Source organism: Neolamprologus multifasciatus, chromosome 19, assembly GCF_963576455.1.
Source record: "Neolamprologus multifasciatus chromosome 19, fNeoMul1.2, whole genome shotgun sequence".
NCBI lineage: Eukaryota > Metazoa > Chordata > Actinopteri > Cichliformes > Cichlidae > Neolamprologus > Neolamprologus multifasciatus.
This window is the reverse complement of record NC_140457.1, coordinates 10,616,002-10,838,423: the sequence shown is the minus strand read 5'-3', so window position 1 is coordinate 10,838,423 and position 222,422 is coordinate 10,616,002. Positions and strand designations below refer to the sequence as shown.

General features: G+C 40.0%; 16 protein-coding genes and 1 non-coding gene across 34 annotated transcripts in view; 8 read left to right on the top strand and 9 right to left on the bottom strand.

Moving 5' to 3' along the window:
- The window catches only part of gyg1a (glycogenin 1a), a 9,038-nt gene extending 2,416 nt beyond the window's left edge, over window positions 1–6,622 (top strand). The window contains exons 2-7 of the mRNA XM_085143585.1: window positions 484–619; window positions 703–877; window positions 1,035–1,197; window positions 2,401–2,527; window positions 4,131–4,365; window positions 5,741–6,622. Of these exons, the coding sequence (XP_084999711.1) occupies window positions 484–619; window positions 703–877; window positions 1,035–1,197; window positions 2,401–2,527; window positions 4,131–4,365; window positions 5,741–5,911 (1,007 nt within the window). The 3' untranslated portion in view covers window positions 5,912–6,622. The remainder of the gene's footprint in view (window positions 1–483; window positions 620–702; window positions 878–1,034; window positions 1,198–2,400; window positions 2,528–4,130; window positions 4,366–5,740) is intronic.
- Window positions 6,623–8,734: 2,112 nt separating this feature from the next.
- On the bottom strand, window positions 8,735–19,461 carry hltf (helicase-like transcription factor). The gene is made up of 25 exons (XM_085143584.1): window positions 19,328–19,461; window positions 18,826–19,028; window positions 18,529–18,695; window positions 18,003–18,145; window positions 17,823–17,908; window positions 17,543–17,614; window positions 17,116–17,307; window positions 16,939–17,013; window positions 16,785–16,845; window positions 16,659–16,713; window positions 15,853–15,920; window positions 15,700–15,747; window positions 15,168–15,278; window positions 14,958–15,049; window positions 14,701–14,844; window positions 14,402–14,534; window positions 13,731–13,866; window positions 12,935–13,114; window positions 12,648–12,763; window positions 12,117–12,301; window positions 11,878–12,000; window positions 11,306–11,418; window positions 10,046–10,226; window positions 9,065–9,145; window positions 8,735–8,906 (listed from the first exon to the last, which is right to left on the bottom strand). Exons 2-25 carry the CDS (start codon window positions 19,024–19,026, stop codon window positions 8,763–8,765), a joined length of 2,907 nt encoding a protein of 968 aa, XP_084999710.1. The 5' UTR covers window positions 19,027–19,028; window positions 19,328–19,461; the 3' UTR covers window positions 8,735–8,762.
- A 1,021-nt stretch (window positions 19,462–20,482) lies between these two features.
- LOC146496049 (serine/threonine-protein kinase PAK 2-like) lies at window positions 20,483–35,699 on the top strand. Of its 4 annotated transcripts, none has more exons than XM_085143924.1 (15): window positions 20,483–20,754; window positions 27,556–27,743; window positions 27,872–27,975; window positions 29,764–29,911; window positions 30,007–30,023; window positions 30,122–30,229; window positions 30,406–30,526; window positions 30,631–30,694; window positions 30,821–30,869; window positions 31,818–31,930; window positions 32,021–32,138; window positions 32,230–32,329; window positions 32,444–32,640; window positions 33,558–33,695; window positions 33,852–35,699. In XM_085143924.1, the coding sequence occupies exons 2-15, from the start codon at window positions 27,572–27,574 to the stop codon at window positions 33,936–33,938; spliced, it is 1,536 nt and encodes a 511-aa protein (XP_085000050.1). In that variant the 5' UTR covers window positions 20,483–20,754; window positions 27,556–27,571; the 3' UTR covers window positions 33,939–35,699. The 4 variants fall into 4 exon arrangements, with proteins under 4 accessions (XP_085000050.1, XP_085000047.1, XP_085000048.1 ...); XM_085143921.1 differs by having other exon boundaries at window positions 27,869–27,975; XM_085143922.1 differs by lacking the exon at window positions 20,483–20,754 and adding an exon at window positions 22,468–24,023 and having other exon boundaries at window positions 27,869–27,975.
- Window positions 35,700–36,784: 1,085 nt separating this feature from the next.
- On the top strand, window positions 36,785–36,857 carry trnaa-agc (transfer RNA alanine (anticodon AGC)). The gene has a single exon. It is a non-coding gene; the product is annotated as a tRNA-Ala (tRNA).
- A 1,872-nt stretch (window positions 36,858–38,729) lies between these two features.
- LOC146496047 (otoferlin-like) lies at window positions 38,730–59,733 on the bottom strand. Its single transcript, XM_085144008.1, has 42 exons — window positions 59,477–59,733; window positions 58,352–58,421; window positions 57,675–57,801; window positions 57,235–57,289; window positions 57,007–57,138; window positions 56,849–56,911; window positions 56,657–56,741; window positions 56,408–56,567; window positions 56,148–56,334; window positions 55,842–56,028; window positions 55,485–55,708; window positions 55,077–55,185; window positions 54,677–54,854; window positions 54,416–54,536; window positions 54,230–54,330; window positions 54,055–54,145; window positions 53,848–53,964; window positions 53,584–53,736; window positions 53,282–53,471; window positions 52,439–52,563; window positions 52,199–52,333; window positions 51,129–51,290; window positions 50,919–51,038; window positions 50,655–50,816; window positions 50,370–50,532; window positions 50,208–50,281; window positions 50,103–50,129; window positions 49,855–49,986; window positions 48,533–48,605; window positions 47,814–47,932; window positions 47,579–47,716; window positions 47,336–47,467; window positions 46,951–47,078; window positions 46,674–46,844; window positions 45,711–45,871; window positions 45,261–45,403; window positions 45,048–45,136; window positions 44,803–44,901; window positions 44,461–44,702; window positions 44,116–44,294; window positions 43,774–43,874; window positions 38,730–39,523 (listed from the first exon to the last, which is right to left on the bottom strand). The coding sequence occupies exons 2-42, from the start codon at window positions 58,395–58,397 to the stop codon at window positions 39,343–39,345; spliced, it is 5,382 nt and encodes a 1,793-aa protein (XP_085000134.1). The 5' UTR covers window positions 58,398–58,421; window positions 59,477–59,733; the 3' UTR covers window positions 38,730–39,342.
- An 8,497-nt stretch (window positions 59,734–68,230) lies between these two features.
- On the top strand, window positions 68,231–76,873 carry map7a (microtubule-associated protein 7a). Of its 4 annotated transcripts, XM_085142407.1 has the most exons (16): window positions 68,231–68,397; window positions 68,665–68,928; window positions 69,563–69,658; window positions 69,768–69,839; window positions 69,958–70,121; window positions 70,229–70,328; window positions 70,515–70,631; window positions 70,850–71,007; window positions 71,095–71,225; window positions 71,308–71,546; window positions 71,632–71,809; window positions 71,885–72,053; window positions 72,156–72,260; window positions 73,034–73,084; window positions 73,230–73,458; window positions 73,872–76,873. In XM_085142407.1, exons 2-16 carry the CDS (start codon window positions 68,802–68,804, stop codon window positions 73,880–73,882), a joined length of 1,947 nt encoding a protein of 648 aa, XP_084998533.1. In that variant the 5' UTR covers window positions 68,231–68,397; window positions 68,665–68,801; the 3' UTR covers window positions 73,883–76,873. The 4 variants fall into 4 exon arrangements, with proteins under 4 accessions (XP_084998533.1, XP_084998534.1, XP_084998535.1 ...); XM_085142408.1 differs by lacking the exon at window positions 68,231–68,397 and having other exon boundaries at window positions 68,431–68,928; window positions 70,874–71,007; XM_085142406.1 differs by lacking the exon at window positions 68,231–68,397 and having other exon boundaries at window positions 68,433–68,928.
- Window positions 74,530–80,605, bottom strand: LOC146496045 (uncharacterized). Its single transcript, XM_085142410.1, has 13 exons — window positions 80,373–80,605; window positions 80,033–80,152; window positions 79,272–79,391; window positions 78,999–79,118; window positions 78,605–78,724; window positions 76,486–76,694; window positions 76,353–76,398; window positions 76,147–76,280; window positions 75,824–75,955; window positions 75,609–75,723; window positions 75,378–75,512; window positions 75,168–75,293; window positions 74,530–75,054 (listed from the first exon to the last, which is right to left on the bottom strand). Exons 1-13 carry the CDS (start codon window positions 80,560–80,562, stop codon window positions 74,909–74,911), a joined length of 1,713 nt encoding a protein of 570 aa, XP_084998536.1. The 5' UTR covers window positions 80,563–80,605; the 3' UTR covers window positions 74,530–74,908.
- A 642-nt stretch (window positions 80,606–81,247) lies between these two features.
- On the top strand, window positions 81,248–93,181 carry ahi1 (Abelson helper integration site 1). Its single transcript, XM_085142405.1, has 27 exons — window positions 81,248–81,395; window positions 81,715–81,793; window positions 82,455–82,573; window positions 82,843–83,423; window positions 83,513–83,601; window positions 83,702–83,888; window positions 84,114–84,306; window positions 84,390–84,485; window positions 84,579–84,764; window positions 84,864–85,016; window positions 85,147–85,279; window positions 85,442–85,565; window positions 85,833–86,062; window positions 86,694–86,803; window positions 86,890–87,008; window positions 87,139–87,269; window positions 87,374–87,514; window positions 87,612–87,805; window positions 87,902–87,947; window positions 88,033–88,085; window positions 88,775–88,892; window positions 89,194–89,252; window positions 89,370–89,435; window positions 89,520–89,682; window positions 89,765–89,835; window positions 90,399–90,487; window positions 90,601–93,181. Exons 2-27 carry the CDS (start codon window positions 81,784–81,786, stop codon window positions 90,782–90,784), a joined length of 3,645 nt encoding a protein of 1,214 aa, XP_084998531.1. The 5' UTR covers window positions 81,248–81,395; window positions 81,715–81,783; the 3' UTR covers window positions 90,785–93,181.
- Window positions 90,672–99,252, bottom strand: LOC146496043 (MFS-type transporter SLC18B1-like). 2 transcript variants are annotated; one of them, XM_085142415.1, is made up of 14 exons: window positions 98,014–99,251; window positions 97,660–97,811; window positions 97,028–97,123; window positions 96,851–96,924; window positions 95,583–95,730; window positions 95,254–95,410; window positions 94,995–95,131; window positions 94,800–94,901; window positions 94,631–94,722; window positions 93,424–93,519; window positions 93,230–93,304; window positions 93,054–93,147; window positions 92,934–92,983; window positions 90,672–91,877 (listed from the first exon to the last, which is right to left on the bottom strand). In XM_085142415.1, exons 1-14 carry the CDS (start codon window positions 98,042–98,044, stop codon window positions 91,829–91,831), a joined length of 1,353 nt encoding a protein of 450 aa, XP_084998541.1. In that variant the 5' UTR covers window positions 98,045–99,251; the 3' UTR covers window positions 90,672–91,828. The 2 variants fall into 2 exon arrangements, with proteins under 2 accessions (XP_084998541.1, XP_084998542.1); XM_085142416.1 differs by lacking the exon at window positions 93,424–93,519 and having other exon boundaries at window positions 98,014–99,252.
- Window positions 99,253–99,406: 154 nt separating this feature from the next.
- On the bottom strand, window positions 99,407–106,563 carry LOC146496042 (MFS-type transporter SLC18B1-like). Its single transcript, XM_085142411.1, has 14 exons — window positions 106,262–106,563; window positions 105,901–106,061; window positions 104,950–105,045; window positions 104,773–104,846; window positions 103,448–103,595; window positions 103,119–103,275; window positions 102,865–103,001; window positions 102,670–102,771; window positions 102,499–102,590; window positions 101,091–101,186; window positions 100,887–100,961; window positions 100,711–100,804; window positions 100,591–100,640; window positions 99,407–100,460 (listed from the first exon to the last, which is right to left on the bottom strand). The coding sequence occupies exons 1-14, from the start codon at window positions 106,299–106,301 to the stop codon at window positions 100,412–100,414; spliced, it is 1,371 nt and encodes a 456-aa protein (XP_084998537.1). The 5' UTR covers window positions 106,302–106,563; the 3' UTR covers window positions 99,407–100,411.
- A 548-nt stretch (window positions 106,564–107,111) lies between these two features.
- Window positions 107,112–121,600, bottom strand: tulp4b (TUB like protein 4b). 2 transcript variants are annotated; one of them, XM_085142404.1, is made up of 17 exons: window positions 121,200–121,600; window positions 120,307–120,587; window positions 118,582–118,652; window positions 118,201–118,470; window positions 117,585–117,713; window positions 117,259–117,420; window positions 116,907–117,087; window positions 116,706–116,813; window positions 116,447–116,613; window positions 115,864–116,088; window positions 115,369–115,603; window positions 114,798–114,921; window positions 114,529–114,673; window positions 113,306–113,399; window positions 113,071–113,214; window positions 109,530–112,966; window positions 107,112–109,304 (listed from the first exon to the last, which is right to left on the bottom strand). In XM_085142404.1, exons 4-17 carry the CDS (start codon window positions 118,450–118,452, stop codon window positions 109,188–109,190), a joined length of 5,520 nt encoding a protein of 1,839 aa, XP_084998530.1. In that variant the 5' UTR covers window positions 118,453–118,470; window positions 118,582–118,652; window positions 120,307–120,587; window positions 121,200–121,600; the 3' UTR covers window positions 107,112–109,187. The 2 variants fall into 2 exon arrangements, with proteins under 2 accessions (XP_084998530.1, XP_084998529.1); XM_085142403.1 differs by lacking the exon at window positions 118,582–118,652.
- A 121-nt stretch (window positions 121,601–121,721) lies between these two features.
- Window positions 121,722–123,889, bottom strand: myct1b (myc target 1b). Its single transcript, XM_085142420.1, has 2 exons — window positions 123,672–123,889; window positions 121,722–122,805 (listed from the first exon to the last, which is right to left on the bottom strand). Exons 1-2 carry the CDS (start codon window positions 123,724–123,726, stop codon window positions 122,309–122,311), a joined length of 552 nt encoding a protein of 183 aa, XP_084998546.1. The 5' UTR covers window positions 123,727–123,889; the 3' UTR covers window positions 121,722–122,308.
- An 8,661-nt stretch (window positions 123,890–132,550) lies between these two features.
- Window positions 132,551–156,336, top strand: LOC146496039 (nesprin-1-like). The gene is made up of 45 exons (XM_085142402.1): window positions 132,551–133,121; window positions 134,096–134,157; window positions 136,611–136,706; window positions 138,426–138,509; window positions 138,863–138,883; window positions 139,413–139,505; window positions 139,746–139,924; window positions 140,027–140,223; window positions 140,844–140,953; window positions 141,347–141,397; window positions 141,550–141,582; window positions 141,853–141,960; window positions 142,040–142,177; window positions 142,627–142,791; window positions 142,883–142,995; window positions 143,088–143,256; window positions 143,335–143,431; window positions 143,546–143,566; window positions 143,859–144,061; window positions 144,216–144,380; window positions 144,510–144,662; window positions 144,746–144,889; window positions 145,303–145,470; window positions 145,588–145,746; window positions 145,831–145,995; window positions 146,157–146,291; window positions 146,489–146,647; window positions 146,833–147,035; window positions 147,519–147,627; window positions 147,808–147,972; window positions 148,518–148,685; window positions 148,801–148,977; window positions 150,746–150,886; window positions 151,042–151,202; window positions 151,395–151,545; window positions 152,451–152,678; window positions 152,777–152,875; window positions 152,990–153,177; window positions 153,356–153,479; window positions 153,573–153,739; window positions 153,834–153,987; window positions 154,900–155,525; window positions 155,632–155,811; window positions 155,946–156,096; window positions 156,223–156,336. The coding sequence occupies exons 1-45, from the start codon at window positions 133,046–133,048 to the stop codon at window positions 156,262–156,264; spliced, it is 6,498 nt and encodes a 2,165-aa protein (XP_084998528.1). The 5' UTR covers window positions 132,551–133,045; the 3' UTR covers window positions 156,265–156,336.
- syne1b (spectrin repeat containing, nuclear envelope 1b) lies at window positions 156,274–202,808 on the top strand. 6 transcript variants are annotated; one of them, XM_085142393.1, is made up of 104 exons: window positions 156,274–156,382; window positions 156,642–156,824; window positions 156,939–157,040; window positions 157,159–157,362; window positions 157,494–157,701; window positions 157,867–157,979; window positions 158,358–158,563; window positions 158,646–158,795; window positions 158,910–159,201; window positions 159,319–159,491; window positions 159,575–159,884; window positions 160,038–160,202; window positions 160,842–161,198; window positions 161,281–161,417; window positions 161,625–161,802; window positions 161,888–162,070; window positions 162,184–162,327; window positions 162,821–162,976; window positions 163,297–163,461; window positions 163,559–163,731; window positions 163,925–164,078; window positions 164,209–164,352; window positions 164,561–164,725; window positions 164,832–165,149; window positions 165,406–165,561; window positions 165,740–165,910; window positions 166,078–166,404; window positions 166,523–166,675; window positions 166,890–167,057; window positions 167,183–167,359; window positions 167,481–167,627; window positions 167,707–167,832; window positions 168,145–168,321; window positions 168,599–168,864; window positions 169,102–171,262; window positions 171,379–171,716; window positions 171,821–171,965; window positions 172,052–172,270; window positions 172,366–172,634; window positions 172,765–172,930; window positions 173,128–173,283; window positions 173,383–173,535; window positions 173,663–173,845; window positions 173,942–174,079; window positions 174,276–174,461; window positions 174,618–174,740; window positions 174,861–175,043; window positions 175,293–175,436; window positions 176,149–176,337; window positions 176,572–176,712; window positions 176,875–176,988; window positions 177,197–177,358; window positions 177,567–177,761; window positions 177,882–178,058; window positions 178,990–179,181; window positions 179,421–179,552; window positions 179,918–180,018; window positions 180,164–180,317; window positions 180,408–180,536; window positions 180,649–180,804; window positions 181,069–181,278; window positions 181,492–181,593; window positions 181,711–181,830; window positions 181,953–182,153; window positions 182,274–182,447; window positions 184,537–184,668; window positions 184,869–185,065; window positions 185,164–185,296; window positions 185,561–185,743; window positions 185,904–186,053; window positions 186,352–186,528; window positions 186,646–186,801; window positions 186,879–187,034; window positions 187,125–187,295; window positions 187,456–187,589; window positions 187,696–187,900; window positions 188,111–188,293; window positions 188,377–188,523; window positions 188,627–188,781; window positions 188,991–189,138; window positions 189,229–189,323; window positions 189,418–189,652; window positions 189,870–190,064; window positions 190,290–190,415; window positions 190,568–190,723; window positions 191,365–191,523; window positions 191,666–191,832; window positions 191,921–192,083; window positions 192,436–192,623; window positions 192,723–192,873; window positions 193,042–193,224; window positions 193,440–193,577; window positions 193,797–193,988; window positions 194,076–194,403; window positions 194,751–194,819; window positions 195,503–195,630; window positions 195,902–196,028; window positions 196,175–196,386; window positions 196,577–196,777; window positions 196,893–197,021; window positions 197,133–197,345; window positions 198,017–198,109; window positions 198,993–199,051; window positions 201,700–202,808. In XM_085142393.1, the coding sequence occupies exons 1-104, from the start codon at window positions 156,338–156,340 to the stop codon at window positions 201,941–201,943; spliced, it is 19,884 nt and encodes a 6,627-aa protein (XP_084998519.1). In that variant the 5' UTR covers window positions 156,274–156,337; the 3' UTR covers window positions 201,944–202,808. The 6 variants fall into 6 exon arrangements, with proteins under 6 accessions (XP_084998519.1, XP_084998524.1, XP_084998523.1 ...); XM_085142398.1 differs by lacking the exon at window positions 162,821–162,976; XM_085142397.1 differs by lacking the exon at window positions 176,572–176,712.
- Window positions 202,809–203,241: 433 nt separating this feature from the next.
- On the bottom strand, window positions 203,242–206,316 carry ccdc170 (coiled-coil domain containing 170). Of its 2 annotated transcripts, XM_085142413.1 has the most exons (7): window positions 206,063–206,316; window positions 205,735–205,908; window positions 205,251–205,532; window positions 204,540–204,740; window positions 204,277–204,450; window positions 203,890–204,132; window positions 203,242–203,640 (listed from the first exon to the last, which is right to left on the bottom strand). In XM_085142413.1, the coding sequence occupies exons 1-7, from the start codon at window positions 206,078–206,080 to the stop codon at window positions 203,377–203,379; spliced, it is 1,356 nt and encodes a 451-aa protein (XP_084998539.1). In that variant the 5' UTR covers window positions 206,081–206,316; the 3' UTR covers window positions 203,242–203,376. The 2 variants fall into 2 exon arrangements, with proteins under 2 accessions (XP_084998539.1, XP_084998540.1); XM_085142414.1 differs by having other exon boundaries at window positions 203,609–204,132.
- Window positions 206,317–206,596: 280 nt separating this feature from the next.
- On the top strand, window positions 206,597–210,977 carry rmnd1 (required for meiotic nuclear division 1 homolog). Of its 3 annotated transcripts, none has more exons than XM_085142419.1 (12): window positions 206,597–206,710; window positions 207,154–207,565; window positions 207,653–207,758; window positions 207,836–207,911; window positions 209,252–209,291; window positions 209,390–209,490; window positions 209,572–209,678; window positions 209,769–209,833; window positions 209,971–210,047; window positions 210,222–210,342; window positions 210,432–210,548; window positions 210,674–210,977. In XM_085142419.1, exons 2-12 carry the CDS (start codon window positions 207,182–207,184, stop codon window positions 210,704–210,706), a joined length of 1,227 nt encoding a protein of 408 aa, XP_084998545.1. In that variant the 5' UTR covers window positions 206,597–206,710; window positions 207,154–207,181; the 3' UTR covers window positions 210,707–210,977. The 3 variants fall into 3 exon arrangements, with proteins under 3 accessions (XP_084998545.1, XP_084998544.1, XP_084998543.1); XM_085142418.1 differs by having other exon boundaries at window positions 206,628–206,785; XM_085142417.1 differs by having other exon boundaries at window positions 206,630–206,763.
- Window positions 210,978–212,014: 1,037 nt separating this feature from the next.
- Window positions 212,015–222,090, bottom strand: akap12a (A kinase (PRKA) anchor protein 12a). Of its 2 annotated transcripts, none has more exons than XM_085142401.1 (4): window positions 221,714–222,090; window positions 219,834–219,933; window positions 212,781–219,653; window positions 212,015–212,701 (listed from the first exon to the last, which is right to left on the bottom strand). In XM_085142401.1, the coding sequence occupies exons 1-3, from the start codon at window positions 221,819–221,821 to the stop codon at window positions 212,809–212,811; spliced, it is 7,053 nt and encodes a 2,350-aa protein (XP_084998527.1). In that variant the 5' UTR covers window positions 221,822–222,090; the 3' UTR covers window positions 212,015–212,701; window positions 212,781–212,808. The 2 variants fall into 2 exon arrangements, with proteins under 2 accessions (XP_084998527.1, XP_084998526.1); XM_085142400.1 differs by having other exon boundaries at window positions 212,781–219,659; window positions 221,714–222,089.
- Window positions 222,091–222,422: the final 332 nt, after the last annotated feature.

The following is a 222,422-nucleotide window of genomic DNA, read 5'->3' as shown; positions in this document are numbered from 1 at the left end:
GAAGGGGATCATGAGGCTTCAATTGATGTCTGCTTTAGAGGAAAAGTGAAAGCGGGGCCACGGGTTTAGTTGGTTTTACTCAAAATTAGTAATACTGCTTCTATTAGCGGTAATATTTTTATATACATTTATTTAAATGTGTTGGTGAAAAGGCCTTCACTAGAAAAGAAAAGAGAATCTTAAGAAAATAAAGCGAAATGAAATGCAGTCTGGAATGATAATTCACCTCTTACTTAATTTAATACAGAGCTGAATGAAAAGACCTGTGGGACCTGCTGTTGACACCTTTAGGTGTAAAATAAAATGCACTTTTTCCAGTCTTTTTGCAGAAAGATGGTATTTAAGACATTCATATTTAAAGCTGTCGGAATATATAAATGTTTTTAGCCTGTGACTGAAAGACACATGAAGTTATGGCAGTAATGTTATGATGCATTATTCTTCTGGCTCAGTGTGTGAATGTGTGTGTGTTTCCGCAAACAGACCAAGCTTTTGTGACACTGGCCACAAATGACAGCTATGCAAAGGGAGCGATGGTCCTCGGCCAGTCGTTACGAAGCCACAACACGACCAGGAAGCTGGTCGCTCTCGTGGGGCCACATGTTGCAGAACCTTGCAGGTAACGGCATCAGCTGTTTAGCCATTACCGGAGGATAAGAGGTGACATACATGCTGATGTAAATCATACCGTCTGCTTTATAGAGATGTGCTGCGCTCCATTTTTGATGAGGTGCATGTGGTGGACGTGATGGATTCAGGTGATTCAGCTCATCTGGCTTTGATGAAGCGTCCGGACCTGGGGGTGACGTTCACCAAACTGCACTGCTGGACGCTCACGCAGTACAGCAAGTGTGTGTTCATGGACGCTGACACACTGGTGAGAAAGAGATCTGTTAACAGCACAAAAACCACACAGCATTGGCTCTTTTTTTTGTAGCGATGTAAAGACACAGTGGACATCTAAAATACTTTCCTTCTCAAACCTCTCCCGTTTTCATAAATGATTCTTAATACATCTATATTTATGCATTCAGGTGCTGTCCAACATAGATGAACTCTTTGAGAGAGAGGAGTTATCTGCTGCTCCAGATCCTGGTTGGCCAGATTGTTTCAACTCTGGGGTATTTGTCTTCAGACCATCCAATGAGACCCACGAGAAGCTCATCACATTCTGTGGTGAAAATGGCAGCTTTGATGGCAAGTGAATCTGTGTAAATACATCCAAACATAATATCGTCTACAGTGAAAAGTAAGGGCCAGCTGTGGTCCTTCTTGTCTTATCGTGCTTAAACTCTAACAGCTAAACTGCAGATAAAACGTTTACAATTTCCATTATTTAACCTGCTCAGTAAAGGTGATGAGAGCTATTTCCTCATTGCTGTAGTTATATGCTCATCAAGCAAAAGGAAGGCATTCCTGAAGTAAATCTCTGGGAATCATGAATATCTGTTTAAATCACTGCTGCAATATATCGAGTAGCTGTTAACAACTTATATGGTTGAGATCACTGTTCCTGGCACCATGATGGAGAAAAATATTTATATTTTTCAGTAAAAAGTGGTTTCCAAATGTCTCCTTAGTGGCCTTGTAGGCAGCCTTTTGTGGGAATGGCTGGTGTTATTTAGTGTGAGCACTAAACACTCTCACCTCTTGAAAGTAATAGGAACTCAGACAATCTGTCCACAGAATGACTCGTTGCAGACAAGTTTGAGTATCTGAATAAACTGTGCTTTCTTTTAAAAGCCCTGGTTATATTTGGACAGTGTACGCATGAACCTGATGGAAAATGGCACCAGAATTGTTTTCAGCATAGTTTAAGTTCAAAGAGATTTTTGTTAACCTTTTTATTTTTATTTTACTATGTCGTTTCAGGAAGTCCCATATCAAAATCAATGATTTAGCTAAGGTAGCAACCAAAGCAATTCCCAAATCAATTAAAAACAAGAAGAAATCAAGTGGACGAAAGATCAAAGCTACTTCTATGATCAGAATTGATTCTGTGACTCAGTAAATAGCTAAATCATAGAAATCTAAAAAAGCTTTTGCCATATGTTGTTACTCATTGTATCTTCCCACAGCGTTGTCAGCACACCCTTTCAGCTTCTATTTTTACATGTCAGATAGGACACAGCCTGTGGGAATGTACAGAATGCAATGGTGGTGGGTATTCTTGTATCTACCATAGTGTGTGTGTCTGTGTGGATTACAGCAGTGAGAGAAGAGCGGTCAGATGAGGTGAAAATGCCAGAAACTGAATAACATCTTTATCCTTTATTAGAAAGGCACTAAATTTATATCACTAATATAAAGACTATTGTGTATTTTTGGCTACCTCTCATTGTGCTCCGTTATATCGTGAAGTGTATTTGATAATGCTTGTCTGCTTGTCTTTGTCTTCAGGTGGGGATCAGGGAGTTCTCAACAGTTACTTTAACACCTGGGCGACGGCAGATATTTCCAAACACCTCCCCTTTATCTACAACCTCAGCAGCATTGCCATCTACTCCTACCTACCAGCTTTCAAACAGTTAGTATGCAAGCACATGCGCACAGTTCCTCTTTGAAAACTGCAGAAACTAGTGGATGTGAACATGTGAGGAAATACTCAGTGCACTCATTATGTGGTTAAGGTGACATAAAACTTCCTCAAGGTCAGTTCAAATGTCTTGTGTTTGTGTGTGTGTCAGTGGTTGGGGGTTGAATTACAAGAAGCCACTGAAACAGATCGCAAGTTTTACCAAAACCTGGCTCAAATAAGAGGAACTACAGCAGCTATATATGCCGTTTCATTTCAATCGGAACCGCTTGTGTCCTTTTGGAGGAGATCGGTGGATGTAGTGTGTCGTCATGATTCATATCTTTGGATTTACAAATGTAATTGCTGTTTATTAGAGTTTTATAGGAATGTGGCAAGAAACCGTTGCGGGATGTGTGTCATGCAGCTTTTTAAGTACACACTTTAGAATCCATTGGTCATTCTTTGATCAGCAGTCACATTATCAATAAACATCTAGTTCTATTAGCAGCCATAGATGTCCTAACACGACATAACTCCATCATGCTGTTTTGAATCTTGGGGTAAACCCTCTCATTGCTTGATATTTCTCCTGTTCTCATCCAAGTAATTTTCTCCTCTTCTAGAGTTTCCACTATCAGTAGGTCTGATTACAATAATGTTTTTTCACTTTTTAGGTCCCTGTTGAGAGTTTACATGAACAGCTAACTGTCAGTGTGTTGCTTAATGACTTTTAAACCTGTGAAAATAATTAGGGACTTTTTTCTCTTGAATTTAAGAAAAGTGAATTAAGAGCACCCTTAAGTCACTTCTTCATTGCTTCATTTCAAAACCACTGTTGAAGCAATACACAGAAGCAAAGCTGTGTTCATGTCCAAATAGTTAGAAAGTAAGAAAGAGAAAGAAATGGAGGTTGACCCAAACTGGTTTGCAGTATGACTAAACTGGATCTTTCCCACTTTTAAAAAATCTTACTGGAGTTCACAAATTCTCTGGACAAAAGTACAGTGATAATTTTAATTCAGCCCTTCAAAATAAACATCTTCTTCTTGTCCTCCTTCTTTGTCAGCAAAGCCACAGTTTCTATGTTCACCACATCTTATCCCTAGCATCCTCTTCTCCCACACCAATTCTCTGCATGTCCTCCTTCACTATATCCATTAACTCCTTTTTAGATTTTCCTCTTTACCTCCTGCATTGCAGCTCCATATCCATCATCCTTTGTCCAGTATAGCCACTATCCCTCGTCTGCACATGCCTCTCTAATTTTGAGCTGTTCCTCTGATGTACTCATCTGTAATCTTGTGCATTCTGGTCATTTCCAGAATTGACAGGAAATAATCTCATGCTGTAAACTGTAGTTTGTGTGTTGCAAATTTGGTGCAACATTCTAATTTGGACATAGGTGTGAATGTGAGTGTCAACGGTTGTCTGTCTCTCTGTGCTAGACTACTGATCTCTCACAACACTCCATCCCAACTGGGATATAGTCTCCAGCACTCCCAAGAATAAGTGGAAGAGAATGGATGGATAGATGAAGTGTTTAGAGCCCTCTCGCTGCATGTTTCTCTCGCTCTCCTTTCCCCCACTCACGGTCTTCTGTTTGTTTGCAAAGGTACGGCCAAGGCGCGAAGGTGGTGCACTTCCTGGGCAAAGTGAAACCGTGGAACTACTCCTACGATCCTCAGAGCGGCGAGGTCAAAGGTCAGTCCTCACCTGACCCCTGCGTGCTGCACCCTGACTATCTGCTGATGTGGTGGCAGGTGTACACCAAATCTGTGCTGCCTTTACTGCAGAAGGCCTACGGAGACACTCCCTTCCTCAGCGGCTTTATAGAGCAGAGCAATGAGGTATGTTAACAGTTTGTGGGTCTCGGGTGTGGCTGGTGGGAATGTGATGAAACATTAATGACTATGAATGTATGTGATTTTTAGGTGTTGTAGCATGTTGCATAATCAGCATTTCCTGACTGTTTTGAAACTTCTAATTGCATAGCAACTCTTCTTTATATTGCACATATCTTTTAAGTGTGAAATTCCGTCATGTTGAGCAATTACCAAATCTTTAAATTGTTTCAATTTCTTGTAAAGCTGCATTTAAAATGCTAGGTTTAGTCATAATAGTGATAGTAAATAAGAGCTGATTGGTTCCACATTCCTCAGCACCAGACGATGTCTGTCGCTACTGATTTCGTCATTCCTCTCAGCAGTGCCACAACTGCATGAATAGCTTACTGTCATCAGTGAGTCGTGCTGGGATCTTCAACTGTTTAACACAGAATAGCAGGAAGTTGTCGTGCAGTCTGTAAGTCACAGCACTGTAGTGAAATAGCTCTGTCACAAAGGAATGCTGCCAAAAGCCTGTGGCTTTGCCCTGAAACTGTGCCATGTTGTCTCACACTTACATGTTTATACAGACAAGCAGGAGGAGAAAGGGAATTTTCCATTTGCTATGACTAACTTTTTAAGACTCTAGTGGTGTAGTTCTTTAGATCTGGACTTGGATCTGTTTTATTTAAAGAAGTCCAGACGCTTTTCTTTGCAAGCTTCTTTGACTACAATGACCTGGATGACTGAGAACCTTCAGACATCTGTTTTATTTGACATTTTTATAGAAGACTTTAAATGATGAGTAGAAATTCGACGCAATTTTTGATCCAGCTGCATTAATGACAGTATCAAGAAATCTCACTAAAAAAGTGATTAGAATGCATGTTTAAAGTTTGATATTTGAAGATTTTTCTCTTCATACTCATAATTGTATATCTATGAGTATGATAGTCTGAAAGGATTATGATGTGTAAAAAAACAAACAAACAAAAAAACTAAATTAAGGGGAATAAACTGATTGGAGACTGTTGTGAATCAGGAAACAACTTCTGGTATTAAAATATTTGATTAAGTTATAAATTCTACCTGATTCTTCCACCTGATACAGTTTATTAAGTGCACATCCAGCATCTAGAACTGTTTATTTTTATAGTGTTATGATAAATTATCTCAGAAAATAGTACTACTCTTATCTCCTGCAAAATGTCTCGTTTATATTTTTACTGTCCTTAAGAAATGCCTGCACGTACCAAACGTGTCTCAAGGCCAGAAAAGAGCAAATTCCTCTGTGCAGTAATTCCAGCGGAGCATGGCCGGGCTTGAGGAAAGCAGTCCTTATAAAGTATTGCTCTAGTTTCACTTGATGATTCATTCATTCACTCTCCATGTCACGCAGGGTAAGCTTCACGGGAATGTAAGAGAGGAGTCGGTGTCCTCTCCTCTTTCTGTGCCTCAGAAGATTTCATCGTCGGAGCGGAAGCAGCGTTGGGAAGCGGGCCAGATCGACTACATGGGTGACGACTCATTTGCCAACATCGAGGAAAAACTTAACTCTTTCCTAAAGTAGTGGGCGACCGAGGGAGCGTGACGGACACTGGTTGAAGCTCTGTGAGGTTGGGTGGGGGTGGAAGGTGGGAGTGTAAACCGCCACTCAGTGAATCACAGGGGCTTGATTGGCAGGTGACTGGATGAATGCTTCTGAGCAAATTTCGGTCTCCACCTCTGCATCCTGAGAGGGTTAAGTGTGACAAAAACAAAATTCCCATGCACTCCACCTTCCACTTTTTTTTCCTCTTAAAGGAAAAATTGGACATTTTAGGATAAATTACTTTCTTGCTGAGAGTTAGGGGAGAAGATTCACATGGTTTTATAGTAAGTGTGAAGCTATAGCAGCAGCTGACCAACTAACTCCCTTAGCACAGATCACACGTTATTAAGTGCTGTGTATATTCTGAGATGTAATTTAGTTGCATAGCTAACGGTACAAAAAATATGTAGAGAGAGATATTTTAAAGAATCCTAGAGATGTGTATTGTCTATCTGGAGTATTACAGTATAGTAGTATAATGGAGAATTTGTTATGTTGAAAAAAACAAAGCTAAATCCAGTATTTTCACTGATCCCTTACATTAGCAATGAAAGACAGAGGTTGTGGACCTCAGCTTCACCCCATGCAAACATTTTAAAAGTCTGGGTAGAGACTGAACATGTATTAATTTGTATAAACTATCTTTGGAGATGCTTTTTACAACTGAAATTAAAAAAAAATTAAATTAAATTTTAACTTTCTTTTCCATCCTATTTACCTGCCCAAGGTTATGTGACCCAATCGCCAAGTGATGTATCGAGGTCACAAATATTGAGTGGAAGCTGCTAGTCTGTGTCCAAAGTAAACAAAGACTAGCGATTGATTAGAAACTCTCTACAAAAGCAGAAGTGTAAAGAAACAACGGTTCTGTTTTATAACCCTGTAACGTATCAATTTTCTTGGCCAAGCACTTTGAGCCACATATATACATAAACGCTGATTTTTATTTTTTCTTTAGTGTTCACAGATTAATTTTATGATGAGAAAATGAACTGCAATCAATGGACCTCCAGGTGCTGGTTGGTCAGTTGTGTTCTGGCTGTTTCTCCAGCTCCAGTCTTCATGCTAAGCGAGGTTATCCAGCTGTGTGGAGCAAATCCTCTCACCAAACTCTTGACAAGAAAGAAAAAAACTGTAGCTACCCCCTAAAATGTCTGTTCCTTTTAAGTGCACCTGTTGAAAACGGACTCACAGTTCCGAGTCTTCCTGATCTTTGGAAAATCTGAGCAGCTCAGCAGAAATGCAGTCGCTTCAGGATTTTTCCGTCTATCCTACCGGCAATAAACCTCTGTCTAAACCACTTTAAAGCAGATATGCAGACAGTTATTAAAATCCCGCTTTACATGACAGTTCACCTCACTGGAGTGCACAGATGAGCGTTCCTGTCTGTGCCTCTGACACTCACCAGCTCCCTGTGACTTCAGCTTTGTGTTGTCTGGTATCGTATTAGAGCAAGACGTGTTGTGTTGTATTTGCATGGCACAGAGTTAAAACATGGATCAGTAATGAGGTGCTTCCACCCACATCTTCTGTTAACAGTCAGGTTTGTCTTGTGTTTTCATGGGATTGAACCATAGCACACTCGTCAGACATCTGTTACCGTCTATCCGTCTCCTGCATGTACGTCCCTGTCAAACTTGCATCAGTGCATCTGTGCCATTAACTGGCTTCCTTTCTGTAGTGTAACCAGCTGCCTTATTGCTGTTCACTGTTTACAAAACCTCACTTACTGTAACTGCTGCTAGTAGCACAACAGATTGAACGTTGACTCCGTCCCTTGCTGTTGCCAATACCCTCTTTGCTTCAATCCTGCCGAGTGCCCCTCAAAACTGTTACCCACAGCTGTTAAGTAAAACACTCCTAAAACAAGCTGGCAAGGTTAAGGGAGAAGCCCATATGTAGCTTTCTGGGTTGCAATTGTAGTGACGTGAGTTAGTGCACATCTGTCCTGTTTCCTAGCTGTTAGCTGTACATCCCTCTGAAAACTCAAATAAAAAAAAAAACAAAAAAAAAAAAACACTTTTAATCCACCTCGTGTTGTTTAATTTTTACTGTACTTGTTGGATGTAGTGCTGCAACTGTGCTATTTGATTTCTGTCAAACATCAAGGCTGTGGAGAATCAAGTGTAAACAGCCAAAATGTCTGGTTTTATATTGACTAAGAGATTTGGAAACTATTTAAAGCTACATTTTATTTTGGAAACTAATCCATTTTAGAGGTTGGTTAGATGGTTCAGACGTTTACTGAACATGCTGCCATCATTTGTTCTACTTTTCCTTTACGTGGTGTGACAACAGATTTTTTTCTTCATTTAAGTTTTCATTTAACATCTGGAAGCTGTTGTATTTACAGTTATATATAGCAGATACAGATGTACTACATCAGTCATGTGCATTTCTTTAATTTTAGAGTTATAAAAAAACTCAAAACACTCTCACAACTGTTCAGTTTTGTATGGGGAAAACTGAAAAGTTAAAACTGTTACAAGGTAGTTAGGTTTGTCCAACCTTCACCTCCTTTAATTATTAACCTTAATCTCTTTATCAGCCGCTTCCAGTAATCAGCACAGTATTGGCTTGTTAAAACATGTAAATCAAGAGTAGCAGTTGCTAAACATCACAGCTGAATAATATGAATGCTTGCCAAGTGGTACGTCCTGCATCTTTGTATCAAAATGGTGACTTAAAAACCGTTGAGCACATTTATCATCAACAGAAACTATGCCTGACCATGACGAACGAATACACAATAACTGATGGTTACGGTTCAAATGCAAATCGTTGTTTGTAACTCGTGTTAACGCTTCAGTTCAAGTCCAGTACCAGACGTCTACAGCTCCATCAGAGCTACGATGTCATCAATGCGAGATGTCTTCCTGTCAGTGTTGGTGGATCCGAATGCCTTCTCCATCAGGTCCTGTTTCTTCCTCTGGATCTTCACCATATTCTCCTCCACTGAATCCTTCACAATGAACTGCAGCAAAAAAACCACAAACATGGTCACATGATTAGTTCTCTAGTAATCTAGCATCTTTTTTTAAATTTAAAAATAAACAAAAAAAATATCACTCATCAGAAAAAAGCAAAATATGTCTTTCCAATACTATAAATAGTGAGAGCCAAATTACTGACCTTAGTGACTACAACTTTCCTTTTCTGGCCCAAACGGTGGCAGCGATCAATGCACTGCTCTTCAGTAGCTGGGTTCCATGCCTAAGACACAAACACAGAGAGAGAGAGTTCACGGTAACTGAATATGCAATATTTATTCCTGAAAACCTTCTATGACAAGATAGAGTTTGAGATTTCATTCTTAGCGATCGTCTTTGTCATCCTTGTGCACAAACATCTAACGGGATGTAATGAATGCTGAGTAGTGGTGCACTCTGATGCCATTTTGACTTGTCATGCAACCCCCATGACATTGCTAGCTACATCGGTGCAACCAATGCAGCTTGCTGGGCTAGGCTGGAGGCACAAATGTGCAAGTAGGTCAGCCTGTGAAACATTAATGACGCCACAGGGATTCCCCGCTGCAACAACTGAAAAAGATCAGATGTTCTGCAGAAAATCTACCATCACTTTATTTCAGTTAACTAATGATTTTTTTTAAGCAGCAGAACTGATCATTAATAAACTTCAGTGAGTCAAGCATCCATCCAGTGTGAATATAGATGATTGTGGCACAGTGTTGGCATCTGCACAAGCAATGACCAGTGAGCATTACCTCAACATTATCCTTAGGTGGTAAAGCAAGCCAGATCCTGATGCATACCAGTTCTATCAGTTTAGTTATGAGATAAGAGCCCAAGTCCTGACCTAGTCACACAGCCATGTATGGCATGTGTGTTGTTTTCTTTTTCCTTTCATTTTTTTTAATGATTAAAAAAAGATGAACAAACTTTAATTAATGTTCAGAGACCTGTTCCTCGCCTATTCCAGTCAGTCTACCTCTACTACATACACCAAAGAAAATCTCAATCTTTGATAACATGATTCCTAGATGTTGTCAATTTGTTACATAACTTAGTCTTTGGCCACCAACCTAAGTATGCTGTCTCATGCATATAACCATGTGGTTGAATGTTTGCTTCCACCAGGCTTTGTACTTACGGGGTCCATGAGAAAAACGTGAGAGGCAGCGGTCAAGTTAAGCCCCACTCCTCCGGCTTTGAGTGACAGGAGCATGATGGTAGGGCTGTCGGCCGTTGAGCTCTGAAACTCCTGGATGACTTGAGTCCTTTTCTTCTGGGTCATGGTGCCGTCCAAACGCACAAAACTGAAGCCATGCTCTCTGGTGAGGAGGAAACACTTCCACGATGACCAATCAAATAAAATATTTAATACACTCAATTACATTTACACCACAGTCTGTATGTTTTCAGTGCTTGTTTCTATCTTGCAGCAGATAAATCAATAGGCTTTAAAGCAATCATTAATAATAGTAAAAGTAAATAAAAAACAATGACTGAAATGATTAGCTGAATTTTACTGAAATAGAAAACACATTTAGAGCTTCCTTCATAAATTTTATTTATTGCACTGTATTTTTTCCCTGGTCATCAAAGCCACAGCTGCTCCTACTCCTTTTTGTTTTGGCTGCTCCCTTTAGGGGTCGCCACAGCAGATCATCCGCCTCATTTTCATCCTACCCCAGCATCCTCTTCTGTCACACCAACCAACCACCACCAACTTCCTTTTTTCTTCCTGCTTCCATATCCATCATCCTTTGTTTAATATATCCACTAACCCTCCACTAAGCTACATGTCCAAAGTATCTGAACTGTACTTCTCTAACTTTCTCCAAATTGCTCTCATATAACCATTTTTTGTTCATTATGGTCTCTGCCAATGAAAATCTTGGCATTTTTAGCTCAGCCTACTGCTTTTTGTTAGTACCAATGTCTCCAAACCATACATTAAAGCATGTCTCACTACTGTTTTCACTCTTACACTCTCTTATGTGCAGTGCGTTGATGTGGAGGGTTGATCCCAGGTATTTAAACTCATCCATCTTTACTACCTCTGCTCCTTGCATCTTCACCATTCCTCCAGCCTCCCTCTAATACGAGAATACGAACATGTATTCTGTTTTGCTTCCACTGACTTTCAATCCACCAGCTACCTGCTCTCACTTAAGATCACAATGTCCAAACATCATAGTCCACGGATACTCCCGCCTGATCTCATCTGTCAACCTGCTCATCACCAAACAAACAAGATTGGGCTCAGTGCTGATCCCTGATGTAAGCCCCTCTCCAACTTAATCCCATCTGTCACTCATACTGCATACGTCAGCATTGTCTTGCCATCCTCCATCAAAGCCACAGCAATCACCGCAAATCCTGAATCTATGATCTTAGTGTTGTTTACCTGAGTGGAGTCTCCAGGATGGTGAGGAAGCGTGTAAACTGAGAGACGACCAAACACTTTATGCTGCTGTCTTTAGATCGCAACCTGAGCAGATTTCCCATGAGTGCTTGCACCTGCAAAGACACAGATTTTCACACGGCACAGAACAAACCCATTTTCCACCCCTGCCAAATCAAAACCATGGAGCTACCTGCTTGCTTTAAGTTTTTGGCACCACCTCAGCTAAAGTTGTGAAAGAGAACTAATCTGCTCTATTATATACAAAATATCAGACCACTGATTGCTTAGAGATTAGCAGTCACTTGAGTCTCCATGTGTGCACCCTGGGCTTAATGACACAAGGTGTGATGAACAACCACCTGCTGAGAATCAGAAAAACCTTAACCTTGGTTATATTCCAGTGTTTGTGTTCATGTTCTGTTTGATATAAAAGTACCCAGTACCAAAAGCAAGCGAAGACTAGCTGAAGCTTTACCACGTGTTGAAAATTAAGCTTAAGGGATGGCTCCTGATTTAGGGTCTACTGAGTGCGTTTGTTATTTTCTCCTACTTAATTTGAGTGAAGTGAGTACCTTTGAGCTTGTCCTCCACCTCTCAGGCTTTGTAATATTCTCTTCTTCCATTTCCTCTTGTGGAAACTCCACCAGTTCACTGGTCTTGATTTCACCTCGACACAGAGGACAGTGCGCCACCTCCTGTGCCAACATATGGAGCATCAGCAAAGAGAGAAATATGAATTTAAATTAAACTGAATATGCATTTATTTTATGTAGAATGACAGCTAATTTACAAATGCCTGATGCACATATACCTGTCCTGAAGTGCTGATGACCTGTGCGATGCATGGCCGGCAGTATACGTGGGCGCAGTGTGTAATGACGGGCAGACGGACCGAGTCCAGACACACGGAGCACTCCTCATCAGAGCCGCTGGCCAGCACCAACCGCAGCTTTTCGATGAGACGCTCCCGCAGCTCTGCCGGCGTTGCTGCAGCACCTAAAGCCAGAAAGTGATGAGGAGGAAAATAAATAATCAAACAAAGTAATTGGAAAAAGGAGAAACATTTCTAATGTTTGTATTAATACAAGTACTTGTTTGACTGATTATCTCAGAACAGGTAGTGTTAAGAAAAAGCAGCAAAGTCAACTGTTTGCCTAAAGTGTCTTTATATTTTAACTCAACACGTTAGAGCTCAAGATAGCAGCAGAACAAAGTAAAAAAATCCTAATTATCAAGCAAAAAACAACAAAATCCCCACTAATGAGTTTCCTCATTGATAAGGTTGATCATCGAGTGTTTTCAAAAGTTTTGATCTCGTTAATCCACAAATTTCAGATTTTACCTAAATCTGAGGACATCTTTGCCAGCAGGTCAGGGTGGCAGCAATGCTGTCGGAGCCTCATGAGAATGGCAAGCACATCAGCATAATTCCTCAAGACTGTACCTTCAGCTACATATCTGCAAAAATGAACGTAAAATCGTATTTTATTATAACATTTGACATGAATGGATGAATCAGGAGTCACATGTCCCGTCAAATAATCTCACACAGGTACTTTCTGTCTTAGCAAAAACACTCGTCACTCTCAAGCATGCTTGCGCAAGTACACTGACACGCTCCACACGTACCTGCCAATGGTGTTTTTTCCTTCAGTGCGTGCCAACTCGTACTCCTCCCTCTCTGGTTGGCTGAGCTCTACCTGCTCCACGTAGACTTTCTTCTCAGGCAGTGACACCAGAGGCCGCCCGTTCACCTCACTGTTTTTGGTCCGTCTCAGGGTGATGCACTTCACTAGTGTCTGAAGGTGTCTGCACACAGTAGCAAGTATCACAGACTAATACTGTAAGGTGTCTGATTATTAATGGTACTTTATAACAAATTCTTAAAAAAAACCAAAAAACTTTATCATACCCTCACACAAAATGCGGGGCATGATCTGCGGTGCCACTGCAGGGGAGGCGGGCGCACCTGCATGGCAACCGCAATCACGCCTTCCGGCTTAAAGTCTGTGCTGACTGACTGTTGTTGGTATATGTCCAGCAGTGAGCTGCAGAGCTATAATAAAAGTATGCTGAAAAGCATGAACGAGTAGTCAGGTCTGTCGTGGATCTTTCACAGTAACGTGAAAGTGATTCTGGCAAAGTGATTTTGATTAAAAACTTGGATACGAGGCTCTCTGTACAAGAGATTAGACCCTGGAGCTTTAAGCTTTTGTTTGGACAAAGAAAAACTTTAAAAGTCAAGAAATGCAACAATGAGCAAGGAGTAGGGAACACAAACAATATTAAAATTAAAGTAAGGAGACACAAGCAAAGCAAATAGGCTTTAAACAGAAAGATTATTGCTACTCTTAAGTGAATGGCACCCTCTGCAGGATTGATGCGGTGCTGCGGTCTAGAAGTTAAAGGATCTCTGAGCACTCACTGCAGGCCGGCCCTGTCTCCCTGCGTAACGGGTCTCTGGATCACTCTGTTCCACCACTCTCTCGTATCAAAGGGCTTCAGACCCAGGAAGGCCACCAGCATCCACAGATCCCTCACACTGTTCTGGATGGGAGTACCTGAAGAGAAGGAGGAAGAGGAATGAGTGTGCCTGTTTACTACATATTCAACAAACATAATGGCGTACCGTGATGTCGTCGAGGATTTGTTTATTTAGGTATTTACAGTTGTGGTGTTAAGATCTATCAAACCAAAATCATTCTGTGATGTAACAGAAATTACCATAATTTCTGTTATTTTCATTTTGTAGATGAAGACGCTAATGAAACAGCACAGAATGGTCACAATTATGGTATTAGTTTAGAGCTGTCTACTGTGCCAGTCTACATAAATACACATTAAAATAAATGCATTGCAAATAAATGCAAGTAGACACTTTAAAAACTGGTTTAACAAAGTTTATATTTTTTATGAGTCTAAAACAGTTCATCTTCAAATGTTATACCTATAACAAATTTACAGAAAATATTAAATATTTTAAAACTTGTATCTCCTTGAATTTCATTTCAGACTTTTAAATGACCAGTAGAAACCCTGCCATACCATCGCTGTCATCTGTTGAAATCTGTGTGTGTGTATTTAGACATGGGATACCTGAAAGAATCCAGCGTCTCTGAGCTTTCAGGTCAAGTACAGCTTTACTCATCTGTGCATTTGGGTTTCTTATGATGTGTCCCTCATCTAGCACAACCCTCAGCCAGCTGATCCCATGGAGGGGACTCTTATTCTGAAAGGAAATCATTATAGTACATTAGGGATCTCCTAAGAGAAAAATCCAGTCCAGTTACTTATCAATTATTTTTAAAAAATGTACCCAATGGCTGGATTATCTTCAGTTTTAATTTGTGAGAATATTTCAGTCCACACTGCAACACATTTGTGTATATACTCACCCCAAAATCAGAAGAGAGGACATTGTACGTGGTGATCACTACATCCTGAGAGGACAGAAACTTTTTACTCCTGTTTCTCTCTGGACCGTAATACAAATACACATTCAGCTTCACATTAGGGTCCACATGCTGCTCAAACTGGTCCTGCATAAAAGAAGAGAGGAAAATGATGAAAAAAATATACATTGCTTAACTTTAATTGTAGCCAATTGTTATGGCATGCAAAAATACAGTTCTTTCAAAGTGTGCCTTCTTACCAGCCAGTTACTGAGCACAGAGAGGGGGCAGATGATGAGAGTTGTTCTTGCTTTTAAGTCATCTGTGCTTTCAGCAATGGAGGATTCAGCACCTGCACATGTAAAAAAAAAGAAGCCCAAATCAAACATTAAATGACTGTCCAAGTTCTATTTCTTTAAACAGAAATATAAACATAAAACACTCAATAAAAATGCACTGTTGGAACTCACTCTGAGTGAGACTGGACTTCTTGTCTGTTTTCTTCTTTTTTGAGCCTGTGCCAGATGTTGAGCCACTCAGAGCTGCAGCAAAGTCCAGATCCTCAAACAACACCGATCCCTCTGCACCAAGAGCATACAAGTCAATAATTTTACTCACAGGAAATGATTATTAAGAGTGTTTAGAAGCAAAACAAGAAATCAGTTCAGTGCAATCATGCATCTACTTTCTCATCAGTAAATGGACTGGTTCTTTTAAAGCATTTCTCTACTCTATCTGAGCACTCACAGTTATACAACATGCCTCATTTGCCCATTCATTCTACCCAAGTTCTTTCTATCGTACATTCACACTCATTGCACAGATTCACATACACTGTCTGTAAATCTGTGCATCTTGTAGTTCAGTATCTACCCCAAGGATAATTTGGCATGCAGACTAGAGCAGCCATAGATCAAACCACCAACTTTCCAATTAGCAGATGATGTTCTATACCTCCTGAGCCACATCACAAGTACACAGTTCTACGGGTTACAGTTATACCTTTGCTTGGTTTTCTCTTGGTTGCTTTCATCTTCTCTTTGCTCTTACCTGTTTAGTGGTCAGGTTAAGGTTAAGTCAGGTTAAAAATGCAAGTAAGTCACAAATGCACAAACAAAAGTTTTAAAATAAACACGTGGAGATGACAATTCTTACTTTTCTCTGACTTATCTGCTGCCTTCACTGCATGTGGTTCATCAACACAGATCACCTCCTCCTGGGTACTGATTCACACAGGGGAATTGGGTCATGAGCTAACACAGAATATAATAGTGCAGAAAATAGATTCCCAATTCCAAAAAGGTTGTGACACTGTGTAAAACGTATATAAAAACAGAATGCAATGACTTGCAAATCTCTGGAAAAGCAAGTGGTACTAAAAAGAAAGCTGGGGGAATATTTAGCAGCTAATTATGTTAATTAGCAAAACATCAGTAACATGACTGGGCATAAAAAGAGCATCTTAGGGAGGCAGAGGGTCACCAATCAGCCAAAAACTGTCTACAAATTGTGGAACAACTTCAAAATAGTGTTCCTCAATGCAAAATTGTGAAGACTTTAAATACCTTATTATCTGCAGTACATAATATCATCAAAAAATTCAGAGAATCTGGAGAAATCTCTGTGCACAGGCTAAAAATCGTTATTGAAGTCTGTGATCTTTGGGTCCTCAGCTGGCACTGCATTAAAACAGACATTATTTTGCCACTAAAATCAATGCATGGACTTGGGTAAGATTTAGTGCCTGTGGAATTGGAAGCGTGCACATTGGGAAAGGCATCATTAATTTGAAAGGTGTATGGATGTTTACAGTTTTGTAGAGGGGATGCTCCACAGTGGTAAACATGGCCCTGTCCCACTGTCCCAGTTTATTTTTGAGACATGCATTTTACGCTGAGTCCCAACATTTTGGAATTGAGGTTGTATAATTTGAGTGAAATGTACATCAATAATACACTCACAGGTTAGAACCACTTGATGTGCCACTCACTCCAGCTCCACCTGCACTGCTGCCTCCTGAAGCAAACACACCACATGTTTTATTTAATTTCGACAAAATCATAAAATGTGTTGAAAGTTTTCAGTACCTTCCAGTGTCAGGGCCATTTGTGACATCGTTTTCGATTTAATGGACGAAACCTTCTCAACCTGCACACATATAAACACACATTTTGTAATCGGTGAAAACATATTACTCATGAAGCATATTGCCTAAAAAGACTGCAACACATGCCTACTTACACATTTCTCCACAGGCAGCGGCTTTCCTTTGTGAAAATTGGTGAGAATCAGTGCAATTACAGTCAGAGTTTTACCCTAAAAGAAAGGAAACAGTGCAATATATGCTGACTGTGGATGCTGTTAGAATATGATCACGTGATGTGTGCAGTTAAATATGTGTATCTGTGTGTCACCTACCAGCCCCATGTCATCTGCCAGTATGCCTCCACGAACCCTCTCTGGTAGCTCTTTGGCAGAGAAACACGTGAGGGTGTTGTAGTATAGCTCGCCTCTCTTCTCCCAAAACGGCGGCAGGGCAGCTTTGTTTTCCCTCGCGCACATCCAGGACAGCGCCTGCTTCTGATGGAGCAGGAGGGGAGTAGCCACAGACTGGAAAGAGAGACGGTTGTATGTTAAACACTAAAGCTGCACTCCAATATAAAGAAAAGCGAAATGTAGTGACAGCTTGGAGAGAAATACAAAACTCTTTCCTTAACTCCAGTATAAAAAAAATAAAATGATCTCAATCATTGCGTTTAACTGTTGTTTATGAAGTTTAAAAACAAACATATTGCAGACAAAAGCAGGTAATAAATAAAAACAGATAAACAGATTAAGTACCTACCACAGCAGCTTCTTTCTCTCCATCCTTACTCTCCATCAACCCTTCGAAAAGGTTATCAAATGCATTTTTTAGCTGAAAGGAAAAAAATATAAGTAAAAAAACATTGTTTTCAACACAGATACATGTTGGTCCATCCCATGAGTTTGTTATTTATTTGCTTGTAAGGTGTCCTTGAGTGTTTTCGGACCTATAAATAAAATGTATAATTATTATTATTATTTTATTATAAGCTATAAAGCCTTACAGAGTACTACTAAAACATTTAATGTAATTTATTTACCTCGTCGGCAGTTAGTGCAGTGGTCACACCTTTTTTTGATGAAAATGCACGAGCATCTTGACTATTATACCACTGCTGATTGTCGCCTGAAATCCAACGCATGCAGGTAAATGAAGAACCACGATCATACACACACATTAAATTTGAGTAAATTAAGTCCAGCGATTGTGCAGGGCATACCTTTCAGTTTGCCTCCCTCTGTGTTTAGCTTATATCCTCGGCGTGACATATGTTCCAGTACAGAATTTTTACTCTCTTCTTTCCCCCAGAAGGACAACATCACCGGCATGGTGTAGGTGTTTTTCGTCCCTGAAAATACCACCCTGAAAAAGTAATGAGAAGTGTATTAGTACACGTAGGAAATTACAATTTGCCAACATTAATCCTCTAATAATGAACATGCGCCTCAGCTCAATGTCACTTTGACAATGTCATGTCTGGTTTTGCAGATTTGTGCAGGAAGATGCCCTTCCTGCACAACCCCAAAGGGATTTGTCTCTTCTCTTGGAAGCAAACCACAGATCCTACATTTGTTATCCAAAACAGTACACTATAAGGAATATATGTACAAAAAAAGGAGTAAATGGTTTGATTAATAATGTGATTTTAGTGGTCTGCAACACCTGAGTACTTTTGTTTAGGGGTTCAAGTAATGATAGTCCTATTTTCTGAAAGGGAGAATAGTCTCGGGCACATAGCAGCTCACCCTTCTACTTTAGCTATGTTGTTGTCCATGATGTAAGCCATTGCTGCTGCCAGCTCCTTCTTGATGTGTCCGACTTGATTTCCGTAAATGTTGGCAACCATCACTGCGTTGCGGTCATATGGATTCTGAGGCTGCCGCACTAAACCGACCATCTCCCCTTGGTTCACCTGTCCAGAGAGTAAAAACACCTTTTGCTTTTCAGGTTTCTCTACATGTTTCTGACCTGTGTGGTAGAACTGATCTGTGTTGTCTCCTCTGTCCACTAGAGGAATAAAAGAGACCCTGACTGATCCTCACCACCCCTGAGTAATATCTGAGGCCGACCACGGTTCCCTTGAGCTGACCAAACAGCACGCTGCCGTCTGCATCGGGCTCCTCAGACGCTGCAGCTCTGATGGCCTGTGAGAGAGTCTCTGCATTGGATTCATGGCGATCTGTGAAGAGGTCCACCTCACTGAACCTGCCCCAACCAAACTTCCACCTGCGGTTGAACTGCATGACTGCACCAGAGATGAAAGAACATGAGTTTAGATAACAGAGTACTCTGGACTGATGTGATAAGATAAGCTGCAGACTGTAACGACAGAAAATATGCATTCTAAATTCGAGGACACGCAGACGCAGAAATAGCACGTAAACAGTGGGATTAAACTATAATATAAATAACAATATAATAAAGTTAGCTTCTCAACCTATACCTACACACAGACGTATAAGCTATTAAGAGTTAGCATGTGTAGTGTGTCCATACAAATAAAAGACTGTTACAGAGTGTCGACATGAAACAAATCGTTCTTACTGTTTAACTTCCTCTCGGCGAAGACTGTAGTTTGTTGTTTTTGACGTATTGTGTTGACGTTTGAGCTACTTTCATCTGCTGCTTATTCAAAAAGTAAAAACGGCTTTAGTTGCTCTATAACTTCCGGTACTACTTTTCAAAATAAATTATTATTTCGTTTAAAAAGATCGCCCATTAAATAGACATTTTTATATGAGCGCATTCACGTTTAGTCATCAAATGAGTTGTAAAATAAAAAGAGATTAGACAGCGATTAGACAGCGATAACCTTATTCAAGACGCCTCTCATCCTGTATCAACATCCTGCTTTACCACCACCAAAACCATACACCCAAATAATACACATCACTTGACAGGTTGCGCCATGCTTTGGGGCCTACATATTTTCTTTCCCCTCTACTTCTACAGAGGAAATCAGAAACGAAACCAGCAAAATACAGTGGAGGATCTGTGTGTTGGTCCCCAGTGGTACTGGAGATCTTGTCAAAATTGATAGAATTATGCTACACTAAAAAGTGCAAACAGATTTTGAGCCACCAAATAATTATAATAATACCATCTAGAAAGCATGGGCTGGCCTCCCCAGAGCCTGGACCAGAACATTATTGAAGAAGTGTGGGATCATCTACCACTATCCAAAGAGGAGCCCTGAATGTCCTTCAAGAAACATGGAGAACGATACCTGATGGCATTTTTTAAAGAAATTAAAAGAACCCATTTCACTTTTTTCTTGCAATATAAAGAAATGGGGGATAGATCAAAACCTGAATCTTTGATCTAGACAGTACTTTACTTTACACATCTGTTTACTGTTAATGTGACAGCTCAATATCTCATCATAATTTTAGTCCAGTATATTTTATTAACCATAGAAAATACAACAAATGGCAGTATATTTTGGGTTCATTTTTTTCAAAAACCACAAAAAAAATTCTAATTATTGTTTTTGATCATTGTGCCAAGTTTTTAGAATTATGAATTAGTTAATCAATACTTTTAAAAAAGGAAGATAATACGTTTATATCATCAGAACAGCCCTTTTTGGTATTATTCTGAAAATTAAAGATTTGTTGTTTCCGGTGTTGTTGCCACGGATGTTGCGCAGAAGCTGCGTTTACGCGCCTTTGAGTTTTGCCCTAAAAGCACTACGGAAGCCGCGTGGTTCCGATTGCTCGGTTTGTTTCGCTTCCTCTCCGTCAGGTTCCTCCCCGGCCCGAGCACGGAGTCAAGTTGAAAACACTCGGGGAGAGAAAAGAAGGCAAACTGTAGTGTGATAAAAGACGGCTTCGTTTTTCGCACCCGCGAGGACTGTCGTGAAATCTCAGCGTCAAATCTGGGCTTTAAACGGACTGAAAACAAACAGACACGGGGCGGAGTTTCGGTAGTTTGGCCGGAGTGTGGTTGAGTTTTGCGGTTGAGAGCAACCGGTAAGTTAAGACTTCTTCATTCACTAGTCAGTGCAACACTTGTCTTAAACATTTTTGCTTCGGTTAGATCTTTTTCTGGCACAGGAAGCACCCAAACCGGATAGCATCTCCTTCCATAATTACTGAGAAGGCACTAGATCATACTGATCACTAGATGAGATTGAAAAAAAAACTATAATAAAGTACAGGAGGCAAAATACCCGTGTGGATTGGGTTTGTGGCGGGCTTCGCCACATTGTCATATTGTCAAAGCAATATAATAATTAACCCAAGTGATGTCAGTCTACAGGGACTGTGTTCACACAAACCGCTGGAATGTATTCTACAAATATGAGTCTATAAATAAGCAAAACCTGCTTTAGTAATGACGGTACCGAGAGTGAGGTGTTGAAGTTGCACTCTTGAATGTGGTTTACATCTGTAGGACCACATTTTTAACTTAAGTAAGATGGACTTTAAGTGAATACAGCCTGTACTTGCAGAGAAATCACACACTTAAGTCAAATTTAAACCTAATTAGTGCATTTTTGTGACATTTAAACGCATTTTTGTTGTTGTTTCTAATTAAAATTGATAAAGAACAATCACGAATTTAGTAGTTTTCTAACAAACTTGTAGACATTGCACTGTAAACCAGCACTTGATCGATTCTGACTGTATGAAAATGAATCAGATAATTATAAATAGTCAGTTCTAGACATTTTTTTAAAACAAGAGCTAAACATGACTTTTTCTAAAAGGTGTTTGCCAAAACAACTTTCATCCTGGAAAATCGGAGCAATGTGGGCGTCACGTGACTCTGGCTTGCCAAAAAGTGCTATACATCTGTAAATCTGTGCCTGTCATTTCTCCATCCACACTGTTACTTTTGTAGTCGAGCAGGAAGCTAAAACATTGCGACTTTGATTTGTGAGTTTAGTTCTGTACCTGATACAAAGCCTAAAGCCCTCAAATTGCTTGCAGGTTGATTATTTTGAGCCATTAAACTGTTGACACAGGGGGAGGTAGCTGTTTGGAAAAACAGGATAAGGTGTTCATTGTGGGTGTGCAGCTGGGCAGAGTGTATATGCTTCATTTACTGTCAGACTTACGGTCAGGGAAGGAACGTAAATGGGAAGAGGAAGAACGTAAATACAGTGTGTGTGTTTCTGTGTCTCTGTCTGTGTGGTGCACATAAATGTGTGATTTCTCATCTAACTGTATGTTTCTGCATATTCATGTCACTGAATGAAAGGAAGGTGGAAGAAAGCTGTGTGTGTGTGCATGGTTTCATCACTCCTTCCATCACTCATTATCACTCCTTCCAGGAAGTACTCCACAGAATTTCCTTTTATAGAAGCTGAATACAAAAGACTTGTTGTCCACTTCCTGTAAACATCTTGCCGGCCGCGTTCTCCGCTCTCTGGTTGGCTGGAGTGATCCTGTGACCCTTTGTGGCTCAGGGAGTTCCAGGATGAGGAAGTAGGCTTCCCTTGATCACAGCCAACCACAGAGAATAGAAAGTACCCTGATGTAGTGAGAGAGTGGGGAATGAGGAATAGAAATGGTATAGGCACAGGCATGTTGCTGGCTTGGCGGGACAGAAGATTTTAAAGGCCACATATTTCAGTAGAGCTGAAATAACTGCTCAATTAAAAACTTAGGTGATTGGGTGAAAGAAAACTTGACTAGTTTTAATAATTTTGTATTTTTTTAAAGCATAAAAGCAAAACAATTGGGTCTAACTTCTTAAATGTGAAAGTTTTCTCTTTGTTTCAGTTTCACATCATTGCAAGCTCAATACCATTAGATCCTGGGCTGTTGTCTAAAATTATTATTTCTACAGCACTCAATGCCGCCATGTAAAAAACACACAAGTGCACCGTGTGTTTCAGTAGTTTGCAGAATGCAAATGCTAATAGCAGCTACCTGAAGCTATGCTGAAAGGCTTAAAGCTAAATGCAAACACAGTTTATGCTAGGAGTGAGACTCACCACAATGTCACTGCATGTTGCCCACAATAGTGTTGGTATTGTAATACAGCTATTCTGTGATTGTAACTTCAATGTTCACTTTGAAAGTGTTGATAGAAATGTATAGAAAAGGTCACGGGTTGCACTTTATAGAGCTAGAGAAAGCATATGGTAAGGTGCCAAGAGAGGAACTGTATTACTATATCAGGAAGTGGCAGAGAAGTTTGCGAGGGTGGTGCAGGACATGTAGGAGAACAGCGAGACAGTGGTGAGGAGTGACAGATGGGTTTAAGGTCGAGGTGGGATCTGCACTGAGCCCTTTCTTGTTTGCGGTGGTGATGGACACGTTGACAGTTGCTAATTTTCCTGGGAGGGACCGGTATGGACAGGATTAGAAATGAGTACATCAGAGGTATAGCTCAGGTTTAATGGTGTGAAGATTAAGTTAAAGAGGGAAGGGTGAGAGGGTTTATACATGTGCACAGGTAGGCGATATACTGGATAAAGGAATGCTGAAAATGGAGCTGCTAGGCAGGAAGAAAAGATGTCAAATTATTAGTACACTGCTTTGTTTTCCGCTGATATCTTTCCCCCTAGAACTTCTTTTCACTTTTTCACTTTCTTTTTCATTTGAGAAGTTCCACCACGAATGAGCAGTAACTCTAGTACGTCAGGTTGTTGGGTTTATAGTGGCTGTCCTTCCTAACCATTGTGTTTTATTATTGTACCGCAAGAGGAAGCAGTATGATACTGACATATTGATATTTTACCCCCACCCTATTATGTTTTACCCCAAAGCTAAGTGAAACACGATCAAATGCTCCATTGAAGCGTCTATTGGCAGAAGGAGGGTGTGTTTTAGGGCAGGGAATGTGTGTGTGTGAGGTATGCACAAGGCTTGTGTGTTTGTGATGAACAGGGGAACACACCCAGCTCCTGCTGCAGCCCTGCAGGCTATGGAATTCCTACAGAGAGACAACGTGTCTCAGCCTGAACAGCTTGCTCCCAAAATTCATCCCAACACACACACTCTCACACACATTTTCTGTGGAATTGGATATCAACGCTGGATGGAGTCTAGTTTTTTCCCGCTTGGGCAAGAATACACTTGTCCACTTCAGGATAACTGAGGAATGAGGCAGCCTGCTAAGACCTGCCCTGTGAGGGTGAAAAGATAGAGAGAGGGGTATAAGGAAAAAGGCGAGAGCTAAGTAGATAAATGAGCACCAGAGAAAGAGGTGCACAGATCCACTAGGAGTACAGCAGTTTTTATTGTTTACCTGGTCTTCTCTGAGGGGCAGAGGAAGCACAAAACAGGTTAGTGCTCACAGCTTAAAGAGATTTCAGGGCTCCAAGAGCATAAAGGGGGTGCCTCATTTTGAGTGGGTGGACTTTTGTGGACTTTGTTGCTGATGTTACTCTTGCCACAATAGAAAGCTTGACTTAAAGTGTGAAAACCAACTAGAGTTAACACACAGCCATCCAGTGAGTCAGTCTGAAGAGGAGAAAGCCTCTCACCTACAGTATAATGATTCAGACATTATGCAGAAAGGGAAGTATTTAGCCTTGACAGTTAAATGTTAGCCTGTATTCATGTTGGGGCCTGAGGGCTTGGCTATTACATAGAACTAATTTGCTTGTGTGGATTTTTTTTGATACCCACAAAGGCTCCGATTAATGTATCATGGAAATGGATCAGTGTTGAAATCCAGTGATTTAGTTTCTGTGTTTTGATTTTATTTTACAACCGAGTCAAGTCTGCAGAGCTTCTACGGCAAGGGGGAGGGTTTCTGTGTAAAGAAGAGGTCATAGGTATACCTAGCTGAGCCACGTTTGTTATATTGTTTCAGTACGAGCTGTGTCATCTGCGGTCAGACGCAGGAAGTGAGGAAACCTCTGTTTGCTTCCTATTTCCTGTCTGTGATGTCATCAAGAATGCAAGCAGCAGCTCAGAGCCGATCGAACTTCTTGCTTTGCAAGAGCCTAAAAGGTGCTTTTGAGGTTCAGGGTTTCTGTGTTTGCGCGTGTCTGTCTGCAATCTCAGTTTTCACCATATTAGGATAAACCCAAGTATGTGTACCTATGGGGAAGTAAGAAGTGGTAGTATTTAAATTGGGACCAAAATAATTGACTATTTTGAGCATACGTACCTTAGAAGAAATATCTTAATATATAAGAAGATTTTATGTTGTTAATACAATTCAGAGATGACTAAGAAACTTTTTACTCTTGCAGCCAGCGTTTGAAATGACCTTTTGTGATTCTCCAAGTAAACATTTTTCTCGCCGGCCACTACTGTGCCTTGGATTGGCTAGTTTTTTGCCACTTCTTTATGGTTATGGTTAGATGGTTAGGAGTGCCTCCTCATGATATGCATGTGTCTGTGCATGTGTGGGTGAGTGAAAAGACTATTTAGGTACACGCATGAATGCACCAATGTGTCAGATGTACTTGGGGGGTGGACAGAAAATACAGCTGCAATTAGCACTTGCCACATGTTAAATACGGACACTGGTTGTTGCTTTATATAGTTTGGGACTTTATTCATGCAACAGATTAAGAGATGCTTAATGATTAATGATCATGCTGTACATGCCAATAAAGAAGCAAAACAAAGTTTCTTACATCAATTTCTAGTCCTTGTTTGTTTGTTATTGCACACTATTTCTAAAGAGATCTAATAAAGTATCTAATAACAGTGCATTTCAGATGTGGTGTAAGAAAAGTTTATTTTTTTTCTGAGGTTCCCTGAAAACTGAAACATGGATGTATAAACAAGTACTAGGGCTGTGCGATATGACCAAATTCTGTGCATCTCAGGCAACTCAACTTGTGTGAAGTGTTTTCAGCTGGGCGTCCTGTACCTGGAGTCGAGTGTTTTGACCAATGCATGAAACTGCTGCGAGGAAAAGCCTGTTCTAACATTTGAGTCTAAGGTTTATTTTGAGCACCTGATGGCTTTTTTGTTTATCATCTGTAAACTCTCTCCATAGTCTTTCACGTAATTCCTGCGTTACAGTTTTCTGGTTTGTGTCAGACTTTTCATAACCAAACCATGTCAATGCTACAGAGGTAGCCCCTCGTTTAGGAATAAGGGCCTCGATTTGTTTTCACTGTTCCTTCTGTTTGGAACTACTTGGTTCTGCCTCCTCTTCAATGGTTAAGCTGGTATTCTCTGTACCCCGATGAAAAAATATTGCCATAAACAGTGTATTTTGCAACACAACAAAACAAACGATAATGTATAATTTGAAATGACAGATGTTTCCATATCGTCATCCGATATATTTTGTCATATCGCACAGCCCTAACAAGTACCTCTGCTTACTCTCATTTTCTATAATACTAATATTCTTGAATTCTTCAACAACATAACTTTCTGAGTGCATGACTCACAGTTAAAAATAATGCTAATCTATATTATATACAACCTTGGTCATCTTCTGTCTGAAGCAACAAACGTTATTCTGATTGGCTGCTTCTTGCAAATAGAAGGTTTCTGTGCTGACAACTCGTGTGTCTGAGATGACCATATAAGGACATGTGCTCTCATTGACATCAGGCAGATCTAAGAGTACAGAAACTGTCTGAAACGGTGTGCTTAGAACAGTCTGAATCCTTAACTTTTGCCTCACTGGAGGTACTTGAACATTTGAGACTTTGGCAGTCGTTAATTTGACCATCCAACATGTAAAAGAAACATGTTTGTGTTTTATGATGGAAAATATATGGTATAGCCTCTTCTGAATGTGATCCAAACTGTCTTTTATCTGTGCATGGACTCCTCAAATTTCTCTCCATTACTGGATGAATGCAACCTGCAGCTGTTCAGTGGGCATGCCATATCTCAGGCGTGTTCAGTAGGAGGTATATCAGGACTAAATGCTAGCCAGGAAGTGTCTGGATGTGCTTGTCATCCAGAATGAATGGCAGAAGTATAGGTTAGAAGACCTCGTCCCAGTAGCTTTGTCCAGCAACGGTCTGATCGTGTTGTCGGCATGCTTGCATCCAACATGCCCGATGTTAATGTGAGTCAGTCACAGTGGCACTGAAGACAACATAAAGTGCTAAACTGACCCAGTTCTGAATTGCACAAGTGAGTTCATTTGTGTTTGGTAAAAAGTAAAAACCCAATTGACTGAAACAACAAACTAACAGAATATGTTTGGGTTCTCTATGAGATTATAATGACATACCAAAACAAAGGTTGAAAACACATTTCATGACATAAAATGTATTTATTTATTTTGACTAGTATATAACTAAATAAGGAAAGGAATAACAAACTTCTAAACTTCAGTCTGAACACTGTTTTTAGGGATCCATACTACCCTGATCAGGCCCTTTTTTTTTTTTTTTTTAGGGCTGGTCTTTTCCCCTGTAATACACTTGTCATACCATTTGGCGTCACACTCATTTGCACACTCTTATTCTCTTTCTGTCTGCTTTCCTTCCTCATTCATTTGTAACCAACTCAGCACGTCACTTTGCCATTCAGCGTTGCTTCCTGTTCACATTTGGCTGGTTCCCTTCGCTCCAACAGTCAGAGCCGATTCTCACATTGTAGCATGGATGGATTAGTTATGTCTGTGTGAGTTTTTTTTTCTAAATGTATCTAAATGTATTGTTTGGCTACTTCTTTTTCTGTGTGTGGCGTATGCTAAGCTTTATTCGAAGCAGCAACCATTTCTCTCTAACAGCTTGGCCTAACGTGCAATAAGTATTGCGACATGTGAAAAAACAGGAAGAAGAGGACCGCAGTTTTAGTGTACACTGCACTTTTTGAATGTTTGTGAAATTTGTGGATTTTTCTGGATGTCGGTTAAATTTGTGGACCCTGATTCTGCAGGTCGAGGTGAGTGTAGATGTGTGACAGTGGAGCGTGTGAGGATAAGCCCCCCGCCCCCCCTGTCAGGATGAGCAGCCAAGGAGGAGTCAAAGACGCCCAATCGACCAATCACAACTCTCGGCCACTTCCGTCTGCACCAGAGGAGAAGAAGCCTAGAAACAAGATCATCTCCATCTTTGGAGAGAAAGGTGAGACGTGGAGCACACGCACATAAGTAAACCCAGACATTTAATATACTGCACAGTACCACAATAAAAGACCACACGAGTGGCCATGGAAGAATGTCACTTTGACCTCTGACCTTTGTCTGCAGCAGGCAAGAAAAAGGACCGGGATAAGGACAGACCTGAAATCTCCTCCCCATCAGACTTTGAACACACCATCCATGTGGGTTTTGATGCTGTTACTGGAGAATTCACGGTAAGTACCTTAAACAATGACCAGTGTTCACTTGCAAAATGAGATTTTAATTCATGCACTGATCTCACTGATACCTTGGCTTAAGGTATCAGCAGAGTACATTTTTTTCATCCATCAGTCTGTCGTTGGCACTTAGCAGTCAGTCACAGGGCTAACAAAGCGAGACAGACAACCATGCACACTTATATTCATTATGGTCACTAATATACTAATGCCCAATTTAGAGTCACCAATTAACCTAACCTAAACATGTTTTTGGACTGTGGTAGGATGCCCGAGTACCTGAGAAGAACCCACAGAACCTAGATTTGAACTCAAAGGGCCACTCACAGTTGTTATGGACTGTGGCGTGTAGTTACATTTCATGGGAAATGCACACCAGGTTATGGTGCAGGTTACAGCATATGGTTTTAAAAGGATTTCCTTCGCTATAGCATAGCTTGATTAACGCAGAAGCATAAAATCCAGTGTAGTGTGAAATCCACTGTAGAATTTCTGAGGGAGTCACAGTATCTTAGACATGGTGTTTCATTTGTTGACCAGTTTCACCAGCACTGAAAAAAGCCCTTAATTAGACAGCTGAGATCTCTGCATGCTGTCATCTTTTTACATTCCTCAGTGCCACATCATATATTTATTTGGTCTAATTGTTTATCAGTTTATATCAGATTTTCCATCGAGAGGCATTTTGACGTGAGCAGGTTGAACAGGCAAATTTTAATAGTAAATAATTTCTAAACATAGTTGGTTTATTAATATGTGCTTATGTGGATTTAGAGTCAGTAGTATGAGCAGAAACTAAATTACCTGATTAATTTTGTTAAGGTAAACATTTTAGGCATTAATCATATTATAGCATATTAATTACAGGTTCAGTATCTAATAATTGGAGTGATTTCTGGTTTATACTATAATTGGCAAGCAGTTAAAAGTTACTGTCGCTGTGTAAAAGATGAAATTATCGCATTACATCTTTTACTTGCAGTCCATTGCAGGTTAGGTATGTCAGCAATCTAACTTCAGATTTGTCAGTTAGTTCAGTGTGGTATGCAAAAGTTATCACTGTTAATCTCTGTAAGATCTGGTTTATTTGGATTAGCTTTGTTTACCATGTAAATCTCCACTTAGGAAATACTTGCTGTAAATAAGATAACTTGTGAGATTGTCAGCTGCAGTGCTTGCTGGGTCAAGATGAGATCGCTGCAGCTGTCTGAGATTAAAAAGAAGAAGAAGAATTTGTAGCATGCATTTGTGACTGTAAGACCCCTGCACATGGAGCTTCACTCAGAAATGTTCTAGATGTTTTTTGGTGGTTGGTGCACTCATGTGTAACTAGAGCTGGAGCCGAGCTTCCAGAGAAGTTGATCCAGTGATTCCACTGTGACGAGCCATGGAAAGTCCCAGGAATTTCCTGTTGTGCTGCTGTAAGATTTGTTGGTCAGGCGTGCAATATTTCATGCCCTCCTCTGTGTGGAGTCAGCATAAGTATTACATTCTTTAACCCTTAAAAACTGGAAGTCAGAAGACGGGTGACTTATTTATTTATTTTGTTCTTGTTTTATTCAAAAAGAGATTATTGACATAAGCTAAAGGAAGTAAGAGTGAGAGAAAGGAACTACTGGCTAAAAAAGAATGGATGTCCAGCTGCTTGAAATACTCTTCACTGGCCGTTCAAGACTGTGGCCTGTGTTTTATCTGTGTTCCTGTTAATGAATTTCTTACATTTGAATAGATTGGTGTATGTGTTTTTTGTTTTTTAAATTTGTATCTGTGGGTCTTTTTGTGCAGGGCATGCCAGAGCAGTGGGCCCGTCTCCTTCAAACTTCCAACATCAGTAAATCAGAACAGAAACAAAATCCTCAGGCCGTCCTTGATGTTCTCAAGTTCTTCGACTCCACCAGTGGAAAACAGAAATACCTCAGTTTTTCTGGCGCGGGTTAGTTTTCTTTTTCTCAGCACATAAATAAAAGCATGGTTTGGTGCAGGCTCACTTTTCTGTTCTTAAACTTTGAATTATTTTGTGTCTTTCAGACAAAGGATCACAGTCGGTGAGTAGCCTCATTCACTTTTTCCTACTTTTATTCACTGCCTTTATTTGCATCAGCAAATTCAGACTAAAGTGCTATTTATGCGTTTATTGTTGCAGCCAGGCAAGCAGGGTACTGCGACCTCCTCATCAGGCAAGGATGACGACGACGATGAAGATGATTCGCCGCCACCAATCGTGGCACCACGGCCAGAACACACGAAATCAGTGAGTTTGATGTTTTGTTTTCACAACTAAAATTAGACGGCAAATTAAAATAAATATATTGTAAGAATTTAATAGTCAAAATTGCTAGCAGGTTCAGTCGAAGTTTAGTATTTATTCAGGACTCATGGGTTTTTTTTTTGTTTGTTTTATTTATTTATTTTTTTTGTGTGTTTCAGATGTACACGAAGACAGTTGAACCAATCCCAGCTCCAGATGGAAATGCCACCTCTAAGGCAGCTGACAAGCAGAACAATACTCCAAGAAAGATGACTGATGATGAAATCATGGAAAAACTAAGTATGCAAAGCACCCACACACTGAAAATCATGAATCACAGCCCAACAGTATTTTTGGCTCTGGTGAAGCACTGTTCACTTTATTTCTTTTTTCCTGATTCTCAGGAACGATTGTGAGCATTGGAGATCCTAAGAAGAAATACACTCGCTATGACAAGATCGGTCAGGGGTGAGTTTTAATTCTGGCCACTGTGTATACTGAAAAATGTGAGAACGTGTAGCAAGTTGCTGGTTCAAAATGACATGTTTAGTAGAATAAATTCTGTACAGTAATTGTAGAAATTTTCACTTCTAGAGCGTCTGGCACAGTTTACACAGCCATCGATGTTGCCACAGGGCAAGAGGTAAGTGTTGGAGCCACTACCAAAATTTTTACCTCACCTTTACCTCAGTTTTCAGAATGAAGTTGGATTGGGATTTATTTATTTAATTATTTATTTACAAGTTATTAATATATTATGAAACACATTCTGGTGGGTTTTTTTAGTTCATAAAGTTACTTGAGGTGAGAGAAACACAATCGCAGCACATACTCTCTTTAGTTTCAGTGGTTTTAATATGTTAGAAGCACTAAACTATGTTGCAATGTTGCTCTTTTGTTTCCGTCACCCTGTAGGTTTTTTTTCCCAAGAAGATATTAGGAGATCACAGTGGGGAAAAAAATGTTTTTTTTCACAGCACACACTTTGATATGCCTTATCACGAAAACCACACATGGTACTTCACTGACTGTATTAAACTTAGTTTGTTTAATTTCGATATGGAATTTCATGATTCTGGCATTCTGCTGAATTAGCTTATAGAGATTTCTGATGTAAAAAGTTACAAATAACATTTGCAACTTGTGAATCTTGTGATTAATCAATCAATCTCAGACTACAGCTGGAAACCAGAAAGCTTATCATACTTTTAATCTTGTCCTTGTCTACAGCGGTTTATGCTGCCGAGTCTTGGGCGTGCTGGCTGTCGCACTCATTGCTAGCTGAGAGATTTGATAAAAATGAGCCATCGCTAATGAAATTTGTTTAATCTGTGTTTTAATAGTACAAGTACACTACTGGGTCTGTACCAAGACTTCAAACCCCAGCATTTAGTCCTTATCAGAAGAATATACATTTTTCATATTGCACTTATGGCTGACAAAGCAGTTTATTTTTTCTTTTGTCTTTACAATTTTACATCTCCTAGATTTGACTGTCCAAATTCAGGAAAAAATTAGTTGCACCTTGTGATTGCTCAGATAAGTTTTGTGTGTGTTTTGAAGCAAATTTACAATATCTTGTCTTCTGCAGGTTGCCATCAAACAAATCAACTTGCAGAAGCAGCCAAAGAAGGAGCTAATTATCAATGAGATCCTGGTCATGAAGGAGCTGAAGAACCCCAACATTGTCAACTTCGTAGACAGGTAACATGCTGCACAGACATACAACACACCTCACAACACCAGCTGTGAGTGGACTGCTCTGTAAATACGACCGTCTGTGCGTGTTTATAGTTTCCTTGTTGGAGACGAGCTTTTCGTGGTAATGGAATACTTGGCCGGCGGGTCACTAACTGATGTTGTGACAGAGACCTGTATGGATGAAGCTCAGATCGCTGCTGTCTGCAGAGAGGTAGGATCTTTCTCAGACAGCCAAGCTAATGAAAACAGTTTGTCTATTGCAATTTTGGTGGATTATAATCTTCCTACCTACATGCTTTCAGGTCCTTCAGGCCCTGGAGTTTCTCCATGCAAACCAGGTCATCCACAGGGACATCAAGAGTGACAACGTTCTCCTTGGGATGGACGGATCAGTCAAACTCAGTGAGTGAGAACGCACGCAGATGTGTACACATCCACTGATTGATAATATACTTCAAACAGAACAACACACTGCTTTTTCTTCTAATCTCAATTTATTTTTCTCTCTCTTTGCAGCTGACTTCGGTTTCTGTGCTCAGATTACCCCAGAGCAGAGCAAGCGCAGCACCATGGTGGGTACACCCTACTGGATGGCTCCAGAGGTAGTAACCCGGAAAGCCTATGGACCCAAAGTGGATATTTGGTCTCTGGGGATTATGGCCATAGAGATGGTGGAGGGAGAGCCTCCATACCTAAATGAAAATCCTCTCAGGGTGAGTGTGTGTTGGGAGCAATTTTTTTATTTTTGTTAAAATTTTATCTTGAAAATCATAAAAAAGGAAATGTGAGTCTATTTTTTTCAGAATGAAATAATGCAGAAAAAGGAGAAAATGCTGACATTTAAGATGTTGGAAATAGAACATGTGTCACAGCTCTGTGGATGGAAATGTGCACGAAAATGTGCACATTCTGCTGGTCAGTACGTCAACCGTGTTGATCCAGGCTAAAATACCTCAGCAACTACCGAATGGAAAACCATTACATTATAACCTCGTGGCTGAGACGCTGAACCCTGATGACATTTGCGATCCTCTATTTTTGGATAGATGTTCACTTTTTCACTTCACTTAAACCTAAAGATATGACAGCATCTACTAGATGGACAGAAACATTTTTTTAAAACAATTCCTTAATGAAGAATTCTGACTTTTCCTATAGCACCACCTTGAGGTTGATGATTCTCTTTGTTTGCACAGTAATTTATGGGAAAATCTTTCCTAAAGTGAGATGATGAACATGGGGAACATTACACCTTCTTATCACTAAGCATGTGTCAGTGTAAGCATGTTATTGTTGCAGTTTTGGTCAAATATGAAAGGCTTACAGAGCTCATAGCAGGGCTGTAATGACTGGAATCTGGCTTCTATCCAATCCAGCTCTGTGCAGTTATGGCAGTTTTTACTGATTTTCCACAAAAGATTACACACAGTAAGCAAAGATAAGAAATAACTGGACTGATAGCATTATTGCTTTAAAAAAACCTCAATAATATTGTGAAATTTATCACAATAAAATCTGGTGTTTTGACTGTCCCAATCCAATTTATAAGAAATTACATTTGTGTTTAAAGACTAGTGCTTAAATAATATTTTGCCCTACTTTACTTACTTTGCCACTATCCTGGTTTTAGGCATTGTATTTAATCGCCACCAATGGGACACCTGAGCTACAGAACCCAGAGAAGCTGTCTCCTGTGTTCAGATCTTTCCTTAACCTTTGTCTGGAGATGGACGTGGAGAAACGAGGGTCAGGCAGACAGCTGCTGCAGGTAGAAAAGACCTAATCATCCGACCCAAATTCAAGATGTGTTTAAATGTTGAATCTAGATTTTTTTTTCTTATGCATCTCAGTGAATTTTGTACACTGTTATCTAAGTTCACCCCCTAACTTATAAAATTTCACATATCCACTTCTTTCCATTCAGCATCCATTCCTGAAGGTGGCGAAGCCTCTATCCAGCCTCACCCCGCTCATCCTGGCAGCAAAGGAAGCCATCAGGAGCAATCGCTAAATCCTGGCCTGCAAAGACTCCAAGCCAGCATCTCCTGCTGGTCCACATATGACGACTATCTGCAGTGTGTTAGTGTTAATGATTTTTTCCAAAAGGGCATAAAATGCTGCTCCACTCTTCCTGGTGTTTCCACACAGATATTTATCTTACCTTTGTGCCTTGTTCTAAAGCTGCATATAGCCTTAATATGTTATCCATTTGTTTTGTCTTTGTATGTATGTGATGTTGAAACTGGTTATCTGTGCATAACCAATGCATTATCATTGTTAATTTAGACACCGAGGGCCATATTCGTAAAGAATCTTGGTTTACGACTTCTACTAAAAAGCCCAGAACAGAACAGAGGTGAACCTTACGCTGAATTAATAAAATTGCTATCTTTACGTTGATCTTTTTATTTGTTAACACTGTGTCAGTAAAGTGACATATCCTAATTAAAATGGAAAAATAAATGCCAGGAGCTTCAAGTTTAAATTCTTTTCTTCTCTTTAGATCACAGTGTTATGACAGGAGCACAACATGGTCTTGTTTATCATTCTACCATGTGACCATGCAGCTGGTTTCTGTGGTTATTTCTGCTGTGGTTACACATGTGCGTTGTGACTAACTGGATCCAAAATTTTTAAATGTGACATTAAAAAATCATGGTGTGCTAAAACTGTGGCCGAGGATGGGACAATGCAGGCTTTATGGAGTGAAAAACAAGGCCAGTGTACTGTATCTGAATGAAAATCTTCCCATTCCAGTAAAGTCGGATCTTTGTTATATATTTTTGTTTGCAGTCTGCTTTTTTAATTATCTTAAATTGGAAGATGAATAATGTCCACACTTCATGTTTCGGCCCTCTGTTGGTAGTTTGGGGTATTGCAGGCACCAAAAAACCAAATTACGCATACAGCTTTGCCATGAAAACATCTCTGCAGGATCTCCTGCAGATTATGGATCTGAACACTGTTTACTGCCTGACCAATACTTTTTAGCTCATCAGTTCAGCCACAGTTTTTCTCAGAAAGCTTTGTCGTCATTTTTTCTTTGTTTCTCTTTGTCTTTTCTAATGGATGCCTTATTATTGGTAGTAGTGCAACAGAAATGCTGTATGCAGTTGTTTGACAGCGTTAAACTGGAGGATTTTTTTGATTTTTACATTTTGTATATTTGTGTAGTGTCTTGTATTGTGAACAGCTTTTAGTATGTACATTGTTTTATATTTGTAACTAACATAACAGAAGAGTATTTCAGGGGGATTTTTTCCGGATTTTTTTTCTTGTTTATCAACTCATCATTGGTTTCCTGAACTGTGCAATTATGAACTCAGAAATTGGTAACACTATATAATACGGCCCACGATTTAAAGGTGGCATTCACCTGTAATTAAAAGGAATTTTAGTGTTTTTTTATTTGAAATTACAATATAATTCTATTTACCTAAAAATACTTATAGTTGGATCCAGATAGCTTGGTAGGCTGGAATATGGGGGCAATCAGTCAGAATTTTACAAGAAACAAAGAAATTATTAAATAATTACATTTAGGCAGTGCAATTTGACAAACAGTGATTCCCCATCGTACTTTTTATGGTGGGGCCGTATTATAAAGTGGATTAATCTTGCCTTTTTGCATCCTTATTTAATATTCATTATGTTGATGTTGCATGATGGATGTTCTATTACCCTTTTATTTTACCAAAATACATGTGATGAGAACTGTTCTCCCTTACCAACTTGCAAGAAAAAATAAATACCATCAATAATTGCAGGCTTATGTAAGCTCGATGATGAAGTCTTTTTTTTCTCACAAAAACTGTTCAAACGTAATTTTAAGAAGTAGTGTATAGGAAAGGCATGTCTCCTTTCCTGTAAAATGACTGGATGTTAAACAAGGTTAAGCCACTTCAAAATTTAGCTCACACGCCCAAAACTAAAGTGTGCTTGCAGTGTCAGATGGGGAAATATTGTTTTTCTGCAACGATTACAAAAAAAGGTTACGCAGTACTTAGCGTGTAATTTGAGTCTCCTTCCCTTTGAAATTTAAGGAGCACTTCAAATTATGTATGCACTACTTCTTCATTCATTCATTACAAAATAGTTAAATTTACTTACAGTATAATGATTTCTTTGTTTCTGACCAATAATGTCGTCTTGAAAATCTCCTGTAAAAACCTGATTTGTTACCCGCTTATTCTAGTGTAGTTAACTTAGTATGTGTAGGTAAATATAATTGCTATATAAGTATTCATTTAGAAAATATAATTTCTTGTAGTATTAGAAATTATGGCCGTATTATAAAATATTACCTCAAAATCATATAATGTATTGATAACCCTGAGATACTCAGACCTGTGTTAGGCATCATTTAGAAATAAAATGGGGGGGAAAGTGTTTGTTTTAGCGTGATTGGAATAACGGCTGCGATTGGCTTCTACTGCCTCATTTTTCATAGTTCAAGTTTAGACAACGACTGGAAACAATGAAACGTTGCTTGTAACATATCCTTGATGCGGTAAAAAAGTGCGTAATTTCGGCAGAAATTATAATAAAGGTGAGCCTTAAAGATTTGTGTCTCGGTTAATATGAATCATTGATGTAACTAAAGTTGAAGTGACTTTACCATGTACGTTACCATTTTCTGTTTTGACTACGAAAAAACGACCAAAAAGGATGGTATGCAGAAAAATTAAGTAAGATAATAAAAAGAGTAATGAGGAAGTTCTGCAGAAGTTATATATTGGTGTTTATTAACGTTCACGTGTTGTGTAAAGAGTTCTATACACTATATTCCAAAACAGGAAGCTGACGTGGCTATCGATGCAATGATAAAACAAAGTGACATGAGGCCTCGTACAGCCAGGGGGATTAGCTCAAATGGTAGAGCGCTCGCTTAGCATGCGAGAGGTAGCGGGATCGATGCCCGCATCCTCCAATATTTGTTTTTTTTAAATTTTGTTATTGAATATTTCTTCTTTCATTTTCATTCATACATTAACTATAAGTAACCGATGACCTCTTAATAAACTCTGTGTCAAATGATCAGCGAATTACGCGGAGCAGTCGCACGTGTATAGCACTGTTACTGTTAATTCCACAGAAAACCAGAAGATGGCAGCATAGACTCATAAACGATTGATCTCTCCTCTGTCTATATTCATTTATAAGGAGCGAACACGTCAAATGGAGGACCAACTTGGCCAAAGTAGTTTAATTAATTTATATACAAAGAAATACAAATATGCTATATGTATTTTTATTATCTGTGTGATTTTGTTATTGTTGGTATTAATTGTCTGTTCTGTTAAGTGAAATGTGAGTAAAGTGCTGATTCTTATTCTGAAAGAAAAATGGAAATAAAGACCTGGATCTACAAATTTGCCCTAAATATGGTAAAAGAATAGAAATAGAAGGCAGAAAGAATTGAAACCATTAATAAATATGAGCATTTACACACATTACAGGATGGATACAAACAGGCCAGAAGCTTTATAGTACAGAATCCTCTCTCAACTGATAATTTTAGAGTTCCTTGGACACACATTGCATGCTATGGAACACTATTGTGGCGAGATTTTAAACTCTTTTAAAGTGTTTTGCAAAAAATTTTATACACTGGAAAGGATCATGCACATGCAGGTCAGTATATGCAGTGAAAGAAAATGCTGAAACTTCAAGGGTTTTCTTTAAACGGTGAGTTAATCCTCCAGGGAAAGAAGTGCTGACAGATGATGATAAAAATGTTTATTGTTGTTTTGTAACTACACAAATTACTGCACACTTTAACAAGCTTTTCATATTACAATAAATCAGAACAAATGTGACAGTCTTGCCTCGGGGCAGCAACATTCACAACACTAAAACTAATGGTAATCATTTCAGCAAATATAACCGTCATTGTGAAACAATTATATTTTACACCACCACACCACAGTAATGGATTAGATTATATGGTATGAGAATAAATTTTGCAAAAGGGGATCATATATAGTATTTATGCTTGTAATCAAAACTTTATAATATGTCAAATGTCATTGTATTACTGTGTGACAGGTGGAGGTAGGACCCAATAGCAAAAGGGGAACTACTAGGAATTGGTAACTAATAAATTAGGAGATAACAACTAGATTACAAGGGAAACACAGCACACAAGAAAAGACAGGAAAAGAAATAACACAACAACAAGCAGATGAAGACAGACGACTTAAATACACACAGGATAACGAGAGGATGGGAAACAGGAGGAAACACACTGGAACTAATACAGACTAACATGACAGGGGAAGCGGAACTGAGCACACTGAACACAAGGTGAGAGATTTTCAAAATAAAACAGGAAGTACGATAACCACAGAGAAACAGACATGGAAACAAGACTGACTGGGGAGACAGAAAGAGAAGACCGAACAAAAATGAAGACAAGGCCAAGACTAGAAACTACAAATAGTACACAAACCAGAAAAACAACTAAAAGCAAAACCAGGTGTATACACTAAATCTTAGAATATTAAATAAAGGAGAATCCAGAGAGTCCAAATACAAAAACACTGGATTACAGACTCAGTACCGTGTTTATTTGTTTATTTTAAACTCCCAGCATCTTCTTCACCAAGTATCCTGGCATGTTGTACAGGAAAAGAGCCATGATGGCAAGCAGCAGGAGAGCAGTGACAATCTTGATGGTCAGCCACCTGTACTGGTCACAAACCAGGCGCTTCACAGCTTTGAGAGGGATGAGGAACCAGAGGAGGGCAACATCTGGACGGCTGGTGGAGTACAGAGTTATAAACACTGCGTTAGACAAATAACACCAAATAACTGACAAACCAATTTTCTTTCCGAACATCTAGCGCTTGTACTACATTAAAAATATAAATGAGAAAAAAACCAACATATTTGAACCTCATACTCACTGATGACAAAACAACACTGCACTCTTTTTTGTTTTCTATTGAGCACTAAACAAACATTCATATAGAGATGACATAACCCTCTGATAAATGGATTGTCCAGATCTCAGTTTATTCACAAATTTAAAATATCATACACAGATGCAAAGCAAAAAACTGAATTCAAACACAATATACTCACTTTTAAACCAGTACAACATATGAAGGTGACTAATGTTCAGTTATTTTAAAAACAAGCACTGAAAATACAGAAAACACTATTTCAACAAACAAGAAAAACTGCAACAACAACAACAACAAAAAACCCCTCTAATATGATTTGTACACATTAATACACAATATTAGACACACTCAAGTAATAAGTATTATCAGTAGTGTTACTGTGATAGCGCCTGTTTAACAATGCGGTGGTTAGTTTATGATATTGTAAAGCTGAAACCATTCACAACAGAATACAAGTTATCACTGAACACGCAGTCTTTGAAAAGGTAAAAACCTCAGCTGTTTCTCTTAAGCTCCCAGCATCTTCTTCACCATGTATCCAGGCATGTTGTATATGAAAAGAGCAAAGATGGCCAGCAGGAGAAGAGCAGTGACAATCTTGATGGTAAGCCACCTGTACTGGTCACAAATCAGGTGTTTCGCAGCTTTGAAGGGGATGAGGAACCAGAGGAGGGCAACATCTGGACGGCTGGTGGAGTACAGAGATGTAAAAAGACGTTAAAGAAGCCAAAGCCATTTTGGCCCACAGGTAAGCAAAATAATCGATTACTTGCATGATGGAAATACCCACATGATATAACAAGCAAATGTTACTGGTTACCTGTTTAACACCATAACTGATTCCATAGGAATTAAGAGTTAAGTAGCAGCCAGGTGATGCTAGTCAAAATGCACTTGGCTAATTGATCATCAGCAAATGTGAGCACTTCTATAAAAGCATTATTTTGGTAGTTTGCTGGTCTGGAGCATTCAGGTGTTTGTTAACGAACTCTCTTTTACAGGAACCAGACTCAGGGAGGAGGGGCCATCTGCAATTCACACTCAAATGAATGAATCAGGAGTAACTTGAGCTTCAGTATCACAAGTATATATTGGCATACAGATTCAACCAGGGAATAAACCACCAACCATCCACTTAGTCAACATCTTGCTCTACCTCCTGAGCCACCAATAGAAACACTAGAAAATAATTCTTCTACCTTTTCAACATATTGTATTTAGCAGCCTTTTTCTTTCCACTTTTACCATAGTAAAATATACTTAAGCAACTGCTAAAGGTATTAGGTGTGGGTTTTATTTCAGAAATGAGCTTCTGCTTTTCTGAAGTGACTGCTGACCTCTCTGTTTTATTTTTTCAGGTGCATTATATGTTTAGTACTTATCCATGGAACCACTCATCCATTTTCCTTTGCTTGTCCAGTTTAAGGTTGCGAGCGTTGCTGAAACCAATCTCATCTCTGCTCTGGCTGCCAATCCATCACAAGGCTTAGTTCTTATATCTCAGAAGAAATAAACTAGGTTTCATCTGTTGAGGTGGTGCTCTTGATTATCGTTCTTCCAGTGACTATACTTCTTTTTTCTTTTCCATTATAAAGCATTTTTATTAAAACTCTACTTTAGGAATAAAACTCTATATTGAAAGAAATCTCTGTCCGTGTGTGTGTTTGTGTGTGTTTTTCTTTGTCCACAAACACATCATCAGGAGCCGAGCAACCAAATTTGTTACATAAGTACTAGGGGTGCAACGATACTCGTATCGATATTGAACCATTCGATACAGTGCTTTCGGTTCGGTACGCATATGTATCGAACAATACAACATTTTTAATTTATTTTATCAACTTTCCTTCTGACGGTGCTGTCTGTGTTGAGCGCTCAGTGGATCTGCGCTTGACAGTGCAGCCTAGGCAGAGTAGTCGAACACAGATTCACTGAGCGCAGGGCAAGCTAGCGAGACAGAAGTTAAGCTCTCCTTGCAACATGGCAAATTGAACCTCCCCCACCCTCATTCACATCTGGCGTTTGGAACTATTTTGGTTTTCATGTGATGTATGACCCTGAAGGTAAGCGTGTCATGGACTAAAGTAAAACAGTATGTTGGATGTGCCACGCAATGCTCAATTACATGGGTGGGAACTAGTGTGTTAGCGCAGTTAGCTCGTTAACGTGTTGGCTGTCCAGCCCCACACACGGGGCAATCCGCGGTAGATCGTTAACGGAGATTTGCCGTGTTGTGGCGTTAACCTCATTTCAGATTAACGCTGACAGCACTAGTGGGAACACAACGAATATGACTGCACATTTACGCCGACATCATCCTAGTGCAAAGACAAGTGGAAGCAGAGAAAAACAACAAGCAGGCATGCTACAAACTTTACCGGAGTCAGCGGTTAGCGCATGATTCTCCTTATGGGGACCTGATATGTTTAATATGCTGCTGAGAATATAGCCCAGAAGAAGCTTATGTTATAGCTTTTATTTTGGAAAGAGCCATTCCTCTGTAATAAACTCTCTTTTCCAAAGATGAGTGATTCCTCAATCAGATACAGGGCTCGCAAAATCGCTAGCCCGACGTCCCGGGGCTAGCGATTTTTCCAGTCGGGCTGCCCTGCCCTGCCCGTCGGGCTATCGTAGGAAGGAAAAATATATGTCAATGCTTTTGCATTCTTTCGGAAATGTAGCTGGGTAATTATGTCATTGGCGTCGGTGAGCCACTGTGAATATGTGACATATTGAAATCGCGTTTGAATTTGGGCTTGTTTTTTGCTTTCACTTTGCAATCGCGCGAACTGTGTATAGAGAGCGACAGCACTGATTGGTGAGTGATGATAATTTGCGCACCAATTCCTCTGACATCATCTTATCAATCGTTAGCTTACTATGCAAACATGACAAGTGAAATCTCCCGCAGCAAGCTTAAACATGTGAGAGGTTGATCGCGCAGAGAATCGCTGAGCGTTGTGTGAGTGCGTGTGTAAAAGCAGCAGGATATATATTTTAGTTCTGCTGAGCCAAATAAGACAGGTCAGGGTGAAGAAGTGACAGCCAAAGAAAAGCTTACCACAAAACGGAAACGTTATGACAAATCAGACTATAAGGCAAAAAGAAAGTGCAGCTTTATGGTTTCATGGACAAAAGAATTTCTGTGGCTGCAATATGACGAGCTAAATAACCAGGGCTGCACATAAGTGGTCCGCAGGTGCGTATTCGCTGTCCAAATAAAAAACGCGCACAAGATAAGAAGTTGCAACGCGTGTTTGCATACATAAGATTTTCTGGAGGAGGACAGACATTTGTTTAGAACTCTTAAAGATGTCGAAGAAGCTCCTTTAAGCAGTTACTTTGGTGTTCCTCCACCTCCAAAGAAATGTCAGAAGGAGTCCAAACCACAAAAGGCTTCAAACAAATGATGAACGCACAGAGATGTGGTGCAGAATGTGCTGTGAAAATTTAATAAATGACAAATTAATAAAAAGACATAAACATTTTTTTTGTATCGAAAAAATATCGAACCGTGACACCAAAGTATTGAACCGAACCGAACCGTGAATTTTGTGTATCGTTGCACCCCTAATAAGTACATGCCCCTGCAGATTTGTATCTACACCAGATATTACTGTATGACGCATCACATTGCCTGTTAACCTAGCAATGAGCTAAAATTACGTGCATTAAGCCTGCAACTCCAATGTATCCTTTTATTTTCATGACAATAACATCTCATTCAAATCCATAAAAATTGCATTTTACATGCTTAGCAACCACCTGGCAACCTAGGCTAAAATGACCAATTTTGGGCATATGAATAAAGTCTAATATCCCGATTTTTATTTTCTTTTTTTTTTTACTTTTTTCACTATTATTAAGGATATTGATTTATGAACAGCATGAACAGGCCAAACAGTACTGTAGCATGGGTGTGTGAAAGTTAATTTGGCAGATTTCTTAAAGAACATGGTTTTCTGAATCCTTTTCTTAGTGCATGTTGTTTTCTTGGTATAACTTTGTACATTTGAATGTATTGCTTCAAGTGCTGGCTCAATAGAAAAAGTGCACAGGAAGTTTGGAGGAGAGAGTGAGTCAGAAGTTCTAAGATTAGTCTGCTGGAACCATGTGCAGAACATCTTAAGCTCCCAGCATTTTCTTCACCATGCTGTAGAGAAAAAGAGTGAGCACAGCCAGCAGCAGGAGAGCAGTGACAATCCTGATGACCAGCCACTTGTACTGGGTGCAGACCAATTGTTTAATGGTCTTATTAGTGAGTGAGGAACCACAGAAGGCTGGTGTCAGGATGGCTAGAAGGACAGAAATGTGCACGTTCAGTATTATTTTAAGGACTTTGGAGCATTTTACTATTTTTCTACTACAAACTAAATTAATGCTTTGAAAGTTAGTGGACTCCCTGAAACAACAATAAAGCAGAAAGCAGGATGGGGAAAAATAATTCTAGTTAGAAATAAGGATAAGAAACAGCAACTTACCATGTAAAGAAAGAAGATCCTAGGTCTAAGTCCAGCGTTTGACTGAAGCAAATTCCTTCAACTGTCTTTCCTCAGTTCATGAAATTTCTTAATGCTTTTTATGCAAGTTTAATATTGTTTTTTTATGTTTTTTTTTTAATGACTGTGTAACAGGTGTTTTTTTTTTGTTGTTTTTTTACAATAATTGATTTAAGAATTAAATTTACCACTATATCTATTATGTTCTCTGTTTTTCTTTTTTTCCGCTTACCTGTTGAATGATGTTTGTTCGGACTGTCAACCTTTAAACCTGCATGTATCTGTGCATGTAGAGGTATGTGTACACGGACACAACATTTAGTATGTGACTGCTTCTGTTTATAGGAGAGATTTATGTAGAAGCCAAAAGAATATACTGGACCATGCCGCTGAAAAAATTAGATCAAAAGAATGGATGATAGGAAAACATCCTTCATACTTGGGTTTCTCCAGTGGTTCTGGTTCATTTCGTCCTTCACCAACTGGACTTTTCTCTGCCTCCTCTCCTGTCAGAAGGTGCAGCTCTGCTTCCACTTTTCCCTGTAAAGACAAAAAACAGTATGAGTGATATGGATTCACGCTATTACCTAAAGCAAAGATGTCAAACTCATTTTTTAACGTGGGTGAGACCAGTGAACTCTGCATACAAAGGTTTAACTACACATTTAATCCTGGAGATATGTTATGAAACAGTGTGCTTTACTGCTTGCGTTAGCATTACAAAAATGAGTCATTCCCTATTGAGAACCATAATTTCAGGTGGTGCTTTGGTGTGACTGACCGTAAGCTCAAACTCATCATCTTCATTCCTGGCTACAAAGGGCCACCAGCCTTTGATCCTCTTCTGTTTGAAGATGGAGACCATGGGCATCTCTCCTTCATTTGTCACCATTTCAATGGTGCACTGCTTGGGAGTCTTGGCGCCACGTGGGAAACGGTTCAAGTCCAGCTCAATTGCACCTATGAAGACATTTTTTCTACAGTAAATGTCGAATAAGTACGAAGGTTAAGCCATCTTAATGTCATTACGCCTAAATTTACAATGTTGCCTGCTGTGTTAGTGGTGTTTCACAAACAAGCTCTTATGAGTAGCGATGTTTTTTAGCTTAATGATTTTTGACAATACCCAGGAAATCATCTGCTGAGAAATGGTCGGCATCCCACACTTGCAGGTTAAGACGAGCAGGGATCTTGTACTCAGTCTCATCCCACGCAAACATGGACTCTTTTTTTGAGATGACGATCTTCTCCTCTGCCATGAGGTAATCAAACGGGTAGATGAAGCGCCAGTTGAAATTCCCCTCCCCAGTGATGGAGTGATAATGGACATCAGTGTCCTGTTTGTCCTCCTGCTGCCCTTTTAACCAACTGTAAGAAAAGAGTTTGTAAATGTTTCCGTATCGGGAATATGATTCGACTGATTTCTGCTCATAAACAAATAAACAAAAAACAAAAGATACATTATTACCCTCGCACAAATATATCACTAGATTTCTCGCCAGTGAAGATGTCATCATCCTCCAGAACGACTTCATCCGTGTTCCAAATTATGACCCTCAGTTCAAACCTGTATAAATGCATAAACACTAATCAATGATCAATAGTGATTGGTAAAAACCTCAAATTAAACTGCATAATTTATTCAAATACATTAAGATGGTTTTGAACTTTATGCGTGTGTTAAAGCTGACAAGATGACTGTTGAAATCATACTTCTTTGGTTTCCTTGGTGAAATGTCAAGTGCAGGACCAGGTGCTGTCATATCTTTAGGGAACATATCCACCCACATCTCAATTCTTCCCTAAACAAAGTACAGGATGAGAAAAAAATTCTTTGTTTTTCAATATGGAAATAATCCTTAGAAGCTAATTCCAACATACAAGCCTTTTTGATTGAAATTTATAAGTATTAATACGTTTACACACTTGCTCAATTCCTGGTTTATCAGGGTGGAGCAGTGGTCTGGTCTCCACGTGTTCTGGGATGAGCTTGCAGCCAGCTCGTGGAATTTCTTCCCAGTGGTTCAGCACAGTAAGGGCAAGGTGTTCATCTGTCTGCTTCTTCAGACCTGACAAACATCATCACAAAAGTTTGTGTATTTTTTAAAGTGAATACTATCAAATTAAATTAAGCTTTACCTTTAAACTGTTTAAGCATTTATCAGACTTGATGCATGCTCAATCATCAAGGTAAGTTAATGCCAAAAAGTTGATGAACAGAATCAACTTTTTTGGCATTTATCAGACCAGTTTGTCAGTAATAGCAGCATGAAAACAAGCACACAACAAGTATTGGAGAGAGTATGTCCCACTACAGCAATATTGCTTTTCTTTAGTAAGTTACTGAGAAAATGAAGTGGGAGAATCATTTAATACCATTTTCATCCTCTATCTCTGTTGGTGCCATGAAGACACGATTCTCCACCTTCACTCTTCCTGCAGGACCATAGTGAGGCCCGTCCAGTTTGCCATCCTTACACAGCTTAGCCAAGATGTGGGTGGGTTTCATCGGGTCACGCCACACATTGTAACCATGTCTACAAAAAAGGGTTAAAAAAAACAACATTTTTAAAACTAGAATCAAATGAAAGTAAATGGTGACATTTTAAAACTGTAAAACACCTTCACACACACACACACACACACACACACACACACAGATATGTTGGGTTTAATATTAAAAGAAGACTTTAACACAAATCAAATTCATCTAGACCAAGGACGTCAAACTCATTTTACATCACGGGCCACAGCCCACTTTTATGTTAATTAATTGTTTAACTGTGACTTAACTACTTTGGTAAAGTACAACTGGCCATGTGGATGTCTTTATCAGCAGAAAAGGCTGTAAAACGTATGAAAGTAAAAGTACGAAATGTATGCCTCCTTCACATTTTACAAACCCATCCAGTGGCCCAGATTAGGAGCCTTTGCCAGGCCAATTCTGAGCCCCCGAGCCTTGGCTTGTGACACCCCTGATCCAGATTGATTTGATGTAAGTTGCCCAGTTTTAGAGATGAATTTAATTGCCTTGTTACCCAGTTGGGCTTCTCGAGAAATCATGATGTCTTTACTCCAAACTTTATCATAAGCAGTTTTAAGTACAACAGGAACCAGGTTTTTCTTGATATCTATGGAGACAGACTAGCAACAGGTTAACTATCTTAGCTAGCTAATGTTAGCTAGCTGAACGCTTTCATTTGATTGAATTTGTAGTAAAGTTTGTGGTGAAGAGCAGTGCATCTATTGAAAATGAACAAATTAAAGTACTGGGTTTTTTTGTTTTTGCTTTCATGTTGGCTAATGCTACTTGAGTCAAACAGATTGTGTGATCCTTACATTGCGTAGGCGCATGTGATACCACACGTGGCTCTGTGTTTGCTGTAGAAACGGTTCTCGAGGTCAATTTTGGTTTCTCCAATGAGATCATCAGTTCCCACCAAGTCCCAGTCATAAATTGACACAGTTAATGTGGAATCCATTGGGAATGTGGCATCCACATCAAAAGATCTAATAAGAGACAGATTTTCTTTTAATTAAAATTCAATATATTCACAAAAAAATAAAAACTTGTAAGATCGTATAGATAAGGCCACGATGCTGTAAAATTACTTACTTGCCAAACAGTGGGTTCAGCTGTTTTGAGATGTAGTTCTCTTTGTCTTTTATCTCTGTTTTTCCAAGTCTTATTGCAATGTAGGGGTCGGCTTTACCGTTTATGTCTGCTGGATGCAGATCAGTTGCCTACGGAAAAAATTGGATAAATTTGAGTATGATAATAATAAGTAAGTCTAGCATTCTCGGCTATGACCGGTAACCAGCCAGTCAGCCTTAAACATTTCCAAATGTGGGTGGGTATTTGAAAGAAACTCTCAAAGGCAAAGTGGCTAAAGCTAACAGAGCTCAGAACCATCCACAAGCTAGCACCCTTGGTATGAACCTGACTATGAGCACTCAAAGGAGCTAAATATTAAATATTCACAGCAGAGCACATAGCTTACCCTGATGACATAGATCCGAACAAGGACGTTAATGGGATCATTGCTAGGAATGTTATTAAACATTCCCATGTTGGAATCAAAGTTCATGTCTCTTGGCATATCATCCGACACTTTGTACATGCACAGCGAACCCTGAATTGACACAGCGAAACAAATGAAAGGGCATTCAGAGGAAAATATGAAAGAATTATTTAAAGAGCTTTGACTTTCATTATCAATGAAAAAGAAGAGACAATTTCTTACTTTGAATTTTCCAACAATCCTATCTTCATCTGTCACATTCTGATCATCATCATCACCGGCTTTTCCCCTGTACAGGTTAAAACTGTGCAGCCAGTCCTCAAAGTTACCAAAGTCGCTTTCCAGTTCCTTAGGATACACCTGAACACAGATAAGTGTATATATAAACACATAAATTAGGTTTGGAATGACTTGTTTTCTAAGACCGTGTCTGTATGTCGCAGTCACAACTGTATACCTTCAGCTCATCCAGCTTTGGCTTTTTCTTCTCATAAGGGTCGACTGCCGGTTTCTTCTTATCTTTCTTTCCTTTTCCCTTCTTTGTGCCTTTCACAGGAGAGTCATCAGGTTTGATATCTGAGTACAGGTTAGTGGTGAGGACACAGGGACAGGGAGAAGGAGCAGAGCGCTCGAGACATGAATTCCACATGAAAGTTGCCATTACGGTACAAAGCAAGCATGCCATTGAACTCCTGAAGTATAGAGTTCAGTGAGAATGCTTGGTATTGTGACGGGATCCTCCAGGTAAGCTGTAGGTATTAGCTGATTCTTTATTGTGTGCTATGCTCCATCATCTTTGTGTTTTTAGTCACTGTCTTGTTATTGACAACTTTCATGGCTAGCATATGACAAATATGCATGTATGGGAGAAGAAAACAAGCAATTGTCCTACGAATGGAAATTTGGATTCATGTCAGCATCTACATGGAGGCATTCTTGGGCTATGAAGGCTATGAGGTTCACTACTGCACTGTAGAACAAAACAACAGAGTTAGTGAGCTAATAAAGGATGAATTTTAAACTTAGGCACACGTGTCAAACTATGAACATCACAAATTTTTATTAAAGCACATAAAAACAATATTCAGCAAACACAAAAACATATGGAGATGCAATTAGTGGATTTTAAAACTGATGACAAAAAAGAAGAAATTTAAGGTTTCTTTTTTTTTTTACCTCCACCATCTGCAATGTCCATGTCATCTTTGTCCTCTGAGTCTGAGAGAGCTGCCTCTTGAGCCTTGAGTGACTGAAAGAGGAAAGCTCTATTTCTTAACTGTCTAGACCAAACATAACCTCCTACTTATCAGCTATAGTATCAAGGTTAAGATCCATTAAGTCTAAATAAAGTCTTGAAGAAAAATTCAATCTACAGCACTGTGCAAAAGTCTTTAGCTGCCCTTTATTTTGAAAGGAAATTTGAAAATAGTTGCAATGATTTACTGAAACATGAAAACAAATACAGAAATGTTGTATATAAAGAAAGAACTGTTTGTAAAGATTGAATGAGCTTGAAAGTTAATATTTGGTACGATCACCTTTATTCTTCAACACAGCCAAAGCTCTCTTAGGCAAGATTTCTTGTTATTTCTTTAAATAATTTTCAGGAATAGTTCTCCTGGATTTATGAAGGACATTCAAAGCTCTTCTTTGGATGTTGACTGCCTTTTGTTCCATTCTTTGCAAAGATTATCCCACAATGCATCAGTAATGTTGAGGTCCAGGAAGGCCAGTCCATGACTGATAGTGTCTCAGTGTTGTACCTCTCTCCCGATCTCCTTGAGCCATACTGACAATGATTTGAACCAAAAGCTTCAAATTAGAATTCATAACCCTATTAGACATATTATTACTGATTTTCAGCTCAGGTCTTGTGTTATTTGGCACACCACAGCCTTTTCTCCCTGTTTCTCTTCCTTACGAATGGCTTCTTGACAGCCATCCTTCCACTGAGAGCATTTCTGGTGAGGCTTGAATGAGCAGTAGATAGATAGACCTAAGGAGATGCATCTCCCAGATTCTGCCTTTTTTCCTACTTCTTAATGACATGACGATAGTTTTTAGGCCTGCTGCTTTTGATTTTGTCCTCCACTTTTACCAGTTTCTTTAATTTTTTAAAGGACACATTGCACATAATGGCGATATATGCAAAGTTTTTGGCTAATAACTCTTTGGGAAACACCTTTTTCGTTCAAAACACTTTATGTTTATATAGGTCATTGATACTAAATTAAAAAAAAAAAAAAGCAGTTTCTCAGAAAATGGTCACGTAGAAGAACTGGACTCTAAATAAGTGAAAAAGCAGCTAATATCCAAAGAAAAACTCAGAAAGTCCCACAGAAATCCTGGAGCACTATTGCTCAAGAACACTTTAAAAAAATTTAAGAGACAGTCAGTAAGGAAAACATAAATAAATGAGACACAACTCAAAACTTTCGTGTAGTACTGCATCATCATACTTTGCAACATTGTTAATCAGTCAAAAGAAGGCTTGTTACCTCTGTCAAAGTTTCAATGGAAGCGAAATATTTGGACCACCAGTCCAGCATGCTCTCATCAAGTTCCTCTTCCTCCATCTCATCACCCTTCTTCCTCTTCTTTTTCTTCCCTTTGCCATCCTTGTCATCATCCTTTGTATAAAAGCAACACAGATCTTTTGATTAAGGCTTTGAGACATCTTGATTCACCGTGAAATAAAATAATGCAGTTTGATATATAAATCAAGCAAGCACAGATCTTTACTTACCTCAACTTTGACCACAGCATCAGAGCCCTACAAAGGAACACCAGATTGTGTTTACTTTGTATTTTTTATCTCTATAATTTTCAAATGTTCAAAAGTTACACTTACACAGTCAAGTTTGACAACAGTTTCCACTTTCTTAAAAGAAGGCTCAGAATCCATGCTGACAACAATAATTTCTTCTGAAAGAAAAAAAAAAATCATCATCACAAACTGTCAGACAATACTGTGTGGCGCAAACGTATATTCTACTTTTCTGTTATTTGATACCTGTAGTGGACCAGTTGTTGGCTTGCTTGTCAGCTCCCCTGTAGATGAACTTCCGCAGAGTGGTGACAGCATGAGAGCCAACCAAAGTGTAGCGGCCAAAAGCTCTACAGTCCACTACTCGGATGTTCAGCGGCGGGTGAAGCAACTCATTTTCAGGCAAGTCCTGACACACAAAATCCAGAGTGAGTTCTTGCAGAGCAGGTATGGTGGCTGACATGAGTCAACCCAAGCTTCAGTTCTATGTTTGAACGTAAATGCATTGACGGAAAAATATATCAATAGTACCACTTCAAACCACTTGACAAGAGTGCTGAAGTTGGGGTTTTTCCTGTAGTTGGAGATGAGGGCAGACTGAACTCCCTTTCCAGCACATTCAATGTCCACACGAGGCCGGTCCACCTGGGCGAGATTCACCCTCTTCAGGTCCCTCAAGCCCCAGAACAAAACCTAAAGAAAAGAAAGATTAGCTGACATTACAGATGTTTTACTTTCTTTCAGTGAATGTCCGTCAGTTAACAGATGACGTCAAAGCTATTCTGAAGTCTTTACTTCAATCCTGTACTTGCTGAGCACTGGTCTGATCCCCAGTGGTACTGGGAGGATTGGGCCACGGTCTATATCTGTAGGACCATCTATGGGAGGTAGGTCAGCTTTTCCATTGGGGCCAATCTAAAGGACGATATAAAGAATTATGAAGCAAATGAAGTGATTGAAGCATAAGCTCATGGGATGATGGTGTATGTACTTTGGAAAGCTAACCTGCAGCAGTTCAAAGGCTGCCAGCATTTCTCCAGCAGTGCAGTTTCCACGGTAGATCTGATAGTACTCCAGTTGGGGAGGAAAACGTGGGGGACCGTAGTGCTCATCGGCCATTTTGACCACAGGCTTAGCAAAGGTTCTGCCCATGAAGTCAGCTTTACCCTGAAAGCAAAGGACCAGACGCAGTGAAAAATCTGATTATTTTAAAAAATGCTCTTCTTGGCTCACCGTATTAGTGTTTATATTACAATGAGTGCATTTAAAAAAGCAATTAGAGAGTTGATTGTGAAGTAAGTAGTCCTATTAGCAGGAAGAAACATGGCTCAAGGTGCACATGTTTCACACTAGATAAAAAGGACTGAAGATAAAAGACAAAGTAAACAATGAAAGATCCCTAAAATAACCAGTGAACTGCAAAACAGATATGCATTTATGCACATTCAGAAAATGAGTGAATATCTAATCATTGTTTCTAAAAAAAAAAAAAAAAAAGAGAACAAAAGCAACTTAATCTTTCTTGCAGTTAGTGGTTATAAAAATCCTGTTGGTCACATACAAAAGCACAAGTTTTACTTAAAGGAATGCAACAGGGATAAGTTAATCACGAGGGTCCATCAGGTCCTTATGGACATATCTTATTCCTCTTGCATGCCTTTCAAAGGAATCTACTCTGCACACATGACAGTGCTGCTACAGTACATCAAGCCAATCCACACTCTACTTATCCAAAGGGTCATCCAAAACAATGGTGTTTTTGTCAGGAGATAATATAAAATAGTCAGTCAGCAAACAAATTCCTTCAGATATAATTCATGTCAGGTTGCTATGGAGACAAAGACAAACTCAATGAAATCAACCCAACCATTAATGCGAAAAAAATATATAATTATAAAAATAAAAATATTGCGGGTACACCACATGCTACTTTTAGTCTCTCGTGATTCGGTTAGTCAGACATTTCAACATGAAGTCAGACATTTCAACATGAAGGATCATGGTAAGACTGCTGTCGAGGTTTTGCCCACATTATTATAAACAGAGAGGCCTCTGTATATCAAAATAACTCTTACCACTGTGTCTTGATCATAGAGCTCAATGACAATAATAGGAGGGTCATCTCTCAGTTCACTGGCCTCCCCAAACAACTCCACATTCTCAAAAACCAGCAGCTGGTCCCACGTGGGGCAGAGGGTCTCAGCCAGCACCTGCGAGAAGACAAAACGTTTAAAGTGATCGAGAACAGGTTCTCAAGTAAATAAAATTCTGTGCTAACAGGTGATCTCATTAAAACAACTTTTGAGCTTGCCCACCTCAGTGACTTGGCTTTGCGATGAGAAGAAAACTCTTGCAAATGGATCGGACAGACCTGTGCTGTCAGCGGCGAACAGGCTGCGAGCCTGGTACATGTGAACCCTCAGCTGGAAGATTTGTTTCACTACAGAGAAGTAAATTCTCATAAGTGACTCAAGAAGTATATAACAGTATATGTACTTCTTGATTAAGTTAGATTTAGAGATATTATACTTTTTTTTGTTTGTTTGCCATGCACTCCATATAAAAGACAGGTTGCAGCTTCCAGGTGTAAAAAGTGAAGCCAAGTAGCAAATCCCTCTAATGACCAGCAGGAGGTGCCGTTATGGTTTGGAAATTATGTGTGATTGTTCGTTACTATTAAGGTTCAGAAAGACAATAAAGGCCACCTTAACGAAATGAAAACTTTGTGATTGAGGAGTTTTTATTGAATGGGTGATTAATGTCAGTCACAGGCACCCCTCGCTCATAAAGACCAGTTTTATACCAAGATACAAATCTGTCTAAGGCTTCATGACAGGACCTCACTAACCAGTGGGTGACAGCATAGTGACTATGCCAGTCTTTTAAACAGAGTCTATGTTGTGAGCATAGCATGTCCACCGAGCCAATCAGAAGAAAGCTGGCTTAAGGCGAGGAAGGCCATAAAAAGACTAAATATAACTATATGGTAAAGGACATTTTAGGACTGATTCTCACAAAGCTAATCTAGTAAAGTTGAAAAATAAATTTACACAGCTCTGAATGGGTATAATTTGTCCCTTTAGCCACAGTGTGAATGGTAGATATCTGTTATGAGAAAAGCTGGTGTAAGAAGTGGGTGAGCTGCAAAATGGCCTTACTCATGTAGGTGAGGCTGATGGGTGGTGAGGCTGGCAAGCCGGGTCCTCTGGACAACTTATTTTCCTCAAATCCATTAGGTAAGCCACTCAGGTAGTCTTTGCGCTGCCTGCTCAGACCCAGCCACAGATAAATCTCTATCTTGGATTGCACTGTCCACCCAGCTGGTCCAAAGCCCTTTTTACCAGGGATCTTTACAAGAGGAAAATACAAAACACTTTAGCTGCTGAAGAACACAGAATACAGATAAGGAAAAGTTTCATTATAGACTGGGAGTTTGTATCAGAATAGATTAGCTACTCGCCCTGAGAAAGATTGTTTTGACTTTCCCACAGTCTTTTCCCTTCTCCTCGTATATGCTGGAATAAAGGATGTCCTTGGAGGGGACACGTGCATAAGCAATACGCTTTCCATTGCTTATCATCCATATGAAAACATCTGGAACGCTGTGTTGAGGCTGCAATAAGAATGAGTCCTCATTTAAACATGTTACTGAATAACCACTATAGAACATACAAATGCACCAAAAAAGATTATTTGTAAATAAAGACATAGACATAGATCTCACTTCCTCAGCCAGAAAGCGCAGCTTCGACAGGAAGTTCTGAGCCAGCTTCAGCTTATCTCTCACTGTGCTTTTTTTCACCTGTGACCTCATGGTCTTAGCTTGCTGACCAATGGCCTCCTAAAATGAGGAAGAGGTTCAGCAGTTAGCACAGTACAAGTATAATCAATAGGTGGGAACAATAAAGATTACTGTTTTGAGTTTACGTACCACTTCCGACAAGCACAGCTTCAGTCTCTCCTTGTCAAGTTTGGTTCTGCCCGACTGACTCTGGTCCTTGTTTGCCAATGAAAGAAACTGACTGAAAGAGTTAAGGTTTGGTGAGTGCAAATGTTTACAATCATTAAAAACACTTAATGTGCAGCTTAGGTTTATAACCATGGACCTGCATCCTTGGCTGAGTTCCTCAAGAACACCTCTAAGCCTGCGCTCAGGATAGGCCTTCTCTGTTTTAATGATCTCTTGCACATCATTCAGTCCATCCTCCTATGAAAGCAACATAATGATAATGATTTAAATTATGTTGGCGTTGACTTAGACAAACTTAGCTTTAAGTTAATGCATGACTTGCCAGTTTATCAGCAATGTTGTCAATGATGTTGGCATTATACAGCCTCCTTCTCTGGTCTTGCCACCAGCTCTTGATGTAAATGCACGGCTTCCTCTCAAAATATGGCAGATGGAAATAGTTTCTGTGGATTAAAATTAGAGCGTATCTAATATGTTGTTTTTTAAAATACCTAAATCAATACTTGTAAACTGTTTTTACAATCTTTTAAATCAAAGCAAGAACTAAAAACTTTTGTATTGTATATGATATTATTGCTCTGACCGGTCTGTGATGACAGGTTTCATGGGTGGGGTTGTTGCCACTGACTGCAGGTCTCCATCGTCGTCCATCTCCTCTTCACTGGAATTGTTAATCAGTTCAGTTTCCTCTTCATCTCCATCGCCCTTCTTCCCCTTTGTTTTTGGTTTGACAACTCCATCATTCTCATTTCCATAATAACCTGGCAACAACCATGATGTTAACAGTTAAACCATAAAAGATGCGGTACTTACTACATATCCAGCAATTATAGTGTATATATATATGATTCTATATTTTTTTAAAACTACAGCAACACAGCTATTATTCTAATATAGTAATGGATAAAACAGTGTAAAGATATTTAATAAAGGTCAAAAAGTCTGCTAAACACTAAAACTGACAACGAGGTGATGGAAAGTACCTATGGTGACCTCAAAGTGTATGGGCTTATCACCAATCTTTCTATCAACCATTGTGGCCTCCAGGAAGGAACTGAAGAGGAAAAATTCCTCAACCTTTCCAGTGGCAGTCTGTGAAAACAAAAAATGGAAAAGTATAATCATCTGTATATGAATAAAGACTTATATAAAGGTGGCATCAATGTAAAACAAAAAAAAGGTTAAAGCACTGTAATTCATTACATATTGACAACAATCAATTTATCCCATATTATGAGGCATACCACTGTGTTTAGCCACATTGATGCAAACAGCTATTAATAATACACCAGGTACTATTAATAATTCACAGTAATTGCAGGCACATAACCCATCAGTAGGAGAAACAGTTGGCTCCATCTGCATGGCTGCCCATCCAGTCAGGCATTCACCTCTGAGATGTTGGGTATTCCCTCCATCTGCACGTCTGTGGAGCTGGTAATTTCAGGGGAGGAGGTGTCCAGGAGCTCCATGCCAAGGCTGATGAGCAGACGGGCTCTGAAGGACACGCCCTCTCCAAGTCCATCATTTAACTCCTGGTATTCGTCCATCAGGGTGTAGGTACGAGTGGAGCCATACATGTTCACCCAAGCAGGCCCAAGAGTCGGAAGGAAGCCTGAAAAACAAAGAGAAAAGGGGATTTTAATCTAATAATTTGCGAGAGCAAAACTAACTGACATGTCAAAAGAAAATCTTCTGCAGTTAATTTGTGGAGAAGATATTTCTTCAAACATTTAAAGTTGCATCACCTTTGTCCCCATCGTTAGAAAGCTTGCGCAGGTCTAAGAAGTGCGTTCCTATCGCAACATCATTCACTTTATCCGAATCTCGGAGCTGGATCTTTATACGTTTGCAGAGTGGTGGAAACATCTCAGTGAAAACAATTTGCTCGTTCCAGATAGGCTCATAGCAGCTCTTCTGAACTGATGTTTTCCCCTGTAGCAATCACACATTGTGAACTTATGTTATGTCAGTGAGAATTAGATTTTGAGTTGGATGAGAAAAAAAAATGCTACATAGGGCAACGAACGCATGGCAGCTTTGTTAGCACTCACCTTCTGCCCAGCAAACTGTACTTGGACATAAGGATCAACCAGGTCCTTATTTTCTCCTATGAAGGCCTTTTTCACATTCGCCATGATGCTGGTGTTCATTCTGGGAAGCCCCTCAGCTCTGTAGATCTTCAAGTAATAACGAGCCCACTGCCTCTCTGCAGGCACCCCCTCAGGTAATAAGAGATTCCTGAAATAGAGAGTTAGTATATTTTCTTCACTAGTTTCAAATGTTAAAAAAAATTGATCTGTGTTTTATTTACCCCTCTATGTCATCTTCTTCAGATTCATTTGCCTTGTGTGGAGTTTTTATAGTGTCCCCTTTAGCCACAACTGCAATATCACATTTAACATAGCCCTTACAGCCAGCTGTGATGTCATCAGGGTCAGACAAGAGAGCCCATTTGTGGTAAAACTGATGATCTACAAGTCAAGGAAGACATATTTATTAATGCTTTTGTATCATTAATGTAGTGATATTTTTAAAAAGCTGATCTCAATTAATTTTTTACCAGATTGGGAGTAGATTGTGCCTACATCCATTTTAAAACTTCCAACCAAGGTCCCACTACGCAGAAGATTTTTGGAGTGCACTACCTATAGTTTGGTTTAGGAAAGTAAACAACACAGCATTTAGTGCGCTTGTGAAAAGGAACTGCTATCAGTGACTTTTATGTTTAACTATAAGGAACGGGTCGACTCACAGACACTTTCAGGATTTTGTCAAACATAACATCTGGAGGGACGTGGAAGTCGAACACAAAATACTGGAGATACAAAAGTGTTTTAATGACAATGATGCACATTTGCCTTTTTAATAAACTTTAATAAATTATTATACATGATGTAATGACAGACTCACTTCGTTGTAATATGGGCAGTTGGTTGATTCCTTCATTGAGGTGTACTTTTTATCTTCTCCGATCTCCACGCAAACCATTGGATCCATGTTCAAGCCCACCAGCTGTCTGGCTTCAATCACTGTCACACTGACCTGGAATTAAATTATCAAATGTTTGTCTGCTATTGTATAAGAAGCACTACATTAAATATAAAAACATAAATACACTCAAAAACAACTTTCCCTTGCCTGATAGTCTACTGGTCTTCCAGAGCTGGGCTCCATCTTGATGTCTGGCTTTGACCTGCATCGCAATGTGAACGTGGTTAATGTAGAGTGAGACGGACACAAATAAATGATCTTCATTGTCATTATACAATGTATAATTAAAATAAAAATAATAAATAATTAAAATTAATACAAATAGGTAAGTAACTAAAGATAAAAAATAAACTTAGCAGCACCAACACAGCGGCATTGTACACAACTTAGCTAGCGTAAAGTGTTTATAGTCAAGTGTGTAGTGAGGTGGAAACTTCAGTAGTGGAAGCAAATGCTAGGATAAACTGTTCCTCAGTCCACTCGTTCTCATTTTTATTGTTCTGAATGGTTTTGCAGGATGGCAGCAGTTTGAACGGAGATCCAGGGTGTGTACTGTCCTTGCTGTTCATGCACTACAGAACTCTTGCCTCTTATTAGACACGTTGGTGGTGACAGCTGTGACTGAGGCCAGTGAGATGGTGTCAGGGTCCACGCCTCCTCCCATGAACATGCCCTGGCGATCCAGGTCCTCTGTCTCCAAAATTGCTGGCTCATCTGTAGATCAAATAAAAGACACAGAGTGAGGAAAACGTTTTATTTTAATAGCAGCGTTAATTCCAAAAATGTCATTACAAGAGAAGACCCCAAAATACCTTCAGCCTCTCCCAGCAGAGACAAAAGAGAATACAGCAGGTAGCCTGACTGCTGTGAGAGTGGCAGTCCAATATTTACTTCAGGAAATAAAGCTAAAATACTATCCTTCCCAGATTGATACCAATGCCTTACACCATTAATAGTACCGACATTATACTAGCTGTTTTCACCAAGAGGACACAGAGAGATGAAACCATAGAACATAATTTGAAACCCATCCTCCTGACCTTTTGATATGATACATCTACCAATTAGAAGCAACAGTGCAGGATTAGTTATCTAATATCCAAATAGCTATTAGGCTATTGAAATGTTAACAAGATTGTCGTATAAAAACTGATATTTTGTATTTTATATTCAGGATACTAATACATTTTGAAAAAAGTGGTTGCTGGATTTTGAGTTAGTGGGTCTGTGCTATTTTGACCTAATCATCCATGATGGCCAATACCTCCATTTCTGTCCTCCTTTTGTCCACGGTTCTTACTGCGCTTCATGGTTCACGACAATCATCGAGTGCTCTGTGAAAAAATAAAACAATAAAAATTTCATAACAATTTTGTACTTTTCTTTTTATCAATACGAGTGAACTAATGGTCTGTGCGTTTTTTGTTTTTTGTATATTTTCTGTGCGTGTTCTGTTGCCAGAAGCAGCAACCAAACCCATTCTTCAGTAACACACCTGCAAAACCACAGCAGAATAAACCATGGCACTTTATTATTGGCCTGTGCTGCAGACAGAGGCTAAATTATTAGGGCTGTTTAAATTAAATGCTAAAACAAACAGCAAACAAAAAAGCAAGTGTAAGGACAGAACACAGCACAGAAGGTATGTAAGAAGAAGGGTGTCACCATACTACCACACCCCGGATTACCCTTTAAAAGGGCCTTTTCAATTATTTAGATTGGCTGACCTTAATACATGAATTGGAGGGGATACATTTCACATGCATTGTGAAAAATAATACACTTAAAATAATTAATTTTGGAAGTGGCACACTGTGGGGCAGGTGCCAGGATAAAAGAAAACGTAAGGACAAAAACATGATTAACAACTTGGACACTGGAAAATTAAATTTTTCCCTCATTTATCTGAGATTTAAAAAAATATAAGGAAAATTGGATTTCTGTGGTGTCAATTAACTAGCATGTGTCACCTTTTTTAGCTGTTTTGAATTTTGCTTTTTTACATTTTCAGTTTTCACTAATATCCAAAAACAAAGCAATATATTGTAACACTTTCTGTTGAATGTATAAAACAAGCATCAATGCTTCAAACTGCTCAAACCAATACCAACTTAAGCACTCTTATGAGATGCACACTTAGAAAGTTTAGAATAACTAAAAGAATGAATATTTTTGCAGCTCTGAAACATAAATTCTTTTTAACTCAACCGAATCTAATCTACCAAGCCACGAAAGGGCGCCTCATCAAAGAAACAGTCTTTCAAGTATATTGCAAAAACACTGAGGAAAAAACACTGAGGCCAAATTGCCAAAGTTATTTGCACAGTACAGCTGATCTTTCACTTAACTTGGTGTTGCTAAGGACTTCAAATAATCTGATCATACATACCATACAGAAGGAATGATTCCCCTGTGTCCTTCCTCTAAGCAGGCTGTTATTTTTTCCTCTTTTTTTCCCTCTGGAAATGGAAGAAACACTACGTAAACATTTTAGACATTTGCGCAGCACAAAGAATAAGGCTACAAAGTAAAGTTGCGCAGAAAAGAATTTGGTTTGTCTAAGTCTAAAGTTGGGCAGGAGTGATGTGATACACCAATGAATAGTGCATGAGTGTTGAACCCGAGACTGGTAACTATAACTAGGGACCGCTGAGAGACGTCACTGTCTGCCAATCCACACAGGCTCTGACTGCTACAAAGGATATATGTATTAAGCTTCTTTATATATATATATATATATATATATATATATATATATATATATATATATATATATATATATATAATATCTAAAACATTTCAAATGAATGAGATAGTTCATGATCATTCTATTGTAGTTAATCTTCCTAACATAGCCTGCAAAGCTTCAATACCACTACTGGAAAGTATGTTTTAATTTAGAAAGTATGTTGCACTAAATAATAATCAAGTTTGCTACAATGTGAATAAAGAGACAATTCTAAGATTTTCATAGTGTTACCATAAGTTAGGGTTGTATAAAAAATCTACTGGAAGTGCTTTAAACTGTGTGAACTTTGGGTAATCGGTATATTGCTGTGTAACAAGTGATAGGATTTCATGGAAGTAACCAAAATGTCAGCCCATCCTAGCCGAAAGAATGCTGCCTTTTAATCATTAATAAGGTGCTGCGCCCAATTTGGTCCTGGGGCACACATGCATTTTCTTTTATCATCATCGTGCAATTTCTAAATGATGTCAAACCATATTTGCAATGCCTTGCATTTCAAATCCATTTAAGTTTGAGCGATTTCAAAGATGACCTGAATTTTGAGTCACCGTTGTTATTTCAATAGGGCTATTTACTTCAAAGATTAAGGAACCAGCATGGTTTTTAACAGGGGGAGTAGAAGTATTTGCCAAAAGCCTTGATTGTGTTGCATTATTTTGCCGAGCTGAGATATGCTTTAGCAACTTCTATTCAATGCAACTTCTCTTGCATGCTGAAGTACAACTCATCATCTCATCAATTACACATACAGCCAGTCTGTAAGCTATACGTCAAAGTCTAAAGTTCCTAGTATCCGATGAAACAAGTCCCTAAATTATTTAGATGGCCCAGTCAGTGTTGCATGTGGCAACCTCATTAAGAGGCAGTATCGCTGTTCACAATAAAAGAAATAGATTTGCTTGCAGGAAATAACACAAACACAGTATCTTTGTTATCATATAGGGAAAAATGCCTATGGATAACACTCTTAATTAAATGATGCAAAGACTATTTTAAGTGATGCATGTATGAAACTATTTTGGGGAAATGCATTTCAAACAAAACACTGTTTTTAACTTTGTGCAGTAGCTTCCTTGTTTTTACCTAGATCCGTAACAGATATATTCTTTTCCCACCTGCGCAGTGGGAAGTGTCAGCTCAGTGACACCAGCCTGTGGTGTCATTGGTGTCTGTTGAGGGATTCTGCTGTTAATTACATGATTCAATACCAGCTAAGAGGGGTTGAGGAGATGTCCCAGTTCCTCCAGGAGAGCTAACCGTGTCACCAATAGTGCAAAGTTACTGGTTGTCCCTGCTGTCTCATATACTAACCTCATTCTCTGATGGATGTTGTCATCAAATTCAACTTTAAGCACAGAAGATGACTCTAGGGACCAAACCAGTCTGCCATTGCTGGTGTTTCTGTTTTGACAAAGAACAAAAATTAACATGAATTAATAATTTCCCATAGTTTTTGTTTTGTTCTAGTCTCTCTGTGCTCTTCTTTTTTCTCTTCTCTTTCCTCTTACCTTCTAGCTTGTTAGAGCAGAGGGCTAATCCAGGTGCTGCTGGGTGTCTCTTCCTGTTATAAGGGAGTTCTTCCTTCCCACTGTCACAATTGCTTTCTCATAGGGGATCATCTGATTGTTGGGTATTTCTCGCTAATTTTGTAGGGTTTTGACCTTGCAATATTAAGCGCCTTGAGGCAACTGTTGTGAATTATAACTATAATTATGAACTATATGAATAAAATTGAATTGAAGTGGACTTCTACTACAACATAAGAGTTTCAAAACACAATAACTGTGCAATAAAAGAAAGCATTTTCTATATTATGGATGAATATTTAGCTAACACTTATGAATATGCATGAGAAAGTGACACCTTTGACAATGTCGTCTAGGATGAGTCACAGATGAGTCACAGAATGAATTGATACCAATCATGCAACCTTATCCCATGTAGGTCCAGTGTCCAAAGACCTCTTTTGGCTGTTGGTTGTAGATTGGTTATCAACATCTTATTCATGCTCCACTGACTCTGTGGGGACACCAGCTGACTGTGGTGTACTATATCGTTGGGGCACATTTCAGACTGTTTGGATGACGACTCTGGCAAGCTTGACCAGTGAAACACAGCCACAGGGCATTGTTGGTGGTGGTGTTGAGTTGGCATTGTGCTAACTAGTGAGCACGTAGGGCCTGGGTGTATTTGACCGTATATGACCTCAGAAACTAAAGAAATACTCAGAATCTGAGTGATTATTTTTAATGTCTGTGGATAGAAATATGTACCATATATAATAAAACACCCTATTATCATATAATGGGCAAACAAAAATCATGTGAGAGCATTTGTGTTGTCAAATTATGTGAGCACATCACGGACAGTGCTTGGAGAGTCTATACATTTTTGCATCTTACCATGTTTCTCTCTTTAATCCCAAAGAAAGGAATGGAAACACCACCTGGTGGCCGAAGAACTGTCACTGCAGTTGGCTGTACTGTGTTTGGCTCACTACACAGCTGAAAAAAAAGAGGACCATACCTGGAAGGGAACTAAAGACAAGGAACAAATATCCTTTCACTACTCTTAACAGTCAGCTGATACCCAAAATACTGCTCACAGTGCAGAGGAGAATTTAGAAGGACTGTTAAACATACCTGACCTTTTTTTAAAAAGCCTTTGGAGTGAGAGTCAAAAGGCAAGGTTTTCTGATCCAAATCAAGATATGTTATACAAGATAACATATAATTTGGACTCATTTGTGTCTCTATAGTGAGCACAAAAGAAAGTTTATATGTTTAAGCTGCCAGAGGGGGACACATTCACCATAAAGTATGTAGGGCTTGAAAAGAAAAATATATTATGAGAAGCTGTAAAGTTGTTTTCATTGCAGCTGTTAGTACCAGTCTTTCCTTTGAGCTAAAAGAGTGGAGTTGCATGTAATTATGCACATAACACAACATTGCCAGCCTTGTTTGTGTTATTAGTAATTATTTCCTACAAATTTTCTATGGATTAGTTTACCCAAGTGAAAAACAGTTTTATTGTCTAGCCCTTGTGCGCTCGTCGAAATTTACACCCTCCTATGTCCCTCGTTACCCAAAATGGTCCCCATCCAAAAGGTGATATAGCAATATCATTTATGAATTTTTTTTTCATTTTTTTTTTCATCAGATCTTTTAAACAACTTCAGACCTAACCACAGACATAAAGGTTTTCATAATTTTTTTAATATTTTTTAGGTTTTTATGGCTTTATTGTCATAGAAAACCCTGTTTTTTTGGGGGGAAAAAACCATAATATGCAATATTTTCAAAAAATTAGTTGCAAATGGAAATATTTGGCATGAGGTTATTACAGCCTTGAATGGGTAAATAATTCATAACAACATTGATTTGGATGCATTATTATTTTTGGAGCAATAAGAGTTTTTACAATTTACACCCTCCTATGTCCCTCGTTACCCAAAATGGTCCCCATCCAAAAGGTGATATAGCAATATCATTTATGAATTTTTTTTTCATTTTTTTTTACATCAGATCTTTTAAACAACTTCAGACCTAACCACAGATATAAAGGTTTTCATAATTTTTTAAATATTTTTTAGGTTTTTATGGCTTTATTGTCATAGAAAACCCTGTTTTTTGGGGTTGAAAAAACCATAATATGCAATATTTTCAAAAAATTAGTTGCAAATGGAAATATTTGGCATGAGGTTATTACAGCCTTGAATAGGTAAATAATTCATAACAACATTGATTTGGATGCATTATTATTTTTGGAGCAATAAGAGTTTTTACAATTTACACCCTCCTATGTCCCTCGTTACCCAAAATGGTCCCCATCCAAAAGGTGATATAGCAATATCATTTATGAATTTTTTTTTCATTTTTTTTTACATCAGATCTTTTAAACAACTTCAGACCTAACCACAGATATAAAGGTTTTCATAATTTTTTAAATATTTTTTAGGTTTTTATGGCTTTATTGTCATAGAAAACCCTGTTTTTTGGGGTTGAAAAAACCATAATATGCAATATTTTCAAAAAATTAGTTGCAAATGGAAATATTTGGCATGAGGTTATTACAGCCTTGAATAGGTAAATAATTCATAACAACATTGATTTGGATGCATTATTATTTTTGGAGCAATAAGAGTTTTTACAATTTACACCCTCCTATGTCCCTCGTTACCCAAAATGGTCCCCATCCAAAAGGTGATATAGCAATATCATTTATGAATTTTTTTTTCATTTTTTTTTACATCAGATCTTTTAAACAACTTCAGACCTAACCACAGATATAAAGGTTTTCATAATTTTTTAAATATTTTTTAGGTTTTTATGGCTTTATTGTCATAGAAAACCCTGTTTTTTGGGGTTGAAAAAACCATAATATGCAATATTTTCAAAAAATTAGTTGCAAATGGAAATATTTGGCATGAGGTTATTACAGCCTTGAATAGGTAAATAATTCATAACAACATTGATTTGGATGCATTATTATTTTTGGAGCAATAAGAGTTTTTACAATTTACACCCTCCTATGTCCCTCGGGACCCAAAATGGTCCCCATCCAAAAGGTGATATAGCAATATCATTTATGAATTTTTTTTTCATTTTTTTTTACATCAGATCTTTTAAACAACTTCAGACCTAACCACAGATATAAAGTTTTTCATAATTTTTTTAATATTTTTTAGGTTTTTATGGCTTTATTGTCATAGAAAACCCTGTTTTTTGGGGTTGAAAAAACCATAATATGCAATATTTTCAAAAAATTAGTTGCAAATGGAAATATTTGGCATGAGGTTATTACAGCCTTGAATAGGTAAATAATTCATAACAACATTGATTTGGATGCATTATTATTTTTGGAGCAATAAGAGTTTTTACAATTTACACCCTCCTATGTCCCTCGGGACCCAAAATGGTCCCCATCCAAAAGGTGATATAGCAATATCATTTATGAATTTTCTTTTCTTTTTTTTCACATCAGATCTTTTAAACAACTTCAGACCTAACCACAGATATAAAGTTTTTCATAATTTTTTAAATATTTTTTAGGTTTTTATGGCTTTATTGTCATAGAAAACCCTGTTTTTTGGGGTTGAAAAAACCATAATATGCAATATTTTCAAAAAATTAGTTGCAAATGGAAATATTTGGCATGAGGTTATTACAGCCTTGAATAGGTAAATAATTCATAACAACATTGATTTGGATGCATTATTATTTTTGGAGCAATAAGAGTTTTTGCAATTTACATCCATTGGTATCCCTCGGGACCCAAACGGGTCCCCAACCAAGAGGTGATATAGCAATATCATATATGAATTTTCTTTTCATTTTTTTTCACATCAGATCTTTTAAACAACTTCAGACCTAACCACAGACATAAAGTTTTTCATAATTTTTGAAATAATTTTTAGGTTTCTATGGCTTTATTGTCATAAAAAACCCTGTTGTTTTTTTGGGAGGAAAAAAACCATAATATGCAATATTTTCAAAAAATTTGTTGCAAATGGAAATATTTGGCATGAGGTTATTACAGCCTTGAATGGGTAAATAATTCATAACAACATTGATTTGGATGCATTATTATTTTTGGAACAATAACACTTTATTGCAAAAAAAAACTGAACTGACCTGAAAAAACTCAACAACAAACTAAACAAAGATGTAATTTACATTATCATACATAGCATGAACCACAAGATGGTTAGATTTTGCAGACAGGACATATCTTATATATATATCTTTGCAGCACTTATGATAATAATGTGCTGTTTGCACGATGAGCACTGCTTCCGCTTTTTGGAACGCTGCTCTTTCTCAGCAAAAGCCTCCCCTAAATTGACTGTGCGCTTTGTGTTGTGCTTACGCCCGTCTGTGGATTTCGTGGCGTCTGTGCAGAAATCACTAGTAAGACAAGGCTGCAAACTATTCTCACAGACTTCAAAGATGCACCTAAATTTAAAAAAAAAAAAAGATCATCCTCTATCTTATTGTACAGACCATGATCTTTTTCTGTCTCTCCCTCCTGTTCTGTTCCTGTGCCACTGGGAAACTGAACTGACCTGAACAAACTCAACAACAAACTGAACAAAGATTTAATTTACATTTTATAGCACGAACCTCTAGATGGGTGGATTTTGCAGACAGGACATCCTACCATTTGCAGCAGTTACGATAATAACCTGCTGTTTGCACGTTGAGCACAGCTTCCAAGCCTCCCCTAAATTGACCGTGCGCTTCGTGTTGTGCATGCGCGCCTCAGTCCATTTCGTGTCGTCTGTGCAAACTATTCTCACAGACTTCAAATGTGCACTTATCCAATAACTAACTAATCCCTATGTCTCTCCCCTCCCTCTCCTCTCCCCCCTCCCCCCGGCTCTGTTGTGTCACTGACACAAAGACTGCCCTTCCCCTGTCTGCCCTTTCCCAGCCAGGTGGCTGTTTTCACACCCCTCCCCCCTCTGCTTAACAAAGACGTGCCTGCTCTTGCACCCCATCCCCCCCCTTGCTGCTGAGCAAGCAAGGCTCATTCAGAGTGAAGAGATTTCAAACATTTAGAGAGACTTTAGAGAGGAAGAGAAGAAAGTTGCAGGCTCTTGTACACTTCAAGGAGGCGGCTCTATGGGCTGTTTTGTTTGCGACCGACACACACACACACACACACACACACACACACACACACACACACACAGTATATATATATATATTCTCAATCACATTCACGCCACTCTCTTATATCAGTTCCACTACATCAAGACTATTTTATGGTGGTCAGCTGTTTTATTGCCATGTAATTTGCATAATAACATAACCATGACCTGCATTCAAAACCACTGAAAATGTCTATGGGAGTGCTGTACCTAATATTGTGCTCATTTGATCCAAAACCTATTTTTCCTTTATTTTGAAGGCTGAGGCTTAGATCCATTAGGTATTCACGAGAAAATAATTATCACATGTCAGAATTACAGTATATCGAAAATATGTGATTATAATGGGAGTCAATGGGGCCCAAAATGGAAATTAGAACGTAGGAGTTAAGCCTTATGTTTATCTCCTTTACTATACACCACACCATAGAGGGGATCATTGAATTTTAAAAATAATGCTAAAATGCACATCCTGGCCAAGTTTCATGCAACTAGTCTTTAAAATGCCTGATATATTGAAAATCAAAAATCCAAAGTTACCCAGGCGGGTACATTTTTTCACCTAGAACGCAGGAGGGCTAGTTATTATTATTATCAATATTATTATTATTATTATTATTATTATTAGTAGTAGTAGTAGTAGTAGTAGTAGTAGTAGTAGTATTAACAGTTCAACTCAAACTGCACCAACACAGTTCTCTGGTTTACTCAGAGACAGCGTAGACTTTATTTTAGCTAAATCTAATGCTAACAGTTGTATGTAAGATGCCTATAAAATGTTTTCTTTTCTCTCAAAACTAACTATTTATCAGTAGATATTTGCTAATAAAAAGCTAAACTTTTTATACTTTTTAGAAAAAGTTCAGCTGATAGTTTAGCTTCATGAAGAAAGTAAGCTAATAGGCATGCTAGCTTAGTGTTTTTGTAGCTAACCAACGATGGAGAATTATCTCTTTCTTAACTTGGCAGATGATTTTCATCTTTAATGGGGTTTTATGTTTTGATGGCAACTAGGAAGAAATGAGCAGGTTAAACAGGTTAAACAACCTGTTCTCAGCTAATATTGATTCTTGAACACAAGGCTGTAATGCAAAAATAATGCATTCATTTTATTGTACTCATTTATTGTTTAATACTTTACAAAAAGTTACATATCAGCATATAAACTTTGCAAAATAATCAAAGATTAAATGCATAAAAATGTATAAGCAATTTTTATGACACTAAGCTTTCATACATTTGTGATTAGCTTTGTCATAAATAACTGTTTTACAAAGAATATTAGAAAATAACACTCTGGTATCAAACTTTGCATTTAAATCATGTTGTAGCCTTAAATTAAATATCCATGTGAGATATACACACTTTCTGTTTTCAGTCGATTTCTAAGTAGATTGGAAATGTATTGAATGGCGCTGTTATCTTTTAAACTTTTGTAAGAAAAATTGAGGTGACAGGTTAAGGTTAAAAATAAGTGTAGCACAGGGACTGCTGGTCAGCTAAGTTATAATGCACTGTTTACAGTGCAAGTACAAGTGTTAAAGCACAAAAATTAACAACAACAAACCATTAAGTAAAAATGTCACATGTAAAAATGTCACGTGTCAAATCTGGGTGGATATGGCTGAATCTGTTTCTTTAAAGAAAGCCCTCCATCTAGTGGTCAGACTATTTCATTCGCCAAGGATGAATCATAGGGAAAAAGAGGCCATTTTTGCCTCATCTGTTATGAACACTAACTGCATCACAGCGAGTTAATGTCCAGGCAATATATGTCATTGGATATTGCAGCCGTGATGCAATGGTAATTATGCATGATGGCAAGCTCTGAGGTTTGCTTCAATTTTTTACGGCCTCCAGGAAATACTGCATCCCTTTGCCTGCTTCCATCCAGCAAAGAGGCAGTGAGGTGGGGGAATTAAAGTGACACAGCTATATTATGTGAAAGTAAAGCAGAGCAGCTCACAAGGGTGAAATCTTTAAAGGGGGAGTAGCCTTTTTATAGATGAGACTCACAGAGGCTCAGAATCTCTTCAGACTTTCGTAATCCTGAACGAGACTGGAGGAAATTTTCAATGTGAACAACCCTGCCTTAATATTTTCCAATCCATTGGACACGGGCATAACTAAAGGCTTTGTATTCTTGCTTCTCTCCCTGTTTATTTGTGAGGCACAGATGGACAAGCAGCTGATGCAGGAGGCAGTTCCACGCACACCACACTTAACCGAGGACCCAGAGGCATCTTGAAATAGAAATTCAAAAGAGGAGGAGGAGGAGAGAAAGGAAGGGGGGTTTTAAGGGAGAGCATTGGTATGCCAGGTTCAGTACATAGCATGGCTGTGCAGAAGAAACAGTGTGTCATCCCTCCATCGCAGGGACCTCTTTCTACACGTACCATCGAAAGCCAAAGGAAGAGAAACAGATATGAAAAAACAGAAGGTTAGTAGCCTTTTTCTGTGCTGTCTATGATTATCTTATCAAACCTGCCTTTTCATTGAATCAGAGATTGTAGATTAGAACCACAGGATCATTGCACCATATCAATTATTAGTTGATCATATAGATTATGCATCTCTCTTAAGAAATCTTTGCACATGACTACTGTGAACTAAATAACAAGGCATCTGTTTGTACATATTACAAAATAAACTAACAACACCAGTATACGGTACAGCCCTAAAGAAACACCTTGTTTAAACTAATTACTCTTCAGTCTTGTGTGTGCCACTCTATCTTAACCTTTTACAGTGTTTGATTCAGCTGCCCTCATGAGGACTGATCAGGTGCTAGCCTTTTATATGTAGGCAATTTATAAAGGCTCTTTCATGTGGAGCTGACCCTGGGGCCAAACAGTCCTGAACCACCACTGTTTGGGACAGCTTCTTAAAAGCTGATTTGATTTGAGTTTGTGTCCAAGGGCCACTTCAAACAATTTAGCTTTATAAACTTGTGTCTGTTTACAGACGGAGACTATTCCAAGTATCTGTGTAATGAGTATCAGTTTTATTACAAAAAATAAAGCCTTGATGAAGGAATATTCTACAGAATAAGATTTTTTTTTCCTCTCTGACAGAAAATGGCTCTTATCACAAACCGATTACAGCGACAGCAAAGAAAGCAACCTGTTCTGTCAACATCTGCAACACAGTTACTCCTCGGGCTGCTGCAGGTTTTTGAGAGCACACTCACCCTGCTGTAACATTTTTAGGATGTCAGGCCATGTTTTTTTACTTCTGTAAGTAAAATTGCTATTATATCGTATCCTTGCATCCTGGCAGGTAATGGACAAAATATTGACGAGAGGCTGAAAGCCGCACGAGAAAGAAGAGAAGAGCACCAGAAGCTACTTGGTATGTGGGCCCCTACATGATGGTAATATTCACATGTCCTTGCAAGTACACTGACCTCAATTTCTAATAATATTTATATAAACAAAAATCCATGTTGTACTGCTTTGTTCATTCTTAGCCTCTCGGGAACTGAGCAGGTTAGAGCGGGAGCAGCGGGCTAAGCTTTACTATGAACAACAACTGCAGGAGCGCAAGAAGAAACTCCTGGAGCAGAGGGTCAAAGAGGAGAGGAGGCGTGCTGCTGTGGAAGAGAAGCGGAAGCAGAGGCTCAAAGAGGAGAGAGTGAGTTTTGATGGTGGATATCGAGTATTTTATTTCCAGCAATGCTGATGAGTTCACTGTTCAGGCTAAATTCAGTAAAATTAACTCAAAGGTGTTTCTGAATTAAGGAACGATATGAATCTGCAGTGCGTAGGACACTCGAGAAGAGCCAAAAGGCCCAGCAGAGCCTCAGTCAAAATGCAAGAGGAAGGAAACTCACTAAAAATGGTAAGCTAGGCGAATGTGCTTTCATTTCTCTCTCGTTTCTTTTTTTCTAACATAATCTTACTAAACTAATAACAACCTGCTTGCAGTATCTGTTGTCTCTGTAGGATATCTTAACACAACAATTCTTGGCAGACCCTATCTTCTGTTTTTGCTGCATTTAAAACTTTACACTGATTAATACACTAGTTCCACATCGCTTGCCACTGACCACATGGGAGAAGAACCTGGTCAGTCGTCTCCTTACCCCCACATGCTCTTATCTGGCCAGGAGCAAGAGTGCTGGTTGTCAGTCAGGAGAACAAGGTACTCTCCCAAATAACAGAAGAATGTACTTATTTTAATTTAACATTAAGGATCTTCTGTTGCTACAACAACTAATATCTCAGGGCCCTCTGGTCTCTAACGCTGCTGCTTTTCTCTCTGCTGATACACTGCTTCATATTTCCACCCTTTTCACTGTTCCCACCATTTGTGCATTGCTCTCCAATTTGCCATAATTATGGCGCAAAACACTGGCTCAGTTGTCCATGTTTGTCGCCGTGCAGTTTCATTCCACTCCATGAATACCCCCACCACCACCACTCACAAACCCCGGCATCACTCTGGTTCAGTCCACAACAGGCCATCTGCTTCCTCTGGTTCTCGCAACAGCCAGCACAGAAGCATCAGTGTGGCACAGGTATAGCTAGAAATCTTTACGATCAGCCAGCTGTCTCTTTTTTCAGTCGCAGTTTTGAATTGGAAATAACATTTTCTTTTGATCTAGATAAAAGCAGCAAAGCAGCAAAATATTGTTAAGAGGACCTCAAGTACTCGCTCTAACGTTCAATCAAATACCAGCGTCTGTGTAAAATCAACTCTGATGCCGAGCAGAACATCCTCTCCATCATCAGAACGGTAGGTAAAGTGCCACAACTGTGCATCAGAGACAGAGCGGCAGTAATGTGAACAAAATGCTCCCTTTTAATTTTTCTTAAAGGACCTCACAAAGATCAGTCATCAAACAGCCAACCCTGCTCCAGCCTGAGCTCCCATCACTCCCTGAGGAAGATGCTGCTGCTTGCAACTCTGCCCTCTCTCCTGCTAACTCCAGGCCTGTCAGGACATCAGTTGAATCTCAGCAAGAGAAACTGAGGGGTAAAAATCCACAGGAGACTCCAAGTTCAAACTTGCCTGACAAAGACAAAGTGACAGCAAAGAGAACAGCAGGAGATGGAGGTAAGCTAGAAAAATGTATCTAGCACAAAGTGTGTCAATGTGTTTCTGGGATATTTATAGTGAAGTGTAAATTATTTCTCTTTAGGTCTCTCCAAAATGCCTCCTTGTCCAGCTCCACAGACTTCTGAAGCCATGTCCCGCCCCTCAGCTGGAACTACTGACCCAGAGGAAGCCTCACGTCTCCTGGCTGAAAAGAGGCGAGAGGCCCGACTACAGCGGGAGAAAGAGGAGCAGGAGCGCTTACAGAGGGAGGAGGCTGAAAGGTAAAAAAGCACATCCAAGTATATGGTAACAATATTCATTAGGAAGCTTTTAAGAACATTAGAAATAACATCCAGGCGGAGCCGTGAAGAACTTGAGCGCAGGAGGGCAGAGGAGCGGGCACGACAGCAGGCTGAGGCTCAGCGTCTCATAGAGGAGAAGAGGAGAAGGGAGCAAGAAGAGCAGAGACGAGCTGAGGAAGAGAGAGCTCAGGCTATGAGGGAAGCTGCCCTCTTGCAGAAACAGGTGGGAAACAGAAAAGTTTTTTTGTTATCATGCGTTATATTCGTAGATAAATTTGGTTTTTTATTCACGTTCTTACTTAGTGTTTTTTACCCGTCTGTGCAGAGAGAGGAGGAACTAGCCAAAGAGCAAGCACAAGCAGAGCAGTTGAAAAAAGAGCGGGAAATGCTCGCACAGAAAGAGGAGGCAGAGCGCCAAGCAAGGAAAAAGGTGACAACTAGGATTTTAAAGTACGACCGTCATTTCTGTATACAGCTCGGGCCACACATTAACTGAATTAATCAAAAAAATAATAATTAATACACCTCACTTAGAAAAAGAAGTTACAATGATAAAAATGGACACTGTGCAACTGAAAATATTTGAAAGACTTAGTTGAAACTGAGATTTTATTGTTTCCATTCATTGTTTGAACTTGATTCCTGCAACATGTTGAAAATGGCGCTGTTGTATAATGCTAACACCCCCCCCCCACCCCCCAAAAAACAAAATACCAAAATCTGACAACTTATCAAGTTAAGAAGAAAAATTAATGAGTATAAAAAGAGCAAGAAACTTTGCACTGGGGTTCATCACTCTGTGTATGGACAGGATATTTCAGCCATTTAAGAAGAACCTTTTTAATTCTAAATAATTTGGAGATTTCATCCACTGTGATCACTAATATCTTTCAGAGTTTTACAGAGCCCGAAGACATTTCTGTACACAAGGGACGAGGCTGAAAATCGGTACCTTTGTTCCTTGGAACATCAGGAGACTCTGCAATAAAAGTTGCCTCATTTTAGCTTTTAGCCATTGCCACGGTTGTCAAAAAATATATATTACAGACAGTATTTTTAAAAGTGGATGTTTTGCTATTTTACCTTTAATTTGTAAGCAAATTTATTTTGTAAACAGGGTGTGCCGAAAAATCTGTTTTATGAAAGACACTGAATGTATTCTCTGAGTGAAAGTATTTTAGTGAATGTTGTTTTCTTTTGCAGCGACTTGAGGAGATCATGCGGAGAACCAGAAGGACTGATTCTCCAGATACGGTGAGGTTAAGTGTTTCGTTTTTTAAAAAGTATACTGCCTCAGGTCTCTCATGACGCACATTCTGCATCAGCTATTAAACAATCTGTTTAACTTTTAAAAGCCACACAACTTGTCCTTGACTAAAATGATTGTCTTTTATCACAGAAATCTGTTCCAGTGAGGATTATGTCAAATGATGCCCAACCAAAGGAAAACACGCAGCCTGTGCACAATGGAACGATAGAAGATACAGCCAAGGTGCCAGTGGGAAATAAAACCACACAGCTGGGCCTGAACAGTCAGGAGGATATGCTACCTGTTGTGGCCTTCAAAGAACGCAGGTCTCTTAGAACTCTCACTGGCCTGGAGGAAATCCAGACCCACCAACGTGCAGGTGAGAATCAACCAGCATAGTATTTAAAAACACTTGTCCTCAGGGTGGGAAAGCGAAACCAACCATCAGCCTAATAATCAGCGAGTGCGTTTGTAGAATCACCCACCTTAAGTTACCAGTTACTCATTTATATGTTATAATTTGCCATGTTAATTCCCAATTGGCTGCACTACCCGCACAGGCAGGCTCACTCACTCGTGATTGATGATCCACAGTGATTTGTGCAGGCAGGCCCGTAGCAACCAACTCATAAAAACTCAGTTATAAATGGGGGAAAGTTATGCAAGCTTTGAAAAAAACGTATTCAGGTTGATGGTGAAGCTTTCTATGCTCATAATGCTGCTTTCAAAATGTTATATTTGCCGTTTTTGATTTAATATCTATCATTCGTCATCTTCTTTTGCTTTTTTTAGAGGTCATCTGAATGCCTGCAGGATGACTTTCAAAGCCTTTGGTGGAGACCGGTGAAACACAAGGATTACTGCTGCATAGCTATTTTGCTCCCCTTCGGCACTTTGAAAGAGCATGTAAAATTATAGCCTTGCCTCCCAATGAGGATGTCAGCATTTGGTCACTTTTCTGTGTGTAACCAGTGGCACAAGCATAAAGCAAATCGCATATGAGCTTTTTCAGTACAGCAGTTTTCCGATCTAATAACTATCCAAAAAGCAGTAGATGTAGACTGTGCTGGCAAACGTAGTGTATCAGTTAAGGAGAGTGTTGCATCTGTTGAAATATTAGGAATAGGAACTCTAAACAGTCACAATATGCCGTATGCTTTTTGCTTATTCCTGATATTTCTTGCCACCCTTGCACTTTTTCTTCCTCGGTTTTGTCACTGTGGAGTTAGAATAGCAAAAGTGGCAGTTTGCTCTGAGAATACAAGAGTTTAACGTCTTAGCAAAAGATGACTTCCTGCATTCCCACTGTACCTTAACTTTGGATTTTGTAAAGTATAGCAATCATGTAATTCAAAGCTGCTAAGGAATATAGTTTCCAAAGACTGTGCTTCATTTTTCTTGTGTGTGTGTGTGTATTTGTGCCAATTTAGAGGATACAATGCACAGTGTATTTTCTTTTTTGCACTGAGTGCTTTGTTTGATATTGCATAATCACTTTACAAGCAATGTCTGATGCATAGCGTTTAAGAGTTTATTAATATAAAAGCATAAAACAAAACCAGATGTATCTGAGCCGCAATATTTGATCTTATAGTTCAAGTACTGCTTATGACTATCACGTTAGCCTATTATATGCCATATTTGATTAAAGTTAATACTATGCCACGTCTTCGCCTTGTTTTTCCAGTTGAAAACATAAATAAACTGTAAAAATAAAAACTACCAAGCATTTTAAAACCCCAGGCTAAAAAACACATTATATAAAAATGTAGCTTTTACATGCAATGTGGTTATGTTCATGCAAAGTCTGTGCGCTTCTCTTTGTAACTTCACTGAGAAAGTCCAGGGTTGACAGGAGATGTAGAAAGGGGCTGAATCATTTGAAGCAGCTGTCTAGTTTCCTCTGTCTGTGCATGCACCTTCAATAGCTGAACCTTTAGCTCACTGTTAGTCAACAGAGATGAAAAGTCTCCATCTGCAGAGGAAGACAGGAAGAAACTCTGAACTCTTACAATGACAGACTGTTTAAATTTTATGCAGTAATATCAGTATTTTCAGTTCTTAAACAAATGTGCAATTAATGCAAACCTTTCTTGAGGTTAAATATGGTAACTACGCCAAGCTGCTGGAATTTAACATCTTTCTTTTTGAGGAATCCCAAAAGGTACTTGGATATGGAAGTGTAATGTGGCTTCAACAAACGGATCATCTCCTCTGTAATGAAAACAGAAACATTTAATATATCCAGCGTAAAAACACAAAAGGAAGGCATTCTTTTCTCTTGCCACATTGCATTACCAGTCATTTCTAATTCGCTTATGATAGCTGCAGAGTTGTACGCCAGCTGGGAATTTCTGATTTGCTCTGACAGCTTCACTAAGCCTGAAACTTGTTCTGATGTTATGGTTGCTGACAATTTTGTCCGGAGTACATCTGAAACAGTGAGTAATGGTAATAGATTATTAAAAAAGTTTTCCACTGCAAACATTCAAAATAAATAAGTCATTATTTCAAGGCAAGATCTCTCACCACAGGCCATCAGGTGATGCAAGCATGATGTCACATGAAGCAATGTCTCATCTGACAGGGTGTTAGATACAAGCGCACAGAGGAGTCCTGGTAAGCACAGACTTTCCATCACAGCCTAGATTACAATGGTTGGATTTAGGAGAACTTTATCAGTCTTGGACAAATCAATAAAGCAGAAGTAGGAAAAAAGAAAAAGAATTGTAGTCTGCAAGTACCTGCTCACCGACGTGGGAAGTGCACAGATCGGTGATTATCTTGCAGCTGTATGTGACTATAACAGAGTTTGATCTGGGATGATGAAGCACCTGACCAATTTCCTCCAACAGTCCTTCACTTACCAGGATGTCCTGGAATCAAATTACAAAACTACTGTCAATATTAGAATTTAAATAAAAACTGTGCAATTACTTTAGGTTAAAATTTCAATAAATATTGGCACAATGCAAAAATAAAACCATACTCAACCACTAAGCAGTTCTATAACAAAACCAGGACTGCTCCCAGCTTTATTGTTAATTATTTATTTAGGCTAACATACGGTGTTTGACGGGTGTGCCGACAGTGTAGACAGTAGCGTTAGGGCCGATTCAATCCACACTGAAGTAGAGGTTTTTAACAGCGCCTTCAGAGGCATCACGCAGTCAAGCTCCATCAGCTGGTCCTGAATGAGAACTACACATAAAAGTAATAAACACCATCTGCCAGAGGTATGATACCTTTTTTGAATTTACTTTTTATAATTACCATTCTTTGAAAGAGTCTGCAGGCACCGGCACGCTTGGGCTGAATTCTGAAAAGGAAGTTGGGTTTTTTTTTCCCCCTCTTTAAAAATATATTTTCTTTAAACTAAGTTAAAATAACTCATGTTCAGAGTTACCTTTTTCACAGGTGACGACATAAGAGTCAAAAGAGACCTTGATAAATAGTGACCCCCAATTCTGAGCAATCTTGGGTGATGCTCGTGGATAACAGCAATGTTGCAAAGAGCAGTGCAGCTATAAAACTGAACCTCTGAATCTGAGGACTGTAGGAGAAGAAGCAAAACAGGAATCGCTCCTGCTTGGCATAACAGCCTTGTTGACCAATCTGAAGAGAGTAAAAACATAAAATAAAAGGAAATGTAACACTGGAAGAAATGGAGAAGTTTCTGGAAAATACAGTTGTGCTTAAAAATTTACATACACCCATCATCGGCATGGATGTCACGGGAATTTTGGCCTTTTAATTCTTTAAACTGTTCTTTTCCAGGGTGGAAAGATTGTTTTGTTTTGTTTTTAATCAAAAAAAAACCAAAAAAAAAAAAAACCACACACACAAATTGGGTGCAGTTCTCTAATCGACACCAAGAAAAAGGTGTATAGATAAAGGCTCAAATATATAATTACACCCCCAATAATGGGTAAATATCCTCCCTTACTAAGTTACACATCGACCAGATGGTTTTAGTAGCCATCAACAAGCTTCTAGGCCTAAGGCCACGGCAAATTAACTCCTTGTTAGTGATCATGATTGACTACAACTCAGTTTCTTTTTGCCTGCATAAGGAGCATTTGTTTGAGAGCATATGTTGGACTGACCAGTACTCAGAACAATGGAAACTCCTGGGAACTCAGTGAAGAATAAGCAATGAGAACTGTTACACAAGTTAGGAAGGTCTTTTGGAGTCACTTCTAAACAACTGCAGGTTTAAAGAGCATTACTTCAAACAACTGTACATAAGTACAAGTTATTAGGATTTGTCACCACTTTACCCATCTCTGAAAAAAAAAAAAAAAAAAAAAAAGACCTAAACTATCACCCTCAGATGAGAAGAAATTGGTTAGGATGTTTATTCAGTAACCCAGGAACCACCAAGACTCAAGCCTGCCTGAAAACCGCAGGAACGTCAGCATCACTGTTCATGTGAAGCAAGTTTTACATCAGTTGGGCTGAGGGGGTGCTGACCAAGGAAGAGAATACCACAATGGCAAGAGGTGTGCTTAGAGCAATAAAGGTGAGGCTATCAACTCAACTGTCAAGCATGGTGGTGGTATCATCATACTCTAGTAAATGGCCTGTATTTGTATAGCGCTTTACTTAGTCCCTAAGGACCCCAAAGAGCTTTACACTACATTGAGTTATCCACCCATTCACACACTGGTGATGGCAAGCTACATTGTAGCCACAGCTGCCCTGGGGCGCACTGACAGAAGCGAGGCTGCCGGACACTGGCGCCACTGGGCCCTCTGACCACCACCAGCAGGCAACCTTCCGATTACAAGACGAGCTGCCAACTCTTGAGCCATGATCGCTCCATTGGGGGTGCTTTGCTTCCAGTGGTACTGGTATATTGCACAAAGTGGGTGAAATAATAAAGAAGGGAGGACTACCTTCAAATTCACCTAAAATTAACAACTAGATGATTAAAACTTTGAGTCAGTTGGGTCTTCCAAAGGTACAATGATCTCAAAGACACACATCAAAACGTTTTTTTGGAAAGGATGAAGCAGGCTAAGATTAAGGTTCTGGAGTGGGTTTCCCAAACCTCAACCTATTTAAAAACAAAAACAAACAAACCCCACAAGAAATCAAACAAATAAATAAAAACTCAACTACCTCTCTTGGCAGAATTGGTAAAATATCCATCCAGAATTATTGCAGAAGCTTGTTGATGGTTACTAAAAACATCTGGTTGAGGTGCAACTTACTAAAGGGCATTTAACAAAACATTAGTACCCCCACTAATGTAAGGATGTGTGTATATCTGAGCCTGCATCTATACTTTTGACCCTGGGTTGATTAGACAAAATCCCAAATAAATTCAAAACTGTGCACAGACTTCTTGTTTTGTTTTTTTAACTCAATAAACATGTATATTGCACAATCATTCCACCCTAGAAAAAGAACAGTTCAAAGTAATCCCTAAATTACCATGGCATTGATGCCAATGATGAGTGTATCTAAACTTCTAAACACAACTGTAAGTGCACAATTAAATTCAAATGAAATGGTCCCACCTGACTGCGTGAGGTGTAATAGAGCCCAAGTTGCATTCCGTTGGACCTTTGGATCAAAAGATTTTGCTAAAGCCAAGAGTGGTATGATTCCATCAACCATCAAAGAATCTCGATTTGACTCTGGAAAGAAAGATGAAATAGCAACCATGCATGCAGGGACAATTTTGGAGTGCCAATGGCCATAAAAAAAATTAGCAGAATTTCAGCAAGACAGAGGAGAGGTCATTTCAAGAAGCATATGGAACAAAATAACTACTTTTCTCATAAGGCTTCAGTTCTCTTGCCATCCTCAAAGTCCTGCCATTTATTTTGCAATACATAATAAGCTTTTAAAATTAAGCGTTTGTACTTTCTAAACTGTGTCAAAAAAATACTTTAACAAACCTGTACAAACCTGAGGAGGCCAACATGGCAACACAGGCACAGGAGTGACACTGAGCAGTGGGATCACCTGACCGGAACAACTCAATTATGGGCACCAGCATCCCCATTTCTATCACCAATTCTTTACACACTGAAATCAAATTTTATGAATGGCAAATGATAAATAAGCCATTTGATCCAAAAGAACACAAATTTTTAGAATAATACTATCAAAATCACTAAAATTCTGGATTAATTAAAAAAATTATAATAATGTAAATCTCTTACTATTATTATCTCTTACCATTATTCTTTAGCAACAGATTTACAAGAGCAAGAGAGACAGTCTTTTGAACATCGAGATCAGATGATAAAAGTAGAGCCACGATGGGCTCCATGAAGACATCTGGTAATGGACAGTTCACTGTAACACACAAACAAGGGAAAAATAACACATTTTGAAACTTAAGTCATATTTCTTGCTGTCAGAATGAACAATGTTTGAGTTGAGACCAATTTATAGTAGTTGTATGTCAGTCAGTCTTACTGGGAGAAGCTAAATGTTACAAATTTGAATTATATACTTGTAGCTGATTATAAATTCAAAAGATATATCCCTCGTGAGTTGTGCTATAATCTCAAGCATCTAAACACAGCAATCTGTCAACTGCCACCTATACACAAAACACCTGGTCACCCATTTACATACTACAGAACACTGTCTATGCTGTGCTGAAAGAAGAAGCCTCAGACTAATATGCACTATAGGGTTCTTGGTTGGCAGATTATAATAAAGCATACTGTAAATTTCACAGTAAAATCCTCTTATTCTTCCTTCTTTGTAACACATGGGTCCATAAGTGGGCATTTTATCTGCCAGCCTTGGGGAAAAAAATACAGTTGGAAATTTGCATGCTGGTCACACCCGTTAGAGAAAATATCTCTGCAGTAACTGATAGAGGCTTATGAAGAAACCTGAAGTGCAAACAACAGCTGATCATCTGCAAGTTACTGCTATCAGGAATACTGTCAGATGAAACAAAAACGTGAAATCTTTATACTCACGATGATGACTGAGGTGTAGATAATACATGGCTGAAGTCATTTGTAGATCAGTGTTTTCTGAGGTTGCAAGTTTGTTCAGTGTTTGCAGACTTTCCTGGCTGAGAAGTTGAGTTTCGTTGTCTGGGAGGGGGAAAGAGATTAATTAAACTGATCATATAAACTTGTGTACACCTTTGAAGAGTAATAGCACATGCAGTATGAAAGTTTAAAGAAGTTGCTGTCTAAACGTTTACTTTGATGCTTTTCAATTTTCCAAATAACACAGAGGCCGTCTGCCTCGGTTTTTGTTCTTCTACTGCGATTTCCATTAAAAAAATGTGCATGGCTGCAATTTTCCTACCACAGTTGAGGCGTAAGGAAGGCAAATCAAAAGCCGTCCTTCTCTCGGATGAAATCCTAAAGCAATTGCACCGTCCAATATCCCTGAAAGCTTCCTTTATCTTGAGCTCCAGCTCTCTCCAAGCGCTCCTCAAGTGATCCGCAAATTCCTTCAACAACTGCGAGCAGGTGTCACAAAAACCTGAAGCCATGACTGCATCTTGCACAAGGTCCCGACACCTGTCTATTTTACACAACCTGCACGTAGACACGCCTACTGCTGTGTCACGTGACTGCAAGGTAAATTTAGACTATCGAAAGTATCTCGCTCTTCTAGCTTTGAAGTTTTTGCATCTCGACACAACTTTAAAAGTAAAACTTATTGTGACACGTAATAAATATTAATATCTAAATATTTTAGGCGTTTCGTGGCTGTGCAAGTTTGTGGAATTCTGCAGCCTTCCTATTAGTTTGGTCGTATTTTCGTTTGCGTTTCTTTTGTTCTAGGCTACAAATTTATTGTATTCTGTCGTTGTGTGCAAGCCTTTGTGACTGTGATGTAGAAGTGTATGATATTCTATGTGAACTGCGTAAAGTGTATATCAGCTTACAAAAAAGTGCAACACGGGTAAAAACATTACATTCCTTGAATAAATTAATAGGATACTTTTTTCTGGCCATTGTATTAATGCAATAACTTATTTTTCTATATTTAACATTATGGACAGATAAAAATCAGGCTTTTAGAGGTAGACATAAAATAAGAAGAAAATGAAGTTAAATATAACAGAAAAAACATGTAAATGTATTTCTGTTATGAAATTCTGTCTTCAGCTTTGATTGGTTGTTGTTTTTGTATGTACGTCAGATTACGTTTGACCGGCTCCGCCTCTCTTTTTCAGCTTTGTTGACTTGGAAACCGTCGAAGCGTTGTTGTTAAAGATGGAGGACAGGACAATCACTGCAGAGTAGATACATGCGCTGACCCTCGGCCAACTCTTCTGCTTCTTATACATACTTTTACGGACTGCTTCTGTGGAGCGAGGTTTGTTTTAATACTCAGACTGTTCGTTGAAGCTCCTAAATATTATCTTACCAAATGTAGTAACCCTGTAAAGTCAGTGAGCTATCAGAAGCATTTAGCAAGCTAGCTGCTAAAGTGGCTAAGGTTAGTGGTTCACACAAACTGTACTTTTTCCTATACTCTGACTTCAGCAAATAAAAACACCATGGGAGACTTAATACGGGTTTGTTTTACTAGAGTGCTAAACTATATAATTAAACGCTTGGCTAGCAAAACCTAGCTAACCCAGTAGAGGTTTTGTTGTGCAACTTTAACGTCGTTGTCATGTATTGTTTTTTAGAATGAGAGTCTTAAGTCCTGGATTATTCTCATTTTGCGCTCGGAAAGAGAAACATCACGCTGTCTGAGAATGCCAGCAGGTAAGTTTCCTGCTGTTCCGTCCTCACTCCAATGGTGGAAGGTTCTTTAAAGTATCAATGCCGTTTTGTTTCGGCTGCTCCCATTTGGGGTCGCCACAGTACATCATCTGCCTGCATCTCTCCTTATCCCTCTGCATTTCCTCCTTCACTACATTCCCGGATCTTTTCTGTAGTCTTTCTCTTTTCCTCCTGTTTGGTAGCTTTATGTTTAACATATTTCCAATCGATCCGCTATCCCCTCCTCTGGACATGCCCAAACCCCCCCTTAACATTGTTAACATTTTCAACTCCATCACCAGCTCCAGCCCAGATTCCTGTCTTTTTCTTGGTGCCACCATCTCCAAACCATACATCATATTAAGTCTCACTAAAATGTTGCAAAATGTTGTTGGTGTCCTTCTTTCCTCTCATATTTATCTCCACCCACTCCACCATGCCTGCACTCTCTACTTCACCTCACTTGTCCCCATGTCTGTTGCATTGCTACGCTTACTTCTCTTACTTGGTGTGATGCAGTAGTGTAAAAATGCAGTTACAAGTTTTGCAAAAAGATTTGATCAATCTACAGAGGTGTTATCAACAACGTGTAGTTAATCTTATTTATATTATAAAGTCTAATCTGCATTGTCATGTAATCTATTTAAAATGTTCCCCTTTATAGGTGAGAGTGAAGACCGGGCAAAAACCCGGGAAAGATTTAATGAAGTCTTCAAGAAGTACACAGAATCTGAGAAGAAAAAGTTAAAAAAGAAAAGCACTGAAACTCCGGAGACTATTGTGGTATGTCATTCTTGTGTTCTATTGATAATTTTACATCAGATGCTCTATATGTTGGCAAAAACATATAGAACTTGCAGGACATGTCTTAAAATTATTTCTGAATAGTTCAGAATCCTTGTGGATTCTGCATTTTATGTGAACAAGGCTGTCATGATGCCCTCCTTCCAAAACAGACAGCATGTCGGACATATTTTAATTGCGGAAGTTTTAATAAATAACAAAATAAAAAGACTGTAAGTACTGACACCTCTTTCCCTTTTCCTCTTTAGCTTCAGAATCTAAAAAAAAATCTCAACCTTGAGAAGGACGCAGAAGACAATGAGACCATCCTCCAGAACACATATGACCCAGAAGAGGGCAGCCCTCGCTACACAAAGAATAAAAGAAGGGAGAGAGAAATTTCAGAGAAGGTTAATTTTAACAACAATAGAAACCAAGAGGGGATTAAAACATCAAAATCTAAAAGAAAAAGTAAGAGGGACCTTCCCTCTCCTCCTATGCCCGAGGACATCGGAAGTCACATCCAAGAGGATGCAAATGCATCAAAGTCTGAAATTCCATTGGATCCAAATGATTCTGTAGGTGGAAAGGCCCCAAAGCAGAAAAATAAAAAGGGAAAAAGCAAAGGTGATACAGAGGCTAAAGAAGCAAGCCAGGAGGAGGACACAGAAGATAACCTATTGCATGAATACCAGCAAAAGATAGTAAAGGAGGAGCAGAGGACTTCAAGGAGGACAAGGGTCAAAGGAGAAGATGAGAGTGCTGTCTCACAAAGTGTTACGCTTAGTAATGATGTGGGGAAGAAGAAAAAGAAAAAGATGAAATCTGTAGTCACAGATTCAGATGCAGGGTGTGTATAACTATTAGTGTACTATGGAGTTATATTTAGTGATAAAGCAACAGTGTTTGATTTCTTTCTACTTCTTTTTTTGCCTCCAGGGATCAAGATGAAGATACAGACCTGGATGCTGATGTGGAAAATGAAACAGAATCCAAGGGAAAGAAGAAAAAGAGGAAGAAAAAACATGGTGATTGCACGATAATTCTCAGGATTCACCAAGTTCCAGTTAAAGGTGAAGAAAGGTGTTGATGGTGATGCATTTCATATTTTGTTTTCTCCCCTTGTAGTTGTCAAAGACCAGAGTGAAGCGGAGTCAGAAGCACCTCAGAAACCAGTTTTTGATGACAACCTTGTTCTTGGAGTGTACATTCACAGAACAGACCGCCTCAAGACTGACTTGACGATTTCACACCCCATGGTGAAGATCCACGTTGTTGATGAAGCCACAGGGCAATATGTGAAAAAAGAAGACTGGTGAGACATTTCTACTATTAAGTTTAGTGGTGTGTTTCAATTTCTGGGCACATTTTTTATTTAGAAATTTTTACCTTAAAATAATTGGACCATAGTTACTTGTTTTTCAGTTAAATTTAGGCACGATCTATAGATATTTGTATTTATAAGCCACTTAACTGTGCCAAAACCTTTGAATTATAACACATTTTGCCTTCAGTTCAAATTTGTTTTTCTTTTTTGTAGTCATCGCCCCGTATCCTCATTTTATGAGCAGGAAAACGTTGACCACGTTCTCCCCATCATGACCCAGCCTTATGACTTCAAGAAGAACAAATCAGTCGTCCCTGAGTGGCAGGAGCAGATCATCTTCAATGAACGTTTTGGCTACTTTGTTCAACAACATGACGAAGGCCCCAAAGTCATACTGTTCTTTGAAGTAAGAGTTATTTCAATAACAGTTAATAAACCATATTTTAACATGTGTGACAGTAATTTCCTTTATTGAAATGTTTTGCAAAGATCCTTGATTTTGTGACTATGGAAGAAGCAAGAGCCAACATTGATGTTGATAAGCATGATCGAGGTTTCCGAAAGATTGCCTGGGCATTTCTGAAGGTAATGTGTTTAATCTGGTCATTTAGAAAGAAAAGATCAGTCTGATTGTATTTTAATCTCCCCTGTTAATATGTATGCCCCTCCATTTTTCAGCTTGTTGGCACAAATGGTGTGCTGAATATTGACAGTAAACTTCGTCTCCAGCTCTTTTGCCCTCCACATCGGGCAAAGAGCCAACCTAAAACAGTTGAGGTGGTTGAATGGTGGAGAAAGTACCCAAGAACCAAATATGCATCTACCCTCTATGTTACAGTAAAAGGCATTAAACTCCCTGAGCATGTAAGTTAGCTGCTACTGCTGCTAGAAGGTTAATAAATCTTCATATGTACATGGATGGATTCAGGAGTATGTTGTAGCTGAGCTGGTTATGTTCTTCAGGTGGACCCTAGTATTCGGTCTATGATGGCACTGCAGGAGGAGAGAGGCAGCACCTCCTATAGTGAACTGCAGAATGAGATCACCAAGAGAAGTCTGACACAACCTCTAGACAGCAAACCTCCAACCTTGAGATGGAGCAGGCTGCCTGGTCAGGTTTGTAGAAGGGTTTAAACTGCTCCTATCAATATTACATACAAATATACATGTTCATATTTTTAGCCTGAACATGGGTAAGTAGCAAAGAGTGGCAGTCAAACAACTAAAGAGAGTTTTACTGTTGCAGATCTGTCGAATTCCTAACAAGCCAATGCTGGCATTTCGTGGTGGTCAGATGGGCTGTTTCACAGTACTCTTTTCTCACACTGGAACCATACTGGCTGCTGCTTGTGCGGACAAAGATGCGTTCCCTGTTGTAGGTAGGTCACATCTCATTGGTGTAAAAGTCCCCCTTCTAATGCTGTTTGTATGCCATGAACACCTCTTTGATGACATCTGGATTCTCCCATGTCTGTGCATCTATGTATTTTAAAAATCAGGTAAAAAAAATAAAATAAAATAAAATGCTGTTTTTATTTCAGTGTATGAGATTCCCTCTGGCAAGGTTTTGGCTGCCTTCAATGGTCACCTCAAAATAGTGTATGATCTCTGCTGGTCCAGAGATGACCGCAGCCTTTTGTCTGCCTCCTCTGATGGAACTGTCAGGTAACTTTGTCTTTGTACAATGTAAGATTAAATAAAAGTGATTAGAAGTGAATGAGGTGTCACTGTTTCTTGTAGTGACTCAGTTTTTGTATAATCTATTATATTTTAGCTCTAAATAAAGTAAGTTAACTAAGTTGTAGTGTGTGTAATACATTGCTTTTTTGAGAAATGGCCTCAACAATACTGGTGATGTTCTGATTTTAAAACTAGCAAACGCATTTTTCTTTATATAAAATAGTTTTTGTATTTTTACATTGTTTCCCTCAGGGAGTGGAATGTAGAGAGGCTTCAAGTAACAGCCCAGAAGGTGCTCCCTCATCCATCGTTTGTGTACAGTGCTCGGTACCATCCTACAGCCCAGAACCTGGTGGTAACTGGGGGCTACGACTGCCTGATACGAGTGTGGAGAGTTGATGTCGGTGATGTGAATGGCCAGCTGCTGCAGGAGTTTGAGGGTCACGGCAGTTTCATTAACACAGTTTGCTTTGACTCCGAAGGTACTGTAAGCCCTGTTATGGAAACATCCCTGGTGTGTGTGTGTGTGTGTGTGTGTGTGTGTGTGTGTGTGTGTGTGTGTGTGTGTGTGTGTTGTCAGCTACTGTGAGTTAGGAAAACTTGGAACAAGATAAGAGTAAATGTAGTATCTTAAAGAATGATGTCTTTCGTATATGTTTTAATGAATCTTGTTATTAATAGCTGTAAATAAAATGATGGTTAAAGTGAACTTTATGTATAGTTCTGTTTTTATAAATCCACTGGCTCCAATTTTTCCCCAAACATTCCTGCCAGTATAACCTTTATGCCAGACTGACTGATTTGCTTTGACTTGCCTTGGACTATTTTTTTCTATTATTAGAGAGAGTAACTGAGATTTAAATTTGTCTTAGACTGTTTACGGTCACTGTCATTTACTTCAAGGCCCAGTCAGAGAGAAGGAAAGCTGCTTTCTTTAAAGCAAAGAAACGCTCAAAGCCAGCCAACTAATTCTGGTTTTGTGTCTATGAGGCACATGTGTGCCTTTCTGTGAAGGGGTGTTGTGTTTGGTTTTGCTACTCTTTTATAATGAATGTGAGGCTTGTTCTCTTGTATATCTTATGCCATATCTGATATTGTTTTCATTGTAAATAGGTCGAAGAATGTTTTCTGGAGACAACATGGGCCTCATCATTGTGTGGAAAACCTCAGTAAATGACAGCAGGCAGCGGCAGCAGCCATGTCGCCACTGGTGTATAGAGAGGGTACAAGAATTGATACTATTCACTGCACTTTATTTAGCTAATGTTAGTTTATTGTCATTTTAAGATCCTATGTTTTCTTTTGGCAGAAAATTGATGAGAGTGATCTCAGTGGTGTCCCCATCAACTTGCTGCAGCTCCATCCGAATGGGCGGTGCCTGCTCATACATGCCAAAGACAGTGTGCTGAGGATGATGGATTTGAGAATGTAAGACGAAATTATAATAAAGCAAAGACAAATATTAAAGTATTGTATTATACTTTGCATATAAATGAGGAGTGATTATTATATTATTGTATGTGTGTTTGAATATGTGTTTGGGCTTTCCCTCTTTAAGTCTGGCTGTAAAGAAATACACTGGAGCCATTAACTACAGAGAGAGGATTTACAGTACTTTTACACCATGTGGGAACTTCATCTTTTCTGGCAGTGAGGATGGGATGGCGTATGTCTGGAATACTGATACAGGTGAGCATGAAATTTTTTATTTTTTCCCGTAACAAAGAAACTAGTCGGTTCTTAATGTTTTTGACAGTATTCTGCATAGTTGCTCCAGCCGTTTCTTTTCCCAGGTGATCAAGTTGCAGTATATTCAGAGCTTTGTTACCCCACGGCTCTCCACGGCGTGTCATTTCACCCCTACGAGAACATGGTAGCTTTCTGTGCCTTCGGACAGAGCCAGCCTGTCCACGTGTACCTGTATGACCGCAAAGGTTTGTGTTTTGTTTGACAAAAGAAGAAGTTAGTCAGTAGTATTGTACAGACTTGCACGACTTCATTTCTGCCTTATTTTTCTCTTATTTCTTCTAGTTTCCCAGATGGAGGTGCACACTATGAAAGCAGCAAGCAGATCAGCTTCTGAAGATATCAAAACTGTTATAAACACACCTGACCCTCTAGCTTTGCAGGACACATCTATTTCTGCAGCCATGGATCAGTTTGCCCAAGCAACAAGACTTGCACTGAAAATGCAGTGTGTGAAGGAACAACTGGACTCAGTTCTGGTAAATGCTCATGTTAATTTTTAAATGTAGAGTGAAATAAGTGTGCAGTTAAATTAACTGAAATTCTTAGAAAAGTATTTTACATATTTTTTTCAGGAACCACGTCAAAGATCTTCTGCTACTGGATTCATTTATGAGCAAGGTACTCTAAGCAATTTAGATGAGAAGGACTTTATATAATTAGCTATATTATATTTGGTATTTTAACCTATTTTTCTGGTTTGCAGATAAATTAAGCAGTACTCACACAGGCCGGAGCTTCACATCAGATGTCGGCACAGTGAGTTTTTATCAGTACTATATCAAAATAGCTTGTGGGGATAGGTTAATTGGATAATCCAAATTGCCACTAGGTGTGAATGTGCGAGTGAATGTGAGTGCGAATGGTTGTCTGTCCCTGTGTGTTGGCCCTGCGACAGACTGGCGACCTGTCCAGGGTGTACCCCGCCTCTCGCCCTATGACAGCTGGGATAGGCTCCAGCGCCCCCCGCGACCCTGAAAAGGATAAGCGGAAGCGAATGGATGGATGGATGGATATATCAAAATACACCTTTGTATACTGAAGCATTGCTGAGGTCACAGATGGTGAACAAGCTTTATGAGCCTTTTCTGTCAATATAGATTTTGTTTTCTGTAATCTGCCTCCAATCGCTTTATTGTTCAGTTGCCCTCAATGTGTTGAGAAGGGAAACAGCATAGAACCAGGTTTATATACTTTAATTGTAAACTCAGCCATTTTTTCCCTTTGTGTAATATGCTAATTTATGTTTTCATATTTCAAAGAAATGTTTAGATTTCTATTTAACCTTGTTTTTAAATCGGTGTTCCTGACAGTGAGAATTGTATTAGAGGGTTTACATGAAATACACAAATGTGAATTTTACTTTTATTATGATATAAAACAGAAAATTGCATTAATTTATTGCACCTTAATGCTGTTATATATTTATTTATTCGTTTTATTTACAGACAGGATTAAATGCCTCACTCCCACCTCCATCTCTCCTGTCACCACACTCCAGACTGAAGCTCACTGGTGCTCTGGCAGAGCAGCTTATCCCACAGGCTTCTCTGAGCACTCAGCCCCGTAAGTGGCTTTTTTCAGTTAATCACACAGTTATTTGTCTTTAACCAGTGAATGGCTTCAATGGAGCTGTGTAACTGAATTCAAATGATTATGAAGATTATAACTGTGCTACGTACAACTTGGGCCAAGTCTTTTCAGCACTGGGCAGCATGTATGTTATGAACAGAAACACAGATGGACTGCTGGCAATTGTTACCCATCTCTTGAAGTGACTGCTGCAAATTGCAGTTACTGTAGTAATGTATAATACATAAAATATTACTGCAGTTTCAATTCTTGATGTTTTTTCTTATACTTTTAGGTGGGTTCAGTCCTGTCGGTCATCTTCTAAAAGGTGCTTCGTCTTTTAGACTACAGACGGTAAGATTTTGTAATGTTTCCAATTAATCTTAATGCTGCTGAGATAGGCAAGGACTGCAGTGGTGTCTGCCTGCTTGTTGCTATAAGAATGAAGTTATTTCCTTTTTTCCTTGTCAGACTCTTCTTGACCACGTCTCTTCAGGGATCCACGTAGAAACAGATTCTGCCCCTGTTCAGCAAGTAGTAAGTATCCAGTGTAATTTTAAGCTCAGCCGCAGCCTTATTTCACACTTATTCAACTGTCCTACCTTTCTGTTCCATTCCTAGGTTGTTTCTCTTTATGATTACAAAGCAAATCGCTCTGATGAATTGACCATTCGCCGTGGCGATGTCATCCAAGTACTGTACAAAGACAACGAGAACTGGTGGTTTGGACGCCTTGAAAATGGGCAGCAGGGATATTTTCTTGCTTCTTACGTAGCAGATCAGAGTAGGTGGATTATCTTTTCTTGTGGTAGATATGCTTTTAAAAAATTGTTTATAAAAATGATAAAAACATGTTATTGTTGTAGGAGATTACAATGAAGAGGTGACTCACATGCCTTTGTCCAAAGAGCCTGATGAGAGGTCAACACCTACTAGGGTAAGAGAACAAAAAAATCAGAGTGGCGTCTGACTGGGATGTGGTCATTAATGTATTTTGGCTAAAAGGTGAAGTGGGGGTGGAGTTTACATCTCATTAATTAATTTTTTTATACCCACTGTAGGCCTTTTGTCAAAAAAATTGTCAGCTTGATTTCATGTCAGCAACAAAAAAGGAGAGAAGAATGAAAAATATCAATATATTGCTCTGTGGTTGCTGGTTCTCCTTTTACATACTATAGCTACAACAACATTTTGAACAGCAGTGGTCTTTGTCATCCCACCTTTTGTGCATGAGAGAGATTTGGAACAAAATATCAGTTTCTGTATTTTTCAGTCTTCTGATGCAAATCTAGCTGTAGCTACAACTTCCATGTTCTGCTGTAAGCAGCTATTTTGGCAAAACTATGACAAACCATGAGTCATTTTAAAGCCTACAGTGGGCAAGTGTCACTTTAATTGCTTTTCATTTCATAAATTCACAAATGTGCTCTGGTTTTATATATGCGTGATTTTCCTGTTCCCATGGGCCATCACTTTTTTCTTTATACTCGTATCTCCAAGGTGTCTGCAGCCATTAGTTCTTCTGGAGAACTTAGGTTTCTTTCCGAGCCGACGCTTTCCGACACGGAACCTGAGATGGCAGTTACTAGGTAAGTGGCTCTCTTTGCTTCACTCCTAACTTCTCCTAACTACACAGGCTGATGAAGCTGTATTGTGGTGGAGATATATTAAGTGCTGATTGTGAAATACGTTTCCCCCATAGAAGTAGAAGAAAAAAGAAGGTGAAAAAGCCACGAGTCCCTGCAGCTTCCTCTCAAGCCACGTTTTCAGATGCAGACGCATCAGCGTCGACCAGTAGCACCAGGAACATAGGCAGATCAGCAGGGCGACCTCTGCCAAAGAGGCCAACAGACAATACAAACAGTGCCTTTGAGCCTGATCCATAAACTCATGGAAACAAACAGCAACTGTATGTCTGCTTTATTCTGATTTTTATTTCAGCTGTGATCTATTTTTCACTTTTTTTTGTTTGTAAATATTTTAGTTTTGAAAAGTCACAGTTTGTATTGCACCTAATACAGATTAAATTTGTTAAATATGTTTATAAAAATATTGTAATTGTATAATGCTGATAAACATATTTTTTGTACATTGAATATTTTGAATAACTTATCCATGTAAGAAAACAGATAATACTGTGTAAACGTATGTAATATTGTAATTCCACTTAATTACCTTGGAAGAGATTTAGAAGTTTTATATATATACATATATATATTTCTTCACAACATAAAAAAAAATCCTTTATAGTTTTATTTCCATCTTTATAATAAGCAGTCTTTGCAGTCCCTTACATTGTCACATTTGAATGCTAATGTACAAAAAGTTAGTGAAAAAAACTCAATATCAGTGTTAAATAAATCTATAATGCAGGCAGAAAAGAAGGTAAAACATTCAACATTTCTAACTGCAGTGAAATCTGCAATAAATTCCCTGTTTGAAGAATTAGCACAGTATGAAAGGTTCATTTTGACCTGTATAACTTGCACTGCTTTACTTTTAAGCCATTGGCCATAAAAACTCATTCTTACTAACCAAACTGTGGGTGGCTGGTGTTGTTGTGTGTGAGTCATCATGGCAGTGTTGGAGAAACTATTACAAGGCAGTTTAAAGTACTTTGGCAGGTGTTTGTGTTTGTGGATACCTGCATGGGAGTCTAACTTATTGTTTAAATTTTAATGTGCATGTTGCTCCCCAAATGAATGATCAAATATATCTGGGAACCCGTTGGGAATGCAGCTGGACCCACTCCATGAATGTATCTAGCTTTTTTCTTAAAATACCTCTCAGGGAATTCCCACTATAGCACATGCCCTAGGACCAGATAAAAATAACTAAAAGACACAACATTAAAACAATATCAGCTTGATAACAAATAATGACTGATAAGATGTTTAAAAAGTTGTGTAACTTGGAGCTGGAACACAGGATCATAGGAGAGGCGTTCTTTCATCTGATTGTTGGTTGTTTTCTTGGACCCTGAAATTTAAAAGTTAAAAAAAGAGGTAAAATTTTTGCTGTTGTGGCAGACTTTCAAAAAAGAAATCTATTTAGAAGAAATCACAGACCTTGAGGTTATACATGTATAACCTCTGAGTAGCACAAATGAGTGTCTCACTATGGGAACGCCTCCTGTAGGACCTCATCAGAAGCTAAAATGCCACCTGCCTATGTCAGGAGGGGCCATGGCCTCCATATATAATAGGCTGAAATAGTGTCACATGTCATTCAAAACAAGCCCACCTTTTCATTTTTTATAGACAGGAGAATGGTCTGGTGAGACACTCATGCTACTCGGAGAACCAGGGTTATATACATAACCTTAAGTTCTTTTTCAAAGCATTTGTTTGGTGAACAAAGAACCTGTACTGAGGACTGAATACGCTAGGTTAGGCGCCGTCACATCTAGCTTGTAAAACCTAACAAATGTGTGAGATGAGGCCGAGCATGGAGTTGCACACACCTCCTGGATAAAACTCCCTTAGAGAAAGCCTATAAGGTAGTCAGGCCCTTAGTGGAATGTGCATGGAGGCCAGCTGGTAAAAGTCAGGCAATACTATTGGGGAACATGTACTGATAACCTTTGGGATGAAGATGAGGTCAAGATGGGCTGGAAAGCAGCTAAAAAAATCTCAGCCAGTCAATGTTTCTCTTCCCAGCACACGGCTGTCAGGAGGGCCACTGGTGGAAAAGTATAGCGGAGGGTTGAAGCCTCTAGTCTGCGTTCAGTGGGTTGCCCCTGGACAGAAAATCTGCTGCAAGGACAGTGGACAGTTTAGCTTAAACCCAACAGCACAGTTATCGACAGCCTTCTGTAAGAAGTGAGAAGAGTTTTTGAATGACATCTGACACTATGTCAGTCTATTATATAGGGAGGCCCTAGCCCCTCCTGACATGGCTTAAAAAGCCTGTAAGAGCTAACATAATGGCATTTCAGCTTCTGATGAGGTCACATAGAAGGCGTCCCCCATAGTGAGAAACGAAATGAATACTATGAAAGAGAACTTATTATGTTCATTTAAAGTTTATGCCTACCTTTGTCGTTTTGTCCGTTGACAGAGAGAATACATGAAGATGAGAAATGCCTGAGGACAGAGTGATCATTGACATTGTATTGACATAAAATATCTAAACGCTGCAGCCACTGATACTTACACCCAAAAATGCCAACGCTCCTTGAACTACAGCAGCCCATTCAAAGCCGAGCTGTTGAACAATAATTCCTCCCACAATGGGGCCATAAAACGTCCTTAAAAACGAGCACAAAATTAGAGCAAAAATCACGGCACTAAAAAGCTAAATGCCAGGAAAGAGATAAATTAGGGACTCACCCAGTGCACCACACTGCTTCATATAACCCAGACACCATTCCAAGTGTACTTAGCCCCTCTTCAAATCCTATTTCACTATGAGGAAAAACTAAATTGTAGAATATTTGTTTCATCCAGCCATATTTATGAAAAAAAACAAACACAAAAAACAAACTGTAGTTCATTAATGTTGAGCATTATGTGAAGCAACTCACTGTGCACATGAAATGAGCTCAGGGAATATGGGGATTACACTTATTGCCAGAGAAAGCCCAATTAGACCAAGCATGACGACCAGCAACCACAGCTGACTAAATGTAAAAAAAAAAAAAAAAAAAAAGGATACAGAAGTTTGGCTTTTTAAGGCAAAGGGATTAATTCAGTATATGACTTGTCGAGGCAACATGTCCCACTCCCCTTGCAGCGGTGTAGATTTTAAATACCAGGGCTTAACCATCCAAAGTAACCAACCTATGTGTCAATGATAGGGAGACAGACATAATAGTGAAGTTGCCAAGAGCAGAGGCAGTGAAGGTGAATGAATTTAAATAACTGGATTCAACCATCCAAAGCAATGCACAATGAAGAAGAGAGTACAGACAGGAGGGAGTGGTGGAAATGAGTTTTAGGGGTGATTTGTGACAGAAGGAGAGCGGTGAGAAGCACTGACCAATACTCAGAACTATGGCAAGTCCAAGGAACTCAGTGACAATCTAACAAGGAGACTTGAAGATTTACACAAGGTGGAAAGGTCTCTTATCAAAATATGTCACCACTTTGCCAAGGTCTGGAAGAAGACCCAAACTGTCACCTTTAGTTGAGAGGAAATTGGTTAGGATGCTCATGAACAGCCCAGGAACCAAGGCTCAAACATGCCATTAACTAGAAACTCCTGAAACACCAGCATCTGCGGTTAAATCACCTAGAAAGAAGCTCGTGCTCCAAAATCAACACCTTCAAAATATTGGTCAAATATGCAACTTGAAATATGCCTAAAGCTTGTTGATGGCTACCAAAAGTGTCTGGTCGAGGTGCCAGTTATTCTGGGACATTTAACCAATATTAAACTTAAACCTGGAAATTGAGACCATAAAGTAATTAGCACAATATTTAGAGTTATATAATAACATTTAAAGTAGAGTTAATTCCTCACAATGGGCTTTCTTTTTTGCTACCACAGGAGTCGCTCCCTGCTAGCCGTGAAAAATATTAAGGGTTTAAGACACTTATTCACAGTGTGACTGTTACCTGGCAGGTGCAATTATTTCCTGGAATTAGACATTGTAAAAATGACGTTAGTAAAGTCTACTCCAATCTCTCCTCTGATATGACTCTTGGCTCAGAGGGGGATAGAGATCTTTCTTAAAATGTCCATCATTTTTAAATACAGAAGTGTTAGTTTTACCTGAATCCCACACTAACCTCTGGATGTGAAGAAAAGGGGCGGGACCAAGCAGACAGAAGCCAATTGTAGCAGCGATGGCGCCTGTCACCAAGAAAGGGATCCTAGTGGCCTGGTGCACAAGATCAAATTTTTAAAAAAAAAAGATAATTATACACATTTAGTCATTTTGATTTCTTGAATACATACGGGATATTTATCTGTGAAATACCCCATCAGTGGTGATGCCAGAATATACACTAAAGGCAAACCAAGCATTATTAGTCCCACGTAGCCATTTGAGAGACCGAACTAAGGATGATGGATAGGGAAAAAAAGTTGTTCAAGGAATGCACAAAAACTCTAGGAAACGTAAGCTGACTTTATCATAAAGGATATCATTACCCTGTTAATAGCAAACAGTGACAAAGTGGCATCCAAAAAGCCCACACCTGCACTGAGAGTGAATACCACGTAGCAAACCAGGATTGTTTTCACGTGGGTGAGTAGTCGAAAGAATGAATCCTTCGATGGGACTGCCTCTGAGAGGAGGGAAGCACAAAATTACAGCTCAGTTATAATGTGAGAAAAATGAAAAAACCCCAAATGGCAATTTTTAAATAATAAACCCAAACAATACACCTAAATCTCAAGTGTTACATACCAATGGACGGCAGGACGTAAATGTTGAAAGGAACCATAATCAACAGCAAGCATCCAAGACTTAAAAAAGGGACAGTGTATCCAAAAGTCTGGTAGAGCCACCCTCCCAGTGGTGGTCCCAGGATAAGGCCGAGTCCTGCAAAAATCTCCAAAATACCCTAAAACAGTAGTGACCCAGATTACTATACTGTGGGAATTTCTTACATCATAGCCAAGAGCCAGTTGTTTTCTGGAGATACATAAAAACTTAAACCTATAATGCTGTTTCTGTTTTCTCGTGATTCTAATGTCTAAACAGCATGCCAGTCTGACAAGTTTGTCCACCCTCACCAAAACAGTTGCCACATTGTTTGGGAATATTTGTGCTGTGATGGCGAAAGCAGACATTGTAGCAGCGCCAAAGCCGACAGCATCAAGCGACCTCACAATAAAGCACAGACTGATGAATATAGGTCCTGCAGGAGCCCGATCAAGAAATCTGCAAAGAAGACAAGAGCCAGCCAAGATTAAAGGAAATGCAGACAAAATAAATAAGCTCAGAGGAACTGTGTGTCATCTGAAACAAAGGTGATTGTGCCATGATCTCTAGGCCTTCGACCCAGAGGGGTTCTTTCTCGTTTTGTATTTTAGGTTATGTTTGGATTAGGGTTCTGTATTCATGGAATCTAGCTTTTTATTCACATTGTGATTTCTTTTGTTTTTATGTGTCCTGTTTATGTCCTGACGCTTCATATAAGTTCCTTTTTTTTATACCTTCAGTTCTCTAAGTTCATTTAGCTGATCTCCTTTTGATTCTGTTCCTCCAGTCTTGTCTTTCTTGTCTTATTCTTTCATTAAAACCAACAATGCGTCAGCCTTAAAAAAACCCCCAAAACTTTACAACTTCCCTAGTGTGCTTGTTGTTTACAGTCTGTGCTCCAACTGAAGTTATAAATGTATTATAACGGTGTACTTTCATTTTACTGAATTCCTAGACTCCCTTTTAAGCAGCTTAGTATTCTTTTGGCAGATTTGCCTACACAAGTTTGGAACTATTTTCTGCTGTGGATTTACACAAACTGGTTGGAGTTATGATTATTTACAGCAGAACAATATGTATATGGGAATAACTATAAATATACAACCGTGTGCTAAACATTGTGGCTACTGGGTCTGTTTTAATTTTGTTTATTCAACACAAAACATTATTTTTTACATGAATAAATTCATTGTTAGTTTGGTATTTTCAGGAAATTTGTGGGAGTGTGGCGGGGGTGTTGTTTGTTTTTCGGCTGCTGAAGAGGGATAGGGCAGCAGGTTCAGGAGGCAGTGCCAGGGGAGGATGGCTGACAGCTGGTAACCACTGTTTAATCATGCCTCCCCTATTTAAGCAGAACGCTGTGTGGAGAGTCGGAGAGCAGAAGCAGCAGCAGCAACTCGCTGGAGTCATGCTGAAAAGGGAACTCCGAAAGCACACTGAAAAGGTGTGTGTAAAACAAATAAAGTGACAGAACGTCAGCATGATCCTTGGAGTTGTTGGGTCCTTTTGTCACAATGAGATTCTGGATTTTTTCCAATTTTATCATTATCATAGGTAACACGAAACACAGGTCACTTACCCAAATATAATAGTGCAGCACGATGATACAAAAAGTCCTGCAATAAGCATGAACTTAGCACCAATCTGGACAATCTGATACACAAAGAATGGGTCAGTTGCACTGTTACAGACTCTCTGGTTACACCTGTGCTCCAAATTGCCATGCATATGGCATGAAGTTAAAGTGTATACTTACATATTTTCCCAATATCAATGAACTAATTAAATTGGAGACAGCATAACACCCAAATATGAGACCAACTACAGTCTGACTGGCTCCTTTCTTCACTGCCTAAATATTAAAACAGGACAACAGATAACGTTAGGGGATCTATATAACAACAACAAAAACAGCAAGGATAATATAATGTCTATTTAACTAGGCAGCTTGTTGTGCCACTTTTTTCCAACATTTGCATTTTTAGCTCATGACAGACCTTAAGTTGAACGGCTGATTACAAAAGAGCCAGTCTTCACTGGCCTTCAGGGAGGATGTCTATTGGTAGCGCATGACTACTCATTCATTCCCTTCAGAAGACATTACTGAGTTCTTAAGGTAAACAATAGTCTAACCTGTGAACTGTACAACTACATGGGAGCACAAATATATTTTAGTAGAAGGAAATGCTTGTTCCCAGTTTCCTCTGGCTAGAAAAGATTTGTTTGCTGATATATGATTTGCACGTATGAGAGAACGTGTTTTATTTCTTCAGTCAAAAGCTGCATTCATAAGCTCATTTTTTAAAAGTTTTTATTATCTTGAACCTTTAACCTCTTGTGCTGTAACATGTGATTTGTACCCTATGATGCTGGCTTCCTTGAGCTTACCTCAGTGGGGAAAAATGGGCCCAATATTGAGTAGCAAATCATAGACCCAAAGTTCACAGATGCCACTGATATTAAGGTGAGAATCTCTTTTCTTGTGAACCTGTGAGGTGGATCTGTTGATTCACCTGTGGTGTTGTTATATGTGTTGTTATCTGAAGAGAAAACGGGAAGAGAAACACGAATAATGCGATTAGGCCACGCTGAGTTGAAAGAACATAAAGTTTGCGGTTAAACTTTTGGCAGAGATAAGGAAAAAAGTCAAGAGGTCAGCTATGTTGAGCTGAGTATCTGCCAACACTTCTCAGTTTATTTTACACAGTAATTTAATTTCCACAGGGTACAAAGGTCACAAACCTCTCGTCGGAGGATCAGCATGTTGATCCATTTTCAATATTCAGGGGTCTGTATCCAGTGGCTGAGAAATACAGACGGTGATAGAACAACTGAAAGAGCAGAGGGTAAATCCTGACAAGTAAATACTTCTGACAGCCTCCTCCGCTAGGTGAAAACACTCATGAGCATGGACCACCGGCAACACTTCCAGACTAACCCTCTTCTTCTTCTAAGTAATAACCAAGTTATTCCCATCCCATTACTGCCCTCCGCAGTCTGGCAGATTAAAGTAAACCAGATATATGTAGAAACATGTAGTCTTTCTATGTTGACTTTAGCATGAGCAAATAATTCAATAATCTGTTAAATTATTCCCATTTTGAATTAGTTACTTAAGTGTTGTTATATTTATTTTACAGACAGGATTAAATGCCTCACTCCCGCCACCTCCATCTCTCCTGTCACCACACTCCAGACTGAAGCTCACTGGTGCTCAGAGCAGCTTATCCCACTTCTCTGAGCACTCAGTCCCGTAAGTGGCTTTTTTCAGTTAATCACACAGTTATTTGTATTTAACCAGTGAATGGCTTCATTGGAGCTGTGTAACTGAATGCAAAAAGTTATGAAGATTTTAACTGCGCCACGTACAACATGGGCCAAGTCCTTTCAGCACTGGGCAGCATGTATGTTATGAACAGAAACACAGATGGACTCCTGGCAATTGTAATAAAATATTAATGCAGTTTCAATTCTTGATGTTTTTTCTTATACTTTTAGGTCGGTTCAGTCCTGTCGGTTATATTCTAAAAGGTGCTTCGTTTTTTAGGCTACAGACGGTAAGATTTGGTAATGTTTCCAATTAATTTTAATGTTGCTAAGATACGCAAGGATTACAGTGGTGTCTGCCCTCTAAAATTGCTGCTACAAGAATTAAATAATGTCCTTTTTTCCTTGTCAGACTCTTCAGGGATCCATGTAGAAACAGATTCTGCTCCTGTTCAGCAAGTAGTAAGTATCCAGTGTAATTTAAAGCTCAGGCGCAGCCTTATTTCACACTTATTCAACTGTCCTACCTCTCTGTTCCATTCCTAGGTTGTTTCTCTTTACGTCTCTGATGAATTGACCATTCGCCGTGGTGCTGCTGTGATATTTTTATTATTATTGTGATATATTTTTAGTACTGAAAAGTTAAAAAGCTGAATTGTGAAAAACAAAATTACAAAATTATTGTAATTATGTAAAGTTGATAAGCATATTTTTTGTAATTTTTTTTTTTTAAATAACTTATCCATGTAAGAAAACTTATGTCATATTGTAATTCTACTTGATTACCCTGTAAGAGAGCTAGAATTTATATATATATTTATTTATCTACAACAAAAACAAAAACAATTAATTTATAGTTTTATTTCCATTTTTATTAATAATCAGTCTTTGCAGTCCCTTAAATTGTCAGTGAGTGAAAAAATCTCAATATCAGTGTTAAATAAATCTATAATGCAGGTAGAAAAGAAGGCAAAACATTCAACATTTCTAACTGCAGTGAAATCTGCAATAAATTCCCTGTTTGAAGAATTAGTACAGTATGAAAGGTTCATTATGAGCTGTATAATTTATCTTTCCAAAGATATCGTTATATCACATGGTTTTCTTCACATTTCTATGAATGAGGTAATCAGATGTTGATATTGGTCAATTAAACAAGAAATTCAAGTTGTGATGTAGAAATCCTATGAATATCTCTACAGAAGGCACAATTGTGGTCGGCAATAGTTGTGATTATTAAGTAAATTGCACTGTTTTAGTATAGTAAATAAATTCATACTTACACACCCATATGAAACACTTACATTCAGATGCACCACCTTAAATCAGTACACTTGCACTGCTTTACAATTAAACCACTGTTTATAAAACTCACTCTCACTAACCAAGTGGCTGGTGTCATTGTGTGTAAGTCATCGTGGCAATGTTGAAGAAACTACTATCAGGCAGTTTTAAATACTTTGGCAGGAGTCTGTGTCTGTGGATTCTACCTGCACAGGACTCTAACTTAGATCACAATCAAGCTGGGTTCGTGTAGTGAACTTCTGGTTTCATTTTTAATATCCGTGTTGCTCCCCAAATTATCTTTGGACCCACTCCATGACTCTCTAGCTTTTTGTAAAAACATAATACAATTAATCTGAGATTTTACATTACACAGTGTTACTGCATTGATAAGAAGCAGGCTATAGAGTTATAAATACCTGCAAAAGTACTTAAAATGCCTGTTTGGTAGTTCCTACTACAACGCATGCCCTAGAACCACAAATAAATAACCAAAGGACTCACAACATTAATACAATATCAGCCTGATAACAAAAAATGGCTGATAAGATGTTTAAAAAGTTGTGTAACTTGGAGCTGGAACACAGGATCATAGGAGAGGGGTTCTTTCATCTGCTTGTTGGCTGTTTTCTTGGACCCTTAAATTTAAACGTTAAAAAAAAGAGTTACCATGTTTTTGTTGCTGCAGACAGCACAAAGGTTAAAAAAAAGTTTTCTATGTGGTTGAAATGACAAATATTATTATGTTGACTTAAAGTTTAGGCCTACCTTTGTTGTCTTGTCCGTTGACAGACAGAGTACATGAAGATGAGAAATGCCTGAGGACAGAGGGATCATTAACATTGTATTGACATAAAATATCTAAACGCTGCAGTCACTGATACTTACACCCAAAAATGCCAACGCTCCTTGAACTGTAGCAGCCCATTCAAAGCTGAGATGTTGAACAATAATTCCTCCCACAATGGGGCCATAAAACATCCTTAAAAACAAGCACAAAATTAGAACCAACATCAAGGCGCTAAAAAGTAAAATGCCGGGAAACAAATATATTAGGGACTCACCCAGTGCACCACACTGCACCAAATAACCCAGACACCATTCCAAGTGTACTTAGCCCCTCTTCAAATCCTATTTCACTATGAGGAAAAACAAAATTTGCAGAACATTTGTTTCATCCAGCCATATTTATGAAAAAAAACCCACAACAAAACCCAAAAACAATATATATTTCTCTTGAATGTTGAGCATTATGTGAAGCAACTCACTATGCACATGTGATGATCTCAGGGAACGTGGGGATTGCACTCATACCCAGAGAAAACCCAATTAGGCCAAGCATGACGACCAGCAACCACAGGTGACTAAACCAAAACAGAAATACAGAAAAAGATACAGAAGTTAGACTTTTTAAGGCAAAGGGATGAAATTGTGTATAAGTTGTCAATATGTCACACTGAATACCTCCCTAGTAGTGGTATAAAGTTTAAATATCTGGGCTTAATCATCGAACGGAACACAGTGCACAAGAGAGGTGAAGAAAAGAATGCAGTCAGGAGGGAGTGGGTGGAGATGAGTTTCAGGGGTGATTTGTGACAGGAATAGTGAAAGGATTAGTGGATAAACTGGACAAAGGATGTTAGAAATAAAGCTGCCAGGCAGGAGGAAAAGAAGAAAACCACTGAAGAGGTTCATGGGTGTACTGCAGGAGGACTGGTGTGACAGAGGAAGATGTTAGGGATAGGCTGAAAAGGAAGCAGACGATTTGCTGTGGTGAACCCTAAAAGAAGCAGCCAAAAAGAAGAAGAAGAAAAAAAAAGAAATGGTGTAAGATACTATGAAATCTTATGATCATATGACTGCAAAGTAAAGATTTACATTGGGATTTGACGTTTAACCACAAGGGCATGAATGTCATGGCAATTTAGGGCTTTTAACTATCTTTTTCCAGGGCAGAATGATGGTACAGTATAGATATTTATATCTATAGATATATATAGTATAGATATATATTTATGACTATGAAAAAATATAAATTGGGTGCACACGTTTGTATTTATTTAGGTTTTTTCCTCATTTACACAGGGCCAATTATGTACATATGCTATTTTAATAAGTGTACCTCCAAATTCATTCAGTAACTCAAATCAACAGCTGTATCGTTGAAACTTGGACGCAATTGTGTGTTCCAGCAGGACAATGATGCTAAACTGGTTTTGGAATAGATAAAGAAGGCTAACATTAAGCTTTTTTAAAGCCCTAAGCTCAACCCTATTGAACATTTGTTGACTACAATTGAAAACCAGATCCATACCAGGAAACCAACCAGTTCAACTCTATAAACTGGTTAAGAATGCAACTAAAATGATCCCAGAAGCATGTTGATGGCATCCAAAAGTGTCTGGTTGAGGATATTTAACCACATATTATTGCTGGCCATTACAAAGAGTGCAGGTTTAAAACACCTTCAAATGGTAAGATCACATTTTTATTCAGAGTGGGACTGTTTCCTGGCAGGTGCGACTGTTTACATTACTGTAAAAATGAGATTGGGAAAATCTACTCCAATTTCTCCTCTGTTATGACTCTTGGCTCAGAGGGGGATAGACATCTTTCTTAAAATGTCCATCATTTTTAAATACAGAAGTGTTAGTTTTACCTGAATCCCACACTAACCTCTGGATGTGAAGAAAAGGGGCGGGACCAAGAAGACAGAAGCCAATTGTAGCAGCGATTCCGCCTGTCACCAAGACCGCCATCCTAGTGGCCTGGTGCACAAGATCAAATTTAATTTCAAAATCAACATATTCATTTATATTTTATCATTTTGATTGCTTGGATACATACAGGATATTTATCTGTGAAATACCCCATCAGCGGTGATGCCAGACAATATGGTAAAGATAAACCAAGCATTATTAGTCCCACGTAGCCATTTGAGAGACCGAACTAAGGATGATGGATAGGGAAAAAAGTTGTTCATGCAATCCACATAAAATTCTACCAAACGTAAGCTAATTTGATTATAAAGGATATCGTTACCCTGTTAATAGCAAACAGTGACAAAGTGGCATCCAAAAAGCCCAGACCTGCACTGAGAGTGAATACCACGTAGCAAACCAGGATTGTTTTCACGTGGGTGAGTAGTCGAAAGAATGAATCCTTCGATGGGACTGCCTCTGAGAGGAGGGAAGCACAAAATTACAGCTCAGTTATTATGTGAGAAAAATGAAAAAACACAAAATGGCATTTTTCAAATGGACAAATAATACACACAAATCTTATGTTGTACATACCAATGGATGGCAGGACGTAAATGTTGAAAGGAACCATAATCAACAGCAAGCATCCAAGACTTAAAAAAGGGACTTCGTAACCAAAAGACTGGTAGAGCCACCCTCCCAGTGGTGGTCCCAGGATAAGGCCAAGTCCTGTGAAAATCTCCAAACTACCCTAAAACAGTAGTGACCCAGGTTACTATACTGTGGGAATTTCTTACATCATAGCCAAGAGCCAGTTGTTTTCTGGGGATACATAACAACTTAAACCTATAACGGTCGTTCTGTTTTCTCGTGATTCTAATGTCTAAACAGCATGCCAGTCTGACAAGTTTGTCCACCCTCACCAAAACAGTTGCCACATTGTTTGGGAATATTTTTGCAGTCATGGCGAAAGCAGATGTCATAGCAGCTCCAAAGCCGACAGCGTCAAGCGACCTCACAATAAAGCACAGACTGATGAATATAGGTCCTGCAGGAGCCCGATCAAGAAATCTGCAAAGGAAACAAATGCCAGCAAGTGTCAAACAGAATAGAAAGATTAAAGGAAATGCAGACGAAATAAATAAGCTCAGAGGAACTGTGTGTGATCTGAAACAAAGGTGATTGTGCCATGGTCTCTGGGTCTTAAACTCGTAGTTTTTAGTTTTTCACTTTACAGTTTTTCTCATTTTGTATTTTGGGTTATATTTGGATTAGAGTTCTGTATTCTTGCTATTTTTACTGTATTCTAGCTTTCTAGTCACATTGTTATTTCTTTGTTTTTACATGTCCTATTTATTTCCTGACGTTCCTTATATCATTATTATATGCCCTCGGTTCTTAGCTTCAGTTCCTTAGGTTCATTTAGTTAATTCACTTTTGATTCCGTTCCTCCAATCTTATTTCTGTATTTGTTTTTATTTTCTCCCGATTCAGTTGTATCTCTTTCCTTGTTTTATTTTGGTAATTATTGTTGGTAATTGGTGATTAAATCTCTCTTTCCACCTGTTACTTCTCCCCTTGCTATCTTATGTCATTATCTTTCCCCTTGAACTTTGTTATATTGTCACAGTTTGTCCTAGTTTGTTATGCCTTGCTTCCTGAGTCTTAGATTTGGGTCCACAATCTGCCTGCTTGCGAGCTGTTACATGACAGACTGAACACACTAACAAGAATGGTAAACTTTGAAACTTTTTATTACTCATCATTAAACACAACAATACACCACCTTTAAAAAAACAAAACAAAAGTTACAACTTCCCTCGTCTGCTTGCGGCTCACAGTCTATATGTTCTTACTGAAGTTATAAATAGATTATAACTGTGTACTTTAATTATCAGTGAATTCCTGGACTCCTTCTTAAGCAGCGTGGCACAGTAGTTTTTAGCAAATTTGCCTACACAAGTTTGGATCTATTTTCTCCTGTGGATTAATAAAAACTTGTTACAGTGATGAATATTTACAGCAGCCCAACATGTATATGGGGATAACACTAAATACACAACTCTGTACTAAACATTGTGGCTAATGTGTTTTCATTCTGTTCATTCGGCACAAAAAATATTGTTTGTTACATTAATAAACATCTGTGAGAAATAATAACGAGAAAATGTTTTTTTCCAGCTTCATCTTTATCATAGTTATTATTTTTATCATAATATTATCATAATACGAAACATAGATCACTTACCCAAATATAATAGTGCAGCACGATGATACAAAAAGTCCTGCAATAAGCATGAACTTTGCACCAATCTGGACAATCTGATACACAAAGAATGGGTCAGCTGCACTGTTACAGACTCTCTGGTTACACCTGTGCTCCAAATTGCCATGTATATGGCATGAAATCAAACACTATACTTACATATTTTCCCAGTACCAATGAACCAATTAGATTGGAGACAGCATAACACCCAAATATGAGACCAACTACAGTCTGACTGGCTCCTTTCTTCACTGCCTAAATATTAAAACAGGACAACAGATAAAATTAGGGGATTTACATAACAGCAACAAAAACAACAAGGATAATGAAAAGTGAATCTCAAAAATAACGTATAAACTATAGATATATGAATAACCCTGAACCATAAAAGACTTGACATGAAAGCGAGCGTTTATTGAACCTCCTGACAAATTAAATACGTAACATATTTGAGTTTTAATTTTTATTACATTTGCTACATCTGGTATTTTTATTTATTTAATGCATTTAATTCATTGCTTAAAACTGTATTGTGTAATTTATTTTAGATTTTTTTGAGGAGGAAAAGAAAAGAAATAACACTTATGATGTATCAAATGTCCCCCCGCACATGTATCAAATATGATAAAGTAGGCATTACGATGTTAAGGTGACAAATGTCTTTTTAACTAGGCAGCTTTTTGTGCCATTCTTTTCCAACATTTGCATTTCTAGCTCCTGACAGACCTTGAACGGCTGATTACAAAAGAGCCAGTCTTCACTGGCCTTCAGGGAGGATGTCTGTTGGTAGCGCATGACTACTCATTCATTGCCTTCAGAAGACATTACTGAATTCTTAAGGTAAACAATAGTATAATCTGTGAACTGTACAACTACATGGGAGCACAAATACATTTTAGTAGAAGGAAATGCTTGTTCCTAGTTTCCTACTGCAAGAAAAGATTTGTTTGCAGATATATGACTTGCATGTATGAGAGAACGTGTTTTATTTCTTCAGTCAAAAGCTGCATTCATAAGCTAAGTTTTAAAACTTTTAATATCTTGAACCTTTAACCTCTTGTGCTGTAACATGTGATTTGTACCCCATGATGCTGGCTTCCTTGAGCTTACCTCAGTGGGAAAAAATGGGCCCAATATTGAGTAGCAAATCATAGAGCCAAAGTTGACAGACGCCATTGATATTAAGGTGAGAATCTCTTTCCTTGTGAACCTCTGAGGAGGATCTGTTGATTCAGCTGTGATGTTGTTATCTGTGTTGTTATCTGACATTTCTGAAAACGGGAGGAGAAACATGAAAAATGCGATTAGGCCATGCTGAGTTGAAAGAACATAAAGTTCGTGGTTAAAAATATCGCAGTGGTGAGGGAATAAAGTCAAGAGAAGTCAGCTATACTGAGCTGAGTGACTGCCAACAATGCTAGAGTTTATTTTATTGATTTATGTTTTTACACAGCGTACAAAGGTCACAAACCTGTCGTCGGAAGATCAGGATGCTGGTCCATTTTTAACATCCAGTGGCTGAGAAATGCAGACGATGACAGAACAAGTGAAAAAGCAGAGGGTAAATCCTGACAGCACCAGCCGCCTCTGACAGCCTCCTCCGCTACAAGTGACTACAGTCATGTGCATGGTCTACCCGCAGCACTTCCAGACTTCTTCTTCTTCTTAGTAATAACTTAGTCCCATCCCATTACTGCCCTCTGCAGTTTGACATATTAAACTGCTATTTTATTGGAAACTCGAATTGTAATAGTCGTCGCACAATTAAAGTACTAGTAATACTAAGTACCAATCGAGGGCTCTGGTAAAAACTCAATGAATGGCTTTTTTATGATGGCCAAATAAGGTTTTAACAGAAAATGAAAAAAATCTATAAATGTAGTTATGTAAATGTAAATAAATACAAACAAACCTTTATGTTAAGCATTACTTAGGTTTATGCTAAAATCTTTGACTACAGTTTATCTCTGATGCTAATACTGATGAATCTGACAGCAAATTGCTTGTACCTTTTAACATTTTTAAAGACCCCTTTAAAACATTAATATGCATACTTTTTTAATGTAAACTGTAGCTTAATGCTATTGCCTAGAACAATGACTATAACCACAACTATAATGTATTTTAAAGGTAAGTTGTGTTTTTTTGTTTAGGCTAGATCCCTATTTATTTAATTTGATGGAGCTTATCAAAGCACAACATGGAGGTTACTCCTTGGCCTCTCAGCAAGAAGATCCTGGGTTTGAAGCCACAAGCCGGGAACCCTTCTGTGTGGAGTTTCCATATGCTCTATGTCTTTCTCCCTCAGTCCAAAGACATGCGTTTTAGATTAATTAGTGATTCTCTGCGAAATGTAATGTAAATGTAAAAGTAAATAAACAAATTAAAATGTTTTATATCTACAATTGCATTAATATTTCTCTCACATTTAATGGAAAGCGAAGAGGGGGTCTTTTGCAATCACTTCCATTGCATTAGTTAGTAAAAGATCTAATATGAAAAAGAAAAAGAAATAAAATAAAAACAACAAAAAACATTTTGGAACCATAGATTTTTATTCAATTTTGGCCAGCTTATAGGTCCCCAGAAAACCTACAGTCAAATTTTTCTTTTCATCACAAAATAAGAGAAAAACAATCAGGCAGCAAACCATTCGGTTATTAGGCAGTATTGCTGATAATAACTGACACGCACTGTTGCTAAAATCTCTGAAGCTGCACTGAATAAAAAAAAGCTGAAATGAAAACATCTGCACCAAATGTTCTGTAACTTTTTGCAAAATACTTTCCAGTTAAAATAAACTTCTAAAAACAAGTGACAGATTTCCAGATAAGATCACATTTTTTTCTTTATACAATAGCACCAAATCTACATGAATCTGACTCCCACTAACGGGTCATCTCTAGCAACTTATGAGTATGTTGTAGTTAATAGCTCTGCATGTTTATGCTCTCATTCTTTTTTCTGTAACATCAACAAAAATAAAAAAAACCAAAACAACTCAAGGTGCAATGTTAAAGCAAAGGTGAAATACAAAATTATTCAAATTAGCAACATACACACATATTTTTCTAAGCACATAATAATGTTAAGTCACTAAATACACAGCGCAAGCAGCATTACATTTTCTTTTGCAGGTACAACATTAAGTTCTGTGTAGGTAGCATTATTGCACACAAGCTCTATCTAAAGCAGCACTGGTTTCCAAAATAGGCAAACTACTGTACTTCACATTCAAATGCAGAATTCAAGTAACATCTTAAACACCCAGTGGAAACAAAACAGAGCCAACCAAGTGAATTCGATTGAAAAGATCTTAATCGTTACTGTGTAGATTTATTCTGGGTGACATGAGATCTACATGACATCATTTTCTGCTAATTTTCTAGCAGGCATCCTTTCAGCCAAACGCCTTTGGCTAGATATGGCACCCATAGACTTACTATACACGATTACTGACAACTGTATCCACAATAGTTGATTCTGAAATCAACAAGGAAATAGAGAATAATGTTTCTTCAATCGAAATGTGTTTAAATTTACAAGTGGAAAAATGAACACACCGTCAGGTGTTGAATGGGTTGAATATACAGAGGCCAAAATAATACGATTAACTATGTTCATTGCAGCACTTCATGGAAGTAGCATGAAGAGAAAATATATAAACTATGGTAAACTGTACTCAACTTTTCATGTTGCAGCTACCAAATTTATATATCCCTCTATTGCATGTTCAGCAAATTGAACATAATGTTGAAGACATTCAAAAGAAAAAAATTCCAAATGAGATTATAAATAAATGTAATTAAATACCTATAAGTGTGTTATAATAAAACTGTATAATATATCTACTTATTTCTTAATACGGATTTAAAATAGTGCAGCCTTTATATAACATACGGTATGGCTTAGTGAACGTGTATATAAATTTTGAATGCCACTTCAGACTTATATATTTGCTGTGCTTATTTCTTTATAAACACGACAAGGTTATTAATTTGCAGTTCAATAGCGAGATAATGTGTTTGATACTACAGATGCCACTAAACCTCCAGACTGCTTTTAAAAGTCACTGCAACATAAGTTAGTTAGGTTTGTTTTCTTTAATCTAATATATACCATATCATAATAATTATAATACTTTGACTACATGACTACATTTAATATATGAACTAGAAATTATGGATTCACTTAAATCTCTTTCATCAACACCAACCTGGAGTGACTTTGCCCTAAACACACTGATTGTAAATTGCCTCCATGTGCAAGACTAGCTTGTACATATATTAATCTCTTCTAAGTAAAACAGGACATTTTCTTCATCGTAGCCCCACACGTTGGAAGGTAAGACCACTCAGCTCTGTTGAGTTAGTGCACAGCAACACCAAATGACCTTTTCACTTCAGCCTCTGAGTCACATTTGCCAAGGCAACAGCAAATGCTTGCACGGCTGAGAAAGGATACTGGAAATCCAAGATATAAGCATTTCCATCTATCCGCCCAAACTGCATCACCTAAAAAATTGTAGAAGAAGAAGATATTTCAGAAAGAAAGCAGTAACCAAAACATAAGCATTGTGAAGCTGCTTTTTTAAAGCTAAAGCCCAAAGATATACAAGATGATGTCACACGTGTTTGGTGTTTTTGCTTCAAGGGCTGAAGCAAAAATAGAAAAATAGAAACCCCTGTGAGATGAAGAGACAAATCATTTTTAAATTCACTAATGTTGCTTATCATTACCTGTCTACCATCCAGTTCGATCTGAAAATTCTTTGCTGACTCCTGGGTGACTCGACCTCCAAAGTCAAGCTGGTACACCTGGGTGGCCTCATTCCACAGTGGCTGTTTATTGGCCATAACGTAGACAAACCCTTGGCTGCCTAAACTACGGTCCTCCCTTTCATTTGCCTTGCGACACTTTATCTCCTCCAGCTCACTTGCCATACGCATGCTGCGCTTGTTCTTCCAGCTCTTCTTACTACTCTGGTTCTGGTTCATTAGCTCGTCACCGCTAATGAAGAGCTCTGGCTCACTCTCTGAGCTATCCTGAAACTCATTTGTGGTCCTGTTCATTTTCTTTGTTTTATTAAGTTGTTCTCTCTGCCCCTTTGGCTTCTTTTTCTCTCTGCTACCAAGCCTCGGGCTCGCAATGAGAGTGTTGAAATCAGACAGCGCACGCCCTTCCTTTCTGGATTTGCCCTCAGACACAGTGGGCATGTTGGCCTCCTCTGCCCGGCTGTCAAGCCTTTTGCGGCTCTTCTTGTTGAAGCGCTCTGACTCTTGCGGGACAGGGCTTTCATTCAAGGATGATGGCTCTGGAAAGTTATTGGCAGATTCTGCGAGATCTTCTGTGGCACTTTTGGATGGTGGCAACTCGGTAGGTGGGGGAGGAGGGGGAAGAGGAGGTGGGGGAGGTGGTGCAGTAGGAGGAGGCGGGGACAGTATTGGCTTCTCCAAAATCTGGTGAGTTTTGGTTGGGAGTGGAGGCGCGGGAGGATCTTGCATGGGCGGTGGGCAGGGGTAAGGGTTCCAAGGGTGGAGGCTGACCGGGTGCAGTTGGAGTCCGGCACATGAGCTTGCTCCTGGGTACAGAGGAGGGAGAGGACAGCAGGCCAAGTTGGCCAGATTTGGGGGGTAGCCCGGTGGCAAGACCAAATTGGGGTCCTGCTGAGCAAAAGGGACAGGAGCGACCACTTCATTTGGAGAACACTGTTGCGGAGGGTTTTGCAAAGTCTGAAGTGGGGGTCCACTGTGACCCACCCCTGGAGGAAAAGGTGACAGGGATATCTGGTAACCTGATGGAAAAGTAAGAGTGCTTGTGCTCGGACTGGTTGGAGGTTTAGTTGTGAGGACAAAAGGAAGCCGAGTCACATCAAGGTGCTGAGCTTGACTGATAATAAGGGGAGGCGGTTTATGAGGTGGGGGAGCTAACATTGTTTGATCCGGGGTGAGCCAGAAATCTTCTGTGGCGGAGGTGTCCCACTGGTAAGGCGGAGGGCGTTTTACTGTCAAACTGACATCACCAAGAGTCAGCTGACGTACTGATTTTTCAAGGTGACACTGCTGATTTAAAGTCTCGTCCTCAGTAAAAGCAGAGTTAACATACACTGTTCTGTCCCGACTGTTGTCAACGCCACCCAGTAGACTGTAAGATGACTGAGATGCCATTGGAGAGGCATTTTTGGAGTGCACTATAATGGTACTGTGATGCGCACCTTTCCCTGGTGGGAAGTCCTGCCTCACCACCGTTCCACCTGCAATACCACTACTGGTAGTTCCACCTCCACTGACACTAACACTGGTGCTGCTGCTGTTACTACTGCACTGTGTGCATGTGTATAAGGCAGTGGGCACCCTCTGCTGGTAGGAAAGGGCTAATGCACTGTTCATTTTAGCTTTAGTAGGTAGTGTCCTTGAGCTGTCCATCATCTGTGGCACTTTGAGGCCCACATCCCTTCGTTCACGACGTAGAGTGGCATGAATGAGGCTGCTATCAATTCTCTGGGGAGGAGGAAGTGTAGCTGTTACCTGATTGGCTGGATCAGGGTAAGGAGGGGGGTCACCACTTGGTATTGTGTATCGAGGGACAGAAAGACGACTTAATGTTGCTGAGCTGTATGGAAGCTGAATTTTTTTATTCTCTGAGGAAGTGACTTTGAGGGTAGCTGAGCCCCCAATGCTGTGCACAGCGTATGCATTCTGGTTGCGAATGAGGCGCCTTCGTGGCCGACACACCTCCTCCACATTGCCGCTGCTGTCAAAGGTCGTGATCCTTTCATACCCAAGAGGTGTTGGGTACTGTAAGGTGACAGGATGAAGCAAAAATTCATCCTTTTTCAGGCAGGGGTCCGGTGCCAGGATACTTGGGCTGTCACAGTTTGTAATGAGAGTTTGAGGAGGAGCAGCAGCTGAAGCTGCTGCAGACACTACAGTCCCCGGGTACGGAGGAGGAGGATTTATTTTCCTCATCTGAATCTCTAAAGACCCATCTGTATCGTTAAAGGAGGGAGGTAATGTACGTGGCAGACTTGGCTTCAGAGTGTGTCCATGGTCTCCCCTGTCGAGCCCTGGCTCAGTGGTGGGAGGTGGCATCTGGGGAAGAAGATGAATCTGTTGCAAGGAAATGGTTGGATAGCCAGATGGAGGAGGGGGCAACGACATTTGGATCTTCAGTTGCTGCTGCATTTGTTGATGCTGCCTCTGCATCTGTTGATGCTGCTGCTGGATCTGCTGATGCTGCTGCTGGAGCTGCTGCTGCTGCTGCCTCATCTCTTGGATCTGCTGTCGGATTTGCTGCTGCTGCTGCTGCATCTGCTGCTGCTGCTGCTGCATTTGCTCGTGCTGCATCTGCATCTGCTGCTGCTGCTGTTGGATCTGCTGTTGCTGAAGCTGTTGGTTCGTCACTTGCTGTTGCGTTTGTTGCATTTGTTGATGTTGCTGAACTTGGTGTTGCTGATGTTGCTGTTGTTGATGTAGCGTCTGCTGGTGGTGCAGCTGCTGTAGTTGCTGCTGCTGCTGCTGCTGCAGCTGCTGCTGTGACTGGGACTGGTGATGGTGTTGCTGTTGCTGCTGTTGCCCCTGCTGGTGGTGCAGCTGCTGTAGCTGCTGGTGTTGCTGCTGCTGCAGCTGCTGGTGTTGCTGCAGCTGCTGCTGTGATTGGGACGGGTGATGGTGTTGCTGTTGCTGCAGTTGCCCTTGCTGCTGTTGATGATGGTGCATTTTCTGCTGCTGCTGTGTCTGTATTTGTTGTGACTGTTTAGATGGCTGCTGGCGAGGCTGCTGTGAATGAGAACGCTGTGAATGAGGCTGTGGTGGGAGATGGTGAGGTGGAGGTGGGGGAGGTAAAGTGCCAGGGAGAAGAGGACCCATCTCCAACCCATTGAAGATCATCTGACCAGGGCTGGTGTATCTAGTTGGCACGGGATATGGTGACGCAACAGCATCCTGACCATGATCAGTGACAGGGACAGAGGCTGCTGCTGCTGCAGCTGCTGCTGCAGCAGTGGCAGTCGGGTTGGTCAGAACATCAAGCTGAATATTCTGATTGGCCAAAAGAGACTGAACCAGACCAATACTCTGAGTTGGGGACATGGCTTGAGCTGGGCTGTGGATGGGAGCAATGGGAATGTTGACTGTACATGGAGGATTGTCTCCAGCCACTCCAGACGGCCCCATCACTATATAAGAAGACAGAGAAGAAGAGTATAAGCGACTTGGGATGATAATAAACTGATGGGCATGCGAACTAATTTATTTGCATCTTTTTGGATTTCTTTTTTACCTGGTAAGTCATCCTCATCCTCGCTGAACACATTGGGGTTGAACACAGGCAGGCTCATAAAGTCATGGGAAATCTTTCGCACTTCTGGAAGGTAGATTGTCATCTGTCTCGGTTGCAAATGAAGCAAACTGGTCTTATAGATGACTGAAAAAGAAGAAAATAGAGTTGACTCGAGAAGGAAAAAGAAAGTAACTTTTGAGTAAAGTCATGTATATGTGCTGCTTTTGTTTTTTACCTGCGCCAAGATTCGTGGGGAGGAAAGAAGCAAGTCCCACAATTTTGAATTTTGTCCCCCAAATATTAGATGTCACTTGTGCAAGGTAATTGTGCTGTGAGGCAGAAAATTGAAGATAAGGGGGGAAAAGTGAATAATAAGTGTGAAAGCTTTGCTGCTAAGCACATGTGAACCTACTTCCAGCACACTATTGACTGTTATAGTCCATGATAAATAATTAAACTGATGACAGTGCCCCTTCGCTAGTTTTCCCTCTTGATTTTCCCCTGCCCTGCTGCCTGATCAAGGAGCAAATGCACACCTACATGTAAGAGATAATCAAGTAAAGAGTGTAATCTGGGTTTAAAAAACTTAAATAGAAGCTAAAGCAGTTAATTATCTGCAGCTTCACAGAGTTAACTACAGCAGAGTCCTTAAAGGCTGCACACATCTGCTCACTTGGCACATCAGCAGAAACTTAAATTTGTGTACCTTACTTTAAATGTTGCTGAAGTAGAGACAAGATTAATGTGGACCTAACAATAAATCACAGTCTGTATTTTTCTTTACCTCTGACAGGTGAGTATATATTCTACAGTCAAATCATTTGTTACACAGAGGCCATCATCCGTTTGAGTGCTGAACTTCATCATAGCAGTTGGCTGCCTAAACTAAATGCTTTTCTTCTACCCATGGATGGATGTATTGATAGTTCAGGGGGCTGGAGGCTATCCAAGCTGCCACAGGGCGAGAGGGTACACCCTGGACAGGTCACCAATCTGTTTCAGGGCTAACACAGAGAGACACACAACCATTTGTGCTCACATTCACCAGAATCACCAATTAATCTAACCCCGCTAAATGCATGTCTTTGGACTTCAGAAGGAAGCCAGAGTACCTGGAAAGAGCCCAGAGCATGCAAACACAGAAAGGCCATGGCCAGATGATGGATTTGTGCTGTAAGGCATCAGGGATAACTGGCCTATGCTGCCCTAGATAAACAAATATTTTCTTTTTTTTTAAAGCTTAAATTCAAAGTCAGTATTTCCACTATGGCAGTAACTGTGAGTTTGCCAATCAATAAAGGATCTAAAAAAATATGGTAGTCCAGTAACAAAGAAAACATATTGTAGCATAAGTTGCTGTGAATTACACAGTGATAATAATGCAGGTACTACAGTATTACTAGCTAATGAGCATGAGCTGTAATACTTGGCAGTACATTGTATTTGGCAGGTCATTACCTCCGTAATTCCATCCATAGAAAACTCACGCCGCGTCAGGCTGGGTGACCGAATGGGAGGCTTCTTTGTTGGTAGGCGTGGTGATCGCTGGCCTTCTTGATTGGCACGTGAAAGTTTGGGAGATTTTCTTGATTCCATGTTCAACCTTTGAAACAAAGACACATTTTTACACCTCATAAAATCATTTGGAATGACGAAAAAACAATGCTGGAGAAAATGTGCAAAAAAATAAAAAAACATTTATATAACTTCAGACGTGTTTTGGTGACCTGTTTCCGCGAGATAACTTTGGTGACTTCTTCCCGACCCACTCATCGCTCAGCTCAATGTCACTGGAGTCAGAGCAGTTACAGCTGTCGGTGTATGAGATCATGGGATTGACGCAAACTTCCTCTGAAAGAAGCACAGCAAAGAAAAATAAGAAATGAAGTTGAGTTTGAACAAAATATCTACGATACACCCACTAACATGCCATTAGTGGGCAAGCTCTGCATGAATAACATTAAATGCAACACGAGTGCAGCCAGGTCACGACATACTCTATTCCTGTATCAGGCCCCAGACCATGTTGCATCAGAAAACAACACTCATCACCACACTATGTACTTGTTCTTCCTCAAGGTGAATGACGAGTGCACAGCACAAATATGCACAAAAACAAGGTGCATACAGGATGGCCCTGGGCAGGTCTATTTTCTGTTCCACCCCTAATGCATTTTGTGGTTACTTTGGTTCATGACCATTCCAAACTGTGCAGAGTTTTCACTGCAGCTAAAGACAAAATGAATAGCGACTTTTAAAAGATTTAGGTAAAGTGCTTTCTTTCAGGTCTAAACCCACCTGCCTTGCCATCAGTTTTTGGATCCATAATAACAAACTCGGGCCGAAGTTTACTGATGCGCCTTCCTTTGAGAATAGGCACCAGTCCTCCTAAATATTCTAGGTACAGCGTGTAGCAGGGTCCGCCTGCTTCAGGACTGTCCTCAGCTCGCTTCATGGTGCAGTGGAGCCTCTCGTTCCCTGCTGTGGGATAGCTGACAAAGTCGCGGATGTTGTTGGGGTCAGGAATTGGCGGCTAGAACAAAGAAAGGAAGGAGCTGTAAGACTGCTGGACACTCAAATGAAAACATGCCCCTGTCAGCAATTTTCCTTTACTCGCTGTGCAATAAAGTTGGTAAGAAACCTATCTCTGACAGTCACTGCACACTAATGAAACAGGGATCATTGCACCGCAATGGTGTATATGAAAAGCAGTGGTGAAAAGCATCACTAACACCTGACCGTCTGCTGTACCAAAAAAGACCTGATGCAGGATTGCACATTAAACTTTAATACCTTGATGGTGGGGATAAAAGCAGTGGTGACATAAGAGCAGAGAAGTGAGGGCATGTTTAGTTTCCCGACATCTTTCTCCTCTCGCAGGGCGCTGGCAATGCCTTGCTGGCATAAAAGTTGGAGGCTGGCCACCCTGTGCTCCACACGGACCACATAGAGAGCTGGTCCACATGCGAGGAACAGACGGGAATCTCTGTGACCCCAACAAATGGTGGTGATGGGCCTCTGAAAAAGAACCACTGAGAATAAGAAACTTCCTGCACACGTCAATAGCAGAGCAGGTTCGCTAGTTTCTGTTTTATGCTACTTCCTATTGTTGACTTAGAGCTGGAACAAAGGTTAACACCCTTTAGGTTAGATTACAAAACAAACAATCTACACCCTTGTATCTGGCAAAGTGTCAATCCTAATCTTTGTTGTAGTTTGCTTTCAAGAATGTCTGAGAATGTTTAACAATTGAAAGACAATTTCTACTAATTGGTCCTCACTTGTGTGGATTTCATGAAATATGACACAAGGTTTATGTTCATTATTATAATTTTTTTAAGCAAGACATCTATCCCTTAATTTATGAAGGACTAACCTGCGCCGGTGTTTCCAAAGTGTAGATGTGTTCACCTTGGACATTATAAAACTTAACAAGGGCATTCCTCATGATGGATGTACAAGCTGAGTCAGAAGCCAGCCCATGTCTCTCCATGCCAGCCACAGCCAGGAGGTCTCCCTGGGAGCACCACTGGGCCTCGACGTCTTTGGTCGAGAAAAAGGGTATTTACTTCACATGATTAACAGTATTTATCACTAAAGTTGCAAATTAACATACTTATGTTCAGAGTTCATACCTTTAAGCCCTGAGCGAATTATACTAGGAGAGAGGTCATCATAGTTATTCATCAAACTGATATCTCCTGATAAGAAGGTGACAGTCAACAGAGGCTTAACTCGCCGCACTTGGAGGAAGAAAGAAAAGTACACATGTGAGTCTTCCTCAGGCAACACTTTTAACTAAGTTACATGAGCCGAAGGGCAAACCGGTTTAGTACCTAAAGGCAGAATATTGTCATCGGAGTCTGTGTCACTCTCCGTGCTGTCCTCGACTAGGAAATCGGGGCAATTCCAAGACATGCTCACAATCCCATCAGACTCGTGTAACAGAACATGTGCAAGCATCCTTCCGTGACAGTCCATCACAATTACCTGACCATCTGCTGTTCCAAACAACACCTGAGGGGACAATGCACATTAAACTTTAATAGTTGATTAGATAAACAAACAAACCCATTTCACTCACTCACTTCAAGATTATGACATTATTCCACAACACCTTTACATTTTTGAATTATACGTAATTGTAATTATCTTTTATGTAGTACAAATTCAGCAGAACATAGGTACCTGCTGATCGTCAGGGGTCCAGATGCCACAGGTGATCTGGCTCTCCAGATTAATCTCAGAGGACCAGTGTCTTTGACCGCTGACCGAGCCAACTAACACAAACCCATCTCTGTATGCAATGAGGGCTTGAGTGCCATCATGGGACCAAGTGAAGTCACTCACCTAATTTAAAGATTTCTATCATTAGTGTAATTACACAAGAGGTCAGCGCCAAGAAGATACAGCCTTGCTTTTGCATCAGTTGGAGTACAAGCGTGTTAAATACCGTAAAGATGGAAAACAAAGCAATTTTAGCTCATATTTGCAAAAAAAAAAAAAAAGTCTACCTGGGCTCCTCTGTCATTCACTAACTCCACAGACCATCTTCCTTCATACTGAATCCACACAAATATGCCTCCTTCCATATCGCAAGTGGCCAGCTTCTGGAAGGGTTCATTCCAGCGCACCAAGACAACCTGCAGATACCCCAAACACCATCAGCTTTTTTTCACTAGCAGAGGAACATTCATCAATATAAAATCTAAAGTAGTTTAAAGAAAAATCAACTTACAGAGAGGAAAAAAATAATGTAAATGTGTTTAAATATTAATGGCACACAATAATGAAAATGCACTCTGTTCATATAGCATTTTAATTTATTTAAATGTAATAAAAATTAGCATTTCAGCGAGATGAATCATTTTACAAAGTATGCTAATGCATAGTCTCTCTAAATATAGTGTGCATTTAACCCAATTTAGTTCTGTAATATGCAGGATTGTTTTGTTTTAATTTATTTATTCAAACAGTAATTTCTTGATTTTATTCTGCTGTTGCAAAAGTTCCTTTACGAGTGGGCTGGATCAGTAAGAAGATCATTATTTTAGTTGTGTAAAATGAAAGAGCAGAGGTCAAATTCTTATTTATACATTCAACTCATTGCAAAAAAAGAGAAAATCCCACCTCACTGTTGTGTCCTCGCAGGTTAAAATTGATTCTCTGAGGTGTACTTCTATCCCTCCTGCAGTGACTGGATGTAAACGTCACCCCAACGACTCCTCTCCCATTCCCTGTGGCGAGCCAACCCTCCTCATAGTACCGTCTCCGGCACACTGGCTTGTCCTTCTCACTCTTGGGGACCCGGCCTTTCCACGAGAGGCAGAGGATGTTGGAGTCGCTGCAGAGGATGGGACCATGTTCCACGGCGGCCAACATCCCTACTGATTGACCAGGCTGGCAAGCGAAACAAAGAAAGAGAGTTTCAAATAACACCATGCTTTCAATTGTAATAAAGCTAGATAATGAACGTTTTCAGTTTATGTCAGTGTGTGACTCTGCATTTACTTAAAACTGCCTTTTCAGTGAAGCTCAGGGCATTCTGGTATGAACACTGTCATGGTCAACAGGAAGCTCGGCTGTGGTTAATAATGTAAAATATGAAATAGTTTAGATTAAAAGCTTATTGACCTTTGAAACACAAGATGACAGAACAATCTCAATACAAGATCCAAGCTTTCCTGATGCTTCCAGTCATATCATACAATCTTAATGGGCAGTTGCTGTTTGCCCAGTACAAATTTCCTTCTTTTCTGAGCACTTCTGGACCTTGGCAGTTCATTCAAAGGCCTTTTTTAGGGTGGAGTTTAATCAAAGCAGCTACAAAGATTGAACTTTCAACATCAGCTTTAAGGGTGATTTTGGAAAGAAGTATTTAATGTAAAGAGAGAAAAAACGGATTTTCAATATATACAAAGATAAACAAGGGGCTAGTGCAAGGGTGGGCAATCTCAGTCCACGAGGGCCGGTGTCCCTGCAGGTTTTAGATCTCACCTTGGGTCAACACACCTGAATCACATGATTAGTTCATTACCAGGCCTCTGGGGAACTTCAGGACATGTTGAGGAGCTAATTTAGCCATTTAAATCAGCTGTGTTGGTTCGAGGACACATCTAAAACCTGCAGGGACACCGGCCCTTGTGGACTGAGATTGCCCACCCCTGGGCTAGTGATATAATCACAAATATGGTGAGACTTTTCTGTATAAAAATAAAAACACAGCTTTGTGTATGTTCCTTTTAAACAGAGATCATCAAGATGAGTCACCTATGTTAAGTTATGAGCAGAGAGTTGGTTCAGCTTTAAAATGTTGCCTCCCAGAGGCGTAAATTTGCATGTTAAGAGAAAACCCCTGAAAAAACACCCAATTAACGAATTCATGGATATCAGTGGGCATCATCTTCCTGAGCTTATTTGCAGGTACCAGACTGGCGAGTGAAACCAGGCACTTACATGACTTACAGGTTCTTTGATAAATTCTATCCTAATGATTTTCATTTGTGTGAACAGACTTTACGCAAGTACACAAGTGAATCACCAAATGTGCTCTGACACCAGTAAAATCACGATGTCTGCTGCTCATAGTGTTCTAGCTGTTTTTCTATTATTCACTGTCCATGGAGTGGCTCCAGGATTTGTCTCTAGATTACATCATCACGACAGTCTGTGTTTTATTTCTTCATATTCACAAACTGAAAATGAGAGGAGGACTAGACGAAACATGTGAATTGCAATTTAGGGCACAAATATGCAAACCACAGTGTATTTTTAAATCCTGTCTCCACAACGTAGGTTAGACACATTTCATTTTCGGCGCATTCATTTTGCAACCTTCCTACTCATTTGGATTTACATGAAAATGTCTGAAAGAGCTCACATAGATATCGTAAAGTAGAAAACCAAGATTTTCCACATTAGCCCTGGAGAACCTTTAAAATGCTATTTTAACTCTTTTAGGTCCCCGTAGTAGCTTTTAAACAATGCTATTCTATGATACTAGTTTCACTGAACACAATATTTTACAAGTACGACAGAAACAGACAAATCTAGTCTGGTTTGCTTTTAGTTTTTGGGTGTCTCTTCTGCAATTTAAAATCAAGATCTGTTTATGAACAGTTTAGATCCTACATGGTATCGTCTAGCACACTACATAATAGGTAATAGCATTCTATAATATGGCTAATTAAAGTGAAAAATGACATTCAAGTTAGTCTGGCAGCACATAAAAAATACCTCATAGTTCCTGGACATGTTGAGTCAAAATTCCTCCATTGAAGGTGTCCATATTTCCATTCAGATGGTGCACTGGTGGGTAGTGGCTGCTCTGCTCTTGATACTTACAATAAAATCTACGGGGAAGTAAAATGCATCATACAGCCAAATGGTGTCCAGCTCTACATTCACCCAAATCAAGCAGCTCTACACTCCAGAGTTTGCCATTAAATGACTTGAGGCTTCTGTGCCAGTAGCCCATCCCATGTCTTCCTGATGTGGCTCCAGAGAGTTGTGCAATCCTGTTGCAGTGAAGATGAAAAAAAGAGGAAAAGAGGAATTTTGTTATTCAACAAGTAAGGTAATCAGAGAGAGAGAGAGAGAGAGAGAGAGGTGGTTTTTGCTTTAAATAGCACCCTTGTCATTCAGTGCATCAACCTTGAAATTCACAGTGTTTCTCAGTCTCTATGCAACAGCAACACTGCATTGGAGACCAAGGCACTCGCAGTCTCCATGGGTACTGATACTGTCTGTTCCTTTCCACCAAAGCAGCAGCAGCAGCAGCCAGGCAAGGATAAGAACTAAAATGCCCAATATTTTACACGAAGGAGACCCAAAACATATCATAGTGTAGCTAACAATAATATAATTGCATCTTGTGACTCAAACTCAGGTTTGAGACTTTAGCACCCGATTACAGTCGAAATAAATTACCCATCCTTTCCTTTATAAAGATCTCCCACTACATGACACATTACATCAAATGATTTTCCCATTCAAAGGCGTCTCACCGCATGCAGTAGTCTGAATGATTGAGCGCTTACGAGACAAAAACAAACTGCGGTGGTAAATGAATGCATTCATTTATAAAAGCGACTGTGGGAAGAAAAATGTATCGTATATGTTGTACGTACCTGACACCGCTGTAATCACGTACTAATCCAGATGTAGTCGGCGCACAGTGCGGTAGTGTTGCCAGGCACTTTTCCGCTGGCGCACTTTGGGGTTGTGGCTTTAACGCGGGTTGCCATGAGGCAGGTAGCACGTAAAATAGACCAATGTTATCAAGTTAGTACAAAATAAAAGCGTCAACACCCATGATAATCGTCTTAACAAGCGCTGGAGGTGACTATGTTCATTTAGGTATCTGATGATATGGAGGCTCGTCCACGGGCTGTTTGCATATAATAAACATTAGATTCAACACTGCACTTCAAAAGCGTGTATCCTTCATGATGGCAACCCCAGAAGGCGCACCCGATCTTTGCGACGTAAGTTGAGGTGACATTCTTGACACAACACCTTGATGTTATGCGTGCGCTGGTAACCCACTGTCCCACCTTTCTGCCTCATAATCAGCATCACAAGAAAGAGACACGAATTTCATTAAATTCGCATGCGTGTGAATTCTATAACAACAGATTCAGACATTTAAAAATAATTATTTTTGTTCTTTATTGGCTCTCATGGACACACAAACAGGGGCAGAATCTGCTCTCAGACTCTTTAAAAAAAACAAACAAGAAAACAAACACAATTGGTAGTTTACAGGTTATGAGAGGTCATGTTACAATTAACCAGTTTAAAGAAAATCCCCCACTGACTGTTTTTGATAATTAACTAATCAGTGAACCACTTCCAAGCTAAAGCGAAAACAGCTCCCCCAATCTTCCTCGGTGTGCAAATGTGCCTCTTGTGTCCGTTTATAGGTCATCACAAATGGATTTGTAACATTTAGAGAAGACAAAATAAGATGGCCATTATTATTTCGTCATTTGCTGATATTTTCTGAATTGTGAATTATAGGGAAAATAATGTGCAAATGTATCAATTATGGAAACTGCAACCCTTATTCGTGTCTTTAAACAAAAGCTGAGCTAACACTTCATGTCTCTAACCCCTTCACACTGCTTCAAAGTGAATCGTGCACAGACAGCTGTCCCTTTAAAGACAATGCAAAGCCAGAAAGTCTATTGTTATCCACCGAACTGCTTCAGTTCTTGTTGTATTTATGTGGACTTTTTCAGGTGCAAGTCTCTTCAAAGGCATGGATAACAGTGTCATATGCAGGAGGGGGCGTTTGCGAGGGTAGAAAACCCTTAAGCCCATTGTTGCCCAGCCAGAAGGAATGCCTCTTGTTTGAAACAAGCGATGCTGAATCAGATGAGTTTGAAGGCGCTGCATCCTCACACACCTGGGTGTCATCTCCCATATCTAGGGCAGGCCTGCTCTTCTTGGGTAGTGGGCGAAACGTGGATGTCTCTGCACCTGGCTTACTCCCCAGGGGGCCAACTGGCTCGAGAGAGGGCTGTCTGTAGACGCTCAAAAAAGTGCTTCGGTACAGGCCCAGCTGGCTGCTCGTGGCATCGTTTGTTTGTGAAGCGCCAGATTTCTTTTTGGAGTGCCTGGTGATCCTGGCTGTAGCCCGGCGCCTGGATGCCCAGGTCAGCAGAACGTAGATCAAAGCACCCAGCAGCAGGCCCACAAGCACAGATAAACAGAAGGCTAGAATCATATCGCCTGGAAACAGAGAAATCGTGCAAAGTCTCAGAAAAGGGACTGCAGAGGGATAAAAAAAAAATGGCTGGAAATATTTAGTTTAGAGGGAGATAGGATGGATTGTGTTGTTCTCATAATGGGTACATTTTATATCCAAATGGTAGTTTCAGGAGAGGAACAGCTAAGATCTTAGAGTTGTTTGGAAATGTTCCTCTGGTGTATTGATTTATTGTTTCTGGGAAACGCTATACTGGGCTACGATGTTACATAAAACCTTACATCATACCTGGTGTGTGGGTTTTTTAGTCTGTGTAGTGTCAGTGTGATGAAGTGCAAACAGACCATTTAATTTATGTCAAATGTATAAAAAAAATTACTCAACATTTCCATCGCCATTCTTGTCCAGAAACAATGGAAACTTTTAAAATCACGTACTAAAATTGGACAGCCGCATAGAAAGCAATTCATATGTTATATAAGACATCAATACAGCTATGACAAACAAAGCCTATCACAGATAAAAAAAAAAAAGTTATACTATAGAAGAAAATATAAGAAACTCAAAGGGGCTATTTTAAGTGCTGTATACTTGCTGTTCTGACTCTGCCTACAGTAAAGAATTGCATCCAAGATACTTGAATAGTACTGAAGTAGCAGCAGGACTCTATTTTGGCCCCAGACCATTCAGTACTTGTTTGACTGATCCAGAAATAATGTGCATTTTAGTATTTTCTAGTGATCTAATTTTGGATTGCAGGCTTTTTACTGTGAGACTCTATGTGTTGAATCAAGTGAAGAACTATCACATCTATATTTTAAAATACAAAACGTTGTACTTTTACACAGTGTAGGCTACAGCTTTGGGAAAGAAATGCAGATACACTCACCCAGATTGAATGATTTGTCTATTTCCAAAGAGGGATCCGTTTTATTTTGTGCCATTATTCCACTATGAGCCCAGCTCTAGATTCCACACAGACGGAGAAACACTGAGCTTTTTCCAAGACAGACTTTTTGCTTTCCCCCCCCATACAGTGTTTGCTGTGGCGGAAACTTTGCTGTCATGCTTCCTTCCCTCTCTGTCTTTAAAATTAGCAAATGCATTGCTTATCTGTGTGGGACATAACACAGGGAAACAAGCTCATTTCCTTTTACATCATTTCCTTACGATCAATACTTTTTAACGAGCCATTATTGACACTTTATTTTACATTTAAAAAGCAGGCCATGTTTAAGAGATCTATTACTTATGTAACAATTTTATTCAGATCATTCAGTATCATATAGAAAGTTTTTCATGGATTTTCAGGCAAGACAGAATAAATAGTCTTTCCTCATATGCCTGAGAAAGTTTTCAAGTGTCTTGACAAGGTTCTGGATAATGAAAACCTAACCCTCTGCTTAAGAGTCTGCAGGGTATCAAGCTTTGAGTCTCCGTGGGGATTTCCTTCAATTGTTGCTGTGTTCCCACTTCATTCCTGCCCTAAGAGCTGTCAGGCCAACAGCACAGCCTGAACCACAGCTCTCTGGAGCTCAGCACTTCTTTGTATTTTTGTGTTCCTCTGTTTTGTTTTGTTTTATAAGGTGTCGTTTCAAGCTTTCATTTAGTTAAAACGTGTTGTTTCTAGGTAAATGAGCTGATGCTCGTTTGTAAGACTGTGATGTCACAGAAAAGTCCAGTAGGTGGCGCCAGAGTACTTTCAATGAGTTTTATTTCGAACACTTGGTTTGCACATAGGTTTTGAAACATATTAAGGTATGATAGTGTACAGACTTGCTTTCCTTTAGGGGACAAACAACTTTGGCAAGCAATGGTTCGTGCAAGTCTCTAGAGAATAAAGATAAATTTAAATTTAGCACACTTTGCCATCAAAAGTAATTTATATTTACAGGGCTATATACCCGGGAGTCATCTGTGTTCTGCGGAAAAACAAACCCATTGTTCCTATTAATTAACAAACAAATGGATAATAGAACTAATAGATTAGAATAGAATAGGAATGACAGGAGCTTGACCACACATTCCCGAACCCTCTTCCTGCAGCGTGTGGTGCAGCTTGTTGCCAGCAGTTTGCCGCTCAGCTTCTTGCGGTCGCGAACTTATCGGCGGCTGCAGCGCTTCACGCCACCACATTTCATTTTCAGAGTTACCAATGGCAACGAGGCAACACACGCGCAGCACACAGGCACTTCCCCTGTGAAGTTACTGTGCTCTTCAGTGCTCAATGCGGTAAGATGAAATGTCAAGACGCTGCTGCAGATTTCTTGATTGTTTTTGTTTCATTCATTTAACCTCCTGTTTAATTACCTGTATTTTGTGCGCTCGAGCGTTTTCGTGCTCGGTCTTGTGTGTGTTGCTTCTGTAATGTTAGTAACTTCCTCTCTTGTCGAACTCGCACATGCACATACATCTACAGCTCTACAGCTCTGCTACTTTGATAGACACTAGTTAAGAGTAAAGTAACTTGCCTGTAGGATTAGTAACGCATGGGAGCTTTGGATCCAAAGCTTGGTGTCCAGCTAAATTCAACATTTACTTGAGCTAATCTTAATTTACATTTCCTCAGTCGACAGTTTAACTTCCTTTTTTTGTTTAAATAAAACCTTTGCTTTAGATAACTGAAAGCATCAGCCAAGGAGAAACCGTTTTTAGCCGTTATATCTAAATCTGCATCTATGACTTCCTGCCAATTTCTAAGTGCAGTCAAATTCAGTCAAATGTCTTCATAGTCTGTAGCTTACCTATCATGTAAGCAAATATTTGACTGTTAGACAGTGTCATCATTTTTCCCCCAATTTGTAACACCTGTAGTCTTATAGGATCCTATATATGCATTTTCTTGAGAGTCAGAAAAGCACAAGTGTCACTAATACCATAAACCATGGCTCTGTTGTCCTTATACGTGTGCCTTCCTGGCTGTGATGCAATAATATGTTTAGTTATCTGTGAAAACATAGAAAACTAAATGCAGTCAAGTATTATTTTGAATGAATTTGCCTGTCTCAAAGGATACTTGAATGATATTAAGGAGTAAATAGCACTTAGAGACGAGTTACTGTTGATCACAATCATTTACTGACTGATCTGTTGCAAATATCTATCTTATTAAGACCACTAAGAACTTAAAAGTAACTAACTAACAGGCTCTTGTGAAAGAAATCTTTGGAGACATTTCATCTTTTAGGTTTTAAGTAGAACAATACAGCAAAATAATTCTGTTCAGTCTCAAGTGATATACCTTTCTGTCGCAGACGGTGAATGGAAGAAGTGCCTCTATTGGACAGTAGACCTGCTTGTCTCTTCGTGAAACCTGAGATTCAATTGGGCCTTCTCCTGCAGTGAAATTAGAAAGAAGCAGAGAGGAGGAGGGAGGAGCAGAGGGGATGTCCCACACGGGACAGTTGTGAAGGATCTTTTGCTCTCAGCATCAGTGACACCACCTTGTCATTACAGCTGCAAGGAGACAACATGGCTTCTCTGAGGCAGTCAGGTCGATCGTCTGTGGACATAGCTAATGTGATGCAGAGACTGCAGGGTAAGTGGCACTCTTTTGCTCAGCTGGTTTACGGACACAACATCCTCTGCTCCTGCACTGCTGCACTGTAATATTGTGCTGATTCAAAGTCTGGCTGCACGCCCATCTGAAGTTTGCCAACATTTGCAATCCAGAATGCTCACACATGCAGGCTTACATTTATACATGCTCGCACACTTACAAAGTAGCATGTGAGCATGTGTGCTTACAGTTAGTAAACCTACTCTTAAAATAAATTTCTTGGCACTCTGTAAACTGTGTTGCAGGTTGATTTAAATAGTTTTAAAATGCCCAAAGTTTGCACTATAACATATGTGTTTCAGCACAAAGTTACACTACACTGCAGCTGACTTGTTCTCAAGCATTTGTAGGTTTTAAAGGCATAACAGAATCACACATTTGGCTAATTTGATATAGTGTGCACATGGTCCCTTTTGTCAAAGGCTTTTTTTCCAGGTAGCACATAATCACATTTAGAACATCAAGAAAAAATAATGTCGATTCCTGCAAATCTTGTGACCACACTACAAGAAGACATAGTGCATTGTTTGGTGACCCAAACTGGGTAATTAAGAAGTTATTTGGAGGAACACAATTTGATTTATTTTGTGAATACGGTGAAATAAAGCACATGATTCATTTTCTTTTATCAGTTTGTCTTCACATCTTCACGTTATATTTCATGTGAGTATTAGTAGGTCAAACTCTTAGTAAAGAGGCGCACATTTTGACATCATGTCATGTCAAGTAGCATCAAGTCTTGTCACCAGTGCAGAGAACGCTGTGCTTCTTAAGTGCTAGAATGCTGCTTAGTCAGAAAAGTTCTTTCAGTGAACTGTCTGATTTTTGCTCTTTAGTTGTAGGTTATTTTGGTTGTTGTTTATTTTTTGAGACAAGATAATGATTGCAAGAAACATTTAATCTCCCTCGAGTCTTGATAGGAGATACTGAATCGTAACAACAGTGCCTTCACAAGTGCACAGACAATGCACTGAACAAGACTAAAACCTGACACCCTTTCTGTCCTTGGTAAGAGAATAGGTCGATAACGCAAGTCTCTTTTTGTTGGCGTCCCCCTTTTGTTACAAGGGCATTAGGCCACAACCATCATTTCACAAGTCTGGTCAAGTCTGGCACAGGTTTAGTTGTATTTCAGATATACAGTATACTAGGAAATTTCACACCTTATGGCGTGTTGCCATAGATACTGTTATGAAAGGTTTGTCTGTGGTTGTGCCAGTGCTGCCCAGTTCCTGCTGCAGAGAAACCTCATTTCCTGTGCATTGCACAGCTATTTCAGTTTGCTTAATGGTAAAATATGTTAACTAAAAGAAGGTTATAAATGTGTGACAAAGAACACTTTTGTGTGGTTGTTTTTTGATATCTTCATATTGGCTGAGCTGTACCCTGATGAGGGACTACCAGCTCACCCAGAGTTAATTGAAGCATGCTTGGATTGTTTCTTGACATTGCAGTATTGCTGGGTGATAAATATATGCCAAATCTCTTAGGTCTTACAAAGAAAATGATAAAAAATCCTGTTAAAGTTCACATGATCAGTGCACAGATGGCACGATCTGCACTGCAAAGTGCCAGCCGTTGTTGTGTTTCATGCCAGGAAGTGTATATTAGTCACATCTGGAAGACATTAGCGTGCCGGTGATTTTAGATGGCAAGCGGCAAGGTGCTCTTGGCTTTTCCATTGGAAATCATATGCAGCTTCCTGTCAATTAAAGTATCCTACAGAGACTATTATTGCACATTCACTTTGAATGGAGCAACAGATGCATTATTGACAGCAAAGCCATTATGTGAAAAGGTAGATTTAGAACGTGTTGCTTCTATCATGGTTTCCCGCTGTTTGTCGCTTTGATTTAAAAACTTTATGATGGTTCACCTTGCAACCTTAAATGCCCTCGGAGAATAATTGATGTCTGTTAGTTGCCAGGTGGAGCATTCATGACAGGCGTGTTCCTTTCATAATACGCTCACTGACTTCTTGTGGGTTTCACTCTAGTTGAGACCGTGTGTCAAACAGGATATGTGGAAACACAGCTGGTAGATTGCGTGCAGTGAATTGCGTGCGTAGGTTTCGGCCTTTCTGTGTAGTTTGCATGTACTGTGGGATTTCACAGGGTATTCTAGCTTCATCACAGTCTGAAGACATGCAGAAGAAGATGAAAATGGGTGGATGGATAAATGATCATTTAAAAAGCGAAGAGCAAACACCGTTCAATCGTGTTATGGATATTGATGTTGCAAAGTTTGTTTACCAAGGAGCATTTTGCAACTTTACTTTACATTACTTTACATGTGTTGCCAACAAACACATGTATGCCACAAACACAAATATCAAGAGTGGAAACAAAAACATGTAACAATAAAACAAGATCATTTTAAAACTGTGTTGTTATGTCGTCTTACTAAGGACTTGTAAATAACCACACATAAAAAAAATGTTAGGAAAATCTGGTGATATTTAAGAGAAAAATTAGTCCACATATCAGATCTTTAAATCTAGTATTATTTTTTAGTGTTCTGTAAGGAAAGTAAGGAAGCCTCATTGTCTGAATTAGGAATTGCAACACTTACTATCTCAGTTAAAGGATTCAGTCCCTCTGTAACACTGAGTTCCTGGATGCAGAAGAATATCTGGATCTATATCAATTTATGATATTTAATTGAGTAGATCAAGCCAATGTCTTCAAGCTTTTTTTAAAATTTTGATTTGGTATGTATTTGTAAAGACATGATGGGAAATATCCAGGTTTCCTTGATCTAGTTCTTGATCTGGTTTGACAAAGTTGCACGAAGGTAAAATTGCTCATGTAAACGCACTGACAACTTTTTAAATTATTTCAAACAAACAGACCCCAAACCCATTTAGAGGAGGTGAAAAAAGAAAGCCAGCAACATAATTTCAGGCACGATCTGCATCACCATAATTATGTTGGTCCAGTATCGTCTTTGCAACTGACCAATCATGTTGTCTCAGCATTCTGTTAGCATTAGCCAATACGTTAGCTAATACTATTAAAACTGTCGCCAGCAAACCAACATGAGTAACTAATTTTGACTAACAGTAATGTTAATTTGATATAATTAGATATAATATTTGTTACATTCCGATAATCAATAAACAAAATACTTGAAATGCCTGTTATTTGTTCCAGAAGAGAGTTTTACATTTAAAAAAAGGAAAATATTTCTTTTTTACTCCAAATTTCAAAGCTATGACATCACAACAGGGTGACTGGTCAGTTGCGATGTTGATCCTGGAACAACATTATGATGATTATGCAGGAACACCACCGACACATGGATGGCTGATAGACTGGTCTTGGCTTCAAATTCTTTTTCAGTCAGATCAGCAGCCCAAAATGTAGAGATATCCAGATTAAAAGATATAACTAGATATAAAGAAGCAAATGCTCCCATGTAAAGGACTGCAACCAGTGAGTAACATTAGAGCAATAAATGTTTAGTGTCTGTCTCGTTCATTGAGCTCTGAAAATCATACTTTTTGCTAAAACATATTCACAGCCTAAATGTTGCCAGTGGTCACACTTTGATGTAAGAGTGCACCCGTTGTGTGCACCACAGCGGATTGTCGTTACATCATCAACAGAGTGACGGCAAGTAAGTGAAAAAGAAAGAAAGAGAAGCATGCATGTCATCAGCTGTAAGAGATGCTTTTACTCTGCTGCGTCACTGACAGCTGGTACAAACAGAGAGCCATCAAACTAATTTTACCTCATGAACAAGGAGCCTAATTACTCTCCGCATCAGACTGTTTTAGATTCCTAACATTATAGAAGCTAGTTATTTCTCTGCAACAGCTTGTATTATGCTTATAATCTAATAAAATTAGATTACACTGTTGCCATATTACTATGAAGATAAGTAAGCCATTCTAAGTAACACATTCTCACTCATGCATTTCATATGGGGCTGGCTGGCTTGAGTCCAACTCCACATCATTTCTTGGCCTACTTGATTGTTGTTGGCCTGTTGGAGCTCAATTAGGGCTGCTGCCGACTAAATGGAACAAAAGTGAGCTTTTACAGTGCTCCCAGGTGACCTCCGTTAGCCAGTGAAGCTGAGTACCGACTCTACAGTATTTCCAGTGGTATCATCTCTCCTAAGATCACCTTAAGTACCTCATTACTCACATGAATTGCAGGTGTTTTAGTGGTTTGATGTGTTGTGTGCTATTTCCAGTTGAGTGTATGCACTTTATTTGCCACTTATCTATTAGTATTATGTCATTGATAATTAAGTATGACACAAACATAACGACTCATGATTGTGTGCTGTTTTAAATAGTCCTAGGCAGAGCTTTTAAATCCAGATAGTAAGGTGTGAGCTACCCGCTACCTGCATCTTTTTACAGGAAATGAGCCTTTTAAACAATTCAATTCAATTCAATTCAATTCAATTCAATTCAATTCAATTTTATTTATATAGCGCCAAATCACAACAAAAGTCGCCTCAAGGCGCTTCAAAGGTACAGAGAAAAACCCAACAATCATATGACCCCCTATGAGCAAGCACTTTGGCGACAGTGGGAAGGAAAAACTCCCTTTTAACAGGAAGAAACCTCCGGCAGAACCAGGCTCAGATAGGGGCAGCCATCTGCTGCGACCGGTTGGGGTGAGAGTTCAGGACTCTGGACAGCTCCTTAATACCATGCTGAGCATTGCACCGAACAGCTGGAACATCAGGAAAAGTTCAATAAGTCTTAAGTTTATTGTTTTGTTCATTTTGATGTTCCCATTGTTTTTTGGGGTGGGATATCGAACATCAGTACTTTTGTTTCCTTGTATAGAATAACAAGAACTTGCTAATGAATGCCAGATTTTTTATTGTTTTAACTCACTGAAGATAATTTATCCGAATTTCTCCCAGGCTCCGCATCTGGTTATATGTTTTCGCAAACCTTCCTGCCCCACATGCCGGTTTGTTCACCTTCTCCGGTTGGTACTAGGGGTCTGCCCTTCCTGCGAGCTGCTGCCAGTCTCACTGATGACTTTCCCAAACCCCAGTCTCAGGCCCAAGTCTTTTTCCACTCCATATGGCATTTTCTTTCCACAAATAATCATAATAATATTGGTCACACATGATTGGCTTCTTAACACGATACAGTTATTGTTTGACTTGTACCTAAGCAGGAGTTTATCGAAAACAGTGCCTTTCATTTAAACAACACTTAAAATTTGAGCGGCTTTAGACTGAAGAAAAAAGCAGAAAAAACAGCTTTATATGTTAAGTTGTTCAACCACACCCATATTGGCACTAGTATCCAATTTTTTTTTTTACATGATTCCTGCCCTAGTTGCCTCTGATAGGAACAAAAACAGATCACTTCCTTTGCAGTTGAGATCTTTTCCTGGGTTGGACCTGTCTGATATGGAGAGTTTGGTATTTAGCTGAGCTGAGTAATAGTTTTAGTACCTCTAAAAGCTTATTGTTCTCAGTATGGGCAGCTTTACGCGTCATTTTAAGAGTACCGATAACCTTTTGATGTTTAGATAAAAAACAGAAAAACATTTTCACCCAAATAGCTTTTCTGGGCCAGTTTCACCAGCAGTCTATAGAGCGATAATAATAGAACGGCAACCTCAGGCCTATTTTTAACATATCAGAGAGGCTTTTAGCATGCTGGTGGTCTTGAAAGAATAAAGGGATTTTTCTGCAGGAGCTGAGAAGGTATCATGTACCATACTTAGTAATTGTTGTATGTTATATACAGGAGAGTTGAGTGGTAGTCAGACTGGTCAGAGCTGAGGGGGTTCTTCGAGGTCTTAATAGAACAATACGGGCACGCCTGAGAGCTTTAACATGCTTCTTTTTGTACAAAGGGGATCCCGGCGTGGGTGTGTCTGCTTTGACGTCACAATAGCATTGACACTGAGAGAGCAGGTGGTAGACATCACTCACTAGACTGCATTAATTATTAAGATTAGTTGTAGCATGGAGAGCTTTGTGAAGAAGTCTAATTTTGTTCTTTAATAAATAAACCTAAATGTAATTTATTTATTTGTGCTGTGAAAAAAGTAACTTGTTTAAATTTTAGTTTTTGTTTGTCTTGGCTTTTTAATGCTTTTAAATGTGTCAGTCTCATAGAGGATTAGGCAAATCTAAGAGGCAAATACAGCCAAACGCACGCACACAAACACACACACACAAACCAAGCTTAAATCGGGATAATGCATCCAGGGCTGTGACATCACCGCCTCCCGTATGCTGATTGGTGGAGCCATGCTTCAAGCTGAGCTCCCTCCAGCCTCAGATGGCACGATGATACAGCGAGGCAGTAGAGCGGGGGCTGTGCACATCCACACAGGCATGGCTCCTCTGGATGGGAAAAACACAGGAAGAAGGAAGGATGGGATTGTAAATCACCCTTTCTGTTAGGGTTTTCTGCTTTGCCGTTTGTGTGCGCGTGTGTATGTGTGTGCGCTTGTGTGAGTGTGTGTGTGTGTCAGGTTGAGGGTGTCAGGGAGGAGGGGACGTATTCATCACAGCCTCCAGCAGCTCTTTTGCTTTCACTGGGAAACCAGACAGCCAGATCTGTTTTGCTTCCTGCTGGAAAAAGGGTGCAAGGACATCTGGGTGTTTTTGTATCAGTTTTTCCACTCTGGGTTTTATTTTCTCGCGCACACATATATGCACACTGGAACTCATGAAATGCACAGGGCGAGAGCCGGAGAGTGGGGTGTAGAATGGCTCACTATAAGGATGTATCTGTCAGGAAGACTTCTTTAAATCTGGTGACTGGATTTTTTCAGTATCTTCGTGGTAAGTAGGGCATCATCTCTTGTCTGTGTGGTCGTATGTGGCTAATATGGGGCATAACATATCCTAATGCTTTGTAGGTGAATCCCTGCTTTGAGAACTAGTTAGCCTGCTGCCCAAACACAGCTCAGTGTTGCATCCTTGCATGTTCACATCTGTATGTACTTGCTATGCTTCAGTGGGCATCCCTAGTGCATCAGTGATGAAGCATTTGCCTGTGGGTTAACTTGATATCTTTGCTCCCTCTATAGTGTTCGCAATGCCTCCTTAAACACGTGACCACTGTCTATATCTCCAAGGGTGGATATTTGAAAATGGCCACTCTGTGTGGCATGCAGCATTAGCCAACTGGTATGTTTGACAGAGTGTTAGAAATCACTTCTCACCGTGTCAACAGCCAAAGCAAAGAAATGTGTTATTTTTATTACACATCCTGAATAATGCATGAGGGATTTTGAATGAATATATTAATAGGCCACAAGAGAGGCTGAGGGTGACCTAAACAATCACACATGTTAACGCTGGACATGCAGGGTTTGTGGGGTGAGAAACTGCCTCTCTACTCATCCTCTAATCTCCTGGTGTGACCTCCTTTGGAGCGCACTTCCCAGGAGGATCCTTTATACTAGACCTGGTAATCAACCGCACACATCTAAATAGTCCACAAATTATGCATGCGGACATACACGGTGCAGGAGTGCTCCAATGCTATCAGACATTATATAGTGTAAGTTATGACAAAATATTATTCTGACCGTGGAAGTCCAAAAATGTTTAAAGTTTAAGTTTAAGTTTATTATTTTATGTGTTTTATGATTTTTTTTAGTAGTTTACTATGTGTGTTCGTTTCATCTGGTGGTTTGTTCACTATAAATATCACCAGTTCTTCTGGTGAGCCTAACGTTGGAGCATAATGTATCGGAGCATGCGATTTAGCGATCATGTGTTGACATGGACTATGTTCCTTTAATTTCCAGATGAGCAAGAGGCAGTGCAGAAGAGAACCTTCACAAAATGGATCAATTCTCATTTAGCCAAGGTAAGTGTGAGTTTCCATCCATGCAGTCCACTGCTTTCTTTACTTAACTAACCTAAATCACTTATAAACTATCGGAAATGTAATTTACAGGCCGATCAAACTCACTTAAAGCAACCTGTCAAACTTGTCATATTTATGTAGCTCCTATTTTCAAGCTGCTGACCTGTCAGATCTGTAAAAGGAAATGATTTTTGCCACGTGACAACACCAGCCTTTATAACACTGCACAAGACAAATGAATTTATCCAGTTAGCTGTAAATAATGACATCGTTTACCAAGATGCTTAAGCACTCAAAACAAAATCCTGTTTAATGAGACTGGGCTGTTGTTTTACAATTGGTCTAATGAAGGGGAAGGGACAAACTGTACATACATACAAACCTGTGATTCTTCAGGTTAGATCAGACAAAAATCAGTTCAGTTTTAAAGAATCACACTTGGAATATTTATAGTCAAAGTGACATGGATTTAAGGATTAACTAAAAACTGGCGTTTGAGCTATGTGTTTGTAGTTTTTTTAGCGTTTGTGTGTCTTCTGTTTAGGAGTGCGTAAGTATGTGTGTTGGTGTTCGGCTATTCATGTACTCTGTGTGTGCGTCGGCGTGTGTGTGTGTTTGCGGAGAGGATTGGCAGGGACAGTGATGCAGTGTGCAGATGGAGAGCAAGAGGGTGAGGACTGTTCCCTGCAGGCCGTTGTCTGCTTATAAGGTTCATGCATGTAAATTACAAAGGCCTAAGTGCACAACAATAACACATGCCCACATGCTGTATTGCATCACAGTGGGACTGGAATGCGTCAGGAGCTAAATTAGATTGTGTCCGTTGATGTACTGCATACCAGAAACTACTCAAAATATAAATAACTAGCTGGGAATCTTTATGTAACTGCAGATGACACAGCAAAATGTGTAGCATGGGGCAACGCTGCTTGTTTTCAGTCTGGGATCTGGCAAAGGATTTGGTTTAGAGGGGGCCTTTTGTTGAGCCTGATCTGCCCACGATAGTTCAAAGCTTGGCTTCTAAAACTTTAGAAGAATCTGAGTAATGTGGTGGGCCAGAGTTGGGACGCTCTGTTGGTCTATTCATCATTATTCATGCACTGCGCTCAAGCTCACACACTGCGCATACCAATAGGGCTAATGTAGCATAAGCCACATCATGAAAGCCATTTCACACAGTCAGGTTTGCTCCTGAGCAATCGCCTGATTTACCAGAAGAATTAACAGTGGCGACTTTTTTTATCAATTTTTTATTTATTTTTTTGCTGTCATGAAAAAATTCTACATAAAGATTTGGTGCACTCATAAATATTTAAGAATCGCTTTGAATTAAATTAGCTTTTTATAGATGAGCGTTGAACAAAGTTTATCAAAGTTTGAACTTCCTCGAGTTGTCACACTTCCGTTCAGCCTTTGTGCCCATTTCCTCTGATATTGTGTTACTAAGCAACTTTCCAGTGATTCCCACTGTTTTTCCACTGCTAAGTGTTTGCTGATAGCGCAGTAATTTTTAAGTTTCCAGGGTACGTGCGATTTTCCAAACTACAAAGGCTGCTTTATGCTGAAGGGCTGCTTTTTTTTTATCTAACAGAAATAGAATAGATCATGACATATAGATAAAACTCTTTAAACTTACATTCCTAAAATTGGGTCTCATACTTCAATGTGGATATTAAGCTGCAGTGTTGAAGGAACAATGTGCATTTTAATTAGGTTGTATAAAGAGGTGAAAAATCACAGGAAAAACCCAAATGGTGATCCCACGCAGTGTTTTACTGTCTGGGCATTTACTGAGATTTTTCATTTTGTATGATACAGAACTGAGCACAACAAGAGATTATCTAATGCTGTTTTGTGACAAAAAGACAAAACAGTACATGCAACCAGTAACAAGACAGTAGCTTGCTTCTTCATGCTGCTTTGCCCCAAATAGGCAGCCAACAGCATCCTGTCATGGAATATGTTGAGTTGTGAAATGGCCTGTATACAGTGCCAAATAAAGAATTCCCATGGTGAGCTTTGCTTTTAATTACAGCTTCACTGTGCTGAATAAATAAACATGTGTTCTTGTTATTTATTCTGTGCTGAACGTGTAAAACAGTACGTCGTCATAACGCTGTCATTCATGTTGGAGAATCTGCAGTTCTGTAAAAGTGTGGATATGATATCAGGAGACAGTAACCGGTTAGGGTTAAATGAGTACCATTGCCTCAGGACTGGGCACCAAGCCACTGCTGAGGAAAAGGCACCATCTTTTCAGCTGCAGGGAGGCTGTGTAGTTGTTGCTAACAAGCTTGTTTCTCACAAACAGCCTTTGGTTTCTCCTCTTTGCTGTAATGTGCTGGTATCCTTCGATATGCTAGACTTCATAGTGTAATGGTTTAGCTTCTAATTACTGCAGATTTTCATGACATTTTTGCTTCTGCACATTAAAACCGTCTTGTCTCCTCCAGCATAAACCACCACTGGAGGTAAATGACCTGTTTGAGGACATCAAAGATGGGGTGAAGCTCTTGGCACTGCTTGAGGTCCTGTCTGGCCAAAGACTTGTAAGTATTTTTGTTTTCAGGATCTAGGCATAAATTATATGAATTTACATTAATGTGAAAAAGAAAGATTGCACAGAACTTTCAATTTACAGTCCTGTGAAAAACTAATTACGCTCCATGATGCAGTGCCTTATAACACCTTTAGAAGCAATAACTTTGATTGCCTTCTCTATGATTTTATCATCTCTCACTTTATTGTGAGAACATTTTGGCCGATTCTTTTTAATCCTGCTTCTGTTCAGTGAGGGTTGTTGTTGTACCTTCTGTCTGAAGGTACCAACAAAGCATTTTAGTCACCTTGAGGTCAGGACCAGTGCAACACCTTGATGCTTTTATTTTTAAGCCATTCAAGTTGTAGATTTGCAGATATGCTTGAGATCATTGACCCATTTTCGGTAAAGCTTTAGCTGTTGGACAGATGGTTTCACATTTGACTCTAAAATACAGAGGAATTCATGGCCACTGTACTTCAAAATTAAATACTGTGTTTGTTTTTGTGTGATTGTGGGCAGAACTCTTCACTTTGGTCTCGTTTGTCTAAAGAACATTATTCTAAAAGTCTTTTAGGTTGTTCAGATCCAACTTTTCAAACCTAACCTGTGCTGCCATGTTCTCGTCTGACAACCATTCTGAACAAGCCTTATTTGTTTAGTCTTTCTTGAATTGGGCCTGTAGATTCTGAGTTGTAGCTCTTGGATGTTCTGGAATTTCTCCGAGAATTGCATGGTATGACCTTGGGCTGAATTTGCAGGGAAGTCCACTTCTGGGAAGTCCTGCATGTTTTCCACTTGCAAAAACAGTTTCTCATTGTGTAATGATGGACTTCAAATTGCTTCAAAATAGCCTTATAACCCTTCTCAGACTGATGGGCAGCAACAGTTGCTTCTCTAATGTAATTATTGATGTTTTCTTCCTTGACATTGTATTAACACACATCTGAATGCTCCAGACCTGCAACCTGCCAAAATATGTGCTTTTACTGCACTGGTCACACTTGCTGATAATCAGTTAATTGACTGCTACTTACCTCGTAATTAATATGGAAGCACTAAGCGTGTACTTAGGTTTTTACAGGACCATACAGTATGTGGGGTTTTAATGTTAATGTTCTATTCTGTTAAATGAAGATGCTAGCAAAACTTGCGTAATGATTTATTTTGTCCTGTGTTTAAGGCAACAAGCAAATCTAGTAGTATATACTATTCTGTAAACTTAGACAACTAAGTTTCATTGAAAAGGTTGTAAACATTTAGTCGTGGATTACTGTACAAGGACTTAATTTTGATCTGAGCCTCCCCGCTGTGAGGAGCTGTTAGTACTACAGTGCCGCTATTTCACTCTCTCCTGACACACAAATACAGAAACACACACACACACGCGCTGACCCAGATTCTGTTTTGCAAGTTCTGATTAGACCTGTCTTGATACAGACTTCCGTGTCATCTGTAAAGCTGTTGGTTGGCAAATGAGTCATTCACTCTGTGAAATGATTGAGTATCATTTCACAGAGTTTCACAGAATTATTGAGTATGCACACCCCTGTGTGTTACAGTGAGTCAGGGGTAGCTGCAAACAAAAACAAAAAAACACAGCTTTTTTGGGATTAATAAAGTTATCTGAATCTGAATTTTACAAATTAGATGGCAGATGGTTGGATGAAGATATCCTTAACTTTAATGAGCTAGCTAAATTTTCACTTTCTGTCCTTTCTGTCTTAAGCCTCGTGAGCAAGGCCGCCAGCTGAAGAGGATCCACTGGGTTTCCAACATCGGCACTGCACTCAAATTCCTCGAAGGCAGGAAGGTAAGCATGCAGTCATAATGACAATTTGACCTTTCACAGTAAATTTTGTCAAGTATTTTACTTCCACAACTGAATATAATACTTGAAATATGTGACATGTCTTCAAGAAGTCAAGGTATGGCTAATAACCCCCGAGAAAAAGCTTTTGATTGGCTATTTGGTTAGTATGCATGAGGTAGCTGTCGGTAGAAAATGCACTACATTTAGAGAAGCAGGAAACGGGACTTCTTGATTACATAAGCCATCTCTAAATCTCTTGGCTCTGTTGAAGCCTGTGTCCCACTTTCATTGGAGTTCCCTCAGGACTGAGACTTCTATTGTTGTGATCTCTCTCCCATCACGTGTGGCTTCAGTCTGTGTATCGAGGATCACCGGTCAGTCGCCAGTAAACGCCCTGTGTGATCATATGCTGTATGCATCCTTTTCTTTTGATGCACGATGTAGACTATGCAATGCTTGGGTACAGTCATTTGTTTTCTATAAATGTAGCCATTAAGCTTTTCTACTGATGTGTGTTTAAAGCATTTTGACTACACCACTGATTACTGGTATGTTTGGCTCCCTAAATTCCAAAAGCAGAGATGTGAACATGACAAATTGTAGCAGTTCTTCAATGCAGGGTTTGAAACGCTGTGTTGCATCTGCTTTTGCTTTAACCTTTAGTTGAATACTTTTCTTTTGTTCATCTGGTTGACTCTTCATTGTGGCTGCTTGTGCCTTCTGCCAGTGACAATACTTAACTGCATCAAAGACGTGGCTTTGATGACTTTGAACAAACAAAAGCTTGCAAATTTCTTTGGACTGTGTAACTGAAAGGGTTCCTCTGGGTTGAACGTCTCACTTCTAGACTGCCTGAATATGACTTAACTCTCATAATAACCTTTCGCTTGGCTTTTGTTTCAGATCAAACTTGTTAACATTCATGCAACTGACATCGCAGATGGCCGACCATCAATTGTCCTTGGGTTGATATGGACTATTATCCTCTACTTCCAGGTAATACTTCATCTCTCTTTAAATCCCAAAAGTTTTATTACATTGTCTCTCTCCAAGGTGAGTTGCTCTCCTGCAAGTAACACCCTCTGATCATTTTTTATGGTCAACATTTAATCTATTGCTAATCTTTATGCTGTCTAGTCAAGCAGCTTAAAAGTGATATTAAAAATTACAGATGCAGGGAAATCTCAAGACATGCTGCCATGTTCTCCTTGTTTTCTCTTCTTTTCTCTCAACTAGATTGAAGAGCTAACTAGTAACCTGCCAGCCCTTCAGGCTCTATCCAACAGCAACTCTTCCGTGGACAGTATTACCAGCTCTGGAGCAGGAAGCCCTCCAATGAAGAGAAAGGTGGTCAACAAATTTAAGGGCAATGCCAAGAAGGCACTGCTCCAATGGGTGCAGTGTACAGCAGCCAAGTATGTCACTTTAAAAATCATCATCATGATATATATCATATCGGAAAGGTTCGTGTATGCAAAGTCTGCAAAATGAACATTTTCACATTTTTCTTTTTTAAGGAATTTTGGAATTGAGGTGAAGGACTTTGGTCCCAGTTGGCGTGATGGCGTTGCATTCCAGTCAGTGGTGCACGCCATCAGACCTGACCTGGTGGACATGGAGGTGGTACGGCGAAGAAGCAACAGGGAGAATTTGGAGGAGGCCTTTTCACTCGCAGAAAACGAGTTGGGCATTCCCCGTCTGCTGGATCCAGAAGGTGTCCTTGACCTGTTCAACAGCTCGCATTAATTATTCCAGAGTTGCAGGCTATTCTTGCAAAGTGGTATTGAGTATGCATGCTTAACTGTTGAGTGTTTTGGATGTTTGCTAGTGTTTTAGCACAGGAAATTGTGCTGCTAAGTTGTGTGGTGGAAAATACCACCTTACAGAGGATTAATATTCTGTGCTATCTGTAGCTCTGAGTTTCAGTCTGTGTAGAAGCAGTCTGCAGCAGCTCTGCAGTCCTGTCTTCTCTAACAGAGTCGTGATGCTTTATTGCAGCTACACGTTGAAATGCCTTTGCTTTTACAGGAGCTTGACCCCGTTTTCTAAAAACATCAGGTCAAGGATGGAAATGAAAAAAACAAGTATAATTAGCTGGCAGGCCTTGGGAGAGTTATCCTAAGGACACAAAGTATTTATGTGCCATACTGGCTTAATACCAAAAGTAATGACTGTGTCAGATATCCTCCTCATCTCTACAGGCATCATAGCATGTTTTACCTTTAATACAGACAGGATTATTAAACGTCTCAATATATTTGCATCCATTTTTAATATGATTCTTTTTGTATTCTTTCAACAAGTGCAGTGGACAATGTTTATGTTAATCTGCAGATGTGGACGTAGACAAGCCAGATGAGAAATCCATCATGACATACGTGGCGCAGTTTCTGAAGCACTATCCGAACCCCCATCATTCTGAGACCGACGGTCAGCAAGATGAGGTAGCTAACCCTAAATTTATCATTTATATTTCAAGTGTATGTAGGCAGTGATAGTTTGGGGTAAAATGGGGATTAGAATGAATGTGTAACTACATAAGTTACTACATTTAAATTTGTACTTAGTGCCTACAGTTTTTCCAAAAACTGCCGACATACAGAGAACAGTCCATACTTAATGAAAGTTGCTTCATCTGCTGCTGAGCAAAAGTTTTGAGTAGCTGTGTCTGCTTATATGTTGCTTATATGTGATTCTTGTCATTTTATCACATAAAGCTTAAGTGAGATAAAGCAATCATTGCATGATCACAGCATAAATATAATCATCAATATAGTTTTCCATCAACATGGGCTCATTTAATTTCGTTCTTTAATTTATTTTTTGTGCACATTAAGCTGCTTCTTGGCTCAATTCCAACTTTTGCACTGTCAGTGCCAGTGCTCCAGGTGAGCGTTCAGGTCACAGCGCTGCATGCTTCCTGTTTTGGAGTGAATGTCCATCTCAATCTTGTTTCATTTTCTATCCACTTTATTTCTTTTTCCCCTTGCTGTTCTAATGCTTTTATCACATATTTGCATCTCTCCGCTTTCCTGGATAGTTTGGTCCCCAAGATATAGAGCAAATGCTTGAGGTATGTTCAACTTAAAAGACTAAATCAGAGTTTCTAACAAGATACTGTCTGTACACCCTTTTCTTCTACCTTAACTTTTAAAACTATTTAGTCCTTAAATGTAGAGGTTGTGTTTGTGTGTGGGTCTCTTTGCAAGTTGAGTCTTGAGTCTAATCTTTAACTGTGTGTGTTCGGCATGTCATTTTTACTTGAGATTCCCATTGGCCTGCTTATAATGAAAGAGATTAGGTCTGTTCCCAATCTCAGCTGTATGTCTGCTGATTGTGACAGAGAGAGGAGCGGAAGATGCTGAGAGAACTAAAGGTGTTTTTAGATCAGCTGGAGAGAGATGTGCTCCGGGCCCAAGGAACAGAGGGAAGCCTTGCTGACAAGTACCAGGTTAGTGAGGTGTGGCAAATGGACTGTAGCATTCTTCTTTGGAAAACTCATTTAGCAATGTGTGTCTCCTTTTTTTTAGGCATTTAAGAACTTCCGTGTCCAGTATGAAATGAAGAAAAAGCAGACAGATCCACTCTTACAGCCAGTCCAAAAGGATGGCAAGCTCTCTGTGGATCAAGCTCTGGTCAAGCAGGCCTGGGACCGTGTGTCTACCAGGGTAATTGTACTGCATGAATAATTCATTATGGGCCACATAGACAGCAGGAAAATTTGTGATAATTAACCACACATGAATTAAATAAAACCTGATGATTAGCAATAATCGTTCTTTTTTAGTTGTTGTTCTTTTCTTGGCTAAAAAGATTGGATTGATGCACTGGAGGCTCTGAGAAACACCAGTCAGGGTTCATCTATTTACTCGTTGCCAATGAAAGTTCAGTGGGGTGCAAGCGGTTTGTTCAGAGGGGGAGGAGATGGGAACAGAGGCGATTTTGTTCATGGGGCGGGCTACTCCTCGAGACCTCCACAGCTTGTCTAGACTTGCATAACACTCTTTTGTGGCCTGATTGCTTGTGACCATGTGGAAATGTTATGCCCAGCATAGCCTCCTGTACGGTGGGATCTTGCTTTGGTAGAGTGGTTTTGTTTAATGAGTGTCAATTGCAGCTGCTGGACTGGCACATCCATCTGGACAAGTCCCTGCCTGGGCCTCTGGGAGTGATTGGCGCCTGGCTGCACAGAGCCGAGATGGCTCTGAGAGAGGACATTCCCATCCAACATGCTCATGAGGAGACAGCCAATGTTCTTCACAGAAAACTAGAGCAGCATAAGGTAGCATAGCTTACCTTTTAGTCTTTACGTGTTGTGGGGTTAACTTTGTTTTGGATGGTATGAAGAAACAGGCGCTTGTTTAATTTTGCAGGAGGTATTGAAAAGCTTGGAGTCCCACAGGCAAACCTTTCAGCAGATCCACAGGGACAGATCGGTGAATGGGGTGCCTGTCCCACCTGAGCAGCTCCAGGATATGGCAGAACGGTAAGATCTTTGTCAGGATAAGTGCATTTTTCTTTGCCGTTTCTTTTTTTGCACTTTTTAAAATAATAACAGACCATTTGTTTAATTTGCAGGTTCAACTTTGTGTCTACATCATCACACGCTCACTTGATTAAGCTGGAATTCTGGGAAATGAAGTATCGACTGATGGCATTTCTTATGTTGGCTGAATCAAAACTCAAGTCGTGGATCATTAAATATGGCAGACGGGATTCAGTTGAACTCCTCTTGCAAAGCTACCTTGTAAGTAGAAATCATAGGAATTGTAGTCTGGGTTTTTAAAAGACATCAAACCAACGAGCGTTTCTCTTTCTGTTGCAGACATTCGTTGAAGGCCACAGATTTTTTGAGCAGTATGAGACAATCTTCACAGGTCTCAAGCAAGCTGCAGAGGTTTATGTTAAATCTGACAGTTCAAGTAAGTCTCTTTGCTTTTTTATTTATAAGCTGCTTTTTTATTTGTGCATACTATATGCGAGTGTTTTAATTTGGGCTTCTAGTAAACAGACTTACTGTTGATTTCACGTTACAGGGTCTAAGACCTGTAACAGAGGTAAGTCCAAAAACAGTCCAAACTTTGCCTGATCCTGAGCCATTTCTGTCTGCAAATAGGGGACTGCACTTCTCGTTTCTCTCTCTTTAAAATCCCCAAACTATGAAATCATGCATAATGCATGCAGTAACAATAGTTTGAATGCTTTTTTAGCATGATTTTTCTGACCTAACACACCAGCATCAACCATGAGGCCAAATCATCAGCGGACATAATCAAATGCCTTGTATACAGGTGGCAACCATGTAGATTTTGGTTTAACTGAACTACTGTTTCTATTCTCTGTTTTAAGTTGATGAAGCAGAGGGGGTGAGTAAATTCCTCAGTGATACCACAGCTCAGTGGAAGAACCTGGCTTTGGAGGTGCGCAGCGTACGGAGCATGCTGGAGGAGGTGATCGCTAACTGGGAGAAGTACAGCAGCACAGTGGCAGCTCTGCAGGCTTGGCTAGAGGATGCAGAGCAGATGCTCAGCCAGTCAGAGAATGCCAAACGTGTAAGTGCATTCAGATAATAGGAAAAACAATATTTTCTGTACAATTTATGTTGATTTTTTAAAAACATGAATAGAAAGAAAAGCATATTTTTCTCTTTGGCCAAGGAGTGTACAGTTAAAGTTGTGTTACCTTTTTTATTTTTCTTTGTTACAGGACTTTTTCAGAAACCTCTCCCACTGGATCCAGCAGCACATGGACATGAACGATGCCGGGAACTTTCTCATTGAGACGTGCGACGATACGGTCTCACGGGATCTAAAGCAGCAACTTCTGCTGCTGAACGGGAGATGGAGGGAACTGTTTGTTAAAGTCAAACATGTAAATGCAACACACTTTGGAACAACACATGCACCACCAAAAAATATCGAATTGTACTTTTTATCCAAACAGCTGCAAGTTTTAACGATTTGGACAAAAATATTGTGGTATCTTTTATTTTGCTTGCAGTATGCAAGAGCGGATGAGGTTGATAAATTGAGGCAAGACTACCAAGACGGGATTAATACACTGAAGATGTTCATGGATGCAACCAATGAGAAGATGACAGCTCCTATCCAAGTATCTTTTCTAAATTGCAGAGCCTTTGTCCAAGATGTTGAGGTAAATCTGCTTTCTCAACTTAGACAAATCCTTATGTATTCTCTATTATATGATATATCATAATTTTTTTCAACTTCCTCTAGGAAATCAAGCACAAATTGCCAGCTATGGAAGCAGCTTGTAAGGCAGCAAGCCGCACAGCTCAGCTGTTAACCAAAGACACTCCACAAGAGGAAGTTTCACAGATGATGGCTGTTATGGCTTCAATCAAAGAGCAGCTGAGTAACGTGTGTACAAGTCTATATAGATTACATGGCCTTACTTTAATGTGTGATTAAAATAGAAATCCTGCTGCTTAACACCACTGCATCTTACTCACTTTATTAGCTTTTGTATTCCTGAGCAAAGGAGGTCTTTAAATGAAATCCAAGCTGTGAGATTTAACCTCTTAGATTTTCTAGCCCATGGTTTATTAAAATTAAATCAAGAACTGCCACTTCCTACAACATCAAATGTACCATTTTTATTAATAAAATAAAAGCTAAACCACTTTTTTACTCTAATAGAACATTTTGTTTTTACATACTGACATTTTTTTTTAAAAAAATCATAATTTTAAAAGTGGATAACCTGTATTGAACATAAGGATAATGAAGTTTCTTATGATGAAATATTATTACCATTTCTCTCCTCCAATCAGATAAGGGAGAGATGTTTGCCTCTGCTTCGGGAGTCTCAATCGCTTTTACCTCCACTGGAGGAAATGGAGAAGAATATCACAGGCTTCTACCAAGCTCTGGAGAAGGCTAGTCATATCACCAGCACCACCGACTCAGAGGGACCAGTAGACTTTAAACAGAAATGCCAGGTGAGTAACTGTGAAATACACTGAGGCATTTTAGTAGTTCGGATTTCGAGCAGATTTATGTATGTTTTAGCCTAAAGGTAGGTAGCCTAACACCCTACCTGTCATTTAATACTGCAGGAACTGGCGACCTTCACACATAGCTGTAAGAAGTGTCTGACAGTCATAGAGAAAGACCACCAGACCATCCAGAAAATAATGAACAGTAGTAAAACCCTTGAGCATATGGATATGGGTCTACTGCAGAAACGGGTAGCAGACCTGCAGACCTCATCACAGGTAAACATCAAGACCTGCTGTCTTCTCCACCGTAATCAGTGACTGAATTATTTTAGCACTAAAAATTACTTATTTTGTGCCTAGAACTTGATTAAAGAGTCCACAGAGTGGAGAAAACATGTGGAGGCCAACAGCAGTCTAATGAAGAGATTTGATGAGTCACGGATAGAGCTGGAGAAGGTTCTTAAAATGGCACAGAACTTTCTGACAGAAAGAGGCAACCCAGAAGAGCTGCTGAAGAAACACACTGTGAGTGTACTTTGATTCAGATGTTTTAGATCTTTCATATCAGTTTATGACAGTATACACGATATGTATACTTGAATCCTAGTGCAGTAACATGTACAACAATGAAACAAAGTAGTCTGTGCAAAGTGTTAAACATGATGAGCAGTTATGGGTTTTTTCAGGAGTTCTTTGGACAGCTCGACCAGCGGGTCTTGAACACTTTCCTGAAAGCTTGTGATGAGCTGACAGACATTTTGCCGGAGCAGGAGCAGCAGTCACTGCAGGAAACAGTTAGAAAGCTGCATAAACACTGGAAGGTTGGTGTCAAGGATGTTTAATCCATTAATTTAAAATGTTTCTCAATCTCAATATGACTTTTATAAGATAGTAAGAAATTCTTAAAATGTACTGGAATTACTGAAACTCTCTCTCTGCAGCTTTTCAAAAAGTTGATGCAAACAAACTGTGCTGCTCAGAGTCTGACAGCTTTGCTGTTGTCTTTCTCCTTTTTCAGGATATACAGACAGATGCTCCCTTTCATCTCCTGCATCTGAAGGTGGAGGTGGAAAGAAGCAAGCTGATGTTGTCGCTGCAAGAGTGCCAGGCGGAGCTGACCAGGGAAAACCGCCACCTGGCTAGCATGGGGAGCGAAAGGCTCATTAAGGAGCACAGGGTAAGCACAGTGTAGATGGCTGGCTGGCCTGGTTACATGTATTGATTAACTCAGTGTGAATCAATTCACTGCCTCGCACAGTAAGTGTGTCAAGAGCTGAAGCTCTTTCCTGTCACCCAGCTTAGCAGCATTTTGTTTTGCCTTGGATTCACATGCATTTTCTGCTTTATATAAATGGCCTTCAGGCCTTCTTTAGGGAAAAGGGTCCACAGTCTATATGTGAGAAAAGGCTGCAGCTGATGGAGGAACTTTGTCAAAAACTCCCCGAGGGTGACCTGGAGACCTTGGAGACGGCAAGAAAGGACTTTGCAGAGGTTCGGGAGGAAATTGAGAACACTCACCAGAAGCTAATGCAGCACCAAGATAAATGGAAGGAGTACAACAAAAGGTGCAATGATGTTATAAAATTAGTCATTATGATTTATTTCTTTCAGTGTAAACACTTTCTGTAAATGTCACATACGCACATACTTGCAAGAAGAGGTCTGAGCTGTGTTTAGAATTTAACCTTGTGTTTTGTGGCGCTGCAGCAATAAAACTGTGTGTTTGTCGTTGCCGGGCAGTGCCACACATTCCTGGCATGCCCGATGTAATCATGTTAACATTTTTTCATTCACTTGAGAAAAAGAACAGCAGTTGTAGCAGTTACGAGTGTTTTCAGTTTTTGGTACAAAGATCACAGATTCCAAATTATGTCCATCCATTCTCCTCCACTTATCTTTATCAGGGTCACGGGGGGCTGGAGTCTTTCCCAGCTTCCGTAGTGCATCTGATATTTAATTATATATATATTTTTTTGTTATTATATTTTCTGTATAAATTTAAAGTGATGTTCAGGGTTTTCATGAGATTTGTTTTTGGTGTCAAACAGATACGCTGAACTTTCCTGTTGGCTTATATCTAAAGAAAGCCAACTAAGGATGCTGAGAAACCGAGCTAATGACCCCAATAAATATGGCACGGTGAAGGCTACCATAACGGTGAGTTAGTCCTCTTCCTAAAGTCCTGTTTACTTCCTTTCCCATTTTCTTCTGTGGTGTGTCACATCTGATATCTAATAGGCTTCTCAGTGTCGTGTCTGAGGATGTTACTGTATAAACAGTCCGAGTCAGGTGACTCTTGTCCACACGGGTCGTATCACACTCTGTTGTTGTGTACAGGAGCTGAGGAATGATGCAGAGCTACAGGAGGGGAATCTTGGCTGGCTGAAAAGCCGTATGGCTGTACTGATTGAAATCTGTGCTGACAGCGATGCCCAGAGGCAAGGAAGTGCACTGAGCAAGCTCTCCACTGATTTTAAGGGTCTTCTCGCTTCTCTGTTAGAGGTAAGTGATGTTCTCACATGTTTTTTTCTTAAGGTGCCAAAAACAATTAAAATACCATACAGTAAAAATAAACTGTGAATACAGATATAGTATGAAGAGTGTGAAACTCATTTTAGTTAACTTGCCACATGCAACCCAGTTTGAGTTGGACCTACTAGTCTTTAACAAACCAATAATTTATTCAAAAATTAGGCACAAATACTTCATATGTAGATCTAAATCACAGTCATATTTGACTTTTTAACAGAAAACAGTTAAAATTGGGATTATAAATGATTTCCCTCCAATTTTAAGATATAGATTTTCATGCTGTGCAGTCATCCTCTTGACAGGATGGCTCTGGCCTGTGGAGCATATAAGTGAGACCACTGAATTTTATCAAAATATCGCTTATCAGCTACAGTTTAAGATATGAGTTATTAAATATTGTTACAGCTGACATCATGAAACTGACATTTTCCAGCCAACAGAAGCAGACAATAGCAATATCCAAGCGTAAGTATTGTTTGTGACAGCGTTGCGTTTTCTCTGATGTCTTTAATCAGGCCGAGAAGATGGTGCTGGCTGTTGGGGATTGTGTACAATTCAGAGAAGAGGTACAAACTACACTGGAAGACCTGCTTCAGGGGCAGAAAGAGGCTCAGGCTGAGGTTACTAAAATACTGGACTGCTCAACTGCTAGAGAAGCCCAACAGATGCTGCTTGTTCATCAGGTATCCTTAGACCAAACAAATAATTCCACATTACCGTGCTTTGGATTTTGTTTTTGTTTGATTTTCTTATTGAATTTGATTCTGATAACCAAACAATTTTAATGTTTTCCAATAGCAACTATTAAAACGCCTGAAACTAAAGAGGAAGGATGTTCAGCACCTTTTCACCAGAGGCCAGCAACTCCAGGCTGAGGAAGGATTGGGGGAGACTCTGCAGCAGGACCTGCAGAGTTTAGAGAACACACTTAGCAAAATGGAACAGAATATGGATTCACAGGAGCAAAGCCTTGAGGTGAGCAGTGTTTAAGACTGATCTGAAAGCAATGAAAGCTATTGATACACTGCCTAAAGTGATGAAACAGTGTTTTTGACGCATGCTTCTTAACCCACTAAAGTCATAAAGTTCTTTTTGTGACACTGTGCTCTGAATAATTCTGGTGAAATGAGCATAGGGTGTGAAAAGTTATTCCCAGGATCCGAGCTTAATCCTGGTGTAGTGATCAATTTAGCAATTGTATTATTCAATTCAATTTAATTCAATTTAATTCGATTCAATTTGTATAACCTAGTATAAGTATAAGTACAGGTTCAAAGGGTTTTTACACCCATAAAACCATATTAAGAAATATTTGGGGGAGGAGGAGGACGAAGTAAAAAAATGGATTTTATATGCAAGTAAGAGTATTTTAAAATTAACTCTGTAAGAAACTGGAAGCCAATGTAGCTCTGCTAAAACTGGAATGATTTGTTTTTGTTCAGTCTACTGAGAAGAGTCATGGCAGGAAACTTCGTACTTTGGCGATAATCCTAAGGTGGAAGAATGGTGGAACCAATAATGGTTCAAACCAGAATCTAAAATAAAGCCCAAGACTTTTAATTTGTGCCTGTACTATGTCAGGTGATGTCCCCAACTCATGAAAAGGCAGCTCATGTTTGGTTTTAGGGCCAATTTAAAAAAGAAAATTCCAGTTTGTTTCTATTAAGTTTTAAGGCGTTTATAGTCATCAATTTGTTAATGTCAAGTGCTAATGAGATGAGTAGATCATTATCACATGACTCTGTAGAAACATATATCTGTGTATCATCTGCGTAACTATGGTAATGAATGTTATGATATTACGTAAGGTTGCCAAGTGGAAGCACGCATTATCGCTCCACCGCTTTGCTCTCATATTATTTTGTTAAAGTGTGAGTCAAAGTCAAAGTAAACTTTATTGCGTAAGAAGTTTTTTCTCATAATAGTCAAATTTTTCATTTTCTCTCTGCTCTAACTTACTCTCTACTCTTGTGTAGTCCTCAGTATTGCTCAGTTCAGCATCTGTTGTTGTGAAGTTTGAGGCCTTTTTTATTATTAAGCTTACTTTTATTCACAGTGCTTCCCCTTTATGTGTTTTAATATTGTTTTGCATGTTTACTCTCTCCAGGACTCTGACACAGTTACATTATACTATATATTATATAAGCTAATGTGTGTTGCTGCGTATAAATAAATGAATGAAGTAAGTAAAGGAAAATGTTATGTATAGAGGATTGAAAGGTCTGACTGATATTTTCTAATGGAGTACTGTTCTTTGAGAATCATTACAGCTCTAAGGATGCCTCGCTGCAGTGAGTCAGATATGTTATTCTTAATGGTGCTGCTATAGGCTGTTGGTTAGTGTTGAAATGGAAATTTAAGTTCAGCCTTCTTTATGCTAGCGGTTATACTGATAATCAGTAATGTAAACACAGATGAATTTAATGTTTGTGCAGTTGCTGCCTTGTATGGTGTGGTTTTTGTCAAGTGTTAGCAGTGCTGACTCATCACCCTTGCTAATAGGTGCAGACACTATGGTGTCATTTGCATACATAATAGTCATACCGAGCAGGTTTGGTATAGTGTTGTGTCATTGTGTTCTGTTAGTGTGATCTTTATGTGTTTTTTTCTGCCACTGGGGGGGTGATTATTATCTTGCTATAACATTTAAATATGAAGGCTTGATAACAGCACTAAACACAATGAATGGATCTAAAAATAATGCTGATCTGACCTTAATGAGTTTGACGATTGTCATTCCCAGGTCACACTGGCAGCCTGGCAGGAGTTTGACAGCCAACAGGAAGCAGTTCATGAGTTTGTTAACAAAGCACGCTCAACAATGGAGAGAGACCTGAACTTCAGCAGTCCAGAAAGTCTGGCAGTTGAACTTGATCAGGCCAGAGTAAGTCTTCTTTTTTAAGTTAAAAAAACAAACAAATAAATAAAAACAAAAAAACAAAAAATATCTTTTGGTTGACTCTTAACATTTAAACTGAAAGGTATGGGTTAGATCAATACTGTAGAAAACTATACTAAATGTTGCCGTTTTGTGAGCAGGTGCTGCTGAAGCAATGTGAAGCAAAGGCCTTACATATGAACACGTTGCTGAAGAGATCAGCAGAAATCCAGCTGGGCCCCAAAAACAAGACTCTGCTTTTACAGCAAGCCCGTTCTCTCAGCGAACAGGTGGATAAAGTAGAGTCTGGGCTGAAAAAAGAGTAAGAAAATAGATTCATCAATTAAAGCTTTTATTTTGTTCAGAAACACACATACACATACACACACTGGTGCATTTGAGAATGTGCTGACTGACATGTGCAGTAGTAAATTTAGCTGTCTTACACCTAACATGAATATCAGGCATTGCTTGCAGCTAAAACATATATAATTTATCATTTTTACTCCCCCAGTGTCAAAAATCTGGAAGAAATGAAAGACCAGTGGGATCAGTTTGGAGCTGGATTTGAAGCCTTTTCCTTATGGATATCTGAAAAGGAAAAACAGCTGGATGCAATGAAGTCTTCTACTTTGCCTCTGGAGGAACAGATCGACACAGTCAAGGTACAGTAGTGTGTATTATAACGCTCCAACCCTTTAAAACCATAAAACCAAGTAATATTAGCCAGCAAACAATAACCACAAAGCCAAGACATTAAAGTTAAAATCGATAAGGTGTCTGAAGAAGCCACTGGAAGCAACAGTGCAATATTGCTTTGCCCATCGAGACTGTCTCTCTCTCGTTGACACCCACAGCAACCCCCTGTCTTTAACACAGATGAGAAAAAGAGCTACTCATGAAGTCTGTGGTTTGTATCTGACTTCCTCAAGCTGTCACAGTTTTGACAAATTTGCCTTGAGGGTGAAACTTATATTTCCTGAAAAACTGGAAGATGGCATTTAAGGCACAAAACCCCAGAGAAAATATTGGCTGCTGGGATATATTGGGCAACACTTGAACAGTTTAGCAATGGCAGAGGTTAAGTATCCTAACAACTTTAACAAGGGGCCAAATTGGGATGGCAAGATGGGGTCGGAAATCTTTATAAACTGTATGCTGGCTATCATATATGTGCATCAAATACACAATAGATAGAAGATTACTACATTTGAGGATACACACATCAGATCTGAATGATGAGACAATAGAAATAGATTGTGGTCTGATGACTCACATTCGTGCATGTATCGCCATTAATTAGTCACTTATTACCTTTAATAAAAGGCACACATCGTCTATTTATTATTAATTTGGGATTATAAAAACGAATGCCTTATTCTGTCTGACTATGTTTAACAGCTACTAGCCCAACAAAGAGCTTCCTTCCTAATCATCCTTACTGAAAAAAAAACAGTAACTACTGGTGATTTAATTGTGGGCAGAACCTCTTTTTAGATTGAGGAACACTGATTGAGTCATAAAGATCTTATTTGGACTTTATTACAGTTTAATTGTCTTGCTTTTTCAGGCTGTTGCGGCAGGACTTCAGGCTCGAGCGGAGGTTCTTTCTCAGCTGGAGACAGACTCCCAGGCCCTGGCTCAGTTTGTGTCTTCGGGGGAGGCGGCTCGCATCAAGGCTCGTTTGACCCAAATCGGCAGGTACTGGGAGGAGCTGAAGGAGAGCGTTCAGCAGCTTGATGGACAGCTGGAGGAAAGCTCTTCTCACCAGCAGAAGTTCAAAATGAGCCTAGAGGAGGTATATATTCACTGACTGATACTGTTGCACTTTGGTATATAGAAAAGATTAGAGAGATAGTAATTAATGGAGTTAATCGGGTCTTAATTTTCTGTCAGGTACAAGCATCTCTTAGTGAGCTGTATATAAACCTGGAGCATCCTATCAAATCCTGCACCTCCTCATCAGAGACCTACAAAGCCCTTCAAAACCACATGGTATTATTTCTTTCTACAATTGCTCATTTTGCGAGTTACCTTTAAATGCCAGTAATGGTACTAGAGTGCAGGTTGAGGCTTTGTTGGTCACTGCCATGTGTTATTATTCTCCAGGATGCCTGTCAGTGTCTGGAACGGCTGAAAGGAACCTTGCTGTCGCTGTCGGCTGGCGCCCGTCGACTGAGTGACAAAGATCAAGCAGAGCGGACTGTGACAGAGCTAAACACCACCTATGACCAGCATGTACAGGAAGCAAAGGACAAACAGAGCACTTTGGAAAACCTGCTCTCCCTTTGGCAAAAGTATGGATTACTGTATGTAGCATAGTAATTTTAAAAGCTTTAGGATAAAATTAAGAAATGCTGATAGTTACATTTGATATGGACAATAGACAAAACAGAGCCGTGTCTCCCTTTGAAGCAAAGTGCACCCAACTCTGTAAATAAATCTTACAATTCCAATGTTTCTGATGTCCTTCAGGTATGAGAAGCAGCATTCAAACTTTGTTTCCTGCTTGGAGAGAAGTGAATCTGCGTCCAAACCAGAAAGTCCGTTCCTGTCAGCAGATAAAGCCAAGCTCCGCGGCGAGATACAGGATTTGCAGGTACAATTTATACAGACACAGTTTAACTATGAAACAGAATTCAATTAATAATATATTATTGTAACAACATGGATGAATATTTTTTCCTTGCAGGCCTTGCACTCTGAGGTTCAATCCCTTGAGAGGGCTCATGCTGAACTGGCATCTCTGGGGACATCATTGTATCCCACTGCAGAGGGAGAGAGAGTTAGTCAGCTGAAAGATGAGCTTGAAAGCCTGCAGAGAAGATTGCATGTCCAAAATGAAGTTCTCCCTCAAAGGTACAATGAAATAGTCTGACTGCAAAATAATTTTTAAAGCTTGTCTTTCTCTAACTAAATTGTGGAGTTACCATGGAGCCTTTTTCTACTCCAGAATCTCAGAGCTTCAGAGCCACCTTTCACTGGTAGAGCAGTTTGACCAGGCCTTGCTTAAATTCTGCCAATGGAGTGAGAACATGCTCTCAAATCTGCACTCATCTCCTCAAATCAATATCGGCAAACTGCAACCTGCTGCAACACAAGTAAAGGTAAGAACTGAAATGTTTTTCTTACATTTGCATGCCTAATACACCCGTGGCAAAGACATGCTGAAAAGACAGGTTTACCTAAACATTGTTAAGCCACCCTTTAAGACACAAAAATACATCACTTTATCTCTTAACTCTGGTTAATCAAAAGAAAAGGACTCAAGCTGTTCTTGCTGTGAGCCAACACTGCTTACCATTTTACCACCATGCCAACTTTTCTATTCACTGAATATCTATTGATGCTGCTATCTGTCTTTATTGAAGTATAAGATGCATACCTTTTCTGTGTAGCACAGGGTGACATTGTATGTCTATTTGATCTTAAAGTAACAACCACACATACATATTAAAAAAAAAAAGGAAATCAAATCAGTCAAATGTTTAAAAAATATACAAGGTGTAATCTTGAACACTATTAAGATTTTTCTTTTGAACCAAATTTAACCAGATTTTTTTTTTTTTTTACCTTAATTTACTATTTAGATGTACCTCAGACATATTATGGAAAAAGTTGGATTCAAGTCTCTAAAATACCCAAATTTTGCAAAATTTAGATGTAAACCCCGAACCCCGAAACAGATGGCCACCCCTCCTTGAGCCTGGTTCTTCTGGAGGTTTCTTCCTGTTAAAAAGGGAGTTTTGGCTTCCCACTGTCGCCAAACAGTTTCCTCTCTTTTCTCTGTATTATTGTAGGGTCTTTACCATACAATATAAAGCGCATTGAGGCAACTGTTGTTGTAATTTGGTGCTATTTAAATTAAATATGAATTGAACTGAATGTAACATTCAATAGCCTTTTTTAAAGGCTATGACTGACAAAACCAACATGCTTTTCTCCAAGATAAAAGGAAATAGGCAGAGGAATTGAGCTTTCAGAGCAACAGCTGATTCTCTAAAACTTGCATCTTACAGGAGATGCAGGCGGCCCTGCAGAAGCAGTCCAGTGTGAGAGAGAGTTTGGAGCAGCAAACCGAGAAGCTCTGTCACTTCTGTGAGCCTGGTGATGCACAGCTCCTACGTAGCAGAGCAGACAGCTGTCTGCAGCCCTATATGGAGGCCCACAATATAGCCGAGCTCCAGTTGGAGTGCCTGGAGAGACTCGAGGCTTTTTTGCAGACCCACAGTGTGGTGACCGGAGTTTTGCGGGGTCTGAGACAGACTGTTGAAAGTGCTGGGAGCTGGGACCGTGGAAGAGTGGAGGAGCTGCAGCAAGAGCTGACCACTATTGTCCCAGACATTAGTCAGCTTGAGACTCTAGCTATCAGTCTGGACAGCAGTCTATGCAAAAGTCATCTTCACATTGGTGCTGATGAGGGTTCTCCTAAGTCATGTCGCATGCTCGCGGATTCTCTTAGTGTTGAGCTGGATGCAGTGAGGAACTTGCTTGGTACTAAGCAGAGTGAAGCAGAAGCCCTGGGGGTTCTGTGGACTTCATTTAGACAGCGGAAAGAGCAGCTTCTGAAAGCCGTGGAAGATATTGAAGAAAAAGCAGACCGCCAGAGCCTTAAAGAGCCCAGCCTGCATGGCTTACAGCAACGGTAAAGTATTACAGCAATATCTGATGTAATTCAAATGTGAAGTTAGTGGTGAAATTGACAACGGAACATAGCCAATAACTATACATATTATCCCCCTGTGTGTCAGACTTCGGTTCTTTAATCAGCTAGAGGATGAGCTCCAGTCACACCAGCATGAGGAGCAGTGGCTGAGGGACAAAGGCAACCAGCTGGCTCAGAGGGATGCAGAGTTGGCTGGAGAGGTACTGAGGGAAATCAGCTTGCTAGAGACTACATGGGAAGACACCAAGAGGCTCATTGCAGAGAGGTACAATGGGGATTCCTTCATTCTAACATGTTTTTAAGTGTGTTTGAGTGTCTTTAAACACATTTTTCTTCAATTTACTGTATTTTCCAGTTAATTTACAGTTAAAATGAAACAAACTCATTTCTGTTTGACAGACAGGAGCAGTGCAGTGTCCTTACTGAGCTTATGAGAGAATACCAAATCCTGAAAGCCTCCCTCAGCAGCACTATTGAGAGTGCTGAACCTTTGCTTGAGATAAGCTCTGTTCTGAAGGACCACGAGGAAACTAGGAGGTCACTAACCAAGGTTGGAACAAAATATATATATATATAAATCGCTTTTAGGAATTATGCCTCTATTCTTTTTCTTATATTGAGTTTCAAGACTACATTGTGTTACTTAAGTACTTTGCTGTCTTTACTTCATTTGTAGCATGAAGCAGTGAAAGGTGGATCTGGCTGCCAAGCAGCATGAACTAGATCAGTTTTCCAGCAAAGGAAAACAGCTGGTGACTGAACTAAAGAAGGTCCCCGAGTGTGACTCTCAAATGATGAAAAAGGATATGGAGACACTTGTTGACCAGTGGTTGGATGTAAGCCTGACTTTAAGAGTTCATTTCTGAAGCATCAATGTTATGCCTTGTTGTTAACAATAAAGTTCTCTGCTTGTTTTTTTTTAAATCGGAGAAAAAGACTGGACTTCTATCTGTGTTGTGTCTATGTGTTAACAGAGAGCTTTGCAAGCTATACTCTGTGTAAAATGTACAACAGCATAAATTTAATCTACTGTGGATTAAGGTTTACTGTCCACCTAGTTTAATCAACAATGGTAAAGTGTATTCCATTTCCCAGGTGTCTGAGAGGGTAGATGACAACATTGATCGACTAAACCAGTGTTTGGGACTGTGGGATGATGTGCGTAAAATCAATGATGATATTGAGAGCTGGACTGGCACAAGTGTGATTGAGCTAAATGAAAGCCTGAACAACCTAAACAACAGCCAGAAGATATCAGCAAGGCTTACAGAGTTGAAGGTACAGTAAGATATATGATGTCTTGGAAAACTGGCAAGGATTTGTTTTACCTGGGTTTGGTTGTTGTAGGTGAGCTTGTGCGTGACATGCTTTTCTCATTCGACAACGCCACAGGTGGAACTTGGCGAGAAGGAGCAGAGACTTGAAGCCCTGCAAAGTAAAGTGGCAGAGTTGAAGAAGTGCAGTCAAAACCAAGAGACTCCAGCTAAACTACAGGTACTAAACACAACTCTGGTTTATGGTGGGACTGAACAAACAAATATTAGCTCAAGCGCTGCCGATGAACTGGTCTTTCTTCAGTAAATACCACAGGCCCCTACTGTGATTGTATTAGGTGTTGGAGAATGACCTGCGCAAAAAGATCTGCACTGTCCAGAAGCTACATGAGCAGGCTATGGGAAATCTAATGGACTTCAGTTCCCAACGGAAACAGCTTGAAGACTACATCTCACAGATGTCTGCATGGCTAAAAAGTATGGAAGATTCTCTAGTTTCTTCTCCAACTGGATCAGATCCTGAGGACATATGCAGAGTGAAGGTACAGTCTAAATAATAAGCAATTTAAAATTATAGCCCTTACAAAAAAAATTGATGGTGAATGCAATGTGTTTCTATAAATTTGAGAAGTTACAGTGATAATCAAAACTACATTTTTAACATGTTTTTTAGGATCTCCAGAAGGAGCTGCAAAATCAGCAAGGGAGTATTGACTCCACCAGAGAAAGCCTCAACACGTTGTGCAGAAAATATCCATCTGAGGAGCTGGCTGGTTTGGGTTCAGCTCTCACTGATCTTATCAAGACTTATGAGTCTGCAAACCAGCTTTCTGCAAGGACACTAGCCTCACTGCAGAACGGTCTTCAGCAGCAGTTCAATGGTAATAAGGCTGGCTGTATAAAAATGTACAGCTATACTGTGTTTTAATGGGAATCCATGCTCGGTGTAAACTTTAATCCTGAGGAAGAAATTTATTAATTGTTTAGATTTGATTCTGTCTAAGTCTACACCTGATGTTAATTCTCTTTACCCCCCAATTCCTCAGACCTAGTTCAGGAGTTTCATCGCTGGCTTTCAGAGCAGAGGGAGATAGTGAAAGAATGCTCTGACCGATCAGGAGACACTCAAATTGTGGAACGCAAACTGCAGAAACTGAAGGTACAGTGACTACTACCACTACAGTAAATAATCTTTAATCTTTGAATATATAGTAATAGCGAAGACTTTAAAGGTTTTGAATAGGTAAAAATCATAAGTAGGTATCACTGATTCAAGATGTGATCAAATACAAAATTGCCACTTGTATTCATAAGTTTTGGCATTGACTAACAGCCAAAGAAGTGTTTTTAGAGGATGTTACAATGATGTTTTACTTGATTATTTAAATGATGTAGCATCCACAGGAAGGGGTTGTATGTGCAGTATCTGTGGTTAAAAGCATAATGTCTTTCCTCTGGCTCTGGATGCTGCTTGTGTGATGGCATGATTCACATGTGAAGGAGTTCGAAACTAAAAGTGATGTGGATTATCTATCAGGGCGCCATGGATCGTGTGGAGGAGGGTGAGGTACGTCTGACTCAGGTCTGTGAGGAAGGAGAGAAGCTCCTACTTCATCTTCCCAAAGCCAGCGCTGGGCAGGTCCAGCAGCATCTTTCATCCATCCAGCAGGACTGGGACAGCTTTGTGGAGCAGTGCAGACAGAACCAACAGATCCTGGAAGACAGTGCATCTCTTATGAAAGGGTGAGCACCTCTGCTGAACTGCATCTGTAAAGCCCTTTGTAAGCCCACCATTTATAAGCGAGGCATTTTGATTTCCTTGTAGATTTGAGGGTCGCCTTAAGAAGCTCAGATGGTGGTTGGAACACATGGAAAAGAAAATGACCACCGATCTGCTTGAAGCCCAGCAACGTGGTCCTGAAAAGGCTGTCCTGGAACAAGTGGAGGAATACCAGCAGGAAGTGCTCAAAGAAAGGTGCTAACTATACACATTTATTTGCCAAGGAAAGACTGTTTAGTGCATTATCATTGTTTCTGAATGTGCCCAAAAGATTCAAAGCAATTAAACATCCTACCTTTCTACATGCAGGGATTCATTTGAGCGTCTCTGTCAAGAGGGGCAGGCACTTAATGAAGGTGGGCGAGGTGATGGAAGTGAGACGAGAGTTTCTGCTCAGCTTCAATCACAACACCAGGCCTTGCTGAGGCGTGTGAGAGAGAGGCTGCGCAGTTGCCAGCTCACTTTGCAAGAGCAACAGGCCTTTGAAGAGACACTACAGGCTACCTGGACCTGGCTCAATGGTGTCCAGGAGCGCCTGGCTTCACTCAACAGCACAGTTGGCAATAAAGAGACTCTGGAAAAAAGACTAGGCCTTGTACAGGTCAGTAAATAATGTGTACCAGAAATGCAGTTATTTGGTTCACAGTGTTGTCTGGACACATTTTGAAGTGCATAAGCGATCTCATAGATCTTCCTTACTGTTTTCTCATATGTTCAGGATATCCTGCTAATGAAGGGTGAAGGTGAGGTGAAGCTCAACATGACAGTAGGAAAAGGTGAACAGGTTCTAAAGCACAACAGAATGGAAGGGCAAGAAACTATTTGTCTGCAGCTCCAGAGCCTGAAGGATGCCTGGGCTAATATGTTAATGACATCTATGAGTTGTCACAGGTAGGAAAGATGTCCTCTACACGGCATCTGATAAAAGTTACATTATCTACATTACGTGATGAAATTTTGTCATTTTTCTATAGTCGTCTGGAGTGGACAGTGGCTCAGTGGACCAGCTATCAGGAAAATAAAAGCCAGCTGCAGCAGTGGATGGAGTCAGTGGAGCAAGAGGTGGGGATGACTCTGCCTCAACAGCCAGGCCTCAAAGAGAAGTCGGCTTTACTTGAGCGCCTCAGAGCCATCCAGGCTGACGTGGACACTCATGCAGCAGTCCTGTCACGCCTAACAGACAAGGCGGTGGAGTTGCATGAAAAAACTGGTGATCAGATTTTTGGACCAGAGTCAAGGGCAGAGCTCAATGCACACTTTGCTGATATCTCGGCTGTTGTCAAGGTGATTTAACTTCAGGCATAGGCTAAATGGTGCTTACAAATAATTACTGAATTATCGATCATCAATAAAAGAGGACAGCTAAACAGAGGCTGCATCCAGGAAGCTGACTCATTCATAACTGACAGTGTTTTCATTGTCTTTTTTTCCCCAAAGGGTAAAGTACAGTCCATGCAAAACATCGTGTCTGAGCATGAGCAATATCTTGATGCTGTGAGAGATTTCAATGACTGGCTAATTTCAGCAAAAGAGGAACTCCAGCGCTGGTCTGACCTGTCAGGAGACTCAGTTTGCATTAAAAGAAAGCTCTCCAAAGTGCAGGTGAGGAAGCTTAATAATCATAATTGCTTATATTTAAGGCAAAAAGTATTTGAGGTTATTTAGTTTTTCCACTGTGATGCACATCTCATATTCCAGCCTGAAAACTTCCCCAAGTAAGCACTAGGGAGACAACCATAAGGAATCAAGATGTTCTTCCTCCATGCTTCTTAGCGTCAAATAAGGGCTGGACATGAATCCCAGTTTTTTGTGCCAGAGGTAGCAATAATTTTATGATTTTGGCCAGTCAAGAGCTCAGTATAATTAAGTTAGCTAGTCAGCTGTATCATTTAAAACCTAAGAAATTGTTATTTTATATTTATTTATAAAAGCCTTTAAAATATGGAGTGGGATTTTCAAACTGATAAAAAGGTCCTACAGGCAGAAAAAAATATTTAAAATTAGAATCAGATGGAAGGAATTAATACACTGTTTAGTTTGTCAGACCATGAGTGTGACTGAGCAAACAACTGGTTCACTGAGCGCATGGATTTATCCTGAAAACAAATATTAAAAGCAGGTTACATTAACTACTGAGTTTACAGGTTTCTCAGTTGACAGATACCTTCTCGCTATATCGAGCGGGGGCACAGTTTGCTGGCATTGCATTTAATTCTTTGCCTTTACTTTGGATCTTTCCAGGAGTTGCTTGACTCTAAGCAGCGAGGCAGAGAGAGGCTGAACCGGGTTCAAAGATGTGGCGCAGTGGCAAGAGACTACACCGGATCGGGGGGATATGAGACTATAGAGCGCGAGGAAGCAGCCCTGTTGTCATCATGGGAACAGTGGGAGCGGGCAGCACTACAGACACGCGCAAGTCTAGAGACCACACTCTCACAGATAGCAAGCTCTGACCAAGAGTTCAACAGCCTGTCAGCACAGCTGGAGCAGGACCTGCAGGACTTCAACCGACAGCTGCAGGACTGGCGACTAAGGCTGACCCAAGCAGAGAGAAAAAATGACGGAGAGGAAGCTGTTAAGGGCTGGCAGATAGCAAAGGCAAGTCTCGGCTTTAGTTTGGTTCCAATGATAAGTTAATATTAATTGATGGTCCATAACTTCATATTTGTTTTCCATTTAGGACACTTTGGAGGAACTTGTCAAAGCTGAGCCCATGTCTGATAGTCTGAAGACTAAACTAAACGATCTGTGCCGATTCTCCAGAGAAATGGGAACACAGTCGGAGAGAGTGTCTGCTCTCATCAAGGAATACAATAGGTAAGTAAAAGTAATGATGTTTTTTTCCAATGTAGACCATTATTTTATACACTATACTGTGTGATACATTTTTTCATGTATTTAAAAACAATTGATCAAGAAAGTTATAACAGAAAATAACAAAATACAATCAACAATTTCAGATTTGACTGGAAATAATGACATTAACAGAAAGAAATTCTTAAATTTGTCATGATTTGTTTCTAGTCTGAGTCTCCAAGCCTCCAGGGAGTGCCAGGGCAAGGAGAAGCTGCTGGAACAAGGTTTCCGCTCCGCCTTCAGAGAGTTCCAACAGTGGTTGGTTAATGCTAAGATCAACACGGCGAAGTGCTTTGATGCACCTCAAAATCTCAGTGAGGCCTCGTCTAGTTTGCAGAAAATTCAGGTATAGAACTAACTAAAGACCTAGCATCTATATCAAATATTTCAGCCTAATAATTGATCTTCTCGTCTCCTTTTTTCCTTAACAGGAGTTTCTAAGTGATAGGGAGCAAGGTCAGTCAAAGCTGAATGCTGTGGTTGTGAACAGTGAGCTTGTCTCTAGTGTCACAGCTAAAGATAAAGTTGATGCAGTTCGGGCTAAAATGAACACTGCCAGAGAGGACTGGAAGAACATGATGTCCAGTCTGCACAACAGAGAGACATGTCTGCAAGTGAGCATTCAAACACCCCTTGTCATTAACTGGGGGCATCTTATTCTCTAAAACCATCAGTGTAGAAATCAGATTTATGCCAAGTGATGCATCAGTCTACCTGTGTGTTTCAGAATCTTGTGTCACAGATGAAGGACTTTGAGGCGAGTGCAGAACCTGTTCAGGACTTCTTAAACGCCACAGAGCTGGCTGTACAGGAGAGCAGCACAAGACTTCATGATCTCACAGCCAAGAAGTTGGAGCTTCACAAGCTACAGGTACTAATGTTCAAAATCAACCAGACTTGGAACACCCATAAAGGCCAATTATGCCACTCAGTTTAAGTGTGAACCTAACTTCCATTGACAGAAGCTCTCCATTCCAGCTAAGTTACAGAGTTAAAGCATTGCTGCTCTTCACTTTAGATGCACTGCCAAGAGCTTATGCTAACTGCAAATACTTTCTGCTCCTTTGCTACTCATATGTCTTTTTAACAGTGTCCTTAATATGAGTTAATACATTTAACCTATGAAAAGACCTTTTATAATATTTTTCATTATTTAAACTTGTCCACTGACTATTTTCTGAGGGCTCGACTGCATGTCATGACCAAGAGCTTTATTGAGACTAGCGCTGGCACGATATCTCTTTCGCTTTCCTTTTTGTCATGTTCCCATCTCTAACTCCTTGTTGTTTGTCTGAATTTAACTGTCTTATATATCTTTGCGCCAGCTTGCATGTGTCTTTGATAACCTGCTTGTGCTTTTCCAGTCTGTGCTTGAGGAGTTAGCCTCTCAAGAGGTTCAGCTGAGCAGGCTGAAAGAGAAGGCCAAGCTGTTGTGGGACGAACATGCTGCCGGCAAGGGTTTTGTGCACCGTGTGTCACAGCTCTCTGCTCAGTACCTAGCTTTAACCAACCTGACAAAGGTAAAGTAATGCTTACCAAACTGCTTGTGCATTTCTGGGGTAGGTGTGGAGAGAAGACAGAGGAACTAGACTGGACAGAGCTCTGACTTAATAATGTTTTACAGATGATAACTGTGATGGTACTAACTTACCTAACTAAACACTGATTCCTTTGTTTTGTTATTGCAGCTCTTTTAAATGAGGTTATACAAACTAATTTAAATGTATCTTTGCAAGATATCTAAATCTGCATGTGCACTTTGAAGTTTGAAAGTGTGAAGGGGCTGTGGATTCCATCTGTCTGGTAACTTGCTGGTTGTGTCTGCCTTATGGTTCTGCAGGAGAAGGCATCACGAATTGATCGGATAGTCACCGAGCACCAGCTTTTCTCCCAAGGTTTAAAAGAGCTGCAGAACTGGGTGGTTGACACCAGCCATATGTTGCAGACTTACTGTGCTCCCACAGCTGACAAAAATGTTCTTGACAGCAGGATGATCAAGCTGGAGGTATACCAAGTCACTATTGTTTTTCAAAAGTAAAACATACCATGTTTAATACCAGCATAGGATTTTAATAAATGCACATGGGTGGATTTTGCACCAGGCTTTGCTAACTGCACGTCAGGAGAAGGAAATTCAGCTGAAGATGCTGATCACAAGAGGAGAATCAGTTCAGAGGAACACCTCAGCTGAGGGAGTGCCTGCAGTTCAAAAACAAATACAGGAGCTAAAAGATTCTTGGGATGCTCTGCTCTCTGCTTCTATTCAATGCAAAAGGTTTGTGCATTACCAAAAGTAACAGCAAGTACTGTTTGGTTGCTTTATATTGTATTCTTTAGTAAATGTATTTCCATGGAGAGTGTAAATGATTTACTTTGAGGCTGCATCTGTATTTTCAGTTTTTTCATGTCGTATTATCGCTGTTGCATCAAACACTGTCTCACGGTATATTAATCTTTAAAACTGATAGTCAATTGGAAGGCTCCCTGTCTCAGTGGACCAGTTACCAGGAAGATGTACGCCAGTTTGTTGCTTGGATTGAGCATGTTGAGGAGAGTCTCGATCCTGCTGATAAACAGTGCCCAGAGATGAGAGATAAAACTGCAAATCTGAGCAAAGCTAAGGCACTGAAATCTTCTACTATTACAGCTACTACATACTGTGTGCTAAATATACAATTTATTGTGTTAACCTTATGCTCTAATAGTCTTACAAGCACATTTTTTCAGTGGATTGTTAATTTTGGGGTTTCAGTTACTGTATGAGGAAGTGCTCACCCATAACACCCTACTGGACACCATAACAGCAAAGAGTGCCAGCATCACTGAGAACTATGTCGCTCAGCTGGAACTCCAAGATCTGCAGGAGCGCTATAACACTGTCAAAGACAATGCAATGGTAATAACTCAACACATTTGACCAGTGCTAGAATCGTATGCAGAATTTCAGTTTCAGTGTTACAGCTTGATACAAAAAATTTACCTAAAGATGTAGGCAAAATAATGCTTTTTTAATAAAAAAAAAACTACAAGTGAGACTCATCTGTGGGTTAATTTAAGAAAAATAATAGCTCACACTGAATTTTTATCGCTCTCCACTTCTTCAGAGGGCTGTTGGCAAAGCAGAGGAGCTGGTGAAAGCCCACCAAGAGTATCAACGGGGCCTTCATGCATTTGAAGAGTGGCTAGAACAGGAACAAGAGAAGCTTGGCTGCTACACCCAGCTGGAGGGTGATGTTGATATGCTGGAAGAGACTCTCCAAAAGCTACAGGTCCAGCAATTATTACTGTGGAAATTATCACTCAATAAGGATTAAATGGTTAGAAAACACTAGCATGGAGTATATTATGTGAAAGCAAGCATTTATATAATTACAGGAACTACAGCTTTACTGCACAGAGGGCCAGGCTTTACTAAACACTCTACTGGTGAGTCGAGAGCTGGTCATTCCCTGGGGCTTGCCTCAGCTAGAAGACAGAGCTCTAGAGACGCTTCAGCAGGAGTGGCGGCTTTACCAGGCCCGGCTATCAGACACCCGAGCCCAGCTCAACAGTGCTCTAGCCAAACTTCGGCAGATGGAGCAGAAGTTCCAGCGTCTTGACAGCTGGCTAAAGGGCATGGAGACCAAAGCACAACTGCGTAGTAATCGGCGATCTGACCGTGCCACTAAAGATGCTCAGCTTCAGCTCATAAAGGTTAGTGTAGTATACACAAAAGGTACACTTGTGACAATCTTTTCTGAGTCGTACAGATCTGCAGTGTTATTTGTAAATAATTAGTTGCTCATATTATTGTGTCACTCATTGTCTCCTCTATCAGGTCATTTAGGTTTTCAAGTTTTCATGGCTGAATGTTGAAGAAATTAATTTGCTCTGCAGTCAAGTAATGAATATAATACAATCGAATTATCCAAGTCTGGTCCTGACATTAATAGCATGCTTCTTTAATTAGAGCTGGCAGGAGGAAGTGCTGGTTTATCAAGAAGAAATGGAGGGCCTGAGTCTTTTGGCTCAGCAGGTTCTTGATGAGACACATATTAGCAGCAGGATCAGTACCAGAGCCACCCAGATCACAGCCCGCTACCACGCCCTGCTTCTGCATTTACTGGTAACGTGATTTTAAACACAACGTCACTGGAACTGCAAATATTACTATGCCTTTATTGACATTGTGAATTTATATTTAGACTGATAGTCATACGATTTGATTAGTTTAAGTTACCCTAAGCTTTTGCCTCCTCTTTAACTTTTTCTTTGTTATGTTTACTTCTTTTTTTACTTTGCAGGAGACTATCAAACAGCTCCAGGAAGAGGTGTCTTGCATCGAAGAGGCACAGTGTGTTTTCACGACCTTCTCAGACTGGCTCAGCACAGCTCAGAATAACTTCAGCACTGTGGCTATAAGTGTTGATATAGTGGACCGCTTTGCCATGGAGAGAAAGATGAAGAAACTAGAGGTATAGTTTATTAAATAGCATCTCTTCTGCTTATACTATCTATAAAGACGTTCACAGGATTAGACCTAATACAGAAATGTATTTGTTTTTCCTAAAGCCTGTTTGGGCTGGAAGTATTATGTCACAATAGAGACATCGATCAATCATGCTAGCCCATGTCATTTCAGGCTCTTCAGGCTGACATGGAGCAGGGTCACATTTACTTAAAGGCAATGAGGGAGAAGACAGAGCGAGCAATGGCATTCTTGGAAGAGCCTGAAGCTGAGCAGCTCAAAGAGGAGGTGGGCACACGACTCTTCCAGCTTGAGGAACTTATGGCAGCTCTTCGCACAGAGCATAGCTCCCTTGAGAAGTGCATCTCCCTCTCCAAAGACTTTATGGATAAGTACAAGGCCCAGGCCCAGTGGGTGATGGAGACCAAGAACCTTTTAGCATCAAATGTAGAGCCTAAAGCTGAACTTTACCAGAAGAAGGCTCAGCTGGCAAAGTACAAGGTAACTTCATACCGCTAAATCCTTTTTAGCTTTGCACCAGTGAAAGAATGAACTTGAAAGAGAAAGAGACAACTGCTTGATTTACATGCAATATGTTTCCTCCTTGTTATGCACGCAGACCATCCAGCAGACAGTCCAGTCTCATGAGTCAGCAGTGAAATCTGTCACTGAGAAAGGAGAGGCACTGCTTGATACAGTAAACGATCCAACTATCAGCGAAAACATGAAAAGGTTGCAGGCTGATTATCAGGATCTGTGCTTAGCTGCTAAGGTATTTTTAACTGTTTCCTACTTAGATATAACTAATATAACTTGGAATGAAGGGTGTGAAATAGGTCCAATATTCTATATTTTAATCATTGCTTGTGCTGTTTTTATTATAATATATGAGCAAACATTAAAAAAGTCAAACTTTGGTCCAAAGCCTTTACTTTTTCAGGCGTAATTTAAAAAAATACACAGAAATGCTTTTTGTTGTGTTTCAGGCACAGGTCCAGAACCTTGTGGAGTGGGTGAAAGAACATGAGGATTACAACAGTGAGCTGCAGGAAGCTGAGAAGTGGCTTCTGCAGATGTCCAGTAGGCTGGTGACCTCAGACTCCATGCAGACCAGCAGTATGGAGATGGCCACTCAACAGCTTGCCAGACACAAAGTAATCGACTTCATATTTCTTGTTCAAAGTTTCAAAGCATTGATGTTACAGTTTAAAGTAGTAGTCCAAAGTTAGCTCTGCTTTTCCTTAATTCAACAGCTTTGCTCTTGTGTCATCATTTTTAGGCTATAATGGAGGAAATAGCCAGTTTTGAGGAGCGTCTTGCCAGCTTGAAGCAGAAGGGAGAAGGTCTTGTTGCCAGTTGTACAGACCAAGTTCAAACCAAGATCAGTCAGCAGGTCCAGGCTCACATACAGGGAACCAGTGATAGCTACTCTGCAATTTGCAGTACTGCCCAACGTGTGAGTAATTGAAGACGAAGACAATACTCTTTTGTTTCTCAAGTGTTTTGTTTAAAAAAAAAAAAAGGAAAGCAAATCAAAACTGAAGGATAAAGTATGTAATGCAAAACATATTACACAGGTGTACCAGAGTCTGGATCGGGAACTGCAGAAACATGTTAATCACCAGGACACATTGCAGCAGTGTCAAACGTGGCTCTCTACTGTACAAGAGGAGCTTCAGCTCAATGATCAGGGACCATCTGGTCTGCAGGAAGCACTGAAGCAGGTATTTAGCACTGCACAGTTTTTCAGTCTTTCAGTTATTTTTCTATAACTCATTTTGATTATTACTTTTGCAAACACAGGTGAAGCACTACAGAGCACTTCAGGAGCAGGCCAGCACTTACCTAGACCTGGTTTGCTCTGTGTGTGACCTGTCCGATGACGCCGTAAGAGTGACAGCTGCGGAGGTCCAGCAAGTCAAACTCACGGTTGGTATCTTTTTTACCTCCTGTTGCAACATAAAAGTGGATATAAAGTGTGGATATATAATCATAATATAGGTAATAGTCACTCTATTTTGCAATAAGCTCGACCAATTTTTTTGGTATGTTGACAGAACTGCAGACCAAGTGCAAAATATTGTGGCATACTAAAGCAAGTTGGCTGTTAATTAAGCAATTACTCAGTATATGCTTTAATAAGGCATGCAGTGTGCTAGTGCAGACAGATATACACTTTAAAATGAATCATCTTGCAAGTATTGTACTGACCGTAGAAAGATTTACCATGTGTTTGTGCAGATAGAGGAACGGATGTCCAGTGCTCAAGAGCTTTCAGAGGGCTGGAGAGAGATCAAGGAACAGAAGCAAGACCTAACCAGCCTGTTCCAGGACATGGAGCAGCAGCTTCTCAGCCTCTCCAGAAGGCCAGCAGAGCTGGAGACCAAGATAGCACAAAACATGCTGTCACAAGCCGAGGTAGGATACACTATCATAATCATCAGTCCTTCATTAATGCACAGATAGGTTTACTCTTTTTCAATAATAACTATCAAGTATCCCTTGCTTCTGTACTTATATTTCTAAATTAAGTTTTACTGTATGTTTTCACTTGCTTTTTAACCATACAGCACAGTGAATCTTGATCTGTTCCCTTGTGATTGCAACATTTTTGGCCTGGGTTTTGATGGGATTAAAGTGAGATCTGCTTGGTATTTGGAAGTATTTCCGGTGACCATCCCCTATACTCACTCAGGAATGCAGCCAGCAACTTCAGTCCAAACAGAGTATCCTGACCAAGATGACTGAGACCGTGAGCAGATTAACAGGCGCCCAAGAGTCTCCAGAGCATGCAGAGCTTGACCGTCTGAGCCATTCCTGGCTCGAGCTCTGTCACCAGGCCAACAAGCTCCAGAGCCAGAGAGAGGAAGATCTGCAGAGGTCTAAAGAATACCATGAGTGTATCGCTGCAGTGGAGGTGCTGTTTGAACAGGTGTCCAAAGAGTGGGACAATTTGGCCAGGTGTGCTTTTATATGAACTATACTTCAATTCAGGAATAACATAGCTTTTGAAAATTAAATTTACATTTAACTTGGGAGGTAAATATTGTCTTCTGGGCAGAAACTGTCAAGAATAATTATTCATCAAAAATAGTTTTTTTTTTCCCTAGAGTTGAATTTCAGCTCCGTAATCAAGAAAATTTCATCTTTATGTGTCCACAAATTTAAGGAAATGTTTTTTTGTGTGTGTGTTCACAGAACGGATGCTGAAAGTTCATCTCAGCATTTGGAGGCCTTGAGGAAGCTTGCAATAACTCTTGAAGAGCAAAAAGGCACTCTTGAGGACCTCAAGGATCAGAAACAGAAAGTCATCCAGCATTTGAACTTGGATGACAAAGAGCTGGTTAAAGAGCAGATCAGCCACTTTGAGCAGCGGTGGTCTCAGATGCAAAACCTAATTGAAAGAAAAATCCAAGACTCAGTCGTGACCCTAGAGGATATGCATCAAGTGGAGGCCCGTCTGAAAGAGGCTCGAGATTGGGCTGAAGAGCAGCAGCCTGCCCTGTCTGAGGCCATGAAAATGAGTCCTCCTCCTGAGCTAGCTCAGAGCTTTCTCTTTGATCACCTGAGCATCTGCAGTGAGTTGGAGGCGAAGCAGCTCCTCCTGGCTCAGGCCATGGCCGACGCTGACAGGGTGTTAGCGCGGCTGGGCCTCAGTGAACGACAGCATCTGCAGCAGCTGATTTCCAACACACAATCTGAGGTAGAATCTTTGAGTGTGAAGGTGACGCAGCGCAGAAAACATCTCAGCAAAGCTTTTACTGAGAGGACACATTTCCTGATGGCTGTAAGTCAGTCCATCTCCTGGGTCCAACAGAATGAGAAGAAGGCTCAGGCAGAAGAGTACATTGCTTTGTTACCTGATGACCTAGCCAAGCAGGTCAGAACCTGTCGCAACATCCAGAGCAGTCTGAAGGCCTATCAGAGCGAGCTGACATCCCTCTGGTCTCAGGGGAGAGACCTGATGAGGGATGCGAGTGAGGAAGAAAGGAATGAGATTCTCACAAAGCTGCAGGAGCTGCAAAGTATCTTTGACAAAACCCTTCATAGATGTGGCCAGAAACTTCAAGAACTTGAAAAAGTGCTTATCTCTAGGAAGTATTTCAAGGCTGATTTAGAGAAAATATGCCAGTGGTTGAAGCAAGCTGATATAGTCACCTTTCCTGAAATAAACTTGATGGTTGGAGATGCTGAACTGGAAGCACAGTTGCTGAAGTATCAACAAATAGTTGAGCAGGCAATTGAGTATGAGAACCTCCTCCTAATTGTACAAAGAGCTGGCCAGGAAATATTGCCGACTCTGAATGAAGTTGACCACTGCTATTTAGATGAAAAACTTAACACCCTTCCTCAGCAGTATAACAGCATATTAGCACTAGCCAAAGAGAAACAGGAGAAAATCCAGCAGGCCATTATTACAAGGAACGAGTACAAGTCTTTCATAGATATCACTCACAAAGCACTGAAAGAACTTGAGGAACAGTATAATAATCTGGGGACTCAGCCGGTAGGCTTGCAAACAGAAGAAGTTGTCAGCCTGCAGAGTGATTACAAAGCAATTCAGAAAGATCTGAGCAGCCTGGGTCTAGCAGTGAGTGAACTGAACCAGAAGAAAGAGGGATTCCGTAGCACTGGCCAGCCGTGGCGCCCGGAGGAAATGACCCAGCTCGTGAGCCTGTACAATGGACTGAAGAGGTTGGTGGAACAGAAAGTGGAGCATCTGGACGAAACCTTGGAGTCGTTTGAGGACCACAAGGCGATGGCTATGCAGGTTGACTCTGAGTTAAAGGCCACAAAAGAGCAGCTGGTTAAAGTGAATGCAGAAACGCAGTCCGCTGAGGAGAGGTTAAAGAACTACCATGCTCTGGCAGGGAGTCTCCAGAGCGCCAACTCTCATTTGTCAAGACTCATGGAGCAGATGGACACTCTTGCTCCTCGTGTGGACCAAGCAGCCCATGATGCCTCGAAAGAGCAAGTGGTGCTCTGGCAAGAGGAGCTGCAATCCTTACAATCTGCAGTAGGGGAGCTGATCGAAGAATGTGAGAACAGGTTTATCCAAAGCAAAGACTTTGAGACGGAGATGAAAAGGACCCTGGACTGGCTGCAGCTAGTCAGGGATGATCTTGACTGTGCTGTGATTGTGGATGTCAGGGTGGAGAAGGTCCAGGAGGAGATCAGGAAGCAGCAAATCATGCAAGAAGAAGTGCAGTCCAGGCTGAGAATTGTGGCTGCTCTCAGTAGCAGGGAAAAGCAGGAGTTTATCAGTGCCAATGAGCTTGTCCCAGCCCACGTAGATACAAGTCTTGAAGAAATGGCAAAGCTACAGGCAGATGTTCAGAAGGCACTGACTGCCAAACAGGTGGGAACATCTTTAGTGAATGTAAATGTTTCATTTTTGAAGTTGTTAGCTGTTCAGTGAATTAGATCGATGTTTCCTTTTCATATTTTTCTCATTTGATTTTTTTTTTGATTAAGATTACTCTGGAGGAAGCCTTGGTGTTGTGTCAGAAATACCACTTCAGGATGCAAGCAGCGTGCGAGTGGCTCGAAGATGCCGTATCTTTCCTGCAGCAAGCTAGCTTGGGTGTGGATGTGGAGAACTATGAAGAGTGTCTGAGGCAGCAGGCAGATATCATGGCCACAGAGCAGGAGTTTCTCAGCCACCTAGAGGAACTGCAAACCCTCCTTCCTCAGCTGGAGAAACTGGTCAACCCTACTGCTAAAGAGCAGCTACGGGTGAGTGTGGAGTCGGCAAAGCAGAGAGGCATGGAGGTTCGAGATCAGCTCCAGTGTCACCAGGAAGTCCTTCACAGGTAATAAGAAAAGAGTCCGATCATGCAATCTGCCCTTTATCTGCAGTTTATTGTTGGTGTTTTATAGTGGTACTTTATACTTGAATATATTCTGTTTTTCTCAGCTGTGTGGCCCAGTGGAAGTCATACCAGGAAGCAAGGCAGACTGTCATTGAGCTTATGAATGAGGCTGAAAAGAAACTGACTGAATTTTCTACTGCAAAGGCAGCCACAAACCAAGAGGCTGAAGACAAGCTAGGCAGTCACAGAGTATGATAGCCTATAATATTATTTTATTCAATAGGTGGTGCTTCTGTGAATGCTTCATGCTACTGACATTCTTTCAATTTTTTCAGTGCCTTGTATCTCTGGTGAATGGCTTCCAAGAGAAGCTGAGTGGTTTAGAGGAACAGGCAGCTCAGCTGGAGCTGGTGGGGAGTGACGCCAGCAAGGCCACCATCAGTCGCTCCATGACCACTGTGTGGCAGCGGTGGACGCGATTACGCAGTGTAGCACGGGGACAGGAGAGAGTACTTGAGGACACCGCACAGGAATGGAGGACTTTCAGAGAGAAGGTACACTGGCCAGTGGGGAGAAATAATATTTTGCTAAGTATGGAAAAATAAAGATTTGCAGTAGAAACCATCTATAAATATGTTTCTTTATATAGATGGTGAAGGTTAAAGCGGTCTGCGATGAGCTCCAAAGTCGTTTCCCTGACAGTGCTGTGGAGAAGGCTTCCAAAGCCACTCTGCAGTCTCTGTTAGACCAGCATGACTTGTTGAGCCAAGACTTGGAGCGGGAACTGTCCTCCCTGATGCTGCTGCGCCAGTACGCACTCAGTCTGCTGCATGATGTGGAAGTGCCTTCACCAACAAATGGACAAGATGAGCTGCCCAGCCTGAAGGAGATCAGAGCTGTACAAGACCGAATGGAAAGGTAGGAGGATGAGAAACTTTAAACAAGTCCATCTGTAGCGATCAGAGATGAAAAAGTGCTCTTCGAAATGAAGTTCGATCTATGTTGCTGTTCAGAATATAAAATGAATTAATTATCTATTTGTCTTCAGCCTCTTGACACAGTCCAGGACCAAAAGAGCTCAGGCAGCTCAGGAGCTGAGGGACAGAGAGGAAGTCGAGAAGGAACTTAGTGTTGTAAAAGCCTGGATACAGGAGACCAGGGAACTTCTTCTCAATCCCACTCCAGACATTGATTCTCTGTTGCAGGAGCTTGAGGTATATCTGCCATCTAAAATCTGTCATCTAAACAGAGAAATGTCCAATTTGTGAATTAAATATGTCTGAAAAGAACACTGTTGCTCACACTATACCTCGACTAAGTCTCCAAAATATTCTGTTCTTTAATGGCCAATATCAGTGAAAGTGTTTGATGCCAAAAAAGGCTAAATAGGTCTTCTCTTTATTGCGCATAGGTTGTGCATGGAGATGTGATCACTTATCGTCAGAATGTGGATAAATTAGCAGAGCAACAACAGAGCAAGTACCTGGACCTCTACACTATACTCCCATCAGAAATCTCCATGCAACTAGCAGAGGTCTCACTTGCTCTGGGTGCTATTGAGGATCAGGTACTCTACAACACACACAGCCCTGAATATAAACTAGACATCAATGGGCATCGGTCATATTTGTAGCATTTGTCACTTCTTTTCTCATCTATTTTCCAGGTTCTTTCCAAGGAGAGAGAAAATCAGAAAACCAGAGAAATAAAGGAGGACTTCAGCTCCAGAATCCATGACATGTCAGAGAAACTCAAAGCCATCTCCACTAAATTTAAGGAAAAATCTCCTGATGTTGACCATGCCAAAGAAGAGGTCAAGGTAGAATGCTTACTTTGTGTTTGATCGTATTTTATGTGTTGTTGATAAAGGAAACTCTAAAATTACACTTTTTTTCATTGAGAACAACGATTGATATAAACTTTTATGCACCGATTTTTTTTCTCAGAGTCTTTTTGAAGACTTGGATACCTGCGGTCGCACTCTTGCAGAGCTCGATGCAGCTGTACAAGAGTTTGGCCGCAGAAACCCCCTGCTGGCCAAACAGCTAAGTGATGCCATCAGCAAGCTGTCAGAAATGCATCATCACACATCAAGACTGGCAGACTGTAGAAACAACTGGCTCAAAAAGGTTTGTTTGTAAACCTTTATATAACAATAAGTTATATAAGTCCAACATAGTAATAAAGGTAAAGAGAGTTTACATTTTCTTATTGTGGCTTTTCAGGCTGTCTGTTATTTAGATGAGTATAATGAGATGCTGGACTTCATTGTGAGGTGGTCAGAAAAAGCCAAAAGCCTGGTGAGGGCAAACATCATCTGGAACTCCTCTGTTCATCTGCAGGAACAGATACGGATGTACCAGGTGAGTTGGCGTGTTTTTTAAAGTGTTATTAGTCTCTCTAAAAAAGCAAAATCTAAATGGGTGGACATGGCTTGAGCTGGATTGATGCATATACACGTAAACATGCTCAGATTTAGTCATAAATGGGTTCTGTTTTTTTGTCTATGGCAAAGTTAGCTGTTGTACGGACCACTAACCTTTCTCTTTCTGTACTCAGGCTGTCCTGCGCGAGTCTCGAGAGCTGCACGGAGACCTTGAATCCATGGCGGAGAAAGTAGAGCTTCTATCTGAGGTGCTGCAGGTTGAGTCTATGAGCCAGCAGGTTTGTGAGCTCAGTCGACACACCGAGGAACTTCAGCAAAGCATCAAGACACGACTGCAGAGTCTGCAGGATGCAGACAAGGTACAGAAAAATAAAAGATTTTGTTTTTGTTTCACTTGTTAAGATTTTTGATAATCTCTATTTTAGTTTAAAATCATGTTTTACTAGTAGAATTTACCCAAAGGAGCATTAATACTCGTACTCACACAAAATTATCTTATGGACATCTGTCTTCAGAGTATGGAAGCCCTGGAGTATGAAGTGAAGGCCCTCCATGTTGCTCTGGAGCAGGTCCAAGCTACACTGACTTCACCAGAGTTGGCACGCCAGAGCCTCAAAGAACAGCTGGCTCAGAGACAGGTAACCAAAAAATATCAATGCCTTTTATTTATTTATTCTTAATAAAGAGCCTCAAATGTTCACTTTTCATCTTGTGTATTTTAAACATTTTCATGCGATATTAACTTTACATTTTTACAGCGTCTGCTGGCGGATATGGAGAGCTTCAAGCAGCAGGTTCAGGCCGTGCAGCTGTGTCAGAGTGCACTGCAGGTCCCAGAGGAGGTGATGCCTAACCTTGCTATCTGTCGCACAGCTCTGCGCCTGCAGCAAGAAGCCAGTCACTTGCAGCATGTAGCCATTCAGCAGTGCAACATCTTACAGGTACAGGGGGACACTACTGCTGCAGCACAATAACGTCAACACTGTATTCACAGAAAATATGCAACAATGCTGGGTACTGATAGAAAGTTACTTGACACCTTTAAGGTGTGTTTTGAGTCCTTTCAAAGTTGTAACCAAAGTTTTTTCAATTTTTAATACGCGCTGGATTTGAAAAGTTTACTCTTTTTACATTCTGAGATTTAACAAATTATGTAATATTAAAACTTATTTCACTTCACTTTTTTTCAGGAGGCAGTGGTGCAGTACGAGCAGTATGAACAGGAAGTCAGAGATCTACAGGGGCTGATAGAGGAAGCGCACCGGGTCATTCAGGACAGACCAATCCCCACCAACAACATCCAGGAACTGCAAGCCCAGATCCTACACCATGAAGTACAGTACTTTAACTCTTTCACTTTGCCTGTCTTTCTTCTTAAGAAAAACAGGAGCCTGTCACAATCTGAAAGCAGGGACTCAAGCGCAGAACAGGTTGACGTCTCAGAGCACCGTTTATTTACACACCAGTGCGATAATATATACAGTGACGGGGAAAAATCCAGGGTTTAGGGGAAGGTTCTCTCTCTCACACTCGCTCACGTCCTCACATCCAACTCACACACGTTCGTACAGCTGGGAGGTCACAGGTCCGGGAAGGTAAACTGGAACAAGAAAGGGAAAAATCACTCACAAGTCACGAAGGTAGGGCGTAAAGGTACAAGACCACGGGAGCTGGGAAGAGAGACTAACGTTAGTAGCACAATCATCCAGCGATGAGAAGATCTGTGGCCCAGCCTCAAATAGTAGTCGGGAAATCAGCTGATTGCCAACAGGTGTGTGAGCCAAGGGCGGGAGCCAGCAGTGAGCTCCGCCCAGGCAGAGAGGTAGGGGAGAGAGAAAGCAAAACACAAGTGTAGCCTTGTGAGGCCGGCTGGGCAGGCACGGGGACCATGACAGAGCCTACTGTGTGAACATGTGCTGTATTCACTGCTGTATTTGTTATTTTGATTTAAAAAAATCCTGATATCTGCTTGTCTTTCATACTGAGCTTTATATGTAACCCATAACTGCTATATAACTGCTGTATGTATTTTGTATTTTTGACTAGGAACTTGCCCAAAAGATCAAAGGTTACCAGGAGCAAATCGCCTCGCTCAACTCAAAATGCAAAATGCTGGCAGTGAAGGCCAAGCACGCCACCATGCTCCTGACAGTGACTGATGTAGAGGGTCTGCCTGAGGATCTCCAGGAGATGGATGGGGAGAAATCAAAGAAATCTGCAGCTCAAGCTGTCGTGGTAAGAGAACATCATGCACATAATGTGCTGATGGCTATAAAGTTTGTGCTGGATAATAAACAAATATGTTGACCTATTCTACTGTTTAAAGCTTTAGCATGGCCTGGATATTTTTCTTTAATTTGCTCCAGGTCTATTGTGGAGCTTTTACGTTTATCTACGCCTTGCCTATGCATAATCTTTTCCAATTTACCTTGCATGTCTGCTCTTCTGTTTTCCTGCATGGTGTGCCAGATGACAGCTGGACGCTGTCACACCCTGCTGTCACCTGTAACTGAGGAGTCTGGTGAGGAGGGCACTAACAGCGAGATCTCTTCTCCTCCTGTGTGCCGTTCTCCTTCTCCCATAACTCACACTGAAGCAACTGTAACCAAGGTTTCAGCCTTCTCTCTGCTTTTTGTTCGAAGTTGTTGAGTAAAAAGATTCTCTTGTGTAGTGTAGATGACATTAAATTTCATCTTCGTGTAAGTATTTCTGTCTGGTTACTATCCATTTAATAACGTAACTTCTGATGACACCCTTTAAATTTCCCTTTAGATGGGACGAGGGACACTCACAAGAGCTCCCATTCAAGAACTGTATGACCCAACCTTTGAGTCTGTGGCCAACTTAGATGACCTGCAGCGCTCCTGGGAGAGTTTAAAGAATGTGGTATGTGAAAGTCTTCATCTTCATGCTTTTTTAATAAAAAATGTCGATTATGAGCACGTGGATTTGAACATTTTTTAATAAAACACTGTTTTCAGCAACTAGAAACAATGTTATGAATGTGGTATTTGATTATTCCTTGTTAATGGTTATCATTATTAGTGTATCAATGGTATTTCAGACCTTTTTTATACTCTGTTTTGTCTTACAGATCAGTGAGAAGCAGAGATCTTTGTATGAAGCTCTCGAGAAGCAGCAGCATTACCAGGGTTCACTCCAATCAATCTCTTCTAAGATGGAGGCGTTAGAAGCCAAACTCAGTGAGCCTCTGGAGGGAGATAAAAGTCCGGATAGCCACATAAAGGCACATAAGGTTTGTCACATACAGAAAGGTCTTGCATATTGTGAAGATTAGAGAGCTGAGTTGAGGAAAGTCAGACTTGTCGAAGATGTATTTATCACCTTGTTTTGAATCTTTAATATTATTTTTATAGGATTATGGTATTTTGTGTAAACAATGCATCACTATCTCAGTTCTTGCTTGTAAACTGAGTAGGCTAACTTTTGGTTGTTTTGTAAAGGGTCTGCTAGAAGAGATTCAGAGTGTGCAGCAAGAAATAGACCGGCTGCAGACAAGCTTCACGGAAGATTTGGCCACTGATGCTGTGGACTCAGACATGGCTGACCAGCTGGCTATGCAGTCCTCCCTTTCCGTGTTAGCTGAGAGGATGGCCACCATCCACATGAAAGCCTCGGGGAAACAACAATTATTAGAGGTATTTTTTGCGAAAATCATATCAAATAGTAGAAATAGTTGTTTTATTAATTCATTAAACTTTATTTCTCAAACTTAGAAAGTTGTTATAATAACTCAAATTGGATGTGGCATCCTTCAGGAGCGTGTCAGTGATCGCCTGGAGGGTCAGCTTCAGGAACAGGCCGTACAGCTCTATCACACCCAGGCAGATGAACTGGACCAGTGGTTGGGCAAAATGCGCAGTGCTGTAATGTCCCTCCTTGAACCTAAACTTGCAGAGGAGACAGATATGGAGAATCAACTGGCTGAATGTCAAGTAAGAGTTCCCCCTGCTGTTCACTCGCAGTAATGCAGCCTCAAACACTGCTGTACTTGAGAATATTAATGGATTTGTGAATATAAATGTGGGGTTAATTAATAATGCATGTCACAGGAAATTTTCAGAAATGAAAGGTGGATGTCTGGGATTACTTTTTAGATGCTCAGGGATTTGTTTCTGAGCACAAATCAGATTTGTCAGTGGATTATTTACCTACGTCTCATCTTTCAGTATTTTGTCCTTATTACACATGGATCATTTCAGGGGGTCAGGGGCCTTTCAGTGAGTAAACAAGCGTATTAGAGGAGTAATAGGGACCTTCACATGGCTGGACCTAAGTGACTGTAGCACTAGTCTTAAGCAGATTATGCAGATCTCTCTGTGTGACAGGGGCATGTTAGAAGCCTAGGGCTGTGTAGTCAGAGCTCGCTACCTGGATTGGTGCTCGGGACAAAGCTGCTAGAATATCCAAGTAGGGGAATCCTAGAGTACAGGGAGTGTAGGATAGCAGGGTGGGAAGCGATTCTCTGCTGTAGAATAACATGCAGACTCTAACGATTGCAAAGGAATGTCAGTAATATCAAAAAACAAATGTTTCTTTAAACATCTGGACAATCTTTACTGATGGGCACTGACAGCTGGTCTGGAATTAGAATGGTGTTCTACACAGACAAACTGGTTTGTAAGTTGAGGGGGAGCATGTATGCTGAAGAGCACAGAGCCTGAAGGATTAGCGGTAATATGTTGCACAGGAGGCAAGGCCGAAGAGGTGGGCCAAGGATGAGAGCCGTCCCTGTCCTTTGGACAGGGAAAGCTGCTGGTGAAGGGGGTTCATCCATACCCAGAGAGTCTGTCGTGTAGATGGAGGAGCTCCTGTAGGCGGTGAAACACGATGTTTGATCTGGCGGCTCTCCTCCTACTGCTGCAGAACATGCTGCTGGAGATTGAAGAGAAGGTGCTGGCCCTCTCAGAGCTGTCAGTTCACAGTGAGAACTTGCTGCGGGGAGGCCGCGCAGACACTAGAGAGGAAGCTGAACATTTGGCGAGGAAGTTACGCACATTGAAGGGTGGTTTGTTGGAGCTGCAGAGGATGCTACAGGACAAACAGAGTAACATCCAGGTGAGGTTGCTGCATGGGCTAAATGTTGTCATCCGCTGATGTGTGTGCATGTAGTGCAGAATATTTGACTCTGTGTTTGGTCCTCACTGTGACTACCATATTTGCAAAGTTTGCACTGGTGTATTTATCAGCAATGGGTCTACAACAAATGCACATTTTTGCAAATTTTGAATTATTGTATTTGATAATACTACTTTTTCTGAAGCATTTGTCTTATATCTAACTTTCTGATCCGACAGGGTTCTCTGCAGGAGCAGGAAGACAGTGAATCAGACTCCAGCCTCTCTCAGAGTCCCAGTGTACAAGATTGGCTGGCCCAGGCCCGAACCACACGAACCCAACAGCACCAAGACAGTCTTCAGAGACAGAAGGTGATTTTCTCTTTTTTAACCTTCATTAAGTTCAGTATAGACTTAAATACACATTCTTACATAGTTTGTCATTGGATTTCTTTGACTATTACCCAGGAATGCACAATAAATGTTCTTATCTTAATGTTGATGACAAACTTTAATTTGTCTTTTGGGTCAGTCCTCATCTATGAGTTGAATGTAAAAAGGAGTGAGTGTGCAATAAATGACATGTCCCCACAGGAGCCAAAAATCTGTGTTTCTCACCAAAACATGTGTATCCCTAAGGGTCTAACAAGCATTTGTATAAATAACTTCATAAATGTTTCTTTGTGATGCCACATACAGTCTAACACTGTTGTTTTGTTGCTTGTTTTCTACTGTAGGAACTGGAAGAGCAGCTCGCAGAGCAGAAAAAGCTTCTTCAGTCAGTTGCCAGCAGAGGAGAGGAGATCCTCATCCAGCAGGCTTCACCCAGCAGTGCCAGGTCTCTTAATAACAGTTATATTATACATGAATAATAATTAACTGAATAATAAAATATGAAGTATATGTATGAGGTTCATTCTTATGGCAGAATATAAATGTAAGTAATGTAACAGAGCACTAATTTATTCTCTGTCATCCTGCAGTATGACAGAACCATTTTCACCAGCAGCCTTGGCTGAAAGGGAAACGCAGGCTGGGCGGGAGCAGATGAGGCAGAGATGGGAGAGTCTGAGACTGGAGCTCAAAACTAAACTCCAGCTCCTGCAGAAAACCCTGGAGCAGGACCACAAGCAGCCAGTACGTATCCCTGTGTTTTTAATTACTGTTAGCATACACTCAATAGAAAAAACAAATCAGAGTGTTTAATATGTATTTTTTGTCCTTTAGGTTTTTTCGAGAGCTTCCCGTGTGTCCACATCTGGGCCGGTGTTTAAAGGAGACACCCAGGCTGACAGGTCCTCTCTGAAGACTCTGTACGATAGCTTCAGGCAAACAGTAGAAGACGTCACCCCGCAGGTTTAGCATATCTGTTATTATATTGTACTGCAATGTTGGAAATGCAACTTTTTATTTCGAGCATGTGGTCTCAATGAAAACGTACATTCTTCCCATGTACATGTGTATGTAGCCTGGTGGTGGTGAGACACAGGTGGCGCAGATGGAACAACAGCTCTACACAGCTGTGTCATCCACCTCCTCCTGGCTGGATAATGTGGAGAACAACGTCTTCTCTGGCTCAGTGCTGCTGGCTGAAAATGCAGAGACCCAGCTACAAAAGCAGGAGGTACAATTGGCCTTATTTGTGGAGCTTTAGTAAATATTGCAGGAAATCTCAAATGAATAAATCACATGATCAGAAGGATTAAATGGTAACGTCTACACCAGCATAAAGTTCTGGGTGGGAAGCATGGTGCAGGTGCATAAAAATAAAGCTATGTCATTTTAACTGCAGTATTACACCGTCAATCAAAATGCTTTCCCATATTACAGATTTCACCTTGTAATTATTTAGTATAAATCAAGCTGATGATTCTGACCTCTTCTGCAGACCTTGGAGAACGATGTGAGGCATATGACGGAGGAGGTGAAGCTCAGCCAAACTCTGCTCGCTTCATCTTCAGCGTTAAGGCACGAAGAACGAGTACTTTTGGAAGACAACCTTAACTGCCTCAAAGAGAGATTAGGAGCTCTGGGTTGTGCTCTGGGACAACGCTGTGACCAAATGAGAAGCAGAGCACATGAACTCACATCCTATCAGGTTTGCCTCATATTGTGCTTTATGTTTTTCAAGCCCTTTAATGTTTAGACAGAGACAGCCGCTGGGGAAATGCTTCTTTTTATTAAGTTAAGCCACTGTTGCAGAAGACAAAGACAAGCCTATAGGAAACAACCTTTATATCTTTATATTATGAAACCAGACATGCATGCATTTTGTCTTAATTTCCTATAAATTACCTCGTGTCTTACACAGACTGAATTGCAGCTTCTTCAAACTGCTTTAATTGAGACCAAATGCCAGATACTGCAAGCCCTAGCTGGAGCAATGGATAGACCAGCGTCAAAACAACTGGAGGTAATGCAAGAGTTGACTAATATTCCTCCTGAAGCTTTAACCATCTTCCTTTAAAGCTTGCAGAAAACAAGAACATTACTGTGAATGTCTTTAATACATCTAATCGGTTTCTCTTAGGTCATTGCCAGTGCAGAGGAGAGCTTGAAAGACTTTGAACAAAGAATCACAGAACTTAAAACCAGAGGATCAGCACTGCACGTGGATCAGATCTCAACAAACAAACTGCTCAAACTACAGGTAACATACATGATTGATGGCTCACGGAGAAATCATCAATTTGGTTTTACTTCTGAATGTACAGTGAAGAAATTACCGTCAGATTCAAAAGATGCACAACCGGATTTTTTGTGTTTTTCCAGGATTCTTATGAGGAGCTGGTGATGACAGTGGGTTCCCGGCGCAGTGGGCTGAACCAGAACATGGCACTGAAGGAGCAGTATGAACGTGCTCTGCAGGACCTGAAAGACCTGGTGGACACAGCTAAAGACAAGATGGCTGCCGATCAGAGAATTATTGCCAGCTCTGTGGAGGAAGTCCAGAATCACCTGGACAAACATAAAGTATAGTCACCTGCTAAATCCTTTAGGCTTAAAGAATCAACAAGGTTACATGTTGAACCCAATTTGTTGTGATGCAGGAGACAAATAGAGCTGATCGTCTTTGTTTCTGGCCTCTTTTAGGAGTTCTTCCAGGGTCTAGAGTCCCATATGATTCTAACGGAAACATACTTCAGGAAGATCAGTGGCCTGATGCTTCCCAAAGAAAACCAAGCCTTGGAAGAGACACTAGCTGAGGCTCAGAGAGTCCTCAAAGAGGCACACAGTAAAGGAGTTGAACTGGAGTGTATCCTAGAGGTAGGTGAAGGAGTATATATGAGATATTTGTGTAAAAGGAAGGTTAACATAGTCACAAAAATTCTGATAACAGATAATTTTGTGACCAGTTCCAAGTGTGGTTGGTTTAACTGTATCTTATTACATGTACAGTGGGGCAAAAAAGTATTTAGTCAGCCACCGATTGTGCAAGTTCCCCCACTTAAAATGATGACAGAGGTCAGTAATTTGCACCAGAGGTACACTTCAACTGTGAGAGACAGAATGTGAAAAAAAAATCCATGAATTCACATGGTAGGATTTGTAAAGAATTTATTCGTAAATCAGGGTGGAAAATAAGTATTTGGTCAATAACAAAAATACAACTCAATACTTTGTAACATAACCTTTGTTGGCAATAACAGAGGTCAAACGTTTACTATAGGTCTTTACCAGGTTTGCACACACAGTAGCTGGTATTTTGGCCCATTCCTCCATGCAGATCTTCTCAAGAGCAGCGATGTTTTGGGGCTGTCGCCGAGCAACACGGACTTTCAACTCCCGCCACAGATTTTCTATGGGGTTGAGGTCTGGAGACTGGCTAGGCCACTCCAGGACTTTCAAATGCTTCTTACGGAGCCACTCCTTTGTTGCCCGGGCGGTGTGTTTTGGATCATTGTCATGTTGGAAGACCCAGCCTCGTTTCATCTTCAAAGTTCTCACTGATGGAAGGAGGTTTTGGCTCAAAATCTCACGATACTTGGCCCCATTCATTCTGTCCTTAACACGGATCAGTCGTCCTGTCCCCTTGGCAGAAAAACAGCCCCATAGCATGATGTTTCCACCCCCATGCTTCACAGTAGGTATGGTGTTCTTGGGATGCAACTCAGTATTCTTCTTCCTCCAAACAGGACGAGTTGAGTTTATACCAAAAAGTTCTACTTTGGTTTCATCTGACCACATGACATTCTCCCAATCCTCTGCTGTATCATCCATGTGCTCTCTGGCAAACTTCAGACGGGCCTGGACATGCACTGGCTTCAGCAGCGGAACACGTCTGGCACTGCGGGATTTGATTCCCTGCCGTTGTAGTGTGTTACTGATGGTGACCTTTGTTACTTTGGTCCCAGCTCTCTGCAGGTCATTCACCAGGTCCCCCCGTGTGGTTCTGGGATCTTTGCTCACCGTTCTCATGATCATTTTGACCCCACGGGATGAGATCTTGCGTGGAGCCCCAGATCGAGGGAGATTTTCAGTGGTCTTGTATGTCTTCCATTTTCTGATGATTGCTCCCACAGTTGATTTTTTCACACCAAGCTGCTTGCCTATTGTAGATTCACTCTTCCCAGTCTGGTGCAGGTCTACAATTCTTTTCCTGGTGTCCTTCGAAAGCTCTTTGGTCTTGGCCATGGCGGAGTTTGGAGTCTGACTGGTTGAGGCTATGGACAGGTGTCTTTTATACAGATGATGAGGTCAAACAGGTGCCATTCATACAGGTAACGAGTGGGGGACAGAAAAGCTTCTTACAGAAGACGTTACAGGTCTGTGAGAGCCAGGGATTTTCCTTGTTTGAGGTGACCAAATACTTATTTTCCACCCTGATTTACGAATAAATTCTTTACAAATCCTACCATGTGAATTCATGGATTTTTTTTTCACATTCTGTCTCTCACAGTTGAAGTGTACCTCTGGTGCAAATTACTGACCTCTGTCATCATTTTAAGTGGGGGAACTTGCACAATCGGTGGCTGACTAAATACTTTTTTGCCCCACTGTAGATATAATAGATATGACATGTTTAATGAAAGACATTTACTTAGTTTTTAAATGTTATATATTAGAACATCACTAGCTATATAAACACATTTTTAAAAGCCTTTTAATTACTTTGAAAAAAATGACATATTAAAGTTGGTATCTATGAGATAATGCTGGAGTTGTACTGTAGGAGGACCGATGTGTTTGCAAGCATTTAGTACAAAATCTCTCAACAAAATATCTAATTAATGGTAAAATTAAAAAAATATTATTATAGTTACATAGTAACAAGTGTGCTGATTAAAAGAGCAAAGATGTACTTGTCAGACGAACTGAATTTTAAATATTTATTTATAATCATGTTTATTTTCAGACTTGGTGCCGTTTGGTGCAGGACTACCAGAGTCTGAACCAGCATCTGGAGGCTGTTGAAGAAAGTATTCCTTCTGTTGGTCTGGTTGAAGAAACTGAAGAAAGGCTTATGGACAGAATATCATTATACCAGGTACAATGTCACATGACCTCAGGTGTAAATTTACTACATCGGGCTAATTGTTTAGCTGTAACAAAGGAAGAAGCCACTTAAATTCTCTTACATGCTGATTAAGAAAGGTTCAAGTCAAAATGGGCTTCCTGTCTTTGCTGCAAAGTAGAAAAATATATTTATCTAGCTGGAAACACATTTTCTTCTTCTTCTTTGCAAAGGGTCTGAAGGGGAGACTAGCGGAGCACCAGCACAAGCTCTACCAGGTGTTGGATGAAGGTAAACATCTGTTACTGTCAGTGTGCTGCCCCTCGCTGGAGAATCAGCTCGCACTCTTGGGGGAACACTGGCTCAACAACACTGCCAAGGTCAACAAGGAGTTACAACGCCTCGAGGCTATTCTGAAACACTGGACCAGGTCAGAAAGACTTCAAAAATAAGGACTGTTTCTTAGGCTTTGGATATAAATATCCGGTAAATGAGTACATGGTCTAATTTCAATTGTTTTTTCTTTAGGTATCAAAGGGAGTGTGGAGAGATGAGCGAATGGCTGCAGTCTGCTCTGGAGCGCCTGGAGTTTTGGAACACGCAGGCGGTGTTAGTGCCACAGGAGCTGGAAACCGTCAGAGATCATCTCTCTGCTTTCCTTGTGAGGCCAAAGACAATCAATTTGGTTGATTGGTTTTGTTTTGTTTTTGCTGGCCAACCAGCTGCCTCACTTAATGGCAGTTGTAGGCATGAACACAACACCTCACACCACTGTAACATATACTACAAATTTACTTGTATTTGTTTAATATTGTTATTATCTTCTGCAGTAGCAGAAGATAATAACTATGTGGACCAGACTGTTTTGCTGCAGTCTGGTCCACATAGTTTTGATTGGATGATTTTCCACTTCTCTCTTTTTTAGGAATTTTCAAAAGAAGTTGAGGGAAAGTCTAGCCTTAAGAGCTCAGTGGTTAATGAGGGCAACCAGCTGCTGCGGCTGAAGAAAGTGGACACGGTGGTATTGCGCTCTGACCTGGCACGGATTGACACTCAGTGGGCTGAGCTACTCACACGCATCCCAGTGGTCCAGGAGAAGCTGCATCAGGTATCACATGCAGCCAGACTAAAAAGGCTTACCTGCTTCAGGACAAATAGGATTACCTCTTTCTGCTTCTCCAGTTTGCATGCAAAAGTTTTCATTGCAGTTTGTTTTTAAACTACCAACATATCGGTTTCTCTTTTTTTCTCTCTCTTTTTTTTTCTAGATCCAAATGGAAAAACTGGCCTCCCGTCATGCCATTTGTGAGCTGTTTAACTGGATATCGCTGATGGAGAGTGTCATTGACGAGGATGAAGAAAACCTCAAGAGTGCTGTGGGATCAAGTGTGATTCAAGACTATTTGCAAAAATATAAGGTAGTGGAGAATTTTTCATTGATTCATGACAGTTTCTGTTTACATGTATGGTCTAAACTCTTATTAAATCAAAAATAGAACTTTTTTTTTAGTGGAATGAATGGTTTTGGGTTTTTTTGTGGTTTGCCATTGCAAGTAAGGTTTTTTCTAGATAAAATTCTTCTTCTTCTTGTGCTGAGAGCTAAAATTTTGATTTTTAAACATGGAGTTTTCCTAACCTGATCATAATGGTGATGCAACTACTGGTTCTAACTGTAGATCTTTTATTATAAAATCTCCTGTTGTTTCCTCACTTTAGGGATTCAGAGTAGATTTAAGCTGTAAGCAGCTGACTGTGGACTTTGTCAACCAGTCAGTGCTGCAGCTCAGTGGTCAGGATGTGGAGAGCAAGCGCAGTGATAAAACAGATTTTGCTGAGCGTCTGGGAGCGATGAACAGGCGCTGGCAGATCCTACAAGGCCGCATCAATGAGAGGGTGAGGACGTAATCATTGATAATGTTACAATAAAACCAACAGCATATTCACCCAATGTCCTTTATCAATGCAACATCCAAAGTTAACTTTCTTTTTTTTTGCATGAAATTCTTAAAGATCCAGTTCCTTGAGAGCCTCTTGGAGATGTGGTTAGATTATGAGAGCAGCATTCAGGCCATGAAGTCTTGGATGGCAACTCAAGAAGAAAGGCTGAAGAGGAAACACCGGATAGAGGATCTGACATCTGTGCAGAATGCTCTAAAAGACTGCCAGGTACTGTAGATCTGATTAAGATATTCTTGCACTTCATCTTGTCTTTGTATTTGCTAAATAAAAACATTTTTTTAAAGGAAATGGAGGAGCTGGTAAAAGAAAAAGAGAAAGAGCTGGAGCGAGTCGAAGAGCAAGGCTGTGCCCTTGTTCAAAATAAGACTGATGAGGCCTGTGCTATTGTCATGGAGACCCTCCAAGGTGTCAATCACACCTGGGCTAACCTGGACCACTTGGTAATCTCCTTGTTCTTTTTTGTTTTGACTTTGGCCTGATTTTGCAATTTACTGGATGTAGATGCATGTTTTTGATTTCACCTTCTACAGATTGGGCAGCTAAAGATCAGCTTGAAGTCAGTGCTGGACCAGTGGACTCTATACAAACACGCTTCAGAGGAGATCAATGGCTACCTGATGGAGGGAAGGTACTCTGTGTCTCGTTTCCGCCTCCTCACAGGCTCACTGGAGGCTGTTCATCTGCAAGTGCAAAGTCTGCAGGTATATTAAGATAAAGGGGCATTCAGTGTATTTTACATGTTTACTGACTAAAGCCTTTAACTGTATTGATATGAGTTTCTGAAATCCTGTGTTTCCCTATGTTTCTTAATGTGATCATTTAACTGCTGGTGAATTAACAACTGTATCTGTCACTGTGAAGGATTTGCAAGGGGAACTGGAAAAACAGGAGAGCAGTCTCAGAAAATTTGGTGCTGTTACCCACCAACTGCTGAGGGAGTGTCACCCTTCAGTGTCAGATTCTCTCAACAATGCCCTGAAAGATGTCAACGCAAGGTGAACCTAATTAGCATGGTGCTATGCTTATTACTATCATTACTACTGGTGTTTCTTTAATGAATTTAAGACATTTATTAGCGTATTACCATGTCATTGCACTTAGATGGACTGGCTTACTGGAGGAGATTGGAGAGCGTCTCAGAAGCAGCAAGGCACTGCTTCAGCTGTGGCAGCGCTACAACGAGCTTTATGAGCAGAGCTGCAACAGCATCCAGCTGCAGGAGGAAAAAGCAGATCAGCTCCTCAAGACCACCTGCAACAAGGACATTGCTGACGATGAGGTGTCTGACTGGATTCAAGAATGCAGCGTGAGTCACGCTACAGCTTTGCAACTTGCAACAACAGAAAAACTCCTCAGTATTTCACTTCTAAAGCCTCATTGTGAAAGCCACATCGATATGAAGGAAAAGTTTAATGATATTAAACATTCCCTCACGTGTTTGGTGCAGCTGGATGTTGTGATTAAGTTTTGATAATGAAGACATATTGCCCTGAATGTTATGGGTGTTTTATTTCAGGAGTTGCTCAGGTCCCAAGCTCCGGTCCAGGCCTCACTTCAAGTTCTCCAAGAACTGGGAGAGCAGCTGAAACAGCAGGTGGATACATCAGCAGCGTCTGCTATCCAGTCCGATCACCTTTCTCTCACCCAGCGGCTAGCTGCGGTGGAACAGGCTCTTACTAGACAGCTCACCGCTCTACAGGTAAAAAAAAGATTTATGAAACATACTTTTTCTGTATAGGCAATCAGTTACCAAGCCAGTATTTTGGCCTTCTTCTATACTAGACTGGAGTTCAAGACTATGAAACCTTTAACCATCAACTGGAATCACTGGGGTCCTGGGTAGTTGAAGCTGAAGAGGCTCTGAAGGCACAAGATCCTAATGGCTCTACTGACCTAACGGTCATCCAGGACCGCATGGAGGACCTCAAGGTTTGTTTTACTGTTTTCTTTTTTGAGTTTGGTGAACAAAATTACAGAATATCACGTACTGGTTCGACAGCTGAAATGTTTCTGTAATTTCTGGGCTTTACAGAGGCTCATGTTGAAATTCAGCAGTATGGCACCTGAGTTAGAGCGTCTTAATGAGCTTGGTTACCGGCTCCCTCTTAACGATTCTGAGATTAAGCGCGTGCAGAACCTCAACAGAAGCTGGTCCACCGCCTCAGCACAGACCACAGAGAGATTCAGGTAAGACAAGAAAATTACAAGCCAGTCTGAAAAGGTTTAAAGCCATCCTAATTCAAGATACTCTGTTAAATAACAAGGTTAGATAAATACAATAATGAATGAATGAAGGACTGGCACAAATATCATAAAAAACTGTACAAATGTTCGGTAAAGGCCACTCTCCCTATGTAACTGAGATATAAGATCACCTTTTGTTTGTTTCCTTGCAGCAAGCTTCAGTCATGCCTGCTGCAGCAGCAGACCTTCCTTGAAAAGTGTGAAACATGGATGGAGTTCTTGGTCCAAACAGAAGAGAATCTGGCTGTAGAAATTTCAGGGAACTACCAGAGTTTGATGGAACAGCAGAAAGCCCATGAGGTTAGGGCCCATTTAAAGAAAATGATCCTCAAGCAGTATATTTTAATTTTGTTAACACATAAAACAAATTTAATATTTTTTATCTTACAGTTATTCCAAGCTGAGATGTTCAGTCGGCAGCAGATCCTCCACTCCATCATCAGTGATGGACAGCGAATGTTAGAGCAGGGTCAGGTAGATGACAGGTAAACCTATTCGACTACTCTGTAGATCTTTGTTTACCACCATACTCCACTGCAAGCCTTTCTTTGTCTCCTGTCTTTCTGAAATCACCTACAGAGATGAGTTCAATCTGAAGTTGGCTCTGCTGAGTAACCAGTGGCAGGGCGTAGTGCGACGTGCTCAGCAAAGGCGCGGGATCATTGATGGTCTCATCCGCCAGTGGCAGCGGTATAGAGAAATGGTGGACAAGCTGCGCAAATGGCTCTTGGAAGTGTCCCATCGTACAGAGACACTTCAGGCAGGGAATACAGTTCCTCTGCAACAAGCGCGTACTATGCTGGACGCGGTCCAGGTACATAGTGACAAACCTGACTGTAATACACATTAATACAGCAGTGACAGCAAAGGCTAGCTAACATTAAGAAGCTGTTGCAATGTCATGTTCTTCATGTAATAAACCAATATATTATCTGATAACCTTAAACATGCAACTGCAGTTGTGGGTTGGGCGTTATCTGTGTAAATTAACAGGCTTGTAGCTTGATAAGAATCCTTTCTTCCTTTTTCAGATGAAGGAAAAGGTGCTGCAGCGTCAGCAGGGCAGCTATATCTTGACGGTGGAGGCTGGCAGGCAATTGCTTTTATCAGCTGATAGCCGAGCAGAGGTGACCCTGCAGGCAGAGCTCACTGATGTCCAGGAGCGATGGAAACAAACCAGCATACGGCTGGAACAACAGAAGAAAGAGCTTTCCACTCTGTTAAAGGTAAAAATGACAATATGCTAGCATGTTCTGAATTCCAGGCCACTTCAGAATACCTTGATGGCTCCTATAATTCTTGCATTTGTATGGACAATCTCCATTGTATGTATAAAGTTTTACATTGATTTCCTTATAATACACCAATCTCTTCTAGTTGTAGTTTCAGTGAGGACAGCTTTTCTAGAGCAACTCGTAATTTTGCCTGCATTTGTAATCTGTTGAACGCAGGACTGGGAGAGGAGTGAAAAGGGGATTTGTGGATCACTGGAAAAGCTTCGAGCCTTCAAAAAGCAGCTTTCTCAACCTATTCCCGATCACAATGAGGATCTGCAAGCTGAACAGATCCGCTGCAAGGTAACAACTTGAACATTTTCAAAATTGACTTTTCCTTGTGCATCTAGGTGTAAGACATATATGTAGAGTTATTTAAGTGTATGTTGAGCTGATTTTTTACATTGTTCAGGTGCTTGTTTAGTGTTTTTATAGTGGTACTGTTGTTTTTCCAGGATTTGGAAAATACATTTGACGGCTGGACAGGCGATCTGGCCCATCTGACCTTACTGAGAGAGTCACTTTCTTGTTACATCAGTGCTGAGGACCTTTCTGTCCTACAAGAGCGTATTGAGCTGCTGCATAGACAGTGGGATGAAATCTGCCACCAGGTACATCTCTTGGCACAGTACTATTTTGGATTCTCTGAATATACTTTGTACTATAAGTCTGATTCTCAAAAATTTGTTTATAGCTACATTCTGCATATTACACAATATTTACTGTGTAACAGTTACAAGTCCCAGGAGACAATGTTACTAATGTCAATCTTCACTATACGATACAAAGCATATATTTGTATATGTAGATGTTGCTCAACATCATATATAAATCTATGTCTATATGTTAGAAAAAAATTGGTATTCATAGTATTAGCATTTTTTTAAACGGTTGGAGCAGTAGTTCGATTTTGCTGAATGTGCCATTGTGCAACAATTTTGAGAAAGGAATACACTGAGAGGAACAGTTAGCGTGACAAGTTAATGTAATCAGTCAGTTAAGAAAAGCTGAAACCTCAAGGTGATTTCGTTTTTTCACAGTGGCATCCTGTGTGCAGCGGATAAACTGCACACACAGGAAATACAGCACTCGCTCACTGCGTGATGCAAATGAAAGCGTCTGAGCGGCTTCCTTTAGAGCCTTCTTGATCTTTATTAGCTTTTGTTTTAAATTGCCATGCATTCATTGGCACTTTTTATGTGCTTTGCACAGAGGTGCAGTTAACTTGTCGTGTATTGCTGTTCTTCCACAGCTGTCACTGCGGAGGCAGCAGGTAAGCGAGAAGCTAAATGAGTGGACTGTCTTCAACGAGAAGTATAAGGAGCTCTGCGAGTGGCTCACTAACATGGAGAGCAAGGTGTCCCAGAATGGAGACGTCAGCATTGAGGAAATGATCGAGAAGCTTCGCAAGGTTTGCGCACACCTCAGATATTTACAAAGTTTGACAGTGTTATTTAATTGTTGTATTTCAGTTACGTTGTGTTTTTCCTACTCTGCTTCTTTTACAAGTGCAGTTTTTTCAAATTTCCTGTTTGCATTGCGTTGTATGCCAGGACTACCAGGAGGAGATCACAGTAGCAGAGGAGAACAAGCTACATTTGCACCAGCTGGGAGAGCGCCTGGCCAGGGCCAGTCACCAGAGCAAAGCCACTGAAATCGAACAAAAACTCAACAAAGTCAGTGACCGCTGGCAGCATCTCCTCAATCTCATTGGAGCGCGGTGAGCAGACGTGCAGTCACAGCTGTGCAGCTGTGTTTTTATCCCATGCTGGGTTGTTTGTAACTTATCTGTTAAATTATTTTAACAGAGTAAAGAAGCTGAGAGAAACTCTAGTGGCTGTGCAGCAGCTAGATAAAAACATGAGCAGCCTGCGCTCTTGGCTCGCACACATCGAAACAGAGCTGTCCAAACCTATCGCCTATGACTCCTGTGATGCCCAAGAGATTCAGAGGAAGCTCGATCTGCAGCAGGTGACATAATATACTGAACAGGACCTAAAATACATATGTGCAGCTTGCCAGGAATCATTCAGTCTGTGTCAAATGCAAGCTCTTTAATAGCAGACAGGCAACAGGGCTTTGTAATCATTTAGCTGAAATTTCTAAAAACTTTCACATTTTTGTAATCATGTAATGAAAATGTAACTATTAGTATCAATTCTATGCAAACAGGTTTTGTGATATAATACACTAGTAAAAGTTATTGTTGTACAGTTTGTAACCACTTTCAAAAAGTCATTCTCTAACCTTCTGTCAAGCTTCTTCCTTCTCCTTCTGTTTCTCATCTTATTACTTGCTGTGTCACTCTTTTCTTGCCCGTTAGGAGCTTCAGCGTGACATAGAGAAGCACAGTACAGGAGTGGCGTCTGTGCTGAATCTATGTGAGGTGCTTCTGCATGACTGTGACGCCTGCGCCACCGATGCAGAGTGCGACTCCATCCAGCAGGCAACGCGGAGCCTTGATCGCCGCTGGAGGAGCATCTGTGCCTTGTCTATGGAGAGGAGATTAAAGTAAGACGTTACACACTAGACGAAAGCATCAAATGCATACGTTATTATGGATAACAGGTAACTGTTATAACTGTTTCCTGAAATTATTCCCTCTGTTAGGATTGAGGAGACATGGCGTTTATGGCAAAAGTTCCTGGATGACTTTGCACGTTTTGAGGAGTGGCTGGCCACTTCAGAAAATACAGCTGCTCTACCCAACTCCTCTGGTGTGCTGTATACTGTAGCCAAGGAGGAGCTAAAGAAATTTGAGGTATTGCAGAATTATTTTGTGTAAACTGTACAAGTGATCAAACTACCTACTGTTTTCACCTAGTAGGACAGCATTAAATAAGAAAATTCTATCTCTCAAATGCAAACATGTAAACTAAACACGAAGCTAAAAGACTTCTTGAGAAAATGTATGAATGTGTTTTTGTAGGCCTTCCAGAGACAGGTTCACGAGAGTCTGACTCAGTTGGAGTTAATCAATAAGCAATACCGCCGCCTGGCCAGAGAAAACCGCACTGACTCTTCCTGCCGGCTGAAGGAGATGGCACATGATGCCAACCAGCGATGGGACAACCTGCAGAAGAGGGTGGCATCCATCCTCCGCAGGCTTAAGGTACAGTTGTTCTACTAGTACTTATATATTATTTCCATTTCATTTTTGTACATTTTAATTTAAATTTCTGTCATGCATTTCTGGATTCATTTCTTTTCATCTAACTTTTCTGTGACTGCTTATTATTCACTAATAAAGCCCGAACAAAGTTTTGTTTCATTTGCATGATGTGAAAGCATAGACTCTAACACCAGTGTCCCTCTTTACATGTGCAGCACTTTATTAGTCAGAGAGAGGAGTTTGAGACAGCCAGAGATGGCATTTTGGTTTGGCTGACAGAGATGGACCTTCAGCTGACCAACATCGAGCACTTCTCTGAATGTGACATTCAGGCCAAGATCAAACAACTCAGGGTAAGCCTGTCATGATATTTCAGACCAAGAAAATCCACTGTGCATTTTTCAAACACTGCTTTCTACTGACTCTTACATATGTTAATTTTATCTTCATTTCTAGAGTCAGTTTGCACTTGTGAAGAGCAGCTAAACGGATATTTCATGATTAATATGAGATACACATCACACACAACTCTGTGTTTAGCTTTAACAGCATGTCTCTCTCCGGCTTCACAGTCATTCCAGCAGGAGATTTCTCTAACAACAGCCAAGATTGAGCACATCTTCCACCAGGGGGAGGCGCTGATAGAGAAGAGTGAGCCTCTGGATGCTGCTGTCATCGAGGAAGAGCTGGAGGAGCTGCAGCGCTACTGTCAGGAGGTGTTTGGTCGAGTGGAGCGCTACTACAAGAAACTCATTCGCCTTCCTGTAAGACCTCAAAATTGAGAGAATCTGACAGATCTGTGGCTTGGGTCCAAATGTAATCTTTCCCATACTAAAGTCCTTTATCTTTAGCTTGCAGATGATGACACTGAAGTGTCATTGTCCGATCGTGAGCTGGAGCTAGATGAGCATTGTGATTTGTCCAGTCTGCCGTGGAGTGAACGTTTGGGGGATGGCTTCCTGTCGCCTCTGCCGTCCTCCGGTCGTTCAGCTTCCTTGGCTGCCCAGCTCCGGACTGAGCGCTCGGGGAGAGACACCCCAGCAAGCGTGGACTCCATTCCCCTGGAATGGGACCACGACTACGACCTGAGCCGTGGGCTTGAGAGTGCAAGCAGGGCTCTCAGAGAGCAGCAGAGTGAAGAGGGAGACTTCCTTCAGCGCCCTGCCTCAGGCTTGTCAGGTAGGTTCCCATACCAGTGCAAAACTATGCTTGAAATTTAAGAGATTTTTCAGAATAATAACTTTTCTTTATCACTGTTAGCTGTTAAAAAAAAAGTTAGAATCTTAAACGATTGTGCCTCTGTATCTTTTGAGAAGTCCAAAAAATGACATCAAAAGTTCCCCTAGGGGACAGAAAAGGAATAATCACAGAAAAACACATACAAGAAAGTTAGTGAAGGGTTTATCTGTGACTGATTACATTATGGCAAGTATTTTCTTGGTGCCGTTGAATACCAGGATAATCAGTTCACTGAGTCAGTCTGAAGCCCACTGCTAAATGTGTGTACTGTATAATGTTTCTTCCAGATGTAGTGATCCCAGAGAGCCCTGAGGCCTTTGTTAAACTAACAGAACAAACACTGAGGTCTTCCACTGGTAGGCAACAGCAGACCCCAGCATGCCACATGTGTTTGGGGCCAGAAATAACAGACACACTCTGAGTGATGAAACACTAGTAGTCTGTTCACCAGCTTGGAATTTGATTTGTGTTCATTTCTTCTCTTAAACACACTTTGGGCACAAATGGCAACACTTTCTAACCCTGGGGAATAGGGTCAATTCCATTTTTATTCCTTCTATTCACTTGTTCTGCTTTGGGCTCTAATTCAGCAGAACAGAAATGGAATTCAGCCTAACCCTTCTTTCTAACTAGCTTTACTCATTTTTTTAACTTGACTTGTTCTTTGTAGCTAACCTGTTTGGATTTGTTGATTTGCATGTTTTTTTTTCTTTCTTTGAAAGAAATGTATTGATTCTTATAGAAGGGACTGCAGATTTGTTTAGACGTCTCACGCAAAGGCAAATCACATAAAAAACACGGGGTTTAAACGTATTATTTCAAATCAGGGATGCAGCTCCCGATGCAAAGGGCCACAAAGGGAGTGCTGTGATTTGTGACAAAAAGCCAGAACAAACAATCTGCATTCCTGTCTACTTCTCATTTTTCGCTCTCCACATTTTATTTTTCTTAAATCAGGGGGGCTTACCTTCTTTTCTGATGTTAAACATGTTTCATAAATATATTATGGAAATATAATCAGCTAATATTGTGTTAACAGGGGAGGTTGCTGCTGCAGACTCTCATATTCACCCTCTGGATGTCAGCCGTTTCCACCTGCAACAAACGGACAGCAGCCGCAGCCGCACTTCTGCAAGCGCAGAAACGGACTCCTCATACATGGGATATGTATGTGTTACTCATATTACGCTTAGAGCTCAGAACAATCTATTCTTTAAAGCTTTTCTGCTCTGGACTGTACATTTAATTGCAATTAATTCTGCTTTGTTTATTTGAATGCTGCTGTTGTTTATTTTTGCTCATATTTTTTTAATAATCTATTTTCTCCTCGCAGAACTCACTTGGTTCTTCAGTTTAACAATATTTTTTCCAATTTTGAAATAGTCAGTACAATCCTATTACACTGCCTGCAATAACCAGTCTTTTAACTGCTCTGTAGCTGCGACTGATGGGCGAGTGTCGTGGAAGTATTGACACAGTGAGGAGGATGGGCTCTGAGCTGAAGGAGGAAGAGGATACGGTGTCTGGACTGGCAGATCCCAGCAGCTCAGAGTCCCAGACTTCAGGTAATACCTATAACTACCCCCCATCTTAAATAAGCATTTATGTTAATTTATGCTTGTTAAAGAAAAAAATGTGAATTATCCATTGGGCTACAGTGCTGGTAAATTCAGTTAACATAATCTTTTTGGTCTCACGTCCGTCAATCTAGGAGTGATTGAGCGCTGGGAGCTCCTGCAGGCTCAGGACCTCAGCAAGGAGATGAGAACAAAGCAGAACGAGCAGCAGTGGCAGCAGCTGAACTCTGACCTGAACAAAATCTTGACTTGGCTGGGAGAGACAGAGGAAGAGCTGGAGCAGCAGCGTAGACTGGAGCTCGGCACGGACATCCAGACGATTGAGCTGCGTATCAAAAAGCTCAAGGTACAGGTTTTTTTAGTAGTAAAGTCCCTATTTTTAACTTTTTTATTACTCTGCTTGTTATTTTCTTACTTGAATGCTTATAAATATATACCTCACAGTCTTTATTCCTGCTGTTTCCTTGTTTTGTCATCAAATTGGGAATTTTTTGCATTACTTGTACGTCACCATGGACATGCGTGTTTGTCTACAGGAGCTGCAGAAGGCGTATGACAAGCGCAAAGCTATAGTGCTTTCCATCAACTTGTGCAGTGCGGAGTTTCTGCATTCGGAGACAGACGAGTCCCGAGAGCTGCAAGGCAAACTGAAAGACATGAACAACCACTGGGATAAACTCGGCAGCGCGCTGGAGGAATGGAGGTCTTCGTTACAGGAAGCTCTGATGCAGTGTCAAGTGAGTGCTGATCAAGTCGGACTGTTTGAACAGATCGACTTGCTCATGAGTATGAATATCCTTCTATGATATGCTAGTTGGGTCTTCACCTTCCCAAATTTCATCTGATCAATAGGAATTTCATGAGATGAGTCACGGTCTGCTGCTCTGGTTGGAAAACATCGATCGCAGGAGGAATGAGGTGGTTCCCATTGATCCCATCCAGGACACTGATACTCTCCATGAGCATCACAAAACACTCACGGTACCAAACTGTCACACTCTTAAACTTAAGTGCGTCTTTCCGTGTTACTTCCATAAATCCACTCTGTAAAAGGTTTCTTTTTTGAATGTATGGCTTAAATTTTCTCTCCAGCAAATCCGCCAGGAGCTGCTAGACTCACAGCTTAAAGTTGCTTCACTACAAGACATGTCCCTCCAGTTGCTGGTCAACTCGCAGGGCAGTGATTGCTTGGAGGCTAAGGAGAAGGTTCACGTCATAGGAAACCGCCTAAAACTCCTGCTAAAGGAAGTAACCCGAGACCTCAGAGAGCTGGCCAAGATTCTGGACATCACAAGCAGTCAACAGGTAGAGTCTCAGTCACTTGTGTACCTATCATGTGTTACCTGAACACCTCTTTACTTTTATATTCACCTGCATTTAAAAGGTCAAAAAGCATTTGACAGAAACATTTTCAATTTCTTCCATCATCAGATTGTTTTAAAACAGAATTTTCAAGTTTAAAGCGGTTTTTGTAAAAATAAAATAAAATAAAATGAATACATTTGGCTATAATCTCAAAAAAAAAGCTCAAAAAAGAAAGAACTGTGAAACGCAGACAGGCCGAAAATTCACAGGTTCATCTCCAGTGATACTTCATTAGTCACAAATGTGTTATTCACACCATTAATGTACAATATTAGCAAAGGTGGGGAGTAAACTTGTGATGGTGCAATTTGCCAGAATCCTGTAAGTGTGTAATCATTTTACATTTTTAGTTATAGCTCTCACGTGGAGCATATTTTTGCACTGAATAAAAAATACCCTATTTACAAATAAACGATTGTTTCAGCACAGGATACACTTAATTTTACTTGAGTGTATTATATTGTTTGGCTGTGTCCTTCAGTTAGATTAGAAGTACTAATCACCTGCCAACCACTCTGTGTAGTCTGTGGCCACATTTAAAAGGGGTCACTATTTGCTTAACTCTCACCTGCTTTGTCTCTCTTTGTATCTGTGATTGTTTCCAACATCAGGATCTTTCCTCTTGGTCGTCTGCTGATGAGCTGGACACGTCTGGCTCCCTCAGTCCTGTATCAGGAAGGAGTACTCCCAGTCACAGACGATCGGTAATGTTTATCCCTACCTGTACATGCTGCTATATGAGAACCAGGTGTTTGGAAACCCCTAAGACACATAGAGTAAATGCCCCAAATGCCCCAGTGAAGGCCAGATTCACCCCTGTCATTCCAAGATCTCTCCTCATGCTCTTCAAATCTTTCTCCACCTCCACAACCAGCGTTACGCTCCCTCCCTCTGGATTTTGAACTTTTTTCCAGCCTTTTACTCTTCTTGCATGTTGTCAATCTCCAGACAGTCTGCTGAGATTTCCTCCTTTCTAACTTTTCTACTTCTTCCTTCCTTTTCTTGGCAGGCTTTTTAGCTCTGCCCAGTTTGTTTCTTTTTCTCTTCCAGTATTTCTGAAACCCTTTTCTTTTTCTCAGACTTCCCTTAAATTTCTTCTCACTGTAGATACGTTTCGATCCTCGTAGTATTATAGCTAGGATGACTGGCTATTGTGCAACTGTTTCATTTCAAGTGTAGCATAAAACATGTTGTTGGTTTAATGAGCAAGCATGGCATCAACAACAGCAATGAGAAAGCATTATTTTCTCATTATTCAACTGTACATCAGTCCAAATAAGCATGTCCCTGCTTATACTATGTGTATGTTACTAAATGTCCTTGTTCCAAGATTCATGCATCACATTGCATAATTGTAGCAGTCCCTTTATTGCACTCCCAAGCTGAAGCAATTCAAAGAAGTTGTGCAATGTGAAGAGCCAGATTCCTTATTATAACAGGTTACAAAATCAGTCACTTTCACGTATGATTTTGTTGCTGCTCTTCTTTCATTTTGGGTTTTCTTTTCATCAATAGCTTTGTCTTGATTTGCCTGGACTTAAACATACTTTCTTTCTTTTACCTCCCCCCCCTGTTCATTGCAAACAGCAACGGGGCAAATGTAGTCTGTCACAGCCTGGACCCTCTGTGAGCAGTCCACACCACAGGTACCTTTCTGTTGGTTTCTAGCACACCCAGAAGATAATGGAACTCAGCAGCCCATGATGCACTTGGAGATCAGTTGATTTCAGCTTTGAAATGAAACACTTAAGGAACAAATATTCAGAATTTCAGCTTTTAATGCTCGTGCCAGAGTAGCAGCTCATGATAATGAATTCCATCATCTTCTGTAAGTCTAGATGCTCTGTGTAGGCTAGGCGATCAGGTGAGTGGTAGCCCACGCATCCGAGACAGGAGTTTCACAAGGAAAGGTGCAAGGCCTCCTCTCTGCCAATGTCCTTGGCTGCTTAATATTGCTAACCAGAGGGCGTTTCTTATGAATAACACAAATATTTCTCTATATCTAACTTCCTCGCTGATGCTGAGCGCACACACACACACCCTTTTGCTCTCAAATTGCCGAGCCAGTAAATGTCTGCAATGAACAATGCAAAGACCGCTCTCTTCCTCTCTTGCGCTGATTCTCTCTCTTGTGTGTTACATTTCTTCTCCCTCTGCTGCTGCTATCTCACTGAGTATCCACCATCTCCCCCCCTCAGTCTGTCATCTGTGAGTCTTGCCTCTCAGGTCTCCATTTGGGAAATGGTAAAGGGGCACTTTCGGTAAAAACACAGGGCAGCTCGAGTCACTTTGTTCATGCATTCTGGGATTGAGGGAAAAATACATTTAGAGAGCAAAGCAGCCTTGATTTTTCTTAATTTAAATACATTCTGAATACTTTATTTTTTACAATACATACATATGTAAACCCCTATATTACTGCTTTCAACTGACCATGTCTTCTAACTTTTTGAGGCTATAAGAAGACAGTTTTACTGAGGGTGATGGTGACAGAAAAATGACACATTACTACTCATAGTATGACATTTTGTGAATTTGCTTATTTCCTTATGTTTCTTTTTTGGACGTGGAAGCAGTTGGAAACAGCCAGCGTGTCTGGCTCTTTCCTCCTCCTCCCAGTGTCCATGATAAACTAGGCTCTCTCCCAGCTTCATCTTAACATCTTAATTCACAAAGGGATTTCAGTCATCTCATCTAACTCTAAATCTACAAAGTAAACTGGATTTCCCAAACTGTTGATTTAAGAAAACACAGCTAACTACCAGGGTCAAAGATGCTGTTTCTAATTGCCGTGCTCTTCCCGCCTCTGTTTGCTTTGCATTTTTTAACAGGACACAAACTTTCAAAGACTCCATCGTTATATGAATAAAAAGAGTATTCTCAAATTCAGCTGTTACTTGCAGCATGCCGTTTGCCTTTTACTCTAACGCCTTTTGCAAAGAAATGCAAGCTCTCGTATTAAATGTCTTTGTCTGGCACAGGATTGCAGAATGTATGCCGTGAAAACTGTTTTGTGACCGTATTCGTACTTGTGTTTATCCACCCCAGTCTCAGTCAGCATGTAGATCACAATGTTAAACATTGTCTAACATTGCTTTACCCTGTGTTGGCAATGTCTTTCAAACACAGCATGGTGCTTACATCCACTGTCGCTGGACTGAGATCTTATTTGGATTGAAACTATGCAGACAACATTAAAACAGTTAAGAGTGGGGAGAGAAGGATATTAAATTAGGATAATTTTTCAAGGGAAGTTTTTTTTATTGGATTAGACTAATTTAATTTGTTTGTAATTTTTACTATTTCTGTAGCAAAGAGAAGCAGTTTTGTACGTGTAAGATTGGTTTATTATATTGCTGTGGAAGTACAACCGTGTTTCCAACAAAGACGGGAGTATGTGCAAAATGTAAATAAAATAAAAATGCAATGATCATTTAAACTCAATTATATTTAATATAAAGAAATCAAATGATGAAATGCATGTAATTTGATTTTTAAAATTCAGTTCTATGTTTTTATATATGTTCAGTCAATTTTGAAAGCAGCCTCGTGTTTCAAATTGGTGGTGCAGGGCATGTTTATAATTGTGATCAAGAGTTTTTAGTGGGTATCCAAACTCTCTCTACTACAGAGACTGTGGTTTTGCTCAAATAAACTAGGCTAGCTGATATCTAGATGGCAGCATGTGTTGCTTCAAAACCTGCATTTATCTTTTTTCATTTATCCTGTATCTTTCTTCACAGATGGTCAAGTTATAAAAGCTACATCTACTGTTATTATCATATAATACATGTTGGCTCATGTTCTCTTTATGCCAAAGGACCAACTATCCATCCTTTCCATGAAGAAATTCAGACTTTGATTGGTTAGACTATAGTATAAGTTACAATTTAAAGAACTCTGTTCCAGCATGTTACATGTTTTGTATGTAAGCTTGTTTCTGTCACTGAAAAAACTCATTTTAAAGTCAAAATTTCGGGTTAGTGTCTGAAGATTTCGACTGATTAACTCAAGCTTGAAATTAAGAAAAGTAACTGGAAATTTAGACATAGTTCTGCCAATTCTTTTAATTAATTAAAAAAAAAAAACTTTAATTGATAATTAATTTAGGTTGGGTTTAAATGATTTAAAATCCATTGCATTCTGCTTTTATATACATTCAGGCCACAGTCTTTTTGGAAACACATTTGCAGTAGTGCAGATGAGAAGGAGATTTTAAAAGTCTATAATCCATAGTTGTGTTTGACTAATTCTGTTTTTGCTGGGCTGTGAATGCTTGTGTGTGTGTGAGCAGGCCTCACAGCGACGCTGGATCCGCTTCCTTCCCTTCTGACTCGGAGACACGATCATCTCGTAGGTCCTCGTTTCTGTGGCGCGTCTTCTGGGTCGCACTGCCTCTCCAGCTCTTCCTGCTCCTGTTAGTGGTTTTTGCCTTTCTGCTGCCAATGTCTGAGGAGGACTACTGTGCTCAGTCCAACAACTTTGCTCATTCCTTCTACCCGATGCTGAGCTACACCAACGGACCGCCTCCAGTGTAGATGGACGTAAAAACCACTTATGTTTAGTATTCTTGAGCCAGAATGACCTTAGTGGGATTCACGTTGATATCCTTGAAACGGTTAATCACATTGGGAGCAAAAACAAATCCTGCTCGTCCATTTTTACTGCAGAATAACAGCTGCCATCTACAGTTAATATCTTTGTGTGTAGCACATAGGATCAAGCATCTCACTATGTTACTCTGTGTAATGCTGTGTCAGTTAATTTGCATTTTTGGTGTAACGGATCTGGAGGTTTCTGCCCACAGTGGACATCTGCTGGATAAACGACGTGTCGACTCAGTGGTGTAAACATGACGTAACTTCTCTCAAGCCGATAGCACCAAAGTTAAACGCTGAAATATAGCCTGTGAATTTGCTTGTAACTAAAAGTTTGTAAACAGCAAAAACATTTAATATATCTTACATTGCAATTATTTTTTTACCTGTATTTTGGCATGCAGTTTTAATCTTTGCTTTTACTTACTTACATCCATCGTTGTGTCTGTGGTAATCGGTCCATTTTTAACTTGAACCACATGGATTCATGCAAGAGTCATTTAAGCCAAGTCAAGTGAATTTAATATCCAAGTCAGACGCAACGCAGGAGTTTAACCTTTAACAGTCATCCATGGTCTTTATACATTCTGCTGTTTTATTTTTTCAAGATATGAAATATGTCTTTAAGATTGAGAAATATGACCAATAGAATTATTGCATATTTTGTAAGACTGTGAGTTCAGTATCAAATGTATAACAGTCGAGAGTTATTTAACATATGTATATAATGCAAAATGAAATAATATGAGAAATGTATGTATATGCGACTCTCAAAAACAATGAATGCCAAACCTTCATTCTAAAAGTTGTCATTTTATTTGTGAGTTAGCATTTTTAATATTTCACCCTTTGTGCATCATACTTATATTGATCTTCCCATGAAAACACAAATATAAAAGAAAACTTTTAAATTGTTATTTTGTGTTTCAAAAGTAATTAATATCTCCACTATTTCTCAACATTTCAACTTATTTTTGGTATGAATGGAGTGAATAGATTTTAAGTTTCGTGAGATCTGCAGGTGGTAACATCCAGGTTGGAGCCATCGGATAGTTCTTGGACTTGTTGCAGGTGAGGTCTCTGGTGAGTAGAGCAGTGCTGGGGTATGTTAACATGATGATGAAGGTGGTGACGGTGACAATGGCCATGAAGAAGGGTTTCAAGTAATTTGATGATTTCATAATTTGGAAGAGCCAACGCTGTGGCATCCAGGCCCAACGTTTGAGAAACCAGCATGCGGAAATCCACCAACTGAAAAAAGAAACTTACCTGGTTCAAAAGTTTTCAGAAATCTTGTGACCTTTCTTTTATTTATATTAACAAACAACATTAAATGAGCTCTATGACCGCTAACAAACATCTGCTGTGCAAGGTCATGAGATGTGGATGAAAGCATGGTAAACAAGTTTTCCTATTTGTCGTTTGACTCTTACCTCTCTCTGCCTCTCAGACAGCTGAGCCAGGCTCTGTCTGAGGGTAAGGAGTTCCTGTAAGTCGTCTCTTGTCTTCTTCTCTTGGCTTTGCAGGTCTGAGCTAACTGCGCTCAGCTTTTTCTCCACCTTTGCCTTCTCATCCACCACCAGATCCAGCTTCTTTTTCTGCTCCTGCATGGTCTGAGTCTGTTGCGCGACTTTCAGCTTGGCATTTTAGGCACAGCAGAGACTCGAGTGAGCGTCGGGTTTTAGTGAAACAAGAGTGACTTTATTTAATTATGTCAAATTATTAATCTAAGATACTCTGATACTTTGAAAGCATGCATTGATTGCATATGCATATGATTCAATGACCCACCAACCTATGCCCCAAAATTAACACAAATACACAAAACATTATGAAGTGAAAATCCCTCTGGAGTGAATATGGGCCCAAACCCTTCTCCCCTCTACCTTGAGCTCGCTGGTATGGGAGAGCTGGGCCTTGAGCTCAGTGTTGGAAAGCTTGGTTGCTTTCAGTTCACTTTGAAGACGCTCCAGTTTTTTCTGCAGCCTCGCAGCCTGTAGTTGTGCATCATTTTGTTCCGCAGCCAATGCTGATTGGGTCCTCTTCTCCTCCTCCAGCTCTGAAACCTTTTTCCTCAGTAGTTGGATGTGGAGTCCTTTGCTCTCTATTTGTTCCTTCTGTGATTTCAACTACAGGGAATGGGAATATTTTAAATCAACTGTATACATTTTCTTAAGCTGCATTTGTGCATTTAGAGGTAAATTATCTGCTTGTTCAGCACCACTCTCCACTTGTATAAACATGTGAATGATAAAAACAAACAAAAAAACTACCTTCCGTTGTAAGCTGTAAGTCAGACTTTTACTCTCAACTAAAGCAGTTCCCTCTTGTCTAACAAGTTGTTCGGCACGTGACAGAATGAATTTTAGCTTCATTTCGAAGTCAAGATCAATGTCAAAGTCCTCAACCTTCATCGTCTTGGACAGCTGTTCCAAGAATTCCTCATACTGTTAAAAAAAGAGACAAATCATAGGAATGTGTCGCTATACCAACCTGTATCTGTAACTTATATGCTTAGTCACATGACTTTTCTCACATCCTGTTTGCTGTGTTGCAATCGGTCACGATGCATGTCTGCTGTCAGCAATTCGGCCTCCAGACATTGCAGTCTTCCCCTCAGGTCTTGGACTTGCTGCTCTGCAAGCTGAGCCCTCTGTTGTGCACTGTGATGAAGCTCTGTCTGCTCACTCAGCTTTTCAGAAACACAACGCAGCCTCATTTCCACCTCTGGCAAGCTCTGAAAGACCAGCATAGTGAAAATGTGTGGTAACATAAACTATTGTGTGCATACTCCTTTTTATCTTACAGCTGGACTAAGTCCTTGACAGATGGAACAGGAAGAGTTAACATAAAGATAAGAAGATATAAGAAGTAACTGCATCAATTGCTGTGCTTTGGAACTTATTTTTCTACTTTACAGAGTTATCAGGTTGATGTAGTTATTAGTCTGCAAATTAAAATAAAAAAAATATTTAGCTGTATTGCAAGTATTGAGATTAAAGTGCTACCTGCATGCTTATTGGTAAAAAAAAAAAATCAACCGGTATGTTTCATTTTATACAAGTAACTGATCATTCATGATATATAGCGATTAACAAAAAGTAATCCTAATAACTAAAATACAATGTGATTTATAATTGTCAGCAAATGTGTTGTTTGGCTGGAGCCACATTTGTACCTTGGAGAACAAATTTAGCTTTAAAGCAGCTTTTAAGCATTTTTTGTTGGAAATCCCAACGTTCCTCACCTTATTGCAGAGGTTATCCAGTGTCTGTAGAACATCTCTCTCCGTGGGCAGGATGACGTCCTCACACTTCTTCTCCAGGAGGCCGACCAACTTTTCCAAGAATGCCTGCAGCTTGCCCTCAGCTTCTTGGGTCCTTCTTTCAAGCTCCTCCACCTGGTTCTCCAGACAGCGTGACTCTCGCCTGGCTGCCTCTATCACTCTCTTACTGGCCTCAAGTCTTTCAGTTAGGGTCTGCTTCTCCATCTCGACACTTCTTCTCCCAACAGCCAGACCATCAAGCTCCTAAATGACATACAAACACCACAACAATAGGGCAATTTTAGCAGTTACTCCTAAAGTAATAAAATCTTTAAATTAACAATTTCATACAGAAATCAGTACTTTTTACACAACGCTACTAAATCCTTTAGTTCGTGGGTTAAGCCGTTGAGACATCTGAAATCTTGTACTGTAAAGTAACTACTCTTTTAAGTTGTGTATATACCACTTTGAGTGAATCAAGTGCTGCTACACTGCTTGCAGCCTTCCTCCTCTCTTGGTCCAGCTCTGCCACCAGCCTCAGTACCGTCTCTCTGCTGCCTTTGCACTCCACCTCACTGGACTTCACGCTCTCTTCTAAAACAGCAATCCTCATCTTCAGCCTCTCCTTCTCATTGCACTGTTAATTACAGAGGTTGAAGAAAGGTACTAAATAGTTATTACATGCTTTTTTTTTAAATCTATTTTTAAAAGTTGACAACATAGGAATCAATTTAGTTTTTTCCTCCACTATGACTGAATTCAGTAGACATTTAAAATATTTTAAGGCCTACCTCGTTAGAGTTTTCCATAACTCCAAATAAGAGAGGTGAGAAGTGAACTTTAAGTAGATGTTGCCTCTGTTTTAAGAAGTCTCCTGGCAACAGCAAAACACAGGCTCAGTCAGAAGGGGACGCTGTAGCTGAGCCTGTCAGGCATCGTCAGGCATCATCTCGTTTATCAAATTGGTGGAATTTTATTTTATTTTATTTTATTTTATTTTATTTTATTTTATTTTATTTTAGTTTAGTTTAGAAAAATTAATTTCTTAATTAATACAGTAACATAAAAAAATCCAAAGTCACGCTGAATGGGCAACAATGTGAAGGTCATTACATTAGCGTCACATTAGCCCTGAGCTTAGACTGTCAGGTAGCCCTTCTGCTCAATCCCAGTATGAGCTTCACTTACCGGACATTTTCCACTCATAAACTGATCGAGTTCGTCTAAATATAAACGACTGAGTATTTGTAAGGTACTTCCTGCTGTGTTTTGAAGTTTTAGTAAGTAATACAGTTCAGCTTAAAATGGAAACGCTCTACCTTCAAGTCAGAGCTGAGAGCATAATGTAACTCCTTGTATTGCGTCACTTCGAGCAGGAAACAAGCGACGAGGAACAAACACGCCGCCTTTGAATGTATGCAAGACTGTAAACACTGAAGGTAGCTGGAATTTGTGAATTAATTTAACACCGTATTTTGTTTTTTCTAACCTGGTAAGCGAATAAATAAAATAAAGTGAGTTGGAGGGCGGGGTGGGGTGGGCTGCTTTTAACCATGTAAAGCACTTTGTGCTACATTTTTTGCATGAAAAGTGCTTTATAAATAAAGATTGCTTGATTGATTGATTGAATTGTCTGCGGCTGACATGTAAACAGAAGTTAGCTCCATGCATGGAGCCGCAGTACTGCTGAATGTATTATTCTAATTAGTTTGCAGGATATACGAGTGTCTTGCTTGCTGATGCACTTTTGATTCCTGTTGTTGTCTATACTTTAGATTTAACGTGTAACAATATAACTATACGTCCATTAGCTAAGTTGATCTGGTTGTTTAACATTTTTCTGTGCTTCCAGTCACCTAAAGGCACTTTCCTTTGGCTGCAGGTTATTTGTAGGTGAGTGTGAATGGAAGATGCTTCTCCGGACGTTATGGTCCAGACTGGGAGCCCAGCTGCATGCAGGGAGCAGATCAGGCTGCGTTTTAATTTCGGCCAGGACTCACTGTGCTCCGTGGAGCTTTTCTAGGACCTGCCATTTAAACTCTATTCATCAGCAGCACGAGCAGAAAAGACATGTTTCTTTGCCTGCTTTGAGTGGATGTAAAAGTTTTAGCAGTGGGTTTTTGACTGACCCTGGGAGACTTTCAAACTGTGCAAGAGGACAAACAAGTTTGTATTCAACCAACCTCGTAAAGTCAGTGTTGAAACCAGCCACAGTGCCTGGGAAAAGGGCACCCAAGGGACCACGGACGAAGCAGCCGTCCAGAGCCAACCAGCCTTCCCTCAGTGAAGACAAGGTGATTTACCCTTTAGTGTAGTGAAATGTTTTATTTAGCTGTGCCTGGTATTGTTTTATGTGTTGATTCAATTGTTTGTCTCCATAGGATATGATGCAGTGCATTGCTTTTGCAACAGCAGATCAGTATCATTTGCCAACACTTTCTCACGACTTGATAAACCACGGCTTCCATGAGATAGATTTGCCCAGAGGTATGAGTGAAAAGGTCATACAGCTGTGCATTAGATTATTAGTGATGGCTTTCTTGATCGTCGTGTTTTATTTTCAGATGCCTCGAATGTTCTGGTGATAAGCACAGACATGGCTGCAAAACCAGATGACAATGCACAAATCTTCTTCTTCAGGTAATGCTGATGCGCTTTGGTTTAGACTTTGTCTCCAATGGTATTATTTTGTTGTAGAAAGGTCAGTTCTGTTCAAACATTGTCAAAAATATGGCTTAATTTGAGGATTATTGATATTTGGTTTGGTCAGTACTCGGTGATACGGGCGTACCTTGGTTTGCCTGTATGCCTATATCAGTGATCTATTTCTCAGCATCAGATGCACACACAAATCTAAACATGCAATTGCTGAGATTGTCGATTGGATTCGGGTCTGGATTACACAAGGCTAATCAGTGGTGGTGGTGCCTTTTAAAATTGTTGATGCTCTTGCCACGTGAGGCCAGGACCCACTGCATTGTGTCTAAGCAGTCAGGGAGGGCTGTGAAGGTCTATGTAATCCTCCAAGGATATGCCTCCTCAGACAATCACTGACCTCCTGCTAAACCATTCATGCTGGATGTTGCATGCAGCATAAAGTTCGCCACAGCATCTCCAGACTCTTACCTGCCACATATGCTCAGTGTGAATTTGCTCTCATCTGTAAAGAGAACGAAGCGCCACTGATGGACCTTTTGGTTTTGTTGATCTCTAGTGAATGCTATTCGATCTGCATGTTGCTGGTATGTGAACACAGGTCCCACTGATGGATGTCAGCCCCTCATGTCGCCCTCATGGAGTCTGTTTCTGACAGTTTGATCTAAAACATGCACGTGAGGTTTTGTAGGCCACCTCCTGTTCTTCCTCTCACAAAGGAGCAGATACTGGTCCTGCTGCTGTGGTATCTCCACCACACTCTTGAGATTGTGCTGAGAGACGCAAACTTTGTTGCTATGGCACGTGTGGATTTGCCATCTTGGGGGAGTTGGACTATTTGTGCAACCTGGCTGAGATGGCGATAGTGTCTCATGTTACTAGTGGTAGCAAGGACAAGGAGATAGCAACGGTCTGTGGCAACCATTCCCTTTTTGCGGGGTTGTCTTGTTGTTGTCTCCCCCTGCACCTGTTGTCCCTTTGATTTGCACCAGAGCAGGTGAAACTGAGTCTTAATAGTTTATGCTTTCTAACTTACAGGTTGCTATCCCTGAAGTTTAGCTGACTTTTTTGTTATACGCTGACAATCAAGCTTTCCTTTAACATTTTTCAGCAGTGTAGTTACTAATACTTCTTTAGTACAGCTGCTTTTTTCTTTGGCCCCATAATGCCTGATCTCAGTCTAAAGTTTCTAAGTTTAAAAGTTGTTTTGTTCAGCTAGAGTTCTTGTTTGACTGCTTGCCTCATGATTACCTTGAACCGATAGTTTGTTTGTAACATGAGAGGAAGGGCTAAACACTGACTTGTCCCACTTTCTAAATTTTTAGAGAAGGCTCAGTAGTTTTCTGGAATGTCGAGGAGAAAACGGTAAGCAAACATCACCATTAATGCAGTTAATCTAATTTCCAGTTCACTTTTCTACTATACTATTGTTAAACTCTGTAATTTCCCCTCACTCTTTACAGATTAAAAACATTTTGAGAATCCTGGAACACCATGAGATCCAGCCTTATGAAGTAGCGTTAGTCCACTGGGAAAATGAGGAGATTAACTACACTGTGGGAGAGTACGATGAGCCTCATGCTTTGTTTTGTTAGTACTTTCAGAATCTGTAACGTTTCTAAACGGGCACTTTTTTCCACCTCAGGGGAAATACAAAGCTTGAGCGTGGCAACTTTATTCTGAGTGACGATATGGATCAAGAGGAAGCTGTTTTGGAGAAATTTGCATTTTCAAATGCACTTTGTTTGTCTGGTGAGAAGCTGTATTTCAAGTCTGAATCATAAAAAATGTATTTGTTTCCTGTGAACACTGCTAACTTTTTCTCTTTGCTTTCTTTTCCAGTGAAGTTGGCAATATGGGAGGTAGCATTAGACAACTTTGTAGAGTCCATTCAATCAATTCCAGAGGTACAGTGGACAATTAACAGCAAGAATGAATAATTGATTATTTATAATGGTTGTTTGTGTGTTAGGAGATGCACGTGAGAGGTATTTTTCTAAAATGCTAATGCCGGCATGCTAATTTTTTTTCCTTTCCCACCCAGACACTCAAGTCTGGGAAAAGAGTCAAGTTGTCCTCTGCAGAGGTTATGCAGAAGATAGGAGAGCTTTTCACATTAAGGTAAATTCAGGAAAGTACAGCCTTTCTATTTTTGTATTCACTGTTTATGAGCAAGTAATACATCTTGAGTTTTGTGTAATTATACATGTTATTTCTAAATGCATAAACTGCTGTTTGTTTGCTTTTCTAGTATTACCGTACTTTAGTATTTTTATTTACACTCTGCTTTGACAGACACTGTATAAACCTGAGGTCTGACCTCCTCCTCACGCCTGATTTCTACTGGGACAGAGAAAACCTAGAAAAACTCTACGATAAGACGTGCCAGTTCCTCAGCATCAACCGCAGAGTCAATGTAAAGGATAAACCATCGCTGCTGGGTCTTTGTCTTAACACGCAATCATTTTTTTTGCCCATGTAGCTTCATAATCTATCTCATTTTAGGTTGTGAATGAGAAGCTGGAACATTGCACGCAGCTGACAGACTTGATGAGGAGCCACCTGAGTGAGAAGCACAGCTTGAGGTTGGAGTGGATGATAGTCATCCTGATTACGATTGAGGTAAAAGAGGTCAAGCAAGAAGCCTCAAAGAATGCAGCATTTTTAAAACAAACCTTTATTCATGCTTTTTAAAAAAAACAGCGAGATGTTTAATAATGAGTACATCTCATTTGTTTCTCTTGTAGGTTATGTTTGAACTCGCAAAAATGATCTTCTAAATTGCTGCTCTGAAGCTACAACAACTCTAAAAAGGGCACAAGCAGCTATGAAAGAAGAATGCTGCACTGTGCGAAGGCACTGAGTTGTGAAGGGGACCTAGATCACGCTGAATGTGTTTACTCTTCATGTGTTACATCAGCAACTTTTTGAAAACCATGAATTATTTTTAAATCAAGAATTTCACAAATTGTTACTGAGGATCTTGGCTGCGGGCGGGAGCAGTATTTTACACACATTTGTTCTTTATTACTGTGAAAAAAACAAAGAAAAATCAAAGTAGGCAAAAAAAGATTTTTAATCTTTTGTGATGATCTGACCTTTATGTTTTGGGACTTATTTTGTCTTTATGTTCTTAATTTTCTTTTTACGTCATGAGAAAGCATCTATGTTTTCTTGTCAGTGTCAAAGATGCATTTTAAAAAGGTCTTATTTGCATGGGATGGCAGGGACTCCCACATCTTGACACTGATCTTGCAGCTGATTTAAAAAAGAAAGGGGGGAAAAAAGATGTAGAAATGCATCCAGATTTACTGAGTCCCAAACACCAACTGTAACTCTGTTATAAAAGATGGGAATAAAGTATTTGTGTTCAATATTTCCGTGTTTGGATGTTAAACATCATTAACAGATTTCTTTTCTTTTGCAGTAAACAAATAATTACCGTAGTACTTTTAATTTATATGTATTAATTTATTCAAATAAAATAGTTTTTATTAATTAAACACTGGTAAATATATCAGAAAACATATAAATACACATAAATCAATATTAGTGACATCAGACAAGCAAGGATTGTCCATAACAGACAGTAATGGAAATGAGATTTCAAAATAAAAGCATACAGCTAACATAAATACCTTTTCACAAGCTTATTTTTCTCACTCTGTTGCAGTTTGATTACTGAGCCTCAGGCATCAAGCTTAGTGAGGAGGCTTGTTTCTGGCACTTAGATTTATTTTTTCCGGTCTCTAAGTCTAAATTTAGGGTTAGTATCTCAAATTTTGAGACAATCAAAATCTCCACTTTTTATATTTTTCAGTGGTAGAAACAGCCTGTTAAAGAACAGGAGAACAGAAAAGTTTGAGTAAACATGGTTGCTTAAGGCACTGCTGATTCAAATTTGATTAACTGCGTATTTGATTAAGTTCAGCTTTAGATTAAACACTGTCACACCTTGCTTCATGCCATGCTCTCACCATGCTCTAATTTTCGAACTGCTCACAGTAAAAATTCTAATCACTAAAATATTCATTATGTACAAGATCACGTATAATAATAATAATATATATGTATATATATGTGTATATATATATATATATATATATATATATATATGTATATCTCCTCAGTATGTTCAGGTCTGACTTTTTAAATCATGTGGCAACATGTATATAAGTGAAATACTGATTGCAAATAAATGTTTTGTGGAAATATCTACATTTTGCTAATTTTTATAAAAAGGTGTTTCTATGTGCTGTAACTGGTAACATACATCATGATTTAATGTGGTCTGTGAATAACACCTGAACATTTTTTAAGCTTTTTACCATAAAAGGTGAAAAGATTCAACAAATATATTATGATATTCTTATTGACTTACTGACATATACATTCTATTTAAAAACTTAGGCATAATAATGTATGAATTATAAATGGAGAGACCTGACATAATTAGCAATGAAGTTGCATTACATGACAAACAGGTAGTTAAATTTACTGAGGCCCCTGCGTGGTATAAGTAGCTCATTGTCACACTTCTAAAATCATTCAAAAATCACAATTCAAGCCCCCTGAGAAGATTAACCTTTTTTTTTTCAATGCACACTTTCCAAAACACTCTCTTAAGTCATATACTGTATAATAATAAAATAATCTTAGCAATTAAGGCTAGTTTTGCTAATAAATATCAGAATATTTTGGTGCATCATAATGTGAAATAAAAGGCTTTGATGGCTTTATGAAGCTTTCTTCCTTTTACTTTTTGATTGTTCCACCTACAAAAAGAAATACAAAAAAGGGCATACGTTTAATTGAAATTGATTGTGAAAATATACAGAATAAGAGGTGGCTTACCACTCAGTAACACTTGAGCTAGGTTAGGTTAATCCCATTCTGCCTGAGTGACACGTGTTGTGATTACTGGGTACTCCAGGGCAACAGCAAAATCTTCACCTTCACTCTCAATTTCACCTATTCCTCCTGTTTCGTGCAATCTCTGATGATATTCCTCATCCTCACTCTTGGTATCAGGTGCCATTTCAAACTCAGATTCAGGATCTTCTTTTCCCTCATGTGCACTTCCCGCTTGAGGCTCCGTGGGTTCTTCCACTTTGATGTGGGATGCCCCCTTTTCCTCTTGGGTGTAAATGTCTTCCTCAGCATCCAGCCACACGTCATCATTTTCCTCCTCTATTTGTTTAATGGGCTCCTCTGCTGTTTTTTCTTTGCTACGAGCCTTGAAGACTGCAGGATGACTGATCAACAGGCCTCGTTTCTCTTTTTGCATCACAGGTTCTGTCGTTTGTGTGGCCTGAATGTCTGGTATTATCGATTGCTTTGACTGAATTTGTTCCACTGGTTCTATTGTTTCTATTGTCTGGATGCTAACAGCCTGTAGTACTGGCTGTTTTGATATCATGGCTCTTTCAGTTAAATCTAATTTTTCTGCTGGCTCTGTGATTTGCTTCAGCGGTTTGGTGGTGTCTGCTGCCTGGATTTCAGAGATTATTGGTTCCTCTGATTCAGTTTGTTCTGCTGGTTGTGTTGTTTCCATTTCTTGGACAGCAACGTCCTGAAGTTTAGGCTGATGGGAGACCACAGCTTCTGATTCAGTAATTTCTGTTGTCTGAACAGCGACTTCCATTAGCTCCATTTGTTTCTCGCTCTCAGCTCTTTGCATTGCATTTATCAGGTTTGTAGGTTCCACTGCTTCTACTGCCTGAACAGCAACTTCGGACACATTAAGCTGTTTCACAGGTTCTGCAGGAGGAGGTGGGGATGCTGGTGCCTTTAGCTGTCCAAACTGTATGTTAAGTTTGAATTCTAAGGACAGGCTTGAAGGAGACTCTACATTACCTATTGACGAGATCATACCCGTGTTCTGGGGGGCTACTAATAATGTGTTATTTGGTGTAACAATCTGGCTTTGTGTACTTTGTAGGTTTTGTGCTTCTGTGGTGGTATCGCCATCTTTCTTCTTAGCTAATTCTTCAGATGTTGCATCCTCCGCTGTCACACATACCTCTGATTTTTGCAGCTCAGCTTGAGTTTCTTCCAGATCCTCTGTGTGATCATGGGTAGAGATATCTAAACCTAAATCAGAAATTCGCAATTGATCCTCAGACTCTTTCTGCTCAGCTGGGATCCCATGTCCTTCATCCTCTTCTTCTATGAGCTCCCCAGAACTGTCCTTCATCATTTTTTCATCCTCTGGTTCACTTGGTGTACTTTGAACTGTCTCGCTAACATCTGGTTGTTTTATAACTTCTTGTTCCAACTTATCTGGCACAGATTCAGGAGTGGGCTCTGGTAAATTCCCCTTTACATATTGAATAACTTCTTGAACAGTTAGATTGTTTTCCTCGTTATTCACTTCCTCTTCGATTGCAGTAGAGGCAGATAGGTTTTCTACTTTTTCAAGAGTTTCATGACAAACATCAATAACTTCTTTGGCTTCTGTAACCCCTACCTCAATCATTGTGTGGACGATATTCTCTGCTGAATTGATATCAACATCCACCACTTGCACTTGGAATCTGTGATTGTCGTCAAACTCTAGTGATGGAACATGCATCATAACAACCACACTCCCTCCTTCTGCTGTGTTAATGACATTGTTCTTCTCTAATGGTGTTGTGGTCTCAAAAGTGTCCTTTATCTCCATCTCACTTGCTTTTCTTTCTATCAAGTGTTCTCGAATCTCAGTTGTTTCCTCAATTGAAACATCAGGTATTACTGCTGAAACATCTTTTAGATTACATGTTATTACTTGCATCACTACAGCGTGCTCAGTGGCAGCAGTGATTACCTCAGTGCCTTGAAGTTCACCAGCTTTTTCTCCCTCAACACTTACTTGGGCTGTACTAACATCCTCGTCATATTTGGGTTCTTCTGAAGCTTCAGCACTGTCAACACAAGTCTCATAATGGACCTGATCATTACTTACTTGTTCTTCTTCTTGTTCTGCAGAAGGCACATAAGCAGCTGGTACTGTTTCTTCCAAAGCTTCACCTTTTCTATCTTCGTGTTCAGCTTGATCATTTTGTGGAATGCTTTCGGTTTTCTGATCTTTGTTTATTTCTAAATCCTGGTCTGGTTGTTTTTTCTCAGTTTCATCTGTAATGCAGTCAGTGTCTGGTTTCGGAACATCTTCTAGCAATGCTTCAGTTTCAAGCTCCTGAGTGCTAAACACCTCAACACTTGATGCAACTGCATTTGCAGACTTGGATGCTTCACGGTCAGTTGCAGGAACATTGTCTTCTGCATCAGGCAGTGATGCTTCTGGTTCCATTAGGTCAACTGCTTTCTGCTTGGGTTCACCTGTAACTGTTTCCATTGTCCCCATATCCTTGGATATCACCTCATCTTCAGTTCCTTGAGGTTGACCTTCCTCTGAATCTAATGTGACGGCTTGTACCACTTGTAACACTGCTGGTTCTTGAACATCCTTGGTTATGGAATCATCCACTGCTTCACCTTTATCTTCAGTGATTGGTAACATTTTAGCCTCTTGGGGCTGATCTTTTTCTGCAGGTGGAACATCCTCTGATATTACTTCTTTCTCCCATGACTGACCACTCCCCTCTTCTAAATCTAATGTGGCTGCTTGTACAGCTTCTACTTTTTCTGGAACTTCAGGCTGCGATTCTTTGTTTTGAATCTCATCGGTCACTTCAGTGTGATGTTGTGTTGTCTGTTTGTTTTCATCTGTTACTGGTTGAGAAGACTGAATGTCCTCTGAAGGTTGTATTTCTGTTTGAACACTATCTTCTTTTGACTGCAATGATGTGGCTTGAAGAAGTTCTGGTACCTCTGGAACTTTGGAAACTTCAGGCTGTGGTTCTTTTTTTTTAATCTCATCAGTCACTTCAATGAGATTCTCTGCTAACTCTTTACATTCACCTGTTATTAGCTCAGCAGACTGAATATCCTCTGCAGGTTGTATTTCTGTTCGAACACTGTCCTCTTTTGATTCCAATGTTGTGGCTTGAACACCTTCTGACACCTCTGTAACTTCGGAAACCTCAGGCTGTGGCTCTTTAGTTTCTGGCTCATTAGAAACTTCACCTTCAGTGAGATGCTCTGATGTCTGTTTGGATTCATCTATTACTGGTTCAGCCGCCTGAATGTCCTGCGAGGGTTGTATTTCTTCTTGAATGTTGTCCTCTTTTGATTCTAATGTTATGGCTTCAACATCTTCTGGCACCTCTGTAACTTCAGAAACTTCAGACTGTGGCTCTTTAGTTTCTGGCTCATCGTTCACTTCAATGAGATGTTCCCCTGTATGTTTGGATTCATCTGTTACTGGTTCAGCAGACTGAATGTCCTGTGAGCACTGTATTTCTTCTTGAATACTATCCCCTTCTGATTGTAATGCTGTGGCTTGAATACCTTCTGGCACTTCTGTAACTTCAAAAATTTCAGACTGTGTCTCTTTAGTTTCTGGCTCAATGGAAACTTCATCTTCAGTGAGATGCTCTCCTATTGGTTTGGATTCATCTATACTTTCTGCTGGTGGAACATCTTCTGAGGCCAGTGCTTCTTCTGCAGGTGATTGAACTTTATCCTCTTCTGCAGTTGCTGTGGCTTTTTGCTCAACTTCCACTGCATCTTTCACTTCGTCATCCTCTGTTTTGGGAGCTTCAGCCTGTGTTTGTCTATCTTCTGGCTCAACAGTCACTTCAGCAAGATGCTCTGTCTGCTTGGAATCGTCTGTAACTATTTCTGTTGGTGGTATGTCATCTAAGTGTGGTGCTTCGTCTTCAAGTGACTGAACAGTATCCTCTTCTGAAGCTTTTACATCTTTTTCTACATTTGCCAGTGCTTCCAACTCATCCACCACCACAGAAGGTTCAGCTTCAATTTGACTTTGCTCAGTAATATTTTGATTGATCTGATCCCCCATGGAGCACGAACTTTGAACTTCCTGCTCGATGCTTCCAACTTTAGTTTCATCAGCCACAAAAAGAGCTGACTCTGCTTCTTGAGTCTCAGTTTTTGAGGTATCTTCTTCTACTTGATCTGCCACAACTAGAGAACCTTTATCTGGAGCAACTTCATCACTTTCAGGTAATGTCTCCTGAGGTAACTCTTCCTTTTCTTCAGAAATGCATTCTGGCACATGTTGGCTGTCATCAGTAACTTCTAATTCTTTAATGCTTTCTTGCACCTGTGTAACACTGACCTCATGAACTTCATCTTCAGTGACTTCTGCATTGTCAATCTCCTCAGATACAATCTCTGTTGAAACAGCTTTGTTAACATCAGGTATGCTCTCTGCTTGGGCTGTTGCCTCAAGTTCATTAATTGCATCAATTGGTTCAGCATTTAGCTCTGCGTTTACCACTGTTTCATCTGATCCTTTGCGTATTTCCAGGATTTCCGGCTGTTCTTTTTCAAATGTTTCAAGTAATTGAGGCGTGACAGAACTAACTATTCTTTCTGAACTTGGCTCCTCTAAAGTCACTGGGACTACATGCGTACTTACAGAGATGGTTTCAGCAACTTGTTCTAGCAACAACTCTGTGTTGTTGACACTGTATTCAGCTGGGACAGGTGTTGCGTTACCAGATGTTTTTGAAGAGTCTGATAACTGGGAAACTGCAGAGATCATCTCAGTTTCATCATCTGTCACAGTAACATCAACAGGCTCTGGAGCTGTTATGGCTTCAGATGTGATCTCTACCAGGTCCTCTGCTATAGTGTCATCTCTTGCTGCTTCCTCAATGCCTGAAGCCGGAGTGGCCATGGTCTCTGTAAGTACTCCCTCCTCTGGAATATCACTGAGTTGTTGGTGTTTACTGATTGATTCTGTAAGGTCATCTGGTTCTTCAACTGGAGCAGGTGTAGCCAGTGTTTTAGGAACCTCATTTTCTAAAGCTTCCTCATTGTCTTGGGATGTTTGTGTTTCGAGTGGAAGACTATCACAAGGTGGAGTGGAGTCCTGCTGGACTTCATTGTCTGTTACTTCTGGTATGTAACTTTCTACATCTGCCTTGGTTTCTCCCATTTCATCTGCAAACTCTGATAGTGGAATCACAGCTGGAGTCTCAGAGTCTTCATCACCTGAAGCTTCCTTGTCAGCTTCATCTAAAGATACTTGTTCTAGCGTTTCAGCAGGCTTTCTCTTTTTTCTTCCAGGTAGGAGATTCTTAATAGAAAACGTGGACTCAGCTTGAGTAACTTCATTGTCAGAAGGAATGATATCTTTGCTTTCATCCAGATCCTTGGCTTTTGTTTTGGGGGTGACAAGTTTTTTAAATGATTTCCATGTTGACTCCCCATCACTCTCTGGAGGACTTCCTTCTTTAATTTCTTGGGCCTCATTAGATCTTTCTAGTGGTGATTCTGCACCTTGTTTAAGTCCACTGTCTTGCTTGTTTTTTGATGGTGTTTCTTCTTCTGAGTCTGATGATTTTCGGCTTTTTCTCCTTCCAGATCCACACAAAACAGCTTCCCATGACACAGATGAGTCTTTCCTTTTTTTTCCTTCTTCTGTGCTGTGATCTGATATTTCCCCCCCTTCACTTGGTTTAGCCTCATCTACTGAACCTGAGATTTGTGCCTGTTCATTGCTCAATGAAGGCGTCTTGTTACGTTTTTTTGGAGTCAGAAGTTTTTTGAAGGCTATCCATGCACTGTCCTCTTCTTCTGCTGCCGGTGCAGAGGGTTGTGCAGGACTTTCGTCTTTCTGATTTTCAGCTGACTCTGTTGAAGACAGCAGCTGATCAGAGACTTGTTCTTGTGAGTCAGTGATCTTTGTGTCACTTGATTTCTTTGCTTTCTGTTTTTTGGAAAGACTCCTGAAACTAGAGCCTGACATTAGCTTCTTCAGTGGACTCGCCTGAACTTTTTCTTTTTCTTGAGAGTTTAGTATTTCACCCTCACCATCTGATCTCTTCGTGGAAGGTGGTTTAACATCATCCTGAGTGGTTGCTGCAGGCACGATCTTAGCTTCTCCAAGTCCTTTCTCAGTTGTAGCTGCCTCAGTATCAAGAGTAATCTCCTCCTTATCCTGCTCTTCCACTGCTTGCTCTGCTATTTCAGCAATCTCGTTTTCACTCATATCCACCAGTTCTTTCTCGGTCACCTCATCTTCTGCAAGTTTCTTTTTCTTCCGTAGACTAGAAAAGATTCCTGTGGTAAAAAACCTTTTTAATGGAGAGTCAACCACCTTTTCTTCAGTAATCATTGGTGATGCTGGATGCAGTTCCTGTGTGGTATCCTGGTGTCCATCTTCATTTACAGCAGGTGAAGTTGTTCTTGCATCATCATTATCACGCTCAGCTTCCTCTTTGGTTTCTGTTTTCTTTATGTCTGCATTTTCTGGAATATTCTCTGATGTACCATCTGTCAGACTGGGACATACTGTTGAATCATATTCATTTGCTTCCTGTGCTGTGTTTAGATCCACACTCTGTTCCTCATTTTCACTTTTGACCTCTTGTGCATTATCTTTGCCCTCCTCTGGTATGTTTGGTACTTCCTCAGGCACATCTGTTTCAGCCTCTTCACCAGAGCCTTTTTTAACTGTCAATTTCAAACCAATGTTGCTGAAAAAATTTCTAAAACTTTCATTGATGTCGTTTTGCTTCTCTTCCATTTCGATAATTTCTACTTTTTCAACTTCATTTGCATCAGCTTCATCTGGTGATGTCTTTGCATTGATGCCAACACTTTCCACTGGAGTTTTTTCTTCTTTAGGGGACTTTTCTGTCTTTGCAACATCTTTGTCTGAGGAAAGGATAGTTAAATCAACAATTAAATTAATCATTAAAATACTTTTGATTGCAAGAAGTTGCAACAAAATTGGCCTAGTGTGCTAACAGATTCTTTCACCTAGAACCCAACAACTTGCGCTTCTATTGAAACCATGCTGGCAGAAATACACAAATTATGAATACCCACCCTCTGCAGAAATCTCGTCTTTGCAGAGACCATTGAGTGCTGCTATAGAGCCGTCTGCTTTTCCATTTATCTCAGAGATCTGCCCATTGGTTTTGAGAGGCTGAAAAAAAGCACAAAACTGAATGTACAATAAATCTCTGCTCATGTGTGCGTGGCACGAAAAAAATTTAACAAGTCTAGTTTGAACCTCTGAAGAATTTTCATCTGTAATTAACAGGGATGCCAAAGACCTATAGAAACAGTATAGACCAGTTACTATTGGCTAGGTTTTGTGGCAGCCTTAGAGTCAACGCTCCTAATTTTTCCAATCCTAAATCCATGAGTCAGATTAGTTGGGAATGTCTGAGCAGGGTTTAGGGAATAAGAAACTTAACTGCACCCAATAGTGTGCAGAACAAAAACCTAAATAAACAACTGTAAATACATCAGACAGTGATATTATTTCCAAGTTAAGCTTTTTTTTTTTTCAACTTTTTAAACCAATTTATTAGATGTACAGAGTTTTGCTTATCTTTTTACTTATGTTATTATGTTGCCTTAAGTGCTTTATCTAATTTAAACTGAATTTAAACTGACTATCCGAGCTCTCCAAGAGCCCGAAAATAATAACAACAGAAGGCAAAACAACCTAGTTTTAGATAGTTAAAGGCCATAATCATCATCATCTCCCATTATCACAATTTAAATACAACTTATTGGTATTAGTGTTTTTTCTTTCTTTTTAATACCCCACTTCAGAATCAGAATCAGAATACTTTATTAATCTCGAAGGAAATTAGGTTTATTCCATGCTTAAGCACATGATTTCTTCCAGCAGTGTCATGTCTCCACCTTAATAACAATCAGCATGGTCGAATATATCATCAAATCAACACAACATCGCCAAGAAAAAGCATCAATTTCTCTACTGATTCTTACAGGACAGTGCTAATTGACATCCTCATCGGCATGAGCTGTTATAATGTTGTACACTAATAATCAATGTTTTTTCTGCTTAGTCCAGCAGGAGGGAAATTCCATCTCTCCCATGGGCTTTATTTGGTTCACTCCAAGAATGAAAGGTCATCATTCCTCCATGCTGTTTCCTCTTTTATCTACAGTAAATGAAAACCTCTGCACCATCAATGAAATAGTGAAAAACGACTATTCAGAAGAGTAATACTATGTAAGTTATCAGGTAGCCTCAAGAACCAAAAGCCAGCAGTCAAGGGCCATTAAATTTGCTCACAATTTCAACATGAGGCACTGCACACAATACATTTAACAACTTAAAAACAACAACAACTTTTACAGTAAATGGTTTAAGTTTTGTGTTGTAAGACTCAGGCTATGATTTACTATTATTATTCTTTTTCACATTTTGCAAATCTTGCTGTATAAGGAAAATGGGGCCAAAAAGAGTTTCAGTCAATGTGGGACATATATACATATGAAATGCATCACATATAAGACTTTTTTTCCCTTTCATTTCATCTTTGTCTTTATGTCTAAGGAGAAATGACACTAGGCTGTTGTGCACCCAGCACAATATATAAATCAATCAATAATGCTTCCTGTTACAGAAAAGCTTAAAAATAATCACATTGCTCGCCAGTGTCCCAGTATTGCTGGATGCACTCATCCGCTTTGAAGGGACAAGGACTTTTCCTTTTATTCTGACGTTAATTGATGTGTTGGCATGCAGCGTGTGCACCGTCCCGACAACAACAACAAAATCCAGCCTCAGCATTTTTTAATCTTTCAAAGCGCCTACTGTTTGTTCTCTGTCACTATAATGAATCAAATGAAAACCACTGATTGGTAAAGAGGACAGGCTAAATCGTTGTTGCAAAGTTAACACAGCCATAAAGGAAGAATTTGGGTCTCTTGGGATATGTTACCTTGTCTTCAGTATCCTGCACAATTTGAACATCATTCACTTTTGCGCTCTCCTCCTCCTCCTCTGCATCCTTCTTGCCCGCACGTTGCGCAGACTGAGTGTCTCCCATTATCTGAACTGCAGCGCGTCGCTATCCGGAATGAGCCACACAAGTGAAACGGATATCCCACAAGAAAAACAGGCCGGTAGCTCAGCTGAGCCACGGAAGGCGGTCAGCTCTCAAATGGTGTAGTCTGGATGCTGGAAAAACTCTTTCCTCTTAGATTAACACCTCCCTGCAGAATCACATGAAGCCATATGAGCCAGCTGACCCGGCCCGGCTCGGCCCGCCTCTCTCTGCATTGAAAAAAAAAAAGAACTGCAGAGAAAACAGCCTGCTCTCAGATTACTGAAGAGAATGTCCCAGCAACAAGCATAAACCTGCACTGGTGAGGATGCACTAGCCCGCGGATGCACTGAACAACGAGTGGCTATGTTAAAGATTTAAATGATATTTTCATCGGAAACAGATGCTGCAAATTCATGCCGCATTAAATAAGAAAGTCTGTTGCTGTTTAACACTTTGGTTATCCGGAAAGTGGATTTTATAACTAGTTTTATTATATAAAAAAACAACAAACAAAAAACAAACAAAACAAAACCTAAGAATTTTGAAACCAGGAATGTTCTTTAAAAAAACAAACAAAAAAACCCCAAGTGTTTAAATCTTT

Coding starts and splice junctions, on each gene's coding strand:
- hltf (XM_085143584.1), bottom strand. CDS start 19,026: ATGCAGTTCAACCGCAGGTGGAAGTTTGGTTGGGGCAGGTTCAGTGAG. Junction 12,302..12,647: donor AAAGATGTCCTCAGATTTAG/GTAAAATCTGAA, acceptor TTCTGGCTTTAG/GTGCTGCAGCAACGCCGGCA. Junction 8,907..9,064: donor GGAAAGTTGTAGTCACTAAG/GTCAGTAATTTG, acceptor TTTTTGCTGCAG/TTCATTGTGAAGGATTCAGT.
- LOC146496047 (XM_085144008.1), bottom strand. CDS start 58,397: ATGAAGCGCAGTAAGAACCGTGGACAAAAGGAGGACAGAAATGGAG. Junction 50,282..50,369: donor CAACAACTGGTCCACTACAG/GTATCAAATAAC, acceptor TTTTTCTTTCAG/AAGAAATTATTGTTGTCAGC. Junction 47,468..47,578: donor GGATTGTTGGAAAATTCAAA/GTAAGAAATTGT, acceptor GTGTCAATTCAG/GGTTCGCTGTGCATGTACAA.
- tulp4b (XM_085142403.1), bottom strand. Junction 116,089..116,446: donor CTTTGGAAACACCGGCGCAG/GTTAGTCCTTCA, acceptor GTTCTTTTTCAG/AGGCCCATCACCACCATTTG. Junction 114,674..114,797: donor AAGTTATCTCGCGGAAACAG/GTCACCAAAACA, acceptor TTTGTTTCAAAG/GTTGAACATGGAATCAAGAA.
- ccdc170 (XM_085142413.1), bottom strand. Junction 204,741..205,250: donor TGGATAACCTCTGCAATAAG/GTGAGGAACGTT, acceptor CTGGTCTTTCAG/AGCTTGCCAGAGGTGGAAAT. Junction 203,641..203,889: donor CCCATACCAGCGAGCTCAAG/GTAGAGGGGAGA, acceptor TAAAATGCCAAG/CTGAAAGTCGCGCAACAGAC.
- LOC146496045 (XM_085142410.1), bottom strand. CDS start 80,562: ATGGCTTCAGGTTTTTGTGACACCTGCTCGCAGTTGTTGAAGGAATTT. Junction 75,294..75,377: donor AAGCGAATTAGAAATGACTG/GTAATGCAATGT, acceptor TTTTCATTACAG/AGGAGATGATCCGTTTGTTG. Junction 75,055..75,167: donor CATATTTAACCTCAAGAAAG/GTTTGCATTAAT, acceptor CTTCCTCTGCAG/ATGGAGACTTTTCATCTCTG.
- myct1b (XM_085142420.1), bottom strand. CDS start 123,726: ATGGCACAAAATAAAACGGATCCCTCTTTGGAAATAGACAAATCATTC. Junction 122,806..123,671: donor AGACAAATCATTCAATCTGG/GTGAGTGTATCT, acceptor CTCTGTTTCCAG/GCGATATGATTCTAGCCTTC.
- syne1b (XM_085142393.1), top strand. CDS start 156,338: ATGATGAAAAAGGATATGGAGACACTTGTTGACCAGTGGTTGGAT. Junction 167,360..167,480: donor TTTGCAGTACTGCCCAACGT/GTGAGTAATTGA, acceptor CATATTACACAG/GTGTACCAGAGTCTGGATCG. Junction 177,359..177,566: donor GCCACATAAAGGCACATAAG/GTTTGTCACATA, acceptor TGTTTTGTAAAG/GGTCTGCTAGAAGAGATTCA.
- akap12a (XM_085142400.1), bottom strand. CDS start 221,821: ATGGGAGACACTCAGTCTGCGCAACGTGCGGGCAAGAAGGATGCAGAG. Junction 219,934..221,713: donor TGCAGGATACTGAAGACAAG/GTAACATATCCC, acceptor GCTTTTTTTCAG/CCTCTCAAAACCAATGGGCA. Junction 219,660..219,833: donor AGACGAGATTTCTGCAGAGG/GTGGGTATTCAT, acceptor TCCTTTCCTCAG/ACAAAGATGTTGCAAAGACA.
- LOC146496049 (XM_085143921.1), top strand. CDS start 27,572: ATGTGTGACAGTGGAGCGTGTGAGGATAAGCCCCCCGCCCCCCCTGTC. Junction 32,330..32,443: donor GGACGGATCAGTCAAACTCA/GTGAGTGAGAAC, acceptor CTCTCTTTGCAG/CTGACTTCGGTTTCTGTGCT. Junction 33,696..33,851: donor CAGGCAGACAGCTGCTGCAG/GTAGAAAAGACC, acceptor CTTTCCATTCAG/CATCCATTCCTGAAGGTGGC.
- LOC146496039 (XM_085142402.1), top strand. CDS start 133,046: ATGGCTCACTATAAGGATGTATCTGTCAGGAAGACTTCTTTAAATCTG. Junction 133,122..134,095: donor ATTTTTTCAGTATCTTCGTG/GTAAGTAGGGCA, acceptor TTTAATTTCCAG/ATGAGCAAGAGGCAGTGCAG. Junction 140,224..140,843: donor CCGTCTGCTGGATCCAGAAG/GTGTCCTTGACC, acceptor GTTAATCTGCAG/ATGTGGACGTAGACAAGCCA.
- ahi1 (XM_085142405.1), top strand. Junction 86,804..86,889: donor GCCACTGGTGTATAGAGAGG/GTACAAGAATTG, acceptor TTCTTTTGGCAG/AAAATTGATGAGAGTGATCT. Junction 87,806..87,901: donor AACAACTGGACTCAGTTCTG/GTAAATGCTCAT, acceptor TATTTTTTTCAG/GAACCACGTCAAAGATCTTC.
- map7a (XM_085142407.1), top strand. CDS start 68,802: ATGCCAGGTTCAGTACATAGCATGGCTGTGCAGAAGAAACAGTGTGTC. Junction 68,929..69,562: donor CAGATATGAAAAAACAGAAG/GTTAGTAGCCTT, acceptor CCTCTCTGACAG/AAAATGGCTCTTATCACAAA. Junction 72,261..73,033: donor AGCGCCAAGCAAGGAAAAAG/GTGACAACTAGG, acceptor TTTCTTTTGCAG/CGACTTGAGGAGATCATGCG.
- LOC146496042 (XM_085142411.1), bottom strand. CDS start 106,301: ATGTTAAAAATGGACCAGCATCCTGATCTTCCGACGACAG. Junction 106,062..106,261: donor TCCTGATCTTCCGACGACAG/GTTTGTGACCTT, acceptor TCCCGTTTTCAG/AAATGTCAGATAACAACACA. Junction 100,461..100,590: donor CAACGGACAAGACAACAAAG/GTAGGCCTAAAC, acceptor TTTAAATTTAAG/GGTCCAAGAAAACAGCCAAC.
- LOC146496043 (XM_085142415.1), bottom strand. CDS start 98,044: ATGGATCAACATGCTGATCCTCCGACGAGAG. Junction 95,411..95,582: donor ACAATGTGGCAACTGTTTTG/GTGAGGGTGGAC, acceptor CTACTGTTTTAG/GGTATTTTGGAGATTTTTGC. Junction 91,878..92,933: donor CAACGGACAAAACGACAAAG/GTAGGCATAAAC, acceptor TTTAAATTTCAG/GGTCCAAGAAAACAACCAAC.
- rmnd1 (XM_085142419.1), top strand. CDS start 207,182: ATGCTTCTCCGGACGTTATGGTCCAGACTGGGAGCCCAGCTGCATGCA. Junction 207,759..207,835: donor TGAGATAGATTTGCCCAGAG/GTATGAGTGAAA, acceptor TTTTATTTTCAG/ATGCCTCGAATGTTCTGGTG. Junction 210,549..210,673: donor TCATCCTGATTACGATTGAG/GTAAAAGAGGTC, acceptor TTTCTCTTGTAG/GTTATGTTTGAACTCGCAAA.